This window comes from Pseudophryne corroboree, unplaced genomic scaffold, assembly GCF_028390025.1.
Source record: "Pseudophryne corroboree isolate aPseCor3 unplaced genomic scaffold, aPseCor3.hap2 scaffold_742, whole genome shotgun sequence".
NCBI classification, from domain to species: Eukaryota; Metazoa; Chordata; class Amphibia; order Anura; family Myobatrachidae; genus Pseudophryne; species Pseudophryne corroboree.
In genome coordinates this window covers 69653-317638 of record NW_026970323.1, presented here as the reverse complement: position 1 = coordinate 317638, position 247986 = coordinate 69653, and the positions used below count along the sequence as shown (strand labels likewise).

Genomic DNA, 247986 nt, shown 5'->3' with positions numbered 1-247986 from the left:
TGTCTGCTACACGGGGTATAGCTTCCTATTCATGTCCTGCCGCTTCTGTACCGGCCTCACAGTATGTCTGCTACACGGGGTACAGCTTCCTATTCCTGTCCTGCCGCTTCTGTACCGGCCTCACAGTATATCTGCTACACGGTTTATAGCTTCCTATTCATGTCCTGCCGCTTCTGTACCGGCCTCACAGTATGTCTGCTACATGGGGTACAGCTTCCTATTCCTGTCCTGCCGCTTCTGTACCGGCCTCACAGGATGTCTGCTACACGGGGTACAGCTTCCTATTCCCGTCCTGCCGCTTCTGTACCGGCCTCACAGGATGTCTGCTACACGGGGTACAGCTTCCTATTCCTGTCCTGCCGCTTCTGTACCGGCCTCACAGGATGTCTGCTACACGGGGTACAGCTTCCTATTCCTGTCCTGCCGCTTCTGTACCGGCCTCACAGTATGTCTGCTACACAGGGTACAGCTTCCTATTCCTGTCCTGCCGCTTCTGTACCGGCCTCACAGTATGTCTGTTACACGGGGTACAGCTTCCTATTCCTGTCCTGCCGCTTCTGTACCGGCCTCACAGGATGTCTGCTACACGGGGTACAGCTTCCTATTCCTGTCCTGCCGCTTCTGTACCGGCCTCACAGGATGTCTGCTACATGGGGTACAGCTTCCTATTCCTGTCCTGCCGCTTCTGTACCGGCCTCACAGTATGCACATGCAGTTCCAGCCATTGCCGGCAGAGGGATCCGGGGGAACACCGGGACTACTCTCATGATGTGCATCCCATAGGGTATATTGAAGATGGCGGTTTGCTGCAGGTGCCAATATCAGGAATGCGTCACAATCTGGAAATTGCGTAATTCTGGAAGCATTGCACACTATAATAACCTGAATGGAGGGATCGCAACAGGTAACGGAGATTTCTGCTGCAGTCCCTCCTACATACATTCCAGGGATGCTTAATATTTGCGTCTAACCCCCGAAACTTGGTGTTTTCTGGGAAATAACCACAAATATTGTATTGATAAATGGGCCCCTTAGTGTCCACAGGCTTCCTCTTGTGCCTTCCCTACCTTATGTCACTTATATATTATTCCCTACCTTATCTTACCCTTATATAATATTCCCTACCTTATCTTACCCTTATATATTATCCCCTACCTTATCTTACCCTTATATAATATTCCCTACCTTATCTTACCCTTATATAATATTCCCTACCTTATCTTACCCTTATATATTATCCCGAACCTTATCTTACCCTTATATAATATTCCCTACCTTATCTTACCGTTATATATTATTCCCTACCTTATCTTACCCTTATATATTATTCCCTACCATATCTTACCCTTATATATTATGCCCTACCTTATGTAACCCTTATATATTATTCCCTACCTTATCTTACCCTTATATAATATTCCCTACCTTATCTTACCCTTATATATTATTCCCTACCTTATCTTACCCTTATATATTATTCCCTACCTTATCTTACCCTTATATATTATCCCCTACCTTATGTCACCCTTATATATTATTCCCTACCTTATATTACCCTTATACAATATTCCCTACCTTATCTCACCCTTATATAATATTCACTGCCTTATCTTACCCTTATATATTATCCCCTACCTTATCTTACCCTTATATAATATTCCCTACCTTATCTTACCCTTATATATTATTCCTTACCTTATCTTACCCTTATATATTATCCCCTACCTTATGTCACCCTTATATATTATTCCCTACCTTATCTTACCCTTATATAATATTCCCTACCTTATCTTACCCTTATATATTATCCCCTGCCTTACCTTATCTTACCCTTATATAATATTCCCTACCTTCTTACCCTGATATACAGGTTGAGTATCCCATATCCAAATATTCCGAAATACGGAATATTCCGAAATACAGACTTTTTTGAGTGAGAGTGAGATAGTGAAACTTTTGTTTTTTGATGGCTCAATGTACACAAACTTTGTTTAATACACAAAGTTATTAAAAATATTGTATTAAATGACCTTCAGGCTGTGTGTATAAGGTGTATATGAAACATAAATTAATTGTGTGCTTAGATTTAGGTCCCATCACCATGATATCTCATTATGGTACGCAATTATTCAAAAATACGGAAAAATACGATATCCAAAATACCTTTGGTCCCAAGCATTTTGGATAAGGGATACTCAACCTGTATTATCCCTACCTTATCTCACCCTTATATATTATTCCCTACCTTATGTCACCCTTATATATTATCCCCTACCTTATATATTATTCCCTACATTATCTTACCCTTATATATTATTCCCTACCTTATCTTACCCTTATATATTATCCCCTACCTTATCTTACCCTTATACAATATTCCCTACCTTCTTACCCTTATATATTATTCCCTACCTTATCTCACCCTTATATTATTCCCTAACTTATCTCACCCTTATATATTATTCCCTACCTTATCTTACCCTTATATATTATTCCCAACCTTATGTCACCCTTATATATTATTCCCTACCTTATCTTACCCTTATATATTATCCCCTACCTTATCTCACCCTTATATATTATTCCCTACCTTATCTTAAACTTATATATTATCCCCTACCTTATCTTACCCTTATATAATATTCCCTACCTTCTTACCCTTATATATTATCCCCTACCTTATCTCACCCTTATATGTTATTCCCTACCTTATCTCACTCTTATATATTATTCCCTACCTTATCTTACCCTTAGATAATATTCCCTACCTTATCTTACCCTTATATATTATTCCCTACCTTATCTCACCCTTATATATTATCCCCTACCTTATGTCACCCTTATATATTATTCCCTACCTTATCTTACCCTTATATAATATTCCCTACCTTATCTTACCCTTATATATTATCCCCTGCCTTACCTTATCTTACCCTTATATAATATTCCCTACCTTCTTACCCTGATATTTATCCCCTACCTTATCTCACCCTTATATATTATTCCCTACCTTATGTCACCCTTATATATTATTTCCTACCTTATATATTATTCCCTACCTTATCTTGCCCTTATATATTATTCCCTACGTTATCTCACCCTTATATATTATTCCCTACCTTATCTTACCCTTATATATTATCCCATACCTTATCTTACCCTTATACAATATTCCCTACCTTCTTACCCTTATATATTATTCCCTACCTTATCTCACCCTTATATTATTCCCTACCTTATCTCACCCTTATATATTATTCCCTACCTTATCTTACCCTTATATTTTATTCCCTACCTTATCTTACCCTTATATATTATCCCCTACCTTATGTCACCCTTATATATTATTCCCTACCTTATCTTACCCTTATATAATATTCCCTACCTTATCTTAAACTTATATATTATCCCCTACCTTACCTTATCTTACCCTTATATAATATTTCCTACCTTCTTACCCTGATATATTATCCCCTACCTTATCTCACCCTTATATATTATTCCCTACCTTATGTCACCCTTATATATTATCCCCTACCTTATATATTATTCCCTACCTTATCTTACCCTTATATATTATCCCCTACCTTATGTCACCCTTATATATTATTCCCTACCTTATCTCACTCTTATATATTATTCCCTACCTTATCTCACCCTTATATACTATTCTCTACCTTATGTTACCCTTATATATTATTCCCTACCTTATCTTACCCTTATATAATATTCCCTACCTTATCTTACCCTTATATGTTATCCCCTACCTTATCTTAACCTTATATAATATTCCCTACCTTCTTACCCTTATATATTTTTCCCTACCTTATCTCACCCTTATATATTATTCCCTACCTTATCTCACCCTTATATATTATTCCCTACCTTATGTCACCCTTATATATTATCTCCTACCTTATATATTATTCCCTACCTTATCTTACCCTTGTATATTATCCCCTACCTTATGTCACCCTTATATATTATTCCCTACCTTATCTCACTCTTATATATTATTCCCTACCTTATCTCACCCTTATATACTATTACCTACCTTATGTTACCCTTATATATTATTCCCTACCTTATCTTACCCTTATATAATATTCCCTACCTTATCGGACCCTTATATGTTATCCCCTACCTTATCTTAACCTTATATAATATTCCCTACCTTATCTTACCCTTATATATTATCCCCTACCTTCTTACCCTTATATATTTTTCCCTACCTTATCTCACCCTTATATATTATTCCCTACCTTATCTCACCCTTATATATTATTCCCTACCTTATGTCACCCTTATATATTATCCCCTACCTTATATATTATTCCCTACCTTATCTCACCCTTATATATTATTCCCTACCTTATCTCACCCTTATATATTATTCCCTACCTTATGTCAGCCTTATATGTTATTCCCTACCTTATCTTACCCTTATATATTTTTTCCTACCTTATCTCACCCTTAAATATTATTCCCTACCTTATCTCACCCTTATATATTATCCCCTACCTTATATATTATCCCCTACCTTATCTCACCCTTATATATTATTCCCTACCTTATCTCACCCTTATATATTATTCCCTACCTTATCTCACCATTATATATTATCCCCTACCTTATCTCACCCTTATATATTATTCCCTACCTTATTTTACCCTTATATATTATTCCCTACCTTATCTCACCCTTATATATTATTCCCTACCTTATATCTCACCCTTATATATTATCCCCTACCTTATCTCACCCTTATATATTATTCCCTACCTTATCTCACCCTTATATATTATTCCCTACCTTATCTCACCCTTATATAGTATTCCTCACCTTATCTCACCCTTATATATTATTCCCTACCTTATCTCACCCTTATATATTATCCCCTACCTTATCTAACCCTTATATATTATTCCCTACCTTATCTTACCCTTATATATTATCCCCTACCTTATCTCACCCTTATATATTATTCCCTACCTTATTTCACCCTTATATATTATTCCCTACCTTATCTCACCCTTATATAATATTCCCTACCTTATCTCACCCTTATATATTATCCCCTACCTTATCTCACCCTTATATATTATCCCCTACCTAATTAATTTATTTATTTACAGTTTCTTATATAGTGCAGCATATTCCGTTGCGCTTTCCAGTTGGAGCCAACAGTGATAAGACAAACTTAGTAATAACAGACATAGAGGTAGGAGGGTCCTGCTCACAATCTTACAATCTTCTCCCCACATATACCATACATAACATATACCTAGCTGTACAGTCACCCCAGTAATGCTCCCCCGCCACACGGTGACCCGTCATTCATCCATACCTCATAACCCTGCACTAGAAGGGGCACCAGGATGCCCACTGGTTAGTACAGCTAGGGTTGCTAACTCATCCCTTTAATTCTGGACACACATTAATTACACAGGTTCTGTGACTGACTGACTTCAAGACTCCACTTCACCTGGTTTTAATCAGCCACAGAACCTGTGTAATTAATGTGTGTCCAGAATTAAAGGGATGAGTTGGTAATCCTAAATACAACCCGTGATCGCAGGGGACGTGTAATAGCATAATACTGTATAGTGGCCCTCATGCGGCCCCCTCCATCACGTAACATTTCGTCACACAAGACAATATCTCAGATTACGTATAAGAGGTTACCACATGTACAGTGTCGTGTATGGCTGTCAGCACCTCATATAAATAAAACAAGGGTACTCTGAGTCTGGGCGGTACCACTGATCTATAGAAGAGATTATAACCTTATAGAGTTACTATTACTGCCACCTGCGTCCCAGTCACTGTTTTTCTGTATGCTCACACTGCAGTGTAAAGTGAGGTAACGATAAGACGGTGTAATGTCACCGGAGTCACCAGACCAGCTGCACTATATAAGCTGGCACACGTCTACCCTACAGAATAAGACTACGTGTCTCTGGTTTTCTATTCACAATTGCTGAAAGTAATGCAAAGATCATTGTGTTTCCTGTGATTATTGGATTTAATACGCAGCTCTGGCCAAGACCGGGGGGGGGGGGGGGGTTGTGGGAGAGCGAGAGGTGCTGGTTTGTCCTCTGGTCGCCCCCTCCCCACCATGTAAAAGTGGGTAACTTCTCTAAGTTGCTGGTTCTGTATCACATGCAGCAGATCGGCCTGGGGTCCCGGGTTACGAGGCTGGAGCGTGTCTTGTGTGGAGCAGTTGGAACGGGTGGACATGGTTTGTACAGGGAAGGAAATGAACGCAGCGTATGTTCCTGGAAGCTCGCTCTGTAAAACGGACGTCGTCTCTAATGTCAACAAAACTTTTGGCTGTGTCAGTTTTTCCCCCTTTTGATGAGAACCAGCAACACTGGGACACTGCTGGGATCTGCGAGACCCTGGCAAGAAGATACTTTTTTCCATTGTAGCGTGCCATGTGACAGGCATTACCCTAGGCTGGTGCTCAGTTATATAAACCAGCGCTGCCGGGAGATCTAGAACCTCTGTTCTGTGAGTATGGGCAGCCAGTGGGTAACTGTAATATACTACTAGCAGAATCAGAGCTGGAGTAAGACCCTATGCGGGCCCTAGGCAAAATATGGGGGTCCCTAGACCACTTAATGTTGTAACATGTAAAAATTAAAAAAGGGTAACCTGGACCCCTCAGTGTAACCTGAGCCTTAGGCAGAAGCCTAGGTGATATAGCAGATGATCCCTAGGCAGGAGCCACGGTGACATAGCGGTTGATCCCTAGGCAGGAGCCTAGGGGACATGGCGGTTGATCCCTTGGCAGGAGCCTAGGTGACTTAGTGGTTGATCCCTAGGCAGGAGCCTAGGTGAAATAGCGGTTGATCCCTAGGCAGGAGCCAAGGTGACATAGCAGATGATCCCTAGGCAGGAGCCTAGGTGACTTAGCGGTTGATCCCTAGGCAGGAGCCAAGGTGACATAGCAGATGATCCCTAGGCAGGGGCCTAGGTGACATAGCGGTTGATCCCTTGGCAGGAGCCTAGGTGACATAGCAGTTGATCCCTTGGCAGGAGCCTAGGTGAAATAGCGGTTGATCCCTAGGCAGGAGCCAAGGTGACATAGCAGATGATCTCTAGGCAGGAGCCTAGGTGACTTAGCGGTTGATCCCTAGGCAGGAGCCAAGGTGACATAGCGGTTGATCCCTTGGCAGGAGCCTAGGTGACATAGCGGTTGATCCCTTGGCAGGAGCCAAGGTGACATAGCGGTTGATCCCTTGGAAGGGAGCCTAGGTGACATAGCGGTTGATCCCTAGGCAGGGGCCTAGGTGACATAGCGGTTGTTCCCTAGGCAGGAGCCTAGGTGGCATAGCAGATGATCCCTAGGCAGGAGCCAAGGCGACATAGCGGTTGATCCCTAGGCAGGAGCCTAGGTGACATAGCGGTTGATCCCTAAGCAGGAGCCTAGGTGGCATAGCAGATGATCCCTAGGTAGGAGCCAAGGTGACATAGCGGTTGATCCCTAGGCAGGAGCTTATGTGACACAGCGGATGATCCCTAGGCAGGAGCTTATGTGACACAGCGGATGATCCCTAGGCAGGAGCCTAGGTGCCATAACAGATGATCCCTAGGCAGGAGCCTAAGTGACATAGCGGATGATCACTATGCAGGAGCCTAGGTGACATAGCCGTTGATCCCTAGGCAGGAGCCTAGGTGACATAACAGATGATCTCTAGGCAGGAGCCAAGGTGACATAGCGGTTGATCCCTAGGCAGGAGCCAAGCTGACATAGCAGATGATTCCTAGGCAGGAGCCAAGGTGACATAGCGGTTGATCCCTAGGCAGGAGCCAAGGTGACATAGCGGTTGATCCCTAGGCAGGAGCCAAGGTGACATAGCGGTTGATCCCTAGGCAGGAGCCAAGGTGACATAGCGGTTGATCCCTTGGCAGGAGCCTAGGTGACATAACAGATGATCCCTAGGCAGGAGCTTATGTGACAAGGGTGATTGAGCACTAGACATTTATTTATTTCTCCTTCCTATTATATAGTACATGAATATCAGGCTTAGTAAGAAAAGAGAATGCTGCTGAATGGTGGAGGGATTCCCTATGATTAATGGAGGAGGAGTTACACTTATAGGCGGGTCACTATGCTAATGAGGTCTGGCAGAGCATAAAGGAGTTAATGGGTGGGGATTTCTGACGAGAGGAGAGGAAACACAGTAAGGGGTGTCAGTTCTATACAGACTAAGATTTCATGGTGTAGGAAAGGAACAATTAAAGCTGGCCCATTCCCCTTTTATTAAGACCTGTCTTCAGCCTTTCCTGTTGGCCTGTGCTGATGGGATGTACCTATATATTATTAACAATAGCAGCCTGACGCCTGAGAAATTCTGCATATTCTCACTATCTCATACTGTAGGCCTCTGTGGTACATATACTATATACACGCTGCCTGTACCGGCGTGGACAAGTAATACATTGTAACAGTCAGAGCACGGATTAGTTGGGAGCGCCCGCCGTTTATTAACGCATACAGCAGGGGGTTTTAACATACGGCCATCCAGCTGCTGTGGAACTACACAACCCAGCATGCGCTGCCACAGTTTTACGATTAGGCCATGCTAAAACGGTACCAGAGCATGCTGGGATTTGTAGTTCCACAGCAGCTGGAATACACCCCTTACGGCACACAACAGCTCCCTGTTTCTACAGACGTTTATTTGCGTTTATAACATAACTCTAATTACACACACAAGTGTGTATCTGTGTACACACAAACAGCTATCTCTTTGACACACACAGAGACACACATAAGTAACAAACATATATATGCGGTTCTGTGTTCCGCAGCCCCTGATTCTGGGAGGCGTGCTACATTTCCGGCTATACGAGGTAGGAAATCACATTTTCTCCCTGTCATTCCACCAGCCCCAATCAGAAGAGTCGGGGAAGCGCATCAGGCGCGCTGACACCTTACCTCAAACACTTCCTCGTCCAAGATTCTGGTTCCAAACACTATGATGCCATTGGTGTCGATGATGGAGTGGTCGCTGCGCTCAAGCGCTTTCTGCGCTCGCTTCTTACAGTCCAGGACCAGAGTGACTTGTTTCTTGTGTACGCTGATTGCTATCCGGTGCCACCTGGAGGAGACGGGAGAGGCTCAGGGTCAGACAAGTCTCAGCAGAAGCTTGCGGTACACGTCAGGAGGTGCATGGTGCATGGATGGGAAGTGACGCTTTTATACTGCAGCAGGCGAGATGCAAATCCGCCATCGCTACGGGGGAACTTACAATATAGCACCTAATAATAAATAAATCGTTGTTCTCCTGAATATATTTAAAGCTACCTTTATTTTGTTCTACTTTGCCATGCTTATGCTGGGTAATAATAATAATAATAATAATAATAATGTGACCTAAAAGTGGGTGTAGCTAAAATGCAATACAAAAGTAATAAGTACCATCTCTACACCAGGAGAGAACACTAGTACATGAGCCAGTATTACACCAGGAGAGAACAGTAGTACATGCACCAGTATTACACCAGGAGAGAACAGTAGTACATGAGCCAGTATTACACCAGGAGAGAACACTAGTACATGCACCAGTAATACACCAGGAGAGAACAGTAGTACATGCACCAGTATTACACCAGGAGAGAACAGTAGTACATGCACCAGTATTACACCAGGAGAGAACAGTAGTACATGAGCCAGTATTACATCAGGAGAGTACAGTAGTACATGCACCAGTATTACACCAGAAGAGAGCAGTAGTACATGCACCAGTATTACACCAGGAGAGAACAGTAGTACATGAGCCAGTATTACACCAGGAGAGAACAGTAGTACATGTGCCAGTATAACACCAGGAGAGAACAGTAGTACATGAGCCAGTATTACATCAGGAGAGTACAGTAGTACATGAGCCAGTATTACATCAGGAGAGTACAGTAGTACATGCACCAGTATTACACCAGGAGAGAACAGTAGTACATGCACCAGTATTACACCAGGAGAGAACAGTAGTACATGCACCAGTATTACACCAGGAGAGAACAGTAGTACATGCACCAGTAATACACCAGGAGAGAGCAGTAGTACATGCACCAGTATTACACCAGGAGAGAACAGTAGTACATGCGCCAGTGTTACACCAGGAGAGAACAGTAGTACATGCACCAGTAATACACCAGGAGAGAGCAGTAGTACATGCACCAGTATTACACCAGGAGAGAACAGTAGTACATGCGCCAGTGTTACACCAGGAGAGAACAGTAGTACATGCACCAGTATTACACCAGGAGAGAACAGTAGTACATGCACCAGTATTACACCAGGAGAGAACAGTAATACATGAGCCAGTATTACACCAGGAGAGAACAGTAGTACATGCGCCAGTGTTACACCAGGAGAGAGCAGTAGTACATGTGCCAGTATTACACCAGGAGAGAACAGTAATACATGAGCCAGTATTACACCAGGAGAGAACAGTAGTACATGCGCCAGTATTACACCAGGAGAGAACAGTAGTACATGCGCCAGTGTTACACCAGGAGAGAAGAGTAGCACATGCGCCAGTATTACACCAGGAGAGAACAGTAGTACATGTGCCAGTATTACACCAGGAGAGAACAGTAGTACATGTGCCAGTATTACACCAGGAGAGAGCAGTAGTACATGCACCAGTGTTACACCAGGATAGAGCAGTAGTACATGAGCCAGTATTACACCAGGAGAGAACAGTAGTACATGTGCCAGTATTACACCAGGAGAGAACAGTAGTACATGCGCCAGTGTTACACCAGGAGAGAACAGTAGTACATGTGCCAGTGTTACACCAGGAGAGAGCAGTAGTACATGCGCCAGTGTTACACCAGGAGAGAACAGTAGTACATGTGCCAGTATTACACCAGGAGAGAACAGTAGTACATGTGCCAGTATTACACCAGGAGAGAACAGTAGTACATGCACCAGTATTACACCAGGAGAGAACAGTAGTACATGTGCCAGTATTACACCAGGAGAGAACAGTAGTACATGCACCAGTATTACACCAGGAGAGAACAGTAGTACATGCGCCAGTGTTACACCAGGAGAGAACAGTAGTACATGTGCCAGTATTACACCAGGAGAGAACAGTAGTACATGCACCAGTATTACACCAGGAGAGAGCAGTAGTACATGTGCCAGTATTACACCAGGAGAGAACAGTAGTACATGTGCCAGTGTTACACCAGGAGAGAACAGTAGTACATGTGCAAGTATTACACCAGGAGAGAACAGTAGTACATGTGCAAGTATTACACCAGGAGAGAACAGTAGTACATGTGCAAGTATTACACCAGGAGAGAGCAGTAGTACATGCACCAGTATTACACCAGGAGAGAACAGTAGTACATGCACCAGTATTACACCAGGAGAGAGCAGTAGTACATGCGCCAGTATTACACCAAGAGACAACAGTAGTACATGCGCCAGTATTACACCAGGAGAGAACAGTAGTACATGTGCCAGTGTTACACCAGGAGAGAACAGTAGTACATGCACCAGTATTACACCAGGAGAGAACAGTAGTACATGTGCCAGTGTTACACCAGGAGAGAACAGTAGTACATGTGCCAGTATTACACCAGGATAAGAACAGTAGTACATGTGCCAGTATTACACCAGGAGAGAACAGTAGTACATGCACCAGTATTACACCAGGAGAGAACAGTAGTACATGCACCAGTATTACACCAGGAGAGAGCAGTAGTACATGCACCAGTATTACACCAGGAGAGAACAGTAGTACATGCACCAGTATTACACCAGGAGAGAACAGTAGTACATGCACCAGTATTACACCAGGAGAGAACAGTAGTACATGTGCCAGTATTACACCAGGAGAGAACAGTAGTACATGCGCCAGTATTACACCAGGAGGGAACAGTAGTACATGCGCCAGTGTTACACCAGGAGAGAGCAGTAGTACATGCACCAGTAATACACCAGGAGAGAACAGTAGTACATGCACCAGTATTACACCAGGAGAGAACAGTAGTACATGCACCAGTATTACACCAGGAGAGAATAGTAGTACATGCACCAGTAATACACCAGGAGAGAACAGTAGTACATGCGCCAGTATTACACCAGGAGAGAACAGTAGTACATGCACCAGTATTACACCAGGAGAGAACAGTAGTACATGCACCAGTATTACACCAGGAGAGAACAGTAGTACATGCACCAGTATTACACCAGGAGAGAGCAGTAGTACATGTGCCAGTATTACACCAGGAGAGAACAGTAGTACATGCACCAGTATTACACCAGGAGAGAACAGTAGTACATGCACCAGTATTACACCAGGAGAGAACAGTAGTACATGTGCCAGTATTACACCAGGAGAGAACAGTAGTACATGCACTAGTATTACACCTGGAGAGAACAGTAGTACATGCACCAGTATTACACCAGGAGAGAACAGTAGTACATGCACCAGTATTACACCAGGAGAGAACAGTAGTACATGTGCCAGTATTACACCAGGAGAGAGCAGTAGTACATGCACCAGTATTACACCAGGAGAGAGCAGTAGTACATGCACCAGTATTACACCAGGAGAGAGCAGTAGTACATGTGCCAGTATTACACCAGGAGAGAGCAGTAGTACATGCACCAGTATTACACCAGGAGAGAACAGTAGTACATGTGCCAGTATTACACCAGGAGAGAACAGTAGTACATGCACTAGTGTTACACCAGGAGAGAACAGTAGTACATGCACCAGTATTACACCAGGAGAGAACAGTAGTACATGCACCAGTATTACACCAGGAGAGAACAGTAGTACATGCACCAGTATTACACCAGGAGAGAACAGTAGTACATGTGCCAGTATTACACCAGGAGAGAGCAGTAGTACATGCACCAGTATTACACCAGGAGAGAGCAGTAGTACATGTGCCAGTATTACACCAGGAGAGAACAGTAGTACATGCACCAGTATTACACCAGGAGAGAATAGTAGTACATGCACCAGTAATACACCAGGAGAGAACAGTAGTACATGCGCCAGTATTACACCAGGAGAGAACAGTAGTACATGCACCAGTATTACACCAGGAGAGTACAGTAGTACATGCACCAGTATTACACCAGGAGAGAGCAGTAGTACATGTGCCAGTATTACACCAGGAGAGAACAGTAGTACATGCACCAGTATTACACCAGGAGAGAACAGTAGTACATGCACCAGTATTACACCAGGAGAGAACAGTAGTACATGTGCCAATATTACACCAGGAGAGAACAGTAGTACATGCACTAGTATTACACCAGGAGAGAACAGTAGTACATGCACCAGTATTACACCAGGAGAGAACAGTAGTACATGCACCAGTATTACACCAGGAGAGAACAGTAGTACATGTGCCAGTATTACACCAGGAGAGAGCAGTAGTACATGCACCAGTATTACACCAGGAGAGAGCAGTAGTACATGTGCCAGTATTACACCAGGAGAGAACAGTAGTACATGCGCCAGTATTACACCAGGAGAGAACAGTAGTACATGCGCCAGTGTTACACCAGGAGAGAGCAGTAGTACATGTGCCAGTATTACACCAGGAGAGAACAGTAATACATGAGCCAGTATTACACCAGGAGAGAACAGTAGTACATGCGCCAGTATTACACCAGGAGAGAACAGTAGTACATGTGCCAGTATTACACCAGGAGAGAGCAGTAGTACATGCGCCAGTGTTACACCAGGATAGAGCAGTAGTACATGTGCCAGTATTACACCAGGAGAGAACAGTAGTACATGCGCCAGTGTTACACCAGGAGAGAGCAGTAGTACATGTGCCAGTATTACACCAGTAGAGAACAGTAGTACATGCACCAGAATTACACCAGGAGAGAGCAGTAGTACATGCACCAGTATTACACCAGGAGAGAGCAGTAGTACATGTGCCAGTATTACACCAGGAGAGAGCAGTAGTACATGCACCAGTATAACACCAGGAGAGAACAGTAGTACATGCGCCAGTGTTACACCAGGAGAGAGCAGTAGTACATGTGCCAGTATTACACCAGGAGAGAGCAGTAGTACATGTGCCAGTATTACACCAGGATAAGAACAGTAGTACATGTGCCAGTATTACACCAGGAGAGAACAGTAGTACATGTGCCAGTATTACACCAGGAGAGAACAGTAGTACATGTGCCAGTATTACACCAGGAGAGAACAGTAGTACATGCACCAGTATTACACCAGGAGAGAACAGTAGTACATGCACCGGTATTACACCAGGAGAGATCAGTAGTACATGCACCAGTATTACACCAGGAGAGAACAGTAGTACATGCACCAGTATTACACCAGGAGAGAACAGTAGTACATGCACCAGTATTACACCAGGAGAGAGCAGTAGTACATGTGCCAGTATTACACCAGGAGAGAACAGTAGTACATGCACCAGTATTACACCAGGAGAGAACAGAAGTACATGCACCAGTATTACACCAGGAGAGAACAGTAGTACATGTGCCAGTATTACACCAGGAGAGAACAGTAGTACATGCACTAGTATTACACCAGGAGAGAACAGTAGTACATGCACCAGTATTACACCAGGAGAGAACAGTAGTACATGCACCAGTATTACACCAGGAGAGAACAGTAGTACATGTGCCAGTATTACACCAGGAGAGAGCAGTAGTACATGCACCAGTATTACACCAGGAGAGAGCAGTAGTACATGCACCAGTATTACACCAGGAGAGAGCAGTAGTACATGTGCCAGTATTACACCAGGAGAGAGCAGTAGTACATGCACCAGTATTACACCAGGAGAGAACAGTAGTACATGTGCCAGTATTACACCAGGAGAGAACAGTAGTACATGCACTAGTATTACACCAGGAGAGAGCAGTAGTACATGCACCAGTATTACACCAGGAGAGAGCAGTAGTACATGCACCAGTATTACACCAGGAGAGAACAGTAGTACATGCACCAGTATTACACCAGGAGAGAACAGTAGTACATGTGCCAGTATTACACCAGGAGAGAACAGTAGTACATGCACCAGTATTACACCAGGAGAGAACAGTAGTACATGTGCCAGTATTACACCAGGAGAGAACAGTAGTACTTGCACCAGTATTACACCAGGAGAGAGCAGTAGTACATGCACCAGTATTACACCAGGAGAGAACAGTAGTACATGCACCAGTATTACACCAGGAGAGAACAGTAGTACATGTGCCAGTATTACACCAGGAGAGAACAGTAGTACATGCGCTAGTATTACACCAGGAGAGAACAGTAGTACATGCACCAGTATTACACCAGGAGAGAGCAGTAGTACATGCACCAGTATTACACCAGGAGAGAACAGTAGTACATGTACCAGTATTACACCAGGAGAGAATAGTAGTACATGCACCAGTATTACACCAGGAGAGAGCAGTAGTACATGCACCAGTATTACACTAGGAGAGAACAGTAGTACATGCACCAGTATTACACCAGGAGAGAGCAGTAGTACATGCACCAGTATTACACCAGGAGAGAATAGTAGTACATTCACCAGTATTACACCAGGAGAGAACAGTAGTACATGTGCCAGTATTACACCAGGAGAGAACAGTAGTACATGCACCAGTATTACACCAGGAGAGAGCAGTAGTACATGCACCAGTATTACACCAGGAGAGAACAGTAGTACATGCACCAGTGTTACACCAGGAGAGAACAGTAGTACATGCACCAGTATTACACCAGGAGAGAACAGTAGTACATGCACCAGTATTACACCAGGAGAGAGCAGTAGTACATGCACCAGTATTACACCAGGAGAGAACAGTAGTACATGGGCCAGTATTACACCAGGAGAGAACAGTAGTACATGCACCAGTATTACACCAGGAGAGAACAGTAGTACATGCACCAGTATTACACCAGGAGAGAGCAGTAGTACATGCGCCATCTTTATACCAGGAGAGAACAGTAGTACATGCACCAGTATTACACCAGAAGAGAGCAGTAGTACATGCACCAGTATTATACCAGGAGAGAACAGTAGTACATGCACCAGTATTACACCAGGAGAGAGCAGTAGTACATGCACAAGTATTACACCAGGAGAGAACAGTAGTACATGCACCAGTATTACACCAGGAGAGAATAGTAGTACATTCACCAGTATTACACCAGGAGAGAACAGTAGTACATGTGCCAGTATTACACCAGGAGAGAACAGTAGTACATGCACCAGTATTACACCAGGAGAGAGCAGTAGTACATGCACCAGTATTACACCAGGAGAGAACAGTAGTACATGCACCAGTGTTACACCAGGAGAGAACAGTAGTACATGCACCAGTATTACACCAGGAGAGAACAGTAGTACATGCACCAGTATTACACCAGGAGAGAGCAGTAGTACATGCACCAGTATTACACCAGGAGAGAACAGTAGTACATGGGCCAGTATTACACCAGGAGAGAACAGTAGTACATGCACCAGTATTACACCAGGAGAGAACAGTAGTACATGCACCAGTATTACACCAGGAGAGAGCAGTAGTACATGCGCCATCTTTATACCAGGAGAGAACAGTAGTACATGCACCAGTATTACACCAGAAGAGAGCAGTAGTACATGCACCAGTATTATACCAGGAGAGAACAGTAGTACATGCACCAGTATTACACCAGGAGAGAACAGTAGTACATGCACCAGTATTACACCAGAAGAGAACAGTAGTACATGCACCAGTATTATACCAGGAGAGAACAGTAGTACATGCACCAGTATTACACCAGGAGAGAACAGCAGTACATGTGCCAGTATTACACCAGGAGAGAACAGTAGTACATGTGCCAGTAATACACCAGGAGAGAACAGTAGTACATGCACCAGTATTACACCAGGAGAGAACAGTAGTACATGCACCAGTATTACACCAGGAGAGAGCAGTAGTACATGTGCCAGTGTTACACCAGGAGAGAACAGTAGTACATGCGCCAGTATTACACCAGGAGAGAACAGTAGTACATGCACCAGTATTACACCAGGAGTGAACAGTAGTACATGTGCCAGTATTACACCAGGAGAGAGCAGTAGTACATGTGCCAGTATTACACCAGAAGAGAGCAGTAGTACATGCACCAGTATTACACCAGGAGAGAGCAGTAGTACATGCACCAGTATTACACCAGGAGAGAGCAGTAGTACATGTGCCAGTATTACACCAGAAGAGAGCAGTAGTACATGCACCAGTATTACACCAGGAGAGAACAGTAGTACATGCGCCAGTATTACACCAGGAGAGAGCAGTAGTACATGTGCCAGTATTACACCAGAAGAGAGCAGTAGTACATGCACCAGTATTACACCAGGAGAGAGCAGTAGTACATGTGCCAGTATTACAAAAGGAGAGAGCAGTAGTACATGCACCAGTATTACACCAGAAGAGAGCAGTAGTACATGCACCAGTATTACACCAGGAGAGAGCAGTAGTACATGTGCCAGTATTACACCAGGAGAGAGCAGTAGTACATGCACCAGTATTACACCAGAAGAGAACAGTAGTACATGCACCAGTATTACACCAGAAGAGAACAGTAGTACATGCACCAGTAATACACCAGGAGAGAACAGTAGTACATGTGCCAGTATTACACCAGGAGACAACAGTAGTACATGCACCAGTATTACACCAGAAGAGAGCAGTAGTACATGCACCAGTATTACACCAGGAGAGAGCAGTAGTACATGTGCCAGTATTACACCAGGAGACAACAGTAGTACATGCGCCAGTATTACACCAGGAGAGAGAGAGTAGTACATGCACCAGTATTACACCAGAAGAGAGCAGTAGTACATGTGCCAGTGTTACACCAGGAGAGAGCAGTAGTACATGCACCAGTATTACACCAGAAGAGAGCAGTAGTACATGTGCCAGTGTTACACCAGGAGACAACAGTAGTACATGCACCAGTATTACACCAGAAGAGAGCAGTAGTACATGTGCCAGTGTTACACCAGGAGACAACAGTAGTACATGCGCCAGTAATACACCAGGAGAGAGCAGTAGTACATGCACCAGTAATACACCAGGAGAGAACAGTAGTACATGCGCCAGTAATACACCAGGAGTGAGCAGTAGTACATGCACCAGTATTACACCAGAAGAGAGCAGTAGTAAATGCACCAGTATTACACCAGGAGAGAACAGTAGTACATGTGCCAGTGTTACACCAGGAGACAACAGTAGTACATGTGCCAGTATTACACCAGGAGAGAACAGTAGTACATGCACCAGTATTACACCAGGAGAGAACAGTAGTACATGTGCCAGTATTACACCAGGAGAGAACAGTAGTACATGCACCAGTAATACACCAGGTGAGAACAGTAGTACATGTGCCAGTGTTACACCAGGAGACAACAGTAGTACATGTGCCAGTATTACACCAGGAGAGAACAGTAGTACATGCACCAGTATTACACCAGGAGAGAACAGTAGTACATGTGCCAGTATTACACCAGGAGAGAGCAGTAGTAAATGCACCAGTATTACACCAGGAGAGAACAGTAGTACATGTGCCAGTGTTACACCAGGAGACAACAGTAGTACATGTGCCAGTATTACACCAGGAGAGAACAGTAGTACATGCACCAGTATTACACCAGGAGAGAACAGTAGTACATGTGCCAGTATTACACCAGGAGAGAACAGTAGTACATGCACCAGTAATACACCAGGAGAGAGCAGTAGTACATGTGCCAGTATTACACCAGGAGAGAACAGTAGTACATGCACCAGTATTACACCAGGAGAGAACAGTAGTACATGCACCAGTATTACACCAGGAGAGAACAGTAGTACATGTGCCAGTATTACACCAGGAGAGAACAGTAGCACGTGCACCAGTATTACACCAGGAGAGAACAGTAGTACATGCACCAGTATTACACCAGGAGAGAACAGTAGTACATGCACCTGTAATACACCAGGTGAGAACAGTAGTACATGTGCCAGTGTTACACCAGGAGACAACAGTAGTACATGTGCCAGTATTACACCAGGAGAGAACAGTAGTACATGCACCAGTATTACACCAGGAGAGAACAGTAGTACATGCACCAGTATTACACCAGGAGAGAACAGTAGTACATGTGCCAGTGTTACACCAGGAGAGAGCAGTAGTACATGCACCAGTATTACACCAGGAGACAACAGTAGTACATGCACCAGTATTACACCAGGAGACAACAGTAGTACATGCGCCTGTATTACACCAGAAGAGAGCAGTAGTACATGTGCCAGTATTACACCAGGAGAGAGCAGTAGTACATGCACCAGTAATACACCAGGAGAGAACAGTAGTACATGCACCAGTATTACACCAGGAGAGAACAGTAGTACATGCACCAGTATTACACCAGGAGACAACAGTAGTACATGCGCCTGTATTACACCAGAAGAGAGCAGTAGTACATGTGCCAGTATTACACCAGGAGAGAGCAGTAGTACATGCACCAGTAATACACCAGGAGAGAACAGTAGTACATGCACCAGTATTACACCAGGAGAGAGCAGTAGTACATGCACCAGTATTACACCAGGAGAGAGCAGTAGTACATGTGCCAGTATTACACCAGGAGAGAGCAGTAGTAAATGCACCAGTATTACACCAGAAGAGAACAGTAGTACATGCACCAGTATTACACCAGGAGAGAACAGTAGTGCATGCACCAGTATTACACCAGGAGAGAACAGTAGTACATGCGCCTGTATTACACCAGGAGAGAACAGTAGTACATGCTCCAGTATTACACCAGAAGAGAGCAGTAGTACATGCACCAGTATTACACCAGGAGAGAGCAGTAGTACATGCACCAGTATTACACCAGGAGAGAACAGTAGTACATGCACCAGTATTACACCAGGAGAGAACAGTAGTGCATGCACCAGTATTACACCAGGAGAGAACAGTAGTACATGCGCCTGTATTACACCAGAAGAGAGCAGTAGTACATGTGCCAGTATTACACCAGAAGAGAGCAGTAGTACATGCACCAGTATTACACCAGGAGAGAACAGTAGTGCATGCACCAGTATTACACCAGGAGAGAACAGTAGTACATGTGCCAGTATAACACCAGGAGAGAACAGTAGTACATGTGCCAGTATTACACCAGAAGAGAGCAGTAGTACATGCGCCTGTATTACACCAGAAGAGAGCAGTAGTACATGTGCCAGTATTACACCAGAAGAGAGCAGTAATACATGCACCAGTATTACACCAGGAGAGAACAGTAGTACATGCACCAGTATTACACCAGGAGAGAACAGTAGTACATGCACCAGTATTACACCAGGAGAGAGCAGTAGTACATGTGCCAGTGTTACACCAGGAGAGAACAGTAGTACATGTGCCACTAATACACCAGGAGAGAACAGTAGTACATGTGCCAGTATTACACCAGGAGACAACAGTAGTACATGCACCAGTATTACACCAGGAGACAACAGTAGTACATGCACCAGTATTACACCAGGAGACAACAGTAGTACATGCACCAGTGTTACACCAGGAGAGAACAGAAGTACATGCGACAGTATTACACCAGGTAAGAGCAGTAGTACATGTGCCAGTATTACACCAGAAGACAACAGTAGTACATGCACCAGTATTACACCAGGAGAGAACAGTAGTACATGCACCAGTATTACACCAGGAGAGAGCAGTAGTACATGCGCCAGTATTACACCAGGAGACAACAGTAGTACATGTGCCAGTATTACACCAGAAGACAACAGTAGTACATGCACCAGTATTACACCAGGAGAGAACAGTAGTACATGCACCAGTATTACACCAGGAGAGAGCAGTAGTACATGCGCCAGTATTACACCAGGAGACAACAGTAGTACATGCGCCAGTATTACACCAGAAGACAACAGTAGTACATGTACCAGTATTACACCAGGAGAGAACAGTAGTACATGCACCAGTATTACACCAGGAGAGAGCAGTAGTACATGCGCCAGTATTACACCAGGAGAGAACAGTAGTACATGCACCAGTATTACACCGGGAGACAACAGTAGTACATGCACCAGTATTACACCAGGAGAGAACAGTAGCACGTGCACCAGTATTACACCAGGAGAGAGCAGTAGTACATGCGCCAGTATTACACCAGGAGAGAACAGTAGTACATGCGCCATCTTTATACCAGGAGAGAACAGTAGTACATGCACCAGTATTACACCAGGAGAGAACAGTAGCACGTGCACCAGTATTACACCAGGAGAGAGCAGTAGTACATGAGCCAGTATTACACCAGGAGAGAACAGTAGTACATGCACCAGCATTACACCAGGAGAGAACAGTAGTACATGCGCCATATTTATATCAGGAGAGAACGGTAGTAACGGCGCCAGTTTTACACCAGGTGAGAACACTAGTACATGCGCCAGTATTACACCAGGAGAGAACAGTAGTACATGAGCTAATATTACACCAGGAGAGAGCAGTAGTACATTCACCAGTATTACACCAGGAGAGAACGGTAGTACATGCGCCAGTATTACACCAGGAGACAACAGTAGTACATGCACCAGTATTACACCAGGAGAAAACAGTGGTACATGCGCCAGTATTACACCAGGAGAGAACAGTAGTACATGTGCCAGTGTTACACCAGGAGAGAACAGTAGTACATGTGCCAGTATTACACCAGGAGAGAACAGTAGTACATGCACCAGTATTACACCAGGAGAGAACAGTAGTACATGCACCAGTATTACACCGGTAGACAACAGTAGTACATGCGTCAGTATTACACCAGGAGAGAACAGAAGTACATGCGCCACTAATACACCAGGAGAGAACAGTAGTACATGTGCCAGTGTTACACCAGGAGAGAACAGTAGTACATGCGCCACTAATACACCAGGAGAGAACAGTAGTACATGCGCCAGAATTACACCAGGAGAGAACAGTAGTACATGCACCAGTGTTACACCAGGAGAGAACAGAAGTACATGCGCCACTAATACACCAGGAGAGAACAGTAGTACATGTGCCAGTGTTACACCAGGAGAGAACAGTAGTACATGCACCAGTATTACACCAGGAGAGAGCAGTAGTACATGCACCAGTATTACACCAGGAGACAACAGTAGTACATGTGCCAGTGTTACACCAGGAGAGAACAGTAGTACATGCGCCACTAATACACCAGGAGAGAACAGTAGTACATGCGCCAGAATTACACCAGGAGAGAACAGTAGTACATGCACCAGTATTACACCAGGAGACAACAGTAGTACATGTGCCAGTGTTACACCAGGAGAGAACAGTAGTACATGCGCCACTAATACACCAGTAGAGAACAGTAGTACATGCGCCAGAATTACACCAGGAGAGAACAGTAGTACATGCACCAGTGTTACACCAGGAGAGAACAGAAGTACATGCGCCACTAATACACCAGGTGAGAACAGTAGTACATGCGCCAGTATTACACCAGGTAAGAGCAGTAGTACATGCACCAGTGTTACACCAGGAGACAACAGTACTACATGCGCCAGTATTACACCAGGAGAGAGCAGTAGTACATGCGCCAGTATTACACCAGGAGACAACAGTAGTACATGCGCCAGTATTACACCAGAAGACAACAGTAGTACATGCACCAGTATTACACCAGGAGAGAACAGTAGTACATGCACCAGTATTACACCAGGAGAGAGCAGTAGTACATGCGCCAGTATTACACCAGGAGAGAACAGTAGTACATGCACCAGTAATACACCAGGAGAGAACAGTAATACATGCGCCATCTCTATACCAGGAGAGAACATTAGTAAATGCGCCAGTGTTACACCAGGAGAGAGCAGTACTACATGCGCCAGTATTACACCAGGAGAGAGCAGTAGTACATGTGCCAGTATTACACCAGGAGAGAACAGTAGTACATGCACCAGTATTACACCAGGAGAGAATAGTAGTACATGCGCCAGTATTACACCAGGAGACAACAGTAGTACATGCGCCAGTATTACACCAGGAGACAACAGTAGTACATGCACCAGTATTACACCAGGAGAGAACAGTAGTACTTGCACCAGTATTACACCAGGAGAGAGCAGTAGTACATGTGCCAGTATTACACCAGGAGAGAACAGTAGTACATGCACCAGTATTACACCAGGAGAGAACAGTAATACATGCACCAGTAATACACCAGGAGACAACAGTAGTACATGCACCAGTATTACACCAGGAGAGAGCAGTAGTTCATGCGCCAGTATTACACCAGGAGAGAGCAGTAGTACATGCGCCAGTATTACACCAGGAGACAACAGTAGTACATGCGCCAGTATTACACCAGAAGACAACAGTAGTACATGCACCAGTATTACACCAGGAGAGAACAGTAGTTCATGCACCAGTATTACACCAGGAGAGAGCAGTAGTATATGCGCCAGTATTACACCAGGATACAACAGTAGTACATGCGCCAGTATTACACCAGAAGACAACAGTAGTACATGCACCAGTATTACACCAGGAGAGAGCAGTAGTTCATGCGCCAGTATTACACCAGGAGAGAGCAGTAGTACATGTGCCAGTATTACACCAGGAGACAACAGTAGTACATGCACCAGTATTACACCAGGAGAGAACAGTGGTACATGCACCAGTATTACACCAGGAGAGAACAGTAGCACGTGCACCAGTATTACACCAGGAGAGAACAGTAGTACATGCGCCAGTATTACACCAGGAGAGAACAGTAGTACGTGCACCAGTATTACACCAGGAGAGAACAGTAGTACATGCACCAGTATTACACCAGGAGACAACAGTAGTACATGCACCAGTATTACAACAGGAGAGAACAGTGGTACATGCACCAGTATTACACCAGGAGAGAACAGTAGCACGTGCACCAGTATTACACCAGGAGAGAACAGTAGTACATGCGCCAGTATTACACCAGGAGAGAACAGTAGTACATGCACCAGTATTACACCAGGAGAGAACAGTAGTACATGCACCAGTATTACACCAGGAGAGAACAGTAGTACATGCACCAGTATTATACCAGGAGAGAACAGTAGTATATGTGCCAGTATTACACCGGGAGACAACAGTAGTACATGAGCCAGTATTACACCAGGAGAGAACAGTAGTACATGCACCAGTATTACACCAGGAGACAACAGTAGTACATGCACCAGTATTACACCAGGAGAGAACAGTGGTACATGCACCAGTATTACACCAGGAGAGAACAGTAGCACGTGCACCAGTATTACACCAGGAGAGAACAGTAGTACATGCGCCAGTATTACACCAGGAGAGAACAGTAGTACATGCACCAGTATTACACCAGGAGAGAACAGTAGTACATGCACCAGTATTACACCAGGAGAGAATAGTAGTACATGCGCCAGTATCACACCAGGAGACAACAGTAGTACATGCGCCAGTATTACACCAGGAGAGAACAGTAGTACTTGCACCAGTATTACACCAGGAGAGAGCAGTAGTACATGTGCCAGTATTACACCAGGAGAGAACAGTAGTACATGCACCAGTATTACACCAGGAGAGAACAGTAATACATGCACCAGTAATACACCAGGAGACAACAGTAGTACATGCACCAGTATTACACCAGGAGAGGGCAGTAGTTCATGCGCCAGTATTACACCAGGAGAGAGCAGTAGTACATGTGCCAGTATTACACCAGGAGACAACAGTAGTACATGCACCAGTATTACACCAGGAGAGAACAGTGGTACATGCACCAGTATTACACCGGGAGACAACAGTAGTACATGCACCAGTATTACACCAGGAGAGAACAGTGGTACATGCACCAGTATTACACCAGGAGAGAACAGTAGCACGTGCACCAGTATTACACCAGGAGAGAACAGTAGTACATGCGCCAGTATTACACCAGGAGAGAACAGTAGTACATGCACCAGTATTACACCAGGAGAGAACAGTAGTACATGCACCAGTATTACACCAGGAGAGAACAGTAGTACATGCACCAGTATTATACCAGGAGAGAACAGTAGTATATGTGCCAGTATTACACCGGGAGACAACAGTAGTACATGAGCCAGTATTACACCAGGAGAGAACAGTAGTACATGCACCAGTATTACACCAGGAGACAACAGTAGTACATGCACCAGTATTACACCAGGAGAGAACAGTGGTACATGCACCAGTATTACACCAGGAGAGAACAGTAGCACGTGCACCAGTATTACACCAGGAGAGAACAGTAGTACATGCGCCAGTATTACACCAGGAGAGAACAGTAGTACATGCACCAGTATTACACCTGGAGAGAACAGTAGTACATGCACCAGTATTACACCAGGAGAGAACAGTAGCACGTGCACCAGTATTACACCAGGAGAGAACAGTAGTACATGCACCAGTATTACACCAGGAGAGAACAGTAGTACATGCGCCAGTGTTACACCAGGTAAGAGCAGTAGTACATGCACCAGTGTTACACCAGGAGAGAACAGTAGTACATGCGCCACTAATACACCAGGAGAGAACAGTAGTACATGAGCCAGTATTACACCAGGAGAGAACAGTAGCACGTGCACCAGTAATACACCAGGAGAGAATAGTAGTAGATGCACCAGTATTACACCGGGAGACAACAGTAGCACGTGCACCAGTATTACACCAGGAGACAACAGTAGTACATGAGCCAGTATTACACCAGGAGAGAACAGTAGCACGTGCACCAGTATTACACCAGGAGACAACAGTAGTACATGAGCCAGTATTACACCAGGAGAGAACAGTAGCACGTGCACCAGTATTACACCAGGAGAGAATAGTAGTACATGCACCAGTATTACACCGGGAGACAACAGTAGTACATGTGCCAGTATTACACCAGGAGAGAACAGTAGCACGTGCACCAGTATTACACCAGGAGACAACAGTAGTACATGAGCCAGTATTACACCAGGAGAGAACAGTAGCACGTGCACCAGTATTACACCAGGAGAGAATAGTAGTACATGCACCAGTATTACACCGGGAGACAACAGTAGTACATGTGCCAGTATTACACCAGGAGAGAACAGTAGCACGTACACCAGTATTACACCAGGAGACAACAGTAGTACATGCTCCAGTATTACACCAGGAGAGAACAGTAGCACGTGCACCAGTATTATACCAGGAGACAACAGTAGTACATGCTCCAGTATTACACCAGGAGAGAACAGTAGCACGTGCACCAGTATTACACCAGGAGAGAATAGTAGTACATGCACCAGTATTACACCGGGAGACAACAGTAGTACATGTGCCAGTATTACACCAGGAGAGAACAGTAGCACGTGCACCAGTATTACACCAGGAGAGAATAGTAGTACATGCACCAGTATTACACCGGGAGACAACAGTAGTACATGCTCCAGTATTACACCAGGAGAGAACAGTAGCACGTGCACCAGTATTATACCAGGAGACAACAGTAGTACATGCTCCAGTATTACACCAGGAGAGAACAGTAGTACGTGCACCAGTATTACACCAGGAGACAACAGTAGTACATGTGCCAGTATTACACCAGGAGAGAACAGTAGCACGTACACCAGTATTACACCAGGAGACAACAGTAGTACATGCTCCAGTATTACACAGGAGAGAACAGTAGCACGTGCACCAGTATTATACCAGGAGACAACAGTAGTACATGCTCCAGTATTACACCAGGAGAGAACAGTAGTACGTGCACCAGTATTACACCAGGAGACAACAGTAGTACATGTGCCAGTATTACACCAGGAGAGAACAGTAGCACGTGCACCAGTATTACACCAGGAGAGAATAGTAGTACATGCACCAGTATTACACCGGGAGACAACAGTAGTACATGTGCCAGTATTACACCAGGAGAGAACAGTAGCACGTACACCAGTATTACACCAGGAGACAACAGTAGTACATGCTCCAGTATTACACCAGGAGAGAACAGTAGCACGTGCACCAGTATTATACCAGGAGACAACAGTAGTACATGCTCCAGTATTACACCAGGAGAGAACAGTAGTACGTGCACCAGTATTACACCAGGAGAGAACAGTAGTACATGTGCCAGTATTACACCAGGAGAGAACAGTAGTACATGAGCCAGTATTACACCAGGAGAGAACAGTAGCACGTGCACCAGTATTACACCAGGAGAGAATAGTAGTACATGCACCAGTATTACACCAGGAGAGAACAGTAGCACGTGCACCAGTATTACACCAGGAGCGAACAGTAGTACATGCACCATTATTACACCAGGAGAGAACAGTAGCACGTGCACCAGTATTACACCAGGAGCGAACAGTAGTACATGCACCATTATTACACCAGGAGAGAACAGTAGCACGTGCACCAGTATTACACCAGGAGAGAACAGTAGCACGTGCACCAGTATTACACCAGGAGAGAATAGTAGTACATGGGCCTGGGTTATGTTTTTCACATGACAGTAGGTATTACTGCTAAACTGTGCTGACTTAGCATTGGTTACTACTGCCCTTTGAACGCCATCAGTCAGAGCCGTCAAACCGCACACGAGGGGCTGTAAATCTGCCCCTGTCTGTATAAGGACAGTTTTATTGATGACTCCTACAGCAGCATTTCCCATGTAAAATTACATTTCATACAGATGCAAATACAACCTAAAACCACTAATTACGTCACTTAGTACACACAATTGTTTTATCATGTTATATAGTTATTTTCTTATGCAACTGCTTTTAATCTGTGAATTTATATATTAATACGGGTGCTGAAAATCTATTCCATCAGTCTTTCCACAAAAGCGCTGTTTCTGTTGTATCACTTGCACTAATAATGGTGACAGCGTCAGCGGAAGGGGTCACCACGCACTCAGCGGCTGACGGTACAGCATAAGTGTAAAATGTGAGCAAATCTACACATGGCTGCAGTGAAAAACAAGTCTCCTCCTAAAGAATTCCACTAAGTAGGTAAGGCGACATAGGCCCCAGTCTAGGGAGACAGGAACACAGGGGGGTGCATAGAAGCATATTCAATGAATTAAGCGGAATAGTACAGGTATCAATAGAGGCAGCAAATGTCTTTCTTTGGGTAGGTTTGGATATCAGAATATAGGGTTTGTTATAAGTGTTTCTGGTTGTCGGCAGTATGTGGCGCGTTTCGTAGGATGCAGCCCACTTCATCAGATAAGAAACATGCTTTTAAAGAACAGTAGCTACGTCACTCTTTGGGTGACATCCACATATATAATCTGCAGTAAGAAGTGCGGTCAGGGCTACATAGCCATACACAGATCCTTCGCTGCTATTAAAAAAAGTAGTATTTCTATAAAATAATGCAGAAGTCCATATATCACTTTTATAGGGCTGTAAATGCTCTTTACTTGCATAGTATGAATTACTAAGCACTATTGGATGTTTCCATGTATGATAGAACTCTGCAGAAAACACTTTGTGGCTTTGTCATTATCTGAATCAGCGCAATGATTCTTAGTATTGAAAATCGTTATCCTCACTCTCTGCGTGGCATAAAGCAGGGAAAGGATCTCAGATAATCTTTTTTTTATCTTAATTCTACGGTGGTAAATGAGAACCTGGCGGGAAGGACCCCAAAACCTGCGGTGTAATTACTGCCCGGGACGTTCACATATCAGCTGCTAATGACGCTGAGGACCTTGCAGCGTCTCAGCGCGGCTACATTTTACATGCTGTCAGGGATAATGAGACTAATATACTATTGGAATGCGGTGCCTGGGGACAGTAATATTTCCTGCGCCAGCACAAAAATCGCCAATCGCTCCAAATGAGTCAGGAGGTGACACAGTTTACTAATTACAGAGCAAGTAAATCCACTATTGGTCATTAATGTATTCCAAAGGCGGCCTAATTAGTGACTGAAATAAGTGTTTATATTGAAGGCAAGTCACATTGTAGCTATCTTTTGCTCACAGCTGACACGGTACAACAGAACACCGCACTGGACACGCTGTCACCATGCACACAGTGTAAATGTACTGGTCATGTGATTCCAATATAGCGCAATACTGGCATGTGCTTCACACATTGAACCAGGGCCCTTAGTGTCAATGCACACCCTATAGGATGGAAGTGAAACTCCCTTAATAATGATATGGAAACAGGAGGTATAAATCTTCATGATGCTGCATTGGCTTGCAGTCTCCTAGGTAACAGATATGATCTACACAGATTTGTGGACAACAGTCATTTGATAGTTGAGTTTTGTGGCCAATCTCTGAATGTTTTGGTCTAAATATACGGCTGTGGAATGTGATTTTAGCAGAGTGAGATAAAGTAGCGGGAAATGCGAGTATTTACTCTTATAGCTTGCAAAAATATAGGCAGAAATGCATTATTAACACAAAAAAGTAGTTCTTGAGTCCCGAGGCAAAGACTTTTCAAAGTAACAACAATAAATGTACACAATACAGCACGGTAATAGTCTCTGTAGGGTAACACTCTCCCCGATCATGTACTACTTACTTGCCATCGGAAAGGTTAATGCCACTGAAGAGCGGGTAATCCTCGGGGCCGGGCTTTCCCAAATGATCTTCAAATAAAAACACGGGCGACCTGCCGAGCTCTACTCCAATTTGCTGGATGCCTTGTTCGTTGTAAATGGACATCAGGAACGATTGGCTTCCCTTTTTAGGTTTCACAGTTATCAATATGGAAAAGTCTTCAGGAAATGGGGTATCTGTGCAGGAGATAGAGGGTAACAGTCACTGATGTGTCACACTGTTATACATGGGGTATCTGTGCGGGAGATAGAGGGTAACAGTCACTGATGTGTCACACTGTTATACATGGGGTATCTGTGCGGGAGATAGAGGGTAACAGTCACTGATGTGTCACACTGTTATACATGGGGTATCTGTGCGGGAGATAGAGGGTAACAGTCACTGATGTGTCACACTGTTATACATGGGGTATCTGTGCGGGAGATAGAGGGTAACAGTCACTGATGTGTCACACTGTTATACATGGGGTATCTGTGCGGGAGATAGAGGGTAACAGTCACTGATGTGTCACACTGTTATACATGGGGTATCTGTGCGGGAGATAGAGGGTAACAGACACTGATGTGCCACACTGTTATACATGGGGTATCTGTGCGGGAGATAGAGGGTAACAGTCACTGATGTGTCACACTGTTATACATGGGGTATCTGTGCGGGAGATAGAGGGTAACAGTCACTGATGTGCCACACTGTTATACATGGGGTATCTGTGCGGGAGATAGAGGGTAACAGTCACTGATGTGTCACACTGTTATACATGGGGTATCTGTGTGGGAGATAGAGGGTAACAGTCACTGATGTGTCACACTGTTATACATGGGGTATCTGTGCGGGAGATAGAGGGTAACAGTCACTGATGTGCCACACTGTTATACATGAGGTATCTGTGCGGGAGATAGAGGGTAACGGTCACTGATGTGTCACACTGTTATACATGGGGTATCTGTGCAGGAGATAGAGGGTAACAGTCACTGATGTGCCACACTGTTATACATGAGGTATCTGTGCGGGAGATAGAGGGTAACGGTCACTGATGTGTCACACTGTTATACATGGGGTATCTGTGCGGGAGATAGAGGGTAACAGTCACTGATGTGTCACACTGTTATACATGGGGTATCTGTGCGGGAGATAGAGGGTAACAGTCACTGATGTGTCACACTGTTATACATGGGGTATCTGTGCGGGAGATAGAGGGTAACAGTCACTGATGTGCCACACTGTTATACATGGTGTATCTGTGCGGGAGATAGAGGGTAACAGTCACTGATGTGTCACACTGTTATACATGGGGTATCTGTGCGGGAGATAGAGAGTAACAGTCACTGATGTGCCACACTGTTATACATGAGGTATCTGTGCGGGAGATAGAGGGTAACAGTCACTGATGTGTCACACTGTTATACATGGGGTATCTGTGCGGGAGATAGGAGGTAACAGTCACTGATGTGTCACACTGTTATACATGGGGTATCTGTGCGGGAGATAGAGGGTAACAGTCACTGATGTGTCACACTGTTATACATGGGGTATCTGTGCAGGAGATAGAGGGTAACAGTCACTGATGTGTCACACTGTTATACATGGGGTATCTGTGCGGGAGATAGAGGGTAACAGTCACTGATGTGTCACACTGTTATACATGGGGTATCTGTGCGGGAGATAGAGGGTAACAGTCACTGATGTGCCACACTGTTATACATGAGGTATCTGTGCGGGAGATAGAGGGTAACAGTCACTGATGTGTCACACTGTTATACATGGGGTATCTGTGCGGGAGATAGAGGGTAACAGTCACTGATGTGTCACACTGTTATACATGGGGTATCTGTGCAGGAGATAGAGGGTAACAGTCACTGATGTGTCACACTGTTATACATGGGGTATCTGTGCGGGAGATAGAGGGTAACAGTCACTGATGTGCCACACTGTTATACATGGTGTATCTGTGCGGGAGATAGAGGGTAACGGTCACTGATGTGTCACACTGTTATACATGGGGAATCTGTGCGGGAGATAGAGGGTAACAGTCACTGATGTGCCACACTGTTATACATGGTGTATCTGTGCGGGAGATAGAGGGTAACAGTCACTGATGTGTCACACTGTTATACATGGGGTATCTGTGCGGGAGATAGAGAGTAACAGTCACTGATGTGCCACACTGTTATACATGAGGTATCTGTGCGGGAGATAGAGGGTAACAGTCACTGATGTGTCACACTGTTATACATGGGGTATCTGTGCGGGAGATAGGAGGTAACAGTCACTGATGTGTCACACTGTTATACATGGGGTATCTGTGCGGGAGATAGAGGGTAACAGTCACTGATGTGTCACACTGTTATACATGGGGTATCTGTGCGGGAGATAGAGGGTAACAGACACTGATGTGCCACACTGTTATACATGGGGTATCTGTGCGGGAGATAGAGGGTAACAGTCACTGATGTGTCACACTGTTATACATGGGGTATCTGTGCGGGAGATAGAGGGTAACAGACACTGATGTGCCACACTGTTATACATGGGGTATCTGTGCGGGAGATAGAGGGTAACAGTCACTGATGTGTCACACTGTTATACATGGGGTATCTGTGTGGGAGATAGAGAGTAACAGTCACTGATGTGTCACACTGTTATACATGGGGTATCTGTGCGGGAGATAGAGGGTAACAGTCACTGATGTGTCACACTGTTATACATGGGGTATCTGTGCGGGAGATAGAGGGTAACAGTCACTGATGTGTCACACTGTTATACATGGGGTATCTGTGCGGGAGATAGAGAGTAACAGTCACTGATGTGTCACACTGTTATACATAGGGTATCTGTGCGGGAGATAGAGGGTAACAGTCACTGATGTGTCACACTGTTATACATGGGGTATCTGTGCGGGAGATAGAGGGTAACAGTCACTGATGTGTCACACTGTTATACATGGGGTATCTGTGCGGGAGATAGAGGGTAACAGTCACGGATGTGTCACACTGTTATACATGGGGTATCTGTGCGGGAGATAGAGGGTAACAGTCACTGATGTGTCACACTGTTATACATGGGGTATCTGTGCGGGAGATAGAGGGTAACAGTCACTGATGTGTCACACTGTTATACATGGGGTATTTGTGCGGGAGATAGAGGGTAACAGTCACTGATGTGTCACACTGTTATACATGGGGTATCTGTGCGGGAGATAGAGGGTAACAGTCACTGATGTGTCACACTGTTATACATGGGGTATCTGTGCGGGAGATAGGAGGTAACAGTCACTGATGTGTCACACTGTTATACATGGGGTATCTGTGCGGGAGATAGAGGGTAACAGACACTGATGTGTCACACTGTTATACATGAGGTATCTGTGCGGGAGATAGAGGGTAACAGTCACTGATGTGTCACACTGTTATACATGGGGTATCTGTGCGGGAGATAGAGGGTAACGGTCACTGATGTGTCACACTGTTATACATGGGGTATCTGTGCGGGAGATAGAGGGTAACGGTCACTGATGTGTCACACTGTTATACATGGGGTATCTGTGCGGGAGATAGAGGGTAACGGTCACTGATGTGTCACACTGTTATACATGGGGTATCTGTGCGGGAGATAGAGGGTAACAGACACTGATGTGTCACACTGTTATACATGGGGTATCTGTGCGGGAGATAGAGGGTAACAGTCACTGATGTGTCACACTGTTATACATGAGGTATCTGTGCGGGAGATAGAGGGTAACGGTCACTGATGTGTCACACTGTTATACATGGGGTATCTGTGCGGGAGATAGAGGGTAACGGTCACTGATGTGTCACACTGTTATACATGGGGTATCTGTGCGGGAGATAGAGGGTAACGGTCACTGATGTGTCACACTGTTATACATGGGGTATCTGTGCGGGAGATAGAGGGTAACAGTCACTGATGTGTCACACTGTTATACATGGGGTATCTGTGCGGGAGATAGAGAGTAACAGTCACTGATGTGTCACACTGTTATACATGGGGTATCTGTGCGGGAGATAGAGAGTAACAGTCACTGATGTGTCACACTGTTATACATGGGGTATCTGTGCGGGAGATAGAGGGTAACAGTCACTGATGTGTCACACTGTTATACATGGGGTATCTGTGCGGGAGATAGAGAGTAACAGTCACTGATGTGTCACACTGTTATACATGGGGTATCTGTGCGGGAGATAGAGAGTAACAGTCACTGATGTGTCACACTGTTATACATGGGGTATCTGTGTGGGAGATAGAGGGTAACAGTCACTGATGTGTCACACTGTTATACATGGGGTATATGTGCGGGAGATAGAGGGTAACAGTCACTGATGTGTCACACTGTTATACATGGGGTATCTGTGTGGGAGATAGGAGGTAACAGTCACTGATGTGTCACACTGTTATACATGGGGTATCTGTGCGGGAGATAGAGGGTAACAGTCACTGATGTGCCACACTGTTATACATGGGGTATCTGTGCGGGAGATAGAGGGTAACAGTCACTGATGTGTCACACTGTTATACATGGGGTATCTGTGCGGGAGATAGAGGGTAACAGTCACTGATGTGTCACACTGTTATACATGGGGTATCTGTGCAGGAGATAGAGGGTAACAGTCACTGATGTGTCACACTGTTATACATGGGGTATCTGTGCGGGAGATAGAGGGTAACGGTCACTGATGTGCCACACTGTTATACATGGGGTATCTGTGCGGGAGATAGAGGGTAACAGTCACTGATGTGTCACACTGTTATACATGGGGTATCTGTGCGGGAGATAGAGGGTAACAGTCACTGATGTGTCACACTGTTATACATGGGGTATCTGTGCGGGAGATAGAGGGTAACAGTCACTGATGTGTCACACTGTTATACATGGGGTATCTGTGCAGGAGATAGAGGGTAACAGTCACTGATGTGTCACACTGTTATACATGGGGTATCTGTGCGGGAGATAGAGGGTAACGGTCACTGATGTGCCACACTGTTATACATGGGGTATCTGTGCAGGAGATAGAGGGTAACAGTCACTGATGTGTCACACTGTTATACATGAGGTATCTGTGCAGGAGATAGAGGGTAACAGTCACTGATGTGTCACACTGTTATACATGAGTTATCTGTGCGGGAGATAGAGGGTAACAGTCACTGATGTGTCACACTGTTATACATGGGGTATCTGTGCGGGAGATAGAGGGTAACAGACACTGATGTGCCACACTGTTATACATTGGGGTATCTGTGCGGGAGATAGAGGGTAACAGTCACTGATGTGTCACACTGTTATACATGTGGTATCTGTGCGGGAGATAGAGGGTAACAGACACTGATGTGTCACACTGTTATACATGGGGTATCTGTGCGGGAGATAGAGGGTAACAGTCACTGATGTGTCACACTGTTATACATGGGGTATCTGTGCGGGAGATAGGGAGTAACAGTCACTGATGTGTCACACTGTTATACATGGGGTATCTGTGCAGGAGATAGAGGGTAACAGTCACTGATGTGTCACACTGTTATACATGGGGTATCTGTGCGGGAGATAGAGGGTAACAGTCACTGATGTGTCACACTGTTATACATGTGGTATCTGTGCGGGAGATAGAGGGTAACAGTCACTGATGTGCCACACTGTTATACATGGGGTATCTGTGCGGGAGATAGAGGGTAACAGTCACTGATGTGTCACACTGTTATACATGGGGTATCTGTGCGGGAGATAGAGGGTAACAGTCACTGATGTGTCACACTGTTATACATGAGGTATCTGTGCGGGAGATAGAGAGTAACAGTCACTGATGTGTCACACTGTTATACATGGGGTATCTGTGCGGGAGATAGAGGGTAACAGTCACTGATGTGCCACACTGTTATACATGGGGTATCTGTGCGGGAGATAGAGGGTAACAGTCACTGATGTGTCACACTGTTATACATGAGGTATCTGTGTGGGAGATAGGAGGTAACAGTCACTGATGTGTCACACTGTTATACATGGGGTATCTGTGCGGGAGATAGAGGGTAACAGTCACTGATGTGTCACACTGTTATACATGGGGTATCTGTGCGGGAGATAGGAGGTAACAGTCACTGATGTTCCGCACTGTTATACATGAGGTATCTGTGCGGGAGATAGGAGGTAACAGTCACTGATGTGCCACACTGTTATACATGGGGTATCTGTGCGGGAGATAGAGGGTAACAGTCACTGATGTGTCACACTGTTATACATGAGGTATCTGTGCGGGAGATAGAGGGTAACAGTCACTGATGTGCCACACTGTTATACATGGGGTATCTGTGCGGGAGATAGAGGGTAACAGTCACTGATGTGCCACACTGTTATACATGGGGTATCTGTGCGGGAGATAGAGGGTAACAGTCACTGATGTGTCACACTGTTATACATGGGGTATCTGTGCGGGAGATAGGAGGTAACAGTCACTGATGTGTCACACTGTTATACATGGGGTATCTGTGCGGGAGATAGAGGGTAACAGTCACTGATGTGTCACACTGTTATACATGGGGTATCTGTGTGGGAGATAGGAGGTAACAGTCACTGATGTGTCACACTGTTATACATGGGGTATCTGTGCGGGAGATAGAGGGTAACAGTCACTGATGTGCCACACTGTTATACATGGGGTATCTGTGTGGGAGATAGGAGGTAACAGTCACTGATGTGTCACACTGTTATACATGGGGTATCTGTGCGGGAGATAGAGGGTAACAGTCACTGATGTGCCACACTGTTATACATGGGGTATCTGTGCGGGAGATAGAGGGTAACAGTCACTGATGTTCCACACTGTTATACATGAGGTATCTGTGTGGGAGATAGGAGGTAACAGTCACTGATGTGTCACACTGTTATACATGGGGTATCTGTGCGGGAGATAGGAGGTAACAGTCACTGATGTGCCGCACTGTTATACATGAGGTATCTGTGCGGGAGATAGGAGGTAACAGTCACTGATGTGCCACACTGTTATACATGGGGTATCTGTGCGGGAGATAGAGGGTAACAGTCACTGATGTGTCACACTGTTATACATGGGGTATCTGTGCGGGAGATAGAGGGTAACAGACACTGATGTGTCACACTGTTATACATGGGGTATCTGTGTGGGAGATAGGAGGTAACAGACACTGATGTGTCACACTGTTATACATGGGGTATCTGTGCGGGAGATAGAAGGTAACAGTCACTGATGTGCTACACTGTTATACATGGGGTATCTGTGCGGGAGATAGAGGGTAACAGTCACTGATGTGTCACACTGTTATACATGGGGTATCTGTGCGGGAGATAGAGGGTAACAGTCACTGATGTGTCACACTGTTATACATGGGGTATCTGTGCGGGAGATAGAGGGTAACAGTCACTGATGTGTCACACTGTTATACATGGGGTATCTGTGCGGGAGATAGAGGGTAACAGTCACTGATGTGTCACACTGTTATACATGAGGTATCTGTGCGGGAGATAGAGGGTAACAGTCACTGATGTGTCACACTGTTATACATGGGGTATCTGTGCGGGAGATAGAGAGTAACAGTCACTGATGTGTCACACTGTTATACATGGGGTATCTGTGCGGGAGATAGAGGGTAACAGACACTGATGTGTCACACTGTTATACATGGGGTATCTGTGCGGGAGATAGAGAGTAACAGTCACTGATGTGTCACACTGTTATACATGGGGTATCTGTGCGGGAGATAGAGAGTAACAGACACTGATGTGCCACACTGTTATACATGGGGTATCTGTGCGGGAGATAGAGGGTAACAGTCACTGATGTGCCACACTGTTATACATGGGGTATCTGTGCGGGAGATAGAGGGTAACAGACACTGATGTGTCACACTGTTATACATGGGGTATCTGTGCGGGAGATAGAGGGTAACAGACACTGATGTGCCACACTGTTATACATGGGGTATCTGTGCGGGAGATAGAGGGTAACAGACACTGATGTGTCACACTGTTATACATGGGGTATCTGTGCGGGAGATAGAGGGTAACAGACACTGATGTGTCACACTGTTATACATGGGGTATCTGTGCGGGAGATAGAGAGTAACAGACACTGATGTGCCACACTGTTATACATGGGGTATCTGTGCGGGAGATAGAGAGTAACAGACACTGATGTGCCACACTGTTATACATGGGGTATCTGTGCGGGAGATAGAGGGTAACAGACACTGATGTGTCACACTGTTATACATGGGGTATCTGTGCGGGAGATAGAGGGTAACAGACACTGATGTGTCACACTGTTATACATGGGGTATCAGTGCGGGAGATAGGAGGTAACAGTCACTGATGTGCCACACTGTTATACATGGGGTATCTGTGCGGGAGATAGAGAGTAACAGACACTGATGTGCCACACTGTTATACATGGGGTATCTGTGCGGGAGATAGAGGGTAACAGTCACTGATGTGCCACACTGTTATACATGGGGTATCTGTGCAGGAGATAGAGAGTAACAGTCACTGATGTGTCACACTGTTATACATGGGGTATCTGTGCGGGAGATAGTAGGTAACAGTCACTGATGTGCCACACTGTTATACATGGGGTATCTGTGCGGGAGATAGAGGGTAACAGTCACTGATGTGTCACACTGTTATACATGGGGTATCTGTGCGGGAGATAGAGGGTAACAGTCACTGATGTGCCACACTGTTATACATGGGGTATCTGTGCGGGAGATAGAGGGTAACAGTCACTGATGTGTCACACTGTTATACATGGGGTATCTGTGCGGGAGATAGAGGGTAACGGTCACTGATGTGTCACACTGTTATACATGGGGTATCTGTGCGGGAGATAGAGAGTAACAGACACTGATGTGCCACACTGTTATACATGGGGTATCTGTGCGGGAGATAGAGGGTAACAGTCACTGATGTGCCACACTGTTATACATGGGGTATCTGTGCGGGAGATAGAGAGTAACAGTCACTGATGTGTCACACTGTTATACATGGGGTATCTGTGCGGGAGATAGTAGGTAACAGTCACTGATGTGCCACACTGTTATACATGGGGTATCTGTGCGGGAGATAGAGGGTAACAGACACTGATGTGTCACACTGTTATACATGAGGTATCTGTGCGGGAGATAGAGGGTAACAGACACTGATGTGTCACACTGTTATACATGAGGTATCTGTGTGGGAGATAGAGGGTAACAGTCACTGATGTGCCACACTGTTATACATGGGGTATCTGTGCGGGAGATAGAGGGTAACAGTCACTGATGTGTCACACTGTTATACATGGGGTATCTGTGCGGGAGATAGAGGGTAACAGTCACTGATGTGTCACACTGTTATACATGAGGTATCTGTGCGGGAGATAGAGAGTAACAGTCACTGATGTGTCACACTGTTATACATGGGGTATCTGTGCGGGAGATAGAGGGTAACGGTCACTGATGTGTCACACTGTTATACATGGGGTATCTGTGCGGGAGATAGAGGGTAACAGTCACTGATGTGTCACACTGTTATACATGGGGTATCTGTGCGGGAGATAGAGGGTAACAGTCACTGATGTGTCACACTGTTATACATGGGGTATCTGTGCGGGAGATAGAGGGTAACAGTCACTGATGTGTCACACTGTTATACATGGGGTATCTGTGCGGGAGATAGAGGGTAACAGTCACTGATGTGTCACACTGTTATACATGAGGTATCTGTGCGGGAGATAGAGAGTAACAGTCACTGATGTGTCACACTGTTATACATGGGGTATCTGTGCGGGAGATAGAGGGTAACAGTCACTGATGTGCCACACTGTTATACATGGGGTATCTGTGCGGGAGATAGAGGGTAACAGTCACTGATGTGTCACACTGTTATACATGGGGTATCTGTGCGGGAGATAGAGGGTAACAGTCACTGATGTGTCACACTGTTATACATGGGGTATCTGTGCGGGAGATAGAGGGTAACAGTCACTGATGTGCCACACTGTTATACATGGGGTATCTGTGCGGGAGATAGGAGGTAACAGTCACTGATGTGTCACACTGTTATACATGGGGTATCTGTGCGGGAGATAGAGGGTAACAGTCACTGATGTGTCACACTGTTATAAATGGGGTATCTGTGCGGGAGATAGAGGGTAACAGTCACTGATGTGTCACACTGTTATACATGGGGTATCTGTGCGGGAGATAGAGGGTAACAGTCACTGATGTGTCACACTGTTATACATGGGGTATCTGTGCGGGAGATAGAGGGTAACAGTCACTGATGTGTCACACTGTTATACATGGTGTATCTGTGCGGGAGATAGAGGGTAACAGTCACTGATGTGTCACACTGTTATACATGGGGTATCTGTGCGGGAGATAGAGGGTAACAGTCACTGATGTGCCACACTGTTATACATGGGGTATCTGTGCGGGAGATAGAGGGTAACAGTCACTGATGTGTCACACTGTTATACATGGGGTATCTGTGCGGGAGATAGAGGGTAACAGTCACTGATGTGTCACACTGTTATACATGGGGTATCTGTGCGGGAGATAGAGGGTAACAGTCACTGATGTGTCACACTGTTATACATGGGGTATCTGTGCGGGAGATAGAGGGTAACAGTCACTGATGTGCCACACTGTTATACATGGGGTATCTGTGCGGGAGATAGGAGGTAACAGTCACTGATGTGTCACACTGTTATACATGGGGTATCTGTGCGGGAGATAGAGGGTAACAGTCACTGATGTGTCACACTGTTATACATGGGGTATCTGTGCGGGAGATAGAGGGTAACAGTCACTGATGTGTCACACTGTTATACATCAGGTATCTGTGCGGGAGATAGAGGGTAACGGTCACTGATGTGTCACACTGTTATACATGGGGTATCTGTGCGGGAGATAGAGGGTAACAGTCACTGATGTGTCACACTGTTATACATGGGGTATCTGTGCGGGAGATAGAGGGTAACAGTCACTGATGTGTCACACTGTTATACATGAGGTATCTGTGCGGGAGATAGTAGGTAACAGTCACTGATGTGCCACACTGTTATACATGGGGTATCTGTGCGGGAGATAGTAGGTAACAGTCACTGATGTGCCACACTGTTATACATGAGGTATCTGTGCGGGAGATAGAGGGTAACAGTCACTGATGTGTCACACTGTTATACATGGGGTATCTGTGCGGGAGATAGTAGGTAACAGTCACTGATGTGCCACACTGTTATACATGAGGTATCTGTGCGGGAGATAGGAGGTAACAGTCACTGATGTGTCACACTGTTATACATGGGGTATCTGTGCGGGAGATAGGAGGTAACAGTCACTGATGTGTCACACTGTTATACATGGGGTATCTGTGCGGGAGATAGGAGGTAACAGTCACTGATGTGTCACACTGTTATACATGGGGTATCTGTGCGGGAGATAGAGGGTAACAGTCACTGATGTGTCACACTGTTATACATGGGGTATCTGTGCGGGAGATAGAGGGTAACAGTCACTGATGTGTCACACTGTTATACATGGGGTATCTGTGCGGGAGATAGAGGGTAACAGTCACTGATGTGTCACACTGTTATACATGGGGTATCTGTGCGGGAGATAGAGAGTAACAGTCACTGATGTGTCACACTGTTATACATGGGGTATCTGTGCGGGAGATAGAGAGTAACAGTCACTGATGTGTCACACTGTTATACATGGGGTATCTGTGCGGGAGATAGAGGGTAACAGTCACTGATGTGTCACACTGTTATACATGGGGTATCTGTGCGGGAGATAGAGGGTAACAGTCACTGATGTGTCACACTGTTATACATGGGGTATCTGTGCGGGAGATAGAGGGTAACAGTCACTGATGTGTCACACTGTTATACATGGGGTATCTGTGCGGAAGATAGAGGGTAACAGTCACTGATGTGTCACACTGTTATACATGGGGTATCTGTGCGGGAGATAGAGGGTAACAGTCACTGATGTGTCACACTGTTATACATGGGGTATCTGTGCGGGAGATAGAGGGTAACAGTCACTGATGTGTCACACTGTTATACATGGGGTATCTGTGCGGGAGATAGAGGGTAACAGTCACTGATGTGCCACACTGTTATACATGGGGTATCTGTGCGGGAGATAGGAGGTAACAGTCACTGATGTGTCACACTGTTATACATGGGGTATCTGTGCGGGAGATAGAGGGTAACAGTCACTGATGTGTCACACTGTTATACATGGGGTATCTGTGCGGGAGATAGAGGGTAACAGTCACTGATGTGCCACACTGTTATACATGGTGTATCTGTGCGGGAGATAGAGGGTAACAGTCACTGATGTGTCACACTGTTATACATGGGGTATCTGTGCAGGAGATAGAGGGTAACAGTCACTGATGTGCCACACTGTTATACATGGTGTATCTGTGCGGGAGATAGAGGGTAACAGTCACTGATGTGTCACACTGTTATACATGGGGTATCTGTGCGGGAGATAGAGGGTAACAGTCACTGATGTGTCACACTGTTATACATGGGGTATCTGTGCGGGAGATAGGAGGTAACAGTCACTGATGTGTCACACTGTTATACATGAGGTATCTGTGCAGGAGATAGAGGGTAACAGTCACTGATGTGTCACACTGTTATACATGGGGTATCTGTGCGGGAGATAGAGGGTAACAGTCACTGATGTGTCACACTGTTATACATGGTGTATCTGTGCGGGAGATAGAGGGTAACAGTCACTGATGTGTCACACTGTTATACATGGGGTATCTGTGCGGGAGATAGAGGGTAACAGTCACTGATGTGTCACACTGTTATACATGGGGTATCTGTGCGGGAGATAGAGGGTAACAGTCACTGATGTGTCACACTGTTATACATGGGGTATCTGTGTGGGAGATAGGAGGTAACAGTCACTGATGTGTCACACTGTTATACATGGGGTATCTGTGCGGGAGATAGAGGGTAACAGTCACTGATGTGTCACACTGTTATACATGGGGTATCTGTGCGGGAGATAGAGGGTAACAGACACTGATGTGTCACACTGTTATACATGGGGTATCTGACTTAGAGATGAGCGGGTTCGGTTTCTCTGAATCCGAACCCGCCCGAACTTCATGTTTTTTTTCACGGGTCCGAGCGACTCGGATCTTCCCGCCTTGCTCGGTTAACCCGAGCGCGCCCGAACGTCATCATGACGCTGTCGGATTCTCGCGAGGCTCGGATTCTATCGCGAGACTCGGATTCTATATAAGGAGCCGCGCGTCGCCGCCATTTTCACACGTGCATTGAGATTGATAGGGAGAGGACGTGGCTGGCGTCCTCTCCATTTAGATTATAAGAGAGAGAGATTTACTGGAGCTTAGGACTAGGAGGAGTACTGTAGAAGTGTAGAGAGTGCAGAGAGTTTACTAGTGAGTGACCACCAGACAGTGCAGTTTATTTAATATATCCGTTCTCTGCCTGAAAAAAGCGATACACACAGTGACTCAGTCACATACCATATCTGTGTGCACTGCTCAGGCTCAGCCCAGTGTGCTGCATCATCTATATATATTATATATCTGTCTGACTGCTCAGCTCACACAGCTTATAATTGTGGGGGAGACTGGGGAGCACTGCAGTGCCAGTTATAGGTTATAGCAGGAGCCAGGAGTACATAATATTATATTAAAATTAAACAGTGCACACTTTTGCTGCAGGAGTGCCACTGCCAGTGTGACTGACCAGTGACCTGACCACACTGACCACGACAGACAGTGTCCAGCAGGTCCGTCATTATATAATATATAATATATACCTGTCCGGCTGCAGTAGTGATATATATATATTTTTTATATCATTTATCATCCAGTCGCAGCAGACACAGTACGGTAGTTCACGGCTGTGGCTACCTCTGTGTCTGCACTCGGCAGGCAGTCCGTCCATAATTGTATACCACCTAACCGTGGTTTTTTTTCCTTTCTTCTTTATACATACATAGTTACATAGACATCTCTTTATCAACCAGTCTATATTAGCAGCAGACACAGTACAGTACGGTAGTTCACGGCTGTGGCTACCTCTGTGTCTGCACTCGGCAGGCAGTCCGTCCATAATTGTATACCACCTAACCGTGGTTTTTTTTTCTTTCTTCTTTTTACATACATAGTTACATAGACATCTCTTTATCAACCAGTCTATATTAGCAGCAGACACAGTACAGTACGGTAGTTCACGGCTGTGGCTACCTCTGTGTCTGCACTCGGCAGGCAGTCCGTCCATAATTGTATACCACCTAACCGTGGTTTTTTTTTCTTTCTTCTTTATACATACATAGTTACATAGACATCTCTTTATCAACCAGTCTATATTAGCAGCAGACACAGTACAGTACGGTAGTTCACGGCTGTGGCTACCTCTGTGTCTGCACTCGGCAGGCAGTCCGTCCATAATTGTATACCACCTAACCGTGGTTTTTTTTTTCTTTCTTCTTTATACATACATAGTTACATAGACATCTCTTTATCAACCAGTCTATATTAGCAGCAGACACAGTACAGTACGGTAGTTCACGGCTGTGGCTACCTCTGTGTCTGCACTCGGCAGGCAGTCCGTCCATAATTGTATACCACCTAACCGTGGTTTTTTTTTCTTTCTTCTTTATACATACATAGTTACATAGACATCTCTTTATCAACCAGTCTATATTATTAGCAGCAGACACAGTACAGTACGGTAGTTCACGGCTGTGGCTACCTCTGTGTCTGCACTCGGCAGGCAGTCCGTCCATAATTGTATACCACCTAACCGTGGTTTTTTTTTCTTTCTTCTTTATACATACATAGTTACATAGACATCTCTTTATCAACCAGTCTATATTAGCAGCAGACACAGTACAGTACGGTAGTTCACGGCTGTGGCTACCTCTGTGTCTGCACTCGGCAGGCAGTCCATAATTGTATACTAGTATCCATCTCCATTGTTTACCTGAGGTGCCTTTTAGTTGTGCCTATTAAAATATGGAGAACAAAAATGTTGAGGTTCCAAAATTAGGGAAAGATCAAGATCCACTTCCACCTCGTGCTGAAGCTGCTGCCACTAGTCATGGCCGAGACGATGAAATGCCAGCAACGTCGTCTGCCAAGGCCGATGCCCAATGTCATAGTACAGAGCATGTCAAATCCAAAACACCAAATATCAGTAAAAAAAGGACTCCAAAACCTAAAATAAAATTGTCGGAGGAGAAGCGTAAACTTGCCAATATGCCATTTACCACACGGAGTGGCAAGGAACGGCTGAGGCCCTGGCCTATGTTCATGGCTAGTGGTTCAGCTTCACATGAGGATGGAAGCACTCAGCCTCTCGCTAGAAAACTGAAAAGACTCAAGCTGGCAAAAGCACCGCAAAGAACTGTGCGTTCTTCGAAATCCCAAATCCACAAGGAGAGTCCAATTGTGTCGGTTGCGATGCCTGACCTTCCCAACACTGGACGTGAAGAGCATGCGCCTTCCACCATTTGCACGCCCCCTGCAAGTGCTGGAAGGAGCACCCGCAGTCCAGTTCCTGATAGTCAGATTGAAGATGAAGATGTTGAAGTACACCAGGATGAGGAGGATATGGGTGTTGCTGGCGCTGGGGAGGAAATTGACCAGGAGGATTCTGATGGTGAGGTGGTTTGTTTAAGTCAGGCACCCGGGGAGACACCTGTTGTCCGTGGGAGGAATATGGCCGTTGACATGCCAGGTGAAAATACCAAAAAAATCAGCTCTTCAGTGTGGAGGTATTTCAACAGAAAAGCGGACAACAGGTGTCAAGCCGTGTGTTGCCTTTGTCAAGCTGTAATAAGTAGGGGTAAGGACGTTAACCACCTCGGAACATCCTCCCTTATACGTCACCTGCAGCGCATTCATAATAAGTCAGTGACAAGTTCAAAAACTTTGGGCGACAGCGGAAGCAGTCCACTGACCAGTAAATCCCTTCCTCTTGTAACCAAGCTCACGCAAACCACCCCACCAACTCCCTCAGTGTCAATTTCCTCCTTCCCCAGGAATGCCAATAGTCCTGCAGGCCATGTCACTGGCAATTCTGACGAGTCCTCTCCTGCCTGGGATTCCTCCGATGCATCCTTGCGTGTAACGCCTACTGCTGCTGGCGCTGCTGTTGTTGCTGCTGGGAGTCGATGGTCATCCCAGAGGGGAAGTCGTAAGCCCACTTGTACTACTTCCAGTAAGCAATTGACTGTCCAACAGTCCTTTGCGAGGAAGATGAAATATCACAGCAGTCATCCTGCTGCAAAGCGGATAACTGAGGCCTTGACAACTATGTTGGTGTTAGACGTGCGTCCGGTATCCGCCGTTAGTTCACAGGGAACTAGACAATTTATTGAGGCAGTGTGCCCCCGTTACCAAATACCATCTAGGTTCCACTTCTCTAGGCAGGCGATACCGAGAATGTACACGGACGTCAGAAAAAGACTCACCAGTGTCCTAAAAAATGCAGTTGTACCCAATGTCCACTTAACCACGGACATGTGGACAAGTGGAGCAGGGCAGGGTCAGGACTATATGACTGTGACAGCCCACTGGGTAGATGTATGGACTCCCGCCGCAAGAACAGCAGCGGCGGCACCAGTAGCAGCATCTCGCAACCGCCAACTCTTTCCTAGGCAGGCTACGCTTTGTATCACCGCTTTCCAGAATACGCACACAGCTGAAAACCTCTTACGGCAACTGAGGAAGATCATCGCGGAATGGCTTACCCCAATTGGACTCTCCTGTGGATTTGTGGCATCGGACAACGCCAGCAATATTGTGTGTGCATTAAATATGGGCAAATTCCAGCACGTCCCATGTTTTGCACATACCTTGAATTTGGTGGTGCAGAATTTTTTAAAAAACGACAGGGGCGTGCAAGAGATGCTGTCGGTGGCCAGAAGAATTGCGGGACACTTTCGGCGTACAGGCACCACGTACAGAAGACTGGAGCACCACCAAAAACTACTGAACCTGCCCTGCCATCATCTGAAGCAAGAAGTGGTAACGAGGTGGAATTCAACCCTCTATATGCTTCAGAGGTTGGAGGAGCAGCAAAAGGCCATTCAAGCCTATACAATTGAGCACGATATAGTAGGTGGAATGCACCTGTCTCAAGCGCAGTGGAGAATGATTTCAACGTTGTGCAAGGTTCTGATGCCCTTTGAACTTGCCACACGTGAAGTCAGTTCAGACACTGCCAGCCTGAGTCAGGTCATTCCCCTCATCAGGCTTTTGCAGAAGAAGCTGGAGACATTGAAGGAGGAGCTAACACGGAGCGATTCCGCTAGGCATGTGGGACTTGTGGATGGAGCCCTTAATTCGCTTAACAAGGATTCACGGGTGGTCAATCTGTTGAAATCAGAGCACTACATTTTGGCCACCGTGCTCGATCCTAGATTTAAAGCCTACCTTGGATCTCTCTTTCCGGCAGACACAAGTCTGCTGGGGTTGAAAGACCTGCTGGTGACAAAATTGTCAAGTCAAGCGGAACGCGACCTGTCAACATCTCCTCCTTCACATTCTCCCGCAACTGGGGGTGCGAGGAAAAGGCTCAGAATTCCGAGCCCACCCGCTGGCGGTGATGCAGGGCAGTCTGGAGCGACTGCTGATGCTGACATCTGGTCCGGACTGAAGGACCTGACAACGATTACGGACATGTCGTCTACTGTCACTGCATATGATTCTCTCAACATTGATAGAATGGTGGAGGATTATATGAGTGACCGCATCCAAGTAGGCACGTCACACAGTCCGTACTTATACTGGCAGGAAAAAGAGGCAATTTGGAGGCCCTTGCACAAACTGGCTTTATTCTACCTAAGTTGCCCTCCCACAAGTGTGTACTCCGAAAGAGTGTTTAGTGCCGCCGCTCACCTTGTCAGCAATCGGCGTACGAGGTTACATCCAGAAAATGTGGAGAAGATGATGTTCATTAAAATGAATTATAATCAATTCCTCCGCGGAGACATTGACCAGCAGCAATTGCCTCCACAAAGTACACAGGGAGCTGAGATGGTGGATTCCAGTGGGGACGAATTGATAATCTGTGAGGAGGGGGATGTACACGGTGATATATCGGAGGGTGATGATGAGGTGGACATCTTGCCTCTGTAGAGCCAGTTTGTGCAAGGAGAGATTAATTGCTTCTTTTTTGGGGGGGGTCCAAACCAACCCGTCATATCAGTCACAGTCGTGTGGCAGACCCTGTCACTGAAATGATGGGTTGGTTAAAGTGTGCATGTCCTGTTTTGTTTATACAACATAAGGGTGGGTGGGAGGGCCCAAGGACAATTCCATCTTGCACCTCTTTTTTCTTTTCTTTTTCTTTGCATCATGTGCTGATTGGGGAGGGTTTTTTGGAAGGGACATCCTGCGTGACACTGCAGTGCCACTCCTAAATGGGCCCGGTGTTTGTGTCGGCCACTAGGGTCGCTAATCTTACTCACACAGTCAGCTACCTCATTGCGCCTCTTTTTTTCTTTGCGTCATGTGCTGTTTGGGGAGGGTTTTTTGGAAGGGACATCCTGCGTGACACTGCAGTGCCACTCCTAGATGGGCCCGGTGTTTGTGTCGGCCACTAGGGTCGCTAATCTTACTCACACAGCTACCTCATTGCGCCTCTTTTTTTCTTTGCGTCATGTGCTGTTTGGGGAGGGTTTTTTGGAAGGGCCATCCTGCGTGACACTGCAGTGCCACTCCTAGATGGGCCCGGTGTTTGTGTCGGCCACTAGGGTCGCTAATCTTACTCACACAGCTACCTCATTGCGCCTCTTTTTTTCTTTGCGTCATGTGCTATTTGGGGAGGGTTTTTTGGAAGGGACATCCTGCGTGACACTGCAGTGCCACTCCTAGATGGGCCCGGTGTTTGTGTCGGCCACTAGGGTCGCTTATCTTACTCACACAGCGACCTCGGTGCAAATTTTAGGACTAAAAATAATATTGTGAGGTGTGAGGTATTCAGAATAGACTGAAAATGAGTGTAAATTATGGTTTTTGAGGTTAATAATACTTTGGGATCAAAATGACCCCCAAATTCTATGATTTAAGCTGTTTTTTAGTGTTTTTTGAAAAAAACACCCGAATCCAAAACACACCCGAATCCGACAAAAAAAATTCGGTGAGGTTTTGCCAAAACGCGTTCGAACCCAAAACACGGCCGCGGAACCGAACCCAAAACCAAAACACAAAACCCGAAAAATTTCAGGCGCTCATCTCTAGTATCTGTGTGGGAGATAGAGGGTAACCGTCACTGATGTGTCACACTGTTATACATGGGGTATCTGTGCGGGAGATAGAGGGTAACAGTCACTGATGTGTCACACTGTTATACATGGGGTATCTGTGCAGGAGATAGAGGGTAACAGTCACTGATGTGTCACACTGTTATACATGGTGTATCTGTGTGGGAGATAGAGGGTAACAGTCACTGATGTGTCACACTGTTATACATGGGGTATCTGTGCGGGAGATAGAGGGTAACAGTCACTGATGTGTCACACTGTTATACATGAGGTATCTGTGCGGGAGATAGAGAGTAACAGACACTGATGTGTCACACTGTTATACATGGGGTATCTGTGCGGGAGATAGAGGGTAACAGTCACTGATGTGTCACACTGTTATACATGAGGTATCTGTGCGGGAGATAGAGAGTAACAGACACTGATGTGTCACACTGTTATACATGGGGTATCTGTGCGGGAGATAGAGGGTAACAGTCACTGATGTGCCACACTGTTATACATGGGGTATCTGTGCGGGAGATAGAGGGTAACAGTCACTGATGTTCCACACTGTTATACATGAGGTATCTGTGTGGGAGATAGGAGGTAACAGTCACTGATGTGTCACACTGTTATACATGGGGTATCTGTGCGGGAGATAGAGGGTAACAGTCACTGATGTGTCACACTGTTATACATGGGGTATCTGTGTGGGAGATAGAGGGTAACAGTCACTGATGTGTCACACTGTTATACATGGGGTATCTGTGCGGGAGATAGAGGGTAACAGTCACTGATGTGCCACACTGTTATACATGGGGTATCTGTGCGGGAGATAGAGGGTAACAGTCACTGATGTTTCACACTGTTATACATGAGGTATCTGTGTGGGAGATAGGAGGTAACAGTCACTGATGTGTCACACTGTTATACATGGGGTATCTGTGTGGGAGATAGGAGGTAACAGTCACTGATGTTCCGCACTGTTATACATGAGGTATCTGTGCGGGAGATAGTAGGTAACAGTCACTGATGTGCCACACTGTTATAAATGAGGTATCTGTGCGGGAGATAGAGGGTAACAGTCACTGATGTGTCACACTGTTATACATGGGGTATCTGTGCAGGAGATAGAGAGTAACAGTCACTGATGTGCCACACTGTTATACATGGGGTATCTGTGCGGGAGATAGAGGGTAACAGTCACTGATGTGTCACACTGTTATACATGAGGTATCTGTGCGGGAGATAGGAGGTAACAGTCACTGATGTGCCACACTGTTATACATGAGGTATCTGTGCGGGAGATAGAGGGTAACAGTCACTGATGTGCCACACTGTTATACATGGGGTATCTGTGCAGGAGATAGAGAGTAACAGTCACTGATGTTCCACACTGTTATACATGGGGTATCTGTGCGGGAGATAGAGGGTAACAGTCACTGATGTGCCACACTGTTATACATGGGGTATCTGTGCGGGAGATAGAGGGTAACAGTCACTGATGTGTCACACTGTTATACATGGGGTATCTGTGCGGGAGATAGGAGGTAACAGTCACTGATGTTCCACACTGTTATACATGAGGTATCTGTGCGGGAGATAGAGAGTAACAGTCACTGATGTGCCACACTGTTATACATGAGGTATCTGTGCGGGAGATAGAGGGTAACAGTCACTGATGTGCCACACTGTTATACATGGGGTATCTGTGCGGGAGATAGAGGGTAACAGTCACTGATGTGTCACACTGTTATACATGGGGTATCTGTGCGGGAGATAGAGGGTAACAGTCACTGATGCGTCACACTGTTATACATGAGGTATCTGTGCGGGAGATAGGAGGTAACAGTCACTGATGTTCCACACTGTTATACATGAGGTATCTGTGCGGGAGATAGGAGGTAACAGTCACTGATGTGTCACACTGTTATACATGAGGTATCTGTGCGGGAGATAGAGAGTAACAGTCACTGATGTGCCACACTGTTATACATGGGGTATCTGTGCGGGAGATAGAGAGTAACAGTCACTGATGTGCCACACTGTTATACATGGGGTATCTGTGCGGGAGATAGAGGGTAACAGACACTGATGTGTCACACTGTTATACATGGGGTATCTCTGCGGGAGATAGGAGGTAACAATCACTGATGTGCCACACTGTTATACATGGGGTATCTGTGCGGGAGATAGGAGGTAACAATCACTGATGTGCCACACTGTTATACATGGGGTATCTGTGCGGGAGATAGAGGGTAACAGTCACTGATGTGTCACACTGTTATACATGGGGTATCTGTGCGGGAGATAGAGAGTAACAGTCACTGATGTGTCACACTGTTATACATGGGGTATCTGTGCGGGAGATAGAGGGTAACAGACACTGATGTGTCACACTGTTATACATGGGGTATCTCTGCGGGAGATAGGAGGTAACAATCACTGATGTGCCACACTGTTATACATGGGGTATCTGTGCGGGAGAAGTAGGTAACAGTCACTGATGTGCCACACTGTTATACATGGGGTATCTGTGCGGGAGATAGAGGGTAACAGTCACTGATGTGTCACACTGTTATACATGGGGTATCTGTGTGGGAGATAGAGGGTAACAGTCACTGATGTGCCACACTGTTATACATGGGGTATCTGTGCGGGAGATAGAGGGTAACAGTCACTGATGTGTCACACTGTTATACATGGGGTATCTGTGCGGGAGATAGAGGGTAACAGACACTGATGTGTCACACTGTTATACATGGGGTATCTCTGCGGGAGATAGGAGGTAACAATCACTGATGTGCCACACTGTTATACATGGGGTATCTGTGCGGGAGATAGGAGGTAACAATCACTGATGTGCCACACTGTTATACATGGGGTATCTGTGCGGGAGATAGAGGGTAACAGTCACTGATGTGTCACACTGTTATACATGGGGTATCTGTGCGGGAGATAGAGAGTAACAGTCACTGATGTGTCACACTGTTATACATGGGGTATCTGTGCGGGAGATAGAGGGTAACAGTCACTGATGTGTCACACTGTTATACATGGGGTATCTGTGCGGGAGATAGAGGGTAACAGTCACTGATGTGTCACACTGTTATACATGAGGTATCTGTGCAGGAGATAGGAGGTAACAGTCACTGATGTGTCACACTGTTATACATGAGGTATCTGTGTGGGAGATAGAGAGTAACAGTCACTGATGTGTCACACTGTTATACATGGGGTATCTGTGCGGGAGATAGAGGGTAACAGTCACTGATGTGTCACACTGTTATACATGGGGTATCTGTGCGGGAGATAGAGGGTAACAGTCACTGATGTGTCACACTGTTATACATGAGGTATCTGTGCGGGAGATAGGAGGTAACAGTCACTGATGTGTCACACTGTTATACATGGGGTATCTGTGCGGGAGATAGAGGGTAACAGTCACTGATGTGCCACACTGTTATACATGGGGTATCTGTGCGGGAGATAGAGGGTAACAGACACTGATGTGCCACACTGTTATACATGGTGTATCTGTGCGGGAGATAGAGGGTAACAGTCACTGATGTGTCACACTGTTATACATGGGGTATCTGTGCGGGAGATAGAGGGTAACAGACACTGATGTGTCACACTGTTATACATGAGGTATCTGTGCGGGAGATAGAGGGTAACAGTCACTGATGTGTCACACTGTTATACATGGGGTATCTGTGCGGGAGATAGAGGGTAACGGTCACTGATGTGTCACACTGTTATACATGGGGTATCTGTGCGGGAGATAGAGGGTAACGGTCACTGATGTGTCACACTGTTATACATGGGGTATCTGTGCGGGAGATAGAGGGTAACGGTCACTGATGTGTCACACTGTTATACATGGGGTATCTGTGCGGGAGATAGAGGGTAACAGACACTGATGTGTCACACTGTTATACATGGGGTATCTGTGCGGGAGATAGAGGGTAACAGTCACTGATGTGTCACACTGTTATACATGAGGTATCTGTGCGGGAGATAGAGGGTAACGGTCACTGATGTGTCACACTGTTATACATGGGGTATCTGTGCGGGAGATAGAGGGTAACGGTCACTGATGTGTCACACTGTTATACATGGGGTATCTGTGCGGGAGATAGAGGGTAACGGTCACTGATGTGTCACACTGTTATACATGGGGTATCTGTGCGGGAGATAGAGGGTAACAGTCACTGATGTGTCACACTGTTATACATGGGGTATCTGTGCGGGAGATAGAGAGTAACAGTCACTGATGTGTCACACTGTTATACATGGGGTATCTGTGCGGGAGATAGAGAGTAACAGTCACTGATGTGTCACACTGTTATACATGGGGTATCTGTGCGGGAGATAGAGGGTAACAGTCACTGATGTGTCACACTGTTATACATGGGGTATCTGTGCGGGAGATAGAGAGTAACAGTCACTGATGTGTCACACTGTTATACATGGGGTATCTGTGCGGGAGATAGAGAGTAACAGTCACTGATGTGTCACACTGTTATACATGGGGTATCTGTGTGGGAGATAGAGGGTAACAGTCACTGATGTGTCACACTGTTATACATGGGGTATATGTGCGGGAGATAGAGGGTAACAGTCACTGATGTGTCACACTGTTATACATGGGGTATCTGTGTGGGAGATAGGAGGTAACAGTCACTGATGTGTCACACTGTTATACATGGGGTATCTGTGCGGGAGATAGAGGGTAACAGTCACTGATGTGCCACACTGTTATACATGGGGTATCTGTGCGGGAGATAGAGGGTAACAGTCACTGATGTGTCACACTGTTATACATGGGGTATCTGTGCGGGAGATAGAGGGTAACAGTCACTGATGTGTCACACTGTTATACATGGGGTATCTGTGCAGGAGATAGAGGGTAACAGTCACTGATGTGTCACACTGTTATACATGGGGTATCTGTGCGGGAGATAGAGGGTAACGGTCACTGATGTGCCACACTGTTATACATGGGGTATCTGTGCGGGAGATAGAGGGTAACAGTCACTGATGTGTCACACTGTTATACATGGGGTATCTGTGCGGGAGATAGAGGGTAACAGTCACTGATGTGTCACACTGTTATACATGGGGTATCTGTGCGGGAGATAGAGGGTAACAGTCACTGATGTGTCACACTGTTATACATGGGGTATCTGTGCAGGAGATAGAGGGTAACAGTCACTGATGTGTCACACTGTTATACATGGGGTATCTGTGCGGGAGATAGAGGGTAACGGTCACTGATGTGCCACACTGTTATACATGGGGTATCTGTGCAGGAGATAGAGGGTAACAGTCACTGATGTGTCACACTGTTATACATGAGGTATCTGTGCAGGAGATAGAGGGTAACAGTCACTGATGTGTCACACTGTTATACATGAGTTATCTGTGCGGGAGATAGAGGGTAACAGTCACTGATGTGTCACACTGTTATACATGGGGTATCTGTGCGGGAGATAGAGGGTAACAGACACTGATGTGCCACACTGTTATACATTGGGGTATCTGTGCGGGAGATAGAGGGTAACAGTCACTGATGTGTCACACTGTTATACATGTGGTATCTGTGCGGGAGATAGAGGGTAACAGACACTGATGTGTCACACTGTTATACATGGGGTATCTGTGCGGGAGATAGAGGGTAACAGTCACTGATGTGTCACACTGTTATACATGGGGTATCTGTGCGGGAGATAGGGAGTAACAGTCACTGATGTGTCACACTGTTATACATGGGGTATCTGTGCAGGAGATAGAGGGTAACAGTCACTGATGTGTCACACTGTTATACATGGGGTATCTGTGCGGGAGATAGAGGGTAACAGTCACTGATGTGTCACACTGTTATACATGTGGTATCTGTGCGGGAGATAGAGGGTAACAGTCACTGATGTGCCACACTGTTATACATGGGGTATCTGTGCGGGAGATAGAGGGTAACAGTCACTGATGTGTCACACTGTTATACATGGGGTATCTGTGCGGGAGATAGAGGGTAACAGTCACTGATGTGTCACACTGTTATACATGAGGTATCTGTGCGGGAGATAGAGAGTAACAGTCACTGATGTGTCACACTGTTATACATGGGGTATCTGTGCGGGAGATAGAGGGTAACAGTCACTGATGTGCCACACTGTTATACATGGGGTATCTGTGCGGGAGATAGAGGGTAACAGTCACTGATGTGTCACACTGTTATACATGAGGTATCTGTGTGGGAGATAGGAGGTAACAGTCACTGATGTGTCACACTGTTATACATGGGGTATCTGTGCGGGAGATAGAGGGTAACAGTCACTGATGTGTCACACTGTTATACATGGGGTATCTGTGCGGGAGATAGGAGGTAACAGTCACTGATGTTCCGCACTGTTATACATGAGGTATCTGTGCGGGAGATAGGAGGTAACAGTCACTGATGTGCCACACTGTTATACATGGGGTATCTGTGCGGGAGATAGAGGGTAACAGTCACTGATGTGTCACACTGTTATACATGAGGTATCTGTGCGGGAGATAGAGGGTAACAGTCACTGATGTGCCACACTGTTATACATGGGGTATCTGTGCGGGAGATAGAGGGTAACAGTCACTGATGTGCCACACTGTTATACATGGGGTATCTGTGCGGGAGATAGAGGGTAACAGTCACTGATGTGTCACACTGTTATACATGGGGTATCTGTGCGGGAGATAGGAGGTAACAGTCACTGATGTGTCACACTGTTATACATGGGGTATCTGTGCGGGAGATAGAGGGTAACAGTCACTGATGTGTCACACTGTTATACATGGGGTATCTGTGTGGGAGATAGGAGGTAACAGTCACTGATGTGTCACACTGTTATACATGGGGTATCTGTGCGGGAGATAGAGGGTAACAGTCACTGATGTGCCACACTGTTATACATGGGGTATCTGTGTGGGAGATAGGAGGTAACAGTCACTGATGTGTCACACTGTTATACATGGGGTATCTGTGCGGGAGATAGAGGGTAACAGTCACTGATGTGCCACACTGTTATACATGGGGTATCTGTGCGGGAGATAGAGGGTAACAGTCACTGATGTTCCACACTGTTATACATGAGGTATCTGTGTGGGAGATAGGAGGTAACAGTCACTGATGTGTCACACTGTTATACATGGGGTATCTGTGCGGGAGATAGGAGGTAACAGTCACTGATGTGCCGCACTGTTATACATGAGGTATCTGTGCGGGAGATAGGAGGTAACAGTCACTGATGTGCCACACTGTTATACATGGGGTATCTGTGCGGGAGATAGAGGGTAACAGTCACTGATGTGTCACACTGTTATACATGGGGTATCTGTGCGGGAGATAGAGGGTAACAGACACTGATGTGTCACACTGTTATACATGGGGTATCTGTGTGGGAGATAGGAGGTAACAGACACTGATGTGTCACACTGTTATACATGGGGTATCTGTGCGGGAGATAGAAGGTAACAGTCACTGATGTGCTACACTGTTATACATGGGGTATCTGTGCGGGAGATAGAGGGTAACAGTCACTGATGTGTCACACTGTTATACATGGGGTATCTGTGCGGGAGATAGAGGGTAACAGTCACTGATGTGTCACACTGTTATACATGGGGTATCTGTGCGGGAGATAGAGGGTAACAGTCACTGATGTGTCACACTGTTATACATGGGGTATCTGTGCGGGAGATAGAGGGTAACAGTCACTGATGTGTCACACTGTTATACATGAGGTATCTGTGCGGGAGATAGAGGGTAACAGTCACTGATGTGTCACACTGTTATACATGGGGTATCTGTGCGGGAGATAGAGAGTAACAGTCACTGATGTGTCACACTGTTATACATGGGGTATCTGTGCGGGAGATAGAGGGTAACAGACACTGATGTGTCACACTGTTATACATGGGGTATCTGTGCGGGAGATAGAGAGTAACAGTCACTGATGTGTCACACTGTTATACATGGGGTATCTGTGCGGGAGATAGAGAGTAACAGACACTGATGTGCCACACTGTTATACATGGGGTATCTGTGCGGGAGATAGAGGGTAACAGTCACTGATGTGCCACACTGTTATACATGGGGTATCTGTGCGGGAGATAGAGGGTAACAGACACTGATGTGTCACACTGTTATACATGGGGTATCTGTGCGGGAGATAGAGGGTAACAGACACTGATGTGCCACACTGTTATACATGGGGTATCTGTGCGGGAGATAGAGGGTAACAGACACTGATGTGTCACACTGTTATACATGGGGTATCTGTGCGGGAGATAGAGGGTAACAGACACTGATGTGTCACACTGTTATACATGGGGTATCTGTGCGGGAGATAGAGAGTAACAGACACTGATGTGCCACACTGTTATACATGGGGTATCTGTGCGGGAGATAGAGAGTAACAGACACTGATGTGCCACACTGTTATACATGGGGTATCTGTGCGGGAGATAGAGGGTAACAGACACTGATGTGTCACACTGTTATACATGGGGTATCTGTGCGGGAGATAGAGGGTAACAGACACTGATGTGTCACACTGTTATACATGGGGTATCAGTGCGGGAGATAGGAGGTAACAGTCACTGATGTGCCACACTGTTATACATGGGGTATCTGTGCGGGAGATAGAGAGTAACAGACACTGATGTGCCACACTGTTATACATGGGGTATCTGTGCGGGAGATAGAGGGTAACAGTCACTGATGTGCCACACTGTTATACATGGGGTATCTGTGCAGGAGATAGAGAGTAACAGTCACTGATGTGTCACACTGTTATACATGGGGTATCTGTGCGGGAGATAGTAGGTAACAGTCACTGATGTGCCACACTGTTATACATGGGGTATCTGTGCGGGAGATAGAGGGTAACAGTCACTGATGTGTCACACTGTTATACATGGGGTATCTGTGCGGGAGATAGAGGGTAACAGTCACTGATGTGCCACACTGTTATACATGGGGTATCTGTGCGGGAGATAGAGGGTAACAGTCACTGATGTGTCACACTGTTATACATGGGGTATCTGTGCGGGAGATAGAGGGTAACGGTCACTGATGTGTCACACTGTTATACATGGGGTATCTGTGCGGGAGATAGAGAGTAACAGACACTGATGTGCCACACTGTTATACATGGGGTATCTGTGCGGGAGATAGAGGGTAACAGTCACTGATGTGCCACACTGTTATACATGGGGTATCTGTGCGGGAGATAGAGAGTAACAGTCACTGATGTGTCACACTGTTATACATGGGGTATCTGTGCGGGAGATAGTAGGTAACAGTCACTGATGTGCCACACTGTTATACATGGGGTATCTGTGCGGGAGATAGAGGGTAACAGACACTGATGTGTCACACTGTTATACATGAGGTATCTGTGCGGGAGATAGAGGGTAACAGACACTGATGTGTCACACTGTTATACATGAGGTATCTGTGTGGGAGATAGAGGGTAACAGTCACTGATGTGCCACACTGTTATACATGGGGTATCTGTGCGGGAGATAGAGGGTAACAGTCACTGATGTGTCACACTGTTATACATGGGGTATCTGTGCGGGAGATAGAGGGTAACAGTCACTGATGTGTCACACTGTTATACATGAGGTATCTGTGCGGGAGATAGAGAGTAACAGTCACTGATGTGTCACACTGTTATACATGGGGTATCTGTGCGGGAGATAGAGGGTAACGGTCACTGATGTGTCACACTGTTATACATGGGGTATCTGTGCGGGAGATAGAGGGTAACAGTCACTGATGTGTCACACTGTTATACATGGGGTATCTGTGCGGGAGATAGAGGGTAACAGTCACTGATGTGTCACACTGTTATACATGGGGTATCTGTGCGGGAGATAGAGGGTAACAGTCACTGATGTGTCACACTGTTATACATGGGGTATCTGTGCGGGAGATAGAGGGTAACAGTCACTGATGTGTCACACTGTTATACATGAGGTATCTGTGCGGGAGATAGAGAGTAACAGTCACTGATGTGTCACACTGTTATACATGGGGTATCTGTGCGGGAGATAGAGGGTAACAGTCACTGATGTGCCACACTGTTATACATGGGGTATCTGTGCGGGAGATAGAGGGTAACAGTCACTGATGTGTCACACTGTTATACATGGGGTATCTGTGCGGGAGATAGAGGGTAACAGTCACTGATGTGTCACACTGTTATACATGGGGTATCTGTGCGGGAGATAGAGGGTAACAGTCACTGATGTGCCACACTGTTATACATGGGGTATCTGTGCGGGAGATAGGAGGTAACAGTCACTGATGTGTCACACTGTTATACATGGGGTATCTGTGCGGGAGATAGAGGGTAACAGTCACTGATGTGTCACACTGTTATAAATGGGGTATCTGTGCGGGAGATAGAGGGTAACAGTCACTGATGTGTCACACTGTTATACATGGGGTATCTGTGCGGGAGATAGAGGGTAACAGTCACTGATGTGTCACACTGTTATACATGGGGTATCTGTGCGGGAGATAGAGGGTAACAGTCACTGATGTGTCACACTGTTATACATGGTGTATCTGTGCGGGAGATAGAGGGTAACAGTCACTGATGTGTCACACTGTTATACATGGGGTATCTGTGCGGGAGATAGAGGGTAACAGTCACTGATGTGCCACACTGTTATACATGGGGTATCTGTGCGGGAGATAGAGGGTAACAGTCACTGATGTGTCACACTGTTATACATGGGGTATCTGTGCGGGAGATAGAGGGTAACAGTCACTGATGTGTCACACTGTTATACATGGGGTATCTGTGCGGGAGATAGAGGGTAACAGTCACTGATGTGTCACACTGTTATACATGGGGTATCTGTGCGGGAGATAGAGGGTAACAGTCACTGATGTGCCACACTGTTATACATGGGGTATCTGTGCGGGAGATAGGAGGTAACAGTCACTGATGTGTCACACTGTTATACATGGGGTATCTGTGCGGGAGATAGAGGGTAACAGTCACTGATGTGTCACACTGTTATACATGGGGTATCTGTGCGGGAGATAGAGGGTAACAGTCACTGATGTGTCACACTGTTATACATCAGGTATCTGTGCGGGAGATAGAGGGTAACGGTCACTGATGTGTCACACTGTTATACATGGGGTATCTGTGCGGGAGATAGAGGGTAACAGTCACTGATGTGTCACACTGTTATACATGGGGTATCTGTGCGGGAGATAGAGGGTAACAGTCACTGATGTGTCACACTGTTATACATGAGGTATCTGTGCGGGAGATAGTAGGTAACAGTCACTGATGTGCCACACTGTTATACATGGGGTATCTGTGCGGGAGATAGTAGGTAACAGTCACTGATGTGCCACACTGTTATACATGAGGTATCTGTGCGGGAGATAGAGGGTAACAGTCACTGATGTGTCACACTGTTATACATGGGGTATCTGTGCGGGAGATAGTAGGTAACAGTCACTGATGTGCCACACTGTTATACATGAGGTATCTGTGCGGGAGATAGGAGGTAACAGTCACTGATGTGTCACACTGTTATACATGGGGTATCTGTGCGGGAGATAGGAGGTAACAGTCACTGATGTGTCACACTGTTATACATGGGGTATCTGTGCGGGAGATAGGAGGTAACAGTCACTGATGTGTCACACTGTTATACATGGGGTATCTGTGCGGGAGATAGAGGGTAACAGTCACTGATGTGTCACACTGTTATACATGGGGTATCTGTGCGGGAGATAGAGGGTAACAGTCACTGATGTGTCACACTGTTATACATGGGGTATCTGTGCGGGAGATAGAGGGTAACAGTCACTGATGTGTCACACTGTTATACATGGGGTATCTGTGCGGGAGATAGAGAGTAACAGTCACTGATGTGTCACACTGTTATACATGGGGTATCTGTGCGGGAGATAGAGAGTAACAGTCACTGATGTGTCACACTGTTATACATGGGGTATCTGTGCGGGAGATAGAGGGTAACAGTCACTGATGTGTCACACTGTTATACATGGGGTATCTGTGCGGGAGATAGAGGGTAACAGTCACTGATGTGTCACACTGTTATACATGGGGTATCTGTGCGGGAGATAGAGGGTAACAGTCACTGATGTGTCACACTGTTATACATGGGGTATCTGTGCGGAAGATAGAGGGTAACAGTCACTGATGTGTCACACTGTTATACATGGGGTATCTGTGCGGGAGATAGAGGGTAACAGTCACTGATGTGTCACACTGTTATACATGGGGTATCTGTGCGGGAGATAGAGGGTAACAGTCACTGATGTGTCACACTGTTATACATGGGGTATCTGTGCGGGAGATAGAGGGTAACAGTCACTGATGTGCCACACTGTTATACATGGGGTATCTGTGCGGGAGATAGGAGGTAACAGTCACTGATGTGTCACACTGTTATACATGGGGTATCTGTGCGGGAGATAGAGGGTAACAGTCACTGATGTGTCACACTGTTATACATGGGGTATCTGTGCGGGAGATAGAGGGTAACAGTCACTGATGTGCCACACTGTTATACATGGTGTATCTGTGCGGGAGATAGAGGGTAACAGTCACTGATGTGTCACACTGTTATACATGGGGTATCTGTGCAGGAGATAGAGGGTAACAGTCACTGATGTGCCACACTGTTATACATGGTGTATCTGTGCGGGAGATAGAGGGTAACAGTCACTGATGTGTCACACTGTTATACATGGGGTATCTGTGCGGGAGATAGAGGGTAACAGTCACTGATGTGTCACACTGTTATACATGGGGTATCTGTGCGGGAGATAGGAGGTAACAGTCACTGATGTGTCACACTGTTATACATGAGGTATCTGTGCAGGAGATAGAGGGTAACAGTCACTGATGTGTCACACTGTTATACATGGGGTATCTGTGCGGGAGATAGAGGGTAACAGTCACTGATGTGTCACACTGTTATACATGGTGTATCTGTGCGGGAGATAGAGGGTAACAGTCACTGATGTGTCACACTGTTATACATGGGGTATCTGTGCGGGAGATAGAGGGTAACAGTCACTGATGTGTCACACTGTTATACATGGGGTATCTGTGCGGGAGATAGAGGGTAACAGTCACTGATGTGTCACACTGTTATACATGGGGTATCTGTGTGGGAGATAGGAGGTAACAGTCACTGATGTGTCACACTGTTATACATGGGGTATCTGTGCGGGAGATAGAGGGTAACAGTCACTGATGTGTCACACTGTTATACATGGGGTATCTGTGCGGGAGATAGAGGGTAACAGACACTGATGTGTCACACTGTTATACATGGGGTATCTGACTTAGAGATGAGCGGGTTCGGTTTCTCTGAATCCGAACCCGCCCGAACTTCATGTTTTTTTTCACGGGTCCGAGCGACTCGGATCTTCCCGCCTTGCTCGGTTAACCCGAGCGCGCCCGAACGTCATCATGACGCTGTCGGATTCTCGCGAGGCTCGGATTCTATCGCGAGACTCGGATTCTATATAAGGAGCCGCGCGTCGCCGCCATTTTCACACGTGCATTGAGATTGATAGGGAGAGGACGTGGCTGGCGTCCTCTCCATTTAGATTATAAGAGAGAGAGATTTACTGGAGCTTAGGACTAGGAGGAGTACTGTAGAAGTGTAGAGAGTGCAGAGAGTTTACTAGTGAGTGACCACCAGACAGTGCAGTTTATTTAATATATCCGTTCTCTGCCTGAAAAAAGCGATACACACAGTGACTCAGTCACATACCATATCTGTGTGCACTGCTCAGGCTCAGCCCAGTGTGCTGCATCATCTATATATATTATATATCTGTCTGACTGCTCAGCTCACACAGCTTATAATTGTGGGGGAGACTGGGGAGCACTGCAGTGCCAGTTATAGGTTATAGCAGGAGCCAGGAGTACATAATATTATATTAAAATTAAACAGTGCACACTTTTGCTGCAGGAGTGCCACTGCCAGTGTGACTGACCAGTGACCTGACCACACTGACCACGACAGACAGTGTCCAGCAGGTCCGTCATTATATAATATATAATATATACCTGTCCGGCTGCAGTAGTGATATATATATATTTTTTATATCATTTATCATCCAGTCGCAGCAGACACAGTACGGTAGTTCACGGCTGTGGCTACCTCTGTGTCTGCACTCGGCAGGCAGTCCGTCCATAATTGTATACCACCTAACCGTGGTTTTTTTTCCTTTCTTCTTTATACATACATAGTTACATAGACATCTCTTTATCAACCAGTCTATATTAGCAGCAGACACAGTACAGTACGGTAGTTCACGGCTGTGGCTACCTCTGTGTCTGCACTCGGCAGGCAGTCCGTCCATAATTGTATACCACCTAACCGTGGTTTTTTTTTCTTTCTTCTTTTTACATACATAGTTACATAGACATCTCTTTATCAACCAGTCTATATTAGCAGCAGACACAGTACAGTACGGTAGTTCACGGCTGTGGCTACCTCTGTGTCTGCACTCGGCAGGCAGTCCGTCCATAATTGTATACCACCTAACCGTGGTTTTTTTTTCTTTCTTCTTTATACATACATAGTTACATAGACATCTCTTTATCAACCAGTCTATATTAGCAGCAGACACAGTACAGTACGGTAGTTCACGGCTGTGGCTACCTCTGTGTCTGCACTCGGCAGGCAGTCCGTCCATAATTGTATACCACCTAACCGTGGTTTTTTTTTTCTTTCTTCTTTATACATACATAGTTACATAGACATCTCTTTATCAACCAGTCTATATTAGCAGCAGACACAGTACAGTACGGTAGTTCACGGCTGTGGCTACCTCTGTGTCTGCACTCGGCAGGCAGTCCGTCCATAATTGTATACCACCTAACCGTGGTTTTTTTTTCTTTCTTCTTTATACATACATAGTTACATAGACATCTCTTTATCAACCAGTCTATATTATTAGCAGCAGACACAGTACAGTACGGTAGTTCACGGCTGTGGCTACCTCTGTGTCTGCACTCGGCAGGCAGTCCGTCCATAATTGTATACCACCTAACCGTGGTTTTTTTTTCTTTCTTCTTTATACATACATAGTTACATAGACATCTCTTTATCAACCAGTCTATATTAGCAGCAGACACAGTACAGTACGGTAGTTCACGGCTGTGGCTACCTCTGTGTCTGCACTCGGCAGGCAGTCCATAATTGTATACTAGTATCCATCTCCATTGTTTACCTGAGGTGCCTTTTAGTTGTGCCTATTAAAATATGGAGAACAAAAATGTTGAGGTTCCAAAATTAGGGAAAGATCAAGATCCACTTCCACCTCGTGCTGAAGCTGCTGCCACTAGTCATGGCCGAGACGATGAAATGCCAGCAACGTCGTCTGCCAAGGCCGATGCCCAATGTCATAGTACAGAGCATGTCAAATCCAAAACACCAAATATCAGTAAAAAAAGGACTCCAAAACCTAAAATAAAATTGTCGGAGGAGAAGCGTAAACTTGCCAATATGCCATTTACCACACGGAGTGGCAAGGAACGGCTGAGGCCCTGGCCTATGTTCATGGCTAGTGGTTCAGCTTCACATGAGGATGGAAGCACTCAGCCTCTCGCTAGAAAACTGAAAAGACTCAAGCTGGCAAAAGCACCGCAAAGAACTGTGCGTTCTTCGAAATCCCAAATCCACAAGGAGAGTCCAATTGTGTCGGTTGCGATGCCTGACCTTCCCAACACTGGACGTGAAGAGCATGCGCCTTCCACCATTTGCACGCCCCCTGCAAGTGCTGGAAGGAGCACCCGCAGTCCAGTTCCTGATAGTCAGATTGAAGATGAAGATGTTGAAGTACACCAGGATGAGGAGGATATGGGTGTTGCTGGCGCTGGGGAGGAAATTGACCAGGAGGATTCTGATGGTGAGGTGGTTTGTTTAAGTCAGGCACCCGGGGAGACACCTGTTGTCCGTGGGAGGAATATGGCCGTTGACATGCCAGGTGAAAATACCAAAAAAATCAGCTCTTCAGTGTGGAGGTATTTCAACAGAAAAGCGGACAACAGGTGTCAAGCCGTGTGTTGCCTTTGTCAAGCTGTAATAAGTAGGGGTAAGGACGTTAACCACCTCGGAACATCCTCCCTTATACGTCACCTGCAGCGCATTCATAATAAGTCAGTGACAAGTTCAAAAACTTTGGGCGACAGCGGAAGCAGTCCACTGACCAGTAAATCCCTTCCTCTTGTAACCAAGCTCACGCAAACCACCCCACCAACTCCCTCAGTGTCAATTTCCTCCTTCCCCAGGAATGCCAATAGTCCTGCAGGCCATGTCACTGGCAATTCTGACGAGTCCTCTCCTGCCTGGGATTCCTCCGATGCATCCTTGCGTGTAACGCCTACTGCTGCTGGCGCTGCTGTTGTTGCTGCTGGGAGTCGATGGTCATCCCAGAGGGGAAGTCGTAAGCCCACTTGTACTACTTCCAGTAAGCAATTGACTGTCCAACAGTCCTTTGCGAGGAAGATGAAATATCACAGCAGTCATCCTGCTGCAAAGCGGATAACTGAGGCCTTGACAACTATGTTGGTGTTAGACGTGCGTCCGGTATCCGCCGTTAGTTCACAGGGAACTAGACAATTTATTGAGGCAGTGTGCCCCCGTTACCAAATACCATCTAGGTTCCACTTCTCTAGGCAGGCGATACCGAGAATGTACACGGACGTCAGAAAAAGACTCACCAGTGTCCTAAAAAATGCAGTTGTACCCAATGTCCACTTAACCACGGACATGTGGACAAGTGGAGCAGGGCAGGGTCAGGACTATATGACTGTGACAGCCCACTGGGTAGATGTATGGACTCCCGCCGCAAGAACAGCAGCGGCGGCACCAGTAGCAGCATCTCGCAACCGCCAACTCTTTCCTAGGCAGGCTACGCTTTGTATCACCGCTTTCCAGAATACGCACACAGCTGAAAACCTCTTACGGCAACTGAGGAAGATCATCGCGGAATGGCTTACCCCAATTGGACTCTCCTGTGGATTTGTGGCATCGGACAACGCCAGCAATATTGTGTGTGCATTAAATATGGGCAAATTCCAGCACGTCCCATGTTTTGCACATACCTTGAATTTGGTGGTGCAGAATTTTTTAAAAAACGACAGGGGCGTGCAAGAGATGCTGTCGGTGGCCAGAAGAATTGCGGGACACTTTCGGCGTACAGGCACCACGTACAGAAGACTGGAGCACCACCAAAAACTACTGAACCTGCCCTGCCATCATCTGAAGCAAGAAGTGGTAACGAGGTGGAATTCAACCCTCTATATGCTTCAGAGGTTGGAGGAGCAGCAAAAGGCCATTCAAGCCTATACAATTGAGCACGATATAGTAGGTGGAATGCACCTGTCTCAAGCGCAGTGGAGAATGATTTCAACGTTGTGCAAGGTTCTGATGCCCTTTGAACTTGCCACACGTGAAGTCAGTTCAGACACTGCCAGCCTGAGTCAGGTCATTCCCCTCATCAGGCTTTTGCAGAAGAAGCTGGAGACATTGAAGGAGGAGCTAACACGGAGCGATTCCGCTAGGCATGTGGGACTTGTGGATGGAGCCCTTAATTCGCTTAACAAGGATTCACGGGTGGTCAATCTGTTGAAATCAGAGCACTACATTTTGGCCACCGTGCTCGATCCTAGATTTAAAGCCTACCTTGGATCTCTCTTTCCGGCAGACACAAGTCTGCTGGGGTTGAAAGACCTGCTGGTGACAAAATTGTCAAGTCAAGCGGAACGCGACCTGTCAACATCTCCTCCTTCACATTCTCCCGCAACTGGGGGTGCGAGGAAAAGGCTCAGAATTCCGAGCCCACCCGCTGGCGGTGATGCAGGGCAGTCTGGAGCGACTGCTGATGCTGACATCTGGTCCGGACTGAAGGACCTGACAACGATTACGGACATGTCGTCTACTGTCACTGCATATGATTCTCTCAACATTGATAGAATGGTGGAGGATTATATGAGTGACCGCATCCAAGTAGGCACGTCACACAGTCCGTACTTATACTGGCAGGAAAAAGAGGCAATTTGGAGGCCCTTGCACAAACTGGCTTTATTCTACCTAAGTTGCCCTCCCACAAGTGTGTACTCCGAAAGAGTGTTTAGTGCCGCCGCTCACCTTGTCAGCAATCGGCGTACGAGGTTACATCCAGAAAATGTGGAGAAGATGATGTTCATTAAAATGAATTATAATCAATTCCTCCGCGGAGACATTGACCAGCAGCAATTGCCTCCACAAAGTACACAGGGAGCTGAGATGGTGGATTCCAGTGGGGACGAATTGATAATCTGTGAGGAGGGGGATGTACACGGTGATATATCGGAGGGTGATGATGAGGTGGACATCTTGCCTCTGTAGAGCCAGTTTGTGCAAGGAGAGATTAATTGCTTCTTTTTTGGGGGGGGTCCAAACCAACCCGTCATATCAGTCACAGTCGTGTGGCAGACCCTGTCACTGAAATGATGGGTTGGTTAAAGTGTGCATGTCCTGTTTTGTTTATACAACATAAGGGTGGGTGGGAGGGCCCAAGGACAATTCCATCTTGCACCTCTTTTTTCTTTTCTTTTTCTTTGCATCATGTGCTGATTGGGGAGGGTTTTTTGGAAGGGACATCCTGCGTGACACTGCAGTGCCACTCCTAAATGGGCCCGGTGTTTGTGTCGGCCACTAGGGTCGCTAATCTTACTCACACAGTCAGCTACCTCATTGCGCCTCTTTTTTTCTTTGCGTCATGTGCTGTTTGGGGAGGGTTTTTTGGAAGGGACATCCTGCGTGACACTGCAGTGCCACTCCTAGATGGGCCCGGTGTTTGTGTCGGCCACTAGGGTCGCTAATCTTACTCACACAGCTACCTCATTGCGCCTCTTTTTTTCTTTGCGTCATGTGCTGTTTGGGGAGGGTTTTTTGGAAGGGCCATCCTGCGTGACACTGCAGTGCCACTCCTAGATGGGCCCGGTGTTTGTGTCGGCCACTAGGGTCGCTAATCTTACTCACACAGCTACCTCATTGCGCCTCTTTTTTTCTTTGCGTCATGTGCTATTTGGGGAGGGTTTTTTGGAAGGGACATCCTGCGTGACACTGCAGTGCCACTCCTAGATGGGCCCGGTGTTTGTGTCGGCCACTAGGGTCGCTTATCTTACTCACACAGCGACCTCGGTGCAAATTTTAGGACTAAAAATAATATTGTGAGGTGTGAGGTATTCAGAATAGACTGAAAATGAGTGTAAATTATGGTTTTTGAGGTTAATAATACTTTGGGATCAAAATGACCCCCAAATTCTATGATTTAAGCTGTTTTTTAGTGTTTTTTGAAAAAAACACCCGAATCCAAAACACACCCGAATCCGACAAAAAAAATTCGGTGAGGTTTTGCCAAAACGCGTTCGAACCCAAAACACGGCCGCGGAACCGAACCCAAAACCAAAACACAAAACCCGAAAAATTTCAGGCGCTCATCTCTAGTATCTGTGTGGGAGATAGAGGGTAACCGTCACTGATGTGTCACACTGTTATACATGGGGTATCTGTGCGGGAGATAGAGGGTAACAGTCACTGATGTGTCACACTGTTATACATGGGGTATCTGTGCAGGAGATAGAGGGTAACAGTCACTGATGTGTCACACTGTTATACATGGTGTATCTGTGTGGGAGATAGAGGGTAACAGTCACTGATGTGTCACACTGTTATACATGGGGTATCTGTGCGGGAGATAGAGGGTAACAGTCACTGATGTGTCACACTGTTATACATGAGGTATCTGTGCGGGAGATAGAGAGTAACAGACACTGATGTGTCACACTGTTATACATGGGGTATCTGTGCGGGAGATAGAGGGTAACAGTCACTGATGTGTCACACTGTTATACATGAGGTATCTGTGCGGGAGATAGAGAGTAACAGACACTGATGTGTCACACTGTTATACATGGGGTATCTGTGCGGGAGATAGAGGGTAACAGTCACTGATGTGCCACACTGTTATACATGGGGTATCTGTGCGGGAGATAGAGGGTAACAGTCACTGATGTTCCACACTGTTATACATGAGGTATCTGTGTGGGAGATAGGAGGTAACAGTCACTGATGTGTCACACTGTTATACATGGGGTATCTGTGCGGGAGATAGAGGGTAACAGTCACTGATGTGTCACACTGTTATACATGGGGTATCTGTGTGGGAGATAGAGGGTAACAGTCACTGATGTGTCACACTGTTATACATGGGGTATCTGTGCGGGAGATAGAGGGTAACAGTCACTGATGTGCCACACTGTTATACATGGGGTATCTGTGCGGGAGATAGAGGGTAACAGTCACTGATGTTTCACACTGTTATACATGAGGTATCTGTGTGGGAGATAGGAGGTAACAGTCACTGATGTGTCACACTGTTATACATGGGGTATCTGTGTGGGAGATAGGAGGTAACAGTCACTGATGTTCCGCACTGTTATACATGAGGTATCTGTGCGGGAGATAGTAGGTAACAGTCACTGATGTGCCACACTGTTATAAATGAGGTATCTGTGCGGGAGATAGAGGGTAACAGTCACTGATGTGTCACACTGTTATACATGGGGTATCTGTGCAGGAGATAGAGAGTAACAGTCACTGATGTGCCACACTGTTATACATGGGGTATCTGTGCGGGAGATAGAGGGTAACAGTCACTGATGTGTCACACTGTTATACATGAGGTATCTGTGCGGGAGATAGGAGGTAACAGTCACTGATGTGCCACACTGTTATACATGAGGTATCTGTGCGGGAGATAGAGGGTAACAGTCACTGATGTGCCACACTGTTATACATGGGGTATCTGTGCAGGAGATAGAGAGTAACAGTCACTGATGTTCCACACTGTTATACATGGGGTATCTGTGCGGGAGATAGAGGGTAACAGTCACTGATGTGCCACACTGTTATACATGGGGTATCTGTGCGGGAGATAGAGGGTAACAGTCACTGATGTGTCACACTGTTATACATGGGGTATCTGTGCGGGAGATAGGAGGTAACAGTCACTGATGTTCCACACTGTTATACATGAGGTATCTGTGCGGGAGATAGAGAGTAACAGTCACTGATGTGCCACACTGTTATACATGAGGTATCTGTGCGGGAGATAGAGGGTAACAGTCACTGATGTGCCACACTGTTATACATGGGGTATCTGTGCGGGAGATAGAGGGTAACAGTCACTGATGTGTCACACTGTTATACATGGGGTATCTGTGCGGGAGATAGAGGGTAACAGTCACTGATGCGTCACACTGTTATACATGAGGTATCTGTGCGGGAGATAGGAGGTAACAGTCACTGATGTTCCACACTGTTATACATGAGGTATCTGTGCGGGAGATAGGAGGTAACAGTCACTGATGTGTCACACTGTTATACATGAGGTATCTGTGCGGGAGATAGAGAGTAACAGTCACTGATGTGCCACACTGTTATACATGGGGTATCTGTGCGGGAGATAGAGAGTAACAGTCACTGATGTGCCACACTGTTATACATGGGGTATCTGTGCGGGAGATAGAGGGTAACAGACACTGATGTGTCACACTGTTATACATGGGGTATCTCTGCGGGAGATAGGAGGTAACAATCACTGATGTGCCACACTGTTATACATGGGGTATCTGTGCGGGAGATAGGAGGTAACAATCACTGATGTGCCACACTGTTATACATGGGGTATCTGTGCGGGAGATAGAGGGTAACAGTCACTGATGTGTCACACTGTTATACATGGGGTATCTGTGCGGGAGATAGAGAGTAACAGTCACTGATGTGTCACACTGTTATACATGGGGTATCTGTGCGGGAGATAGAGGGTAACAGACACTGATGTGTCACACTGTTATACATGGGGTATCTCTGCGGGAGATAGGAGGTAACAATCACTGATGTGCCACACTGTTATACATGGGGTATCTGTGCGGGAGAAGTAGGTAACAGTCACTGATGTGCCACACTGTTATACATGGGGTATCTGTGCGGGAGATAGAGGGTAACAGTCACTGATGTGTCACACTGTTATACATGGGGTATCTGTGTGGGAGATAGAGGGTAACAGTCACTGATGTGCCACACTGTTATACATGGGGTATCTGTGCGGGAGATAGAGGGTAACAGTCACTGATGTGTCACACTGTTATACATGGGGTATCTGTGCGGGAGATAGAGGGTAACAGACACTGATGTGTCACACTGTTATACATGGGGTATCTCTGCGGGAGATAGGAGGTAACAATCACTGATGTGCCACACTGTTATACATGGGGTATCTGTGCGGGAGATAGGAGGTAACAATCACTGATGTGCCACACTGTTATACATGGGGTATCTGTGCGGGAGATAGAGGGTAACAGTCACTGATGTGTCACACTGTTATACATGGGGTATCTGTGCGGGAGATAGAGAGTAACAGTCACTGATGTGTCACACTGTTATACATGGGGTATCTGTGCGGGAGATAGAGGGTAACAGTCACTGATGTGTCACACTGTTATACATGGGGTATCTGTGCGGGAGATAGAGGGTAACAGTCACTGATGTGTCACACTGTTATACATGAGGTATCTGTGCAGGAGATAGGAGGTAACAGTCACTGATGTGTCACACTGTTATACATGAGGTATCTGTGTGGGAGATAGAGAGTAACAGTCACTGATGTGTCACACTGTTATACATGGGGTATCTGTGCGGGAGATAGAGGGTAACAGTCACTGATGTGTCACACTGTTATACATGGGGTATCTGTGCGGGAGATAGAGGGTAACAGTCACTGATGTGTCACACTGTTATACATGAGGTATCTGTGCGGGAGATAGGAGGTAACAGTCACTGATGTGTCACACTGTTATACATGGGGTATCTGTGCGGGAGATAGAGGGTAACAGTCACTGATGTGCCACACTGTTATACATGGGGTATCTGTGCGGGAGATAGAGGGTAACAGACACTGATGTGTCACACTGTTATACATGGGGTATCTGTGTGGGAGATAGAGGGTAACCGTCACACTGTTATACATGGGGTATCTGTGTGGGAGATAGAGGGTAACAGTCACTGATGTGTCACACTGTTATACATGGGGTATCTGTGCGGGAGATAGAGGGTAACAGTCACTGATGTGCCACACTGTTATACATGGGGTATCTGTGCGGGAGATAGAGGGTAACAGACACTGATGTGTCACACTGTTATACATGAGGTATCTGTGTGGGAGATAGAGAGTAACAGTCATTGATGTGCCACACTGTTATACATGGGGTATCTGTGCGGGAGATAGGAGGTAACAATCACTGATGTGCCACACTGTTATACATGGGGTATCTGTGCGGGAGATAGGGAGTAACAGTCACTGATGTGTCACACTGTTATACATGGGGTATCTGTGCGGGAGATAGAGGGTAACAGTCACTGATGTGCCACACTGTTATACATGGGGTTTCTGTGCGGGAGATAGAGGGTAACAGTCACTGATGTGTCACACTGTTATACATGAGGTATCTGTGCGGGAGATAGAGGGTAACAGTCACTGATGTGCCACACTGTTATACATGGGGTATCTGTGCGGGAGATAGAGAGTAACAGTCACTGATGTGCCACACTGTTATACATGGGGTATCTGTGCAGGAGATAGAGGGTAACAGTCACTGATGTTCCACACTGTTATACATGGGGTATCTGTGCAGGAGATAGAGGGTAACAGTCACTGATGTGCCACACTGTTATACATGGGGTATCTGTGCGGGAGATAGGAGGTAACAGTCACTGATGTGTCACACTGTTATACATGGGGTATCTGTGTGGGAGATAGAGGGTAACAGTCACTGATGTGCCACATTGTTATACATGGGGTATCTGTGCGGGAGATAGGAGGTAACAGTCACTGATGTGTCACACTGTTATACATGGGGTATCTGTGTGGGAGATAGAGGGTAACAGTCACTGATGTGTCACACTGTTACACATGGGGTATCTGTGCGGGAGATAGAGAGTAACAGTCACTGATGTGCCACACTGTTATACATGGGGTATCTGTGCAGGAGATAGGAGGTAACAATCACTGATGTGCCACACTGTTATACATGGGGTATCTGTGCGGGAGATAGAGGGTAACAGACACTGATGTGTCCCACTGTTATACATGAGGTATCTGTGCAGGAGATAGAGGGTAACAGTCACTGATGTGCCACACTGTTATACATGGGGTATCTGTGCGGGAGATAGAGGGTAACAGACACTGATGTGTCACACTGTTATACATGAGGTATCTGTGTGGGAGATAGAGAGTAACAGTCACTGATGTGTCACACTGTTATACATGGGGTATCTGTGCGGGAGATAGAGGGTAACAGTCACTGATGTGCCACACTGTTATACATGGGGTATCTGTGCGGGAGATAGAGGGTAACAGACACTGATGTGTCACACTGTTATACATGGGGTATCTGTGTGGGAGATAGAGGGTAACAGTCACTGATGTGTCACACTGTTATACATGGGGTATCTGTGTGGGAGATAGAGGGTAACAGTCACTGATGTGTCACACTGTTATACATGGGGTATCTGTGCGGGAGATAGAGGGTAACAGCCACTGATGTGCCACACTGTTATACATGGGGTATCTGTGCGGGAGATAGAGGGTAACAGACACTGATGTGTCACACTGTTATACATGAGGTATCTGTGTGGGAGATAGAGAGTAACAGTCATTGATGTTCCACACTGTTATACATGGGGTATCTGTGCGGGAGATAGGAGGTAACAATCACTGATGTGCCACACTGTTATACATGGGGTATCTGTGCGGGAGATAGGGAGTAACAGTCACTGATGTGTCACACTGTTATACATGGGGTATCTGTGCGGGAGATAGAGGGTAACAGTCACTGATGTGCCACACTGTTATACATGGGGTATCTGTGCAGGAGATAGAGGGTAACAGTCACTGATGTGTCACACTGTTATACATGAGGTATCTGTGCGGGAGATAGGAGGTAACAGTCACTGATGTGTCACACTGTTATACACGGGGTATCTGTGCGGGAGATAGAGGGTAACAGTCACTGATGTGCCACACTGTTATACATGGGGTATCTGTGCGGGAGATAGAGGGTAACAGACACTGATGTGTCACACTGTTATACATGGGGTATCTGTGTGGGAGATAGAGGGTAACCGTCACTGATGTGTCACACTGTTATACATGGGGTATCTGTGTGGGAGATAGAGGGTAACAGTCACTGATGTGTCACACTGTTATACATGGGGTATCTGTGCGGGAGATAGAGGGTAACAGTCACTGATGTGCCACACTGTTATACATGGGGTATCTGTGCGGGAGATAGAGGGTAACAGACACTGATGTGTCACACTGTTATACATGAGGTATCTGTGTGGGAGATAGAGAGTAACAGTCATTGATGTGCCACACTGTTATACATGGGGTATCTGTGCGGGAGATAGGAGGTAACAATCACTGATGTGCCACACTGTTATACATGGGGTATCTGTGCGGGAGATAGGGAGTAACAGTCACTGATGTGTCACACTGTTATACATGGGGTATCTGTGCGGGAGATAGAGGGTAACAGTCACTGATGTGCCACACTGTTATACATGGGGTATCTGTGCGGGAGATAGAGGGTAACAGTCACTGATGTGCCACACTGTTATACATGGGGTATCTGTGCGGGAGATAGAGGGTAACAGTCACTGGTGTGTCACACTGTTATACATGAGGTATCTGTGCGGGAGATAGAGGGTAACAGTCACTGATGTGCCACACTGTTATACATGGGGTATCTGTGCGGGAGATAGAGAGTAACAGTCACTGATGTGCCACACTGTTATACATGGGGTATCTGTGCAGGAGATAGAGGGTAACAGTCACTGATGTTCCACACTGTTATACATGGGGTATCTGTGCAGGAGATAGAGGGTAACAGTCACTGATGTGACACACTGTTATACATGGGGTATCTGTGCGGGACATAGGAGGTAACAGTCACTGATGTGTCACACTTTATACATGGGGTATCTGTGTGGGAGATAGAGGGTAACAGTCACTGATGTGCCACACTGTTATACATGGGGTATCTGTGCGGGAGATAGGAGGTAACAGTCACTGATGTGTCACACTGTTATACATGGGGTATCTGTGTGGGAGATAGAGGGTAACAGTCACTGATGTGTCACACTGTTACACATGGGGTATCTGTGCGGGAGATAGAGAGTAACAGTCACTGATGTGCCACACTGTTATACATGGGGTATCTGTGCAGGAGATAGGAGGTAACAATCACTGATGTGCCACACTGTTATACATGGGGTATCTGTGCGGGAGATAGAGGGTAACAGACACTGATGTGTCCCACTGTTATACATGAGGTATCTGTGCGGGAGATAGAAGGTAACAGTCACTGATGTTCCACACTGTTATACATGGGGTATCTGTGCGGGAGATAGAGAGTAACAGTCACTGATGTGCCACACTGTTATACATGGGGTATCTGTGCGGGAGATTGAGGGTAACAGTCACTGATGTGCCGCACTGTTATACATGGGGTATCTGTGCGGGAGATAGAGGGTAACAGTCACTGATGTGCCACACTGTTATACATGGGGTATCTGTGCGGGAGATAGAGGGTAACAGACACTGATGTGTCACACTGTTATACATGGGGTATCTGTGCGGGAGATAGGAGGTAACAGTCACTGATGTGTCACACTGTTATACATGGGGTATCTGTGCGGGAGATAGAGGGTAACAGTCACTGATGTGCCACACTGTTATACATGGGGTATCTGTGCGGGAGATAGAGGGTAACAGACACTGATGTGTCACACTGTTATACATGGGGTATCTGTGCGGGAGATAGAGGGTAACAGACACTGATGTGTCACACTGTTATACATGGGGTATCTGTGCGGGAGATAGAGGGTAACAGACACTGATGTGTCACACTGTTATACATGGGGTATCTGTGCGGGAGATAGAGGGTAACAGTCACTGATGTGCCACACTGTTATACATGGGGTATCTGTGCGGGAGATAGAGGGTAACAGACACTGATGTGTCACACTGTTATACATGGGGTATCTGTGCGGGAGATAGGAGGTAACAGTCACTGATGTGTCACACTGTTATACATGGGGTATCTGTGCGGGAGATAGAGGGTAACAGTCACTGATGTGCCACACTGTTATACATGGGGTATCTGTGCGGGAGATAGAGGGTAACAGACACTGATGTGTCACACTGTTATACATGGGGTATCTGTGTGGGAGATAGAGGGTAACAGTCACTGATGTGTCACACTGTTATACATGGGGTATCTGTGTGGGAGATAGAGGGTAACAGTCACTGATGTGTCACACTGTTATACATGGGGTATCTGTGCGGGAGATAGAGGGTAACAGTCACTGATGTGCCACACTGTTATACATGGGGTATCTGTGCGGGAGATAGAGGGTAACAGACACTGATGTGTCACACTGTTATACATGAGGTATCTGTGTGGGAGATAGAGAGTAACAGTCATTGATGTGCCACACTGTTATACATGGGGTATCTGTGCGGGAGATAGGAGGTAACAATCACTGATGTGCCACACTGTTATACATGGGGTATCTGTGCGGGAGATAGGGAGTAACAGTCACTGATGTGTCACACTGTTATACATGGGGTATCTGTGCGGGAGATAGAGGGTAACAGTCACTGATGTGCCACACTGTTATACATGGGGTATCTGTGCAGGAGATAGAGGGTAACAGTCACTGATGTGCCACACTGTTATACATGGGGTATCTGTGCGGGAGATAGGATGTAACAGTCACTGATGTGTCACACTGTTATACATGAGGTATCTGTGCGGGAGATAGAGGGTAACAGTCACTGATGTGCCACACTGTTATACATGGGGTATCTGTGCGGGAGATAGAGAGTAACAGTCACTGATGTGCCACACTGTTATACATGGGGTATCTGTGCAGGAGATAGAGGGTAACAGTCACTGATGTGCCACACTGTTATACATGGGGTATCTGTGCAGGAGATAGAGGGTAACAGTCACTGATGTGCCACACTGTTATACATGGGGTATCTGTGCGGGAGATAGGAGGTAACAGTCACTGATGTGTCACACTGTTATACATGGGGTATCTGTGTGGGAGATAGAGGGTAACAGTCACTGATGTGCCACACTGTTATACATGGGGTATCTGTGCGGGAGATAGGAGGTAACAGTCACTGATGTGTCACACTGTTATACATGGGGTATCTGTGTGGGAGATAGAGGGTAACAGTCACTGATGTGTCACACTGTTACACATGGGGTATCTGTGCGGGAGATAGAGAGTAACAGTCACTGATTTGCCACACTGTTATACATGGCGTATCTGTGCAGGAGATAGGAGGTAACAATCACTGATGTGCCACACTGTTATACATGGGGTATCTGTGCGGGAGATAGAGGGTAACAGACACTGATGTGTCACACTGTTATACATGGGGTATCTCTGTGGGAGATAGGAGGTAACAGTCACTGATGTGCCACACTGTTATCAATGGGGTATCTGTGCGGGAGATAGAGGGTAACAGTCACTGATGTGTCACACTGTTATACATGGGGTATCTGTGCGGGAGATAGAGGGTAACAGACACTGATGTGTCACACTGTTATACATGGGGTATCTGTGCGGGAGATAGAGGGTAACAGTCACTGATGTGTCACACTGTTATACATGGGGTATCTGTGCGGGAGATAGAGGGTAACAGTCACTGATGTGCCTCACTGTTATACATGGGGTATCTGTGCGGGAGATAGAGGGTAACAGACACTGATGTGTCACACTGTTATACATGAGGTATCTGTGTGGGAGATAGAGAGTAACAGTCATTGATGTTCCACACTGTTATACATGGGGTATCTGTGCGGGAGATAGGAGGTAACAATCACTGATGTGCCACACTGTAATACATGGGGTATCTGTGCGGGAGATAGGGAGTAACAGTCACTGATGTGTCACACTGTTATACATGGGGTATCTGTGCGGGAGATAGAGGGTAACAGTCACTGATGTGCCACACTGTTATACATGGGGTATCTGTGCAGGAGATAGAGGGTAACAGTCACTGATGTGTCACACTGTTATACATGAGGTATCTGTGCGGGAGATAGGAGGTAACAGTCACTGATGTGTCACACTGTTATACACGGGGTATCTGTGCGGGAGATAGAGGGTAACAGTCACTGATGTGCCACACTGTTATACATGGGGTATCTGTGCGGGAGATAGAGGGTAACAGACACTGATGTGTCACACTGTTATACATGGGGTATCTGTGTGGGAGATAGAGGGTAACCGTCACTGATGTGTCACACTGTTATACATGGGGTATCTGTGTGGGAGATAGAGGGTAACAGTCACTGATGTGTCACACTGTTATACATGGGGTATCTGTGCGGGAGATAGAGGGTAACAGTCACTGATGTGCCACACTGTTATACATGGGGTATCTGTGCGGGAGATAGAGGGTAACAGACACTGATGTGTCACACTGTTATACATGAGGTATCTGTGTGGGAGATAGAGAGTAACGGTCATTGATGTGCCACACTGTTATACATGGGGTATCTGTGCGGGAGATAGGAGGTAACAATCACTGATGTGCCACACTGTTATACATGGGGTATCTGTGCGGGAGATAGGGAGTAACAGTCACTAATGTGTCACACTGTTATACATGGGGTATCTGTGCGGGAGATAGAGGGTAACAGTCACTGATGTGCCACACTGTTATACATGGGGTATCTGTGCGGGAGATAGAGGGTAACAGTCACTGATGTGTCACACTGTTATACATGAGGTATCTGTGCGGGAGATAGAGGGTAACAGTCACTGATGTGCCACACTGTTATACATGGGGTATCTGTGCGGGAGATAGAGAGTAACAGTCACTGATGTGCCACACTGTTATACATGGGGTATCTGTGCAGGAGATAGAGGGTAACAGTCACTGATGTTCCACACTGTTATACATTGGGTATCTGTGCAGGAGATAGAGAGTAACAGTCACTGATGTGCCACACTGTTATACATGGGGTATCTGTGCGGGAGATAGGAGGTAACAGTCACTGATGTGTCACACTGTTATACATGGGGTATCTGTGTGGGAGATAGAGGGTAACAGTCACTGATGTGCCACACTGTTATACATGGGGTATCTGTGCGGGAGATAGGAGGTAACAGTCACTGATGTGTCACACTGTTATACATGGGGTATCTGTGTGGGAGATAGAGGGTAACAGTCACTGATGTGTCACACTGTTACACATGGGGTATCTGTGCGGGAGATAGAGAGTAACAGTCACTGATGTGCCACACTGTTATACATGGGGTATCTGTGCAGGAGATAGGAGGTAACAATCACTGATGTGCCACACTGTTATACATGGGGTATCTGTGCGGGAGATAGAGGGTAACAGACACTGATGTGTCCCACTGTTATACATGAGGTATCTGTGCGGGAGATAGAAGGTAACAGTCACTGATGTTCCACACTGTTATACATGGGGTATCTGTGCGGGAGATAGAGAGTAACAGTCACTGATGTGCCACACTGTTATACATGGGGTATCTGTGCGGGAGATTGAGGGTAACAGTCACTGATGTGCCGCACTGTTATACATGGGGTATCTGTGCGGGAGATAGAGGGTAACAGTCACTGATGTGCCACACTGTTATACATGGGGTATCTGTGCGGGAGATAGAGGGTAACAGACACTGATGTGTCACACTGTTATACATGAGGTATCTGTGTGGGAGATAGAGAGTAACAGTCACTGATGTGTCACACTGTTATACATGGGGTATCTGTGCGGGAGATAGAGGGTAACAGTCACTGATGTGCCACACTGTTATACATGGGGTATCTGTGCGGGAGATAGAGGGTAACAGACACTGATGTGTCACACTGTTATACATGGGGTATCTGTGTGGGAGATAGAGGGTAACAGTCACTGATGTGTCACACTGTTATACATGGGGTATCTGTGTGGGAGATAGAGGGTAACAGTCACTGATGTGTCACACTGTTATACATGGGGTATCTGTGCGGGAGATAGAGGGTAACAGTCACTGATGTGCCACACTGTTATACATGGGGTATCTGTGCGGGAGATAGAGGGTAACAGACACTGATGTGTCACACTGTTATACATGAGGTATCTGTGTGGGAGATAGAGAGTAACAGTCATTGATGTGCCACACTGTTATACATGGGGTATCTGTGCGGGAGATAGGAGGTAACAATCACTGATGTGCCACACTGTTATACATGGGGTATCTGTGCGGGAGATAGGGAGTAACAGTCACTGATGTGTCACACTGTTATACATGGGGTATCTGTGCGGGAGATAGAGGGTAACAGTCACTGATGTGCCACACTGTTATACATGGGGTATCTGTGCAGGAGATAGAGGGTAACAGTCACTGATGTGCCACACTGTTATACATGGGGTATCTGTGCGGGAGATAGGATGTAACAGTCACTGATGTGTCACACTGTTATACATGAGGTATCTGTGCGGGAGATAGAGGGTAACAGTCACTGATGTGCCACACTGTTATACATGGGGTATCTGTGCGGGAGATAGAGAGTAACAGTCACTGATGTGCCACACTGTTATACATGGGGTATCTGTGCAGGAGATAGAGGGTAACAGTCACTGATGTGCCACACTGTTATACATGGGGTATCTGTGCAGGAGATAGAGGGTAACAGTCACTGATGTGCCACACTGTTATACATGGGGTATCTGTGCGGGAGATAGGAGGTAACAGTCACTGATGTGTCACACTGTTATACATGGGGTATCTGTGTGGGAGATAGAGGGTAACAGTCACTGATGTGCCACACTGTTATACATGGGGTATCTGTGCGGGAGATAGGAGGTAACAGTCACTGATGTGTCACACTGTTATACATGGGGTATCTGTGTGGGAGATAGAGGGTAACAGTCACTGATGTGTCACACTGTTACACATGGGGTATCTGTGCGGGAGATAGAGAGTAACAGTCACTGATTTGCCACACTGTTATACATGGCGTATCTGTGCAGGAGATAGTAGGTAACAGTCACTGATGTGTCACACTGTTATACATGGGGTATCTGTGCGGGAGATAGAGGGTAACAGACACTGATGTGTCACACTGTTATACATGGGGTATCTCTGTGGGAGATAGGAGGTAACAGTCACTGATGTGCCACACTGTTATAAATGGGGTATCTGTGCGGGAGATAGAGGGTAACAGTCACTGATGTGTCACACTGTTATACATGGGGTATCTGTGCGGGAGATAGAGGGTAACAGACACTGATGTGTCACACTGTTATACATGGGGTATCTGTGCGGGAGATAGAGGGTAACAGTCACTGATGTGTCACACTGTTATACATGGGGTATCTGTGCGGGAGATAGAGGGTAACAGTCACTGATGTGCCACACTGTTATACATGGGGTAACTGTGCGGAAGATAGGAGGTAACAATCACTGATGTGCCACACTGTTATACATGGGGTATCTGTGCGGGAGATTGGAGGTAACAGTCACTGATGTGCCACACTGTTATACATGAGGTATCTGTGTGGGAGATAGGAGGTAACAGTCACTGATGTTCCACACTGTTATACATGAGGTATCTGTGTTGGAGATAGGAGGTAACAGTCACTGATGTTCCACACTGTTATACATGGAGTATCTGTGCGGGAGATAGAGGGTAACAGTCACTGATGTGTCACGCTGTTATAGGTATCTGTGCGGGAGATAGAGGGTAACAGTCACTGATGTGTCACACTGTTATACATGAGGTATCAGTGTGGGAGATAGAGGGTAACAGTCACTGATGTGCCACACTGTTATACATGGGGTATACTATCTGTGTGGGAGATAGGAGGTAACAGTCACTGATGTTCCACACTGTTATACATGGGGTAACTGTGCGGGAGATTGGAGGTAACAGTCACTGATGTGCCACACTGTTATACATGAGGTATCTGTGCGGGAGATAGAGGGTAACAGTCACTGATGTGTCACACTGTTATACATGGGGTATTTGTGCGGGAGATAGAGGGTAAGTCACTGATGTGTAACACTGTTATACATGGGGTATCTGTGCGGGAGATAGAGGGTAACAGTCACTGATGTGTCACACTGTTATACATGGGGTATCTGTGCGGGAGATAGAGGGTAACAGTCACTGATGTGTCACACTGTTATACATGGGGTATCTGTGCGGGAGATAGAGAGTAACAGTCACTGATGTGCCACACTGTTATACATGGGGTATCTGTGCGGGAGATAGGAGGTAACAGTCACTGATGTGCCACACTGTTATACATGAGGTATCTGTGCGGGAGATAGGAGGTAACAGTCACTGATGTGCCACACTGTTATACATGAGGTATCTGTGCGGGAGATAAAAGGTAACAGTCACTGATGTGTCACACTGTTATACATGGGGTATCTGTGCGGGAGATAGTAGGTAACAGTCACTGATGTGTCACACTGTTATACATGGGGTATCTGTGCAGGAGATAGAAGGTAACAGTCACTGATGTGCCACACTGTTATACATGGGGTATCTGTGCGGGAGATAGTAGGTAACAGTCACTGATGTGTCACACTGTTATACATGGGGTATCTGTGCGGGAGATAGAAGGTAACAGTCACTGATGTGCCACACTGTTATACATGGGGTATCTGTGCGGGAGATAGAAGGTAACAGTCACTGATGTGCCACACTGTTATACATGGGGTATCTGTGCGGGAGATAGTAGGTAACAGTCACTGATGTGCCACACTGTTATAAATGGGGTAACTGTGCGGGAGATAGGAGGTAACAATCACTGATGTGCCACACTGTAATACATGGGGTATCTGTGCAGGAGATAGAGGGTAACAGACACTGATGTGTCACACTGTTATACATGGGGTATCTGTGCGGGAGATAGAGGGTAACAGTCACTGATGTGCCACACTGTTATACATGGGGTATCTGTGCGGGAGATAGAAGGTAACAGTCACTGATGTGCCACACTGTTATACATGGGGTATCTGTGCGGGAGATAGAAGGTAACAGTCACTGATGTGCCACACTGTTATACATGGGGTATCTGTGCGGGAGATAGAAGGTAACAGTCACTGATGTGTCACACTGTTATACATGGGGTATCTGTGCGGGAGATAGAAGGTAACAGTCACTGATGTGCCACACTGTTATACATGGGGTATCTGTGCGGGAGATAGAAGGTAACAGTCACTGATGTGCCACACTGTTATACATGGGGTATCTGTGCGGGAGATAGTAGGTAACAGTCACTGATGTGCCACACTGTTATAAATGGGGTAACTGTGCGGGAGATAGGAGGTAACAATCACTGATGTGCCACACTGTAATACATGGGGTATCTGTGCAGGAGATAGAGGGTAACAGACACTGATGTGTCACACTGTTATACATGGGGTATCTGTGCGGGAGATAGAGGGTAACAGTCACTGATGTGCCACACTGTTATACATGGGGTATCTGTGCGGGAGATAGGAGGTACAGTCACTGATGTGTCACACTGTTATACATGGGGTATCTGTGCGGGAGATAGAGGGTAAGTCACTGATGTGTAACACTGTTATACATGAGGTATCTGTGCGGGAGATAAAAGGTAACAGTCACTGATGTGCCACACTGTTATACATGGGGTATCTGTGCGGGAGATAGTAGGTAACAGTCACTGATGTGTCACACTGTTATACATGGGGTATCTGTGCGGGAGATAGAAGGTAACAGTCACTGATGTGCCACACTGTTATACATGGGGTATCTGTGCGGGAGATAGAAGGTAACAGTCACTGATGTGCCACACTGTTATACATGAGGTATCTGTGCGGGAGATAGAGGGTAACAGTCACTGATGTGTCACACTGTTATACATGGGGTATCTGTGCGGGAGATAGAAGGTAACAGTCACTGATGTGCCACACTGTTATACATGGGGTATCTGTGCGGGAGATAGAGGGTAACAGTCACTGATGTGTCACACTGTTATACATGGGGTATCTGTGCGGGAGATAGTAGGTAACAGTCACTGATGTGCCACACTGTTATAAATGGGGTAACTGTGCGGGAGATAGGAGGTAACAATCACTGATGTGCCACACTGTAATACATGGGGTATCTGTGCAGGAGATAGAGGGTAACAGTCACTGATGTGTCACACTGTTATACATGGGGTATCTGTGCGGGAGATAGAGGGTAACAGACATTGATGTGTCACACTGTTATACATGGGGTATCTGTGCGGGAGATAGAGGGTAACAGTCACTGATGTGCCACACTGTTATACATGGGGTATCTGTGCGGGAGATAGGAGGTACAGTCACTGATGTGTCACACTGTTATACATGGGGTATCTGTGCGGGAGATAGGAGGTAACAGTCACTGATGTGCCACACTGTTATACATGAGGTATCTGTGCGGGAGATAGAGGGTAACAGTCACTGATGTGTCACACTGTTATACATGGGGTATCTCTGCGGGAGATAGGAGGTAACAATCACTGATGTGCCACACTGTTATACATGGGGTATCTGTGTGGGAGATAGAGGGTAACAGTCACTGATGTGTCACACTGTTATACATGGGGTATCTGTGCGGGAGATAGAGGGTAACAGTCACTGATGTACCACACTGTTATACATAGGGTATCTGTGCGGGAGATAGAGGGTAACAGTCACTGATGTTCCACACTGTTATACATGGGGTATCTGTGCGGGAGATAGAGGGTAACAGTCACTGATGTGTCACACTGTTATACATGGGGTATCTGTGCGGGAGATAGAGGGTAACAGTCACTGATGTGCCACACTGTTATACATGGGGTATCTGTGCGGGAGATAGAGGGTAACAGTCACTGATGTGCCACACTGTTATACATGGGGTATCTGTGCGGGAGATAGAGGGTAACAGTCACTGATGTGTCACACTGTTATACATGGGGTATCTGTGCAGGAGATAGAGGGTAACAGTCACTGATGTGTCACACTGTTATACATGGGGTATCTGTGCGGGAGATAGAGGGTAACAGTCACTGATGTGTCACACTGTTATACATGGGGTATCTGTGCGGGAGATAGAGGGTAACAGTCACTGATGTGCCACACTGTTATACATGGGGTATCTGTGCGGGAGATAGAGGGTAACAGTCACTGATGTGCCACACTGTTATACATGGGGTATCTGTGCGGGAGATAGGAGGTAACAGTCACTGATGTGTCACACTGTTATACATGGGGTATCTGTGTGGGAGATAGAGGGTAACAGTCACTGATGTGTCACACTGTTATACATGGGGTAACTGTGCGGGAGATAGAGGGTAACAGTCACTGATGTGTCACACTGTTATACATGGGGTATCTGTGCGGGAGATAGAGGGTAACAGACACTGATGTGTCACACTGTTATACATGGGGTATCTGTGCGGGAGATAGGAGGTAACAGTCACTGATGTGTCACACTGTTATACATGGGGTATCTGTGCGGGAGATAGAGGGTAACAGTCACTGATGTGTCACACTGTTATACATGGGGTATCTGTGCGGGAGATAGAGGGTAACAGTCACTGATGTGTCACACTGTTATACATGGGGTATCTGTGCGGGAGATAGAGGGTAACAGTCACTGATGTTCCACACTGTTATACATGGGGTATCTGTGCGGGAGATAGAGGGTAACAGTCACTGATGTGTCACACTGTTATACATGGGGTATCTGTGCGGGAGATAGAGGGTAACAGTCACTGATGTGCCACACTGTTATACATGGGGTATCTGTGCGGGAGATAGAGGGTAAAAGTCACTGATGTGTCACACTGTTATACATGGGGTATCTGTGCGGGAGATAGAGGGTAACAGTCACTGATGTGTCACACTGTTATACATGGGGTATCTGTGCGGGAGATAGAGGGTAACAGTCACTGATGTTCCACACTGTTATACATGGGGTATCTGTGCGGGAGATAGAGAGTAACAGTCACTGATGTGCCACACTGTTATACATGGGGTATCTGTGCGGGAGATAGAGGGTAACAGTCACTGATGTGCCACACTGTTATACATGGGGTATCTGTGCGGGAGATAGAGGGTAACAGTCACTGATGTGTCACACTGTTATACATGGGGTATCTGTGCGGGAGATAGAGGGTAACAGTCACTGATGTGTCACACTGTTATACATGGGGTATCTGTGCGGGAGATAGGAGGTACAGTCACTGATGTGTCACACTGTTATACATGGGGTATCTGTGCGGGAGATAGAGGGTAACAGTCACTGATGTGCCACACTGTTATACATGAGGTATCTGTGTGGGAGATAGGAGGTAACAGTCACTGATGTTCCACACTGTTATACATGAGGTATCTGTGTGGGAGATAGGAGGTAACAGTCACTGATGTTCCACACTGTTATACATGAGGTATCTGTGTGGGAGATAGGAGGTAACAGTCACTGATGTTCCACACTGTTATACATGGGGTATCTGTGCGGGAGATAGAGGGTAACAGTCACTGATGTGTCACGCTGTTATAGGTATCTGTGCGGGAGATAGAGGGTAACAGTCACTGATGTGTCACACTGTTATACATGAGGTATCAGTGTGGGAGATAGAGGGTAACAGTCACTGATGTGCCACACTGTTATACATGGGGTATCTGTGCGGGAGATAGAGGGTAACAGTCACTGATGTGTCACACTGTTATACATGGGGTATCTGTGCGGGAGATAGAGGGTAACAGTCACTGATGTGTCACACTGTTATACATGGGGTATCTGTGCGGGAGATAGAGGGTAACAGTCACTGATGTGTCACACTGTTATACATGGGGTATCTGTGCGGGAGATAGAGGGTAACATACTGATGTGTCACACTGTTATACATGGGGTATCTGTGTGGGAGATAGAGGGTAACAGTCACTGATGTGTCACACTGTTATACATGGGGAATCTGTGCGGGAGATAGAGGGTAACAGTCACTGATGTGTCACACTGTTATACATGGGGTATCTGTGCGGGAGATAGAGGGTAACAGTCACTGATGTGTCACACTGTTATACATGGGGTATCTGTGCGGGAGATAGAGGGTAACAGTCACTGATGTGTCACACTGTTATACATGGGGTATCTGTGCGGGAGATAGAGGGTAACAGTCACTGATGTGTCATACTGTTATACATGGGGTATCTGTGCGGGAGATAGGAGGTAACAGTCACTGATGTGTCACACTGTTATACATGGGGTATCTGTGCGGGAGATAGAGGGTAACAGTCACTGATGTGTCACACTGTTATACATGGGGTATCTGTGCGGGAGATAGAGGGTAACAGTCACTGATGTGCCACACTGTTATACATGGGGTATCTGTGCGGGAGATAGAGGGTAACAGTCACTGATGTGCCACACTGTTATACATGGGGTATCTGTGCGGGAGATAGAGGGTAACAGTCACTGATGTGTCACACTGTTATACATGGGGTATCTGTGCGGGAGATAGAGGGTAACAGTCACTGATGTGTCACACTGTTATACATGGGGTATCTGTGCGGGAGATAGAGGGTAACAGTCACTGATGTGTCATACTGTTATACATGGGGTATCTGTGCGGGAGATAGGAGGTAACAGTCACTGATGTGTCACACTGTTATACATGGGGTATCTGTGCGGGAGATAGAGGGTAACAGTCACTGATGTGCCACACTGTTATACATGGGGTATCTGTGCGGGAGATAGAGGGTAACAGACACTGATGTGTCACACTGTTATACATGGGGTATCTGTGCGGGAGATAGGAGGTAACAGTCACTGATGTGTCACACTGTTATACATGGGGTATCTGTGCGGGAGATAGAGGGTAACAGTCACTGATGTGCCACACTGTTATACATGGGGTATCTGTGCGGGAGATAGAGGGTAACAGACACTGATGTGTCACACTGTTATACATGGGGTATCTGTGCGGGAGATAGAGGGTAACAGACACTGATGTGTCACACTGTTATACATGGGGTATCTGTGCGGGAGATAGAGGGTAACAGACACTGATGTGTCACACTGTTATACATGGGGTATCTGTGCGGGAGATAGAGGGTAACAGTCACTGATGTGCCACACTGTTATACATGGGGTATCTGTGCGGGAGATAGAGGGTAACAGACACTGATGTGTCACACTGTTATACATGGGGTATCTGTGCGGGAGATAGGAGGTAACAGTCACTGATGTGTCACACTGTTATACATGGGGTATCTGTGCGGGAGATAGAGGGTAACAGTCACTGATGTGCCACACTGTTATACATGGGGTATCTGTGCGGGAGATAGAGGGTAACAGACACTGATGTGTCACACTGTTATACATGGGGTATCTGTGTGGGAGATAGAGGGTAACAGTCACTGATGTGTCACACTGTTATACATGGGGTATCTGTGTGGGAGATAGAGGGTAACAGTCACTGATGTGTCACACTGTTATACATGGGGTATCTGTGCGGGAGATAGAGGGTAACAGTCACTGATGTGCCACACTGTTATACATGGGGTATCTGTGCGGGAGATAGAGGGTAACAGACACTGATGTGTCACACTGTTATACATGAGGTATCTGTGTGGGAGATAGAGAGTAACAGTCATTGATGTGCCACACTGTTATACATGGGGTATCTGTGCGGGAGATAGGAGGTAACAATCACTGATGTGCCACACTGTTATACATGGGGTATCTGTGCGGGAGATAGGGAGTAACAGTCACTGATGTGTCACACTGTTATACATGGGGTATCTGTGCGGGAGATAGAGGGTAACAGTCACTGATGTGCCACACTGTTATACATGGGGTATCTGTGCAGGAGATAGAGGGTAACAGTCACTGATGTGCCACACTGTTATACATGGGGTATCTGTGCGGGAGATAGGATGTAACAGTCACTGATGTGTCACACTGTTATACATGAGGTATCTGTGCGGGAGATAGAGGGTAACAGTCACTGATGTGCCACACTGTTATACATGGGGTATCTGTGCGGGAGATAGAGAGTAACAGTCACTGATGTGCCACACTGTTATACATGGGGTATCTGTGCAGGAGATAGAGGGTAACAGTCACTGATGTGCCACACTGTTATACATGGGGTATCTGTGCAGGAGATAGAGGGTAACAGTCACTGATGTGCCACACTGTTATACATGGGGTATCTGTGCGGGAGATAGGAGGTAACAGTCACTGATGTGTCACACTGTTATACATGGGGTATCTGTGTGGGAGATAGAGGGTAACAGTCACTGATGTGCCACACTGTTATACATGGGGTATCTGTGCGGGAGATAGGAGGTAACAGTCACTGATGTGTCACACTGTTATACATGGGGTATCTGTGTGGGAGATAGAGGGTAACAGTCACTGATGTGTCACACTGTTACACATGGGGTATCTGTGCGGGAGATAGAGAGTAACAGTCACTGATTTGCCACACTGTTATACATGGCGTATCTGTGCAGGAGATAGGAGGTAACAATCACTGATGTGCCACACTGTTATACATGGGGTATCTGTGCGGGAGATAGAGGGTAACAGACACTGATGTGTCACACTGTTATACATGGGGTATCTCTGTGGGAGATAGGAGGTAACAGTCACTGATGTGCCACACTGTTATCAATGGGGTATCTGTGCGGGAGATAGAGGGTAACAGTCACTGATGTGTCACACTGTTATACATGGGGTATCTGTGCGGGAGATAGAGGGTAACAGACACTGATGTGTCACACTGTTATACATGGGGTATCTGTGCGGGAGATAGAGGGTAACAGTCACTGATGTGTCACACTGTTATACATGGGGTATCTGTGCGGGAGATAGAGGGTAACAGTCACTGATGTGCCTCACTGTTATACATGGGGTATCTGTGCGGGAGATAGAGGGTAACAGACACTGATGTGTCACACTGTTATACATGAGGTATCTGTGTGGGAGATAGAGAGTAACAGTCATTGATGTTCCACACTGTTATACATGGGGTATCTGTGCGGGAGATAGGAGGTAACAATCACTGATGTGCCACACTGTAATACATGGGGTATCTGTGCGGGAGATAGGGAGTAACAGTCACTGATGTGTCACACTGTTATACATGGGGTATCTGTGCGGGAGATAGAGGGTAACAGTCACTGATGTGCCACACTGTTATACATGGGGTATCTGTGCAGGAGATAGAGGGTAACAGTCACTGATGTGTCACACTGTTATACATGAGGTATCTGTGCGGGAGATAGGAGGTAACAGTCACTGATGTGTCACACTGTTATACACGGGGTATCTGTGCGGGAGATAGAGGGTAACAGTCACTGATGTGCCACACTGTTATACATGGGGTATCTGTGCGGGAGATAGAGGGTAACAGACACTGATGTGTCACACTGTTATACATGGGGTATCTGTGTGGGAGATAGAGGGTAACCGTCACTGATGTGTCACACTGTTATACATGGGGTATCTGTGTGGGAGATAGAGGGTAACAGTCACTGATGTGTCACACTGTTATACATGGGGTATCTGTGCGGGAGATAGAGGGTAACAGTCACTGATGTGCCACACTGTTATACATGGGGTATCTGTGCGGGAGATAGAGGGTAACAGACACTGATGTGTCACACTGTTATACATGAGGTATCTGTGTGGGAGATAGAGAGTAACGGTCATTGATGTGCCACACTGTTATACATGGGGTATCTGTGCGGGAGATAGGAGGTAACAATCACTGATGTGCCACACTGTTATACATGGGGTATCTGTGCGGGAGATAGGGAGTAACAGTCACTAATGTGTCACACTGTTATACATGGGGTATCTGTGCGGGAGATAGAGGGTAACAGTCACTGATGTGCCACACTGTTATACATGGGGTATCTGTGCGGGAGATAGAGGGTAACAGTCACTGATGTGTCACACTGTTATACATGAGGTATCTGTGCGGGAGATAGAGGGTAACAGTCACTGATGTGCCACACTGTTATACATGGGGTATCTGTGCGGGAGATAGAGAGTAACAGTCACTGATGTGCCACACTGTTATACATGGGGTATCTGTGCAGGAGATAGAGGGTAACAGTCACTGATGTTCCACACTGTTATACATTGGGTATCTGTGCAGGAGATAGAGAGTAACAGTCACTGATGTGCCACACTGTTATACATGGGGTATCTGTGCGGGAGATAGGAGGTAACAGTCACTGATGTGTCACACTGTTATACATGGGGTATCTGTGTGGGAGATAGAGGGTAACAGTCACTGATGTGCCACACTGTTATACATGGGGTATCTGTGCGGGAGATAGGAGGTAACAGTCACTGATGTGTCACACTGTTATACATGGGGTATCTGTGTGGGAGATAGAGGGTAACAGTCACTGATGTGTCACACTGTTACACATGGGGTATCTGTGCGGGAGATAGAGAGTAACAGTCACTGATGTGCCACACTGTTATACATGGGGTATCTGTGCAGGAGATAGGAGGTAACAATCACTGATGTGCCACACTGTTATACATGGGGTATCTGTGCGGGAGATAGAGGGTAACAGACACTGATGTGTCCCACTGTTATACATGAGGTATCTGTGCGGGAGATAGAAGGTAACAGTCACTGATGTTCCACACTGTTATACATGGGGTATCTGTGCGGGAGATAGAGAGTAACAGTCACTGATGTGCCACACTGTTATACATGGGGTATCTGTGCGGGAGATTGAGGGTAACAGTCACTGATGTGCCGCACTGTTATACATGGGGTATCTGTGCGGGAGATAGAGGGTAACAGTCACTGATGTGCCACACTGTTATACATGGGGTATCTGTGCGGGAGATAGAGGGTAACAGACACTGATGTGTCACACTGTTATACATGAGGTATCTGTGTGGGAGATAGAGAGTAACAGTCACTGATGTGTCACACTGTTATACATGGGGTATCTGTGCGGGAGATAGAGGGTAACAGTCACTGATGTGCCACACTGTTATACATGGGGTATCTGTGCGGGAGATAGAGGGTAACAGACACTGATGTGTCACACTGTTATACATGGGGTATCTGTGTGGGAGATAGAGGGTAACAGTCACTGATGTGTCACACTGTTATACATGGGGTATCTGTGTGGGAGATAGAGGGTAACAGTCACTGATGTGTCACACTGTTATACATGGGGTATCTGTGCGGGAGATAGAGGGTAACAGTCACTGATGTGCCACACTGTTATACATGGGGTATCTGTGCGGGAGATAGAGGGTAACAGACACTGATGTGTCACACTGTTATACATGAGGTATCTGTGTGGGAGATAGAGAGTAACAGTCATTGATGTGCCACACTGTTATACATGGGGTATCTGTGCGGGAGATAGGAGGTAACAATCACTGATGTGCCACACTGTTATACATGGGGTATCTGTGCGGGAGATAGGGAGTAACAGTCACTGATGTGTCACACTGTTATACATGGGGTATCTGTGCGGGAGATAGAGGGTAACAGTCACTGATGTGCCACACTGTTATACATGGGGTATCTGTGCAGGAGATAGAGGGTAACAGTCACTGATGTGCCACACTGTTATACATGGGGTATCTGTGCGGGAGATAGGATGTAACAGTCACTGATGTGTCACACTGTTATACATGAGGTATCTGTGCGGGAGATAGAGGGTAACAGTCACTGATGTGCCACACTGTTATACATGGGGTATCTGTGCGGGAGATAGAGAGTAACAGTCACTGATGTGCCACACTGTTATACATGGGGTATCTGTGCAGGAGATAGAGGGTAACAGTCACTGATGTGCCACACTGTTATACATGGGGTATCTGTGCAGGAGATAGAGGGTAACAGTCACTGATGTGCCACACTGTTATACATGGGGTATCTGTGCGGGAGATAGGAGGTAACAGTCACTGATGTGTCACACTGTTATACATGGGGTATCTGTGTGGGAGATAGAGGGTAACAGTCACTGATGTGCCACACTGTTATACATGGGGTATCTGTGCGGGAGATAGGAGGTAACAGTCACTGATGTGTCACACTGTTATACATGGGGTATCTGTGTGGGAGATAGAGGGTAACAGTCACTGATGTGTCACACTGTTACACATGGGGTATCTGTGCGGGAGATAGAGAGTAACAGTCACTGATTTGCCACACTGTTATACATGGCGTATCTGTGCAGGAGATAGTAGGTAACAGTCACTGATGTGTCACACTGTTATACATGGGGTATCTGTGCGGGAGATAGAGGGTAACAGACACTGATGTGTCACACTGTTATACATGGGGTATCTCTGTGGGAGATAGGAGGTAACAGTCACTGATGTGCCACACTGTTATAAATGGGGTATCTGTGCGGGAGATAGAGGGTAACAGTCACTGATGTGTCACACTGTTATACATGGGGTATCTGTGCGGGAGATAGAGGGTAACAGACACTGATGTGTCACACTGTTATACATGGGGTATCTGTGCGGGAGATAGAGGGTAACAGTCACTGATGTGTCACACTGTTATACATGGGGTATCTGTGCGGGAGATAGAGGGTAACAGTCACTGATGTGCCACACTGTTATACATGGGGTAACTGTGCGGAAGATAGGAGGTAACAATCACTGATGTGCCACACTGTTATACATGGGGTATCTGTGCGGGAGATTGGAGGTAACAGTCACTGATGTGCCACACTGTTATACATGAGGTATCTGTGTGGGAGATAGGAGGTAACAGTCACTGATGTTCCACACTGTTATACATGAGGTATCTGTGTTGGAGATAGGAGGTAACAGTCACTGATGTTCCACACTGTTATACATGGAGTATCTGTGCGGGAGATAGAGGGTAACAGTCACTGATGTGTCACGCTGTTATAGGTATCTGTGCGGGAGATAGAGGGTAACAGTCACTGATGTGTCACACTGTTATACATGAGGTATCAGTGTGGGAGATAGAGGGTAACAGTCACTGATGTGCCACACTGTTATACATGGGGTATACTATCTGTGTGGGAGATAGGAGGTAACAGTCACTGATGTTCCACACTGTTATACATGGGGTAACTGTGCGGGAGATTGGAGGTAACAGTCACTGATGTGCCACACTGTTATACATGAGGTATCTGTGCGGGAGATAGAGGGTAACAGTCACTGATGTGTCACACTGTTATACATGGGGTATTTGTGCGGGAGATAGAGGGTAAGTCACTGATGTGTAACACTGTTATACATGGGGTATCTGTGCGGGAGATAGAGGGTAACAGTCACTGATGTGTCACACTGTTATACATGGGGTATCTGTGCGGGAGATAGAGGGTAACAGTCACTGATGTGTCACACTGTTATACATGGGGTATCTGTGCGGGAGATAGAGAGTAACAGTCACTGATGTGCCACACTGTTATACATGGGGTATCTGTGCGGGAGATAGGAGGTAACAGTCACTGATGTGCCACACTGTTATACATGAGGTATCTGTGCGGGAGATAGGAGGTAACAGTCACTGATGTGCCACACTGTTATACATGAGGTATCTGTGCGGGAGATAAAAGGTAACAGTCACTGATGTGTCACACTGTTATACATGGGGTATCTGTGCGGGAGATAGTAGGTAACAGTCACTGATGTGTCACACTGTTATACATGGGGTATCTGTGCAGGAGATAGAAGGTAACAGTCACTGATGTGCCACACTGTTATACATGGGGTATCTGTGCGGGAGATAGTAGGTAACAGTCACTGATGTGTCACACTGTTATACATGGGGTATCTGTGCGGGAGATAGAAGGTAACAGTCACTGATGTGCCACACTGTTATACATGGGGTATCTGTGCGGGAGATAGAAGGTAACAGTCACTGATGTGCCACACTGTTATACATGGGGTATCTGTGCGGGAGATAGTAGGTAACAGTCACTGATGTGCCACACTGTTATAAATGGGGTAACTGTGCGGGAGATAGGAGGTAACAATCACTGATGTGCCACACTGTAATACATGGGGTATCTGTGCAGGAGATAGAGGGTAACAGACACTGATGTGTCACACTGTTATACATGGGGTATCTGTGCGGGAGATAGAGGGTAACAGTCACTGATGTGCCACACTGTTATACATGGGGTATCTGTGCGGGAGATAGAAGGTAACAGTCACTGATGTGCCACACTGTTATACATGGGGTATCTGTGCGGGAGATAGAAGGTAACAGTCACTGATGTGCCACACTGTTATACATGGGGTATCTGTGCGGGAGATAGAAGGTAACAGTCACTGATGTGTCACACTGTTATACATGGGGTATCTGTGCGGGAGATAGAAGGTAACAGTCACTGATGTGCCACACTGTTATACATGGGGTATCTGTGCGGGAGATAGAAGGTAACAGTCACTGATGTGCCACACTGTTATACATGGGGTATCTGTGCGGGAGATAGTAGGTAACAGTCACTGATGTGCCACACTGTTATAAATGGGGTAACTGTGCGGGAGATAGGAGGTAACAATCACTGATGTGCCACACTGTAATACATGGGGTATCTGTGCAGGAGATAGAGGGTAACAGACACTGATGTGTCACACTGTTATACATGGGGTATCTGTGCAGGAGATAGAGGGTAACAGACACTGATGTGTCACACTGTTATACATGGGGTATCTGTGCGGGAGATAGAGGGTAACAGTCACTGATGTGCCACACTGTTATACATGGGGTATCTGTGCGGGAGATAGGAGGTACAGTCACTGATGTGTCACACTGTTATACATGGGGTATCTGTGCGGGAGATAGAGGGTAAGTCACTGATGTGTAACACTGTTATACATGAGGTATCTGTGCGGGAGATAAAAGGTAACAGTCACTGATGTGCCACACTGTTATACATGGGGTATCTGTGCGGGAGATAGTAGGTAACAGTCACTGATGTGTCACACTGTTATACATGGGGTATCTGTGCGGGAGATAGAAGGTAACAGTCACTGATGTGCCACACTGTTATACATGGGGTATCTGTGCGGGAGATAGAAGGTAACAGTCACTGATGTGCCACACTGTTATACATGAGGTATCTGTGCGGGAGATAGAGGGTAACAGTCACTGATGTGTCACACTGTTATACATGGGGTATCTGTGCGGGAGATAGAAGGTAACAGTCACTGATGTGCCACACTGTTATACATGGGGTATCTGTGCGGGAGATAGAGGGTAACAGTCACTGATGTGTCACACTGTTATACATGGGGTATCTGTGCGGGAGATAGTAGGTAACAGTCACTGATGTGCCACACTGTTATAAATGGGGTAACTGTGCGGGAGATAGGAGGTAACAATCACTGATGTGCCACACTGTAATACATGGGGTATCTGTGCAGGAGATAGAGGGTAACAGTCACTGATGTGTCACACTGTTATACATGGGGTATCTGTGCGGGAGATAGAGGGTAACAGACATTGATGTGTCACACTGTTATACATGGGGTATCTGTGCGGGAGATAGAGGGTAACAGTCACTGATGTGCCACACTGTTATACATGGGGTATCTGTGCGGGAGATAGGAGGTACAGTCACTGATGTGTCACACTGTTATACATGGGGTATCTGTGCGGGAGATAGGAGGTAACAGTCACTGATGTGCCACACTGTTATACATGAGGTATCTGTGCGGGAGATAGAGGGTAACAGTCACTGATGTGTCACACTGTTATACATGGGGTATCTCTGCGGGAGATAGGAGGTAACAATCACTGATGTGCCACACTGTTATACATGGGGTATCTGTGTGGGAGATAGAGGGTAACAGTCACTGATGTGTCACACTGTTATACATGGGGTATCTGTGCGGGAGATAGAGGGTAACAGTCACTGATGTACCACACTGTTATACATAGGGTATCTGTGCGGGAGATAGAGGGTAACAGTCACTGATGTTCCACACTGTTATACATGGGGTATCTGTGCGGGAGATAGAGGGTAACAGTCACTGATGTGTCACACTGTTATACATGGGGTATCTGTGCGGGAGATAGAGGGTAACAGTCACTGATGTGCCACACTGTTATACATGGGGTATCTGTGCGGGAGATAGAGGGTAACAGTCACTGATGTGCCACACTGTTATACATGGGGTATCTGTGCGGGAGATAGAGGGTAACAGTCACTGATGTGTCACACTGTTATACATGGGGTATCTGTGCAGGAGATAGAGGGTAACAGTCACTGATGTGTCACACTGTTATACATGGGGTATCTGTGCGGGAGATAGAGGGTAACAGTCACTGATGTGTCACACTGTTATACATGGGGTATCTGTGCGGGAGATAGAGGGTAACAGTCACTGATGTGCCACACTGTTATACATGGGGTATCTGTGCGGGAGATAGAGGGTAACAGTCACTGATGTGCCACACTGTTATACATGGGGTATCTGTGCGGGAGATAGGAGGTAACAGTCACTGATGTGTCACACTGTTATACATGGGGTATCTGTGTGGGAGATAGAGGGTAACAGTCACTGATGTGTCACACTGTTATACATGGGGTAACTGTGCGGGAGATAGAGGGTAACAGTCACTGATGTGTCACACTGTTATACATGGGGTATCTGTGCGGGAGATAGAGGGTAACAGACACTGATGTGTCACACTGTTATACATGGGGTATCTGTGCGGGAGATAGGAGGTAACAGTCACTGATGTGTCACACTGTTATACATGGGGTATCTGTGCGGGAGATAGAGGGTAACAGTCACTGATGTGTCACACTGTTATACATGGGGTATCTGTGCGGGAGATAGAGGGTAACAGTCACTGATGTGTCACACTGTTATACATGGGGTATCTGTGCGGGAGATAGAGGGTAACAGTCACTGATGTTCCACACTGTTATACATGGGGTATCTGTGCGGGAGATAGAGGGTAACAGTCACTGATGTGTCACACTGTTATACATGGGGTATCTGTGCGGGAGATAGAGGGTAACAGTCACTGATGTGCCACACTGTTATACATGGGGTATCTGTGCGGGAGATAGAGGGTAAAAGTCACTGATGTGTCACACTGTTATACATGGGGTATCTGTGCGGGAGATAGAGGGTAACAGTCACTGATGTGTCACACTGTTATACATGGGGTATCTGTGCGGGAGATAGAGGGTAACAGTCACTGATGTTCCACACTGTTATACATGGGGTATCTGTGCGGGAGATAGAGAGTAACAGTCACTGATGTGCCACACTGTTATACATGGGGTATCTGTGCGGGAGATAGAGGGTAACAGTCACTGATGTGCCACACTGTTATACATGGGGTATCTGTGCGGGAGATAGAGGGTAACAGTCACTGATGTGTCACACTGTTATACATGGGGTATCTGTGCGGGAGATAGAGGGTAACAGTCACTGATGTGTCACACTGTTATACATGGGGTATCTGTGCGGGAGATAGGAGGTACAGTCACTGATGTGTCACACTGTTATACATGGGGTATCTGTGCGGGAGATAGAGGGTAACAGTCACTGATGTGCCACACTGTTATACATGAGGTATCTGTGTGGGAGATAGGAGGTAACAGTCACTGATGTTCCACACTGTTATACATGAGGTATCTGTGTGGGAGATAGGAGGTAACAGTCACTGATGTTCCACACTGTTATACATGAGGTATCTGTGTGGGAGATAGGAGGTAACAGTCACTGATGTTCCACACTGTTATACATGGGGTATCTGTGCGGGAGATAGAGGGTAACAGTCACTGATGTGTCACGCTGTTATAGGTATCTGTGCGGGAGATAGAGGGTAACAGTCACTGATGTGTCACACTGTTATACATGAGGTATCAGTGTGGGAGATAGAGGGTAACAGTCACTGATGTGCCACACTGTTATACATGGGGTATCTGTGCGGGAGATAGAGGGTAACAGTCACTGATGTGTCACACTGTTATACATGGGGTATCTGTGCGGGAGATAGAGGGTAACAGTCACTGATGTGTCACACTGTTATACATGGGGTATCTGTGCGGGAGATAGAGGGTAACAGTCACTGATGTGTCACACTGTTATACATGGGGTATCTGTGCGGGAGATAGAGGGTAACATACTGATGTGTCACACTGTTATACATGGGGTATCTGTGTGGGAGATAGAGGGTAACAGTCACTGATGTGTCACACTGTTATACATGGGGAATCTGTGCGGGAGATAGAGGGTAACAGTCACTGATGTGTCACACTGTTATACATGGGGTATCTGTGCGGGAGATAGAGGGTAACAGTCACTGATGTGTCACACTGTTATACATGGGGTATCTGTGCGGGAGATAGAGGGTAACAGTCACTGATGTGTCACACTGTTATACATGGGGTATCTGTGCGGGAGATAGAGGGTAACAGTCACTGATGTGTCATACTGTTATACATGGGGTATCTGTGCGGGAGATAGGAGGTAACAGTCACTGATGTGTCACACTGTTATACATGGGGTATCTGTGCGGGAGATAGAGGGTAACAGTCACTGATGTGTCACACTGTTATACATGGGGTATCTGTGCGGGAGATAGAGGGTAACAGTCACTGATGTGCCACACTGTTATACATGGGGTATCTGTGCGGGAGATAGAGGGTAACAGTCACTGATGTGCCACACTGTTATACATGGGGTATCTGTGCGGGAGATAGAGGGTAACAGTCACTGATGTGTCACACTGTTATACATGGGGTATCTGTGCGGGAGATAGAGGGTAACAGTCACTGATGTGTCACACTGTTATACATGGGGTATCTGTGCGGGAGATAGAGGGTAACAGTCACTGATGTGTCATACTGTTATACATGGGGTATCTGTGCGGGAGATAGGAGGTAACAGTCACTGATGTGTCACACTGTTATACATGGGGTATCTGTGCGGGAGATAGAGGGTAACAGTCACTGATGTGCCACACTGTTATACATGGGGTATCTGTGCGGGAGATAGAGGGTAACAGTCACTGATGTGCCACACTGTTATACATGGGGTATCTGTGCGGGAGATAGAGGGTAACAGTCACTGATGTGTCACACTGTTATACATGGGGTATCTGTGCGGGAGATAGAGGGTAACAGTCACTGATGTGTCACACTGTTATACATGGGGAATCTGTGCCGGAGATAGAGGGTAACAGTCACTGATGTGTCACACTGTTATACATGGGGTATCTGTGCGGGAGATAGAGGGTAACAGACACTGATGTTCCACACTGTTATACATGGGGTATCTGTGCGGGAGATAGAGGGTAACAGTCACTGATGTGTCACACTGTTATACATGGGGTATCTGTGCGGGAGATAGAGGGTAACAGTCACTGATGTGTCACACTGTTATACATGGGGTATCTGTGCGGGAGATAGAGGGTAACAGTCACTGATGTGCCACACTGTTATACATGGGGTATCTGTGCGGGAGATAGAGGGTAAAAGTCACTGATGTGTCACACTGTTATACATGGGGTATCTGTGCGGGAGATAGAGGGTAACAGTCACTGATGTGTCACACTGTTATACATGGGGTATCTGTGCGGGAGATAGAGGGTAACAGTCACTGATGTGTCACACTGTTATACATGGGGTATCTGTGCGGGAGATAGAGGGTAACAGTCACTGATGTTCCACACTGTTATACATGGGGTATCTGTGCGGGAGATAGAGGGTAACAGTCACTGATGTGTCACACTGTTATACATGGGGTATCTGTGCGGGAGATAGAGGGTAACAGTCACTGATGTGCCACACTGTTATACATGGGGTATCTGTGCGGGAGATAGAGGGTAACAGACACTGATGTGCCACACTGTTATACATGGGGTATCTGTGCGGGAGATAGAGGGTAAAAGTCACTGATGTGTCACACTGTTATACATGGGGTATCTGTGCGGGAGATAGAGGGTAACAGTCACTGATGTGTCACACTGTTATACATGGGGTATCTGTGCGGGAGATAGAGGGTAACAGTCACTGATGTTCCACACTGTTATACATGGGGTATCTGTGCGGGAGATAGAGAGTAACAGTCACTGATGTGCCACACTGTTATACATGGGGTATCTGTGCGGGAGATAGAGGGTAACAGTCACTGATGTGCCACACTGTTATACATGGGGTATCTGTGCGGGAGATAGAGGGTAACAGTCACTGATGTGTCACACTGTTATACATGGGGTATCTGTGCGGGAGATAGAGGGTAACAGTCACTGATGTGCCACACTGTTATACATGGGGTATCTGTGCGGGAGATAGAGGGTAACAGTCACTGATGTGTCACACTGTTATACATGAGGTATCTGTGTGGGAGATAGGAGGTAACAGTCACTGATGTTCCACACTGTTATACATGAGGTATCTGTGTGGGAGATAGGAGGTAACAGTCACTGATGTTCCACACTGTTATACATGGGGTATCTGTGCGGGAGATAGAGGGTAACAGTCACTGATGTGTCACACTGTTATACATGAGGTATCTGTGTGGGAGATAGGAGGTAACAGTCACTGATGTTCCACACTGTTATACATGAGGTATCTGTGCGGGAGATAGAGAGTAACAGTCACTGATGTGTCACACTGTTATACATGGGGTATCTGTGCGGGAGATAGGAGGTACAGTCACTGATGTGTCACACTGTTATACATGAGGTATCTGTGTGGGAGATAGGAGGTAACAGTCACTGATGTTCCACACTGTTATACATGAGGTATCTGTGTGGGAGATAGGAGGTAACAGTCACTGATGTTCCACACTGTTATACATGGGGTATCTGTGCGGGAGATAGAGGGTAACAGTCACTGATGTGTCACACTGTTATACATGAGGTATCTGTGTGGGAGATAGGAGGTAACAGTCACTGATGTTCCACACTGTTATACATGAGGTATCTGTGCGGGAGATAGAGAGTAACAGTCACTGATGTGTCACACTGTTATACATGGGGTATCTGTGCGGGAGATAGAGGGTAACAGTCACTGATGTGTCACACTGTTATACATGGGGTATCTGTGCGGGAGATAGAGGGTAACAGTCACTGATGTGTCACACTGTTATACATGGGGTATCTGGGCGGGAGATAGAGGGTAACAGTCACTGATGTGCCACACTGTTATACATGGGGTATCTGTGCGGGAGATAGAGGGTAACAGTCACTGATGTGTCACACTGTTATACATGAGGTATCTGTGCGGGAGATAGAGAGTAACAGTCACTGATGTGTCACACTGTTATACATGGGGTATCTGTGCAGGAGATAGAGGGTAACAGTCACTGATGTGCCACACTGTTATACATGGGGTATCTGTGCGGGAGATAGAGGGTAACAGTCACTGATGTGTCACACTGTTATACATGGGGTATCTGTGCAGGAGATAGAGGGTAACAGTCACTGATGTGTCACACTGTTATACATGGGGTATCTGTGCGGGAGATAGAGGGTAACAGTCACTGATGTGTCACACTGTTATACATGGGGTATCTGTGCGGGAGATAGAGGGTAACAGTCACTGATGTGTCACACTGTTATACATGGGGTATCTGTGCGGGAGATAGGAGGTAACAGTCACTGATGTGTCACACTGTTATACATGGGGTATCTGTGCGGGAGATAGGAGGTAACAGTCACTGATGTGTCACACTGTTATACATGGGGTATCTGTGCGGGAGATAGAGGGTAACAGTCACTGATGTGTCACACTGTTATACATGGGGTATCTGTGCGGGAGATAGGAGGTAACAGTCACTGATGTGTCACACTGTTATACATGGGGTATCTGTGCGGGAGATAGGAGGTAACAGTCACTGATGTGTCACACTGTTATACATGGGGTATCTGTGCAGGAGATAGAGGGTAACAGTCACTGATGTGTCACACTGTAATACATGGGGTATCTGTGCGGGAGATAGAGGGTAACAGTCACTGATGTGTCACACTGTTATACATGGGGTATCTGTGCGGGAGATAGAGGGTAACAGTCACTGATGTGTCACACTGTTATACATGGGGTATCTGTGCGGGAGATAGAGGGTAACAGTCACTGATGTGTCACACTGTTATACATGGGGTATCTGTGCGGGAGATAGAGGGTAACAGTCACTGATGTGTCACACTGTTATACATGGGGTATCTGTGCGGGAGATAGAGGGTAACAGTCACTGATGTGTCACACTGTTATACATGGGGTATCTGTGCGGGAGATAGAGGGTAACAGACACTGATGTGCCACACTGTTATACATGGGGTATCTGTGCGGGAGATAGAGGGTAACAGTCACTGATGTGCCACACTGTTATACATGGGGTATCTGTGCGGGAGATAGAGGGTAACAGTCACTGATGTGTCACACTGTTATACATGGGGTATCTGTGCGGGAGATAGAGGGTAACAGACACTGATGTGCCACACTGTTATACATGGGGTATCTGTGCGGGAGATAGAGGGTAACAGTCACTGATGTGCCACACTGTTATACATGGGGTATCTGTGCGGGAGATAGAGGGTAACAGTCACTGATGTGCCACACTGTTATACATGGGGTATCTGTGCGGGAGATAGAGGGTAACAGTCACTGATGTGTCACACTGTTATACATGGGGTATCTGTGCGGGAGATAGAGGGTAACAGTCACTGATGTGTCACACTGTTATACATGGGGTATCTGTGCGGGAGATAGAGGGTAACAGTCACTGATGTGCCACACTGTTATACATGGGGTATCTGTGCGGGAGATAGAGGGTAACAGTCACTGATGTGTCACACTGTTATACATGGGGTATCTGTGCGGGAGATAGAGGGTAACAGTCACTGATGTGCCACACTGTTATACATGGGGTATCTGTGCGGGAGATAGAGGGTAACAGTCACTGATGTGTCACACTGTTATACATGGGGTATCTGTGCGGGAGATAGAGGGTAACAGTCACTGATGTGTCACACTGTTATACATGGGGTATCTGTGCGGGAGATAGAGGGTAACAGACACTGATGTGTCACACTGTTATACATGGGGTATCTGTGCGGGAGATAGAGGGTAACAGTCACTGATGTGTCACACTGTTATACATGGGGTATCTGTGCGGGAGATAGAGGGTAACAGTCACTGATGTGTCACACTGTTATACATGGGGTATCTGTGCGGGAGATAGAGGGTAACGGTCACTGATGTGTCACACTGTTATACATGGGGTATCTGTGCGGGAGATAGAGGGTAACGGTCACTGATGTGTCACACTGTTATACATGGGGTATCTGTGCGGGAGATAGAGAGTAACAGTCACTGATGTGTCACACTGTTATACATGAGGTATCTGTGCGGGAGATAGAGGGTAACAGTCACTGATGTGTCACACTGTTATACATGGGGTATCTGTGCGGGAGATAGAGGGTAACATACTGATGTGTCACACTGTTATACATGGGGTATCTGTGTGGGAGATAGAGGGTAACAGTCACTGATGTGCCACACTGTTATACATGGGGTATCTGTGCGGGAGATAGAGGGTAACAGTCACTGATGTGTCACACTGTTATACATGGGGTATCTGTGCGGGAGATAGAGGGTAACAGTCACTGATGTGTCACACTGTTATACATGGGGTATCTGTGCGGGAGATAGAGGGTAACGGTCACTGATGTGTCACACTGTTATACATGGGGTATCTGTGCGGGAGATAGAGGGTAACGGTCACTGATGTGTCACACTGTTATACATTGCTCCCTACACTGGACACCCTGCCAAATATCTCCTGCCAGCTGAATACTGTACTTAGGTCATATTATCTGTGTCTTTCTCAAGGACTCTCTTCTCCAATCTCTCTCCTACTTCAGATTCTGGTGTCAGCCCTACGACCAATCTCCTTCCCTAAGTCTTATCTTTCACTTGCTCCCTTTCTTTATTCACTACACGCATCATACTGTATTGTCCTGTAAATCCTGCCCCGTACAGCTTATGTCTCACAACCGAGGTTTAGTATAATATGTGGAAACATTTTACCCCATTCCTCCGAATAACAGTTTATTAAAATTCTCATTATCTGACGCACATTTCTCAGCCCTCCACCCTGTAACTCTCGCCCCTCCGAGCACTCATCAGCTCATATAATTACTTTATTCCCAGACTGTTCAAGGTGTTTTCATCCCTCTAACATGCTGCTACTGTAAATGTCATCTAAAACTTTTTCTGTATAAAACAATGAGATTTAAAGGTTAAATTATCCGCATTGGCAGCCCGGTAGGCATAGTGGTTTGTATTGCTACCTCACAGCACTGAGGTATTGGGTTTGATTCCCAACAAGGCCATATGTGTGGAGTTTGTATGTTCTCCCCATGGTTACTTTGGGTTTCCTCTGGGTGCTCCGGCTTCCTTCCACAATACAAACACATACTAGGAATATAGATTGTAAGCTCCACTGGAGCAGGGACTGATGTGAATGACAGATATTCTCTGTACAGCGCTGCGGAATGTGTGTGCGCTATATACTGGTAAGACATAAAATCGCACCATACAGTATAAATAAGATGCCTCTCTAACATACCAGCTGATACAGCATGACCCCCCCCCCCCCACCCTCCCCATACTGTGAGAGAATGGACCTGCGCAGGGGGGCAGTTTTATTAATTTCTCAGCGACTCTGGTGAACATCTATGCAGGGGCTTCTCAAACGCAGCTCTAGAGTCACAATGAGATAATGGAGCCAGCCTACATTATAGAGCATGTGTCATGTATGTCACTGCTTGGGAACTGCAGGAATTCCAGATTGTTCTGCGTTGTTACCTCTGTAGGGTTTTTTTATTATTTGACATTCCTTTAAGGCAAGAGACGTCCCTTATCAGCAGGTTACAATGTTTCACAGAAACATTCATCTGCACTGTGCCATATTATTGAGTGAGTCTGGCACCTGATGTGCCGTGTGATACTGATTGAAGGACTAAATATTACACACAGGTATTTGGAATGTTACTATTTATTATGGTTACGACTGTGAGTGTGAAGGGTAATAAACGGTTCCCGATCTCCATAAGCAGCATTTAGATGTAGGGATTTATACAGCGCGGTATCTCCAGCAGACGCCGACTGAATGAGGTATGTTACACGCTATGTTATAATCAGCAGATTTCCGGCTGTTCGGTCCGATAATCACCCGTCTGGATGCAGCGTCCGCGTCTGCTAAGTGTTTTACAAGTCTGTTCGAATCTGATCTGCTGCTTTCTCCAATACGATGAGTCCACGTTGTGCGCATTTTGAGGTGTGTACGAAGGGCCTAGGGGGGTCATTCCGACCCGATCGCTCGCTGCAGTTGTTCGCAGCGCAGCGCCGGCACATGGCGGACGGCCGTCGTTCCCTAGCGATCTCCTCTGTCTGATTGACAGGCAGAGGAGATCGCTGAGCGGGAGGGGGCGGCATTTGGCCGCCATTTTTGGGGCGCAGTCCGGCCAACGCAGGCATGGCCGGACCGCGCGGGGGTGGGCCGCATTGGCTGTGGGACATCACATGCAGCCGCTGCGACCAGGGGCAGCAACGAGCAATTCCCGGTCAGCCGAAGGAGCTGCCCTGGCCGGGAGTTACTCAACAAGTACAAAAGCATCGCCGCTGTGCGATACTTTTGTCCTTTGGCCGGGGGGGGGGGGGGGGTTGCGGGCAGACATTCGGGGCGGGCTATCCCTGTGCTGGGCGTCCTCCCGCATGTCTGGGAACATGATCGCATCTGTGCTAAATTTAGCCCAGCTACGATCAACTCGGAATGACCCCCCTAATTCAGACCTGATCGTAGCAGCAAATTTGTTAGCAGTTGGGCAAAACCATGTGCACTGCAGGGGGGGCAGATATAACATGTGCAGAGAGAGTTAGATTTGGGTGGGGTGTGTTCGAACGGAAATCTAAATTGCAGTGTAAAAATAAAGCAGCCAGTATTTACCCTGCACAGAAACAAAATAACCCACCCAAATCTAACTCTCTCTGCACATGTTACATCTGCCCCACCTGCACTCCACATGGTTTTGCCCATCTGCTAACAAATTTGCAGCTACGATCAGGTCTGAATTTGGCCGGAAATTCCGATCATCCGTCCAACATCTCTGCTGATAGGTCATTCATAAACGTCACCTCTGTGACCATCTTAGGACAGTCGTTCAGATCGGTAGGATAAATCACCGGTGTGTACACGACAAATCTGAGGTTCTCAAGGTCATTGAATCACTCTGAAAATCGTGAAGTCGGACGGATTGTAAATGGAATGTGCACCCAGCCGTATCCATTGTATGGAACTATCTAATATGAGGAATGATACTCTTGGCTGCATTGTACAAGTAGCAGCGTTTACACAATGCAGAGAGCTTGGCTTATATACAGTACCTATAAATGACATACTGTCTCTGCCTTAGGAAGAAGCTTATCATACACTTGGGGCCGGGGACTAGACTGCAACCCAAACATTCAGCGATTGTACAAAATGTTTCCGTCCGATGGGGAAATAAAACCTCACATCATCTCAAGCTGTAATGAGGGCGAGGCCTGGTTCAGTGGTCTGGTAAGTGGTAACCCAAAGCCAGTGGTGCTCTAAATGCAGCCTTGTCCCTGGAATAATTGATTGCAGACCAGGGCGTAATAGGTGTCCGAGGACTCTGCCAACGCGCCGGACGCCAACCTCACATTCATCTTCCTCTGTACATGGTGGCAAGTGTAATTACAGGAACGGTGCTTACGCGGCAGAATTTCCCGGTGCTGCGTGGGTTTGAGAAATCCAGGATGACACCAATCACACGATCTGCATCCACGCAGGAATGGAATCTGCACAGCAGAGCGCGGCTATAGGATTACAGACGCTGCAAAACCACAAGGGTTGCAGCTGGTCCGATACCTGGAACCATGTCACCAGCTTGGCAACGTGGGGTTAACGTCTCCAGTGCCGCTGCCGAAGGGCCACAATCCCAAATAGATGAGTTACAGTGGTTTAAAAATGTGTATTTTATTTAGTAACACTGGGGTCTATTTACCAAGTCCTGGAGAGAGATAAAGTAGCAGCCAATTAGCTCCCAACTGTCATTTTTCAAACCCAGCCTGTGACGTGACAGGAGCTGATTGGCTGCTACTTTGTCTCTCTCTCCACTTTATCTCTCTTCAAGGCTTAGTAAACAGACCCCATTATTTTAAAGTGAGATCCTGATGGAAATTATGGCATCACGTTGGCATGACGACCTAATCGCGGATGCGTATCCAGTGTCTCAGCTCTCTCTGCCACGCACATTTGGTGGGACCCTTAGTGGCAGGACAGAAGAGGACCATGAGGTGTTTGTGTGTACATATAATGGGAGGGACATGACCAGGGGACACAGAGTCCGCTGGGCATTGCTATTGGGAATATAATGAGGTATTCTTTGGTTGCACCCCAATTACCAAGTTTCAGAACAAAAATTAGAAAAACATCCAAAACGTATTTTTGTGACTGTTGCTCAGTGAGAATTCATAATGAAAGTTTTGGGGCGGATGCTGTTCCTTGTTGTTAAGTTGGTAGTCCCAGGGGCCAGAGGGGAGCCTGTGTAAAGTTAGGATCCATCAGTCGCACCTCTGATTGGTGGATTTAGCCTTCGATGTGCCATCACGCAGAGCACTGCAATCAATGGAAGTATACTGTATTCAGTAATTGAGAGCACTTGATAGATCAAGTGTATAGGTAATCCCTTTGGTTAATACAGATTTCGCATTTACACCAGTGGAATAGGAAAGGTTAGATCAATAGGTCACAATGAAGGGTCTCCGAGAATGCGAAACGCGTAGGTGATGACTGAATCATTCCTATTCCTCTTCAGCTGCTGTACGTGTGATTACTATATAAAGGGGATAAACATACGATTGATCTATCAAGAACTCTCTCTACTGTCAGCTTTTTCCATTACTATACAGGACTTCCATTCAATGGTGGTCAAATGTGCTTTTCCAAAACCCACGGCCCAAACAGTGCATGTTTTCCAGATCTTCTTAATCTACTTTGCCAGTGAGTGTCAGGATGGCTATGTAAGGGTTGTGGCGTTTCAGATCCCCATGTGCTGAAGATAAACACTCCATAGTGAGACACTCCACATTGCGCTAAATGAGAAATGCGGTTTCCCGCTCACGTGGGGGCGTCACAGCTGTATAAGTGCCACATACAGGACTCCCATTCAGCACCGTCTTCTAGGGGGGTAGAACGCAGGGCGCCACAAACTCAAACAGAAGAGTCTGCAGATGTGGCTGTCCCCACAAGCTCTTTATCTTCTTGAGATGATCCTGCAGCGAAGGTCATCTCTTCCAGGTGTCTTCTGCTGAACTACTTGGCTTCTTCCCTTATAAATGCAGATGACGTTCATGGCATCATAATAAGTGCTTTCATGATTTATTCAGTGATCAGCAATGACTCTGGGAAACTTTTATACGGTGACTGAATGATCTGATGCTGCGTCATAGAACGGAGGTGGGATCAGTACTGCAGCAGGAGGCATCTGCGTGTAATAGACGCTGCATCACCGTACAACGCTATCACCGCTGCTTCCAAGGAAGTGACAGCCGCTCCATATGTGAATAATCCTCATACTGTATTCAATGAAACTATCAGACATTTTCTCTCGTTGTCCAGCTTGCGCAACCCAGATAATTCAGCTTCGAGCAATGTTATTTAATAGCCTTTATATTTCTAGATCTCCACTGGGATTTCCTAACGCTGACATAGCTATCTGCAGCACGTGACCCGGAGGACGCATCTTCAGAGGATTATGTAATTCCTGAATAGCCCTTAGCAGATAATTACTGATCACAGTACTATACACCGCCCTGTGGTTCTGTGGACGGTAAATCACTGTCATTACAGCCTCTCTTCCCCCCTGCACCCTATATATAGTCTGCACCCTATAATGAAGGACTGACGTCACAGGGGGGGAAGCTGGGGATCACCGCACCTGCCCCTCTTCCCATCGTGGAGAGGGTGAGAAATGTTGTAGTATTATCACCTGCTGTGACAATACCACATACCACACTCCGTACATTCCAGACAATGGTCCTAAATTCACTCCACCTGATCCTCCATCCCCCCCACCCCCATGAACACATGCAATATGTCAGCAGGAAAAGTGTCTGATTTAGCAGTGAGCAGTATATGGGCTGTACAGTCGCTGGTATATACTGTGGCCACAGGATTAGGTCCAGCAATCAGAGGTGCCGCTGTTATTTTATAGCTTCAAGGTTTTTTTTCGCAGCAAATTATATAATTGGGTTCTATGTTCAGCTCCCAAAGAACAAACCTCGGTTCTCATTATCAGGATGACACGGGACCGCTGCATTATCATTTAAATGAACTATTGGGAACGCCTCGCAGTATGAATGGGCCGCCAAGCATTCACCCTATTAGCGGCAGAAAAGTATTTTCTCGGAACAAAGTTCAGCTGAAGGTTACATCCGCCTGTCGTTCAATTTAGCACTCGCAGGAAGCCGGCGCCGACGGAGCTAAATGGGAGGCCAGTGTTTGCATTAGAAAATAAATTATAACTAGATTGAAAAAGAAAAAAAACGATCTTGTAAAGCTATCTTGCCGATACTCTTCTTACATATCTCCGGATAATAGAGTCCAATGAGAGAAACCTGTCTCGCAGCACAGGCAGCGGTCTGACACATCCGGATATCAGCGCAGTCACCATTAGGTATTGCACAGGTGGCAATTGTGGGATAAAAGGGAGAGAGGGGGGGGAGAAGGGGAGAGAAATAGAGGAGAGAGAGGGGGGGAGAGAGGAAATACAGGAGAGGGGGAGAGAGAGAGGAGAGAGGAGAGGGAGGAGAGAGAGATAGGAGGGGGGAGGGAGGAGAAAGAGAGAAGGGGGAGAAAAAGGGAGGAGAGGGGGAGAGAGAGGAGAGGGAAGAGAGAGAGATAGGGGGGGAGGGAGGGGGGAGAGAGAGAAAGAGGAGAGGAGAGGGGGGGGAGAAAGAGAGGAAAGGCAGGAGAGGGGGAGAGAGGAGGGAGGATAGAGGAGAGGGAGGAGAGAGAGAGAGGAGGGGGCAGAGAAAGAGGAAAGGGAGAGAGAGAGGAGGGAGGATAGAGGAGAGAGAGAGAGGAGGGGGGAGGGAGGAGAGAGGAGGGGGGAGAGAAAGAGGAGAGAAGAGAGAGGGGTGGGAGAAAGATGAAAGGCAGGAGAGGGGGAGAGAGAGAGGAGAGAGGATAGAGAAGAGGGAGGAGAGAGAGATAGGAGGGGGGAGGGAGGAGATAGAGAGAAGGGGGGAGAGAGAGGAGGGGGAGAGAAAGAGGAAAGAGAGGAGAGGGGGAGAGAGAGAGAGAGAAGAGGGGGGAGAGGAGAGGGAGGAGAGAGAGAGGAGGGGGCAGAGAAAGAGGAAAGTGAGAGAGAGAGGAGGGAGGATAGAGGAGAGAGAGAGGAGGGGGGAGGGAGGAGAGAGGAGGGGGGAGAGAAAGAGGAGAGAAGAGAGAGGGGTGGGAGAAAGAGGAAAGGCAGGAGAGGGGGAGAGAGAGAGGAGAGAGGATAGAGAAGAGGGAGGAGAGAGAGATAGGAGGGGGAGGGGAGGAGATAGAGAGAAGGGGGGAGAGAGGAGGGGGAGAGAAAGAGGAAAGGGAGGAGAGGGGGAGAGAGAGAGAGAGGAGGGGGGAGAGAGGAGAGGGAGGAGAGAGAGAGGTGAGCAGAGAGAGAGAAAGAGAAGGAGAGGGGGAGAAGGGGCGAGAGATAGAGGAGAGAGTGAAGGGAGGAGAGGGGAAGAGAGGAGGAGAGAGTGAGGGGGGGGAGAGAGGGGAGGGAGTAGAGAGAGAAGGGGAAAAAGGAGAGAAGAGAGATAGAGGAGAGAGGGAGAGGAGAGAAAAGAGAGGTGGGAAGAGACAGAGAGGAGGGTGGGAGAAGAGAGGAGAGGGGGGGAGGGAGGAGAGAGAGGGACAGAGGGAGAGACCCAACAGAGCATTATTTAATAGGACAACACCATTGGTGTAATATTATGTATATGTGGGCAGCAGAGTTGGCATATCGGTTAGCATTGTCCCGCGTTCATTTCCAACCATGGCTCTGTGTGGAGTTTGTATATTCTCCCCATGCTTGTGTGGGCTTCCTCTGGGTGCACTTGTTTCCTCTCACTCACCAATACTGGTAGGTTGATTGGCTCCCATGTGTATATGTGTGTGCATGTACATGTGGTAGGGGATATAGATTGTAAGCTCCACTGGGGCAGGGACTGATGTGATTGGCTGAAAGTGCTGCGGCATATGTGTGCGCTATATATAAATAACTGGTAATAAATGAATGATTGAGTCCTCCGTATAGAATATGTGGCTGGAGGTGGGTGTTATAGGATGATACATGAACTGGGTCATCGGCCTGATAGCGTCATCTTACCTGGGAACAGCTGCTTGGTCGGCGCGCTGAGCTGCGCGTGCTTGGTCACCCTGTACGCTACGTCTGGTCCCTTTGATGATTTTCTCAGCGCACAGAACCCTGTCGTTTTTTTTACTCCGTCAGGTAAATTGTGAAAATCTAATACCTTCAAAACATCTGCTGGTTGACCTGTCAGGAGAGGATGACAAAGAGGATGGTTATTAGATAGATGTATATATATATATATATATAAGGGATGATGATAATAACACAGCACCACACCCTGCGTGCCACAGCGTAGAAATGATATGTGACATACTCTATAGGAGGGATATATTGGGCTCTCCCGGGCAGAGCTCTGGCGCCAATTTCCTGCTAACAAAACAAGACTAGCGCCTCCTTAGAGGTGGATTTAGGGTTACGGTATGGCCGCCTGCTGCTGCTACTCCTCTTTCTGGCCTCATAAAGGACGGAGATGAAAGGAAGAGGCACAAGGGTTATGTAACATGTCCCTGTTTCAGTGCCTCGCGTCCCATTCTATGTATATCCCACGTGTGCGGCCCTGTCTGCTGAATGTATGACAGCTTCCGTACAGCCGGCAGACAGATATCAGCACCGAGGGGACGTCAGTGTCCTCCATAGTGGCAGAGGGACAGGACCCCCGAGTGACAGCCGTTATACATTCAGGGGCTGGGAAAGCTGAGAAACACCAGACGTCTGTCCCATAGTAAATAATAAATGCCTCCAACTACACAGAAGCAATTTACCACTGCAGAAACATCTCAGACCTTATACCAATATTGAACAGGAACAAGACAATGAAAACACACAGGTTTTATAACACAGTAAAGTAATAAATTATGACAAATAGATGTGAGATACATATTACAGTACAGTGCACGTGCAGTGGTCTGTACATATTACAGTATACTGCAGTGATCTGTACATATTATAGTACAACGTAGTGGTCTGTACATATAACAGTATAGTGCAGCAGTCTGTACATATTACAGTATAGAGCAGTGGTCTGTACATATTACAGTATAGTGCAGTGGTCTGTACATATTACAGTATAGCACAGTGGTCTGTACACATTACAGTACAGTGGTCTGTACATATTACAGTACAGTGCAGTGGTCTGTACATATTACAGTATAGTGCAGTGACATGTACGTATTACAGTATAGTGCAGTGATCTGTACATATTATAGTACAACGTAGTGGTCTGTACATATAACAGTATAGTGCAGCAGTCTGTACATATTACAGTATAGAGCAGTGGTCTGTACATATTACAGTATAGTGCAGTGGTCTGTACATATTACAGTATAGCACAGTGGTCTGTACACATTACAGTACAGTGGTCTGTACATATTACAGTACAGTGCAGTGGTCTGTACATATTACAGTATAGTGTAGTGGGCTGTACATATTGCAGTGCAGCAGTCTGTACATATTACAGTATAGCACAGTGGTCTGTACATATTACAGTATAGAGCAGTGGTCTGTACATATTACAGTATAGTGCAGTGACATGTACGTATTACAGTATAGTGCAGTGATCTGTACATATTATAGTACAACGTAGTGGTCTGTACATAATATAACAGTATAGTGCAGCAGTCTGTACATATTACAGTATAGAGCAGTGGTCTGTACATATTACAGTATAGTGCAGTGGTCTGTACATATTACAGTATAGCGCAGTGGTCTGTACATATTACAGTATAGTGCAGTGGTCTGTACATATTACAGTATAGCGCAGTGGTCTGTACACATTACAGTACAGTGGTCTGTACATATTACAGTACAGTGCAGTGGTCTGTACATATTACAGTATAGTGTAGTGGGCTGTACATATTGCAGTGCAGCAGTCTGTGCATATTACAGTATAGCGCAGTGGTCTGTACATATTACAGTATAGCGCAGTGGTCTGTACATATTACAGTATAGTGCAGTGGTCTGTACATACTACAGTATAGCGCAGTGGTCTGTACATATTACAGTATAGCGCAGTGGTCTGTACATATTACAGTATAGTGCAGTGGTCTGTACATACTACAGTATAGCGCAGTGGTCTGTACATATTACAGTATAGTGTAGTGGGCTGTACATATTGCAGTGCAGCAGTCTGTACATATTACAGTATAGAGCAGGGGTCTGTACATACTACAGTATAGCGCAGTGGTCTGTACATATTACAGTATAGTGTAGTGGGCTGTACATATTGCAGTGCAGCAGTCTGTACATATTACAGTATAGAGCAGGGGTCTGTACATACTACAGTATAGCGCAGTGGTCTGTACATATTACAGTATAGCGCAGTGGTCTGTACATATTACAGTATAGCGCAGTGGTCTGTACATACTACAGTATAGCGCAGTGGCCTGTGCATATTATAGTATAGTGCAGGGGCATGTACGTATTACAGTATATAGTACAGTGGTCTGTACGTACTACAGTATAGCGCAGTGGTCTGTACATATTACAGTATGGTGCAGTGGTCTGTACATACTACAGTATAGTGCAGGGGCATGTACATATTACAGTATAGCGCAGTGGTCTGTACATATTACAGTATAGCGCAGTGGTCTGTACATATTACAGTATAGTGCAGGGGCATGTACATATTACAGTATAGCGCAGTGGTCTGTACATATTACAGTATAGCGCAGTGGTCTGTACATATTACAGTATAGTGCAGGGGCATGTACGTATTACAGTATAGCGCAGGGGCATGTACGTATTACAGTATAGCGCAGTGGTCTGTACATATTACAGTATAGCGCAGTGGTCTGTACATATTACAGTATAGTGCAGGGGCATGTACGTATTACAGTATAGTGCAGGGGCGGGGCATGTACATATTACAGTATAGTGCAGTGGTCTGTACATTTTACAGTATAGTGCAGGGGCATGTACGTATTACAGTATAGCGCAGTGGTCTGTACATATTACAGTATAGTGCAGTGGTCTGTACGTATTACAGTATAGCGCAGTGGTCTGTACATATTACAGTATAGTGCAGGGGCATGTACGTATTACAGTATAGCGCAGTGGTCTGTACATATTACAGTATAGTGCAGTGGTCTGTACATATTACAGTATAGTGCAGGGGCATGTACGTATTACAGTATAGCGCAGTGGTCTGTACATATTACAGTATAGTGCAGTGGTCTGTACGTATTACAGTATAGTGCAGTGGTCTGTACATATTACAGTATAGCGCAGGGGCACGTACGTATTACAGTATAGCGCAGTGGTCTGTACGTATTACAGTATAGCGCAGTGGTCTGTACATATTACAGTATAGTGCAGGGGCATGTACGTATTACATTATAGCGCAGTGGCCTGTACATATTACAGTACAGCGCAGTGGCTTTTACATAATACATTGCCACACTTGGTGCCTCGGTTATGTGGCTATAGTGATATGGGTAATGGCAGTGCTTAGTGCCCCCGTTGTGTATGGGGCCCCCCCTGTGTATGGGTGCAGGCTAACGCGAGCCAGCCAGGACTTTCAGCTGCTGGCGGCCGAGCACCCTGGGAACTGCTGCGGCCTCTGAGATTGATGCTCCCATCCTGCGCCGCTGTCTGACTGCCGGAGATGGAGAGCGTAATGCAGACATACATAACACAGGGAGATGTCAGCGAGGGAACAGCAGATTAATACATCTCTGGCACTAAAAAGCTTTCTGTGACTTCCTCAATTTGTTACAATCCACCATGCGGAACAATGGCGCAGATTACCGCATCCATCACCAAACACCGTGCATTAAAGCAACAACATCTCTCTTAATTATCTCTAAAATAACGGAACGTCACATTCAATATTACTCCAGGTTATTCTGCATTCTGTGGTGTCCTCTTATCTCCCACAAACCACCTTACACTGAGCTTTTATGGACGCGGGCTCACTGGACACATCCAGGCGTGTAGGGTGCCCCAGCGGCCGGCAGCCAAACCCCAGCGAAGGAAACATCCATTGATAATTGCTGTCTCTTACTCAATAGTAGCCATGCCACACAAGCATTTACAGTACATATATATATATATACACACACACACACACACACACACACACACACACACACACACACACAGTATTTCCGTGTATTGCCAGTGAATAAAATCTATTTCCTTATTAAAGTCTTTCATTGTTAAATGAATATTAGCACTATACATAAATGGGATACTATCATCATGTAACATAACAATAGTCTGTATGACCCAGAGTGGGTGCTATTATCATGCAGGGTTGGGGACCACCAGTATCAGAGAAGCCTTCCCAAGGGACAGCGGCTTAAGCACATCTTTGCAAATATATGCAACTAAGATCTCTGAATATTCTATTATCATGCTCTATTCCAGTCTTATTGCTGATACCTTTTGGTGTGCTGGGGGAAAACATTTCTCTTTTTCTTGCTTAGACGAACCCCTCCTTTTCATGCACCTGAGAACTAAATTGATTGAGCAGCTACCATTTTATATTGCTGTTCTGAGCGGCATAGATGGGACCAGGATTTGGAGGGCACGCTGGTTCTTGTAGTGCCATTTGAAGGCTCTAGGGGTGACTGCAGGTGAGTTGGCTCTTAATTTTGATATATTTTTGTATGTGCTATAATTATGTAGCAGAACAATAAGCAATTGTATGACCCAAAGTGGGTGCTATTATCATGTAAAGTTAGGGACCACCAGTATCAGAGAAACCTTGCCAAAGTCTGGTGGCTTTACCATATCTATGCAAACCATATGCAACTAAGATCCCTGAATTTTCTATTATCATGTAGTGCTCAAGTCTTATTGCTGATACGTCTTGGTGTGCTGGGGGAAAACTTTTCTCTTTTTCATGAATGGGTTACCGCCAACAACAATGATGCTCTTCTAGGTTCTACGTTCCATACGGGAACTTTGCATGCAGAAACCTATTAAAAAACAACAATCTTAATTCCTTTTAAATTGGCGTATTGGTCGCTAGCTGCAGAACGCAGGACTTAGATGCATAAGTATCACACCGTACCGTACCTGCGTCAATGCACAAGAATATTCTCACTAAAAAACACGGAATGGATGCACATCCCGACGCTCCAGCTTAGACCCATCACGGAAATTCTAACTTTCACACAAAGTTCTGGAAGCTGATAACTGTACGGCGAGATCCCTGATATAACTGTGACTCGCTCTTGTTCGGCCCTAAATATAAAGCTTTGATCTGCTATCCTTGGAGGGAGGACGGGTGCCAGGAATAAGCGGCTGGGGAGGATGTCGGTGACAGGGAGTCCTGGCTGTTACAGCAGGGTCGTATTTGTCTACTTTACTGACCCTCCTGCAACAAATAACGGCGGTTAGGGCCATGGGGCAAATACACTTTTCCTTCAGCCCTCCCCCCCCTTGGTATTCACATCCCCGTGACCACGCCCCCTGCTGTGCAATGCGTGTCATCATGCAGTGGGGGAGGTCATGATGACATCACCTACAGTGAATTGTTGTTTCATCAAGCCCCTGCCCATTTTCAGGAGGTTGCCCTAGTCTCTCTGGAGTTGGGGAGAGCGCCGTGAAATCTGGGGGTCATTCTGGTAACGGAAGGCCAGTATGAGGGGAGGCAGCCATTTTGTGGGCGCAACCAATATTCAGACAATTTCACTAGTTGCCAATGACGTCCATGAATTATGAGGCACTGTGTATTGGTTCTGCCCACAAACATGGCTGCCGCCTCTGTGAGGGTGAGCCGTGCACTTTAAGAACCTTGCCATTATTCCTCATGGCTCCTCCATCCCCCTGCCTCATGCCTTGACCATCTCTGCTTTGCTTACATCTTGCCATCAGATTACCTCCCGCTTGATTGCACCTCAAGTCATCTGTCTGTTGCCCCTCCCCACTAGATTGTTAGCTCTTCAGAGCAGGGCCCTGTTTCCTCTTGTTATCTAAGCCCTCTTCTCCTCACATTTCACTCGCAGCTCTCCCCTACTCAGCGACCATCTTTACCGCTTTCTCTCCTGCTGGTAAAGGCTCATCTCTATCTATGGCCGCCAGACCCTAGTAGTACAATGATTACTCCCTCGCTACTTACATCTTAGCTGTATTATGTATGAGAATTGTGGTGCTCCTTGTTACCTGTACTCTATTTCTGTTATTTATTTACTGTAATGTAAGTTTTGTCTCCCTGTACTGTCCTTTGTACGGCGCTGCGAAACACTTGTGGCGCCTTATAAATAAAATGTAATAATAATAATATTTGGCTTAGCAGTATGAGTCCGTGAGGCCTGATGAGGACACGGCTTGTTCACCACATAAGTAATACAATACATGGGACTGGTTTCAATGGAATGGAATAACAACTGAGGTAATTATTTCAATATTTCCAGTCTTGCTGTTTAAAGAACTATTGCATAATTATTATTAATCCTATCCAAATCATCGATTCATTCCACATTGCGCTAAAGGACAACAAGGGGTAAATTTCAGGTACAGACGTGTCCCTGTCACATCGGGGCATGTGGTGGGTCTTCTCTGTATCTGCCTGGTCACAGATTGAATCAATGGAGCATCTAAACCGCCAACAGCAGACAACCGGGGGCTTCCCCACAAGACAGTGCGACCCCACCAAAGAGGGCGTCCAACGCGATCCTGTCCTTCCCCGCCAGACGGTAGATCTCCGTCAGCCCCCTGTGAACGTGATCCGGGAGTAGGTCCAGAAGCCGCGCAGAGATTAACCAGATTATCTGCAGAATGTCACCACTCTGCATTTCCATTGCAAAATAACAAACGGCAGCAAAGGTTTTTTCAATTAAAAAAATCAGACAGATATTATAATTTCCATTCCCCCCCATATTCATCACGTTTGACAAGCCAGAGGTACATTGGCAGCTGACGCAGTACAGGAAGTTCCTTACTTTCTAATGACTGCATGCAAGGCCTGAAACAACTACTAAATCAAGGCCCCAGATGGAACAGTTTACACCGCAGTCTGTGAGCCATCTTCAATATTGCCGGCTCTCCTGCGCCCATTCAGAGAAAGCGCTTTCAAGATGATTGCCATCTGCATGGCGGACACACGCGTTTTTCATGGCCAGAGCAGAAATTCCGTTTGGGGACAGAAACAGGTTTTAGCGCTGCAGTAAAATATCTGTTCCACAAAAAGAGAGAGAATAATTTTGCCCTGGATCAGGGCACGGTATGGACAGGGGCTGTACACACAGGGAAGAATGGGCGACCCTTTTCCAGCCTCTATAACTCCAGCGCACTGCCGGGGGAACGCAGACGCATCTATCACGGTGTCTCCTGTAACACTAACACAAAGGACATTTGTCAAAAGGAGGGCTTGCAATTGCCAGATTGAACGGGTGTCAGTGGACGGAAAATCCAGACACGGAACACGGTGTAGCTCCTGTTTCCAATAAATCTCCATGGACCAGTGTCATGGATATGAGAAGGCTTCTTGGATTACCATTTTGCAGGTAAAATGTTGCATTGTGGAACTCTCTTCCTAGGTCGGGTTACCTGAACAGCCGAATGTCTGTAAAGCCGCCACCCCACGGGTTATGGATACAACGGATGAAGGAGGTACGAGAGGAGCATTTCAGTATGCTTATGAGTGGAGGAAGAGCACCTACAGTATCATCATTACTCACCAACACAGCAACAAGAAGGCACGGAAAGATAGTCTGTATCCAGTTAGAACATCAGAATGCTAACAGCAGTGCAGAGTATTTTCACCAGCTAGCTACATGTGTGGGTAACTGTAAAATGCTCAGGGTTAAGCCAATAAAACAAACATTTATAGCAGACATCCAACTGAGCACTAGGTATTACTTCCAGACTTTACTTACATTCTAGCTTGCCTTTGGGACCTGAAGGAGAGGTACAAGGAGCACGTGGGACTAGATGGGCCAAGTGGTTCTTATCTGCTGTCAAAAAAATGTTTAGTTGCGTGATGACGTGATAAGTGTCAGGGATGTAACCGCAATGACTAGATTCACATAGGTGGTCATTCCGAGTTGTTCGCTCGGTAATTTTCTTCGCATCGCAGCGATTTTCCGCTAATTGCGCATGCGCAATGTTCGCACTGCGACTGCGCCAAGTAAATTTGCTAAGAAGTTTGGTATTTTACTCACGGCATTACGAGGTTTTTTCTTCGTTCTGGAGATCGGAGTGTGATTGACAGGAAGTGGGTGTTTCTGGGCGGAAACTGGCCGTTTTATGGGTGTGTGTGAAAAAACGCTACCGTTTCTGGGAAAAACGCGGGAGTGGCTGGAGAAACGGAGGAGTGTCTGGGCGAACGCTGGGTGTGTTTGTGACGTCAAACCAGGAACGACAAGCACTGAACAGATCGCACTGGCAGAGTAAGTCTCGAGCTACTCAGAAACTGCACAGAGAAGTCTTTTCGCAATATTGCGAATCTTTCGTTCGCAATTTTGCTAAGCTAAGATTCACTCCCAGTAGGCGGCGGCTTAGCGTGTGCAATGCTGCTAAAAGCAGCTTGCGAGCGAACAACTCGGAATGAGGGCCATAATACCAAGTCATTAATCACCAGCCCACATCAGAGTCCAGGAGCAATCTTCAAAACCTGAGATTTCCCAGACAGTGCCGGAGTGTCGGCAAAGCACCTAGCGTCAACAACTTTCTGCAAGCTGAGCCATCAGACGGACGCCCACAGCTTATAATGACAGCAGTGCAGCAATATACAGAAATCCACCACTTACAGAACACACAATCTGCAGTGGATCAATCCACCCCAAAAGCCACCCTTTACCAAGTGCTAAATAATTCTGCCAGGGTGTGGAGCCGTGACTGGAGGAGCAGACACTGGTGCAGGAGGAGCATTAAATGTTACCGGTAAGGTGTAAGGAAATTGTGGCGCTGGGCGCTGAACGACGGGGAAGGAAGAAATGGGTTTCACTCTCGCGGTTTAATCCTGTGCAGATTTATTTTCCTGTCTTTCTTCAGGAGTAAATGAGATAATAAAGGAACAGATTATAGCAAAGTTAAAAAGTTCACCCTGAACCATATGCAATTAAGAGAGAATGACGTAAGGTTCCCGGTGCCTAAAAATGGAATGTTAGCAATTAAAGTGTCAATATTAGCTCACAAGTATAAAACAAAAAGTGATCGGCCGGTCTGTTCTCTGACCATTGGGGGGATATTCAGACCTGATCACTCCCTAGCTATTTTTTGCCGCACTGCGATCAGATAGTCGCCGCCTATAGGGGAGTGTATTTTAGCTATGCAAGTGTGCGATCGCATGTGCAGCTGAGCGGTACAAAAAAAGTATTGTGCAGTTTCTGAGTAGCCCAGAACTTACTCAGCCACTGCGATCATTTCAGCCTGTTGGGGTCCGGAATTGACGTCAGACACCCGCCTTGCAAACGCTTGGACACGCCTGCGTTTTTCCTACCACTCCCAGAAAACGGACAGTTGCCACCCACAAACGCCTTCTTCCTGTCAATCTTCTTGCGATCGGCTGTGCGAATGGAATCTTCGTTAAATCCATCGCTCAGCAATGATTCGCTTTGTATCCGTGCGACACGCCTGCGCATTGCGCTGCATACGCATAAGCAGTTCTGACCTGATCGCAGCGCAGCGTAAAAACCTAGCGTGCGATCAGGTCTTAATGAGGCCCATTGTCTGAGGCATTTGGCTAAAGCCTGCGGAAGAGAGGGACAATCTGACACTTTGCGAGCACTGCGTACACAGCTGCGGTTCCAATGGCCGAGCCCTTACTTCTGCTGTCACTCTGGTTCCCTCATCTTCCTCCGCCCCGGGGCACATTCTCAGCAGTCAAGTATACAGCTGCTGAAATCTGTTAGCTTTGCCCAGGGTGAATATAGTAACGTTCATTACACTAACAAATGACAGAAGAGACAGATTCTTGCCCCTCGGGGACATTCATGAGAATAGTTATAAGCTAAGGTACAAGAGTCCGGTCTTCTCTCTATGGCTGGGAAGCTAATAGGCCCCAGGACTGGTCATTGCCGGAAATCAGGGTTTCTCTGCCATATTTATTACTCACATTTTCTTAAGCGCAAACTATGAAAATCTTACTTCAATTTTTGCACAAATGTTACAGTTTACAAAAGTGTTGCACAACTTATCCGCGTGTATCACTCAGAACACAAGAACCCTCCCGCATCGTTTACCAGGCTCATCGCGCAATTTATCAAATTGTTACATAAGAAGAAAAAAAATCACTCTGAATTATGTGACGCTGTGATGTCAGAACCTAAAGGCCTTTTCCAAGCAACTTCCATCGTTGGATCCAAAAATCAAACTAGTGTAACTGGGAGAAGCGCAGAGGAGCGCGGTTCATTTCCGTATGGAAAGAGTTTGGACGGATGAGTAACTCCCCGACTATGAAAAGCGTTCCTCATCTAGAATCTATCGGCACCTACTGTAAAATCGCGCACTTTGTGAATGATTTAGCTCTTGTGCCTATTTATCATCTGTGTAACGTAGGCTATATCGCTGATACCTGCATTACTGATATAATCGGTGCGTACCAGTGTCCCAATACAGAACGTTAGAAATATTATCCCCCAAAATCTCAGAATCTGTCAAGAAAAAGTCCTAAACTCAGTGTTATGAGCGGATATTTCAGTAATGAATCACTTCACCCCCCCCCCCCCCCCCAGGGATCCCAAAAGCCATATTCCCACTGCCAACAAAAGAATGCATTATATTAAAACAACACAGGATGGGAAAACTCCAGAGGAAAGTAGAGATCATAGTAAGGAGGGGGAGAGAAGATCACAGCTATTGTTCAGCCAGCCAAGATATTCTGCCTATGGAGGGGGCACGGTGACTGGGGAGGGGTACTGTAACCAGTGGGGGCACGGTGACTGGATGGGGTGGCACTGTAACCAGAGGGTACACAGTGACTGAGGGGGCACTGTAACCAGAGGGGGCACGGTGACTGGGGAGGTGGTACTGTGACCAGAGGAAGCACGGTGACTGGGGAGGTGGTACTGTGACCAGAGGAAGCACGGTGACTGGGGAGGTGGCACTGTGACCAGAGGAAGCACGGTGACTGGGGAGGTGGCACTGTGACCAGAGGAGGCACGGTGACTGGGGAGGTGGCACTGTGACCAGAGGAGGCACGGTGACTGGGGAGGTGGCACTGTGACCAGAGGAGGCACGGTGACTGGGGAGGTTGGACTGTGGCCAGAGGGGGCACTGTGACCAGAGGGGGCACGGTTACTGGGGAGGGGCGACTGTGACCGGAGGGGTGCTGTGACTGATGAGTGGCACAGTGACCAGCGGGGGTGCTGTGACTGGGAAGGTGGCACTGTGACCAGAGGGGGCACGGTGACAGGGGAGGTGGCACTGTAACCAGAGATGGCATGGTGTCTGTGAAAGAGGGACTGTGACCAGAGAGTGCAATCTGATTGGAAGGGGTGCTGTGACTGGCGAGGAGGCACTGTGACTGGGTAGGGGGCACTCTTTCTGGATGAGCCAAATGGTTATTATCTGCCATCAAATTTCTGCCTTTTTACCCATGCAATGTCAGCGCCAGTGCCCAGGGTGAGCGTGCATTGCACTACAGACGTAAGTGATGTAAATAACGTGCAAATTTGGTAGAAACTTTGTGACCCGCATGCATGGCGAGCTTAGTCGCTATTTGATGCCATTTTAGTATAAGTGTATGTGGACACATCTGTACACTGCAGTATGTCCCGAAAGGGTGCGGCCTGGTGCATGTGTTATTACACCTCAATAACACTCACAATATCTAATACACAGCTAGAACTCTCCATCTTGTGCTATAACATGCACGTAGATACATACATAGTATATGCACAAACAATAACAAAACACACCTATCAACATCAGCGTTGTGTATGCAACCAACCAATCAGAAGCGGGTGACCTTTACCCTGCTATCTGCAGGTCACCTATATCTCCATGCAGGCCTGCATCGAGTCACAATTACGCAAACACCCCCTTACAGTACCTGACCTACACCTGTCCGTCAATTCCTTCCCCCATTCCACATTTCCCAGGCAACAGCGGACGTGTCTGATTCATGCAAACTGCATGGGCGCGGATAAGACAGCGACACTCAGAGCTACAGCAGGCGCACACTGTGCAATAATCAGGCCAATCACAACTCTGGTCTTACATAGGACCAACTGGATCTCATCCCGTCATCAGGAGGGCTGCGCAGCATTCACTGCCCTGATATTGTGCCACAAATGCAGCGATTACATGTTCGGCCAGACAAAGTGCATTTAAAAATGTCACCTCCACAGTATGTGTCGCTCAGACAGGAACGATAATTGTCCAGTGTGCACTCAGGAAATCAGGTGCCCATAGGATCATTCTAGCTGTCAGAAAATAAAATTGTGAATCGTTCCTCTTATCGGTCAGGTGTGTACCTACTGTAACTATATGCTGCCCGGCTGGTTGGCACAGTGGATGACATTGCTGTGGTCTTGGGGTTTATTCTTACTAGGTAGATACTTGCGTGGTGCTGAAGTAGTATTGGTAAGTTAAAGGTCACCTAATTCAATTGTCCTCGGTATGTAGATTTTAAATACCTCTGGAAATCAGATTGTAAGCTCCACTGAGCAGAGACAAATATGCCTGAATTATGTGTTCTGAAGATATAGAGCTGCAGAATGTTTTAAATAAAGGATAATAATAATAGTAGTAGTGGATGTACCCAGTTTCAATAGGGCAAAGGTTAGCTGGGCGGAACATTTTACCACTTTTCACCCCATCAGGAGTGGAGTTTGGAAAAATTCAGCTGCTTAGTGAGCAGCTGCAAATTACTGTCACAGTTTCCAGACCACCCAGCAGGTCACATGTTCCAGGTCACCCGGCAGGTGCACAGGAAGAGTTCACCAACTGTCACTTTTTCCAGAGCACAATGGTGATGCATTGTAAATGGCATGCAGACGTTTTGCCACATAACTCCACAATGAAGCACCCGATTACGCCGCCATTTTTTTCTGCAAATCTATGGACCAAGATCTTTAATTTGGTATATGATGTGCCCTGCTCAGACAACGTCACCATAGAAAGATGTCACTCATATAAGCCGTCCTTCTACCATTAATATATAGACATCTGCCCATTAAGGCCGGGAAGTTGAAATCAGGCAGGTTTCCAGCTAAATCCTAATGACAGGATGATTTGCAGAAGGCCTAACATGGAGGCGTACAGTACATCACAGTATGGGGACTCCTTTTCAATGCTACAGATGCCATTAGAGAAGCTCCTATTTCAGTACCTACCGTAGACCTATATAAGTTATTCTCCACTAAAATAAAATGAATATATGCAAATGTCTTTATGGTTAATCTGTATGTACCCAGGCTGAGGACGTATGTATGTATACATGCCTCGGGGGCTGCAATACTCTACACAACAGACCTTGTTTAACAGCAGCATCAATAACGATGACAACTGATCATATTCAATTGCAGACATGTTCCGTGTGATCACAATAAAGTCATATTTCCATAAGTATCTGAGAAATCGGCACCTGGGTATATGATCTGGCTGGAAACTCTCCTGCTCTTAGTTAGGAATACATGTCACCGACGTGGAACGCGTTTGTGATTGCTCTCATGTCATCTGCCCACTGGCAACGTATTTCATAACGTGCTGTTTAATAATGAAAACCCATCACCTATCACCTGGATGAGTTCCCGCAGTCTCAGGCTGGGACATGCGGAAATGCGCGGTATGCAGGTCTGCGACCCCACCCTCCGACAGTACAGACAGGAGGTACTCTCAGATGATCCAAGCTCTCACCCTGCCACCGCCCTACTGTAACACAGACACACAGCTTCTAATCTGCATATTATATAACACATAGCAAACCTCCTCCTGTAATATTAATGAGTATTTCCTCCTGCAAAGGCCATTTACAGTTATATTCAGGACACAGACTCATAATGCGCATTAAGGCACTGGATTATCATATGCAATATCCTTAAATTTGAGCAGATTAAGATGTTATAATGTGTTGGAATTTTCATTTGTACAACTACCTTTACCATAACATACCGGTAGTAATTCTTGCCCTGTACTTACCACATGCTAGAAATCTATATAAAAACACAATGGCCCTCATTCCGAGTTGTTCGCTCGCTAGCTGCTTTTAGCAGCCGTGCAAACGCTAAACCGCCGCCCTCTGGGAGTGTATCTTAGCTTAGCAGAAAGACTGCGTAGGTCATGAATGTGGCCGAGACAGCATAAACTCGCCGGCTGGGCATGCGGCACGCCTCTTAATGCATCACTCTGGCACGGAAGGGGTTACAGTTTTTGTGGGAGGAATGTAAGGGAAACTGCCTGGATTGTGATTGGCTAGTTTCTGTATAGGGGCTGGTCTGACATACATATAGTCTTCAGACCTTAGGACAGCCTGCCTCTTTCCTGTTTTTTTCCGTGACCCACCCGCCCGCCCTGGAGAGTTGTTTTTTTGTTGCTCCCCTGGGGTTGTTTGTGTCGGCTTTTGGTGGCCGGTTTCTGAACGGTTATTTTAGTTTAACTTAAGATTTTATCGTTAGTAAGTTCGGGTGAACTTTTAGGTAATCTTATAGTCTTATTATTAATTTATGGGCACCACCGTACCTGGTGGGCCCATATGATAGATCATAAACATGTGTGGATATCGGGGCCGGTGGCTATATTTTTTACCCCGTAGGGGCGGAGCGTACCTCCGTCCCTACAACTGTTGGTGGGCAGGGGTAGTGGCAGAAGGTCGACCCCTGGCCTTGGATTTTTGGATTTCCGATGTCTGGGATGGAGGCAGGAGGCCGATCCCGGAACATCTGGGGCAGAAGGCTCCCTCACACACACATGTTTATTGCTCTATTTCGTCATATAATTTTGGATTACCCTTATTAAGTGGTTTATCATGTTTAACCGTTCTTCTCCCCGCCACCTTCGTTAGAGAGGGAAGTCTGCATTCTTAGTTTTAGTATTAATAGGCCTTTCTCTCAGTCAAAATAAAAAGCTGACCCCTTTCACGCCAATTACGGTTGTTGTGTCTTTATTTACTAAGATAAGTGTGCTTGAGTGGCGTGCGTATGCATCTGACGTGTGAAGTTTAGTGCAACCGAAAGGATCACAGCGCTGCTACAAAAAAAGATTGTGCAGTTTCTGAGCAGCTCGAGACTTACTCCTAGCTAGCGATCACTTCAGACTGTTCAGTTCCTGTTTTGACGTCACAAACACGCCCTGCGTTCGGCCAGCCACGCCTACGTTTCCCCAGCCACTCCTGCGATTTTATCCGACACGCCTGCGTTTTTACACACACTCCCCGAAAACGGTCAGTTACCTCCCAGAAACACCCACTTCCTGTCAATCACTCTGCGGCCGGCAGTGCGACTGAAAAGCGTCGCTAATCCTTGTGTGAAACTGCATCGGCTTTTGTGAAAGTACGTCGCGCGTGCGCACTGCGCCCCATACGCATGCGCAGAAGTGCCGCTTTTTTACCTAATCGCTGCGCTGCGAACGAAAGCAGCTAGCGATCAACTCGGAATGACCACCAATGGTCCACAATAATTTGGATTTTTTTCACTTACAAATCCATTTACTATTTAAACTCAGGCAATATATACATTTGTCTACATTCTAATTTGTAAGGGACAATTCACAGAACAAGCACACAAGCAACATCAAGCTAACATACAGTATAAGGCCCAAAGCCTATTTACTTAAATGTTACAGTGTCTTAGATATGAACACAAACATATATAAAACAAACTGCGCTAGAGGCACTTGTGTCTAAGCGGAAGATGTACAGATATGGCTTCCATCAGCTTACTCTTCAACGGGACGCACGTGCGGCCGTATCGCGATTTTCACTAGCAGCGTCTGCGTGCGACCTGTCCTTGGGAGCAAATGCACCCATGCAATCCTAAGGTTCACAGGTGTGTATGACGCGCATGTGCACACTAGTTGGAGAGTGATAAAGTGGAGAGATATAAAAGTGGCATTTATGTTTCTTCCGTCAGCCCTTATTGGAGGAAATGTATCAAAACTCAAAGAGAAATAAAGTATCAACCAATCAGCTCCTGACATTTTTCAAACACAACCTGTAACGTGGCAGTTAGGAACCAATTGGCTGATACTTTATCTCTGAGTTTTGATACATTTCCTCCAAGAAGGCTTTGTACATCTCTCCTTAGATGTGTTACATAATGTCACTTAAAAAGATCTCTTCTAAACATTTTGACCCAGATACTCTAAACTCGACTCAGTAAGTAGTGAAGGCATTTAAAGGTCCTAGAACGGAGAGGTTATTCAGTCGCCCTAATTGAGGTCTATGCAGCGCTCAGGCGCTTGTTAAATATCGAGACCCAGAAGATTACAGTATGCAAACGATATGCAAATATAAGTGCTAACACGTTAGGGGCTATTTTCTGCACGCCACACAAGGCCCAAAGGTCTCACATTTAAGTGACATCTTAATATGTCGTTATAGTTCATTACGGGCTTTTTAATAACACATTCCGTTCAATAAGGTCACATTATTTCATACTTGGGTGAATTACGCCTCTAACGCATGTATACGTATATACGGCACAGAGAGAATAATGGGCCTAACGCAGACCTGATCGCAGCAGCAAAATCTTTCCCTAATAGGCAAACCCATGTGCACTGCAGGTGGGGCAGATGTAACATGTGCAGAGAGAGTTAGATTTGGGTGGGTTATATTGTTTCTGTGCAGGGTAAATACTGGCTGCTTTATTTCTACACTGCAATTTAGATTTCAGTTTGAACACACCCCACCCAAATCTAACTCTCTCTGCACATGTTACATCTGGCCCCACCTGCAGTGCACATGGTTTTGCCCATTAGAGAATAGTTTTGCTGCTGCGATCCATACTGAATTAGGCTCAATATGCAATGCTTGGGATATTCTGCAGCACACAGGGCACGAGACGGGGCACTGGCTAATTTGCCATATACACAGATTAATTGCAGGTATACAGAGAATGAAATCTGGCATACCTAACAAAATAAGTAGTGCTGTGTGTCCAATATATACAAAGGGACAACGTCAGGGCGCTCACTGTAATTGTTAGAACCTCAAAGATAATAACTGTAATCAAAGCCTGGAGATAAAGTACCAACCAATCAGCTCCTGTCATTTTACAGACTGAGTTTGGGAAATGACCGTTAGAAGCTGATAGGTTGATACTTTATCTCTCGACAAGCGTTGATAGATATCCCCCAAAATGCCAACCAATCAGCTCCTGTCAATTTACAGGCTGAGTTTGAGAAATTGAAGGAGCTGATTGGTTTGGGGCTTACTGTATGTAATAAGCCTTGGGAACTGGATAAAGTGGAGAGAGATAAAGTACCAGCCAATCAGCTCTTAACTGTCACGATACAGGCTGTGTTTGAAAAATGACAGGAGCTGGTTGGTACTTTATCTCTCTCCGAGGCTTAGTACACTGATCCCTTTATCTCTCTCCATTATGCTTAGTACACAGATCCCTTTATCTCTCTCCAAGGCTTAGTACACAGATCCCTTTATCTCTCTCCATTATGCTTAGTACACCGATCCCTTTATCTCTCTCCATTATGCTTAGTACACAGATCCCTTTATCTCTCTCCAAGGCTTAGTACACAGATCCCTTTATCTCTCTCCAAGGCTTAGTACACAGATCCCTTTATCTCTCTCCAAGGCTTAGTACACAGATCCCTTTATCTCTCTCCAAGGCTTAGTACACAGATCCCTTTATCTCTCTCCATTATGCTTAGTACACCGATCCCTTTATCTCTCTCCATTATGCTTAGTACACCGATCCCTTTATCTCTCTCCATTATGCTTAGTACACCGATCCCTTTATCTCTCTCCAAGGCTTAGTACACAGATCCCTTTATCTCTCTCCATTATGCTTAGTACACAGATCCCTTTATCTCTCTCCAAGGCTTAGTACACAGATCCCTTTATCTCTCTCCATTATGCTTAGTACACCGATCCCTTTATCTCTCTCCATTATGCTTAGTACACCGATCCCTTTATCTCTCTCCATTATGCTTAGTACACCGATCCCTTTATCTCTCTCCAGTATGCTTAGTACACCGATCCCTTTATCTCTCTCTAAGGCTTAGTACACAGATCCCTTTATCTCTCTCCAAGGCTTAGTACACCGATCCCTTTATCTCTCTCCATTATGCTTAGTACACAGATCCCTTTATCTCTCTCCATTATGCTTAGTACACAGATCCCTTTATCTCTCTCCAAGGCTTAGTACACAGATCCCTTTATCTCTCTCCAAGGCTTAGTACACAGATCCCTTTATCTCTCTCCAAGGCTTAGTACACAGATCCCTTTATCTCTCTCCAAGGCTTAGTACACAGATCCCTTTATCTCTCTCCAAGGCTTAGTACACAGATCCCTTTATCTCTCTCCAAGGCTTAGTACACAGATCCCTTTATCTCTCTCCATTATGCTTAGTACACAGATCCCTTTATCTCTCTCCATTATGCTTAGTACACAGATCCCTTTATCTCTCTCCAAGGTTTAGTACACCGATCCCTTTATCTCTCTCCATTATGCTAAGTACACAGATCCCTTTATCTCTCTCCAAGGCTTAGTACACAGATCCCTTTATCTCTCTCCATTATGCTTAGTACACCGATCCCTTTATCTCTCTCCATTATGCTTAGTACACCGATCCCTTTATCTCTCTCCATTATGCTTAGTACACAGATCCCTTTATCTCTCTCCATTATGCTTAGTACACAGATCCCTTTATCTCTCTCCATTATGCTTAGTACACAGATCCCCTTATCTCTCTCCAAGGCTTAGTACACAGATCCCTTTATCTCTCTCCAAGGCTTAGTACACAGATCCCTTTATCTCTCTCCAAGGCTTAGTACACAGATCCCTTTATCTCTCTCCATTATGCCTAGTACACAGATCCCTTTATCTCTCTCCATTATGCTTAGTACACAGATCCCTTTATCTCTCTCCAAGGCTTACTACATAGACTCCTTTATTTCTCTTCAAGCTTTTATAAATCTCCCCCAAAGACAGCTGACAGAGGAACATAAATTCCATTACACCCCTATATTGATCATTGATGCAGAGCTGTCTGAAGAGCGCCCCCTTCTGTCAGCAGCAGGTAATCCGGGGCATTGTCCTGGTGTGTTTCAGGTCTCACTGGGCAGACAAATAACCAATCATTGCAGTATTTTATTACCACCTGAACCTCGCTTTCCCTTGGGCTTATAAATGAAAGACCTACAACCAGTCCACGCAGTTTAATGTAAATAACGCAATATTCATAGGCCACACGGGGATGTTTAACAGACCACTGGGAATAAACCAGCCGTGGACAGACACAATGCTGCAGTTATAGCACGTTGCTGTATGTGTAGCCAGCGGGCACGGGACACTGCCGGCGGCAGCTGCCAATGTGACTGTAATCCGGTAACGCCACAACAGATAAATATTGTTCCAATCCAAAAGACAAGTCGCCAACAATCAGAAGGAATGCGAAAGCGTCTCACGGCCATGATTCCGGCGCGCACGGACAAGAACTCGCACATGGCCCTGGTAAAAACATCTCGGAGTTACACAAATGAGAATTATTAATAATAACAATGAAAGCTAGAGAGAAAAAAAAGATATTAGTCGATGGTCACTATAGGAATAAGATATATAGTAAGAATTTAAGAAGTGTTCGCCTTGCCCAACAATAAATACAATGAAAGCAACACAAAACGCACTAATGTGAGCCTGACGGACAAAGCGTTCTATAAACCTTACAAACATTCTCCATGTTAGCATTACGGGATTATTTTGCATAGTACAAATGTAACTCGACATAAATTAATTAAAATAATATTTGCTAATTAAGGACTCAGCAATCAGCTCTGCGATTCTTATATTATGCTGCTGCGGAAAGAAAAACCAAAAGAAATGAATGGAGAACATAGATTAGCTGCACCTGTGGGTCTTTTAAAATGCATCAGTGAGTAATGAATACACCTGTGCACCTGCTGGGTGACCTGGGAAATGAGACCTGGGGTCCTGAGGACCGAGTTTGAGAACCACTGGAATAGAGAGTTAAAGTAACTGGAAGTAGAGGATGTGAAATGACAAGAAGACAAATAGTGATTGAGGAAAGTAGGTCACTTGGACCCGGATCACCAGGAACCACGCCGTGTAGAGACGCGCCCATGAAGCGTCACTGTTCCGGTGTGAACGGATTGGCTGTGTTCTTATGAATGTGGTTTCAGCCCACACATTGGCTGCCTCTGCTGTGAACAGGCAACAGAAAAGTCATTATGTCAAACAACTAACAACGCGTTTCGCCTCTGTGTAACATTACCTCCGCTGCAGATACAGCCGACGCTGAAATGAAACACGCGGAAATTGTAACTGCGGGCAACAAAGTTAAAACCACAAATAGAGATAAACGCATGAAATATGGCTATTGCCGGGTAACCATAAAAGAGTTAATAATTGGCCAGTGACTATAACAACAGGACATTCTGCCACACACTGAGCGACGCGATCTCTTCCATTCTGCTATAAATATGGGCAGACAAATTGGATGAGATCTGAGATCTTTAGACCTGTCTCCCACAGGTAATAATTGATTATTTGTTATTAAGTGCTAATTAAAATGCTGATAATCATTAGGAACTGCTACCTAAAATGCATCTAAATGTTTAGACCTGTTCTTTGTAGGTGAAAAGTGGAGCGGAGCAACCCAGAGTATATGGAAACCTGTCGGCAGTGCACAAGACCCTTTAAAGGAAAACAAAAAGCACTTTGAAATCTCTTCACGGGGGTCTACGTCGGCGGAGCTCCATCCATTTGGTATCCACACAAGATCATTTATTCATATGAACGCATTCACACGGGAACACATCCACGCTGGTACAGTATATGTGCGGGCAGGTCAGGAATGAAGCATGTCCCTGTTCGCTCAACGCAGACTGAGCAGCCCAAAAATCCATCTCTCTGGCTGTTCTGTGTTTGAACTTTCACTTACTATTAATAACAGAACAGGAAATTTGTGGAATAGATGCAGCACAGGGGTGAGTGGGCAATAGGGCAGCTGTCCTTGTCTTTAGAGATGGGACTGACACGGAGAAGCAGTGATTCTTGTGCCGTATAGAATCAGTGTATATAGTACACCTATGTTTAAATGTTTCCTATGTCTCACTGCCTTTACCTGGGACCACGTGGAAGACTGCCCACAAAGCCTCAGGAGAGGACATAGGATGTCCTGCTATAATAAGACTTATGAGTATGCACCAGGATGACAGGACTGACTGCCCCCCTCTACTCTCTTCAACATGGCACAGATCATCTATCACTCAGCCCATACTCTGTCTAGAGTCCAGTAGGCACAAAGAGGCCTGGATTACTCTAAACCAAAGGGTCTCAACTAGAGATGAGCGGGTTCGGTTTCTCTGAATCCGAACCCGCCCGAACTTCATGGTTTTTTTCACGGGTCCGAGCAGACTCGGATCCTCCCGCCTTGCTCGGTTAACCCGAGCGCGCCCGAACGTCATCATGACGCTGTCGGATTCTCGCGAGACTCGGATTCTATATAAGGAGCCGCGCGTCGCCGCCATTTTCACACGTGCATTGAGATTGATAGTGAGAGGACGTGGCTGGCGTCCTCTCCATTTAGATTATAAGAGAGAGAGATTTACTGGAGCTTAGGACTAGGAGGAGTACTGTAGAAGTGTAGAGAGTGCAGAGAGTTTACTAGTGAGTGACCACCAGACAGTGCAGTTTATTTAATATATCCGTTCTCTGCCTGAAAAAAGCGATACACACAGTGACTCAGTCACATACCATATCTGTGTGCACTGCTCAGGCTCAGCCCAGTGTGCTGCATCATCTATATATATTATATATCTGTCTGACTGCTCAGCTCACACAGCTTATAATTGTGGGGGGAGACTGGGGAGCACTGCAGTGCCAGTTATAGGTTATAGCAGGAGCCAGGAGTACATAATATTATATAGTGAGTGACCACCAGACAGTGCAGTTTATTTAATATATCCGTTCTCTGCCTGAAAAAAGCGATACACACAGTGACTCAGTCACATACCATATCTGTGTGCACTGCTCAGGCTCAGCCCAGTGTGCTGCATCATCTATATATATTATATATCTGTCTGACTGCTCAGCTCACACAGCTTATAATTGTGGGGGAGACTGGGGAGCACTGCAGTGCCAGTTATAGGTTATAGCAGGAGCCAGGAGTACATAATATTATATTAAAATTAAACAGTGCACACTTTTGCTGCAGGAGTGCCACTGCCAGTGTGACTGACCAGTGACCTGACCACACTGACCACCAGTATAGTTAGTAGTATACTTATATTGTGATTGCCTGAAAAAGTTAAACACTCGTCGTGTGACTTCACTTGTGTGTTGTTTTTTTTTTTATTCTATAAAAATAAAACTCATTCTGCTGACAGACAGTGTCCAGCAGGTCCGTCATTATATAATATATAATATATACCTGTCCGGCTGCAGTAGTGATATATATATATTTTTTATATCATTTATCATCCAGTCGCAGCAGACACAGTACGGTAGTTCACGGCTGTGGCTACCTCTGTGTCTGCACTCGGCAGGCAGTCCGTCCATAATTGTATACCACCTAACCGTGGTTTTTTTTTCTTCTTTATACATACATACTACTACGACATCTCTTTATCAACCAGTCTATATTAGCAGCAGACACAGTACAGTACGGTAGTTCACGGCTGTGGCTACCTCTGTGTCTGCACTCGGCAGGCAGTCCGTCCATAATTGTATACCACCTAACCGTGGTTTTTTTTTCTTTCTTCTTTATACATACATAGTTACATAGACATCTCTTTATCAACCAGTCTATATTAGCAGCAGACACAGTACAGTACGGTAGTTCACGGCTGTGGCTACCTCTGTGTCTGCACTCGGCAGGCAGTCCGTCCATAATTGTATACCACCTAACCGTGGTTTTTTTTTCTTTCTTCTTTATACATACATAGTTACATAGACATCTCTTTATCAACCAGTCTATATTAGCAGCAGACACAGTACAGTACGGTAGTTCACGGCTGTGGCTACCTCTGTGTCTGCACTCGGCAGGCAGTCCGTCCATAATTGTATACCACCTAACCGTGGTTTTTTTTTCTTTCTTCTTTATACATACATAGTTACATAGACATCTCTTTATCAACCAGTCTATATTAGCAGCAGACACAGTACAGTACGGTAGTTCACGGCTGTGGCTACCTCTGTGTCTGCACTCGGCAGGCAGTCCGTCCATAATTGTATACCACCTAACCGTGGTTTTTTTTTCTTTCTTCTTTATACATACATAGTTACATAGACATCTCTTTATCAACCAGTCTATATTAGCAGCAGACACAGTACAGTACGGTAGTTCACGGCTGTGGCTACCTCTGTGTCTGCACTCGGCAGGCAGTCCGTCCATAATTGTATACCACCTAACCGTGGGTTTTTTTTCTTTCTTCTTTATACATACATACTACTACGACATCTCTTTATCAACCAGTCTATATTATTAGCAGCAGACACAGTACAGTATGGTAGTTCACGGCTGTGGCTACCTCTGTGTCTGCACTCGGCAGGCAGTCCGTCCATAATTGTATACCACCTAACCGTGGTTTTTTTTTCTTTCTTCTTTATACATACATAGTTACATAGACATCTCTTTATCAACCAGTCTATATTAGCAGCAGACACAGTACAGTACGGTAGTTCACGGCTGTGGCTACCTCTGTGTCTGCACTCGGCAGGCAGTCCATAATTGTATACTAGTATCCATCTCCATTGTTTACCTGAGGTGCCTTTTAGTTGTGCCTATTAAAATATGGAGAACAAAAATGTTGAGGTTCCAAAATTAGGGAAAGATCAAGATCCACTTCCACCTCGTGCTGAAGCTGCTGCCACTAGTCATGGCCGAGACGATGAAATGCCAGCAACGTCGTCTGCCAAGGCCGATGCCCAATGTCATAGTACAGAGCATGTCAAATCCAAAACACCAAATATCAGAAAAAAAAGGACTCCAAAACCTAAAATAAAATTGTCGGAGGAGAAGCGTAAACTTGCCAATATGCCATTTACGACACGGAGTGGCAAGGAACGGCTGAGGCCCTGGCCTATGTTCATGGCTAGTGGTTCAGCTTCACATGAGGATGGAAGCACTCAGCCTCTCGCTAGAAAAATGAAAAGACTCAAGCTGGCAAAAGCAGCACAGCAAAGAACTGTGCATTCTTCGAAATCCCAAATCCACAAGGAGAGTCCAATTGTGTCGGTTGCGATGCCTGACCTTCCCAACACTGGACGTGAAGATAATCTGTGAGGAGGGGGATGTACACGGTGATATATCGGAGGGTGATGATGAGGTGGACATCTTGCCTCTGTAGAGCCAGTTTGTGCAAGGAGAGATTAATTGCTTCTTTTTTGGGGGGGTCCAAACCAACCCGTCATATCAGTCACAGTCGTGTGGCAGACCCTGTCACTGAAATGATGGGTTGGTTAAAGTGTGCATGTCCTGTTTTGTTTATACAACATAAGGGTGGGTGGGAGGGCGCAAGGACAATTCCATCTTGCACCTCTTTTTTCTTTTCTTTTTCTTTGCATCATGTGCTGATTGGGGAGTGTTTTTTGGAAGGGACATCCTGCGTGACACTGCAGTACCACTCCTAAATGGGCCCGGTGTTTGTGTCGGCCACTAGGGTCGCTAATCTTACTCACACAGTCAGCTACCTCATTGCGCCTCTTTTTTTCTTTGCGTCATGTGCTGTTTGGGGAGGGTTTTTTGGAAGGGACATCCTGCGTGACACTGCAGTGCCACTCCTAGATGGGCCCGGTGTTTGTGTCGGCCACTAGGGTCGCTAATCTTACTCACACAGCTACCTCATTGCGCCTCTTTTTTTCTTTGCGTCATGTGCTGTTTGGGGAGGGTTTTTTGGAAGGGACATCCTGCGTGACACTGCAGTGCCACTCCTAGATGGGCCCGGTGTTTGTGTCGGCCACTAGGGTCGCTAATCTTACTCACACAGCTACCTCATTGCGCCTCTTTTTTTCTTTGCGTCATGTGCTGTTTGGGGAGGTTTTTTTGGAAGGGCCATCCTGCGTGACACTGCAGTGCCACTCCTAGATGGGCCCGGTGTTTGTGTCGGCCACTAGGGTCGCTAATCTTACTCACACAGCTACCTCATTGCGCCTCTTTTTTTCTTTGCGTCATGTGCTGTTTGGGGAGGGTTTTTTGGAAGGGACATCCTGCGTGACACTGCAGTGCCACTCCTAGATGGGCCCGGTGTTTGTGTCGGCCACTAGGGTCGCTTATCTTACTCACACAGCGACCTCGGTGCAAATTTTAGGACTAAAAATAATATTGTGAGGTGTGAGGTATTCAGAATAGACTGAAAATGAGTGTAAATTATGTTTTTTGAGGTTAATAATACTTTGGGATCAAAATGACCCCCAAATTCTATGATTTAAGCTGTTTTTTAGTGTTTTTTGAAAAAAACACCCGAATCCAAAACACACCCGAATCCGACAAAAAAAATTCGGTGAGGTTTTGCCAAAACGCGTTCGAACCCAAAACACGGCCGCGGAACCGAACCCAAAACCAAAACACAAAACCCGAAAAATTTCAGGCGCTCATCTCTAGTCTCAACGCGGTCCTCAAGGCACCCCAACGTTCCAGGTTTTAAGGATATCCATGACTCAGCACAGATGGTTACATCAAATTAACTGAGGTACTAATTAAGTCACCTATGGCCAAGCATGGATATACTTAAAACATGACCTGTTGGGGTGCCTTGTGGACCGCGTTTGAGAACATCTGCTCTAAACCATTTTTATATTGTTACATAGAAACATAGAATTTGATGGCAGATAAGAACCACTTGGCCCATCTAGTCTGCCCCTTTTTTTATCCTTTAGGTAATCTCAACCCTTTTTGAACCTCAATTCTTTGTAAGGATAGTCATATGCCTATCCCATGCATGTTTAAATTGCTCTACAGTCTTAGCATCTACCACCTCTGATGGGAGGCTATTCCACTTATCCACTACGTAGAATTCCAAGTGAAGAATCCACTAAGTGAAGTTCTTCTGACAAAGATCAAGGATGGTAAAGAAGCCCAAGACAGTACCTTGCCTGGGGCCACATGAGGTCCTAACCAGACTCTGCTTACATGTGCAAGCCCTTCTGGACCACGTTTCCCAACCTGCCCTGACTAACTGAAGGCCACATCTCCCTTTTGATCTGCAGAACTTGCTAATATACAGAGACGCTACTAAACGGAAGGTGCCGGATTTTGGAAACTGTGGAGTATGACACCACTAAGCACCCAGCCATGGGTAAGTAAGCGCAGAGGGGCCCCCTGCCGAAACTTTATCCAGAGCTCCCAAAATGAAATACGCACTTGAGTTTTGCACTACATGTATACAGTACAATAAACACTGGGTCATAAATCAGCGGGGATTACTCTTGTTTTTAGGCAAATGATTGCAAGCTTTAGAACATGCAATTTCTTTTCTAGGATTCTTTCCCACCCATCAGTGCCAAACACACCTTGCAGATACGCTGCATGCCTGGCCGCAAGTCTTCCAGATTCCTATTTAAGATATGGAAAGAATTAATCAAGTGCTTCTTATCTGATTACCTGTAGGGCAAACTTATGTCAAGGACAACGTCTACCATCAAAGACAAATCGTCAATATTCTCGAAGAGGGAGCGGGGGTTATGCAGAGTACAGCGGCAGCTGGGAACCTATTTATTATCTGTACGCTGCGGAGCCCATATGCAGACAGGACAGCGCCTGAACAGGGAGCAGCAGACGCAGAAGATCTTTGGATCCGTTGCCAGGGAAGGTGTTCTGCAATTCCCACATTATTAAATGGCTCCCACTTGACGCAGGTCTGGGACGCCTGGGTGCACCCCGACAGACGGGCATCTGGCCAGCTTAGATTAGTGTATCTGCAAATAGACGTGCCCTCCGGGCGGGGATCTTCCATAACTCTCATACCCAGCGATCGCTGTACAACACTGTCAATTCATTAACATACAGCTCACTCAATACCAGAACTAATGTAAACAGGAAACTACAACCGACAAATTGTCTTATGTCAACACAAAGACATAAAATATGTAATTATTACCAGTCTGACACAATCGCCCTATCACTGTGCACATGGGCCTAAGACCTACAGTAAATACCAATCCCCAGTCTTTACTGTACGCTAATGCATTAGCAAATGTGATTTTCTAGGAAACGGAACTGCGAATGTTAGCGAGTGTAGCCGCCGCCTAGGAATGACCAGAGACGCACAACAGAGCTATCGCAAACTCATTCACAATTGCGTACACATTCGCAGCCTATAAACAGAAACGAGGAACACTGAGGCTAAGGGTTGGTCTATGGCTACGCAGATTGGATACGAGATCGCAGCCGGCGGCAGATACACGCCCTCGAGAAACGGCCATGACACGCCTGCGGTTTTGGCAACCCCTTAACACTCCCAAACAGTCACTTTATGTCAATCACTTTGTGATGAATTCGTAATTGCGATCCGGATTGCGGCACATGCGCAGTCTGACGATAATCGCTCCACTGCATGTACAGCGGCTCTTGCATACAAACATTAGTTTTTATTGTTGAATTGTAGCCTTCCATCAGCTATCTCTACAGATTTTCCCCTAAATTTAAATCTTGAGGGGTCTGTTCATGAAGCAGTGATAAGAGTGGAGAAGTTGCCCATGGCAACCAATCAGCTGCTCCGTACAATTGTATAGTATGCAAATTATAAATCTTACTTCAATGCTGATTGGTTGCCATGGGCAACTTCTCCACTGGCTCACTTCTCCACACTTTTCACTGCTTCATGAATAGACCCCAATTTTACTAGTCACAGAGCAAATATCATAAATTGGGGACTCTGAGCCCACACAGTGTATGTAAATATCCCCAGCCAAGACCAAAATGATGCACAGGACTCTTGTACAGACACCGTGACCTACAGTTCCAGTAATTCCCATCCAGAGAACCAAGAAACGGGAGTGTAAGACGGAACAGAATTATTATATTGTATAACTGGCTATGGGACAGTCACAGATAGTGAAAAACACAGAAACAAAGTCTCTTCTCCTTTAAATTGTAGATTTTCTCAAGGATTAAATACATTCGCCATTTGCTTTTCTCACCCTCAAATAAACTTTCTGGCCAGAAGCAATGACCCCAAAGGTTTTAAAAGGTATTCCGTATTCTAAATGGAGACTGGCGAGTGTTTCGGCACTGCAAATAGCATGCCTCAAAGGCTAAATATCCCACAGCTGCCAAGTGCAGAGTCTGTGTTTGAGTCCTGTCCACTTCAAAATTCGAATACACTCCAGCGCGACAAACAAACAACTGGGGGCGATATGCAATGGTGTATTTGAAAAGAGGGGCTGAGAATCCCCCCTGTGTGTCGGAGACAGAGCTTTTGTGCAAACAACCTGCAGAGAACCCTTCTGTAAATACACTGCAAAACAGAATCCCAGAGAGCTTACAATCTACTTTTACGGAACAACGTCTAACTCCATGTACTGTAGCAACTAAACCCAATTAGTGGGTATGGGAGTTTGTATGAATAGATCAGTTATCTACATACGATCAATGGATCGTAGACAATCATCCGAAGCAACCTCAAAGCCATGCTGTAATTTGTAGTTCCACAAGAGCTGGAGAGTCAGATTGACCACCAAAGGAGATAACTAACGGGCGCAATAATGATGACACAAATTCCCCGTCTCCGGCTGTGCTCGCAATTTCTCTTTCCCTGTGAACCGAAACATATGGCTTCTGTCTCCTGACAGCGAAAAAGAGGTTCAGAGAGATCATGATGACTAATTAAAGCAAACTCCACATTAAGCAATAATTTAGCTACAGTATGTATCGCTCTGTGATTATGGAAAGGAATGTGCTTGAGTTGATATACAAAGTCACGCTCCCCCCATCACAAAGTGCCTGCTGGGAAATTCAGAGTAACCGTGTACCAGCTGCCATCTCCCCCTGACCAGAGGTCCCACTCATGCGTGGCCGGTCCCACATTCCAGCGCAGGCCAGGGAGTTTAGATAGCCCCATAAACTGGGGAAGTTAGTCAGCAATATATTTCTTTGTGACGGAGCGGTCTGTAATTGTGTCTGAATGGGCTGGCCGAAGTCTGAAGCTGGCCGGCTAGCTGAATGGGAAGAGGGCCAGTGACGAATATTGGGTGGCCTGCATGCACTATGAGATCTATGGAGGTGATCTACAATCTCAGTCTATAGTTGGGTGAATGATGAGCTAAACAAACCAAACCGAACAATCCGGATGGATCGATTCAGGCTGTGATCAATCATTCAGAGCTATACCATACATTACCATACACTGAACGACACACGTTTCATGATAATGGCCTGCTGCGGCCTGCTAATGAAGACATGGGAAGGTCAAATGGTTGTCAGCCATCCTCTGGTACATTATACAGACCCATATACTTATAGTCCAACTTCTCAATGTTTCTGAGGTTCTTTATGATGATTTGGAAATGGAATGGTACAAGCTGAAGACATAAAGTCCACATTCGTGTATTTGTTTTTCTGTTGGGGTTATAAGGTTCTATTCTGTAATGAGAACCTTTTTCTACCATGCAAAACATGTGCAATTGACTGTCCTGAGGCTCCAGCCATAGTGGGGCCTCGTCATCCTGCTGAGATCACCGGGGTGGAGGTAGGCGGCAAATTGAGAACGCCTAACAGACACCCTTCACCACCTAAGATTGCCAGATTTGCAGGAGAAGAAAATATACCCTACTGGAAACACTAGTCAACGGATAAAAAGCTATGCTGCAGATACAGGGGCAGGATGGGTCATGGGACAGGAGGGTACGTATACATCCCATAGGCTACTTTTAGTGAATTTCCTGGGCCACCCTAGACATGGGCAAACTGAGCCACTACCCAGAAGGGGCAACCGGAACAGGGAACTTTGATACTCCTCCTATTTTTTTAAACCTAGGATTAACTAGGAACTGCTACACTTCCTGATGAAGGACCATTTCCCGAGGACCTGCCATCCTGATCCATGCATGCCAGCTTCCCTTTGCCCCTACAATCCTCGCCACCCACAATACCATCATCTCTGCATTACTTCCAGGGGGATCCTGCAGACCCATTAGGAGTGGTAGGAGGTGGGATTGTTATGTGACGGCTGGTATGAGAGATTAATGTTATACGTCGGCATCAGGGGTGTGGGGGTTAACGTCATGTGAAAATCTGTTTCTATAACAGGTGGAAAGGGCAGATTTATTGTGGCATACTCCGTAGCCTGGTCACTCACCGCCTGGGGGTGGGATGCACCGTGCCAAGCAGTTGGCCTTTCCCCCCAGGCTACAATCTCCTGGATAGATGCCTCTTGTGCAAATATTAAGACACATAAGTTTATCTGTGACTGTGAGAACGTATGACATCTATCGAGTAATCTTTCATGCAGGTTTCACTAAGACCCTCACTGCTGTGTCCTATATAGAGAAGCAAATCTCCAGGTGAGACGGAACGTTTCCTAGCTCCAACAGACTAGGCAACTGGTGCTCTGCACACGTAGGACAGCGCCAGAGGCTTTGTACGCCATCATACGGAATGGGATATGCGAGGCATCAATCGGCAAGAGAGCAATCTGCACTTCCAACGCGCGCAGCCAGCATCAAAGTACAGACCGACTGTGTCACGCTCGCTGCAAATGATAAATATGCATCTGTGTTTTGTTATAAATAAAACACAAATCAGCTTCATTTATATCAAAGAATTTGAATGAAAAAGGAAATTGGCTACGGCGTGCAGAAAGCGGGATGTTGTCAATTAGCCCGAGGCCATCACCACTGCGGCAGGCTCTGTAAATCAGGAGGATTGGATTTGCCTACACAGAGATTGTCCTTAGATGCACTCCATTGTCATATCACCACTTCTCCGACGCGTCTTACGCCAAGGAGCTAGAAATGGGCGTGGCTTGCTGTTGTACAGACATAATTCACTTTATCCTCCCCATCCAGCTGATAATCCGCCACGTTACAAAAAGGGCAGGGAAATCAGCATAGACAACAACTTGTATATACTAATTTATACAGCCGTGGGGGGAGCTGTTCAGCACATAATACGGACAGAAAAGTAATTTTACTTTCATTCTAAATAAAATATTTAAAATAAAGTTTTATAGCTGTTGCATTAAAGACATTACTATTGTATCACTAAAACAGTATACGTGTCTCTAATCGCTTGCACACTCTTTCTGGGACAGCTGAATCAGGAACGTGATGGGTAAAACACCGGAACAGGAGCAAATTCCGAGGATTACAATCTAATACATCTGTAACAAGAATGCAAATAGAAAGATCTTGGGCCAAATGTAATAGAGTGAGAGTTTCAGAAAGTGAGAGATTTGGTAAGGTTTTGCGTTTTTTTTTTTTTTTTTTTTTTTAAAGTGGCAATCATTTATACAGCAAGATCAACCTGGTTTTGTAGTATAAATGATTGCCACTTTAAAAAAGAATTCAAAACCTTACCAAATCTCTCACTTTCTGAAACTCTCACTCTATTACATTTGGCCCCTTATGTATCTACCGCCATGATGCAAACAATCCCTCATGCGCTGGAACCCTGGCAAATTTATGGTTAAACTGGAGTCTCTTGACGAAAGGGGCCTACACACTGGGCGATGTTTTCGACCAACGATATTACTGACCAACGATAATAACGATGGTCGATTTTGCATACACACTGGGCGACATTGATGGTCAATTTGGACGATATGAGAGTACATACATCTATATCATCCAACTTGACTGGCATGTATCAACGATGATCGATGAACGATGAACTATTGTGGGCACGCGCATCGTTCATCGTTGATGCATCCACACTGAAAGATATGAACGATTTATCGTTCATTTATGAACAATATCGTTCATATCTTTCAAGATATCGCCTAGTTTGTAGGCCCCATAGGGGTGCAGACCACAATGATTCATCTTCAATTGTTTTTGGTCTACAGTACATGGCTGATAGACGCTAGAGGCGGAGTCATAACAGATAACGATAGGGGAGGTCCAGAAGGCAAGTACAGGGGGCATGATGGTGTTATCTGCATCATTATGATCCTTCAGCAGGTTGGGGGCCAGGCCTTGAAGATAAAATTTGTAGCGAAACGCGTCACCAAAGTTACCATAATTGCCTTTACTATTGCCTGACGTTGTCTTTCAGGCTACATTTGTCCAGGACCCAATACACCAAAAACTTTTTATGTTTTATGTTTCAGGGCAGCAGAGAACGGTATAGACATTGGGGAGCTATTGATAATCTTGGAATTAAATGTGACTGTACACAAAATAACAGGGATTAATCTGATATCCAGCTCAGTAAAGTTACAATGAATGTGACAATATAATTTTGGACCCTGCAACTAATTTCTTACATATTACATTCACTCCTGCGGTAATCTCTGTGCGATGGGTAAACGCTCCATTGTGCTATCCAATAATAGCAATGCGTGCCTCTGCGCTATTACTCATCTAAGCGTCCCGTAAACGGAACTTATAGAACCACATCCTCACAACTAATCAGTGCCATAGAATGCAAACAAATGCGCTCACCGATTACATCACTGAGCGCTAAAGTCAAACTTAAAACGGCAGGAAACGTGCTGGGAATTGGACGCACGATAAAAGACGAGCGTGGACAGAACACATAAAACAAACTGGCAGGATTCCTGTCCTTTTAAGAAATCTCTTTTAATGGCTTCATTTAATAGACACATACTCAGAACTTGGGTGATCGGAAACACATGTCCCATAAGAGGGAGTTTGATGTATATAGTAAATTGGGGGCTTTAAATTGGCAACATCTGTGTTCTCCCTCAACAAAAGCAGCGGACCTCTGCCAAACCCCTAAAACACATGGGAGGTTCAGCGGTTGCTTTGGTGTAATATTTACCAAACAAAACTGATTTTTAAACAGGGGATGGTTCCAGAGAGCGTTACATACCCTACACATCACGGACCCACGGAACCTGCCCAGCTGCCATGACCTAATGTCTGGATCGGAGGTGAGAGCCGTAAACAGTGGGTGGCGACAAGAACCTCTTATTTGGGGGCTTACAACAAAGCACGTTGCCCGAGACCAAAAGATCTTCATTATTGACAGAGAAGATGAGATCCCAGTTGGATATGGATTTGATGCAAACCACAAGGAATTATATCTTTAGGAGTTCATCATGAATGGGGATTTACAGATGGGTCCACAGTTATCTTGACTAGTTTTCTGCGCCTAGGCACAACATAATTTATTAGCATAAACCCTTCATCTATTGTTCTCAGATGCAATACAATACAGAGAACAATACATCAGGGGATTAAGTCATTACAGCAGGGGATTAAATCCAACTGGCCAGTCTAAATTAATCCTATTAAAGGTCAAGACAAATCTGTCTTTATGAGTTCGACATAGGCCTTTAAAGTAAAAAAAAATTATATATATATATATATTTGTGTTTCTTTGGCACGTTCGGAGGAATGATGTCATTCTGTAATGAACCGTATAAGGTAATTCACAGGGGAGTACAAAGGAAATTTGATTTAGGTAAAGTCACTAAACCAGCTAAAATATCCTGGCAATTATTCCTTCAGTACTATTTGTTTTCTATACCAGATTTATGCACATTACAACGGGGAAGTGGGTCTTTAACAAATCCCCTCAAAAATTGACAGTGTAGCAAGAGCTCAATAGTATATAAGGTTATATGAAACATGACAAATGTTCCAGCGATATTAGTATCTCGTAGCGACAACTCCAGGGGAGACTATGCAGTGATATTCTCAGGAAGATGCCACGATATAAGAGCTGCTGAAAAGACTTGTAACAATTCCTAGTTATAGACTGAATTTCCCCCCATCAATTCTTCTCTGGAAATATTACAGCGCTGTCAGATAGGCCCCACCCCCGTTCAATGGAAGCTCCACCCATATTTCTCAGCGAGGCGCAGTTAGTTAGTGTTTCCCCAACTACATGTTTTATAGGTTGGGGATGTCCTGATCCCAATCCCTGGGAATGAATGAGCAGTGAGACACATATGGCGTCTAGAGCAGACTCTAGTTATATAAGATCTGTATGAAGACAGGACCCAAGCGTTTCGGTCTTTGGAGTGTAAATCGGATCTCTAATTAATATGGCAAATTATCCTTATAGAATATTTTGAAAGCAAAAATTTATCAATGAACAGTTTATACACTGATATATATAACTATATAACTACATACAGTAAGAAAATATGTACATTAATTTAATTGTCTGAAGCTTACATTTGCAACATTATGGTATTTCCATTGGCCATGACCTTACGTCCACACTCTATATTGAACATATATATTATTCATGTCCACGCTCTGTACTGACCTTATACTGAGCCAATGTCCACGCCCTATACTGACCTTATACTGAGCCAATGTCCACGCCCTATACTGACCTTATACTGAGCCAATGTCCACGCTCTATACTGACCTTATACTGAGCCAATGTCCACGCTCTATACTGACCTTATACTGAGCCAATGTCCACGCTCTATACTGACCTTATACTGAGCCAATGTCCACGCTCTATACTGACCTTATACTGAGCCAATGTCCACGCTCTATACTGACCTTATACTGAGCCAATGTCCACGCTCTATACTGACCTTATACTGAGCCAATGTCCACGCTCTATACTGACCTTATACTGAGCCAATGTCCACGCTCTATACTGACCTTATACTGAGCCAATGTCCACGCTCTATACTGACCTTATACTGAGCCAATGTCCACGCTCTATACTGACCTTATACTGAGCCAATGTCCACGCTCTATACTGACCTTATACTGAGCCAATGTCCACGTTCTATTCTGATCTTATACTGAGCCAATGTCCACGCTCTATACTGATCTTATACTGAGCCAATGTCCACACTCTATACTGACCTTATACTGAGCCAATGTCCACGCTCTATACTGACCTTATACTGAGCCAATGTCCATGCTCTATACTGATCTTATACTGAGCCAATGTCCACACTCTATACTGACCTTATACTGAGCCAATGTCCACGCTCTATACTAACCTTATACTGAGATAATGTCCACACTCCATACTGCACTACAGTGTTACCAGGTGAAGCACGGTGCATTACCCATGCATCTGCAGTACAGCGTTACCAGGTGAAGCACGGTGCATTATCCATGCATCTGCAGTACAGCGTTACCAGGTGAAGCACGGTGCATTATCCATGCATCTGCAGTACAGTGTTACCAGGTGAAGCACGGTGCATTATCCATGCATCTGCAGTACAGCGTTACCAGGTGAAGCACGGTGCATTATCCATGCATCTGCAGTACAGCGTTACCAGGTGAAGCACGGTGCATTACCCATGCATCCGCAGTGCAGCGTTACCAGGTGAAGCACGGTGCATTATCCATGCATCCGCAGTACAGCGTTACCAGGTGAAGCACGGTGCATTACCCATGCATCCGCAGTACAGCGTTACCAGGTGAAGCACGGTGCATTATCCATGCATCCGCAGTACAGCGTTACCAGGTGAAGCACGGTGCATTATCCATGCATCCGCAGTACATCGTTACCAGGTGAAGCACGGTGCATTACCCATGCATCCGCAGTACAGCGTTACCAGGTGAAGCATGGTGCATTATCCATGCATCCGCTGTACAGCGTTACCAGGTGAAGCACGGTGCATTACCCATGCATCCGCAGTACAGCGTTACCAGGTGAAGCACGGTGCATTACCCATGCATCCGCCGTACAGCGCTACCAGGTAACGCACGGTGCATTATCCATGCATCCGCAGTACAGCGTTACCAGGTGAAGCACGGTGCATTACCCATGCATCCGCAGTACAGCGTTACCAGGTGAAGCACGGTGCATTATCCATGCATCCGCAGTACAGCGTTACCAGGTGAAGCACAGTGCATTATCCATGCATCCGCAGTACAGCGTTACCAGGTGAAGCACGGTGCATTACCCATGCATCCGCAGTACAGCGTTACCAGGTGAAGCATGGTGCATTATCCATGCATCCGCAGTACAGCGTTACCAGGTGAAGCACGGTGCATTATCCATGCATCCGCAGTACAGCGTTACCAGGTGAAGCACGGTGCATTATCCATGCATCCGCAGTACAGTGTTACCAGGTGAAGCACAGTGCATTACCCATGCATCTGCCGTACAGCGCTACCAGGTGAAGCACGGTGCATTATCATGCATCCGCAGTACAGCGTTACCAGGTGAAGCACGGTGCATTACCCATGCATCCGCAGTACAGCGTTACCAGGTGAAGCACGGTGCATTATCCATGCATCAGCAATACAGCGTTTCCAGGTAAAGCACGGTGCATTATCCATGCATCCGCAGTACAGCGCTACCAGGTGAAGCATGGTGCATTACCCATGCATCCGCAGTACAGCGTTACCAGGTGAAGCACGGTGCATTACCCATGCATCCGAAGTACAGCGTTACCAGGTGAAGCACGGTGCATTAGCCATGCATCCGCCGTACAGCGCTACCAGGTGAAGCACGGTGCATTATCCATGCATCCGCAGTACAGCGTTACCAGGTGAAGCATGGTGCATTACCCATGCATCCGCAGTACAGCGTTACCAGGTGAAGCACGGTGCATTATACATGCATCCGCAGTACAGCGCTACCAGGTGAAGCACGGTGCATTACCCATGCATCCGCAGTACAGCGTTACCAGGTGAAGCACGGTGCATTACCCATGCATCCGCCGTACAGCGCTACCAGGTGAAGCACGGTGCATTATCCATGCATGCGCAGTACAGCGTTACCAGGTGAAGCACGGTGCATTATCCATGCATCCGCAGTACAGCGTTACCAGGTGAAGCATGGTGCATTACCCATGCATCCGCAGTACAGCGTTACCAGGTGAAGCACGGTGCATTATACATGCATCCGCAGTACAGCGCTACCAGGTGAAGCACGGTGCATTACCCATGCATCCGCAGTACAGCGTTACCAGGTGAAGCACGGTGCATTACCCATGCATCCGCCGTACAGCGCTACCAGGTGAAGCACGGTGCATTACCCATGCATCCGCAGTACAGCGTTACCAGGTGAAGCACGGTGCATTATCCATGCATCCGCAGTACAGCGTTACCAGGTGAAGCACAGTGCATTATCCATGCATCCGCAGTACAGCGTTACCAGGTGAAGCACGGTGCATTACTCATGCATCCGCAGTACAGCGTTACCAGGTGAAGCACGGTGCATTACTCATGCATCCGCAGTACAGCGTTACCAGGTGAAGCACGGTGCATTACCCATGCATCCGCAGTACAGCGTTACCAGGTGAAGCATGGTGCATTATCCATGCATCCGCAGTACAGCGTTACCAGGTGAAGCATGGTGCATTATCCATGCATCCGCAGTACAGCGTTACCAGGTGAAGCACGGTGCATTATCCATGCATCCGCAGTACAGCGTTACCAGGTGAAGCACGGTGCATTATCCATGCATCCGCAGTACAGTGTTACCAGGTGAAGCACGGTGCATTATCCATGCATCCGCAGTACAGTGTTACCAGGTGAAGCACAGTGCATTACCCATGCATCCGCAGTACAGCGTTACCAGGTGAAGCACGGTGCATTATACATGCATCCGCAGTACAGCGCTACCAGGTGAAGCACGGTGCATTACCCATGCATCCGCAGTACAGCGTTACCAGGTGAAGCACGGTGCATTATCCATGCATCCGCAGTACAGCGTTACCAGGTGAAGCACGGTGCATTATACATGCATCCGCAGTACAGCGCTACCAGGTGAAGCACGGTGCATTACCCATGCATCCGCAGTACAGCGTTACCAGGTGAAGCACGGTGCATTACCCATGCATCCGCAGTACAGCGTTACCAGGTGAAGCACGGTGTATTATACATGCATCCGCAGTACAGCGCTACCAGGTGAAGCATGGTGCATTACCCATGCATCCGCAGTACAGCGTTACCAGGTGAAGCACGGTGCATTACCCATGCATCCGCAGTACAGCGTTACCAGGTGAAGCACGGTGCATTACCCATGCATCCGCTGTACAGCGCTACTAGGTAAGCTGGGACCAAGCAGTAAGTATCTGCTGCCAGAACCAGTCTCACCGTGAGACGCCAGGAGAGGTCATATATCCGCTCTGTGTAATCCGACGCTACACACTGCACTGAGGAAGCACAATCCCGGCACTTTATATCCACCTGATGTTCTCATAGTCAGCACAGGGATCACCCATTCACCTCCTCTGTGGAGAGTTCAGGATTCTGCAGCATCAGCTCATTTATCATGGACGGAACCCTGGGAGGAGAGGACCAGCTGAGACCTTCCTTAGCGGGTGGTCTTTAGTATGCCGACTATCGGGATCCCGGCGCACAGTATACCGGCGCCGAAATCCCGACAGCCGGCATACCAACAGATATTCTCCCTCGTGGGGGTCCACGACCCCCCTGGAGGGAGAATAAATAGCGTGGCGTGCGTAGCGAGCCCGCAAGGGGCTCCTTTGCGCTCGCCATGCTGTCGGTGTGCCGGCGGTCGGGCTTCCGGCGCCGGTATGCTGGTCGCCGGCATACCATACTACACCCCCCTGAGCGCATCCCACCAAGTAGTCACAGCGAGACAATGCATCTCGTTTCTCAGTGATAATTCTTCTCAATTCCAGAAAGCACCAATCAACTAAAAGCTATATAAAGGTTTAATTAGATTGTAAGCTCCTGAGAGCAAGACCATGAAGCTGAGTAACAACAAGGAAATGACACAGCAGAGTAGGGAGTGACTACCATTGAAGACTTGTGACCCAGTAACTTTGCATTTATGAAAAAAAGAAGAAGAGATCAACTGTAGGGGAGTAACGTGGAATTCTATAGCCATGACTTCACTCCGCTTTTACCCCAGTCCTTCCTCCACTTTCACAAATGCAGATATCTACTTGTCACCGTGCCATTTCTCCAGATGTCTGCTCAGCAATGTATACCCTGGGGGATACAGTATACAGGATCCATCTCCAGCGATCAAGTACTAGCTTATCATCTCCGCGAAACAGTGCATCATCCATATCACACACATTCATATTACACAAACATACACATACGTACTTATTTTTTTTAGGGTCTCTGTTGTGAAACTACAAGAACCAGCATGCCCTTCCTGCCGCAGCACAGACATACAGTTGCACAATAGGAGCAGACCCTTATGTGGTCTCTCTCTGAAGCAATATACTGGGTACAGAATAAAAGACACTGAACTTGGTCAATTAACTTTTGCTGCAAAACATGAAATCACAAAAAGGCTCAAACGGAAAATCTGCTAACGATTCTCCCACCAGCTGAGAACACACCGGCTTCCATCCGCATAGAGCCAAACATGCCGCAGAGTAACGTGGAAGATGAATGACAGAATAACGGGCAATTATCATTATATACATAACATGAACATTGTAAGCTAGCGAGCAGGGCCTTCCTACCTCTATGTCTGTCTGTTTTTACCCAGTTTTGTTCTATAACTGTTGTTCTAATTGTAAAGCGCAACGGAATATGCTGCGCTATATAAGAAACTGATGATAAATAAATAATGAACAGGAATAGATAATTGCAGGGAGATTGGAGTTTTAAACTTAACAATAGCACAGTATAAACCTTTATATTGTCACAAAGCTGAAAAGTCCAAAACAGGACACAATTTCTGCGTGTCGCGGGCTGGTTACAGCAGGGTACCAGGCTACCTTCCCTGCGATGCAGATGGAATTTGGAAACATGCCTCCCTGTGTCTTAATCTCCATAATATACAGTATACTGTACCCCGAGCACACCCGTCCACTGGAAATTCAGCCCCACAACACGATGAAATGCAACAATTTAACCGATTTTGCATTAATACAATGCCTTGGTATACAACTGCGTATTAATTAATCAGTTCTAGTAACCACTACGGTCATTGTAGAAGCATCACTCATGCTGCACAGATGTGTAGGAAGACATAAGTGTTCATACTAGGCTGGTGGTTATCAATATACAGTAAATGACTCCAAACCCTAGAGAGTTTCCTAACTTGGTTGTGTGTTGAAGGCATCTGCCTTACGTTTATAGAACACGGAGCAAGAAAAACTGTGAATAAACTTGAATCCTTAGCTATCACTCAGTAAGTAAAATAAACCAGTATTATTATGGGAGTGCAGCAGGCAGCCAATGCCTCTACACATCTGTAACTGGAGAAAGGGATCATTCTGGGGAGTTCCACCAACAGACTATAGGTGGCGCAACGCTGCTAGTTTCACAGAAGGGAAGGGGGGGAGAGAGAAGTAGAAAAGTTTTTCAAGTTTGTAAGCTGGCTGCAGAATAAGCCAAGATTACATGTCAGAAAGTTTTCTCTGTGCAGTAGACGTTGAGTTATGAAATATCTGAGAAGGAAAGGAGGAGACACAGGCTGCAAGAATAGGTGCAGAGAGTCCCTGCTGATGGATGGAGGACACACACAAGCCTGGCTTTTAGATGTTTTGCCCTTAAATGGGCCTCCTAACAATTGGGATCCAAGGGAAGATAAATTGCACAAATGCTAAAGCAACCAAAAGGGGGAAAGTATTGCAGCGCTGGTTTCATGCACAGACTGCTGGTGCTTTATGTGGAGGGCTAAGGTGAGGACAGTGTGGTGCCAGATCAGGGTTAGAGGGTCCTTACCTGCATGGCACTGGGAACATATAAAGCTTAGTGCTACAAGAAGGGACAAGTCTTTTCTCCAAGTTCTCCTTTTCCATCTCGTATGTGTATCCATGCTCATTACCTCCACCACCGTGAGGCCAATTCCTTAGGATTTCAGGGGTCCTCAATTCAAATCTTGGAATGCAAAAAGGAGAATGATAGGGCAGAAACCCTGGAGGGATTGCACTTTGTTATAAAGCCATTAGACTGTGATTTTGGGGGTGTTTGGGGATGGGGGGTTGGGGGGCAGCTGTACTTTCTGGGCAGTTACTTTGAGTGTCTGCAAAGCCCCAGGTCCTCCTGTTCCTTCTTCTCTCCTGTTCCCTTCTCTGGTCTGGTCCTACTGGGGTTGTCTTGAGAAGTGATGCCCCCTTCTCAACCGATTGGAGAGTGAAAAACCTTTTTAGGGAGATGTGAGGACTGGTGAGTCCCAGACAGGGACAGCAAATCAGAAGCTGAACTGCGGCACAAGCTCAGCCTCCTTTCTCTGGGATCAGGAAAAGGGGGAGAGAGGGTGGGGAACGAAGAGGAGGAGGGAGGAAAGATTGTGTTAAAAAAAAGTTTGGAGAAGAGAAGAGATGAAGAAAAAAAAAAAAGTGTGGGACAGAGGCATGTTCAGAGGCCAAGCTGCAAAGGGTTAACCAGAGAACATTCCCAAGACCCAGCTCCATTCCTGTAACCTCGGGCAGACAAGCCCTGCTAAACTAGAGAACAGATGATTTTTTACTGGCTGTGGGCGCCCGGTTCCAGGGAATACACACAGGGCTGGACAAAGCATTAGACTGGGCACACTGAATGGAGGGCTAATTATACAGCTGTCACTGCAGGGGACAGTGATTGACAGCTGAGGTTACCAAGAGATTCTGCAGCAGCTACACATACGTCATTTAACAGAGCCAAATGCAATCCAGTGACTGCCTGCACCAATGTTCTTACAACGGTTCCCCTATATTACGGGGGTGCATATAACGAACGAATGATGAGTTGTCGCCCCCCACCTCTTTTTTTTACGCCTCCAGAACTTGACACATATATTTGCTGGCTGAGCTTTGTGTATTGTCAGACTGCGCATACGCCAAACCTGGACGCATACAGAGTCCCGCAGTTTTCAGTCGCAGCAGTGTAAATGGGCTGTAATGCGGCATTCTCATATAGGGAAAGCTCAGTGAGGGCGTGCTGGCGGAACTGCGGGCTATGCAGACCCGGGCAGATACGTAAATACACCTGTATCCCAGTCTTCTCTTCTGCAGCTAGTTAGAGGGCAGGTGATGGTGGTGACAAGTATCAAACCAAGCGTACACGTAGGGCCGGGGGCCCATCATGGTATGTACAGCACTGCATACAGATACATGCATTTCCTTTTGTTAGTGCTACAGACTGACTGGGCCGGTTTCAGGGTCTGCTCTAGCGACTGCTGCCGGCGTGATAATATGAAAAAGCTAGAGTCAACCTCCCCCTTGCGTGCTAGTGTGAGCCATTCCTCTGCTATTACATGATGGCCGAGCCCTTCCGCTGCCACGACACGGTGGCCGAGCAGGTACCCAAGCCCTTCCTCTGCTGCAACATGTCTTTCTTCTGATGCTACACAGTACCCAAGCCCTTCTTCGGTCATGACATGATGCCCAATCCCTTCCTCTGACATGACATTGTGTCTGAGCCCTTCCTCTGACATGACATTGTGTCTGAGCCCTTCCTCTGACATGACATTGTGTCTGAGCCCTTCCTCTGACATGACATTGTAACTGTGCCTTCTCTCTGACATGCCACGGTGTCTGAGCCCTTCCTCTGACATGACATTGTGTCTGAGCCCTTCCTCTGACATGACATTGTGTCTGAGCCCTACCTCTGACATGACATTGTGTCTGAGCCCTTCCTCTGACATGACATTGTGTCTGAGCCCTTCCTCTGACATGACATTGTAACTGTGCCTTCTCTCTGACATGCCACGGTGTCTGAGCCCTTCCTCTGACATGACATTGTGTCTGAGCCCTTCCTCTGACATGACATTGTGTCTGAGCCCTTCCTCTGACATGACATGGTAACTGTGCCTTCTCTCTGACATGCCACGGTGTCTGAGCCCGTCCTCTGACATGCCACGGTGTCTGAGCCCTTTCTCTGACATGACATTGTGTCTGAGCCCTTCCTCTGACATGACATTGTGTCTGAGCCCTTCCTCTGACATGACATGGTAACTGTGCCTTTTCTCTGACATGCCACGGTGTCTGAGCCCTTTCTCTGCCATACCGTGGTGTCTGAGACTTTCCTCTAGTTTAACGTGGTGCCCGAGCCCTTCATCTGGCTTAAGAAGGTGCCTGAGCCCTTTCTGTACCATAACGTGGTGTCTGAGCCCTTTCTCTGCAATAATGTGGTGTCTGAGGCCTTACTCTGCCATAACGTGGTGTCTGAGCCCTTCCTTTGCCATAACGTGGTGTCTGAGGCCTTACTCTGCCATAACGTGGTGTCTGAGCCCTTCCTTTGCCATCACATGGTGTCTGAGCACTTCCTCTGTTATAATGTGGTGCCCGAGCCCTTCCTCTGCCATAGTGTGATGTCTTAGCCCTTCCTCTGCCATAACATGGTGTCTGAGACCTGCCTCTGCCATAATGTGGTGTCTGAGCCCTTCCTCTGTCATAATGTGGTGTCTGTGCCCTTCCTCTGCCATAACATGCCGTCTGTGCCCTTCCTCTGCCATAACATGGTGTCTGAGCCCTTCCTCTGCCATAATGTGGTGTCTGAGCCCTTCCTTTGCCATAACATGGTGTCTGAGCCCTTCCTCTGTTATAATGTGGTGCCCGAGCCCTTCCTCTGCCATAGTGTGATGTCTTAGCCCTTCCTCTGCCATAACATGCTGTCTGTGCCCTTCCTCTGCCATAACGTGGTGTCTGAGCCCTTCCTCTGCCATAACGTGGTGTCTTATCCCTTCCTCTGGCATAACGTGGTGTCTGAGCCCTTCCTCTGCCATAACGTGGAGCCTGAGGCCTTACTCTGCCATAATGTGGTGTCTAAGCCTTTCCTCTGGAATACCGTGGTGTCTGAGCCCTTCCTCTGCCATAACATGGTGTCTGAGCCCTTCCTTTGCCATAACGTGGTGTCTGAGACTTTCCTCTAGCTTTACATGGTACCTGAGCCCTTTATCTGGCTTAAGAAGGTGCCTGAGCCCTTTCTGTATGATAACGTGGTGTCTGAGCCCTTTCTCTGCAATAATGTGGTGCCCGAGGCCTTCCTCTGCCATAACGTGGTGGCTGAGCCCTTCCTCTGCCATAACGTGGTGGCTGAGCCCTTCCTCTGCCATAACGTGGTGTCTTAGCCCTTCCTCTGGCATAACGTGGAGCCTGAGGCCTTACTCTGCCATAAAGTGGTGTCTAAGCCTTTCCTCTGGAATACCGTGGTGTCTGAGCCCTTCCCCTGCCATGACATGGCATCCTGTCTCTTTCTGACCACAGTCTGTCCTCCTGTCCCATCTTCAGCCTCCACGATGCTCAAATCCTTGTCCTTTAGTGATCTGCCTCTTACGGTCCTCCTTCTGACATACAGCTTGATCTGCAGACTCTTCCACAACGTGGACACTTGGCTTTTCTCCCACCTCATGTAGAACTTCCTTCTAGTGGACACATTTCCCATGCCTTTGTTTTGTCTCTCATTACCTTCCCCCGTGTCACTAATACCCCAAACCTGTGCCACTTTTGCTTATGCACACCCTCTGATACCTACTTTTAGCTACAGCAGTAAAAATCAGTAGACCATCAATTTATCATTAAATACTTGAATCTGGATCAAAAAAATTGCATGGAGACCACATGCTTGTTTTGTGCAAATCTCGTAAATACACCAAGTACTGGATGTATCTCAGCATGAAGAAACATCAGAAAGAATCATCACATTTCTCTACGTTTCCGCTGTGGCACATACCGACAGAAGCCAAATGTTCTGACATGATGTATAGAGTATTCTGCAACACAACACTTGCATATATCTAAGCTGACTTTCAAAGACCCAGCATAGACCGGAAAGGACAATAGTTCTCCTTTTTCCTAGCTGCTAATTCTTGGGGATAAATCTACCCTCTTCCCCCGTCTTATCACTGCATATACAGTACGTATCTGTCAGATTCTTGGCTTCTTGACGCTCCCAGCCCTGTACATCCTGTATTGAATACAAGGACGAAACCAAGTGGGATGAAAGGCCAAAGAAAAAAACAACTGTGCTGCAACTTTCTGCTCAATAAGGAATTTGTTTGATTGGAATTTTTGAATGAACCTCAAAGTATGAAAAACTCCATTGATGCGAAGGTTTCATTTAGTAGGTGGCTCTGGCGTGTGGTCAGCAGAGGTGTAAAACATGTGTATAGTTGGGAAACACGCAGCATAGACAGTATGTGTGAGTATTGCAAATCTCTGTGATTTGCGTGAAGGATAAATCTCGGCTATAAAACATCCGATTCTATAAATGTGACACTTATATCCCTGAAACTGGGTGATACTGTAAGTTACATAAACCACACTCTATAGATCGGTGCTACTGAACAGAACTGCACGTTATTCATGCCGTTCCTGAGTGCTGCACCGGCCAGCGTATCACATGGTGACGCTTTCATGCTCAATGGGGGTCATTCCGAGTATATCGCTCTCTGCGTTTTTTTAGCAGCGCAGCGATCAGGTCACTACTGCGCAAGAGTATGCACCGCAATGCACAGGCGCGTTGTACGGGTACAAAGCGGATCGTTGCTGGGCGATGGATTTAACGAAGAATCCATTCGCACAGCCGATCGCAAGGAGACTGACAGGAAGAAGGCGTTTGTGGGTGTCAACTGGCCGTTTTCAGGGAGTGGTTGGAAAAATGCAGGCGTGTCCGAGCGTTTGCAGGGAGGGTGTCTGACGTCAATTCTGTGACCAAAAAAGACTGAAGTGATCGCAGCGGCTGAGTAAGTCCAGAGCTACTCAGAAACTGCTAAAAACTTTTTCGGCTCGCTCGGCTGCACACGCGTTCGCACACTTGCAAAGCAAAAATACACTCCCCTATAGGCGGCGACTATGCGTTTGCACGGCTGCAAAAAGTAGCTAGTGAGGGATCAACTCAGAATGAGGGCCAATGACTCCCCACTCTCCCACTTTTTTATCCCTGTCTTCCTTTACTCCCAATTACCTGCTTGACTTTAAAATCTATACTAGTTACCAGCCCGCCAAAATGACGGAACAAAAGAACAGTAATGTCAGCACCTGCGGCTGTGTGCGCCCGAACAGAGAAACACTTGAATCTCAATAGCAGCGGGTGCCCCTATGCTCAGGTTAGCTTCTGCCCATATTAGTATATAACAGCAATTGCGCACGGCAAAAGATTGCAACAGCAGAAGTAAGAACAACCACATCTGAATCGGCATCAGGTGCGGCGTTGTACCACTTATCCCATGTGACATGAGGAAGGTCTTCCAGGATGATGATGGTCCGTCCAGCGGTGTGGGGTGCAGGACACTGATGTTATCCATGCGTCACGGCTTTCTCATTCACACAATGGGACATTCAAGACTCCCAACTTCAGGCAGGAGTCATTTGCTTGGGAATCCATCCACACGGGATGAGGTCAAAATATCTACAGTAGGGATCAGAATCCCAACACATCCCAAGGGAAAGTACCAGGGTAGGGATTCAGGTTAGACACTAGGAGTACTGTTGGGGTTAAGGGTAAGATCAAGGGTTAGGTGCAAAATAGGGGGGGTGGGGGGTGGGATTCAACTGTTCTTTGCGCTGGCCACCACTAGATGGCACCTAACGAGCAAGTCAATTGTTCCTCTGTTTCTGAGCGAACAGCCTTTGGCCCGGTCGTTTCTCCTCACAGATCCCCAAGCAGATATGAGGGAAAAGTGACTCGAATGGGTGTCTGGGATCGGTATGAAATACCTCCAATCAAAATCCAGACGGTCGAAATCCCGACAGCAATTGATCAACGGTCAAAATCTCGACATGGACAAAATCCGCAGCTAAATCCGCTCTGTTTGGGTGTGATCAGCGTTAAACAAAAACATTTGAATTGCGGGAGATCGGGTGCGAAGAACAATTGAATTCCCCCCTTAGCCGGAAGCAGTCAAGATTCTGTCGTCGGTCTTCAGGTTTTTGGGATTTCATACCCAACCCTTCCACACATTGGTAGACTCAATGCCATGGCGGACACAGGCCAAACCGGACCTCATTCAGTGACCGGCGTTTCCGTTTTTTGCCCACTACCTGCATATTTCAGCAGTATATAAATGAACTGTATTATACTCGGTAGGCGTTTATCTCCTTCAGTTAGTAACCGCTGGGCATCCTGAGACACATCTGCTCTTGCTGGCAGCAATGTGACGGCATATCTTTCCCAGCTTCATGTAAATAAATACTAAATAGCACTATTGTCTAAGTCTCCAGGTCTCGGTGATCCATATTAGGCAGGCACAGAGGGTTAATAAAGAATCATTATAATAAATGGCATTTTTGCAGGGCCGCAATGCCAGAACATGCACTGAGAATGCCCAGAGTGTGTCCACCTAATCCACGCCGATTAAGGCTGGCGGAACGCGCTCACTTGCATGTGCGCCATTGTTATCCGGCTTCCAGGCGTCCTGAATGCACTGTGACCAGATGAAATATGCACTAAAAATAAAAGAAATGACAGTCTATGGCGTGATCCAATATTTGCTTTCCGGGAGCTGTGCGAGCTTGTCGAGTCATGTGAGAAATGTTTGTGGCTTATATCTAAGTAATAGGGAAAAAGAAGAGAGATATAATAGTGAGGGAATGATAATCCTATGTACTAAACTGTGCACATCCAAATGTTATTTAGCGCTTAATGGCACATTTGCCTACACACCGGTCCATAACCGCAGCCGTGGCCATTACTAGTCATTAATTGTGCACACTAGACTGGTAGAACATAGATGTCCAAACGAAACGCACCACGTGGTAATCGCTGCACACTGGGCCTCATTCACATGTGTAAGTAAAACTGTCAGGGCTTACCTAGCAGCAAAGTTACGGCTCACCCGGCAGCAAAGTTACGGCTCACCCGGGAAGCAACGTCAGGGCTCACCCGGGAAGCAACGTCAGGGCTCACCCGGGAAGCAACGTCAGGGCTCACACCGACAGCCAGGGCTCGCACCGACAGCAATGTCAGGACTCGCACCGGCAGCAACGCCAGGACTCACACAGGCAGCAACATCAGGACTCATCCCAGGAAGCAACGTCAGGGCTCACACTGGCAGCAGCGCCAGGACTCACACCCGCAGCAACGTCAGGACTCATCCCAGGAAGCAATGTCAGGGCTCACACCGGCAGCAACGTCAGGACTCATCCCAGGAAGCAACGTCAGGGCTCACACCGGCAGCAACGTCAGGACTCATCCCAGGAAGCAACGTCAGGGCTCACACCGGCAGCAACGTCAGGACTCATCCCAGGAAGCAACGTCAGGGCTCACACCCGCAGCAACGTCAGGACTCATCCCAGGAAGCAACGTCAGGGCTCACACCGGCAGCAACGCCAGGACTCACACCCGCAGCAACGTCAGGGCTCACACCGGCAGCAACGTCAGGACTCATCCCAGGAAGCAACGTCAGGGCTCACACCGGCAGCAACGTCAGGACTCATCCCAGGAAGCAACGTCAGGGCTCACACCGGCAGCAACGTCAGGACTCATCCCAGGAAGCAACGTCAGGGCTCACACCCGCAGCAACGTCAGGACTCATCCCAGGAAGCAACGTCAGGGCTCACACCGGCAGCAACGCCAGGACTCACACCCGCAGCAACGTCAGGGCTCACACCGGCAGCAACGCCAGGACTCACACCGGCAGCAACATCACGAATCACCCAGCATCAATGCCACGGCTCACACCGGCAGCAACGTCAGGACTCACACCGGCAGCAACGTCAGGGCTCACACTGGCAGCAACGTCAGGACTCACACCGGCAGCAATGTCAGGGCTCACACCGGCAGCAACGTCAGGGCTCACACCGGCAGCAACGTCAGGGCTCACACCGGCAGCAACGTCAGGGCTCACACCGGCAGCAATGTCAGGTCTCACCTAGCAACAACTTTAACTTTAATAAGACAAAAAATAAAAGTAAATGAAACCCTGTGAATTCTGGGAACGCCGCCTGTGTGCTTACAGTTGGAAACAGTGATTTAATAAAGTAATTCCAGATAATTGAGATTGCAGCCATGAGCCAAAGTAGTGCAAATGTATAAAGTGACACTAATCAGAGAGTAACCGGAGGGGAAAATCACCCGGCCTGCAGTGTTGTTTTTAGAATATGAAACATCTTAATATCCAGAGTCATTTCTCCACTACAGCAGCTCAGGAACACTTCATTATTATGTCCAGAAGGAAATGGAGATGAAGCAGAGAGTAACTTACCGCGCATCAGTTCTCAGCACAGCGACGGGGCCGATTCATAGTCGTACATTGGAGCAAACTTTTGCAGTTTGCTGAATTTACCTGATTTGCGGGACGCAGTGCGGCTGCAGCTGTCAGGTGAGTGGCAATCTGCAGCCGCTTGGGGGTGTGGAGGTTACCTGTTCCAGAAAACGGGGCCCTGAGTGCCGAAGCCAGTGGGTGAGTCCTTGGATGCAGCTTCCCTGACCCCGGCTGCGTAATATCACCGGACATCCGGAGTATCCTGAGGGTCACTCAGATGTCCGATGGTCATGCGGTTGATCTGACGCTGCGTCTCTGGATGCAGCAGCGGATCACAGAAGCCGGCAGTGGGCGCCTTGCTTCTTAAAACGCCTCCTGCAGCTTTTACATATTTCAGCACAGCCGCTGGGAACAAAGACGCAGTGGCTGGGTTATTAGCGCACAACTATGAATCAGCCCCACCGTTCTGGAAGAACTGCAGCTGACACGTCCCGGCTTCTCAAATCTGTGGGGTGATCGCCCTTTCCGCCCCTGTCTAGATCCGCCACTGGCTCCTGTCTCACCTTAGCTACCTGTCCCCAGGCCACGTTTACTCTGCTGAGCCCCAATCACTGATAAAGGGTTATAGGACAATGAAATATAAGTGAATGATTTTATTATTAGCCCCCCCCCCCCTCCTGCCACCCTGCTAACAAATGCACCTCTGCTACTGTGCAGGAGACGCCCGGACAAGGACATCGTTCACCCACATGGGGCAGCATCTCCATCTACAGATATTCACCTTTGTTATTCTCATCTATCGCCTTTTCCTCTTCCCCAGAACATACCACTAGGATTATATTTACTATGGTGCGGGTTTATAGAAGTGATGTTGCCCATAGCAACCAATCACATTGTAGGTCTTATCTTCTAGAAAGCTTACGGTCATTAGGTCGACAAGACTTAGATCGACAGTCATTAGGTCGACCACTATTGGTCGACATGCATTAGGTCGACATTTTTGTAATTTTTTTATACCCATACCCTTCTAGAAGATTCTAGATGAATGATGAGTAGAATCTGATTGGTTGCTATAGGCAACGTCTCCACTTCTAAAAACCTGCACTTTACCAAATATACCCCCTATAATCCTATCTTATGGGGCCCATACATCAATTGGCCGATTCACTGATTACCGATCTCACTTTCTCCCATGATCAGTAAAATCTAATGTGTTGGAAATTTTCGATTCGCCGACTCCAACCCAAAAATGATCGAAATCGCAGAACCGATGATTTCCAACATATTGGATTTTGCAATTTGTATTACACAATCTATCGCAAAACAGAGCCCTGTGCCGATAGATTGTTGCTATATAGACCCCTTTACTTGTTTAAGTGTCTGAGAGATGTCAGTAAACCCGATGTCTTACGTTCATCACTAATGGCGGGTGGACTGCGCAGAACAGGTCCTGCGAGATTGCATGCAGCGCCCCATAAGCTGCAGACCGATTGACAGGCTGTTGGCGTTTGGTGGTGGGGGTTGATAGAAGCTGGCCAGTGTTCCTGAAAATGGGGGACGGGCCCCGGCTGAGCAGTTTGCGCCATCATTGTAAGTGAGGTGAGCGATGGTGATCCAATGGTGCATCTTTTGGACGCAGCGCTAGTGTCGCAGATTCTGTCAGGAGCATCCATTACTCCGTATTACAAGCCGACTTATTGGCTGCACAGTGGAGGGTATGAAGTAAAATTGGGGAGTTGCTACTCGGATTTTGCACCGAGGGCTTCTAGCTGCAGAACTTGGGAGGAGGGTTATTCCTTAACCACTAATCGTGGGCCTGATTCTAAGTGGCACGCTATGTGAATCGGATTTGCGCACAATTCTGAATCAAGCCCATTGAACGGTTTGGAACATGTGAATGATTGTTTTGCTAAAAGGTACAATTGTATGAAAAGTGCCATCTACCACAATCTATACCCCACTGTCATGAAGACTCCAGTGTCCCCTATGAGATGAAGGACAAATAATAATTACCTTTATTTCACCAAATCCTATTTATATGTACAGATCCTGCCCCCCATATGGCACATCACCGTATCCGACGGCACCAGATTCCCAGGCCCAGCTCCCACCACTGCGGTTACCAGGACACGGAGCTCTCTCCATAATCGCCATGCACGGTGCAGCACAAGTTGCGATGGCTGAGCCAGCCTGACACGTATTGAGGTACGAGGCACTTGCTGCTGTAACAGCACAGAGTTGTGTTTGTGCGGAGGGAAAGATGACCTCATAGCTTCGGCTCTGCTCCATATTAGGAACCTGACTCAGGACCCTCAAACTCTGGATGACTCACCTTAGTTTCCTAGACATATGTTTCAGATTAGGCAGATTGTCAGACATAAAATACCGGTAAGAACATGGAATAATCTGCCAGGATTTGCTCTTCAGAGCAGGAATGGGAAATATATTCTAGGAAAATAATAAAGACTTTGCCGACGTCCCCAGTTTCCTATCAGTCTATCTGCATGACGGGTAACATCGCAGTAAGAAGTGGCCTATGTACCATCTCAGGAGATGTGTCGCGGTGACTTCTGGCTGCACAGCGTGCCGTCCCCTGATCTCCCTTTATGTCCACCTTGAAAGTAAGTATGTTAATGGATCCCAGGCCTTCAGTACTAACGTATCCCTGTAGGGTCTCCAGCTGTCCTTTATCTAGCACATTCATTCCTGCTACTCCAGCAGTAAAGACACAGATGTGCACAGAATTCCTGCCTCATAAACCACCGGTGTGCTGGGATGCAGACACAATTCCCAGGACGGACAGCTTCCCCGAGCCCTAGCAACCTGGGGAACACAAGTGGGGAATCCCGCTCCCTCACACTACGGACACCGGCAGACACGAGTCACACTCTAGGCACTGATGTCTCACAAAAGCTCAGAGCATACAGGAAAGCTCAATACTTTATTTGTTATTACCAGTTATTTATATAGCGCGCACATATTCTGCGGCGCTTCACAGAGACTATGGGGGTCATTCGAAGTTGATCGCTTGCTGTCGATTTTCGCAGCGCAGCGATCAGGTGAAAGAAACGGCATTTCTGCACACGCGTATGCCCCGCAATGCGCACGCGCGACAAACGGGTACAAAGCTCTTTGTGTTTGTGCTCAGGTTCTAGCAAAGTTTTCCTTCGCACTGGCGGCCGCAAGAAGATTGACAGGAAGGGGGCGTTTCTGGGTGTCAATTGACCGTTTTCAGGGAGTGTTTGTAAAAACGCAGGCGTGTCTGAAAAAACGCAGGCGTGGCTGGGCGTTCGCTTGGCGGGTGTATGACGTCAAATCCGGACACGAATAGGCTGAAGTGATCACAAGCGCTGAGTAGGTTCAGAACTACTCAGAAACTGCACAAACTGTTTTTGCAGAGCTCGGCTGCACATGCGTTCGCACTTCTGCTAAGCTAAAATACACTCCCCAGTGGGCGGCGGCATAGCGTTTACACGGCTGCTAAAACTAGCCAGCGAGCGATCAACTCAGAATGACCCCCTATGTCATTCACATAAGTCCCTGCACCAAAGGAACTTACAATCTATGTTCCTCTACCTCATGGACAAAAACTAGTAGTAACCCACCAGTATATTTTTGGAGTGTGGGAGAAAACTGGAGCACCCAAAGTAAACCCACTCAAGTGCGGTGAGAACATAAAAACTCCACACAGACAGTGGCGTAGTTGAGAATTGAACTTGTGACCTCTGGCTTTGAGGTTAACCACTATGTCACAGTGCTTCCCTGCCGCCACTGGAAAAGTGATCTGCTTATGTCCAACAGAAAGCCAGATCAGCCATTACACAACATGGGGCCTAATTCAGCGCGGACCGCTATTTAGAGAAACCGCAAATTGAGCGATTATCAAATAACTGCGCATGCGTAGCATTCACATTGCGCACACGCGAGGGGTAATAGCGGCAGAAATTGCGTACAGATCACAATCGCAATGTAGCCGGTGTTTGACTGACAGGAAGCCGGTGTTTCTGAGCGGAAACCTGCCCCCCAAAAAAATGCAGGCGTGCCCAGGCGTTTTTGGGGAGGGTGTCTGACGTCAGTGCAGACCACTTCCCGGCCATATAAGTCGCAGATTAATGGCAGCCTCAGACCTACTCACATTTACTCAGATGGTAGAGATTCTTCGATGTTCCGGGAATTGCGTATGCATCTGCGAGTGGATAGTGAACTGTGATTCATTCGCAATTTTGCACGGGGCGTTTTTTTCCTCCTGTCGGGCGGCGCCTTTCTACTCGCAGACAACTGCAATTTCTCTGAATAGCGATGCATGCTGAATTAGACGATAGGCTCCTACCACAGTGATTTATTTTTATATGGGGTTTTTCTGACGCACAAAAGGGAGAGCAAAGCAGCTCTTGCCTGGGGCTCTATGAGGACTTACCAGGCTCAGGCATCAACAAAAGCAATTTAATGTCATCTCTGGCACAACGCTTCTAAAACAGAGAATTGGTGATGTTGCCCATAGCAACCAATCAGATGATGTCATTCAATTCTTGATTGCCTTTAAGAAATCATATCATAGGTTGCTATGGGAAATATCACCAATTCTGTTTTAGAAGCTTTAGTAATTTTACCCCAAGGTGTTATTTGGAGGTAAATTAGCACTTACAGAACTGACACATGACTGTACCTACAATCTGTTTTATAATTAGGGCCTTTGTATGATAATTAATCTATGTTTAACTTCTGGATCCTTATGCTTGTAAATGTATTTGTTTCATTGTCAGATCCCAGTGTCTGAAACTCTGTTTGTAGCTGTAGATTATTAAGTGTTTTTTAGTAAAACTTATTTTAAAAAAACTAATTAATAAAAACAAAGGTTTTTTTTATAGTTATATAGTTATGTCACGTTTAATCTTTTCCCCCCAAAAAAGTTACAAACAGGTTTTATGTGGAGGAAAACGCGTCAGTTAACGGGGTTGCTGTAGCGTTTGTAGGGGTCATTCCGACAAGTTCGCACGCTGCAATTTTTTGCAGCCGTGCGAACGGGTCTGAACCGCGCATGCGTGTCGGACGCCAGCGACGGCCATCGCCACGGAGCGACGGACCTTACGAAGAAGCCGTTCGCAGCGGCGAACGCAAGAAGATTGACAGGCAGAAGGCGGACCTGGTCGGCAACACACCATTTTTGAAGAGTGTCCGGAAAAACGCAGGTGTGCCCAGCCGTTGAAGAGGAGGGTTCCTGACGTCAGCTCCAAGCTGGATCGTCGCAGCAGGTGAGTAAGTCCTGAGACGTTTGTGCAGCTCTCTGCGCAAGCGATTGCAGCCCTGCACAGCCCTAACCCCCTCCCCTGTAGGCGGCGAGTACCTGGTCGCAGCAGTGCAAAAAATAGCCTGCGTGTGACCAGGTCGGAATGACCCCCATAGTGACACAATTCTGAATTTCGTACTGGGGGGTGAGGGAGACCGCCACAGACAAAAAGAGCTCACCCGGAGGAGTTTTTCCAAGTTCAGTTCTTATAAAGAAAACAAAAGTCTCTTACCACCGTAGCGGACGGCGAAATATAAACATTGCACGTGGTCAACCGCTAACCAGCCAGCAAAGGGAGACTCGGTCAGAGCGTAACGGCAGGGTACGGGATGCTTGCTCAGCTAAGGCAATAGCACCATTCTGCGTCTTTAAAACCATCGTTGACACTTTACTAGTCTTTAAATCTCAATGGCGATCGCAGCAGATTGCAAAGCACAACACAACCGTCAACGAGAGCGCAAAAAAAAACCCATTGCCTAAGGATAACTGAACAGCATGTGAAAAGAATGCGTTTATGGAAAGGGTTGTGTGTGTTTGTGTTGGCCTATAAACTGTTATTCATTTAGGAGTAAATTAAACAAAATACTGGCTGACTTATTTATCGGACGTTGATGCGTACGGCAGGGACCACCGGTCGCCATATGGAGCCTGCTGGCGAGTAGCGTTTTCGTAGCAAGACAAGAACTGTTAGGTGGCTCTACTAGTAGGAGACGCAAATTGTATCGCATTTTATTACAAATAAGCATGATATGTATTGACGAGTGATATTGTCATATGCAATTATTATCTATACGTACTAAAGAATTATTACAGAATATACAGATTACATCTAATCTAAATCACCCCTAATACGCCACAGCGCAGAAGACGCCCGACATGACTGAGCAGCAGCGGTGTCATGCTGGAATTTTTTGTTACAATGTAACATCGTATACACATCGCAGGCGCAGCGGAACACCACTCCATCTGTACTACAGGCGCTGGGCTGCGACTCTAACCAAACTGGAATATATTTTAAATATGTACAAAGTTGCAGATGAAGCACAACGGGCGAGAAAAAGTCGCGGCTGCGTCATCACGGCACTTCTTACACAGATTCACACTCACTCACACACAGATGTACAAATGTCGCACATCACATTGATAAGCGGGATCTATCAGAGTAGTGTTGTCGCTTCCAGGTTCCACATTCTAAGTAAGACACGCATTTTGGGGGATATTCAATTGGCCACAAAAACACGGTAATTTAACCGGGAGTAATCTTTTCGCACCAATCACGTGAATAGTGCCACTTTTTTGCCAGCATGTGAGCTCCCATTTTTGTACCTATGTACATAAAAATGGGTATAAGTATATATTTGGGTCATTTTAAACCACTTTAAAAAAAGCTTTAAAAAGAAAACGATTACTCCCACCTGCAAGCCTAAAAACATTTGTCTCACTCATAAAGCACCCCGACATAATTGTTCCATACCTTGTACCACAATTTCCGGCATGTCGCATTTTTTTTTTCACCCTAAAAATGACATGTCATTATAGCCTAATCTAAGTGACTACCGTAATTAGTCATTAAGGGGGAATGTCCCAGGGGTTCTGAACCAAATCCCAACTTTCTTACCTTAAATTAGAGATTTTCCCCAATGTTTGACCTTCTCAGTGGTGGGGAAATAAATGTGTGCTAAAACCTATGGAGGATTATCGCTGGTAATTCTTGTAGTAGAACTGAAAGGCGGCTTTATTGCGAGTCGACATAACGGACCCATTTTTAACGCAAAAATGGGATTTTCGATGATATTTGAATACTCCCCTTTTGGGGCGGTTTTAATTATTTTCCCCGCTGCTACCACTAGGGAATGCAAAACAGAGCAATTCAATTGCTGCTCCGTTTAGACGCCCGGTAGCCGCAAGGGTGACATTTTATTCTCACAGCTTCCTGAGGTGTGGGAAAAAAAAATGTGCGCCAAGTTGGCACTTTCGGTGTCCAAACTAAGCAGGATAAGCAGACAGGGTGTCTGTTTCAGGGCGACATGAATGGGCACCCGAATACAACTGGATCCTGACAACTGTTTGGGAAAAACAGACGCCCAAAACAATTGAATCAGACACTCGGCGTGGCCGAGTTACACAGGACCTGGTGTGCAGAGAGGGGCTGTTTGGCGTGACAGCAGCCGCAGTATATGGGGCGGCCAATACTTTTCTATACAGAAATTCTTATTTTCCCATAGTGATCAGGGTATTACCCAGCATGCCATGTAAAATGCAGTGTAGAACAAAAGCTAAATCCTATTAATAGTGCGCCATGGATGATTATTTGGCGAGTTGTTTAGCCGTCCTGAACCACTTGGCACATTATTAAAATGTAACAAGTTATATGAACAAGAAAGTTATTCCACCGCATTTTCCGCAGTCTCTTCACCCATTTCCGCCCCGATAGTTTCACCCCCTCAATGGTGCCCACTCAGGCTCTTGCAGAACAGAACATTGTAGTTTATAAATGACTTATTAAACCAGTGCGAGCCGCGGGCAGTCTCTGTTTCAGTTGGCACCAGGTGGATTTTCCAGGGGAAATGCTGGTAGTGATTTCGGAAACAGAATTAAAGACGCTCACGGGATATTAGATCTGTTCATGTAACTCCTGTTCTCGCGCTCGTACATAGAATAAGTCGGAAACTATTTTTCTTTTAGATTTATCAGAATATTTTTACTAAACACAATAACTGAAAATAAATGTGTCACTTTGTATATAATAGTGTACATCATATACCACAGGTTCCCGTGCCGCACAGGAGTTCAGGGATTGTAGGGTATGGGAAGTTGATAAAGTGCTTCGGGGGAGATACATCAAACCTTCTAAAGAGGACAGGGAGAGCTGTCACCCTTAGCAACCAATCACATCCTATATATAATTTTATAGAATGCCCGAGATGAATGCTAGCTAGTATCTTTCTTTAATACCACTTTCACACTGACCCTTGGGGTCAGGATATTGCTGGGGCGACCCAGGTCCTGTCTAAGTGTGAAAGGCTTGACCCCAGTTGTGTGTGTGCAGTACGAAAGGTGGCACTAAAAGGCTGCTGATTGGCTGTGTATTCAGAAGGCCCGCCTACGGGAAGGGACATGCAGGGCAGACAGTCCAGACATGGGTGCAGTGTGAAGACAACCCCAACGTGCGGTGAGAAAGGGGCCTGGACACCGCTTTAAACCGTCATCAGTATCCCTGATTGGAGCCGACACTTGAATGTGACAGGGGTATCAGAGAGATTTGAGGAATTCTGGAGGACGGGATGCTAAGCGCAAGACTGTAACAAGTTGCTGTCCTGTCGTTGTCCTCACAACTGACGACAATGGATTCTAGAACAGTGGGAGGAGCTTAGTGCAGAGTATAAACTTGGAGAATGAGTACAAATTTCTTTTCCATTACAAAAAAGGACCCCAAATACTTCTGAACCTATACTGAACTAGCAATACCGCACTTGTCTATTTTATATCTACGTGTAGTTAAACTGAAATCATTTAATGCATTTTCAACTAGGGTGATGGCACCTATAGTAGTAGCCCTTTAAAACTGGTACAAGTCTAAACAATGCGATGTTGGGGAGATGAGCCACTGGGAACGCTCACAAACACCAGTAACAGTACCTTACATAAACTATACATCACCTCCTACAGTACATCATACACTGTACCTTGCACCCCAAGAATATGCACAATGCCTGGCTACAATATATATGGGAGATGTGCGCACTGCCCCTCGCCCCCGTACCGGAACATGCAATGCAAGATTGTATGTAAATGAAGTCACCACAATGTGTATAATTTATAGTGGGAGAAGTGAAACGCGCAGCCTGAGTATCTGCATTATAACAGCAGAGATCTAGCATCGATCTTCCTGCTTATGTCTGGATTTTGCATCCTGTACTAGGGAGAAGTGAAACGCGTAGCCTATCCGAGTATCTACATCATAACAGCAGAGACCTAGCATCGATCTTCCTGCTTATGTCTGGATTTTGCATCCTGTACTAGGGAGAAGTGAAACGCGTAGCCTATCTGAGTATCTACATCATAACAGCAGAGATCTAGCATCGATCTTCCTGCTTATGTCTGGATTTTGCATGCTGTACTAGGGAGAAGTGAAACGCGTAGCCTATCCGAGTATCTACATCATAACAGCAGAGATCTAGCATCGATCTTCCTGCTTATGTCTGGATTTTGCATGCTGTACTAGGGAGAAGTGAAACGTGTAGCCTATCCGAGTATCTACATCATAACAGCAGAGATCTAGCATCGATCTCCCTGCTTATGTCTGGATTTTGCATGCTGTACTAGGGAGAAGTGAAACGCGTAGCCTATCCGAGTATCTACATCATAACAGCAGAGATCTAGCATCGATCTTCCTGCTTATGTCTGGATTTTGCATCCTGTACTAGGGAGAAGTGAAACGCGTAGCCTATCCGAGTATCTACATCATAACAACAGAGATCTAGCATCGATTTTCCTGCTTATGTCTGGATTTTGCATGCTGTACTAGGGAGAAGTGAAACGCGTAGCCTATGCGAGTATCTACATTAACACAGCAGAGATCTAACATTGATCTTCCTGCTTATGTCTGGATTTTGCATCCTGTACTAGGGAGAAGTGAAACGCGTAGCCTATCAGAGTATCTACATTAACACAGCAGAGATCTAACATTGATGTTCCTGCTTATGTCTGGATTTTGCATCCTGTACTAGGGAGAAGTGAAACGCGTAGCCTATCCAAGTATCTACATTAACACAGCAGAGATCTAACATTGATCTTCCTGCTTATGTCTGGATTTTGCATCCTGTACTAGGGAGAAGTGAAACGCGTAGCCTATCAGAGTATCTACATCATAACAGCAGAGATCTAGCATCAATCTTCCTGCTTATGTCTGGATTTTGCATCCTGTACTAGGGAGAAGTGAAACGCGTAGCCTATCCGAGTATCTACATTAACACAGCAGAGATCTAACATTGATCTTCCTGCTTATGTCTGGATTTTGCATCCTGTACTAGGGAGAAGTGAAACGCGTAGCCTATCCGAGTATCTACATTAACACAGCAGAGATCTAACATTGATCTTCCTGCTTATGTCTGGATTTTGCATCCTGTACTAGGGAGAAGTGAAACGCGTAGCCTATCCGAGTATCTACATTAACACAGCAGAGATCTAACATTGATCTTCCTGCTTATGTCTGGATTTTGCATCCTGTACTAGGGAGAAGTGAAACGCGTAGTCTATCCGAGTATCTACATCATAACAGCAGAGATCTAGCATCGATCTTCCTGCTTATGTCTGGATTTTGCATCCTGTACTAGGGAGAAGTGAAACGCGTAGCCTATCCGAGTATCTACATCATAACAGCAGAGATCTAGCATCGATCTTCCTGCTTATGTCTGGATTTTGCATCCTGTACTAGGGAGAAGTGAAACGCGTAGCCTATCCGAGTATCTACATTATAACAGCAGAGATCTAGTATCGATCTTCCTGCTTATGGCTGGATTTTGCATCCTGTACTAGGGAGAAGTGAAACGCGTAGCCTATCCGAGTATCTACATTAACACAGCAGAGATCTAACATTGATCTTCCTGCTTATGTCTGGATTTTGCATCCTGTACTAGGGAGAAGTGAAACGCGTAGTCTATCCGAGTATCTACATCATAACAGCAGAGATCTAGCATCGATCTTCCTGCTTATGTCTGGATTTTGCATCCTGTACTAGGGAGAAGTGAAACGCGTAGCCTATCCGAGTATCTACATCATAACAGCAGAGATCTAGCATCGATCTTCCTGCTTATGTCTGGATTTTGCATCCTGTACTAGGGAGAAGTGAAACGCGTAGCCTATCCGAGTATCTACATTATAACAGCAGAGATCTAGTATCGATCTTCCTGCTTATGGCTGGATTTTGCATCCTGTACTAGGGAGAAGTGAAACGCGTAGCCTATCCGAGTATCTACATTATAACAGCAGAGATCTAGTATCGATCTTCCTGCTTATGGCTGGATTTTTCATCCTGTACTAGGGAGAAGTGAAACGTGTAGTCTATCCGAGTATCTACATCATAACAGCAGAGATCTAGCATCAATCTTCCTGCTTATGTCTGGATTTTGCATGCTGTACTAGGGAGATGAGAACGCGTAGCCTATCCGAGTATCTACATTAACACAGCAGAGATCTAACATTGATCTTCCTGCTTATGTCTGGATTTTGCATCCTGTACTAGGGAGATGAGAACGCGTAGCCTATCCGAGTATCTACATTAACACAGCAGAGATCTAACATTGATCTTCCTGCTTATGTCTGGATTTTGCATGCTGTACTAGGGAGAAGTGAGACGCGTAGTCTATCCGAGTATCTACAACATAACAGCAGAGATCTAACATTGATCTTCCTGCTTATGTCTGGATTTTGCATCCTGGACTAGGGAGAAGTGAAACGCGTAGTCTATCCGAGTATCTACATCATAACAGCAGAGATCTAACATCGATCTTCCTGCTTATGTCTGGATTTTGCATCCTGTACTAACAAGTGAGAGGAACCAGATTTATTAGGGAAATAGAGAAGCCATTACACGCATTTCTAAGAGCGACAAATCGTTATCGGATGAGTGTAATATACCAGCGATGTTTACTAGAGGGTGACCAGTTGCTGATAAAGCTTCATATAATGCTACATCAGCTCATCCTATTCTCTCTCATTACTAGAAAGCAGTTTCACTATGGAACACACTTTTATTTTTCCCATTTAACTTGAAAGAGGCAGCAATAAAGCCGGGCACAGATCTTCCTTTGAAGTACAGGGATGTTTGCCTCATGAGTAATCAGCACTTTAATATCTTTATCATTTACAATCCTTTCCCAAACAAGCCGCAATGTGGTTCCTGTTATGGAAGGGGAGACGGAGCCTGTGCACCAAATCCTGTCTTCCCCAAGGACATTGCCGCGCAGCGCTCTCCCGACAGATGAATCTCCCCTTTCATCGCTCACGCGGCTCTGGCCAGATTAGAAGCATTCATATGACTACCACACGGCGCTACAACAGACACGCCCCTTTCTATTCTTTCCATAGGTGCAGACATGACAGCCGCGCACTGAGAGAGCCACAGAATGATCCGCTCAGGAATTTGGCGGAATAATGTCATTGTCACAAACTATGGGGCTGCTGCACCTGTCCACGACGCATGATGGGTCTGATTCTGCGTTTATTGCCGGTCACACGTCTGCGACTTTATGCACACGAAGCTACAAAGCCTTTCCCTGGTGCACGTTTGTGCGTCCGAATGTGCAAGTGTAGAGATGTGCCCTGTGGGCACATCAGTGGGGCTGTCCCTAGCTGGGGACAGCGCTGGGGCAGCTTGTCTGTCCCCAGCGCTGGGTGCGTGGCGGTGGGTGTCCGGTGCAGGGATTACCTTTTTCCCTGCACCGGAAAAGAGACTGCAGGGGCGTTTGAATCTTGGCGCCCTCCGGGAGCCAATCGCGGCTCCCGGAGCGGCAGCCAATCGGAGAGTGACGCGGCGAGCCAATCGGCGCTTGCTGCGTCATAGGCCCCGCCCCCGGCGTCTGACGTCAGACGCCGGGCGGGAGCCTGAAGAAAAGGCCGCGCCGAAGAGCGGGGAAGCAGAGAAGGAAGACGACGGGCGAGGGAACGAGAGACCGCGTGCGCGGAAGAGCGCGGAAGACGACGCCGCAGGAAGAAGACGACGACGGCCGCGGGGAGAAGAGCTCCGGTGGCCGCTGAAGAGGCCGGAAGACGTCGGGCCCCGGGAAGGAGATGTCCAGCGGCGGCTGGACGCGGAGCAGCGGAGGCGACGCCGCTGGCCAGGACGGGTCAGCGGCAGAAGAGAGTGCCGGAGACCCCGCGGATCAGGTGAGGCCTCGGTGAGGCAAACTTCACCCCCTCCCCTCTTCCTCCCTCGACCACCAGGGACGGGCATTAGGCCCGAGGGCACGATTCAGGCACTAGGCCTGTGGCGCAGCTAGGAGTTTGGGGGCCAATATTTGAGTAGGTGGTTTGGGCCTTAGGCCCAAGCCACCCTACCCCTGTGGCACCAGTTAGGCGGGCACTAGGCCCGGGGGCAAATCAGGCAATAGGCCTGCGGGGCATTAGAGGGCGTTAGGCCCTAGTGTATTTGTGGCCAATTAGGGATACGATAAGGTGACCTTGGGCACAAGGCCCAGGTCACCCAACGGGCAGCATGTTAGGCGGGCGCTAGGCCCGTGGGCGAAGTCAGGCCTCCGGCCTGTGTGCAGTTAGGGGGCGCTAGGCCCAGTGAATAAGAGCCCCCGAGGTGAGTACAGGTGGCCCTGGGCACTAGGCCCAGGCCACCCCGAGGTATTTAGGAAGGCAGAGCTGAGGCCCACATGAGGGAAGGCGCAGGAGGTGGGTAGGCCGTGCGGTGCCCACCCCCTTCCAGCGGCAGATAGGGATTAAAAAGGGACAGCACCGTTTTATATTGTATTTCCGATGTGTGTTGTTACCGTGCAGGGCGAATTGCTGTTAGAATGTTTGTGCATAGTTATGTCGCACCACACCCACAGAGCTAGTTTGAGGGCTCTGCCGTTATAGTTAGTGTAAGGTGTGACACTAGGTCTAGTTAGGCCCTGCACGGCTGTTTCTTTCTTTTGCCTCCTTACAGGGACCTGTACTGGAGAAGATCGGAGTACCGGAGTGTAAGACGGTGAGTAACCACGGTCTGAGTGTTTGGTTGTGTTTCTTTCTATCTCCCTTCCTTCAGGGCAACGGTGAGCCTTGCACGGCTGTGCAAGGCGGAATTTCCACCTGGTGCGAAAGTGCCGATAGGTGAAATTCGGGCTCTGAGGCGGACGCCAATGATGACCCCCACCTAGCCCGAAAGCACTATTTTTCAGAGGTCGGAGGGCGTTTCGGTCCACAGGTAGGAGGACGGCACTCAGCAATCTCTTTCCTCCTAGGTCGTCGTGTCCGGGTCCGACGGAAGAGTTGCCAGGTCCGTTGAAGGTGAGAGAGAGCGGTGCCTGGTGAGTACAGAGTCTACACCTGCACGGCAGCAGGCACCACACGCGTACCGCAGCCGCGCCTCTCACACAAGCACTGAGACGCCCAATGTGAGCTTCGGCAGATGCTGTAATACCGCCCAGTGCGTCTTTAGGCGCCCCCGTTGGTTGTAGCAATCCTACAGCAGACGCAGGTTATCCTTCGGAGCACCCAACACATTTTCTATGTACTGCGCCTGAAATCACAACTGTGATCCTGAACGGACACAATCAAGACGCATTTTTGACCCGTACAAGTGAGCGGACACTGGGACTGCGCTATTACATGTCACTTGTTTGGCCTTATCTTACTGTACCTTACATGCACCTACCCCTTTGCTTCTCTGTAAATCCATGAAACATCTGGGGGGGCCCATTTATCTTTAAATGTATGTGCCTTATTGCCCCCCCAAAACACCCATTTGTCGGTGGTAACGGCAAATATTTATTACCCCCATGCACGAAGGAGGGATCCCTCCATTTCCGACAGCAGCCGCAGTTCCCAAAAGGCTCTATGGGGGATGTGATGCTGTCAGATTTACTAAGCCCCAGAATGTGAAGCAGTCCGGAGCTTGGCCCCGCAGCTACTGCCATCTGAAGATAGCGATAGCTCATTGTAGCCTATGGACTACAGATCACAAAAGTAACCAGTGCATGAGTCCCACAGCCACTCGAACATATCCCGGCAATGGGCTCCCCTGTCCCCGCAGTGTAGATTGTTACACCCGGGTGTAAAGATCTCTGCAATGGGATTCTGGGCACTAATATCCCACGCCATTATTGATACATAGAGCGTAACTGAAAAACTGACAGTTCCTTTGCCACCCCAGCACAGCGCCCCATACATGCAACCTCCCCAAGTACAATCACACAGCCCACGTCTGCAATCAGACCCCGTACGGTGATATGCCCTATACATCACTGGGGCATTGCTGGCATTAGCTCTGCTGACCCCCAATAACCTCCATCAGCGATTAGACTCACCGAGTTTCATGCCAATAAAATATTTTTTTTCACAGTGTTCAATATTTTTTTTTTTTACATTTCTTAATTTCAATGAATTTAAAAATACTACTATTATTTTTAAATAAATGGAACTGAAATCCCAACCGTGGGCACTCAAGTAGAACCGGCTAGCGAGGCCCTACAGGCGCACATCTACGGAGGCTTGCTTGGCAAACTGGTAAGTTCGCCTTACAACTCCAAATCAGCGTTGGCAAGGCAGACGAATCTCACTTTGCTGCCATAGCGATAATTTAATGATAAATTGCGGCAACAGGCTTTTTTTATTTTATTTTATTGCACCTAGATGAATATTAATAAAAAGTGCCCATAGTAACAAATCTACAACTGATGTGCGCAATATCAACGCATTTAGCGTATGTGTCAGATGAGCAGGAACCTGGACGCAGGGACGCCGCGCTGTGTGTATACATTCAGAGTAAAGCAAGAGTTTATTTGGGATGCGTTTATTTTACCGGCTGTTGGGATCCATGCGGTCAGGATATAGACGCCGGAATCTCGACAACAGGCAATACGGACAGCCGCAATACCGGCGCTACAGGACTAGTTCTACTCGTGGGTGTCCACAACACCCATAGAGTGGGAATAGATCCTGTGACGAGCGCAACGAACCGGCGAGCCCGCAAGGGGACTCATTGCGCTCGCCCTGCTGCCGGCATACTGGTGGACGGGATGCCGCTGTTGGTATACTGACGGCCGCCGGTAAATCATACTGAACCCATGTATCTGTCACACCGCACAGCAGATTTTTTTTAAATAAAATGCTATAGGAGCAGAGCCAAGAAAACATTGTTCGCACTATGCAATCTGTATAATCCTGGAACTGCACGTTCACTTTTATTCCAGCGTGTAACAATGCTGCACATCTGGAACAGCTGATAATGTCGATATTACCTTAAAACACAAAGCTATACCTTAAATCACACCTTTACCATGGAGCCACTGCGGCCGCTAGACTTAATACTCACGCTACGTACTTCGTACGCTATTTGCGTACAGAGTCCCGCACTGTGTACGTACTTTGCGTACAAACGCCGCGCTGGGGGTACAAAGTACACACAGCGCGCGCACACTCTTGACAAACTTTAAACCTTGTTCGTAATACAATGCAATGATATGATTACACTTTAAACCTTATGCAGCAAAGCACTGCAATGATGTTACACCTTAAACCTTATGTAGCGCTGACGGTATAAAGTACCCGCAGCGCGTACACACCTTATCAATACACTTTTAAACCTTATACAGTTAGGTAATGTAATACGCTTTAAACCTTAGCAGGAAAATGAGGACACAACACCGATTTGTAGTTAACCGCTGGGTTCTAACGCCACAGTGGATTATTTGAAAGGGGATAACAATACAAATTATACACTACAGGCTAACAAGATAAATCTACAACAGAATAATGGCTACAGTCAATGTACATACGTGAGAATATTCGCTTGCGCAACCTGGACCAGTCCTCCGCTCATCAGGTAGATAGCGTTCAGAGTCTTCTGACCGGCCAGGCAGCAACAGGCTTTTTATACACTACTTCCATATACAATACAATGGTTACTGTAATCCCTTTGTCTATTGGACACAGAGATGTATCTTTACATTACAGGAGAGGTCATAGGTTGATTTGAAAAGGTGGGCGATGTCTTTCCCAACTGCTCTTGTGGGTGGTCTTCTCTGGATTCCCGCCGCATACATAATATACAGTAAATATAGTTTATATCTATATTCTACTTCTGCAGATAACTATACGCAGGAACATGCGATCTTTCTCTAACCGACACCGGAATGTTACCCTTAAAATACCCTACAGCTGGATACCAAACACCACCTTATAACCTTAGTCTGTCCCTTCCTATCATGCAAAGGCGAATCCCTTAGTCCTGGAATCATTTAAACTGTTGATACTTGCTGATTTAGTGCAGGGGGGCTATGTGTACAATGTGCACTATTTGGGTTAAATATGTAATGTTCTGATAACCCTCTATGCGCTCACAAACTCCGCCGTAAATACCCATACCACGCGCATGATCGCAGGAGCGATCATACGCAAATTGCGGATATGTGCACGCACGGCGAAATAAGTGCACGCGCAGCGGGCATGTGTGTGTGTTAGTACATGATGTATGCATTACAATATTTTTCGACTTTGACACAGGAGACTCAGAGGTGACCACCTGCACAGACCCCTGAAGATCAGTAGGAACACGGTCACCATTTCTGAAAGCATTCACACTCCATTCTGGACGATGGTGAAGGAGAGACTTCCAAACTCATTCCACAGAATGTGAGTTACACCCATCCGTCTGCTGACAATGTGCCTCCCATAAGCCGGACATATGTTGTTGGAGATGACGGAGGATTTGGGAAGCACTTCACGTGGAATAATCCACAAGTAACAAAAAGTAACTGGGGAGAATGTAGCGTCTGAGAATGCCTTCCGGAACTGCACAAACACATATGATCTTACAACAGTTAAACGGGTGCGCGGGGCTTGGCTGGAAAGCGTACACTCTATCTCATACATTAACAGAGCTGAAATGTCAGTGTGAGCAGCTGCTCGCGCCCGAACGGAGCAAAAATTTTATTGAATTGCTCCGTTGGGGACCCGGCAGTGACAGCTGCTGGCAAAAGCAATTGAATACCCCCCTTTGTTTGTTAATTAGTGTAAAGGACAACAAAAGGACAACTTGCAAACTAGCAAGTAAAGTCTATTAAGTCAATTCAGTTGGATGCGAAGTGCCGCCAAGTACAGTATCGTCACGATGCTCATCTGCGCACATACCAGCCATTTGCGGCAGGTGGTATAGCACATGTTTTCCTGCGCACCTCTATGGGGTATGAGGCAAAGCTTGTGATGGTGACGATGAGACATACAGTATCCAGAAAGGCACATAACAATGAATTTAGGTTAGTCCCCAAAGAGTCTGGTACGAAAATTAAATTAAACATTCATCATTGTACAATAAAACGGAATAAGAGGAGCGCTTAAAATGTACCAAATAATAAATTAAAAAATTGCAAACACCTGTGAAAAAAGAATTGGTTAGTGAGTAATGTTTACAGGACTTTCGTGCTGATGTAAAAGTCCTGTGCGGGAGTCCCTTTATAAATGCCGGCGCTGCGGTCCGTGCTGCGGCTGCAGTGGGGAAATCTATCTATCTCTCTTTCCCTAGTGCTGCCTACCTTTAGTCACGTCCAGACTTTGGTTATTTCTTGTGGATCGCGTCCTGCCGGCTGGTCCCGATGCTGGTACACGCACTCCCGTCTCCACACCCGTTTGGCGCAGGCGGGATGACGTCAGGGCTTCACTCGTTAATTCTTTGCCTAGAGAGTTAGATTTGGGTGGGTTATTTTGTTTCTGTGCAGGGTAAATACTGGCTGCTTTATTTTTACACTGCAATTTAGATTTCAGATTGAACACACCCCACCCAAATCTCACTCTCTCTGCACATGTTATATCTGCCTCCCCTGCAGTGCACATTGGCCCTCATTCCGAGTTGTTCGCTCGCTAGCCGCTTTTCGCAGCAATGCACACGCTAAGCCGCCGCCCTCTGGGAGTGAATCTTAGCTTATCTGAATTGCGAACGATGTATTCGCAATATTGCGAAATGATTTTACTTTGCAGTTTCTGAGTAGCTCGAGACTTACTCTTCCACTGCGATCAGTTCAGTGCTTGTCGTTCCTGGTTTGACGTCACAAACACACCCAGCGTTCGCCCAGCCACTCCCCCGTTTCTCCAGCCACTCCCGCGTTTTTCCCAGAAACGGTAGCGTTTTTTCACACACACCCATAAAACGGCCAGTTTCCGCCCAGAAACACCCACTTCCTGTCAATCACATTACGATCACCAGAACGAAGAAAAAACCTCGTAATGCCGTGAGTAAAATACCAAACTTCTTAGCAAATTTACTTGGCGCAGCCGCACTGCGAACATTGCGCATGCGCAGTTTGCGAAAAATCGCTGTGATGCGATGAAAAATAACGAGCGAACAACTCGGAATGACCCCCATGGTTCTGTAAGCTGTATTTAGCGTGCTGGTCTCATTGACTGATTGTCCTAAACTCTGGTAAACTTTAAGTGCTTTTCAAAACAACTTTTCATGGAATGACAGCTGCTTGGACCCGTGAAGGATCCGCCGATTTAGTTGGCTCGGCCTCTTATTTCCCATTTGATGAGCAGTTGGTGGACACAGTGTACTAAAATACTGTTTTACACACACAAAATTGCATTTATGTTATGGGGCTGATCCTGATGTGGGACCAATGCAGAAATAAAACAAGTCACTTTGCACTTGGAACAAACCGTGCTGCACTGCAGGGGGTACAAATACATATATTATGTCTGCATGCAGGGTAAATACTGGCTGCTTTTACATGTAGCCCAGAAATACTGTACAGCTTTATTTTTCACACAGCAATTTAGATCTGAGCTAAGGCACGCTGCTCCCAAATCTAATTCTCTGCACATGTTACACCTGTCCCACCTAGAGTTACTTGGGGGGGGGGGGGGGGGGGGGTCATTCCGAGTTGATCGCACGTAGCAACTTTTTGCAGCCCATGCGATCAACTAGACGCCGCCTATGGGGGAGTGCTAAAAAAGATTCCTGTAAAAGAAGACCAGAGTCAGACTTACTTACCCAGTGCGACCAATCCAGGGATGCAGGTCCCGGAATTGACGTCAGACATCCGCCCTCCAAATGCCTCGAAACGCCTGCGTTGGAATCACCACTCCCCGAAAACGGTGAGTTGCCGCCTGGTTCCGCCTTCCTCCTGTCAATCTTCTTGCGGTCGCCACTGCGACCGCTTTCTTCGCTAGCGGCATCGCTGCCTGGCGACGGCCATCGCCAGGCAACGACACGCCTGCGCAAAGCAGCTGCCGCGCATGCGCAGTTCTGACGCGATCGGGTCAGAACAGCAGGAGCGCAGCGTGCGATCGGGTCAGAATGACCCCCTTGGTCTTCTTTGCTTTGCTGCTAAATCAGAATCAGTTCCTATGTGCGAGAGCATCTCTTGCCAAAATAGTTATATCACCTGACAGGCAAGAGATCGGATAGCTGCATTATGAGGCTTAACCAAATACCTATTTTATTTTACATTGCCAGAGGCCGCTAAGTAGTGACGCTGCGCAGACTGCACCGCTCTGTGTTACTGTTGCCTCTCGGATGCTTGGGTTGGTTGCATGTCCTGTTTGTAAGCCATAAATACAGTAAAGATGGAGCCGCGCTCAACTGAGGCGGCTCCGTCGCATACGAGCGCTCCCGGCGTGACTAGGCGATCCGTCCGCCTAGTCCCGCTAGGGGGCGCACTGAGACGACCCCATTGTCATGGACACGCACATCCTGGACCCGGCAAAAGGCGCACCCCAGGAACAGACGGAGCCACGATTAGCGTGGCTCCATTCGTATGTTTATTGACTGGATCGCGGCTCAGTTCCACCCACTGTTCTGCTCTTAGAATATTGTGACTCCGCACAAGCTCCATCCACTTCTCCTCCTGCATAAACATGTGTCAGGTTTTCTGCCAACGGAGAGATCAGTCGCCAGTTATGTGTCAAAGTCTTAGGGCACTGGAAAGAGCGGTGTCTGTATTAGCCAACAACGGGATGTATCTGCCAACGAGACCAATAATAAGGAGTAGTGTTTACAAGACTTGGAGCCTCTGACCCCAGGGTGGTCTGCACGGGCATCAGTATGGGAAATCTGTGCAGTTGGAAAGAGGGTGAGGGTGGGGGTGAGGTCTGACTGTACTGTACTTATAGAAATAATTATTACACAGTCAGAAAGCACCAACATACGCTGCAGCGGAGAAACACAGTAATAACAGATGACTGGGTAAGAAGAGACAGACATAATGGCCGGAGGGCCCTGCTCTTAAGCTCATAATCTATAGGACAGCAGGAAGAGAGGTGCCACATAATGCATGTTGGACCAGCCTTATTGTAATGGGAATTCGTGCTTAGTGTGGGCATAAGATCCAGTCATACAGTATGTACAGTAATGTTGGTTTGTGGTCAAAGGGCTGTTGGAGAATAGAAAACACATCTAAGCTTTGAGTAATGATTTAGAGTTTTTTTGTGAAACGGACACGTTTTCTGTCACCGTGTAAAGGTGTTTGCACCTGTTCAGTTCTGGGTTAAACTCCAGTGACTGGTAGCAAATGGATTACTAGAACTATAGCATGCATAGTCAGTGATGTACACAGAGATCAACAGACAGTGATTGACCAGGATACATGGTCAGTGGTACAGCCTGGGATCAATACACAGAGGTAAGGATTGTGCAGGATACGTGGTCAGTGGTACAGCCAGGGATCAGTACACAGAGATAAGGATTGTGTAGGAGACGTGGTCAGTGGTACAGCCAGCGATCAGTACACAGAGGTAAGGATTGTGCAGGATACGTGGTCAGTGGTACAGCCTGGGATCAGTACACAGAGGTAAGGATTGTGTAGGAGACGTGGTCAGTGGAACAGCCTGGGATCAGTACACAGAGGTAAGGATTGTGCAGGATACGTGGTCAGTGGTACAGCCTGGGATCAGTACACAGAGGTAATGATTGTCCATTGATGTGGTCAGTGGTACAGCCTGGGATCAGTACACAGAGGTAAGGATTGTGCAGGAGACAAGGTCAGTGGTACAGCCTGGGATCAGTGGCCCTCATTCCGAGTTGATCGGTCGCAAGGCGAATTTAGCAGAGTTACACACGCTTAGTCTACGCCTACTGGGAGTGTATCTTAGCATCTTAAAAGTGCGAACGAAGTTTACGCAATATTGCGAACAAAAAAAATTAGCAGTTTTAGAGTAGCTCCAGACTTACTCTGCCTGTGCGATCAGTTCAGTGCTTGTCGTTCCTGGTTTGGCGTCACAAACACTCCCAGCGTTCGCCCAGACACTCCCCCGTTTCTCCGGCCACTCCTGCGTTTTTCCCGGAAACGGTAGCGTTTTCAGCCACACGCCCATAAAACGCCGTGTTTCCGCCCAGTAACACCCATTTCCTGTCAATCACACTACGTTCGCCGGTGCGAACAAAAAGCCGTGAGTAAAAATCCTTTCTTCATAGCAGAATTACTTAGCGCAGTCGCAGTGCGAACATTGCGCATGCGCTCTAAGCTGATTTTCACTGCGATGCGAAAAAAAAGAACGAGCGAACGACTCGGAATGAGGGCCAGTACACAGAGATAAGGATTGTGCAGGATACGTGGTCAGTGGTACAGCCTGGGATCAGTACACAGAGGTATGAATTGTGCAGGAGACGTGGTCAGTGGTACAGCCAGGGATCAGTACACAGAGATAAGGATTGTGTAGGAGACGTGGTCAGTGGTACAGCCAGCGATCAGTACACAGAGGTAAGGATTGTGCAGGATACGTGGTCAGTGGTACAGCCTGGGATCAGTACACAGAGGTAAGGATTGTGTAGGAGACGTGGTCAGTGGAACAGCCTGGGATCAGTACACAGAGGTAAGGATTGTGCAGGAGACAAGGTCAGTGGTACAGCCTGGGATCAGTACACAGAGATAAGGATTGTGCAGGATACGTGGTCAGTGGTACAGCCTGGGATCAGTACACAGAGGTAAGAATTGTGCAGGAGACGTGGTCAGTGGTACAGCCAGGGATCAGTACACAGAGGTAATGATTGTGCAGGGATGTGGTCAGTGGTACAGCCAGGGATCAGTAGTCAAAGGTAAGTATTGTGCAGGAGACGTGGTCAGTGGTACAGCCAGGGATCAGTAGTCAAAGGTAAGGATTGTGCAGGAGACGTGGTCAGTGGTACAGCCTGGGATCAGTATAGTACACAGAGGTAAGGATTGTGCAGGGATGTGGTCAGTGGTACAGCCAGGGATTAGTACACAGAGGTAAGGATTGCGCCGGAGATGTGGTCAGTGGTACAGCCTGGGATCAGTACACAGAGGTAAGGATTGTGTAGGAGACGTGGTCAGTGGTACAGCCAGGGATCAGTACAGAGAGGTAAGGATTGCGCAGGAGACGTGGTCAGTGGTACAGCCTGGGATCAGTACACAGATGTAAGGATTGTGTAGGATACGTGGTCAGTGGTACAGCCTGGGATCAGTACACAGAGGTAAGGATTGTGTAGGAGACGTGGTCAGTGGTACAGCCAGGGATCAGTACAGAGAGGTAAGGATTGCGCAGGAGACGTGGTCAGTGGTACAGCCTGGGATCAGTACACAGAGGTAAGGATTGTGTAGGATACGTGGTCAGTGGTAAAGCCTGGGATCAGTACACAGAGGTAAGGATTGTGCAGGAGACGTGGTCAGTGGTACAGCCAGGGATCAGTACACAGAGGTAAGGATTGTGCAGGAGACGTGGTCAGTGGTACAGCCAGGGCTCAGTACACAGAGATAAGGATTGTGTAGGAGACGTGGTCAGTGGTATAGCCAGGGATCAGTACACAGAGGTAAGGATTGTGTAGGAGACGTGGTCAGTGGTATAGCCAGGGATCAGTACACAGATGCAGGATTCAGGGGATGTGGTCAGTGGTACAGCCAGGGATCAGTACACAGAGGTAAGGATTGTGCAGGAGACGTGGTCAGTGGTATATCAGTCAGGGATCAGTACACAGAGGTAAGGACTGTGCAGGAGACATGGTCAGTAGTACAGCCAGGGATCAGTACACAGAGATAAGGATTGTGCAGGATACGTGGTCAGTGGTACAGCCTGGGATCAGTACACAGAGGTAAGAATTGTGCAGGAGACGTGGTCAGTGGTACAGCCAGGGATCAGTACACAGAGGTAATGATTGTGCAGGGATGTGGTCAGTGGTACAGCCAGGGATCAGTAGTCAAAGGTAAGTATTGTGCAGGAGACGTGGTCAGTGGTACAGCCAGGGATCAGTAGTCAAAGGTAAGGATTGTGCAGGAGACGTGGTCAGTGGTACAGCCTGGGATCAGTATAGTACACAGAGGTAAGGATTGTGCAGGGATGTGGTCAGTGGTACAGCCAGGGATCAGTACACAGAGGTAAGGATTGCGCAGGAGATGTGGTCAGTGGTACAGCCTGGGATCAGTACACAGAGGTAAGGATTGTGTAGGATACGTGGTCAGTGGTAAAGCCTGGGATCAGTACACAGAGGTAAGGATTGTGTAGGAGACGTGGTCAGTGGTACAGCCAGGGATCAGTACAGAGAGGTAAGGATTGCGCAGGAGACGTGGTCAGTGGTACAGCCTGGGATCAGTACACAGAGGTAAGGATTGTGTAGGATACGTGGTCAGTGGTACAGCCTGGGATCAGTACACAGAGGTAAGGATTGTGTAGGAGACGTGGTCAGTGGTACAGCCATGGATCAGTACAGAGAGGTAAGGATTGCGCAGGAGACGTGGTCAGTGGTACAGCCTGGGATCAGTACACAGAGGTAAGGATTGTGTAGGATACGTGGTGTCACGATCCGGGTATCTGGACGCCATTTCTTACCCATCAGATGCCTCCTAAGGCTGGCTCAGCGCTCCAGGACCGGATCCCATCTGTTATCCTGATGTGTACATTCCTGTATCCTCTCCTGTCACTCTGGGACGCTGTCACAGTAAACGCCATATTACACCTGGCATGGCGTCTCCCGCGGCCTCCGCCGCCGTCCCTGAACTTCTGCATGCAGAGTGTCAGAGTGGCGATTACGTCAGCCGCGGCCTCCGCTGTGTCCGCGTGGTTGGATGTGCACTTGTCAGCCTGGCGTCTCCTGTCTCCGGTGGCCGGCGCCGCCATTACTGTTTTCATTACCACATGGATTACAAACCAAACTTCCCTCCAAGTGTCTGCATGGGCGCAGCCATCTTGGATTCTGTCAGCTGATCATTTCCACCAATCTGTTCTCAGTATTGATAATCTGCATAATTGCCTAGCCAATCCCTTCCTTGCTGCAGGTATAAATACACTGTGCCTGAGCAAGGAAGGCGTCAGTGCTTTGGTTGTCAAACCTAGTTCCTGTTTGTCTCTCTCCTGTGATTGTCTTCCAGGTTCCAGCTCCTGTCTCAAGACTTCCACCATAGAGACCCGCACCAGCATTCCACCTGCGGTGTAGCCTGACTCTCCAATCCATTGTGGATTCATCTGTTTCCAGCTACAACATTACCTGCTTCCAGCTCAGCTTCCAGCAGAGTACAGCTTCCCTTAAAGGGCCGGTGTCCTTTCTACACTTTACCACTCTCCACCGGTATTATTATTTCTCCGCTCTCAAGTTCTACATTTCAGTTCATATTTCATCGCTCCCAAGTTAATTTATTATTTAACTGGTTCCAGCCAGTATCCACTCCGTGCTAACAACAGTCTGGTTCCAGCCAGTATCCACAGCAGCTGTTTTATCTTCAGCAACCCAGCTTTTCCTGGAACACCAGCTGGCACAATCCTGGGTTATCTCCATTGCTACAGTCGGGCCTGGTAAGGACTTTCCATCTAGAAGATCATAAGAACTATCTCACACTACCAGTGCCCTGTGGCTCCTGCCATCCTGTAGTACCCAGGAACTGTATTTATTCTTTGCTGACTTTTACGTTTTCTTTTACTGCTGCTGTGTTGCGGAGTTGTCATAATAAACATCATTGACTTTTATCCAAGTTGTCGTGGTCACGCCTTCGGGCAGTTATTATTCATGTTACTTACATGTCCAGGGGTCTGATACAACCTCCCAGGTTCCGGTACATCTCAGCCCCTACAACTGAGGCTGCCTCCCGTCAGCTCAGGCCCTCAGTTGTGACAGTAAGCTCTGACCTAATGAATCCAGCCGGAGACCAGGATCAAGCGGCCAGGCCGATGCAAGAACTGGCAGCCCGACTAGAACATCAGGAGGCTGCACAGGGCCACATCATCCGCTGTCTCCAGGATCTCTCTACTCGACTGGATGGGATTCAGACAACTCTCCGTGGATCAGGCGCGTCTGGTGCGTCAACCACAGTGACTCCAGCTATAACCCCACCCACCTTCCCCATTTCTGCTCCACGTCTTCATCTTCCAACGCCAGCAAAATTTGACGGATCTCCAAGATTCTGCAGGGGATTTCTCAACCAGTGTGAGATTCAGTTTGAGCTACAACCTGGCAATTTTCCCAGTGACCGTACAAAAATTGCCTACATTATTTCTCTTCTCAGTGGCTCAGCCCTTGATTGGGCATCACCGTTATGGGAGAGGTCCGACACCCTGCTATCTTCCTACACTGCCTTCGTGTCAACATTCAGGCGCATCTTCGACGAGCCAGGCCGGGTAACCTCAGCTTCATCCGAGATTCTCCGTTTACGCCAGGGGTCACGTACTGTAGGACAATATCTGATACAGTTCCAGATCCTGGCATCCGAACTGGCATGGAACGACGAGGCCCTGTATGCTGCATTCTGGCATGGCTTATCTGAGCGTATTAAAGATGAGTTAGCTACCAGAGACTTACCTTCTAAGTTAGATGAGCTAATCTCACTCTGCACGAAAGTTGATTTACGTTTCAGAGAGAGAGCAACTGAGCGTGGAAGATCATCTGCTCCAAAATCTTCTGCTCCTCCTCCTCGTCAACTGTCACCATCTAAAGATGAGCCCATGCAACTTGGCCGTTCCCGTTTAACTCCTGCTGAGCGCCGAAGACGTCTCTCCGAGTTTCTCTGTCTCTATTGTGCAGCTCCGTCTCACACCATTAATGCCTGTCCCAAATGTCCGGGAAACTCCAAATCCTAGCTCGCCAAGGAGAGGGCCGGCTAGGAGTAATGATCTCCTCTCCATCTCCTCAAGATTGTAATCTCCCAGTCTCGCTTCAAGTTGCTCAACGTTATCGGAACGTCATTGCCCTCCTTGATTCCGGAGCAGCTGGGAACTTTATTACCGAAGCCTATGTTAAACGGTGGTCCCTACCCACCGAGAGACTTCTTCGTCCATTTCTTTAACTGCCGTGGATGGCAGCAAAATTTTTGATGCAGTTATTTCTTTAAGGACTCTACCAGTTCGTCTGAGAGTGGGAGTTCTTCATTCCGAACTTATTTCTTTTTTAGTGATTCCAAGAGCCACACATCCTGTGGTCCTGGGCCTTCCATGGCTCCGTCTTCACAATCCTACAATTGATTGGACGACTACGCAAATCTTGGCATGGGGTTCCTCCTGTGCTGAGACATGTTTGTTTAAAGTATTGCCTGTCTGTTCTTCCTCCCCCAGGTCGTCTGATGTTCCACCTCCTCCATATCAAGATTTCACGGATGTGTTCAGTAAAGCTTCTGCTGATATCCTTCCTCCTCATAGAGAATGGGACTGTCCGATTGATCTCGTTCCAGGGAAGGTTCCACCTCGAGGCCGAACTTATCCGTTGTCTCTGCCTGAGACGCATTCTATGGAGGAATATATTAAAGAGAACCTAGCAAAGGGGTTCATTCGACCTTCTTCTTCTCCAGCCGGCGCAGGCTTCTTTTTTGTAAAAAAGAAAGATGGTGGTCTGCGGCCGTGCATCGACTACAGAGGTTTGAACGACATTACCATCAAGAACCGTTATCCTTTACCCCTGATTACTGAGCTCTTTGACAGAGTTAGCGGAGCTACCATCTTTACAAAGCTGGACTTGCGAGGTGCATACAATCTCATCCGGATCCGTGAGGGTGACGAGTGGAAGACCGCCTTTAACACCCGTGACGGACATTATGAGTACCTCGTCATGCCCTTCGGATTGAGCAATGCTCCAGCTGTCTTCCAGCATTTTGTCAATGAGATCTTCAGAGACATTCTATACCGTCATGTCGTGGTCTATCTAGACGATATCCTCATTTTTGCCAACGATTTAGAGGAACATCGTTTTTGGGTTAAAGAGGTTCTGTCCCGTCTCCGTGTCAATCATCTCTATTGCAAATTAGAAAAATGCGTCTTTGAAGTCAAGTCCATTCCGTTTCTAGGGTACATTGTGTCCGGTTCCGGACTAGAGATGGATCCTGAGAAACTACAAGCAATCCAAAATTGGCCGGTACCCTTAACCCTCAAAGGGGTCCAGAGGTTCTTAGGGTTCGCCAACTATTACCGAAAGTTTATACGAGACTTTTCCACCATTGTGGCGCCTATTACTGCTTTCACTAAGAAGGGTGCTAACCCGTCCAAGTGGTCTGAAGAAGCCATGCAAGCATTTCATCTTTTAAAACAAAGGTTCATCTCTGCGCCTGTTCTGAAACAGCCTGACATCGACTCTCCTTTCATCTTAGAGGTGGATGCCTCCTCCGTTGGAGTAGGAGCGGTGTTATCTCAGAGGGCTAAAGATGGCCATTTACACCCTTGCAGTTTCTTCTCCCGGAAGTTCTCCCCAGCTGAGCGCAACTATGCCATTGGCGACCAGGAGTTGCTAGCCATCAAGTTCGCTCTAGAAGAGTGGAGGTATCTGTTGGAGGGAGCTTCTCATTCAATCACCATACTTACAGACCACAAGAACCTTTTATACCTGAAGGGCGCACAATGTCTCAACCCCCGTCAGGCCAGATGGGCACTTTTCTTTTCCAGGTTCGACTTTAAACTCCAGTTCTGTCCGGGCTCTCAGAATCGCAAGGCCGATGCCCTTTCCCGCTCATGGGAGCAAGAAAATGAGTCAGAGTCTTCAGACAAGCATCCTATTATAAATCCGTTGGCATTCTCCACGGTAGGGATGGACTCTACGCCCCCATCAGGGAAAAGTTTTGTGAAGCCGATGCTAAGGAAGAAGCTCATGCATTGGGCCCATGCTTCCCGTTTTGCCGGACATACAGGTATCCAAAAAACCCTGGAGTTTATCTCTAGGTCCTATTGGTGGCCAACTCTGAAAAAGGACGTCTTGGAGTTTATTGCATCTTGCCCAAAGTGTGCCCAACATAAAGTATTCCGCCAGTCGCCTGCGGGGCAACTGGTTCCACTATCCGTTCCCCGTCGACCATGGACCCACTTGTCGATGGATTTCATTACAGACTTACCCATGTGCAACAAGTTCAATACCATCTGGGTGGTAGTTGACCGGTTCACCAAGATGGCACACTTCATTCCTCTCACCGGTCTTCCGTCAGCTTCCAAGTTGGCTCAAGTATTCATACAAGAGATCTTCCGACTCCACGGTCTTCCTGAAGAAATTATCTCAGATCGAGGAGTTCAATTCACAGCCAAATTCTGGCGAAGTTTATGTCAAGTCCTCCAAGTCAAGCTAAAGTTTTTTCCACGGCTTACCATCCTCAGACCAATGGTCAAACCGAGAGGGTGAATCAGGACTTGGAGGCCTTCCTCCGCATCTATGTGTCCTCCTCTCAAGATGACTGGGTTCAATTACTTCCCTGGGCCGAGTTCTGTCATAACAACCAGTATCATTCTTCATCTGCTTCAACACCATTCTTCACTAACTTTGGATTCCACCCTAAAGTCCCTGAGTTCCAACCGCTTCCAGCAACTTCTGTTCCCGCAGTGGATATCACCTTGCATCAGTTTGCCAATATCTGGAAGAGCATACGATCAGCTCTGCTCAAGGCATCGTTCAGGTACAAGAAGTTTGCGGATAAGAAGCGTCGAGCAGTTCCTGCTCTCAAGGTGGGTGATCGGGTATGGTTATCCACGAAGAATTTGAGGTTAAGAGTTCCCAGTATGAAGTTTGCACCTCGCTATATCGGTCCTTTCAAGATTGAACAAGTCATCAATCCTGTTGCTTACAGACTTCAGTTGCCTCCCTTCTTAAAAATACCCAGGACATTCCATGTTTCCCTGTTGAAACCGCTGATCTTGAATCGGTTTCATTCCTCACTTCCTCCAACTCCGAAAGTCCAAACTCAACGAGGCGTTGAGTATGAAGTGGCCAAGATCCTGCACTTACGTCACCGTTACGGTCAACTACAGTATCTTATTGACTGGAAGGGTTATGGTCCTGAGGAACGTTCATGGACCAATGCTTCTGATGTCCATGCTCCTGCCTTGGTCCGGAGATTCCATTCCAAGTTTCCTCAAAAGCCAAAGAAGTGTCCTGGGGCCACTCCTAAAGGGGGGGGTGCTGTCACGATCCGGGTATCTGGACTCCATTTCTTACCCATCAGGCTGGCTCAGCGCTCCAGGACCGGATCCCATCTGTTATCCTGATGTGTACATTCCTGTATCCTCTCCTGTCACTCTGGGACGCTGTCACAGTAAACGCCATATTACACCTGGCATGGCGTCTCCCGCGGCCTCCGCCGCCGTCCCTGAACTTCTGCATGCAGAGTGTCAGAGTGGCGATTACGTCAGCCGCGGCCTCCGCTGTGTCCGCGTGGTTGGATGTGCGCTTGTCAGCCTGGCGTCTCCTGTCTCCAGTGGCCGGCGCCGCCATTACTGTTTTCATTACCACATGGATTACAAACCAAACTTCCCTCCAAGTGTCTGCATGGGCGCAGCCATCTTGGATTCTGTCAGCTGATCATTTCCACCAATCTGTTCTCAGTATTGATAATCTGCATAATTGCCTAGCCAATCCCTGCCTTGCTGCAGGTATAAATACACTGTGCCTGAGCAAGGAAGGCGTCAGTGCTTTGGTTGTCAAACCTAGTTCCTGTTTGTCTCTCTCCTGTGATTGTCTTCCAGCTTCCAGCTCCTGTCTCAAGACTTCCACCATAGAGACCCGCACCAGCATTCCACCTGCGGTGTAGCCTGACTCTCCAATCCATTGTGGATTCATCTGTTTCCAGCTACAACATTACCTGCTTCCAGCTCAGCTTTCAGCAGAGTACAGCTTCCCTTAAAGGGCCGGTGTCCTTTCTACACTTTACCACTCTCCACCGGTATTATTATTTCTCCGCTCTCAAGTTCTACATTTCAGTTCATATTTCATCGCTCCCAAGTTCATTTATTATTTAACTGGTTCCAGCCAGTATCCACTCCGTGCTAACAACAGTCTGGTTCCAGCCAGTATCCACAGCAGCTGTTTTATCTTCAGCAACCCAGCTTTTCCTGGAACACCAGCTGGCACAATCCTGGGTTATCTCCATTGCTACAGTCGGGCCTGGTAAGGACTTTCCATCTAGAAGATCATAAGAACTATCTCACACTACCAGTGCCCTGTGGCTCCTGCCATCCTGTAGTAACCAGGAACTGTATTTATTCTTTGCTGACTTTTATGTTTTCTTTTACTGCTGCTGTGTTGCGGAGTTGTCATAATAAACATCATTGACTTTTATCCAAGTTGTCGTGGTCACGCCTTCGGGCAGTTATTATTCATGTTACTTACATGTCCAGGGGTCTGACACAACCTCCCAGGTTCCGGTACATCTCAGCCCCTACAACTGAGGCTGCCTCCCGTCAGCTCAGGCCCTCAGTTGTGACACGTGGTCAGTGGTAAAGCCTGGGATCAGTACACAGAGGTAAGGATTGTGCAGGAGACGTGGTCAGTGGTACAGCCAGGGATCAGTACACAGAGGTAAGGATTGTGCAGGAGACGTGGTCAGTGGTATAGCCAGGGATCAGTACACAGAGATAAGGATTGTGTAGGAGACGTGGTCAGTGGTATAGCCAGGGATCAGTACACAGAGATAAGGATTGTGTAGGAGACGTGGTCAGTGGTATAGCCAGGGATCAGTACACAGATGCAGGATTCAGGGGATGTGGTCAGTGGTACAGCCAGGGATCAGTACACAGAGGTAAGGATTGTGCAGGAGACGTGGTCAGTGGTATATCAGTCAGGGATCAGTACACAGAGGTAAGGACTGTGCAGGAGACATGGTCAGTAGTACAGCCAGGGATCAGTACACAGAGATAAGGATTGTGCAGGATACGTGGTCAGTGGTACAGCCAGGGATCAGTACACAGAGGTAAGGATTGTACAGGATACGTGGTCAGTGGTACAGCCAGGGAACAGTACACAGAGGTATGGATTGTGCAGGAGATGTGGTCAGTGGAACAGCCAGGGAACAGTACACAGAGGTATGGATTGTGCAGGATACGTGGTCAGTGGTACAGCCTGGGATCAGTACACAGAGGTAAGGATTGTACAGGGACGTGGTCAGTGGTACAGCCTGGGATCAGTACACAGAGGTAAGGATTGTGTAGAAGACGTGGTCAGTGGTACAGCCTGGGATCAGTACACAGAGGTAAGGATTGTGCAGGAGACGTGGTCAGTGGTACAGCCAGGGATCAGTACACAGAGATAAGGATTGTGCAGGATACGTGGTCAGTGGTACAGCCAGGGATAAGTACACAGAGGTAAGGATTGTGCAGGAGACGTGGTCAGTGGTACAGCCTGGGATCAGTACACAGAGGTAAGGATTGTCCAGGGATGTTGTCAGTGGTACAGCCAGGGATCAGTACACAGAGGTAATGATTGTCCAGGGATGTGGTCAGTGGTACAGCCTGGGATCAGTATAGTACACAGAGGTAAGGATTGTGCAGGAGACGTGGTCAGTGGTACAGCCTGGGAACAGTACACAGAGGTAAGGATTGTGCAGGAGACGTGGTCAGTGCTACAGTCTGGGATCAGTACACAGTGGTAAGGATTGTGCAGGATACGTGGTCAGTGGTACAGCCAGGGATCAGTACACAGAGATAAGGATTGTGCAGGAGACGTGGTCAGTGGTACAGCCTGGGATCAGTACACAGAGGTAATGATTGTGCAGGAGACGTGGTCAGTGGTACAGCCTGGGATCAGTACACAGAGGTAAGGATTGTGCAGGAGACGTGGTCAGTGAAACAGCCAGGGATCAGTACACAGAGGTAATGATTGTCCAGGGATGTGGTCAGTGGTACAGCCTGGGATCAGTACACAGAGGTAATGATTGTCCAGGGATGTGGTCAGTGGTACAGCCAGGGATCAGTACACAGAGGTAAGGATTGTGCAGGAGACGGGGTCAGTGGTACAGCCAGGGAACAGTACACAGAGGTAATGATTGTCCAGGGATGTGGTCAGTGGTACAGCCAGGGAACAGTACACAGAGGTATGGATTGTGTAGGAGACGTGATCAGTGGTACAGTCTGGGATCAGTACACAGTGGTAAGGATTGTGCAGGATACGTGGTCAGTGGTACAGCCTGGGATCAGTACACAGAGATAAGGATTGTGCAGGGGACATGGTCAGTGGTACAGCCAGGGATCAGTACACAGAGGTAAGGATTGTGCAGGAGACGTGGTCAGTGGTACAGCCAGGGATCAGTACACAGAGGTATGGCTTGTGTAGGAGACGTGGTCAGTGGTACAGTCTGGGATCAGTACACAGAGGTAAGGATTGTGCCGGGGACGTGGTCAGTGGTACAGCCAGGGATCAGTACACAGAGGTAAGGATTGTGCAGGAGACGTGGTCAGTGGTACAGCCTGGGATCAGTACACAGAGGTAATGATTGTGCAGGAGATGTGGTCAGTGGTACAGCCTGGGATCAGTACACAGAGGTAAGGATTGTGCAGGAGACGTGGTCAGTGAAACAGCCAGGGATCAGTACACAGAGGTAATGATTGTCCAGGGATGTGGTCAGTGGTACAGCCTGGGATCAGTACACAGAGGTAATGATTATCCAGGGATGTGGTCAGTGGTACAGCCAGGGATCAGTACACAGAGGTAAAGATTGTGCAGGAGACGTGGTCAGTGGTACAGCCAGGGAACAGTACATAGAGGTAATGATTGTCCAGGGATGTGGTCAGTGGTACATCCAGGGAACAGTACACAGAGGTATGGATTGTGTAGGAGACGTGATCAGTGGTACAGTCTGGGATCAGTACACAGTGGTAAGGATTGTGCAGGATACGTGGTCAGTGGTACAGCCTGGGATCAGTACACAGAGATAAGGATTGTGCAGGGGACATGGTCAGTGGTACAGCCAGGGATCAGTACACAGAGGTAAGGATTGTGCAGGAGACGTGGTCAGTGGTACAGCCAGGGATCAGTACACAGAGGTATGGCTTGTGTAGGAGACGTGGTCAGTGGTACAGTCTGGGATCAGTACACAGTGGTAAGGATTGTGCAGGATACGTGGTCAGTGGTACAGCCTGGGATCAGTACACAGAGGTAAGGATTGTGCAGGGGACGTGGTCAGTGGTACAGCCAGGGATCAGTACACAGAGGTAAGGATTGTGCAGGAGACGTGGTCAGTGGTACAGCCTGGGATCAGTACACAGAGGTAAGGATTGTGCAGGAGACGTGGTCAGTGGTACAGTCTGGGATCAGTACACAGTGGTAAGGATTGTGCAGGATACGTGGTCAGTGGTACAGCCAGGGATCAGTACACAGAGATAAGGATTGTGCAGGGGACGTGGTCAGTGGTACAGCCAGGGATCAGTACACAGAGGTAAGGATTGTGCAGGAGACGTGGTCAGTGGTACAGCCTGGGATCAGTACACAGAGGTAAGGATTGTGCAGGAGACGTGGTCAGTGGTACAGTCTGGGAACAGTACACAGAGGTAATGATTGTCCAGGGATGTGGTCAGTGGTACAGCCAGGGAACAGTACACAGAGGTATGGATTGTGTAGGAGACGTGATCAGTGGTACAGTCTGGGATCAGTACACAGTGGTAAGGATTGTGCAGGATACGTGGTCAGTGGTACAGCCTGGGATCAGTACACAGAGATAAGGATTGTGCGGGGGACATGGTCAGTGGTACAGCCAGGGATCAGTACACAGAGGTAAGGATTGTGCAGGAGACGTGGTCAGTGGTACAGCCAGGGATCAGTACACAGAGGTATGGCTTGTGTAGGAGACGTGGTCAGTGGTACAGTCTGGGATCAGTACACAGTGGTAAGGATTGTGCAGGATACGTGGTCACTGGTACAGCCTGGGATCAGTACACAGAGGTAAGGATTGTGCAGGGGACGTGGTCAGTGGTACAGCCAGGGATCAGTACACAGAGGTAAGGATTGTGCAGGAGACGTGGTCAGTGGTACAGCCTGGGATCAGTACACAGAGGTAATGATTGTGCAGGAGACGTGGTCAGTGGTACAGCCTGGGATCAGTACACAGAGGTAAGGATTGTGCAGGAGACGTGGTCAGTGAAACAGCCAGGGATCAGTACACAGAGGTAATGATTGTCCAGGGATGTGGTCAGTGGTACAGCCTGGGATCAGTACACAGAGGTAATGATTATCCAGGGATGTGGTCAGTGGTACAGCCAGGGATCAGTACACAGAGGTAAAGATTGTGCAGGAGACGTGGTCAGTGGTACAGCCAGGGAACAGTACACAGAGGTAATGATTGTCCAGGGATGTGGTCAGTGGTACAGCCAGGGAACAGTACACAGAGGTATGGATTGTGTAGGAGACGTGATCAGTGGTACAGTCTGGGATCAGTACACAGTGGTAAGGATTGTGCAGGATACGTGGTCAGTGGTACAGCCTGGGATCAGTACACAGAGATAAGGATTGTGCAGGATACGTGGTCAGTGGTACAGCCTGGGATCAGTACACAGAGGTAAGGATTGTGCAGGGGATGTGGTCAGTGGTACAGCCTGGGATCAGTACACAGAGGTAAGGATTGTGCAGGGGACGTGGTCAGTGGTACAGCCAGGGATCAGTACACAGAGGTAAGGATTGTGCAGGAGACGTGGTCAGTGGTACAGCCTGGGATCAGTACACAGAGGTAAGGATTGTGCAGGAGACGTGGTCAGTGGTACAGTCTGGGATCAGTACACAGTGGTAAGGATTGTGCAGGTTACGTGGTCAGTGGTACAGCCAGGGATCAGTACACAGAGATAAGGATTGTGCAGGGGACGTGGTCAGTGGTACAGCCAGGGATCAGTACACAGAGGTAAGGATTGTGCAGGAGACGTGGTCAGTGGTACAGCCTGGGATCAGTACACAGAGGTAAGGATTGTGCAGGAGACGTGGTCAGTGGTACAGTCTGGGATCAGTACACAGAGGTAAGGATTGTGCAGGATACGTGGTCAGTGGTACAGTCTGGGATCAGTACACAGAGGTAAGGATTGTGCAGGGGACATGGTCAGTGGTACAGCCAGGGATCAGTACACAGAGGTAAGGATTGTGCAGGAGACGTGGTCAGTGGTACAGCCAGGGAACAGTACATAGAGGTAAGGATTGTGCAGGAGACGTGGTCCGTGGTACAGCCAGCGATCAGTACACAGAGTTAAGGATTGTGCAGGATACGTAGTCAGTGGTACAGCCAGCGATCAGTACACAGAGGTAAGGATTGTGAAGGATACGTGGTCATTGGTACAGACAGCGAACAGTACACAGAGGTAAGGATTGTGAAGGAGATGTGGTCAGTGGTACAGTGTCAGACTTGGTTTTGTCTGTGTCCCCGGAGGGGGCGCTAGTGGGTCAGTGGAGGTGGATGGGAGAAAACGAGGAGGCTGGATTATGTTTCTGCGCATGAGCGCAATGATATTTATTAAACAGATGGTTCACAAAACGGCAGCAGAAAATAACAGTAGGAAATGCAAATGTCAATTGTACAGCGTGGCAGCTGAAAGTCTATGGAAACAGAATGAATGGTGACTGATGAAATGATAACCGGTAGTGATGATAACAGATGAGTGATAACTTGGCAGAGAATATTCTGGTATGGGAACCAGAGCAGATTAAAACATGGAACCAGCAGAGATGGTGTTGTATAGCAAACCTGGTAGCAGAGGCAGGAGTCTGACTCACAGTGCAGGTGATGAGGCACTGGCAGCAAGCAAGCTGTATCACAGGTGGAGAGATGGAACACACCTGGAGTCAGTCTCTACTGCTAGGCTGAAGCACACAGAGATGGTGATGAGTGTGAAGCCTGTAGATGGAAGCAGGTATTGCTGGGGCTTGAAGTTCCACGGAGCTATGAAAAGTAACCAGGAGTACAAAGTCTCAGGTAGAAAGCCAGGAACACGGAACAGCAGGTAGGTATCCAGGATGCCTGCAGACTGATCCTGCAGCTTCATATATACCCCTTGTTGAACAGTCATTGGTGGAGTGAGGAAAAGTGGGTGCGGCCAAGCACCGGATTGGCCGCCGTATACTGACTGCTGGAGACTGTCATGGCGGCGCCCATGCCGCGGCCTAGCGGGAACGCGGCGTGCTACACGCCCGCTATCACAGGAGCGCTCCCAGGCCCAGGATGGCGTCTGATGGCAGAGACGCGGATGACAGATGAACGCAGGGACCCAGGACGGAGTCCGCAGCGGCGGACAGATGTCAGCTTGGTGAGTCGATTCCTGACAGTACCCCCCCCTTTAAGGGTGGGCACCGAACACCCACGTGGCTTGGAAGGATGAGTGTTATGGAAGACACGGACCAACCTTGGAGCATGGACATCCAACGAATTCACCCAACTTCTCTCCTCTGGGCCATAACCGGACCAATCGACAAGGTATTGAAGACGTCCATACCGGCAACGGGAATCCAGAATCTTGCCAATCTCGAACTCCACGCCCCGCTGAGTTCGAACTTTGGGGCCAACTGGAAGAGCTCTTTGGAAATGATTCAGGACTAAAGGTCTGAGGAGAGAAACATGAAAAGCATTAGGTATTCGCAGAGAAGGTGGTAACTTCAGCTTGTAGGCCACAGGGTTGATGACTCTTTCGACAGGAAAGGGGCCAATGAAACGTGGTGCAAATTTCATAGACGGGACCCTAAGACGGAGGTTCCGGGTAGACAGCCAAACCTTGTCCCCAGGTTTCAGGCTAGGAACTGCGCGTCTTTTGCGATCAGCAAAGTATTTATACCGGCTGGAGGCCTTTTTGAGAGAAATGTGAATCTTCCTCCAGATTGAAGAAAACTGACTCAGGGCAGTAGTGGCGGCAGGAACATCCATGTGAGGGAGTTCTTGGAAGTCGGGAACACGAGGATGTTGCCCATATACTGCAAAGAATGGAGTTGTCTCAGTAGCAGTGTGGTAGCGGAAGTTGTGGGCAAACTCGGCCCATGGGAGCAGATCAAACCAGTCATCCTGAGAAGATGAAACATACAATCTTAAAAATGTCTCTAGTTCTTGATTTACCCTCTCTGTCTGCCCATTCGTCTGAGGGTGGTAAGATGACGAGAACTTCAGTTTAACCTGCATGGCAGAACAGAGAGCCCTCCAAAACCTCGCTACAAACTGTACACCTCGGTCGGATATTATTTCTGAGGGTAGACCATGTAAGCGGAAAATCTCCCGTAGGAAGATTTGGGCGAGTTTTGGGGCAGAAGGGAGACCCTGGAGAGGAACAAAATGGGCCATCTTGGTAAATCTGTCCACTACAACCCAGATGGTATTGTATCCTTGAGAAGGAGGAAGGTCGGAGATAAAGTCCATGGACAGGTGTGACCAAGGGCGACTAGGAATAGACAATGGTTGTAACTGACCTGCTGGAGACTGACGAGGAGTCTTGTGCTGCACACACTTAGGACAGGATGCTACGAAATCCTTGATGTCAGCTTTCATCTTTGGCCACCAGTATGTCTCAGAGAGGAACTTGAAGGTTTTCAGGACACCGGGATGACCAGTGAACTTGGATTGATGGGCCCAAGACAGCAACTTGGGACGGAGTTCTGGGGAAACAAAAGTCTTACCAGGAGGAGGAGCTGGGGAGACTTGAGATGCAGCAAATACCACTGGACTCAGGATGGAATGTGGAACTGAGTCAGGCGTTTCCTCTTCGGATTCCATAGATCGGGATAAGGCGTCAGCTTTAACATTCTGCGAACCTGGGCGGAAATGAAGCTTAAAGTTAAAACGTGAGAAAAACATAGCCCACCTGGACTGGCGAGGATTAAGGCACTGGGCTGCCTTTAAATATAGCAGATTTTTATGATCCGTATAGATGTTGAACGGATGTTTGGCCCCTTCCAGGAGATACCTCCATTCCTCGAGGGCCAGCTTAATCGCCAGTAGTTCTTGATCTCCAACGGAGTAGTTAGCTTCTGCAGGGAGGAATTTACGAGAATAAAATCCACAGGGGTGGATTTTCCCATCGATTTCCTTCTGGGAGAGAACAGCTCCAACTCCAACTGTAGAGGCATCCACCTCCAACTCGAACGGTCTGTTTACATCTGGCTGGGACAGAACTGGAGCAGACATAAAGGCCAGCTTGATCTTCTGGAAGGCCGCTAAAGCCTCTTCTGACCAGTTGGAATGGTCTGCCCCTTTCCGAGTTAAGTTGGTAATAGGAGCGATGAGAGTGGAGAATCCCCGAATAAATTTCCTATAGTAGTTGGCAAATCCCAGGAACCGCTGAATAGACTTGAGAGAATTTGGAATGGACCAATTGGCAATGGCTTCCAACTTTGTCGGGTCCATCTGGAGATCCGATCCGGAAATTATATAACCCAGGAAGGGTATAGAGGAAACTTCAAAGGTACACTTGGATAGTTTACCGTAGAGCCGGTTCTCACGAAGACGTCGGAGGACTTCACGGACTTGTAGACGATGAGAGGGAAGATCTTGGGAGAAGATGAGGATATCATCCAGATAAACAACGAGGTATTTATACAGAACGTCACGGAAGATTTCGTTCACAAAGTGTTGGAACACCGCTGGGGCATTACTCAACCCGAATGGCATTACCAGGTACTCGTAATGACCATCTCGAGTGTTAAAAGCTGTCTTCCATTCGTCACCACTCCGGATTCTGATGAGGTTGTAGGCACCGCGGAGATCTAGCTTGGTGAAGATGCGGGCTCCTTTAACTCTGTCAAATAATTCGGTAATGAGTGGTAATGGATAACTATTTTTAATGGTAATGTCATTGAGACCCCGGTAGTCAATGCATGGACGCAGTCCTCCATCCTTCTTTTTAACAAAGAAGAAGCCTGCACCAGCGGGTGATGATGAAGGACGGATGAATCCCTTCTGTAAATTCTCCCAGATGTAGTCGCTCATCGCTTCAGTTTCGGGAACAGATAACGGGTAGGTACGCCCCCTAGGTGGCTTCTTGCCAGGAAGGAGATCGATGGGACAATCCCATTCTCTATGGGGCGGCAGGACATCCGCGGCCTTTTCACTGAAGACATCAGAGAAATCTTGATAAGCCGCAGGAAGACTTGACTGGGTTTTTACTTCAGTAGACTTAATTGGACAAACTTGGGCTAAACAGGACTGATGGCAATGTGAACCCCATGAAGTAAGTTGTAACGTTGACCAGTCAAACTGTGGATTGTGTAGCTGGAGCCAGGGCATGCCCAAAACGATCTCCTGGGTGGCTTGAGGAATAACTAAGAACTTTATTAATTCTGAGTGTAGGAACCCAACTCCCAAAACCACTGGTGCAGTTTGGGGAGAAATATTCCCCTTGGAGATTCGGCTACCATCCACGGCGGTAATGTAGACTGGGTAAGAAAGTTCACATACAGGCAAGCAAAATTTATTTACCGCAGCTTGGGTGATGAAATTTCCTGCGGCTCCACAGTCCACTAATGCTGATGCAGACTGAAGCCCAACTGAAGTCTCTAAAGTCACAGGAAGGATAAGGTCTTGATTAGAAGGAGCTTGTCTAGAAGATCCCAACTTGACTCCTCCTTTACAAGTCAGGATCTGGCGTTTCCCGAACGCACTGTGCAGGAATTAATCTGGTGACCTGCAGCCGCACAATAAAGACAAAGTCTCTCACGAAGTCTTCTTGACCGCTCCTCAGGAGTTAGGCGGGACCTATTTATTTGCATAGGCTCATCAGAAGGTGGAGACTGGAACTGTACGGAAGGTATCATCCTTGATCTGCGTGGCTCACTCCGAGCACGTTCATTGTTGCGTTCGCGGATGCGAGAATCCAACTTGATGCACAGGGAAATTAAATCAGACAATTGTACAGGAAGATCGCGGGTTGCCAGTTCGTCCTTGATCCGATCAGAGAGTCCATGCCAGAAAGCTGCTACCAGGGCATGATTGTTCCACTGAATCTCTGCGGCCAACGTCTGGAACTGGATGACATATTGTCCCATACTACGGGTACCTTGACGAAGTTGGATTAGGTCTGCAGAAGCTGATGTTGCACGACCAGGCTCGTCAAAGATCCGTCTGAAGGTTGACACGAATTCTGTATAGTTGTTAATCAGAGGGTCGGCACGTTCCCACAGAGGAGACACCCAACTCAAAGCAGATCCAGAAAGTAGAGAGATGATATAGGCAACCTTGGATCTTGACGTGGGGAAATTATGTGACAACAATTCAAACTGGATTTCACATTGGTTGAAAAACCCGCGACATAACTTTGGGCTGCCATCATACTTGCTTGGCACGGGCAGGTGCAGACGTGACACTGGAGCTGATGCAGCCGGCATAGAGGAACTCACAGTACTGGCAGGTGCTGGAGTAACAGGAACTGTAGAAGTGTGTACACTAGGCAGGGATTGCTGTAGTGTATCTATCCGGGAGGACATCCCTTGCAGGAACTGGAACATCTGCTGCTGCGCAGCCTCTTGACCATCCAGACGGGAGACCAGATTTTGCAAGGCCTCTGACCCCACACTCCGTCCACCATCCGAGTCCATCGATCCTGAACTTACTGTCAGACTTGGTTTTGTCTGTGTCCCCGGAGGGGGCGCTAGTGGGTCAGTGGAGGTGGATGGGAGAAAACGAGGAGGCTGGATTATGTTTCTGCGCATGAGCGCAATGATATTTATTAAACAGATGGTTCACAAAACGGCAGCAGAAAATAACAGTAGGAAATGCAAATGTCAATTGTACAGCGTGGCAGCTGAAAGTCTATGGAAACAGAATGAATGGTGACTGATGAAATGATAACCGGTAGTGATGATAACAGATGAGTGATAACTTGGCAGAGAATATTCTGGTATGGGAACCAGAGCAGATTAAAACATGGAACCAGCAGAGATGGTGTTGTATAGCAAACCTGGTAGCAGAGGCAGGAGTCTGACTCACAGTGCAGGTGATGAGGCACTGGCAGCAAGCAAGCTGTATCACAGGTGGAGAGATGGAACACACCTGGAGTCAGTCTCTACTGCTAGGCTGAAGCACACAGAGATGGTGATGAGTGTGAAGCCTGTAGATGGAAGCAGGTATTGCTGGGGCTTGAAGTTCCACAGAGCTATGAAAAGTAACCAGGAGTACAAAGTCTCAGGTAGAAAGCCAGGAACACGGAACAGCAGGTAGGTATCCAGGTACACGGAGGAAACAGGAACCAGATCCTTACACATGAGTCGCAGGAGTGACACAAAGTTCAGGATGCCTGCAGACTGATCCTGCAGCTTCATATATACCCCTTGTTGAACAGTCATTGGTGGAGTGAGGAAAAGTGGGTGCGGCCAAGCACCGGATTGGCCGCCGTATACTGACTGCTGGAGACTGTCATGGCGGCGCCCATGCCGCGGCCTAGCGGGAACGCGGCGTGCTACACGCCCGCTATCACAGGAGCGCTCCCAGGCCCAGGATGGCGTCTGATGGCAGAGACGCGGATGACAGATGAACGCAGGGACCCAGGACGGAGTCCGCAGCGGCGGACAGATGTCAGCTTGGTGAGTCGATTCCTGACATACAGCCTGGGATCAGTACACAGAGGTAAGGATTGTGTAGGAGACGTGGTCAGTGGTACAGCCTGGGATCAGTACACAGAGGTAAGGATTGTGCAGGAGACGTGGTCAGTGGTACAGCCTGGGATCAGTACACAGAGGTAAGGATTGTGCAGGAGACGTGGTCAGTGGTACAGCCTGGGATCAGTACACAGAGGTAAGGATTGTGCAGGAGACGTGGTCAGTGGTACAGCCAGGGATCAGTACACAGAGGTAATGATTGTGCAGGGATGTGGTTAGTGGTACAGCCAGGGATCAGTACAGAGAGGTAAGGATTGTGCAGGATACGTGGTCAGTGGTACAGCCAGCGATCAGTATACAGAGGTAAGGATTGTGAAGGATACGTGGTCATTGGTAAAGCCAGCGATCAGTACACAGAGGTAAGGATTGTGTAGGAGACGTGGTCAGTGGTACAGCCTGGGATCAGTACACAGAGGTAATGATTGTGCAGGAGACGTGGTCAGTGGTACAGCCTGGGATCAGTACACAGAGGTAAGGATTGTGCAGGAGACGTGGTCAGTGAAACAGCCAGGGATCAGTACACAGAGGTAATGATTGTCCAGGGATGTGGTCAGTGGTACAGCCTGGGATCAGTACACAGAGGTAATGATTATCCAGGGATGTGGTCAGTGGTACAGCCAGGGATCAGTACACAGAGGTAAAGATTGTGCAGGAGACGTGGTCAGTGGTACAGCCAGGGAACAGTACACAGAGGTAATGATTGTCCAGGGATGTGGTCAGTGGTACAGCCAGGGAACAGTACACAGAGGTATGGATTGTGTAGGAGACGTGATCAGTGGTACAGTCTGGGATCAGTACACAGTGGTAAGGATTGTGCAGGATACGTGGTCAGTGGTACAGCCTGGGATCAGTACACAGAGATAAGGATTGTGCAGGATACGTGGTCAGTGGTACAGCCTGGGATCAGTACACAGAGGTAAGGATTGTGCAGGGGACGTGGTCAGTGGTACAGCCTGGGATCAGTACACAGAGGTAAGGATTGTGCAGGGGACGTGGTCAGTGGTACAGCCAGGGATCAGTACACAGAGGTAAGGATTGTGCAGGAGACGTGGTCAGTGGTACAGCCTGGGATCAGTACACAGAGGTAAGGATTGTGCAGGAGACGTGGTCAGTGGTACAGTCTGGGATCAGTACACAGTGGTAAGGATTGTGCAGGTTACGTGGTCAGTGGTACAGCCAGGGATCAGTACACAGAGATAAGGATTGTGCTGGGGACGTGGTCAGTGGTACAGCCAGGGATCAGTACACAGAGGTAAGGATTGTGCAGGAGACGTGGTCAGTGGTACAGTCTGGGATCAGTACACAGAGGTAAGGATTGTGCAGGAGACGTGGTCAGTGGTACAGTCTGGGATCAGTACACAGAGGTAAGGATTGTGCAGGATACGTGGTCAGTGGTACAGTCTGGGATCAGTACACAGAGGTAAGGATTGTGCAGGGGACATGGTCAGTGGTACAGCCAGGGATCAGTACACAGAGGTAAGGATTGTGCAGGAGACGTGGTCAGTGGTACAGCCTGGGATCAGTACACAGAGGTAAGGATTGTGCAGGAGACGTGGTCAGTGGTACAGTCTGGGATCAGTACACAGAGGTAAGGATTGTGCAGGATACGTGGTCAGTGGTACAGTCTGGGATCAGTACACAGAGGTAAGGATTGTGCAGGATACGTGGTCAGTGGTACAGTCTGGGATCAGTACACAGTGGTAAGGATTGTGCAGGAGACGTGGTCAGTGGTACAGCCTGGGATCAGTACACAGAGATAAGGATTGTGCAGGGGACGTGGTCAGTGGTACAGCCAGGGATCCGTACACAGAGGTAAGGATTGTGCAGGAGACGTGGTCCGTGGTACAGCCAGCAATCAGTACACAGAGGTAAGGATTGTGCAGGATACGTGGTCAGTGGTACAGCCAGCGATCAGTACACAGAGTTAAGGATTGTGCAGGATACGTAGTCAGTGGTACAGCCAGCGATCAGTACACAGAGGTAAGGATTGTGAAGGATACGTGGTCATTGGTACAGACAGCGAACAGTACACAGAGGTAAGGATTGTGAAGGAGATGTGGTCAGTGGTACAGCCTGGGATCAGTACACAGAGGTAAGGATTGTGTAGGAGACGTGGTCAGTGGTACAGCCTGGGATCAGTACACAGATGTAAGGATTGTGCAGGAGACGTGGTCAGTGGTACAGCCTGGGATCAGTACACAGAGGTAAGGATTGTGCAGGAGACGTGGTCAGTGGTACAGCCTGGGATCAGTACACAGAGGTAAGGATTGTGCAGGAGACGTGGTCAGTGGTACAGCCTGGGATCAGTACACAGAGGTAAGGATTGTGCAGGAGACGTGGTCAGTGGTACAGCCAGGGATCAGTACACAGAGGTAATGATTGTGCAGGGATGTGGTTAGTGGTACAGCCAGGGATCAGTACAGAGAGGTAAGGATTGTGCAGGATACGTGGTCAGTGGTACAGCCAGCGATCAGTATACAGAGGTAAGGATTGTGAAGGATACGTGGTCATTGGTAAAGCCAGCGATCAGTACACAGAGGTAAGGATTGTGTAGGAGACGTGGTCAGTGGTACAGCCTGGGATCAGTACGCAGAGGTAAGGATTGTGTAGGAGACGTGGTCAGTGGTACAGCCTGGGATCAGTACACAGAGGTAAGGATTGTGTAGGAGACGTGGTCAGTGGTACAGCCTGGGATCAGTACACAGAGGTAAGGATTGTGCAGGAGACGTGGTCAGTGGTACAGCCAGCGATCAGTACACAGAGGTAAGGATTGTGAAGGATACGTGGTCATTGGTACAGCCTGGGATCAGTACACAGAGGTAAGGATTGTGTAGGAGACGTGGTCAGTGGAACAGCCTGGGATCAGTACACAGAGGTAAGGATTGTGTAGGAGACGTGGTCAGTGGAACAGCCTAGGATCAGTACACAGAGGTAAGGATTGTGCAGGAGACGTGGTCAGTGGTACAGCCAGGGATCAGTACACAGAGGTATGGCTTGTGTAGGAGACGTGGTCAGTGGTACAGTCTGGTATCAGTACACAGTGGTAAGGATTGTGCAGGATACGTGGTCAGTGGTACAGCCTGGGATCAGTACACAGAGGTAAGGATTGTGCAGGGGACGTGGTCAGTGGTACAGCCAGGGATCAGTACACAGAGGTAAGGATTGTGCAGGAGACGTGGTCAGTGGTACAGCCTGGGATCAGTACACAGAGGTAAGGATTGTGCAGGAGACGTGGTCAGTGGTACAGTCTGGGATCAGTACACAGTGGTAAGGATTGTGCAGGATACGTGGTCAGTGGTACAGCCAGGGATCAGTACACAGAGATAAGGATTGTGCAGCGGACGTGGTCAGTGGTACAGCCAGGGATCAGTACACAGAGGTAAGGATTGTGCAGGAGACGTGGTCAGTGGTACAGCCTGGGATCAGTACACAGAGGTAAGGATTGTGCAGGAGACGTGGTCAGTGGTACAGTCTGGGAACAGTACACAGAGGTAATGATTGTCCAGGGATGTGGTCAGTGGTACAGCCAGGGAACAGTACACAGAGGTATGGATTGTGTAGGAGACGTGATCAGTGGTACAGTCTAGGATCAGTACACAGTGGTAAGGATTGTGCAGGATACGTGGTCAGTGGTACAGCCTGGGATCAGTACACAGAGATAAGGATTGTGCAGGGGACATGGTCAGTGGTACAGCCAGGGATCAGTACACAGAGGTAAGGATTGTGCAGGAGACGTGGTCAGTGGTACAGCCAGGAATCAGTACACAGAGGTATGGCTTGTGTAGGAGACGTGGTCAGTGGTACAGTCTGGGATCAGTACACAGTGGTAAGGATTGTGCAGGATACGTGGTCAGTGGTACAGCCTGGGATCAGTACACAGAGGTAAGGATTGTGCAGGGGACGTGGTCAGTGGTACAGCCAGGGATCAGTACACAGAGGTAAGGATTGTGCAGGAGACGTGGTCAGTGGTACAGCCTGGGATCAGTACACAGAGGTAATGATTGTGCAGGAGACGTGGTCAGTGGTACAGCCTGGGATCAGTACACAGAGGTAAGGATTGTGCAGGAGACGTGGTCAGTGAAACAGCCAGGGATCAGTACACAGAGGTAATGATTGTCCAGGGATGTGGTCAGTGGTACAGCCTGGGATCAATACACAGATATAATGATTATCCAGGGATGTGGTCAGTGGTACAGCCAGGGATCAGTACACAGAGGTAAAGATTGTGCAGGAGACGTGGTCAGTGGTACAGCCAGGGAACAGTACACAGAGGTAATGATTGTGCAGGAGACGTGGTCAGTGGTACAGCCTGGGATCAGTACACAGAGGTAAGGATTGTGCAGGAGACGTGGTCAGTGAAACAGCCAGGGATCAGTACACAGAGGTAATGATTGTCCAGGGATGTGGTCAGTGGTACAGCCTGGGATCAGTACACAGAGGTAATGATTATCCAGGGATGTGGTCAGTGGTACAGCCAGGGATCAGTACACAGAGGTAAAGATTGTGCAGGAGACGTGGTCAGTGGTACAGCCAGGGAACAGTACACAGAGGTAATGATTGTGCAGGAGACGTGGTCAGTGGTACAGCCTGGGATCAGTACACAGAGGTAAGGATTGTGCAGGAGACGTGGTCAGTGGTACAGTCTGGGATCAGTACACAGTGGTAAGGATTGTGCAGGTTACATGGTCAGTGGTACAGCCAGGGATCAGTACACAGAGATAAGGATTGTGCAGGGGACGTGGTCAGTGGTACAGCCAGGGATCAGTACACAGAGGTAAGGATTGTGCAGGAGAAGTGGTCAGTGGTACAGCCTGGGATCAGTACACAGAGGTAAGGATTGTGCAGGAGACGTGGTCAGTGGTACAGTCTGGGATCAGTACACAGAGGTAAGGATTGTGCAGGATACGTGGTCAGTGGTACAGTCTGGGATCAGTACACAGAGGTAAGGATTGTGCAGGGGACATGGTCAGTGGTACAGCCAGGGATCAGTACACAGAGGTAAGGATTGTGCAGGAGACGTGGTCAGTGGTACAGCCTGGGATCAGTACACAGAGGTAAGGATTGTGCAGGAGACGTGGTCAGTGGTACAGTCTGGGATCAGTACACAGAGGTAAGGATTGTGCAGGATACGTGGTCAGTGGTACAGTCTGGGATCAGTACACAGAGGTAAGGATTGTGCAGGATACGTGGTCAGTGGTACAGTCTGGGATCAGTACACAGTTGTAAGGATTGTGCAGGAGACGTGGTCAGTGGTACAGCCTGGGATCAGTACACAGAGATAAGGATTGTGCAGGGGACGTGGTCAGTGGTACAGCCAGGGATCCGTACACAGAGGTAAGGATTGTGCAGGAGACGTGGTCCGTGGTACAGCCAGCGATCAGTACACAGAGGTAAGGATTGTGCAGGATACGTGGTCAGTGGTACAGCCAGCGATCAGTACACAGAGGTAAGGATTGTGCAGGATACGTAGTCAGTGGTACAGCCAGCGATCAGTACACAGAGGTAAGGATTGTGAAGGATACGTGGTCATTGGTACAGACAGCGAACAGTACACAGAGGTAAGGATTGTGCAGGGATGTGGTTAGTGGTACAGCCAGGGATCAGTACACAGAGGTAATGATTGTGCAGGGATGTGGTTAGTGGTACATCCAGGGATCAGTACAGAGAGGTAAGGATTGTGCAGGATACGTGGTCAGTGGTACAGCCAGGGATCAGTACAGAGAGGTAAGGATTGTGCAGGATACGTGGTCAGTGGTACAGCCAGCGATCAGTATACAGAGGTAAGGATTGTGAAGGATACGTGGTCATTGGTAAAGCCAGCGATCAGTACACAGAAGTAAGGATTGTGTAGGAGACGTGGTCAGTGGAACAGCCTGGGATCAGTACGCAGAGGTAAGGATTGTGTAGGAGACGTGGTCAGTGGTACAGCCTGGGATCAGTACGCAGAGGTAAGGATTGTGTAGGAGACGTGGTCAGTGGTACAGCCTGGGATCAGTACGCAGAGGTAAGGATTGTGTAGGAGACGTGGTCAGTGGTACAGCCAGCGATCAGTACACAGAGGTAAGGATTGTGAAGGATTAGTGGTCATTGGTACAGCCTGGGATCAGTACACAGAGGTAAGGATTGTGAAGGATACGTGGTCAGTGGTACAGCCTGGGATCAGTACACAGAGGTAAGGATTGTGTAGGAGACGTGGTCAGTGGAACAGCCTGGGATCAGTACACAGAGGTAAGGATTGTGTAGGAGACGTGGTCAGTGGAACAGCCTGGGATCAGTACACAGAGGTAAGGATTGTGCAGGAGACGTGGTCAGTGGTACAGCCAGGGATCAGTACACAGAGGTAAGGATTGTGTAGGAGACGTGGTCAGTGGAACAGCCTGGGATCAGTACACAGAGGTAAGGATTGTGTAGGAGACGTGGTCAGTGGAACAGCCTGGGATCAGTACACAGAGGTAAGGATTGTGCAGGAGACGTGGTCAGTGGTACAGCCAGGGATCAGTACACAGAGGTATGGATTGTGCAGGAGACGTGGTCAGTGGTACAGCCAGGGATCACAGACACCCCTCTAACTAAAACGTTTCACTAAGACAGGAATATTAATGCTGCAGAGGTAACAGTGGGACTGGCAGGGGAATTCAGCACTGAGTAATCCTGCTTTACACTATTTTTTATTTTACAGATGTGGAACCGGCTGAGCGCACGATCTGTGCCACGGGAAATTCTAAATAAGTGCTGCGTCTGAGCTTCAGGCAAACAGGCCATCGGAGAACCATCATACTCGTCCGTCGTGTGAATATGGAGGGGCACATTCAGGAAGACCCTTGGTTTATGTCATCTCTTTATTGCCGCTTATCTCTTCAATGAGAAATGTTTTACTAAGTCAGTGTTCCAAAACTCTCTTACTCCAACAGGTGCCTGCCCGGGGAAGGCTAAGAATGAAAGGGACTGCTCAGTGCTTACAGACTTCCAGGCTAGGACCTGGCTCAGTTGATATGCAGCTAGCGGGCAAGTGGTATTAACTGGAGAGTGTTCATGAGAAACAGAGAGCTTGCGGAAACATAGGGTACAATGGGCAAACACCATCTGAAGATGGCATTAGCTAGCGGGCCAAAGTTCCAAACAGCTAAGCCTTGTAAAATGGGCCATTTGCGCATTCCCTGCAGAACACTATGGGGGTAATCGCAACAAATGTCTCTGACACCTGCTGCAGTAATCCCTGGGTAAATGGCTCAGACACTAAAAATCTGGCATCCTCCTAAAACAGGTGTTGAAGAACAACGGAAGAAAAGCTGCAACAACTCGGAGATTCGGCCTCAGACGCACACACATGTACAAATATCACAAGCCTCAGTGGTCGGTGTATGTAGCAATGTAGTTCTGCAGTTTCCAGTTGTTTTATTTCTGCAAACTAGATGAGAGGGGCTATTTGGTGTCATTGTAGTCACAGCATAAAAAGGACACACCTGTCCATTATGGCACTGAGACGGGGCAAAGCACGGGGCAGTACCTCCGGAGCACCTGGTTTTGTGGAGGTAGGCAATAACAATATTTTTAAGTTAACTTTTGCAGAGGAAGATTACGGATATCAGACAAAGGAGTGGAAGGGGCTCATTTTTGGGGGTGAGCCTGTTCTAGCGGAAGGCTTGTCCTATCATTTTAAAGGGTCTTATGTAACCCTCTCTGGGACACTTCACTGAACAGAGAGATCAGAATTTCACACATTCATTGGAGTATTTGTTCCTGTTTGGTAAATCCATAATGAGATTCCACAGTACATTCGGGTGAAAGTGAGATGAGCGCTACAGCTAGAATAGGCCCGGCATTACCGACGCCCAGGAGGTCCGCAGACTAACACCGGCTACTAGGAAAACCAACATCGCATTTACAGCTTACCATTGGGGGTCATTCAGACCCGATCGCTGCTGTGCGTTTTCGCACAGCAGTGATCGGGAATGAACTGCACCGGCGCCGAAGTGCCACACAGCCGACGGCTGTCTTAGGCTAGCGATCGCCTCTGCCTGACAGACAGAGGCGGTCGCTGGGCGGGAGGGAGCGGGCTGGTGGCGTTTGGCAGCCGCTTAGGGGGTCACGGAATTGGCAACGTTTGGGGGGGCGGGCCGAGGCAGCTGCGTGACGTCACACGCAGCCGCTGCGACCCTCACAGCGACAGGTAGCTCACTGCCAGCGCGCAGGAGATGCGCTGGCTGGGAGCTACTCCTACAGAACAAAAGCATCGCCGACACGCGGGGCGGACTAGCCCTGTGCTGGGCGTACCCCCGCGTGTCAGGGAAGCTGGTCGTAGATAATTTAGCACATCTACGATCAGGTCTGAATCCCCCCCATAGTTGGGAAGAGTTCCTTGGGAATGAGAAGAATTTCTACTCTAATTGTTGCTGGAATGAATTGTAAGGAAAAATAACAGTATTTACATAGCAGACAAAAGGTTAATGGAGAAGAGCGTATAGAAAGACCATCCATTATCCGGTCGATACAAATGGACAAGCAGATGCCGCTGGGAAAACCTCATCGGCATTTGAGAAAGGTTCCAATGGAATATTTACACTGGGTGAGGAATTAACTGAATCAATGGCCATGGAGACGGAAACCTCCTGTGATGGGCACCTGAGTAAAGACCCTCAGACCTCGTTAGGGAAAGCTCCTAAATTCCTGCATATTATGTGTTAGAGTAAAAGTGCATCAGTATGAGAGAAGAACGCTGAGAAGCACAATTATACCTCCCAGCACTGGGAAAGGCAGAGTACGCCACACAGTATTCTCCGCAGGTGTCTTACTGACCATTAAACGTTAGAACCATCGCTGACAAACCTGCTAGCGCACATTATTTCTCCCTCCCCCGCGGAACGAAGTGGTCAAACCAAATTGCAACCTAAGTATCAATCCATCATACAGACTCAAATCTGCAGTTATAAAATGACTAGAGATTCCTGTAAAGAGGATCTGTTGCTGTTGACTATTAAAGTCCTCTATTATTTCCAGAGCACATTGGTGGCACGGGAGAAGCCAATACGACAATGAAAGGTGGCCTGATGAAGCTGGTCAAACTAAGGACCGCCATCGGTAACTTATGGTTTGCAACCACAGATGTTTTCAGCCCAACGCCACCCTAAAAATAACCCTGCCTCGTCCAAACAGGGCTTCACCGCTGGTGCCCTGGACCCCGCACAAACTCACACTAGCAGAGCGGTGATCCGGAGTGTTACACCCAGGTTCCACAGTATCAGCAACCATCACTAATACTGCAAGGTATTATGCTCAGGCCATACAGACCGGGAGGCTCAGTGTTACAGGCATGTTTCAGCTTGTGGGGAAGAGTGCAAGACATTGCTTATTTATATATCCCAGCGCTTTCCAGGGAACGCGTGTATCTATTGAATTCAAAAGAAAGCACTTGGGATTGCACTATTTGTAAGTAATGCAAAAAATCAAGCATCTGGGCAAAATAGTGCTGCACTGTAGGTGGGGCAGATGTAACATGTGCAGAGAGAGTTAGATTTGGGCGGGGGGTGTTCAAACTGAAATCTCAATTGCAGTGTAAAAGTTAAGGTGTCTAATATGGCTGGGCTACATGCAAGAGCAGCCAGTATTTACCCTGCACAGAAACAATATAAATATCTTTGCTCCCCTTGCAGAACAACATGGTTGGATCCAGACACTTGCATTTTACTTGCTTTTTTTTTTTTAATTACTTACAAAAATGTTTTAGGCCCTACTGTATGAGACTCCGCTACTACAGGGCACTTCAGAACCGATGCCCCATAGACACATAAATAGGCATGAATCCAATCAGAAGGCCGTCGCTCTAGATATATAACATCACTTTAAAAAGGACAAGGGGAGGAGTTGCCAATAGCAACGAATCAGATTCTAGTTATCATTTATCAAGTACACAGGTTCTCAAACTCGGTCCTCAGGACCCCACACAGTGCATGTTTTGCAGGTAACCCAGCAGGTGCACAGGTGTATTAATTACTCATTGACACATTTTAATAGGTTCACAGGTGGAGCCAATTATTTCACTTGTGATTCTGTGAGGAGACCTGCAAAACATGCACTGTGTGGGGTCCTGAGAACCGAGTTTGAGAACCTGTGATCTAATACATTGTCCAATGAGAGTTACAATTTACAGCAAACAGACAGAACACTGAGCCCCTACTTTCCACATACTGTACATGGGATCCGACTTCAAAGCTACACACATGCTGAACATTTAGTTCCAAGCAGAGGTTATCAGCCGGGCGTGCTACCACTGCGGTAGAAGAAAGGCCGACCCCATAATGTACAGATTATCCCGTCCTGGTGGCAACATTGAGGTGTTCAGTCTACGTTCCTGGATCAGTAACAGCCCGCAGCGCTGGAGACGTGGGGGAAACACAGAACACCGCGCAGGAGAGGCTTCTGCTCACAATCTGACAGTTTCAATGGAGAGAAGAAACATGAGGGCTGGGAGCGGTAGAATTGTGACATATTACTGGTGAGGACAATCCTCACAGGAAATCACTTACATAGGCCAAAACCAGCTCTGGACCCTGATATATGTAGGTCCGTCTGTATGTATGCGACTATGGAATAAAGAGCCTAATTCAGACCGGATTGTAGCAGCAAATTTGTTAGCAGATGGGCAAAACCATGTTGCACTGCAGGTGGGGCAAATGTAACATGTGCAGAGAGAGTTAGATTTGGGTGGGTTATTTTGTTTCTGTGCAGGGTAAATACTGGCTGCTTTATTTTTACACTGCAATTTACATTTCAGTTTGAACACACCCCACCCAAATCTAACTCTCTCTGCACATGTTACTTCTGCCCCACCTGCAGTGCACATGATTTTGCCCATCTGCTAATAAACGTGCTGCAATGATCAGGTCTGAATTAGGCCCAAAGACATTTGTACGAGCGAAAGGAAGAAAGAGGTCCCTCTAATCATACATTTTGTGGCTGATAATAAAGAAAAACCTTAATTAAAATGTAGTTTATATAATGCACATGGACAGCACTAAAGTGTCTGGGGGTTGGGTAGTGATGTGATTTAAAGCTTTTACATTGCTGAAAAGCATTACTCACATCTGGGGGTATATTTACTAAAAGTCGATTTTGGACGACGTTTGATCGATTTTTGAACGATTTTGTGTTTAAGGGTCTAAGGGGGTTTTTCAGGTCGCATCACAACGTCATGCCACCGCAATATCCCCATTCTCAGAGCGGCCGCCGAATGCGTCTGGATCACACTGGCTGCGAACGCCTCTGCCTGATTGACAAGCAGAGCCGTGCGCGGGGCGGCGATGGACCGTTGTAGGGAAAACGGGGGCAGGTAGGTGGGTTTTTTTCGGGGTGGCTACGTGACGTCACACGCAGCTGGTCCGATGGGAAAAATGGTGGCAGCTGCAGGGGGTCGTCCACAGTTGAAACCGGGCAAGCCATTCAGCAGAATCTGCAATCCTTACTGAATAAACCCCTAAATCAGAGGATTTTTTATATTGTTTAAAAAAAAAAGTCAAAAATCATGTTAATAAATGTGGAATTTAGACCCTAAAATACAAAACCGACCAAACATCAACCAAAAAATGACCCAGATCGATTTTTAGTAAATCTACTCCTGAATCCCACATTTGCTAACAGATTACTTAAAAAAAAATAAAAAAATTTAATTGATGCCAAAAATCATGTTAGTAAATGTGTGACTTAGACCTGGAAACACATAAATAATAGATTACAAAATTAACCCAACATCGACTTTTAGTATATACACCCCATAATCCTACTTCTTACGTACAAGCCGTATGGTTTGTGCTGGAAAGGCTATTAAACAAAGTGCCAGAAAAATACCTCCCAAAACAAAGGTTAAGCGGCTGGATTTCCCATTTGAAATATATACATTGTATTCTAATCTCTTCTTAGATAGTATCTTATATATAAAATTCATTGGTCTGTTTGTTAGTCTGGGGTTAGGGTCCTTTTTGGACCTCCTGTTGGTATACGCTGGACAGAACTGTGACCCGGGGAGCCTGTTCTGGGCCTGCCACTAGATGGATTTGGATAAAAACTTTGATGAACTGTAATAACTGACAGAAATAACTTTCATTCAATGACTTTATCACACAAGAGCTCTGTAGGGATAGTTCATAAAAAAGAGAGAGTGCTGTTCCTTCTGCATGTAGTTTTGCATGGCTCAGACCAAGGGTTAGGATCGTAGTCCTACTGCATGCAGAAATGTGTACTGATCAGACGCTGAACGCAGTACATGGTAAGACATTGTAAAATAGAGTGTTAGCTTTTCTGGTTCATTGGCCCTCATTCCGAGTTGTTCGCTCGTTAGCTGCTTTTAGCAGCATTGCACACGCTAGGCCGCCGCCCTCTGGGAGTGAATCTTAGCTTAGCAGAATTGCGAACGAAAGATTCTCAAAATAGCGAATAGAAATTTCTTAGCAGTTTCTGAGTAGCTCGACACTTACTCTGCCACTGCGATCAGTTCAGTGCTTGTCGTTCCTGGTTTGACTTCACAAACACACCCTGCGTTCGCCCAGCCACTCCCCCGTTTCTCCAGACACTCCCGCGTTTTTCCCTGGCACGCCTGCGTTTTTCCGCACACTCCCAGAAAACGGCCAGTTTCCGCCCAGAAACACCCACTTCCTGTCAATCACACTACGATCACTTCAACGATGAAAAATCTTCGTTCGGGCGTGAGTAAATCTACTAAGTTTTGTGTTAAAATACTTAGCGCATGCGCATTTTTGCCTTAATCGCTCCGTAGCGAAAAATCGGCAACGAGCGAACAACTCGGAATGACCACCATTATTCCTTGCACTCTGTGTAAAGGGCCCTACTCACTGGCCGACCCGCCGCCGAGCTGCCCGACGGCGGATACGGCCGACGAGCGACCCGGCGGCGGGGGGGGGGGGGGGGCAGTGACGGGGGGAGTGAAGTTTCTTCACTCCCTCCGTCACACGGCTGCATTGAAGTGCAGGCAAATATGGACGAGATCGTCCATATTGGCCTGCATGCACAGCCGACGGGAGACCAGCGATGAACGAGCGCGGGGCCGCGCATCGTTCATCGCAGGAGTCTCCACACTGAAAGATATGGACGAGTTCTCGTTCATTTATGAACGAGATCGTTCATATCTTTCAAAAAATCGGCATGTGTGTAGGGCCTATAAGTCTCCCACGTACCAGCCCATACCATAACATAACATTTAAGTACCGGCTTTTGCATTTACGGAAAATTATGTGACCTGCCTCCCACAAAGGGGGAGATTTATCAAAGTTTGGAGAAAGATAAAGTACCAACCTAATCAGCTCCTGTCATTTTTCAAACACAGCCTGTAACACGGCTGACTGGCCGGTACTTTAGCTCTCTCCACTTTATCCATTTCCACGTTTTACTAAAACTTCCTCCAAAGTGATTTGCTGAAGAAGCTGCCTCAACCTCAAAGGTCTGGAGGGACGACGAGGAGGGAGCAACACTTCATATTTCCCTGCAACGTTGATGGGGGGGATGTTGAATAGTTGATGAAATGCCGAACAGACAAGGTATGAAAGTTGTTTCATTGTTTAATGATAAAACGTTGGTTGGTTTGTATCGTTTAAAGTCACTTTTGACAAAATAAATAAGAGTATTAGGAAAAGGAAAAGGCATTAGTAAATATACAGTATATATTTTTGTTATTATGCTCATATTTAAACGTGAAAAAGTCATTTGGTCAGTTTATCTCCAGATGGCTCAATTTACCCATTGACTCGGATCAATTTACCCCTGATCTGGGGCAAGTTGAGCTACAAGAAGTCCTATTTCCACAGCCCTGTCATAGATGCATTCTTATCATTGCAACTGACAGGAGACATACTGAAATAAAGGTAGAGGTTTTTGTACATCTGTCTCATTTTTCCTTGCCTAGGGGATAACATAGTAACTAAAAATGGTCTCATATTACCCTACTCTCTCCTCTGTTTTAAAGAGTTGTTTGGCAGATATTACTCTATAATAATAGAATCAAATGTAAAAGTGCAGAAGTTGCGGAGGGAGTAGCCTCAGAATCATCCTCTAGGTTGAAAGTGACTAAAGGCTGTAAATACACAGACAGCTTGGACAGATGAAGGAAACAGCCTGTTCCTAGCCGGGGTTTATGGAGTTATGAAGCACCTGGGCTCAGCTGAGCTGTCTGATGATCTGTGGGAAGGAGCAGGAACATCTGATTTCCATACCTGTCTGAACCTTACATAACCTGAAGCTGGGCGGGGCTACATCAAAGCGAGAGTCACCTACAGGGCTAGAAGCCTGGAAGGTAGCACTTTACTGTCAGTGATCCCGACACTTCCATTCCAATCCTCTAACTCTTCAGGTGTGTACACACGGTGAGATTTGGGCTATGCCCGATTCTCACTTTGCGACAGGGGCCGAGTCGGCACATAGTCAGTATCGCAAGCACATAATGAGTGTGCTTGCGATACTGGCTATGTGCGATTTTGGCTAAGTGTCAGTTTTGACTATCTCTTCTATAGAGATAGCCAAAATTGACTTGCCTGCACAGTCTATCTTTTCTTTCGATGCCGACCGCGCGGGACCGCGCATCGGCATCGAATCGGGATAGCAAGGTGACTGTCACCTGGCGATCTGCACTAACTTTTCTTCCGATTCTGACTATAGAGTGAGAATCGGAAGAAAAAATCTCACCGTGTGTACACACCCTTCCACTTCCTGCTTTATACTCTGCTCTGTACAGTAGCCACCATAATGGGCCTCTGCTCTGTACACTAGCCACCATAATGGGCCTCTGCTCTGTACACTAGCCACCATAATGGGCCTCTGCTCTGTACACTAGCCACCATAATGGGCCTCTGCTCTGTACACTAGCCACCATAACGGGCCTCTGCTCTGTACAGTAGCCACCATAATGGGCCTCTGCTCTGTACACTAGCCACCATAATGGGCCTCTGCTCTGTACAGTAGCCACCATAATGGGCCTCTGCTCTGTACAGTAGCCACCATAATGGGCCTCTGCTCTGTACAGTAGCCACCATAATGGGCCTCTGCTCTGTACAGTAGCCACCATAATGGGCCTCTGCTCTGTACAGTAGCCACCATAGTGGGCCTCTGCTCTGTACACTAGCCACCATAGTGGGCCTATACTCCATACAGTAGCCACCATAGTGGGCCTATACTCCATACAGTAGCCACCATAGTGGGCCTATACTCCATACAGTAGCCACCATAGTGGGCCTATACTCCATACAGTAGCCACCATAGTGGGCCTCTGCTCTGTACACTAGCCACCATAATGGGCCTCTGCTCTGTACAGTAGCCACCATAATGGGCCTCTGCTCTGTACAGTAGCCACCATAATGGGCCTCTGCTCTGTACAGTAGCCACCATAATGGGCCTCTGCTCTGTACAGTAGCCACCATAATGGGCCTCTGCTCTGTACAGTAGCCACCATAGTGGGCCTCTGCTCTGTACACTAGCCACCATAGTGGGCCTATACTCCATACAGTAGCCACCATAGTGGGCCTATACTCCATACAGTAGCCACCATAGTGGGCCTATACTCCATACAGTAGCCACCATAGTGGGCCTATACTCCATACAGTAGCCACCATAGTGGGCCTCTGCTCTGTACACTAGCCACCATAATGGGCCTCTGCTCTGTACAGTAGCCACCATAATGGGCCTCTGCTCAGTACAGTAGCCACCATAATGGGCCTCTGCTCTGTACAGTAGCCACCATAGTGGGCCTATACTCCATACAGTAGCCACCATAATGGGCCTATACTCCATACAGTAGCCACCATAGTGGGCCTATACTCCATACAGTAGCCACCATAGTGGGCCTATACTCCGTACAGTAGCCACCGTAATGGGCCTCTGCTTTGTACAGCTACCAACACAATGGGCCTCTGCTCTGTACAGTAGCCACCATAATGGGCCTCTGCTCTGTACAGTAGCCACCGTAACGGGCCTCTGCTCTGTACAGTAGCCACCGTAATGGACCTCTGCTTTGTACAGTGGCCACCATAATGGGCCTCTGCTTTGTACAGTAGCCACCGGAATGGGCCTCTGCTATGTACAGTAGTCACTATAATTAGTATGCCCCCCTTCAGTATATTCTGCATATCCCTTCTCAAACTATGTACTACTTATAGAAAGTCAGTTCTAGAACATGAAGCCAGATACTCCTATAATGAGAGTGAGCTGGGAGCCATCCAACAGGAGACAGGGGTCCTGTAAGAGCGAGGCCCGCAGCCAGAATATGGACCCAACAGAATGCTGCACTTTGCTACACATAACGCATCCCTCATTCTGCACTTCTGCATTTATCATTCTTTTCACAGTTTAATAGTTGTGTAAGATAAACTAGGTGGTCCCAGGAGAAGGATTCCCAGTCCAGCTGGCTGCGATTATCATAACAAGGCGTATTGGTGTGGTCCTACAGCATTAGAGGGGCCACGTCACCCCAATATTTTCCTTTAGATATATGCAGGGGACCATACAGCGTTCTGGTTTCCAGAACAAGGTTAAGAGGTGTGGCCAGTCTCCAGAGAGGGTGGAGCCAGCCATCACAGAGAGACTTGGTCAACGATTACAGAGGACATGCAAAGACCAAAGCTCCTTTATGTAGTAAGGGGCAAGGGTGTGTCAGGGTGTGGTCTTCAGTATGCCGACTGTCGGGATCCCGGCGCACAGTATACCGGCGCCGGAATCCCGGCAGCCAACATACCGACACTTTTTCTCCCTCGTGGGGGTCCACAACCCCCCTGGAGGGAGAATAAAATAGCAAGGGGCTCATTTGCGCTCGCCACGCTGTCGGTATGCCGGTGGTCGGGCTCCCGGCGCCGGTATGCTGGTCGCTAGGAGCCTGGCCGCCGGCATACCATACTACACCCGTGTCAGGACCACCCACTCTGAATGGCAGGATTGCTAATCTTGATGTAGTTTCCATAGAAACAAACCAAGCAAGTACATCCATGATCCTGCTCCACTAAGTTACTGACACCTAGAGGAGAGGTTGAGGCTCTCAGGCAGTGGGGGCCCACCAGGAATTTACCCTCTGCACCTGTTCATATTGAGCTCAAGAGGAACTGGGCTACCAAAGTACAGTAACAACGTGGATGACATCTACTGAGCTGCCATGCACCACACAGCTCACTCCCCGCTGTCCTGCACCATCACACAGCTCACTCCCCGCTGTCCTGCACCACCACACAGCTCACTCCCCGCTGTCCTGCACCACCACACAGCTCACTCCCCGCTGTCCTGCACCACCACACAGCTCACTCCCCGCTGTCCTGCACCACCACACAGCTCACTCCCCGCTGTCCTGCACCACCACACAGCTCACTCCCCGCTGTCCTGCACCACCACACAGCTCACTCCTCGCTGTCCTGCACCACCACACAGCTCACTCCCCGCTGTCCTGCACCACCACACAGCTCACTCCCCGCTGTCCTGCACCACCACACAGCTCACTCCCCGCTGTCCTGCACCACCACACAGCTCACTCCCCGCTGACCTGCACCACCACACAGCTCACTCCCCGCTGTCCTGCACCACCACACAGCTCACTCCCCGCTGTCCTGCACCACCACACAGCTCACTCCCCGCTGTCCTGCACCACCACACAGCTCACTCCCCGCTGTCCTGCACCACCACACAGCTCACTCCCCGCTGTCCTGCACCACCACACAGCTCACTCCCCGCTGTCCTGCACCACCACACAGCTCACTCCCCGCTGTCCTGCACCACCACACAGCTCACTCCCCGCTGTCCTGCACCACCACACAGCTCACTCCCCGCTGTCCTGCACCACCACACAGCTCACTCCCCGCTGTCCTGCACCACCACACAGCTCACTCCCCGCTGTCCTGCACCACCACACAGCTCACTCCCCGCTGTCCTGCACCACCACACAGCTCACTCCCCGCTGTCCTGCACCTCCACACAGCTCACTCCCCGCTGTCCTGCACCACCACACAGCTCACTCCCCGCTGTCTTGCACCACACAGCTCACTCCCCGCTGCCCTGCACCACACAGCTCACTCCCCGCTGTCCTGCACCACCACACAGCTCACTCCCCGCTGTCCTGCACCACCACACAGCTCACTCCCCGCTGTCTTGCACCACACAGCTCACTTCCCGCTGTCCTGCACCACCACACAGCTCACTCCCCGCTGTCCTGCACCACCACACATCTCACTCCCCGCTGTCCTGCACCACCACACAGCTCACTCCCCGCTGTCCTGCACCACACAGCTCACTCCCCGCTGTCCTGCACCACCACACAGCTCACTCCCCGCTGTCCTGCACCTCCACACAGCTCACTCCCCGCTGTCCTGCACCACCACACAGCTCACTCCCCGCTGTCTTGCACCACACAGCTCACTCCCCGCTGCCCTGCACCACACAGCTCACTCCCCGCTGTCCTGCACCACCACACAGCTCACTCCCCGCTGTCCTGCACCACCACACAGCTCACTCCCCGCTGTCTTGCACCACACAGCTCACTTCCCGCTGTCCTGCACCACCACACAGCTCACTCCCCGCTGTCCTGCACCACCACACATCTCACTCCCCGCTGTCCTGCACCACCACACAGCTCACTCCCCGCTGTCCTGCACCACACAGCTCACTCCCCGCTGTCCTGCACCACCACACAGCTCACTCCCCGCTGTCCTGGACCACCACACAGCTCACTCCCCGCTGTCCTGCACCACCACACAGCTCACTCCCCGCTGTCCTGCACCACCACACAGCTCACTCCCCGCTGTCCTGCACCACCACACAGCTCACTCCCCGCTGTCCTGCACCACCACACAGCTCACTCCCCGCTGTCCTGCACCTCCACACAGCTCACTCCCCGCTGTCCTGCACCACCACACAGCTCACTCCCCGCTGTCCTGCACCACCACACAGCTCACTCCCCGCTGTCCTGCACCACCACACATCTCACTCCCCGCTGTCCTGCACCACCACACAGCTCACTCCCTGCTGTCCTGCACCACCACACAGCTCACTCCCCGCTGTCCTGCACCACCACACAGCTCACTCCCCGCTGTCCTGCACCACCACACAGCTCACTCCCCGCTGTCCTGCACCTCCACACAGCTCACTCCCCGCTGTCCTGCACCACCACACAGCTCACTCCCCGCTGTCCTGCACCACCACACAGCTCACTCCCCGCTGTCCTGCACCACCACACAGCTCACTCCCCGCTGTCCTGCACCACCACACAGCTCACTCCCCGCTGTCCTGCACCACCACACAGCTCACTCCCCGCTGTCCTGCACCACCACACAGCTCACTCCCCGCTGTCCTGCACCACCACACAGCTCACTCCCCGCTGTCCTGCACCACACAGCTCACTCCCCGCTGTCCTGCACCACCACACAGCTCACTCCCCGCTGTCCTGCACCACCACACAGCTCACTCCCCGCTGTCCTGCACCACCACACAGCTCACTCCCCGCTGTCCTGCACCACACAGCTCACTCCCCGCTGTCCTGCACCACCACACAGCTCACTCCCCGCTGTCCTGCACCACCACACATCTCACTCCCCGCTGTCCTGCACCACCACACAGCTCACTCCCCGCTGTCCTGCACCACACAGCTCACTCCCCGCTGTCCTGCACCACACAGCTCACTCCCCGCTGCCCTGCACCACACAGCTCACTCCCCGCTGTCCTGCACCACCACACAGCTCACTTCCCGCTGTCCTGCACCACCACACAGCTCACTCCCCGCTGTCCTGTACCACCACACAGCTCACTCCCCGCTGTCCTGCACCACCACACAGCTCACTCCCCGCTGTCCTGCACCACACAGCTCACTCCCCGCTGCCCTGCACCACACAGCTCACCCCCCGCTGCCCTGCACCACACAGCTCACTCCCCGCTGTCCTGCACCACACAGCTCACTCCCCGCTGCCCTGCACCACACAGCTCACTCCCCGCTGCCCTGCACCACACAGCTCACCCGCCACTGCCCTGCACCGCACAGCTCACTCCCCGCTGTCCTGCACCACACAGCTCACTCCCCGCTGCCCTGCGCCACACAGCTCACCCTGCTGCACCACACAACTCACTACCCGCTGCCCTGCACCACACAGCTCACTCCCCACTGTCCTGCACCACCACACAGCTCACTCCCAGCTGCCCTGCACCACACAGCTCACCTCCCGCTGCCCTGCACCACACAGCTCACTCCTCGCTGCCCTGCACCACACAGCTCACCTCCCGCTGCCCTGCGCCACACAGCTCACTCCCCGCTGTCCTGCACCACCACACAGCTCACTCCCCGCTGCCCTGCACCACACAGCTCACCCCCCGCTGCCCTGCACCACACAGCTCACTCCCCGCTGTCCTGCACCACACAGCTCACTCCCCGCTGTCCTGCACCACCACACAGCTCACTCCCCGCTGCCCTGCACCACACAGCTCACTCCCCGCTGCCCTGCACCTCACAGCTCACTCCCCGCTGCCCTGCACCACACAGCTCACCCCCCGCTGCCCTGCACCACACAGCTCACTCCCCGCTGCCCTGCACCACAAAGCTCACTCCTCGCTGCCCTGTGCCACACAGCTCACTCCCCGCTGCCCTGCACCACACAGCTCACCCGCCACTGCCCTGCACCGCACAGCTCACTCCCCGCTGTCCTGCACCACACAGCTCACTCCCCGCTGCCCTGCGCCACACAGCTCACCCTGCTGCACCACACAACTCACTACCCGCTGCCCTGCACCACACAGCTCACTCCCCACTGTCCTGCACCACCACACAGCTCACTCCCAGCTGCCCTGCACCACACAGCTCACCTCCCGCTGCCCTGCACCACACAGCTCACTCCTCGCTGCCCTGCACCACACAGCTCACCTCCCGCTGCCCTGCGCCACACAGCTCACTCCCCGCTGTCCTGCACCACCACACAGCTCACTCCCCGCTGCCCTGCACCACACAGCTCACCCCCCGCTGCCCTGCACCACACAGCTCACTCCCCGCTGTCCTGCACCACACAGCTCACTCCCCGCTGTCCTGCACCACCACACAGCTCACTCCCCGCTGCCCTGCACCACACAGCTCACTCCCCGCTGCCCTGCACCTCACAGCTCACTCCCCGCTGCCCTGCACCACACAGCTCACCCCCCGCTGCCCTGCACCACACAGCTCACTCCCCGCTGCCCTGCACCACAAAGCTCACTCCTCGCTGCCCTGTGCCACACAGCTCACCCCCCACTGCCCTGCACCACACAGCTCACTCCCCGCTGTCCTGCACCACGCAGCTCACTCCCCGCTGCCCTGCACCACACAGCTCACTCCCCGGTGCCCTGCACCACACAGCTCACTCCCCGCTGTCCTGCACCACACAGCTCACTCCCCGCTGCCCTGCACCACACAGCTCACTCCCCGCTGTCCTGCACCACCACACAGCTCACTCCCCGCTGTCCTGCACCACCACACAGCTCACTCCCCGCTGCCCTGCACCACACAGCTCACTCCCCACTGCCCTGCGCCACACAGCTCACCCTCCTGCACCACACAGCTCACTCCTCGCTGCCCTGCACCACACAGCTCACTCCCCCCTGTCCTGCACCACCACACAACTCACTCCCCGCTGCCCTGCACCACACAGCTCACTCCCCGCTGTCCTGCACCACCACACAGCTCACTCCCCGCTGCCCTGCACCACCACACAGCTCACTCCCCGCTGTCCTGCACCACCACACAGCTCACTTCCCGCTGCCCTGCACCACACAGCTCACTCCCCGCTGTCCTGCACCACCACACAGCTCACTTCCCGCTGCCCTGCACCACACAGCTCACTCCCCGCTGCCCTGCACCACACAGCTCACCCCCCGCTGCCCTGCACCACACAGCTCACTCCCCGCAGCCCTGCACCACACAGCTCACCCCCCACTGCTCTGCACCACACAGCTCACTCCCCGCTGTCCTGCACCACACAGCTCACTCCCCGCTGCCCTGCACCACACAGCTCACTCCCCACTGTCCTGCACCACCACACAGCTCACTCCCCGCTGCCCTGCGCCACACAGCTCACTCCCCACTGCCCTGCGCCACACAGCTCACCCTGCTGCACCACACAGCTCACTCCCCGCTGCCCTGCGCCACACAACTCACTCCCCGCTGCCCTGCGCCACACAGCTCACTCCCCGCTGCCCTGCGCCACACAGCTCACTCCCCGCTGTCCTGCACCACCACACAGCTCACTCCCCGCTGTCCTGGACCACCACACAGCTCACTCCCCGCTGTCCTGCACCACCACACAGCTCACTCCCCGCTGTCCTGCACCACCACACAGCTCACTCCCCGCTGTCCTGCACCACCACACAGCTCACTCCCCGCTGCCCTGCACCACACAGCTCACTCCCCACTGCCCTGCGCCACACAGCTCACCCTGCTGCACCACACAGCTCACTCCTCGCTGCCCTGCACCACACAGCTCACTCCCCCCTGTCCTGCACCACCACACAACTCACTCCCCGCTGCCCTGCACCACACAGCTCACTCCCCGCTGTCCTGCACCACCACACAGCTCACTCCCCGCTGCCCTGCACCACCACACAGCTCACTCCCCGCTGTCCTGCACCACCACACAGCTCACTTCCCGCTGCCCTGCACCACACAGCTCACTCCCCGCTGTCCTGCACCACCACACAGCTCACTTCCCGCTGCCCTGCACCACACAGCTCACTCCCCGCTGCCCTGCACCACACAGCTCACCCCCCGCTGCCCTGCACCACACAGCTCACTCCCCGCAGCCCTGCACCACACAGCTCACCCCCCACTGCTCTGCACCACACAGCTCACTCCCCGCTGTCCTGCACCACACAGCTCACTCCCCGCTGCCCTGCACCACACAGCTCACTCCCCACTGTCCTGCACCACCACACAGCTCACTCCCCGCTGCCCTGCGCCACACAGCTCACTCCCCACTGCCCTGCGCCACACAGCTCACCCTGCTGCACCACACAGCTCACTCCCCGCTGCCCTGCGCCACACAACTCACTCCCCGCTGCCCTGCGCCACACAGCTCACTCCCCGCTGCCCTGCGCCACACAGCTCACTCCCCGCTGTCCTGCACCACCACACAGCTCACTCCCCGCTGTCCTGGACCACCACACAGCTCACTCCCCGCTGTCCTGCACCACCACACAGCTCACTCCCCGCTGTCCTGCACCACCACACAGCTCACTCCCCGCTGTCCTGCACCACCACACAGCTCACTCCCCGCTGCCCTGCACCACACAGCTCACTCCCCGCTGTCCTGCACCACACAACTCACTACCCGCTGCCCTGCGCCACACAGCTCACTCCCCGCTGCCCTGCGCCACACAGCTCACTCCCCGCTGCCCTGCGCCACACAGCTCACTCCCCGCTGCCCTGCGCCACACAGCTCACTCCCCGCTGTCCTGCACCACCACACAGCTCACTCCCCGCTGTCCTGGACCACCACACAGCTCACTCCCCGCTGTCCTGCACCACCACACAGCTCACTCCCCGCTGTCCTGCACCACCACACAGCTCACTCCCCGCTGCCCTGCACCACACAGCTCACTCCCCGCTGTCCTGCACCACACAGCTCACTCCCCGCTGCCCTGCACCACACAGCTCACTCCCCGCTGCCCTGCACCACACAGCTCACCCCCCACTGCCCTGCACCACACAGCTCACTCCCCGCTGTCCTGCACCACACAGCTCACTCCCCGCTGCCCTGCGCCACACAGCTCACCCTGCTGCACCACACAACTCACTACCCGCTGCCCTGCACCACACAGCTCACTCCCCACTGTCCTGCACCACCACACAGCTCACTCCCAGCTGCCCTGCGCCACACAGCTCACTCCCCACTGCCCTGCGCCACACAGCTCACCCTGCTGCACCACACAGCTCACTCCCCGCTGCCCTGCGCCACACAACTCACTACCCGCTGCCCTGCGCCACACAGCTCACTCCCCGCTGCCCTGCGCCACACAGCTCACTCCCCGCTGCCCTGCGCCACACAGCTCACTCCCCGCTGCCCTGCGCCACACAGCTCACTCCCCGCTGTCCTGCGCCCCACAGCTCACTCCCCGCTGCCCTGCACCACACAGCTCACTCCCCGCTGCCCTGCACCACACAGCTCACTCCCCGCTGCCCTGCACAACACAGCTCACTCCCCGCTGCCCTGCACAACACAGCTCACTCCCCACTGCCCTGCACCACACAGCTCACTCCCCGCTGCCCTGTACCCCACAGCTCACTCCCCGCTGCCCTGTACCCCACAGCTCACTCCCCGCTGCCCTGCACAACACAGCTCACTCCCCACTGCCCTGCACCACACAGCTCACTCCCCGCTGCCCTGCACCACATAACTCACCCCACCGCACCGCACAACTCACCCCGCTGCCCTGCACTACACACCCCGCTGCAATGGGCTACACCGCTCTCCCTGCTGCACTGTACTACATAGCTCCATGATGTGGGTGGTCTGGCCGAGAGGGGGAGTTCCTTAACACATGGAACAGTAACGGTGATTGCTGCTAGAAAGATCAGAGACTATTCCACCGCTAAGCTGGAGGAAGAGAAAAGCTGACACACACCACCAGCACTGAGAACACAAAGTATAAATAATCCCTCACAATTAACATGGAGTATAAGTGAAGTTCTTAGCACACATTTGCGCAGATATGTGGCCCATGTACTGCGACCAGGTGACTTCATCACACGGGTCCCTAACATTCCTAATAGTATCACATTATACACTTCAGATCACACAGTAATAAGAGCTCTATTTGAAGGCAAGACCTAGATACATTTATATAATGTGATAGTATTAGAGATGTTAGGGACCCGTGTGATGAAGACATCTGGTCGCGGCGCAAATGTGTGCTAAGAACTTCACTTATTCTCCATGTTAATTGTGAGGATTTATTTAAACGAGTTATACTATCAGTGTTCTTAGTGCTAGCAGTGTGCATCAGCTTTTCTCTTCCTCCAACAATGGGGGTCATTCTGACCTGGTCGCACGCAGGCTATTTTTAGCACTGCTGCGACCAGGTAATCGCCGCCTACAGGGATGGAGGGATTAGCTGTGCAGGGGAGCGATCGCTTGTGCAGAGAGCTGCACAAACAGAAAGTTTGTGCAGTCTCTGCACAGTTTAAAACTTACTCAGCCGCTGCGATGGATCTTCTTGAAGCCGACGTCAGGATCCCTCCCTGCTGACATCCGGACACGCCTGCGTTTTCTTCGGCACTCCCAGAAAACGGTCAGCCTCTTCCTGTCAATCTTCTTGCGTTCATCGCTGCGAGCACGATCTTCCGTATTCTCGCCGCTTCCCGGCAACGATGCGCCTGCGCACTGCGGTCGTGGCACATGAGCAGTTTAGACCCGATCGCACCGCTGCGAACTGCAGCGTGCGATCGCGTCAAAATGACCCCCATAGTATTAGAAGCGTCAGCATGACTGCACCTTAATATTTATTACCAGTTATTTATATAGCGCACACATATTCCGCAGCGCTTTACAGAGAATATTTACCCATTCACATCAGTCCCTGCCCCAGTGGAGCTTACAATCTATGGCCCTCATTCCGAGTTGTTCGCTCGCAAGGCGATTTTAGCAGAGTTACACACGCTAAGCCGCCGCCTACTGGGAGTGAATCTTAGCTTCTTAAAATTGCGAACGATGTATTCGCAATATTGCGATTACAAACTACTTAGCAGTTTCAGAGTAGCTTCAGACTTACTCGGCATCTGCGATCAGTTCAGTGCTTGTCGTTCCTGGTTTGACGTCACAAACACACCCAGCGTTCGCCCAGACACTCCTCCGTTTCTCCAGCCACTCCTGCGTTTTTCCCGGAAACGGTAGCGTTTTCATCCACACGCCCATAAAACGCCGTGTTTCCGCCCAGTAACACCCATTTCCTGTCAATCACATTACGTTCGCCGGAGCGAAGAAAAAGCCGTGAGTAAAAAAACTATCTTCATAGCAAAATTACTTGGCGCAGTCGCAGTGCGAACATTGCGCATGCGTACTAAGCAGAAAAACGCTGCGATGCGAAGAAAATTACCGAGCGAACTACTCGGAATGAGGGCCTATATTCCCTATCACATGTACACACACACACATTTACGCTAGGGGTAATTTTTGTTGGGATCCAATTAACCTACCAGTATATTTTTGGATTGTGGGAGGAAACCGGAGTACCCAGAGGAAACCCACGCAAGTACGGGGAGAATATACAAACTCCACACATTCAGGGCCATGGTGGGAATTTAACTCATGACCGCAGTGCTGTGAGGCAGTAATGCTAACCTACACCATCCGTACTGCCCAATATCTTTATAAATGTCTTTATTAATAGGGTGTGCAGTCCAGCTCCCCGCATTTTCCACTATTCCGCCGCAGCAGGGGGGTGACACCAGTTGGGCTGATGAAGGGCACTTATGGGAGTAGTATAAGTGACAAGAGGAGAGTGGGGACATCGGGGGTCATTCAGAGTTGTTCGCTCGTTATTTTTTTCGCTACGGAGCGATTAGTCGCAAACTGCGCATGCGCAATGTTCGCAGTGCGCCTGCGCCAAGTAAATTTGCACAAAAGTTTGGTATTTTACTCACGGCGTAACGAGGTTTTTTCATCGTTCTGCTGATCGTAGTGTGATTGACAGGAAGTGGGTGTTTCTGGGCGTAAACTGGCCGTTTTATAGGAGTGTGCGGAAAAACGCAGGCGTTTCAGGGAAAAACGCGGGAGTGTCTGGAGAAACGGGGGAGTGGCTGGGCGAACGCTGGGTGTGTTTGTGACGTCAAACCAGGAACGAAAAGGACTGAACTGATCGCAGTGTAGGAGTAAGTCTCGAGCTACTCAGAAACTGCTAAGAAATTTCTATTCCCAATTCTGCTAATCTTTCGTTCGCAATTCTGCTAAGCTAAGATACACTCCCAGAGGGCGGCGGCTTAGCGTGTGCATTTCTGCTAAAAGTAGCTAGCGAGCGAACAACTCGTACAACCACTAATAGTGCCCACAGGCCAACTAAGGGGGTCATTCCGAGTTGTTCGCTCGCAAGCTGCTTTTAGCAGCTTTGCACACGCTAAGCCGCCGCCTACTGGGAGTGAATCTTAGCTTATCAAAATTGCGAACGAAAGATTAGCAAAATTGCGAATAGACACTTCTTAGCAGTTTCTGAGTAGCTCCACACTTACTCGGCATCTGCGATCAGTTCAGTCAGTTTCGTTCCTGGTTTGACGTCACAAACACACCCAGCGTTCGCCCAGACACTCCTCCGTTTCTCCAGCCACTCCCGCGTTTTTCCCAGAAACGGTAGCGTTTTTTCGCACACACCCATAAAACGCCCAGTTTCCGCCCAGAAACACCCACTTCCTGTCAATCACATTACGATCTCCAGAACGAAGAAAAAACCTCGTAATGCCGTGAGTAACATACCTAACTGCATAGCAAATTTACTTGGCGCAGTCGCACTGCGGACATTGCGCATGCGCATTAGCGACTAATTGCTCCGTTGCGACAAAAAAATAACGAGCGAACAACTTGGAATGACCCCTTAAACTCCTAACACGCTCCTCAGCTAACCCACGACCTGCCACCTGTCTATACCTCACTAATGTCCACGCCAATGCCACTTTGACATTAACAAGATACTTCTGTCTGAAAGCTAAACAATTAAAAACAATTCCATTCCTTGTTCTAGGTGTGTAGGACCTTCCAGAGATCAGCCAGAATCCTCTCAGCGCAGGAGCCAGCGGTTTCTGTGTGCGGAGGGTTATATGGGAGCCGCACCTTCCTCTGTCACCTACGTCATTAATAATTTCATCCCCCACAACACAAGGAATTTCCAATTTAATGTGCCAAATCCTGCGCTGCAAAGTCCGGTTTCGCACCTTTCATCGGTCGCTCGATTGTTTTCTATTGTACAGCAATAAGAATTCAGGACACACACGTGACTTCTCCCGACTCACTGTCTCTCCGCACTGCTCTGTACCGTCCGCCGTCTGAGGAGTCACAAATCTACATACCAGTCTGAACCCTCGCTCTCACACACGGGGGGTCATTCCGAGTTGATCGCTCGCTGCTTATTTTCGCAGCACAGCATTGAGGTGAAAAGACGCCATTTCTGCGCATGCGTATGCCCCGCAATGCGCATGCGCGACGTACAGGTATAAAGCTCTTTGTGGTTGTGCTCAGGTTCTAGCAAAGTTTTCCTTCGCACTGGCGGGCGCAAGAAGATTGACAGGAAGTGGGCGTTACTGGGTGTCAACTGACCATTTTCAGGGAGTGTTTGCAAGAACGCAGGCGTGTCTGAAAAAATGCAGGCGTGGCTGGGCGGGTGTATGACGTCAAATCCGGACACGAATAGGCTGAAGTGATCGCAAGCGCTGAGTAGGGTCAGAGCTACTCTGAAACTGCACAAACTGTTTTTGCAGAACTCGGCTGCACAGGCGTTCGCACTTCTGCTAAGCTAAAATACACTCCCCAGTGGGCGGCGGCTTAGCGTTTGCACGGCTGCTAAAACTAGCTAGCGAGCGATCAACGCGGAATGACCCCCACTGTTCTGAACTGGCTGTACACACGTCCTACCACGCTTGGCCCAAATCCCCAATTACAGATTGTATTTCATGGCGTCCCTGTTTCCCAATGAAGACAGCACTGGCTATAGAGATACGTAGCAGCCGGTAATACTTCTGCGGATCAGCCGCTGCTGCTGCTGCTAGTACGTATTCTGCATACTGACAAACATGTAAGCAGGAGATCGGTAGCAGAATGCCGGCACCAGTATGTCGACCAAGTTACAAGGCAGCTTCAAGCATTTCAACAGTGTCGGCAGTATACTGTAATAACGGAAAACATGTTGCTTTACTATCAAGTTTAGTTTTACTGCGAACAATGTTAAAATGCTTGAAGCTACATTTTATACTACGTCGGCATTGTGTCGGTCCAGCAAGCATATCTCACTGCTGTGGATGTCTGGTTTATGTATTATGGGGCTGTTTATGAGGGGAGAGTAACATGGAAAAAGAGAAAGTAACTTTGCACGTTTGGCATTACCACACCACATCGCAGGTGGGCCAGATATAAAATGTGCAGGGAGACTAAAGCTAAGTACACACTGTCCGATTTTTTGGGTCGTTCCGACAATCAGGGCGATTGCTTAGGCAAAAGAAGGGGGGTGGGGGTTTCTGGTTGCCTGGAAACCCCCCTCCTCTTGGCAAGTGACTGAAATTATGACAACAATTGCAATGGTATATAATTACTAGCGCTGCCGCCACATTATGCAGTTTAAGCTGCTGCACCTGCCCAGGGATAGAAGTTCTTCTGCTTCTGAGTCCTCAATCAGTGCACTGGACCAGAGAGTAGCTACCAAGAAGAAGAGACAGAAGCCTTACCATGAGGTGGGAGAATGTGTGCTTTAAAAGTGCAGTGCTGGCTCTATTATGTTTGTGTATTAATTTATGGTATGTTTAACCTTTTCCTGACCACTTACAGTATCCTATCAGAGCCGGCCTTAGGCATAGGCAAACGAGGCAAATGCCTAGGGCATTTGGTATGCTTAGGGGCACCAGCAGCTTCTGCTGATTAAAATGATATGCAGCATGCCCATATTCTGTGTGTGACTGCAGCTGTATCTGCATACGAAATGCTATGTTGCAGTGTATTCCTGGAAATCACTGTAATGTAGCATTTTGTATGCAGATACAGCCGCAGTCGCACACAGTATATAGGCATGCTGCATATCATTTTAATCAGCAGAAGCTGCTTGTGCATCCTAGCCACATAGTAATGCAAATAATGTGATGCATTTTCATAAACAAAAGGCAGCTGACATTAGCAGAGCTACCAGCTGACTCATGCCAGGCATCTCCTGCAGAACTAGCGGCGGTGCTAGGGGGCACCAGCCAAAATCTTGCCTAGGGCATCATATTGGTTAGGGCCGGCTCTGTATCCTATTTATATTAAATATGTTTGATACAGCCTATACTATAGACCATCTATAGTGTTAAATATTAATATTGTATTCAAGGTTCCGCAGAGTGGGAGATTGTGGATTGCATTTGGAAACCCCCCTCTAATCCTGCGTTTGCCAATGTGTTTGTCAAATCGAAGGCCCCATATGTCTGAGCTACTAAGAGATTTTATTTGCTGACACAGCACACTGAATTTGCATATGACTGCCCACAAGGGGGATGGCGTAGTGACGGGAAAAAAAAAGGAAAATATGGTCAGAGTATCACAAATGCCCACACACTGCACGATATCGGGAGATTGAGACTGAGATTTTCTGCCTTGGATGAGCAATCCGATAATTGTGACCCGGTGAAACTCCGAAACGATCATTCTTACCCACTGTGCAACGAAACAGGCCAAACACCCCAATTATTGGTAAATCGGTCCAATAATTGTATAGTGTGTACCTAGCTTTAGATTTGGGAAGGGCATGTCAAAACTCAAATCTAATCTGCAGTGTAAGAATAAAGCTGTCTGACATTTGTGGGCTACATGCAGAAGCAGCCAGTATTTACCCTGCACAGAAACAAGATAAATGTATTTGCTACCCTTGCATGGTTTAGAGAAAGTTACTTACAAATCTGAGGCCCAACTGTATATGTGCTACAACAACATTGTCCTGTATCTGCATTTCTACTCTTATCATGATTGATTGGAAGCTTTGACAGCGCTGCCTGTGTGTATACACCAAATATTGCTTCACTCTGCATTTTCCTAGAGAAATTGGCAGGATTCACAGCTTTGGGTGCTTAGTGTTTAGTCCACTCCCAATACTGAATTAACTGAGCGACACTGACCCAGAGCTATTCATACAGTATGGAAACAGCATTTCTTGGAATGATGGAAATAGAAGCAGAATAGAGAGCATACCACCTGCTCCTTACACGCCACCTCCTCCCTGCACACCACTTCCTACCAGCACACCTCCTTACTGCATATCACCTGCTCCCTGCACGCCACCTCCTCCCTGCACACCACTTCCTACCTGCACACCTCCTTACTGCATACCACCTGCTCCCTGCACACCTCATTACTGCATACCACCTGCTCCCTGCACGCCACTTCCTACCAGCACACCTCCTTACTGCATATCACCTGCTCCCTGCACGCCACCTCCTCCCTGCACACCACTTCCTACCAGCACACCTCCTTACTGCATACCACCTGCTCCCTGCACGCCTCCTCCTCCCTGCACACCACTTCCTACCTGCACACCTCCTTACTGCATACCACCTGCTCCTTGCATGCCACCTCCTCCCTGCACACCACTTCCTACCTGCACACCTCCTTACTGCATACCACCTGCTCCCTGCACGCCACCGCCTCCCAGTACACCACCTCCTACCAGCACACCTCCTTACTGCATACCACCTGCTCCCTGCACGCCACCTCCTCCCTGCATACCTGCTCCCTGCACGCCACCTCCTCCCTGCACACCACTTCCTACCAGCTCACCTCCTTACTGCATACCACCTGCTCCCTGCACGCCACCTCCTCCTAGTACACCACTTCCTAACTGCACACCTCCTTACTGCATACCACCTGCTCCCTGCACGCCACCTCTTCCCAGTACACCACTTCCTACCAGCACACCTCCTTACTGCATACCACCTGCTTCCTGCACGCCACCTGCTCCCAGTACACCACTTCCTACCTGCACACCTCCTTACTACATACCACCTGCTCCCTGCACGCCACCTCCTCCCTGCACACCACTTCCTACCAGCACACCTCCTTACTGCATACCACCTCCTCCCTGCATGCCACCTCCTCCCTGCACGCCACCTCCTCCCTGCACGCCACCTCCTCCCTGCACACCACTTCCTACCAGCACACCTCCTTACTGCATACCACCTCCTTCCTGCACGCCACCTCCTCCCTGCACGCCACCTCCTCCCTGCACACCACTTCCTACCAGCACACCTCCTTACTGCATACCACCTGCTCCCTACACGCCACCTCCTCCCTGCACACCACTTCCTACCTGCACATGTCCTTACTGCATACCACCTGCTCCCTACATGCCACCTCTTCCCTGCATACCACTTCCTACCTGCACACCTCTTTACTGCATGCCACCTCCTCCCTGTACACCTCCTTACTGCATACCACCTCCTCCCTGTACACCTCCTTACTGCATACCACCTCCGCCCTGTACACCTCCTTACTGCATACCACCTGCTCCCTGTACACCTCCTTACTGCATACCACCTGCTCCCTGCATACCACCACCTCCCTGTACACCACTTCCTACCAGCACACCTCCTTACTGCATACACCTGCTCCCTGCACATCACCTCCTCCCTGCATACCACCTCCACCCTGCACACCACCTTCACCCTGCACACCACTTCCTACCTGCACACCTCCTCCCTGCATACCACCTCCTCCCTGCACACCTCCTCCTCCCTGCATACAACCTCCACCCTGCATACCACCTCTTCCCTGTATACCACTTCCTTCTTGCATACCCCCTTCTCCCTGCATACCTCATCCTCCCTGCACACCACCTCCTTACTGCCTGCACACCACCTCCACCCTGCACACACCACCTCCTCCCTGCACACCACCTCCTCTCTGCATGCATACCCCCTCCTCCCTACATACCTCCTCCTCCCTGCACACCTCCTCCTCCCTGCACACCCCCTCCTCCCTGCGCACCACTTCCTCCCTGCGCACCACCTCCTCCCTGCACACCACTTCCTCCCTGCACACCCCCTCCACCCTGCGCACCCCCTCCTCCCTGCGCACCACCTCCTCCCTGCACACCACCTCCTCCCTCCATACCCCCTCCTCCCTCCCTGCACACCACTTCCTCCCTGCGCACCACCTCCTCCCTGCGCACCACCTCCTCCCTCCATACCCCCTCCTCCCTCCCTGCGCACCACCTCCTCCCTGCACACCACCTCCTCCCTCCATACCCCCTCCTCCCTCCCTGCACACCACCTCCTCCCTGCATACAACCTCCACCCTGCAAGCATACCACCTCCTTCTTGCATACCCCCTCCTGCCTGCACACCACTTCCTTCTTCCATACCCCCTTCTCCCTGCATACCTCATCCTCCCTGCACACCACCTCCTCCCTGCATGCATACCCCCTCCTCCCTACATACCACCTCCACCCTGCACACCACCTCCTCCTCCCTGCACACCTCCTCCTCCCTGCGCACCTCCTCCTCCCTGCATGCATACCCCCTCCTCCCTACATACCACCTCCACCCTGCACACCACTTCCTCCCTGCGCACCACCTCCTCCCTGCGCACCACCTCCTCCCTCCCTCCCTGCACACCACCTCCTCCCTGCATACAACCTCCACCCTGCAAGCACCCCACCTCCTTCTTGCATACCCCCTCCTGCCTGCACACCACTTACTACCTGCACATCTCCTTTCTGCATACCACCTCCTCCCTGCATACCACCTCCACCGTGCACACCTCCTCCTTCCTGCATACCCCCTCCTCCAGCATACCACCTCCACCCTACACACCTCCTCCGTCCTGCATGCCCCCTCCTCCAGCATACCACCTCCACCCTACACACCTCCTCCTTCCTGCATGCATACCACCTCCTCCCTGTATACCACTTCCTTCTTGCATACCCCCTTCTCCCTGCATACCTCATCCTCCCTGCACACCACCTCCTGCCTGCATATCACCTCCTCCCTGCACACCACCTCCACCCTGCACACCTCTTTACTGCATACCATCTTCTCCCTGCATGCCACTTCCTCCCTGCACGTCACCTCCTCCCTCCCTGCACACCACCTCCTCCCTGCACACCACCTCCTTCTTGCATACCCCCTCCTGCCTGCATACCACCTCCTCCCTGCACACCACTTCCTACCTGCACACCTCCTTACTGCATACCACCTGCTCCCTACACACCTCCTTCCTGCATGCCACCTCCTCCCTGCACACCACCTCCTCCCTGCATGCATACCACCTCCTCCCTGTATAGCACTTCCTTCTTGCATACCCCCTTCTCCTTGCATACCTCATCCTCCCTGCACACCACCTCCTCGCTGCATGCATACCCCCTCCTCCCTACATACCTCCTCCTCCCTGCACACCACCTCCTCCCTGCACACCTCCTCCTCCCTGCACACCACCTCCTTCTTGCATACCCCCTCCTCCCTGCATACCCCCTCCTCCCTGCATGCATAACCCCTCCTGCCTGCACACCACCTCCTCCCTGCACACCACCTCCTTCTTGCATACCCTCTCCTCCCTGCATGCATACCCCCTCCTCCCTACATACCTCCTCCTCCCTGCACACCTCCTCCTCCCTGCACACCCCCTCCTTCTTGCATACCCCCTCCTCCCTGCATACCCCCTCCTCCCTGCATGCATAACCCCTCCTGCCTGCACACCACCTCCTCCCTGCACACCACCTCCTTCTTGCATACCCCCTCCTCCCTGCATACCTCATCCTCCCTGCACACCACCTCCTCCCTGCATGCATACCCCCTCCCTACATACCTCCTCCTCCCTGCACACCACCTCCTCCATGCACACCTCCTCCTCCCTGCATGCATACCCCCTCCCTACATACCTCCTCCTCCCTGCACACCACCTCCTCCATGCACACCTCCTCCTCCCTGCATGCATACCCCCTCCCTACATACCTCCTCCTCCCTGCACACCACCTTTTCCCTGCACACCACCTCTTCCCTGCACACCACCTCCTCCCTGCATACAACCTCCACCCTGCATACCACCTCCTCCCTGTATACCACCTCCTTCATGCATATCCCCTTCTCCCTGCATTTGCAGTCCTTGGCCTCGCCACTCCCGGAAAATGGGGGGTCCACAGGAAGGTGGCCCCTCTCAGCTCTGGGCCCCATAGCAGCCGCACTCCCTGCACCTATGGTAGCTATGTCCTGGGGAAAGGGGTAATTTTAGTGGATGAAGTACAAAATACACGGTAGAGTCACAGTATTATGACCACCAGCTAATAGACAGAGTAACCGCCATGTGTGACTCAGCTAGACGGGTTGAACTGTTGTTTTAGAGTCTGGTAGCCCCAAGGTTCATTTTGGTATTGAGCTGCTCCACTGTAGCGTGTCGGTTGGCCCTCACGCATCTTCGTAGCCGACGTTCACCTCGGACATCAATGACGCGTGGTGATCCGCAGTTTCCAGGTCGGTTATTCGCAATGTTACCATCTGTCCAGTCACGATACACCTTCACAGCAGCAATTGCGCTGTGTCAGAGATACCGCCACCTTTGTCCCGAAAGCCGATAATCATTCCTTTTTGCAACTCGGATAAATCGCCCCTTTTACCCATGATGGCAACGTGTGATATGTGCGCAGACGGCCTATCACACACCTTAAATACCCACCAAGCCAGCAACGAGTGATGTGTGTGCAGACGGCCTATCACACCCCTTATATACCCACCGAGCCAGCAACGAGTGATATGTGTGCAGACGGCCTATCACACACCTCATATACCCACCAAGCCAGCAACGAGTGATATGTGTGCAGACGGCCTATCACACACCTTATATACCCACCAAGCCAGCAACGAGTGATATGTGTGCAGACGGCCTATCACACACCTTATATACCCACCAAGCCAGCAACGAGTGATATGTGTGCAGACGGCCTATCACACACCTTATATACCCACCAAGCCAGCAACGAGTGATATGTGTGCAGACGGCCTATCACACACCTTATATACCCACCAAGCCAGCAACGAGTGATATGTGTGCAGACGGCCTATCACACACCTTATATACCCACCAAGCCAGCAACGAGTGATATGTGTGCAGACTGCCTATCACACACCTTATATACCCACCAAGCCAGCAACGAGTGATGTGTGTGCAGACGGCCTATCACACACCTTATATACCCACCAAGCCAGCACACCTTATATACTCACCAAGCCAGCAACGAGTGATATGTGTGCAGGCGGCCTATCAAATCCCTTATATACACACCAAGCCAGCAACGAGTGATATGTGTGCAGACGGCCTATCACACCCCTTATATACCCACCAAGCCAGCAACGAGTGATATGTGTGCAGACGGCCTATCACACACCTTATATACCCACCAAGCCAGCAACGAGTGATGTGTGTGCAGATGGCCTATCACACACCTTATATACCCAAGCCAGCACACCTTATATACTCACCAAGCCAGCAACGAGTGATATGTGTGCAGACGGCCTATCACATCCCTTATATACACACCAAGCCAGCAAAGAGTGATATGTGTGCAGACGGCCTATCACACACCTTATATACCCACCAAGCCAGCACACCTTATATACCCACCAAGCCAGCAACGAGTGATATGTGTGCAGACGGAATATCATACACCTTATATACCCACCAAGCCAGCAACGAGTGATATGTGTGCAGATGGCCTATCACACCTTATATACCCACCAAGCCAGCACACCTTATATACTCACCAAGCCAGCAACGAGTGATATATGTGCAGACGGAATATCATACACCTTATATACCCACCAAGCCAGCAACGAGTGATATGTGTGCAGATGGCCTATCACACTTTATATACCCACCAAGCCAGCAACGAGTGATATGTGTGCAGACGGCCTATCACACCCCTTATATACCCACCAAGCCAGCAACGAGTGATATGTGTGCAGACGGCCCATCATACCAGGGCCGTAACTAGGTGTGCGAGAGAGGGACCTCGCACACAGCGCAGAGCCCTGGGGAGCGCACAGTCACGGCCCTGTTTAACACTGTACGGAGCATCAGAGCTCCGTACAGCTCCATTGCCCAGCCGCAGCCCGCCCCAGCCGCAAGGCGCCTCAGCTCCACTGTACGGGCGGCTGGGGCATGTTGACCAATCCTCCCTGCTCTGCATCTATACACTACTCTATGCTGCAGACAGGATTTTTTTCCGTTCTGCAGCAGCCTGCCAGCGGCCATCAAGGCCCAGCCCCCTCCAGCTCAAACTACCTCCCCCTGACCCCGACTGACACCAGCACGCATGTTTTCCCTATGACGGCGCTGTAGTGGAAGGCAGGCTTCCCAAGCCTTCCCTGCGCCTGTTCCGCATGGAGTATGACGTCACGAACGCGCCGCCTGCTGCCCGCACCGCACCGCACATGAAGTAACCTAGCTGGAGGCTATGTGACTCTAGACTCCACTGGCCACAGACTCCATGAGCCCAGCAGCGTCAGGGTCTCTAGTCCTTCTTCCCTGATGGCTGCTTATAGCAAATACAGGTATGCAGCTGCAGGGCAGGTTGGGCACTACATTATTAGCTATATAATATTCTCATTATAAATTATTTGTAGTATATACATATGTATATGTGTATAGATATGTGTGTTTATATAATATGTATCTATAATATGTATAGTATATACAGTGTAATGTATGTATGTGTAATATTAATATATATATATATATATTTTACACAGTAATGTGTAAAAAGGGGACGCTGTCTGCCATAATGTGTAAAAAGGGGCTCTGGTGTAGTGGCGCTACTGTGCGGTGTAATTTGAATAATGGATACTACTGTGCACCGTAGTATGAATTGGTATTATTTTGTGGCCACACCCTTTCCCCATGAAGCCACGCCCCTAATTTTTTGCACGCACTGCCCATATTTTACATAAGGGGGGGGGGGCGCCAATGCCGTCTCTTGCACACAGCGCTAAAATGCCTAGTTACGGCACTGTATCATACACTTTATATACCCACCAAGCCAGCAACGAGTGATGTGTGTGCAGACGGCCTATCATACACCTTATATACCCACCAAGCCAGCAACGAGTGATATGTGTGCAGACGGCCTATCATACACCTTATATACCCACCAAGCCAGCAACGAGTGATATGTGTGCAGACGGCCTATCACACCCCTTATATACCCACCAAGCCAGCAACGAGTGATATGTGTGCAGACGGCCTATCACACCCCTTATATACCCACCAAGCCAGCACACCTTATATACCCACCAAGCCAGCAACGAGTGATATGTGTGCAGACGGCCTATCACACCCCTTATATACCCACCAAGCCAGCAACGAGTGATGTGTGTGCAGACGGCCTATCATACACCTTATATACCCACTAAGCCAGCAACGAGTGATATGTGTGCAGACGGCCTATCACACCTTATATACCCACCAAGCCAGCAACAAGTGATATGTGTGCAGACGGCCTATCGCACACCTTATATACCCACCAAGCCAGCAACGAGTGATGTGTGTGCAGACGGCCTATCCCACACCTTATATACCCACCAAGCCAGCAACGAGTGATATGTGTGCAGACGGCCTATCACACACCTTATATACCCACCAAGCCAGCAACAAGTGATATGTGTGCAGACGGCCTATCACACACCTTATATACCCACCAAGCCAGCAACGAGTGATATGTGTGCAGACGGCCTATCACACACCTTATATACCCACCAAGCCAGCAACGAGTGATATGTGTGCAGACGGCCTATCGCACAACTTATATACCCACTAAGCCAGCACACCTTATATACCCACCAAGCCAGCAACAAGTGATATGTGTGCAGACGGCCTATCACACACCTTATATACCCACCAAGCCAGCAACGAGTGATATGTGTGCAGACGGCCTATCACACACCTTATATACTTAATAAACCAGCAACGAGTGATATGTGTGCAGACGGCCTATCACACACCTTATATACTTAATAAACCAGCAACGAGTGATATGTGTGCAGACGGCCTATCACACACCTTATATACTAACCAAGCCAGCGCAGGACACGTGACGCACTTCATGGGCTACTTGCTGCCGACGTCACATGGAGGAGGTGATCATAATAATGTGACTCCTCCGTGTACGTGTATTACATTTCGTGCACCACGTTTGTTGGCTTTTGCACATAGCACCTACTGTACTCTCTCTGGGTGAGATGTACTAAGACTTGAAAAGTGATAAGTTTCACAGTGATAAAGTAGCAGCCAATCAGCTCCTAACTGCCATGTAACAGGCTGTGTTTCAAAAATGACAGTTAGGAGCTGATTGGCTGGCGCTCTATCACCGTGAAATGTATCACTTTTGAAGACTTAGTACATCTGTCCCTCTGACAGTTACTGATGTGACACTGGTGGTCATACCGAGTTGATCGCTAGCTGCATTCGTTCGCTGTGCAGCGATGAGGAAAAAAAGGTCACTTCTGTGCATGCGGCGCAATGCGCACGCGCGATGTACTATTACAACAATGTAGTTTCACACAAGGTGTAGCAAAGCTTTTCAGTCGCACTGCTGGCCGCAGAGTGATTGACATGAAGTGGGTGTTTCTGGGTGTCAACTGACCGTTTTCAGGGAGTGTTAAAAAAAAAGCAGGCGTGCCAGAAAAAGCGCAAGCGTGGTTGGGCGAACGCAGGGCGTGTTTGTGATGTCAAAACAGGAACTGAACAGTCTGAAGTGATCGCAAGCGCTGAGTAGGTTTTGAGCTACTCTGAAACTGCCCCAAAAAACTTTGTAGCCACTCTGCAATCCTTTCGTTCGCACTTCTGCTAAGATAAAATACACTCCCAGTGGGAGGCGGCATAGCGTTTGCATGGCTGCTAAAAACTGCTAGCGAGCGATCAACTAGGAATGACCACCACTGTACTGTGACAATCACACGCCTGCCTGTATTCCTATGCCCCAACTTACAGCAACGGGGCTTTATTGCTACACGCTGCACGTTTGCCCACTTAATTTAGTATGATACAATGTGGGCAAATAAGGGCATTTCTGAGATATTAACGTCAAGAGTCTGCTGCGCGTGTTGTAACAGTTGTGCCCGTGTGATCCTTAGTCTCAGAATGGCCAGGGCTGCAGTGAGGACTCCTAGGTCCCAATACAGCAATTATTGTACTCTGGCCCCAGAATATGACCAGAGGGCAATGGGTGAGCCCGTGCAGGGATACAGCCCTCGTTTCTCCTGTTAGTATCACCGCAGCATAAACATGTTGGTGCACTGACGGGACTTCTTGCTTCTAGGAAGCGGCCACAGCCTGTGCGACCTATTATGGATTATTGTGCTCCATATCCAGGTTTACTCTTCATGTTACTGAAACAAGAAAGTCTGTATTGTGCTGCAGAGGATTTGGCAGGTGTCGTGTTTCCAAATTCCTGCTGGCTATAATTAAAGTGCACCGTTCTTCTGGCAGGATGCATGTTATGAGCTGGCACGTCCTCCGCTCCACGATGGGGCCGGTATCATGCCTGGTGCAGGCTACCTGGCACCATATCTCTGACGGAGAGAGGGCAGCATCATCCAGGGCAGGAAGCACCGGGATTGTACATAGGGAGCTGGCTGCCTGGCACCATATCTCTGAGGGAGAGAGGGCAGCATCATCCAGGGCAGGAAGCATCAGGATTGCACAAAGGGAGCAGGCTGCCTGGCACCATTTCTCTGAGGGAGAGAGGGCAGCATCATCCAGGGCAGGAAGCACCGGGATTGCACATAGGGAGCAGGCTGCCCAGCACCGTATATCTGAGGGAGAGAGGGCGGCATCATCCAGGGCAGGAAGCACCGGGATTACACATAGGGAGCAGGCTGCCCAGCACCGTATATCTGAGGGAGAGAGGTCGGCATCATCCAGGGCAGGAAACACCGGGATTGCACACAGGGAGCAGGCTGCCTGGTACCGTATCTCTGAGGCAGAGAGGGCGGCATCATCCAGGGCAGGAAACACCAGGATTGCACATAGGGAGCAGGCTGCCTGGCACCGTATCTCTGAGGGAGAGAGGGCGGCATCATCCAGGGCAGGAAGCACCGGGATTGCACATAGGGAGCAGGCTGCCCAGCACGGTATCTCTGAGGGAGAGAGGGCGGCATCATCCAGGGCAGGAAGCACCGGGATTGCACACAGGGAGCAGGCTGCCCAGCACCGTATCTCTGAGGGAGAGAGGGCGGCATCATCCAGGGCAGGAAGCACCGGGATTGCACATAGGGAGCAGGCTGCCTGGCACCGTATCTCTGAGGGAGAGAGGGCGGCATCATCCAGGGCAGGAAGCACCGGGATTGCACATAGGGAGCAGGCTGCCCAGCACCGTATCTCTGAGGGAGAGAGGGTGGCATCATCCAGGGCAGGAAGCACCGGGATTGCACATAGGGAGCAGGCTGCCCAGAACCGTATCTCTAATGGAGAGAGGGCGGCATCATCCAGGGCAGGAAGCACCAGGATTGCACATAGGGAGCAGGCTGCCCAGCACCGTATCTCTGAGGGAGAGAGGGCGGCATCATCCAGGGCAGGAAGCACCGGGATTGCACACAGGGAGCAGGCTGCCCAGCACCGTATCTCTGAGGGAGAGAGGGCGGCATCATCCAGGGCAGGAAGCACCGGGATAGCACATAGGGAGCAGGCTACCCAGCACCGTATCTCTGAGGGAGAGAGGGTGGCATCATCCAGGGCAGGAAACATCAGGATTGCACACAGGGAGCAGGCTGCCCAGCACCGTATCTCTGAGGGAGAGAGGGCGGCATCATCCAGGGCAGGAAACACCGGGATTGCACATAGGGAGCAGGCTGCCCAGAACCGTATCTCTGAGGGAGAGAGGGCGGCATCATCCAGGGCAGGAAGCACCAGGATTGCACACAGGGAGCAGGCTGCCTGGTACCGTATTTCTGAGGGAGAGAGGGTGGCATCATTCAGGGCAGGAAGCACCGGGATTGCACATAGGGAGCAGGCTGCCCAGAACCGTATCTCTGAGGGAGAGAGGGCGGCAACGTCCAGGGCAGGAAGCACCAGGATTGCACACAGGGAGCAGGCTGCCTGGTACCGTATCTCTGAGGCAGAGAGGGCGGCATCATTCAGGGCAGGAAGCACCGGGATTGCACATATGGAGCAGGTGGCCCAGCACCGTATATCTGAGGGAGAGAGGGCAGCATCATCCAGGGTAAGAAGCACCAGGTTTGCATGTAGGGAGCAGGCTGCCCGGCACCGTATCTTTGAGGGAGAGAGGGCGGCATCATCCAGGGCAGGAAGCACCAGGATTGCACACAGGGAGCAGGCTGCCTGGCACCATATCTCTGAGGGAGAGAGGGCAGCATCATCCAGGGCAGGAAGCACCGGGATTGCACATAGGGAGCAGGCTGCCCAGCACCGTATATCTGAGGGAGAGAGGGCGGCATCATCCAGGGCAGGAAGCACCGGGATTACACATAGGGAGCAGGCTGCCCAGCACCGTATATCTGAGGGAGAGAGGTCGGCATCATCCAGGGCAGGAAACACCGGGATTGCACACAGGGAGCAGGCTGCCTGGTACCGTATCTCTGAGGCAGAGAGGGCGGCATCATCCAGGGCAGGAAACACCAGGATTGCACATAGGGAGCAGGCTGCCTGGCACCGTATCTCTGAGGGAGAGAGGGCGGCATCATCCAGGGCAGGAAGCACCGGGATTGCACATAGGGAGCAGGCTGCCTGGCACCGTATCTCTGAGGGAGAGAGGGCGGCATCATCCAGGGCAGGAAGCACCGGGATTGCACACAGGGAGCAGGCTGCCCAGCACCGTATCTCTGAGGGAGAGAGGGCGGCATCATCCAGGGCAGGAAGCACCGGGATTGCACATAGGGAGCAGGCTGCCTGGCACCGTATCTCTGAGGGAGAGAGGGCGGCATCATCCAGGGCAGGAAGCACCGGGATTGCACATAGGGAGCAGGCTGCCCAGCACCGTATCTCTGAGGGAGAGAGGGCAGCATCATCCAGGGCAGGAAGCACCGGGATTGCACATAGGGAGCAGGCTGCCCAGAACCGTATCTCTGAGGGAGAGAGGGCGGCATCATCCAGGGCAGGAAGCACCAGGATTGCACATAGGGAGCAGGCTGCCCAGCACCATATCTCTGAGGGAGAGAGGGCGGCATCATCCAGGGCAGGAAGCACCGGGATTGCACACAGGGAGCAGGCTGCCCAGCACCGTATCTCTGAGGGAGAGAGGGCGGCATCATCCAGGGCAGGAAGCATCGGGATAGCACATAGGGAGCAGGCTACCCAGCACCGTATCTCTGAGGGAGAGAGGGTGGCATCATCCAGGGCAGGAAACATCAGGATTGCACACAGGGAGCAGGCTGCCCAGCATCGTATCTCTGAGGGAGAGAGGGCGGCATCATCCAGGGCAGGAAACACCGGGATTGCACATAGGGAGCAGGCTGCCCAGAACCGTATCTCTGAGGGAGAGAGGGCGGCATCATCCAGGGCAGGAAGCACCAGGATTGCACACAGGGAGCAGGCTGCCTGGTACCGTATTTCTGAGGGAGAGAGGGTGGCATCATTCAGGGCAGGAAGCACCGGGATTGCACATAGGGAGCAGGCTGCCCAGAACCGTATCTCTGAGGGAGAGAGGGCGGCAACGTCCAGGGCAGGAAGCACTGGGATTGCACACAGGGAGCAGGCTGCCTGGTACCGTATCTCTGAGGCAGAGAGGGCGGCATCATTCAGGGCAGGAAGCACCGGGATTGCACATATGGAGCAGGTGGCCCAGCACCGTATACCTGAGGGAGAGAGGGCAGCATCATCCAGGGCAAGAAGCACCAGGTTTGCATGTAGGGAGCAGGCTGCCCGGCACCGTATCTTTGAGGGAGAGAGGGCGGCATCATCCAGGGCAGGAAGCACCAGGATTGCACACAGGGAGCAGGCTGCCCGGCACCGTATCTCTGATGGAGAGAGG

General features: G+C 48.1%; 1 protein-coding gene across 1 annotated transcript; it reads right to left on the bottom strand.

Annotated features, from left to right (window-relative positions):
- Window positions 1-8947: 8947 nt before the first annotated feature.
- LOC135040512 (collagen alpha-1(V) chain-like) lies at window positions 8948-153671 on the bottom strand (the record flags this gene model as incomplete). The annotated part of the gene is made up of 4 exons (XM_063954825.1): window positions 153217-153671; window positions 112488-112655; window positions 29561-29774; window positions 8948-9110 (listed from the first exon to the last, which is right to left on the bottom strand). Coding segments are annotated over exons 1-4 (645 nt in total), but the record flags the coding sequence as incomplete, so codon positions are not given.
- Window positions 153672-247986: the final 94315 nt, after the last annotated feature.